At 52.8% G+C, this 285,604-nt stretch overlaps 2 protein-coding genes and 1 pseudogene across 8 annotated transcripts; 2 read left to right on the top strand and 1 right to left on the bottom strand.

Annotated features, from left to right (window-relative positions):
• Window positions 1–2,781: 2,781 nt before the first annotated feature.
• Window positions 2,782–51,229, top strand: ZRANB1 (zinc finger RANBP2-type containing 1). Of its 3 annotated transcripts, none has more exons than XM_075533950.1 (10): window positions 2,782–3,119; window positions 20,686–21,536; window positions 38,152–38,339; window positions 39,880–40,033; window positions 41,066–41,137; window positions 41,700–41,898; window positions 47,702–47,822; window positions 48,766–48,895; window positions 49,008–49,237; window positions 49,797–49,986. In XM_075533950.1, the coding sequence occupies exons 2-10, from the start codon at window positions 20,723–20,725 to the stop codon at window positions 49,848–49,850; spliced, it is 1,962 nt and encodes a 653-aa protein (XP_075390065.1). In that variant the 5' UTR covers window positions 2,782–3,119; window positions 20,686–20,722; the 3' UTR covers window positions 49,851–49,986. The 3 variants fall into 3 exon arrangements, with proteins under 3 accessions (XP_075390065.1, XP_075390064.1, XP_075390066.1); XM_075533949.1 differs by having other exon boundaries at window positions 2,783–3,119; window positions 49,793–51,229; XM_075533951.1 differs by lacking the exon at window positions 2,782–3,119 and adding an exon at window positions 33,066–33,187 and having other exon boundaries at window positions 21,398–21,536; window positions 49,793–51,229.
• A 906-nt stretch (window positions 51,230–52,135) lies between these two features.
• CTBP2 (C-terminal binding protein 2) lies at window positions 52,136–177,693 on the bottom strand. Of its 5 annotated transcripts, none has more exons than XM_075533947.1 (12): window positions 177,568–177,693; window positions 131,315–131,418; window positions 80,970–81,127; window positions 63,960–64,159; window positions 59,088–59,242; window positions 58,734–58,878; window positions 57,562–57,768; window positions 55,473–55,687; window positions 55,017–55,147; window positions 54,697–54,824; window positions 54,306–54,423; window positions 52,136–53,347 (listed from the first exon to the last, which is right to left on the bottom strand). In XM_075533947.1, the coding sequence occupies exons 4-12, from the start codon at window positions 64,072–64,074 to the stop codon at window positions 53,167–53,169; spliced, it is 1,395 nt and encodes a 464-aa protein (XP_075390062.1). In that variant the 5' UTR covers window positions 64,075–64,159; window positions 80,970–81,127; window positions 131,315–131,418; window positions 177,568–177,693; the 3' UTR covers window positions 52,136–53,166. The 5 variants fall into 5 exon arrangements, with proteins under 5 accessions (XP_075390062.1, XP_075390060.1, XP_075390061.1 ...); XM_075533945.1 differs by lacking the exon at window positions 177,568–177,693 and adding an exon at window positions 177,164–177,321; XM_075533946.1 differs by lacking the exon at window positions 177,568–177,693 and adding an exon at window positions 176,737–176,811.
• On the top strand, window positions 118,686–118,782 carry LOC142430135 (U6atac minor spliceosomal RNA; annotated as a pseudogene).
• Window positions 177,694–285,604: the final 107,911 nt, after the last annotated feature.

A 285,604-nucleotide genomic window follows, 5' to 3' on the forward strand; every position in this document is an offset into this window, starting at 1 on the left:
CAGAAAAGGCCTCCAATCCCACAAAAGGAGCAGCAATGGGAGTAGCGATACCATGAGGGTGGAGAGAAGGTGGGGGAAAAGGGGAGGAAGGGGAACCAACCGCAAGGATTGACATTTAAGCTTCCCACCCCCTAAGGGGGACAAACAGAAATGTGGGTGAAGGGAGACAGCAGATAATGGAAGATAAGAAAACAATAATAATTTATAATTTATCAAGGGTTCACAGGAGGAGGGGAGGGAGGGAAAAAGAAGAGCTGACACCGAGGGCTCAAGTAGAAAGATGATGTTTTGAAAATGATGATGACAACATATGTACAAATGTGCTTGATACAATTGATGTACGGATTGATATAAGAGCTGTAAGAGCTCCCAATAAAATGATTTATATATATAAAAAAAGACTTCCTTAAGAAAATTAGGTTCCCCCTCAGGACCAATATTGAGAGTAGCCAAACCAGGAGGGGAAGGGGAAGGTGGGGGGAGAAAGGGAGAACCAATCACAATGATCTACCTATAACCCCCCCTCCCAGGGGAATGGACAACAGAAAAGTGGGTAAAGGGAGACATCAGTCAGTGTAAGACATGAAAAAATAATAAAAATCTATAAATTATCAAGGGTTCATGAGGGTGGGAGGGCAAGGGAGGGAGGGAAAAATGAGGAGCTGATACTAAGGGCTCAAGTAGAATGAAAAATGTTTTGAAAATGATGATGGCAACAAATGTACAAATGTGCTTGACACAATGGATGGATTGTGATAAGAGCTGAAAGAGCCCCCAATAAAATGATTAAAAAAAGAAAGCTGGGTTCCCTCAACATTAGGGCCAGGATATGGTAGAGACTGAGAAGCAAGCACTCTAGCTTTTCATCCTGTGTGCACATAGAAGGGGTTTCAAGGGCAGAATAAAAAAAAGAGAAGGGGCTTCAAAAAGTTAGTGAAAACTCCATCCTATTTTTAAAAATTATTTTTAAGTCATTTTATTGGGGGGGCTCTTACAACATTCTATACATCAATTGTACCAAGCATATTTGTACACTCCTTCCCCTTTTAACTCTACTTTTCCACAAACTTTTTGAAGGCCTCTGGTATGTTACATATATATATGTTACATATAATGTGGTTATACAAATGTGATTAGGGGCCGTGGAGTCAGTTGAGACTCATTACGATCTTATGTAAAATAGAAATGTTCAGCCCTGCACCGTCCTCACTATGACTGCCACATTTCAGCCTATCGTTGCAGCCACTATGCCAATCCACCTTGTTGAGGGTCTTTTTTTTGCTGACCCTACACTTTCCCCAGCTCAAGGGCCTGCTCCAAGGACGGGTCTCTGCTGATCACATGTCTAAAGTATATCAGTCTCACCACCCTCATTTCCTAAAAGCACTCCCTAGATCCTAGGAGGTGACTCTTCCTAATTCTGCGACCCTTTAATACAGTTTCTCATGTTGTGGTGACCCCCGAACCATAAAATTATTTTCCTTTAAAAATCATTTTATTAGGGGCTCATACAACTCTTATGACAATCCATACATACATCAATTGTGTAAAGCACATCTGTACATTCATTGCCCTCATCATTCTCAAAACATACGCTCTCCACCTAAACCCTTGGCATCAGCTCCTCAATTTTTCCCCGCTCTCCCTGCTCCCCCATAAAACTATTTTCATTGCTACTTCATAACTGTAATTTTGCTATTATGAATCGAGCGACCCCTGGGAAAGGGTCATTCGACCCCCATAAAGGTGGTGACCCACAGGTTGCGAACTGCTGCCCTAGAAGATGTACACAGGTCATAAAACTAAACTCGTTGTGGGACAAGTTGATTCTGATGTGTAGCAACCCTAGAGGACAGATTAAAACTGCTCTCTGGGGTTTCCAAAGAACCACTGGTGGCGTAGTGGGTTACACGTTGGGTTTCAAGTCACAAGGTCAGCAGTTTGAATCGAACCCGCGGCTCTACCAGCTGAAGGTGAGACCTTCTACTCCTGTAAAGTCTTGGAAGCCCACAGGGGCAGTTCTACCCTATCCGTTATGGGCCGGTCGCTGAGTCAGAATCGACACTACGGCAGTGGGTTTTGGGGACTGCCTGGTGGGTTCACACCGGGGACCCTTTCAAGGATCGGCCGAGCGCTGCAACCACCGCGCCACCAGTTCTAAACCCGAACGCAGACCCACGTAAAAACAGATGGTGTGCATTACAGATAAATAAAAAGTAAAACTTAGTGCCTTATCAAGACACTGCGCAGGACAAGGCAGAGTTGAATTCTTAGCAGTTCACTTGCGACGCGAGGCTGGGCGTTAGGAGCCGGCCCGGTCGGTTAGCAGAGAAGCAAAGGGGCGCAGCAGTTCGGGGGATAAAGCGCCGGCGGACACCCTGGGGAGGGAAGGTTCTGGGAGCCGCCGGGAGGCTCGGTTCGGCTAGGCTCGCCTCCCGGGGCGCACCCCTCCGCGGCGGGCCGAGCCCCCCCCTGCCGGCGCACCGACCCCCCCCCCCCGGGCCTACCCCCTCCCGCCCCCAACGGTCCGACAGCCCCGCTCCCTTCCCGAGGCAGCCCCAGGGCTCAGGGGGCCGGGACCCGCAACCTCACAATCAGGTGGGCGCCGGCGTGACGTCACCCCCTGCGGCCCGCCTTCGGCGCTCGGAAAGAGACGGCCTCCCATTGGCCGCACAGCCGGTGCGGCGGGGCCAATGGCCGGGCGGCGAGCGGCGGGGTCGGGCCTGACGTCGTCCTGCTCGCCGCGGGGCTTATTTGGCTCCGGGTCCCCTCCGTCGCCGCCATTAGGAGCCCGCAGCAGCCGTGGCCGCCCCCCCTCCTCTCTCCCCCCTCCCCCCGGCGCCCCGCCGCCTCCGCGCCGCCTCTCCGCCCCTCTCCCCCCGCCTCCGGCAGCCGGGAGCCGCGCGCGGCCCGCGGAGACCATGTCCTGACTGAGGGGAGCGGGCGGAGGCGGCAGCAGTGGGGCGGGCGGCGGCGCGGAGGGGGGCGGAGAGGGGCCGGGCTCGGGGAGTCGCTGCGGGCGGCTCGGGGAGTCGCCGCCGCCGCCACCGCCACCGGGCGCCGAGCGTCGGGAGGGGAGGAGGAGCAGGAGCTGGAGGAGGAGCCGCCGCCGCCGCCAGGTAACCGGGCTCTGGAGGGGCGCCCCGCCGCAGGCCCTCGCGGCCGCGCCTGGCCTGCCGGGTCCCCGGTGGCGCTCGGGCCGCGGGCTCTCCGGTCCGCCCGCCTGGCACCCCCCGGGGCGACGGCGGCGTTGCGGGCGACGGGAGGGAAGGGGGCCCCAGGCCGCGGTGTCGCCGCCGGACCCGGGTCTGCCGCGGGTCGCGCTTCCATGTTGGGCTTTCTTGGGGCCGGGAGAGGCCCTGGCCTCTGGGCGGGCGGGCGGCCCGCTTGTTTACCAACGATCGATGATCAGCCGCAGCTGGACGCGGTGCTGGCCCTGCCACCTCTCTTCCGCCGGATTGCCCCAACTTCCCTTCCTGCCGGATCCGAGCCCGAGACGGGCGCTGCACCCTGCCTCTCCGCCACAGGCCGTCCCGGACGCTGGAGTCCATCGCCACAAGTTGGTGCTGGTCACCAAAGTTGGGTTTCGGGCTCCTGGCCGCTTCCTGCCCACCTCCGCGGGCTCTGTGGCCATTTCTGTGTTAAATCCAGGTGGCGGGCAATGGAGGGAGCTGGTCTGGGGTCGGGGGAGGAAGAGGTGGGAGTAGTGGGCAGGTGGTGTCCACTCCTCCCGATGGCAGTCAGAATTGTTCAGTGCCAGCATCTTGTTATTTTCTCTGGGGCTTTGTGTGGGTCATTTCCCAGACAAAGAGCTGTAATGAATACTTGCAGTCAGCAGTAGGGACAGGCAGTGTAGGGTAAGCATGGAAGCAGCGGCCCATCATCTGTGATCTACACACATGTTTTCTACTGTGGATTTTCAGCCCATTTACTCCCCTTGACACCTTGCAGGTTAAAGGCCGCCCTCCCGGTATTGCCCTTAAAAGCTGTAGAACCGGAATGCTTTAGATCCCCAGCTGAGAGGAGTCTTTAACTTTATTGAATGTTACCTAAGGAGAGGTTCTTGTGCCGGCAGGGCGCTCTCCCTTCTTCACTCTGTGTGTGTGTGTGTGTGTGTGTGTGTGTGTGTGTCCCTCATCTCTGTCTGTCTCAGTTGACTTCCTAAGGACTTGTGCAACCTCAAGGGTACCTCTGTTTTGATCACACACAGATGACTCAGTGAGCGAGCCATAAGCCAGGGGAAACCATAAGGAATTTTGGCTGGTGCCAAGGGGGAAGTCATCGAAGCTGTGTTTTCGGGAAAAAAATCTAATGGGCTGCTCCCTCCTTCATTATTGTTGTTTTTAACGAAGTTCGGCTGTTACCAGCCCGTTTGAGGCACTGCCCCTCTCTTGATTTGTGAGCCTTATCACAAGGTGCAGTTTTCTTCCTAATGGAATTTCATCACAATTCTATGGGGTCAGTAGGGGTTGCTGAGAGGTTGTAGGGCAGTGGTCTGCAGGGATTTTGTTTTCTGTTGCGGTTTTACCACCTTTGATCAAAGCCCTGGGGCACTTGCTTCTTCTTGAGCTGGCCTTGGGTCACTGAGGAAATCATGAGCTCACCATTTGAAGCTCACAGCCTTGAGCCAGGCTGAACACCGTAGGGATTATGGCACGTTCATTTCAAAATCTGAGGATTCCCATAGTTTTGGAGCCCACCGTCCAGGTGCAGTGTTTGAGGTAAAGTGCTCCGTTTGGGAGCCATATTCCTAATCTGTCCTGATACTGCCTGCATAGTGCACGTGCCCTTTCGTCAACAGACAGGCGCTTGCAAGTAGACCATCATAACTTTACCCTCTGGCTCAAGTTTTACTCTCAAGCATGGCTGCTCCCATGCTTCCTTCCCCACGGTAGTTTCTTGTACCTGGCTTTGAACTCTTGTGTCCAGGGATGGGGAAGTTTTATTTAGGAAATTATGTGCTCCACTTATTCTTTGGGTAAAATAACATTCTCTCCACCTCACATCACAACATAAAGACTTGCAAAGTAAAGTTCCAGTACTTGGGACCATCTGGCCGTGGGCCATCGTCCGTTTTTCATGGTTTTTTGCTTCGAGCCCCAACAGTTTGTTGCTGTTGAGCTGATGCCTCTCCCTTCAGCTTTTTCCGGGCCTTTCTTTCTGTTTGGGAGTCTCCCTGTGCTCATGGAGACTCTGCACTTCCAGCTCAGTTGGGACCTGTCTTTGGGGGAGCATTTTGGATGACTTCTGGTCCCTCTGCAGAGCAGGTCAGGTTTCTCCCTGTAGCATCTGCTAGCCTGGGTGTCTGTGGCTCTTCCCTCACTTTTATTCTGCTGCCTAATTGGGCTTTTATGCCTGACCTCTGGAGGGTGGAGCCTCTGGAAGTTTGGCCCTTTGTGGTGGTAGCTGTAATCGCGGGTATTGCACTCTGAAGCTCGTAGTGGGATTCCTGGGGTTGTGACAGTTTATGAATCAAAATATTTGAAGCTGTGACTGTGAAAAACCAAAAATATTTGGTCACTATGTTTATTACCAACTTGGTTCCCAACCTGCTCAAGATGGGCGGGCACCATTTTGCTAATGATTCTGCCTTATTATTTAAACAAAACCGAGTACCGTAATTTTGAGTCTGGGGCAGTTGTTAGTTGAATTTGAGATGAGCCCCAGTGACCATCACGCTAGCTGTTTTATTTGTTTCTTGGTAGCAGTTAGCATTCCAGGAAGGAGAATATAACCTGTCGCGTCAGTTTGCATCTTTAACCTCAGGTGTTGGCAGCATGTGTCAGTGATCATAAAGTAGATGCGACTCAGAACAGGTGTGATTCACTGTCTGAAGAAAACACAGCCAGCTCCTGCACAGTGTTTCTGTGTGCCGAGGACAATACGTGTAATTATGTAGTCCCTCTGTGGATGCTGATGCATTTGGAAAATAGGTGTGTATGTTTTGGTTGGGTTGTGTGGGTTCGGTTGTGTGTGTGAGTAGGGGGCTTGGTATATTTTATGGATATGTAGTCTCTTGGCAGAAATGATCTTGGTTTATTTACTGTACCTATATGAAACTTGCCTTTTTCCGGTTCACCAAAACATCTTTTCCTCTGTGGTGTTTAGAAAGCAGCTTGTGTAGAAACTACTATTCTTAAAAAAAAAAAAAGAAAAGAATCTACTATTGTCTTTTAACTATGGACACCTTTTTAGCTAAGTACAAAATATGCAAGATATAGCTCTACCCAAAGACATTTCATTAAAATTAACATTAGTCCATGCTGATAAACTTTTTTGGAAATACTAGACATTGATATTTGTGAAAGACCATTGTGGAATAATACCAGTAATTTAGGTGTTTGGGTTTCTTGTTTTCTGGCAGGGAGGTGATACTTTGATGCAGGTGTAGGTTTGACATGAACCATCTGTTTGAGTTTTAAAATGGAGTGACCAGGTAATTAAAACAAAGTTGATAGTTGTTGTTTAGTGAATTGAACTTTTTAGTACTTAAAAAAATAAAAACTCTATTCTTCCCTTTATTTTTATAATTCATGTGTTCAGGACAAATTGGTACCCTACTCGCTCCCTCCCAACACAACACAATTTGTTTTTCATCCTTTGACAAGTCAAATTTTTATGCGGTCTTCATGGAATAAATATTTGAACGGATAAGGCATTGTTGGGTCAGCTGAATATCTTTGCAGTTTTTCCTTAACTTAGTTTTATTTTGTTTCCATAATAGCTTCATGAAGGCTATTTCACGTATCCACAAAGTACAGCCTTCTTTGAAAGAGTTCTGTAACCCAAGCACCATCTAATTTCAGAGTCCCTTCACCCTCGTCCCCCAAAAACCTTGTGCCCACTTAGCAATAAGATCCTCGTCTCCTGGGAACCACTCACTGCTCTGCTCTCTGTGGGGTTACCAGTCCTGGACATCCATGTACACGGGGCCACAGAGGAGCACATAAATGGCCTTTGTGTCTCGCTTCTTTGACTTGGTGTCATGTTTTCAAGACCTTCCCTGTTGTGGCACGTACCTGTACCTCATTCCTTTTGTATGAATAATAGACATATGTTTTTATCCCTTCCTTCATGAGTGGACAATTACTAGGTGATTGCTACTCTTTGGTTATTGTGAAGCGTGCTGTTCTGGACACTGGTATGTGGGTTTTTGTGTAGACACGTTCACCTTCCGCTTGGGTATGCATATACGTAGTGGAGTGACTGATACCTGGGATAATCTTGAGTCTTGGCAGGTTTTCTGCATTTTAATTTCCATTTGCGGTGTGTGAGGGTTTCAGTTTTCTTCATCCACACCAACACTTGTCATTATTTGTCATTTTGATGGTAGCCATCCCAGTGAAGTGGCGCCTGTTGTTTTTTTGTAGTTCCCTAGTTATAATGATACAGAGTATCTTTATTTTTAAAAAAATGTTATGTGCTTATCGGTCATTTGTAAGTCCATTCTGAAAAAAATGTGAATGCAAATCTTTGCTCACTTTTTTGCTTGCATTATTTCAGTTCTTATTGTCAGAATCGTGAGAGTTACATATGTGTGGGTGCAAGTCAGCGCCAGGCACATGATTTACAAATATCTTACTACGTGCCTCTTGAGACATAAAACCTTAGTTGTAGGTTTTCATGTCTGATGTATGTTTTCTTTTGTCTTACGGGGTTGTGTCTGTCTAAGAGGCCACTTCCCTGAAGATTTGAACCAGTGCAATCCCTTACATGTGTTTAGAGGCTCACCTCCACTGAGGCCTGACATCACTGTGAGATAATTTTCTGCCCATGGGGTGGAGGAGGAGCCCAGGTAAATTCTTATGCATGTGGATACTCAGTTGTCCCAGCAGCATTTGCTGGAATTAAACAGGTTTAACAATATAATTATTCTGAAGTATAAGTTAACTATTGTAAAACAGCATTCATTGGATATGTGAAAACTTACCTGCTTTGTACAGGTGAGAAGGGTTGCATATTTCCGTTGCAGTGGTACACTTGTGATTGCAGTTGAAGACAATGATGATCCCCCCCGCCCCGGGTTTTATCCAAAGCGAACCCATTTCCATGGGGTTGCTTCTACCACTTCTAAATCATTTACTTGTTTAGGTTAGGATGGATAGTTAACTTAATTTTCTGATAAAGCCAAAGTTTGTTTCTTAACAGCAACTATAGCCAATTTAAGGACAATTTCTGACTAAGTTAAAAAATATTATTGATATCAGTAGAATATTGAGTTGTTTTCCATCGACTAAACGATTATTAAGCAGCTGTCACATAGCAAGCATTTCTTACAGAGTAAGTTTTTCACATTTGAGTGTTAAAACCCTATTTCACTCAAGTGATAAGATACCCATTTGGTAAAGAAGTGACTAAATGAATAAGAATAATATTGGCTGAGGTTGAGCTTGGAAGGAGGTCACGAAAAACTTAAAAACTCTCCCCCTCCCTCCTTTTCTCCCCCTCCCTCTCCCCCCTCCCCTCCCTCCTTTTCTCCCCCTTCCTCCCCTCCCCTCCCCCTCCCTCTCTCTCCCCCTCCCTCCTTTTCTCCCCCCCTCTCCCCCCCCTCTCTCCCCCTCTCCCCCTCTTTCCCTCTCTCCCTCCCTCTCCTGTCTCTGTATCTTAAAAAAAAAACCCAAACAATCCTAGATAAATGGGGGGGGGGAGGAGGAGGGGCGGGCAGGCTTGGGAGGGTGTGTCCTGCAGGAGTAACAGATCATGCTGAGGGCACAGCAGCCCTGTCTGGTTCAGCACTACTGTTGGTTAATGGAGGACAGCTGGCATCCTGTTCCTCCTCTTCCCCCAGGACCAGCATTGGAATCGGGGTGGGAGCTTGGAAGGGCAACTAGAGAGTGTGGCCCTCTTTGATGTGGTTCTAGTATTTAACTTCCAGGTGGGAGAAAGGTGGAAATAAACTTGAAGGTATTGTTTTCATAGAAACTCATTCAGAAAATTATTAGGAGCTACTGTGTGGTTTGAAGTTTAGGATTTTTTGAAAGTAGGTTACAGAAAATTCAGCTGAAAGGTTTCTAAAGTTAAGCATTTAATAATTAACACTTGGGCGTTCATGAGCATTTAGAAAGCAAACATCAGAGCTGTCAAGATTCTGCTGCACACAAGTCAAAGTTTGCTCCCGGGCTCGTTGCTAGTGTGGAGAGATGGTCCAAGAATAGGCCAGAAACAAGCCAGTCATCTGGGAAAGGTGCTTGCAGGCTATGCAGTAGGTGAGGTGCTGAGAGAGCTGTTTGTGCCCTGCCGGGGTTGGGGAAATCTTTCCGAGAGGGTGACATTTACTGGTGCTGAGCAATCTCCATGACAGCAGGCTTGGCTGTGTGCGAGTCACCACTCGAGGCAGAAGAGATTTCTAAAGTAAAGACCGTCAGGCTGGAAGAAGGCCTGTTTCTTGTCAAGTTTTGGAGGAAGGCTGGGTTGCATTCTGAGTGCCTGGGGTTTGGAGCCCTCTAGTGAGTGTCATGGAAGCGCTGCTAACCACGGGCTAGGGGATGGAGCCCACCAGCGCTGTGCCTCTGGAGAAAGACTACTGCGGCCTGGGAAATGTGTGGGGTGTTCTCCCTTGTGTGAGAGAAAGAAAGGGTCACTACGAGGTGGCATGGACTCATCACACTGGGTTTGGCTGTTGGACAATGCTGTCTGGTAGCTCGAGTCGATTATTGTTGAGTTGGTTGGTTTGGGAACCTAATATTCATGTTTTGTTTTGTGGGAAGATATTCTTATAACCATGGGAGGCTGTTACTAAGTGAGAGAACACCAAAGTCCAGAATGAATTCCTGTCCTGTTTTGTGTCCTCTCTGAGCCACCGTATCTGTCACAGAGGTGAAAGTGGCCCACTCCTCAGGGATTTTTCTGAGGAGTCGATGAAATAGAAGTTCAAGTGACCCAAAGCTCCTGACAGAATTTAAAGTTGTCACTTCCAAGTGACAGTTGTCTGTGATACTGATATTAATTATAGGCTTGGCTCGAGGTGATGTGGTTTCACTCCGATTTTCAGAGGAAGAGGCTTGTCCAAAGGATTTGCCCGGTGCCTCTGTGTTGGTGAGAGAGGGAGGTGGGGTCAGGGTGAGTGGGAGAGAGAAAGACTGGGGCCTTCTTGTAAGAAGTGCACTGTATTCTCCTGTGTGTGAGAAGGGGGGGGGGGGCAGGGCTCCCTTAGTTGGGACACCACCTGGCTCCTTCCAGCAGCAGCTGGCAGGTGTCGTCCTGATGAGTGAGGTGAGCTTCCAGTGCTTGGTTACCGTGGTGACTGCCAGGTCTCTTTGCTGGAAAGTTGCTCAGAGATACTCTGAGATGTACAGAACCTGTGGGTCCTCACCGTTTCCCACTAGTTTGAATGTCCGTTGGTGATTCTTTTCTGGCTCTGTGTTATTGTGATGATTACCCACCAAGTGGTGGGTTTTTAATGCCATCTTCTTTTTGGTTGTCACGTGGACTTTCGCTGTAAAGAAGAGACATTGCTTGCTTACCTGCATCCGGGTGTTTGCCTTTGCAGGGGCTGACAGTCCTTCACTGTGCTCAAACGCGTCCAGATCTGGCGACTGGGAGCCCTTTGAACACTCCCCACTAAACTGAGCATGGATGGCTTATTTTCTTTTTCTTTTAAAGAAATTATTCGCTGTATACTTCAGACCCCCCCAAAAAAAGTTAAAAAGTAAATTTTTATCTCTTTGGTTTTGGTCTTTGTTTTTTCCCTGAGAATGGTCTGCATTCTGTGGAAGTTTAGGATGGAAGGGATCCTGGTTCATACTTAGGTTTATCCCCTTCCTTATATGGGCTGCACCTGTGTTCTCAAGTGTTCCCACAGGCTTTTACAGTGCTTTCTAAACAAGCCCAAGTATTCTCCTCTTAGCGTCTGTTCATTAATTCACTCCGTAAAGCTGATTATAAAGTTAATTCTTTGAAACTGCTCCAAAGGTTTAAAAAATATATGACCCTCAACTTCTCTAGACCAGGGAGCCCCTAATAGCACATTCTAATCGCACTCCCTCAGTGATGGGCAGCAGTCTGCATCCTGCTGCTCTGTCTGGAGGGGCGGAAGAAGTTAAATTGAACGAGAGGTAGCTTGCTCATTGTTACTGCAAAAGTTTTCTTTTTAAAATTCTGGGTTGATATGTCCTCTTGGAGGTAATTACTCCATTTTCATACCTAAGAAAGGCGTACTCCCCCTACTGCCTTGCCTTCTCCACCAAGAACCTGTAGAAAAAGGGCAGTGTTTTTTGAGTTACAGAACCCCCCTCCACATTTCTGACAGCCCAGTGGACTCTGCCGATTGCATAGGTTATTGCACAAAGTTCATTTTGTATGGGGATGGAATTCAGGTGGGTGACAGTGAGCCAGGTCTCTTGAGAGGCATAAAGCAGCCGGGCAGGTGGAGATGGGTTCCTCCTCATTACTGCCGGGAGCTGAGGGGTTTCGACAGAGGAGGGTTAGGATTACAGGTAGAAGCAGGTGAAGCTAGATGAAGAGGAAGGGCCTGATGGTTGCTTCGTGCTCGGCTTGGCACACCCTTGGAGCTAGTTTTCTGTTGTTTTAGACTTTCTCTCATGCTAATCAGTGGATTGCTTATTGGTTAGTGTTTAAAAGAAGATAGGTTAAAAAAAAGAAGATAGGTATTAACATTGTAGCTCTTACTGTAGTTTTCCTACTTAAGATCATCTTGACATTTTAAGATGTAAATTTTATTTGAGGGTTTGTTTCACAGATTTGGGCATGGTTGGAATGGCTAGCTACAGAGGCAACCGTCTCAGTTTCATAGTGACTGTCGGCACGTCGGAGGCTGTCCACGTTTGTGGACGCATCTTCACCTTTGACCTTCTTCCGGAGACGCTGCTGTTGGGCTTGAGCCCAACACTCACTGACATTGCCATGAGGGCTCAGCTATGTAAACAGAGCCACTGTCACCGTTGCAGGTGTGACTCATGTTTACTGTGACCCCTGTCCTTAGCTTCCTGGGAAGCGTGTGTGTTTTGAATCGACTCATAGCCACAGCTGGCACAGATAGCAAGTGGCTGCAGTAGCTGCTTTGGAGACAGGTCATCATCACCTATTCAGATCTACCAACTCTGGATTATTTATACAGTTTTAGATGGATTTGGTACTGATGACAGGCTTTGGTACTTTCTTTCCTTTCTGTGGGGTGACTGAGCCACAGGCCTGCCTTGCCGAGTGAGGGCTGTCGACGCACCTCGTTCAGCCCAGTCTCTAGTAGAATCAGCCACTTGAGAGCTGGGAGGAAAAGAGGCAAGCAGTTACCAATAATCTTGGGGCCCCTAGTATGAAGGTGAAGTATTGGTGAGCATGACCTTTTGTTGCTTGGCCAGTCATCATGAACCACAGGTGCATTTAAAACTTCTGGCTGTACATGTCACATTCCTAGAGCCCTGCCCTGCCTTCATTTAGGAGAAGCAACAACACGCCTTAGTTACTTCACTGTGACTTCCCATTTTAGTTCCTGACAGTGGGGGCTGCCCTTGGAGAGGGTGCCAAGTGCCTCACATCGCCACTTACAGAAAGAAGCCTGGTAACCTGGCAGGTATTGTTTTCTAGAGGGGGAAGTGACAGGAGGCTTTGATGAAGGCCACCGAGTTAGAAAGTGAGGCGCGGGGGTGAAACTGGCATCAGGATCTGCCTCCACTCTCTTACCCTCGCCTCGCTCCCCGTGCCTGCGCACATCATCCAGACACTCAGTGCTCTCTTTTGGGGCCTGGCTTCCTTCTCTAGGGCTTCTGTCACCTAAATACCACGTGGGGTGACTTTAAAGAAGCAGTCCGTGTTTTCTCAGGAGTCAGAGTCTGAATTCAGGGTGCTGCCCGCAGGAGAAGGCTCTGGTGGAGGGCCCCTTGATCCTCTGCTGGTTTCCTGGTTCTTAAGTGATGACCATGTGGCTTGGGTCTTGCTTCATCTCCTTTTATATTTTGTGAGAGATTGACTCAAGATACACTTTACCATAATCCTGTTTCTTCACTGACTGAGACAGTAGTTAGGCTGACCCTTGTTTTGGGGAGGGACACAATTTAAGCCATAACCTAACCTTAAATCAACTCTGACACAAGCGACTGTGAGCAAGCTGATCTGAGGCTCAAAGCAGGTCTGAGCACCTTGGAGTATTTGCTAGGGAGAGTGAAGGTGATCAAAAACATTGTATCAGTTTGTGGCAAGTCTTTCACTTGCTCACTTGAGGGGTGTCATTTTTCAGATTGTTTCTTACCCACCTTTGTGTTTATCTGGTGACTACAAGGCTTAGTGCTGAACGATGCTTACAATCTAACGACTCAGAATTCAGATGTTGATAGAGGGCTTTAATCTCCAAATGGACTTTAGACCTTTGTAAGTTTTCTTGCCTTTTGAAAAACCTATTCTAGCCCTGTGAATAAATTAAATCCCTGAAAGAGCTTTACCACCACCAGTATTCACCAGTATCGTGCTAGCTGCTGCATCACATGGCTGTTGCTGCTGTCAAGTCCATTCTGACTCATGGTGACCCCATGATAGGCATCAGTACATAGGAAGTGACTTTTAAAAGTTCTTGGAAAACTGGAAACACAGAGAATCCAGGACGGATGATCCCTTCAGGACCAGTGGTGAGAGTGGAGGGAGGGTGGGGTGGAAAGGGGGAACCGATTACAAGGATTTACATATAACCTCCTCCCTGGGGGGCAGACCACAGAAAAGTGGGTGGAGGGAGATGTCGGACAGTGTAAGATATGACAAAACAATAATTTATAAATTATCAAGGGCTCATGAGGGAAGGAGGAGCGGAGCGGGGAGGGAAGGGAAAAAATGAGCTGATGCCAGGGGCTAGTGGAGAGCAAATGTTTTGAGAATGATGAGAGCAATGAATGTACAAATGTGCTTTACACAATTGATGTATGTATGTATGTATGATAAGAGTTATATGAGCCCCTAATAAAATGATTAAAAAAGTTTTGGAAAAAATTCCATTATCTTTTAATTGTATTTTTCCATGAACTTTTTGAAGCCCCCTCATCTTTCCTGAGTAAATGAGTAAGGAAAAGTTACCATCCTGGCCCCATGCTGCTTGGCTCCAGCCAGAGAGAGAGAGAGAGAGAGAGAGAGAGAGAGAGAGAGAGAGAGAGAGAGAGAGAGAGATCGCTTGAAAGCACTGCATACAGTAGCTGTTAAGTGCTGGGGAGGAAAGCTGGGAATTGGTATTCAGGGCTGGCCCTGCAGCTTTAAGTGGGTGGTAAGGGAAGGTGAAATGGAGAAGGTAGCATTTGAACAAAGCTGTGTAGGGGTGGTGGGGATGCAGTGGAAGAGTGACAAGTCAGCTTTCAAAAGAGCCACCCTGGCTGCAGTGTTGAGGACAACTGGGTGGCAGAGCAGGGAGAGCATTAGGAAGTGCTGCTACCCTGGGGGATTGTGATTGATGGCGATGTGGGGCTGGGGTGCCTAACCGGTGTTGGGCAGGACCTAGATATATTCTACAGGTATGAGGGGGGTTGGATTCGGGTATAAGCACAAGAGAGGGGGCATGATGCCAAGGCTTTCTTGGCCTGTGAACTGGAGGGCCGAGTTGCCATCCACTGTGGTGGTGAAGACTAAGGGTGGTGAAGCATGCTGGTGCTCACTGGCATCGAGTTGATTCTGACTCAGCGGCCCTGTAGGTTAGAGTAGCACTGCCCTGGTGGGCTTCTGAGAGAGCAGGCGGCTGCCTTCGTTTCTCCTGAGCAGTGGCTGGCTGGGGTGGGCAAACCAGGAATTCAGTTTGTTACTTAAGTGTGGCATGTCTATTAAATAGTCAAATAGAGATGTCAGGTAAGCAATTAGGTGTTGAGGGACACATAGTATTCAGTCTGGAGATATAAATTTGGCATTTTCGGCCTGTAGGTGGTATTTAAAGCCCTGAGATTGAAGGAGGTCCCTCAGGGAGTTAATTGCTAGTCGAGAGAATCCCAAACTGAATCTTGGGGCGCTTGGCTCCTAAGTCTGGGAAGAGTAAAGCAGGCAGCAAAGATGGAGGAAGCACAGGCAGTGAGACTGTCAGACCAGCAGAGGCAAAAGTGCTAATGATTTTATACATTCTATTGACTTAGATCACATATGCCTACTTAATGGGCATGGAAATGGACTACAGCAGAGGTCATGGTTTGCTGTCAAACAGTTTAGTTATCACTGGGATAGTTATGTAACTTTGTAGGTACATGATGTGTTACGGGGTAGGATAAGATGTTTTTTGCTTATATTCTGAGAAACAATTTCAGAGGTATATCACATGGCTGTCTCAGTCCCAAAAGCCCTGTGGAAGTAGGACCACATTTGTCTTTTGAAAACCAGCTCTGTCCTTTGGTAGGAAATTTAACCTCATTCATCCTTGGGGCTCTCCTATCTTTCATGTTATTTACTCAAGGCTTGGTGTCATAAGACGCAGGTTTTGCTTACTTTGGTTATGGTGTCGTCTTTCGTTGCACTCCAGAAAGTCCCTTCAACAGAGCCTTAAAGGGCCAGGCTCTCATGTAGCTAGGGAGAGCCGGCTTGTGTGTCACTGGGAGGAGGAGTAGATGCAGGAATTTGAGGGTGTGCGAGATTTATATCCTCGAAAACCCTATATAGGGTTGCTATGAGTTAGAAAGAACTCTATAGGGCTCAGGGTATGGGGTGGGGATTAAGTATTTGCACAGGTGGAATGTGTATGTGTTGAGAGTTTATCCTGTTGCACAAAAGCTTCAGAAAGTTGTTACTGTGGGGATTATTTTGGCAACAGTGAGCTAGATGGATTTGAAAAGGAAGAAGCTTAGGAGGCTGTTACAGTTGTTCTGAGCTGAACTAAGAAGGGGTTGGTGGCAGAGGGAACGGGGCAGAAAGGAACCCATCAGGAAGAATCTGTGGAGAAGGCTGAATTAGGGACTCTGGGTTTCTATGCTGAGTGTGAGGTTTTGAAGGGTCTTATTCCTGGAAATCGGAAGGTCAGGTGGGAATTTGTGGTGATGGGGGTGTGTGTGTGAGGGTGTTAAGGCAGGATTTGATCAGCCCTGAAATGAGATCTCATATGGAGTTGCAGGCTTTGTTTTATCATTAATCTTCAGGATCTTTTCTTAAGACCACTGGTTTTCCCTGTTGATAGTTCGGAGGAAGACAGTACTGGAGGACTATTCTGATGAAGAAAGAGGAAATGGCTGTGTGGGGTTTGCTTTGTACATCGGTGGTACTTTTACTTTATTGACAAATACTTTAATTCATCCCTACCTTGTAGTAATTTAACAGAATTTGAAAAATCAACATGCTTGAAATAGCCTTTAAAAAAAGTTAACTTCATCTATCTTCCCCTAAGATATTTGTTGAGTGCTTATAAATTGATGTATTACTGTGATTGTTTTTGAATTATCTTCAGCAAAATTTTACTTGTGTAAGTTATTTTGCTTGATAATTTCTGCATCCCTTTGGATCACTTTTCTTCTTGCCCTCTGTATGGATTGGAAAGTGGCTAATGTACTTGGTGACATTATATGGTTTTCAGGCAGAATGTGATACATAAATGACTTCGTGGACACTGATCCAAGAATGGCAGCTTACCTGGCATTGATCTGAACCAAGGAGTGAGTGAGTGAGTGAGTGAGTGAATAAGTAGTGTCTGTTCCTCTTAGTAGAAAGCTGTTTTTAAATAGTTGTTTGCCAAATTAGACATGCAGGTTAAATGTAATTTGGGATCTGAGTCCACGTTTACTTAAAATAATATATGGTAACAATTTTACTGTACTGTGACACAGTAACTCTTAGAGCTGGTTGCTATTAAAAATAATTTCATATCCTTTGTGGGATGTTTTGATACCTGGGAGAAAAATTGTGCTCAGTGTTAATTTAATCTTAATAATGCAAAAGTACATCATTGAGCTGATGATTATTTGTATTTTTCCATTCCATTTACTGATTACCACAGGTATAAACGGTTCTCTCAGATAATCCTCTCCAATGCATTTTAGCACTCCGTTAACTAAAGCACAGTATTCCCACAAAGCCCTGTTCTCCACCGAGTGGCTACTGTACAGCAGGGGTCCTCAAACTTTTTAAAGCAGGGGGCCAATTCACTGTCCCTCAGACCCATGGGAGGGCTGGACTATAGTTTTTTTTTAAAACTATGAACAAATTCCTGTGCACACTGCACAGATCTTATTTTGAAGTAAAAAAATGGAGCAACAACATCTGCTGGGCCGGATAAATGTCCCTGGCAGGCCACATGTGGTCCGCGGACTGTAGTTTGAGGATGCTTGCTGTACAGCCTTGTCTAATAACTCTTGAACTTGGTTTTGTTCTTGCTTCATGATACAGATTTTCTTTATATGTATATGTATATATCACTTTATTGGTGACTCGTACAACTCCTCACAATCCATACATACATTCATGTGTCAAGCACATTTGTACATATATTGCCATCATTGTTTTCAAAGTATTTTCTTTCTACTTGAGCCCTTGGTATCAGCTCCTCATTTTCCCCACTCCCTCCCGGCTCCTGGCTCCCTCATAAACCCTTAATAATTTATAAATTGTTATTATTTTGTCATATCTTAAAAAGTGACTACTTTAAGTCTTGAAATATTACCTATGACTTAAAGCATCCTTACGTATAGGTAGGTTCATTATGACAATTTTCTTATTGTCATGATACATTTCTATTTGCTCATTTAAATTTCCAGTAGCTCGAGCAAGTCATAAATTTATGTTTCAGGAAGAAGTTAAAGGGAAAAACTGCCTAATGAATATGAAAATGACCATTAAATCTCAATTGTTCGTTTTGAGGGCTTGTGTGTGATGTCAGTTTCCTTCCTTTCACACACTGCGTTGCTGTCAGATTGTGGGTAACGAGTGAGTGCAAAACCACACTTCAGAGTCCAAGCAAAAAAAAAATCCCCAAACAGCCAAAACCACCACCCCCTCAAACAAACCACCCAAGCAAAAGAGGTGTAGGTTACCTAGGTTAGAGGGAAAAAAGCAACAATAATTGCGGGCGGAGAAAACTATTGCAAAGCTAAATATAAGCATGTTTTTTTTGCTGCTTCTACTTATGAACTCTGGTTATTTATACTCCTTTACCTCCTTAAGTGATTCTGGAAGGAATTGTCGTAGCGCCTCAATTTCATATCACTGGTAATAGTAGTGCATGTATACATACATCTAAACTTTTATTTCGAATAAAAAAAGTCCTTCCCATGTCTAATTTGATGGATAACCCAATCAGTTTACTAATTTTATTGCTGTTTAAATAATAATAAATAATAAAATTCATAGGATGACCCATTATTAAAAGAAATGCATAGGATGAAAATGGAGACTTGATTCCAGCAACAGCTTTTGGGTTGAAGTTGTAGGCTCCTAGTGAAATTCAGTTGTGGCACCTTTTCAGGCAGCCAGAACCCCCTCCCAACCCCCTGCAGTAGCACCTGAGGAAGTGGGAGTCGCAGCTAGCCAGCAGACTGAGCTCATCTTTGGCCTGATTTACAAACCATACTTTAATTCTAGCCATGTACAAGGTAGACATTAAAACTTCAGTAAGTGTGAGTTTAATTTTAGCTATTAAGTAACCTTTCTTATAGTGGCTTTTGTTCACACCGAAAATAGGGCTAGGACTTGGTGAACAGGGCAAGTGTACTTCTTGAAGGAAGGAGCTAGCGTTCCATGCCCCGGACAGGCCACTGAAAGGGAGGGAGGGTGCAGCCTCGGTGATAAGGTGCAGGGCTATGTCTCTCTCCTGGTCAAAGGTAGGATGAGATGAATTTGAACTGAAAAGGGATTTAAAACATGGAGTATTTGGCCTTTGTGAGCAATGTCTAATGGGAAGCTTTTAAAAGGATCATTAATGAATTTGCTGTATGAATTGCTTCAGTTATAAAACTTTCAATAATTCTCATTAACGTGCTGAATAAATCCACTATAAATCCACTGCAGAGTCTTAGGGACCAATATTTTGGACTGGAATTGCTCTGTGAATGTCCGGAATTGTATTGGAGTGATTGCTGTTGTTGTTAGGTCCCATTGAGTCCGCTCTGACCCCTAGCAATGTGCACGGCAGAATGAAACACTGCATGGTCCTGCGCCGGCCTCACGATTGTCCCTCTGCCTGAGCCCGTGGTTGGAGCCACGGTGCCAGTGCATCTTGTTGAGGACCTTCCTCTTTCCGCTGCCCTTCTCCAGGGGTTGCTCTCCGTGACAATATATATGTCCAAAGTGTGTGAGATGAAGTCATCGGTAGTTAACTTTATTTAGCCAAGTTCTGTCCATTCAATGCTTCCGCAAGTGCAGGTGACATACACATTTATTTTAATGTTCTTGACTGCATTGCAGTTTAAAGATACAGAATATTAAGCAACTTTCTGTTTTACAATGTTTGGGGGGTGGTGGATTTAAAAAATTCCTTGGGAAACATGAATTAAAATCATGGACGACCAAGACCTGTTCATTCCTTGTCCTGGGAAAGCCACTCCCACCATCTCTGCTCCTGTGCTCATTCCGAAAGGTGGATAACTGTAATGTCCACACTGCTTTTGGTTGATGGACTTGACTCGGAATCAAATGTTACAGTGTCAGACCTGGCTAGTACAATAATCTGTTCATAATCAGACTGCTTATAGGTTTAAGGCATTATTTGGCTTCGTGTTATTTCCCTTCCCTTTACAAGTCTTCCAAGTACCAGTTCCTTTTCTAAGTTGATGGTAGTATTTTATTTTCTAAATTAAAAAAATCATTTTAACGGAGTTCTTACAGTTCTTATTCCTTACATCACTTGTATCAAGCATATTTGTACTTATGTTACTATCATCATTTGAGCCCTTGTATAATAAGCTCCTCTTTTTTCCCCCTCCATCCCCACCTCCTACCCTCTTGAGTCTTTGATTAATTAGATATTGTTATTATTTCATTTCTTACACTGTCTGTTTTCTCCCTTCACCCACATTTCTGTTACTCATCCTCATTGGGTTAGGGGGCTATATATCCAACCTTTCTCCCTGTCCCCCTCCCTGACCATGCCCCTACTCTAATGATCTCACTACTCCCACCCTGTTCCTGAGGGGTTTATCTGTCTTGAATTCCATGTGTCGAGCACTCTTGTCTGTACCAATGTGTGTTCTCCAGTCTAGCCAGGTTTGTAAGCATGAACTGGGTCATGGTGGGGGGGGGGGGAAGGAAGCATTCAGGGACTAGAGGAATGATGTGTGTGTTTCATCAGTGCTATACTACACTCTGGTAGAATCGTCCCTTCCTTGTGACCCTTCCGTGGGGGGATGTCCAATTGTCTGCAGATGGGCTTTGGGTCTCCACTCCAACCCTCAGCTTTCGCATCCATATAGTTGTTTGTTTGGATCTTTTGATCCCTGATCCTGTTGATGGTATTCTGATGGTGGTATTCTGATGCGCATTCAGCATTTCCATGAGTAGTGTTCCTCCTTTCAAAATTTCTCTCCCTCTCAGGGCTGGCAGCACAGACCTCCTACCTCCTTTGAACCCCCTCCCCCCCAAGCACTATTTTATTATAACTCCACATCTAACATTTTCCTTGGAAACTAATACTCTGTCTCTATGGATACAAAAAAAATTAGGATAATGTACGATGTATTTTCACATGTCTCATTTGAGAGAGGTGTTTTATAAGTTGATGAGCATGCCTCTTGGCATACATATTTCAGTGGTGGAATCTTGTGGTGATTGCTTTAATAACTGTTTCCTAATTGTTTATAGCTTCCCACCTGACATAACTGGCTTCAAGACGGGCACAATGTCAGAACGTGGAATGAAGTGGGCTTGTGAATACTGTACGTATGAAAACTGGCCATCTGCAATCAAGTGTACCATGTGTCGTGCCCAAAGACCTAGTGGAACAATTATTACCGAAGATCCCTTTAAAAGTGGTTCAAGTGACGTTGGTAGAGATTGGGATCCTTCTAGCACGGAAGGAGGAAGTAGTCCTCTGATATGCCCAGACTCTAGTGCAAGGCCAAGGGTTAAAGCCTCCTACAGCGTGGAAAATGCGAACAAATGGTCGTGCCACATGTGCACATACTTGAACTGGCCGAGAGCAATCAGATGCACCCAGTGCTTATCCCAGCGCCGGACCAGGAGCCCAACAGAATCCCCTCAGTCCTCAGGGTCTGGCTCGAGGCCAGTAGCTTTTTCTGTGGACCCTTGTGAGGAGTACAATGACAGAAACAAATTGAACACAAGGACCCAGCACTGGACTTGTTCTATTTGCACGTACGAGAACTGGGCCAAGGCGAAAAAATGTGTTGTTTGTGATCATCCCAGACCTAATAACATTGAAGCAATAGAGTTGGCCGAGACGGACGAGGCGTCGTCAATAATCAACGAACAGGACAGGGCGAGGTGGCGGGGAAGCTGCAGTAGCGGGAATAGCCAGAGGAGATCTCCCCCCACCATGAAACGGGACTCCGACCTCAAAATGGATTTTCAGAGAATTGAATTGGCCGGTGCTGTCGGCAGCCAGGAGGAACTTGAAGTGGACTTCAAAAAGCTAAAGCAAATTAAAAACAGGATGAAAAAGACCGATTGGCTATTCCTCAATGCATGTGTGGGTAAGTTTCTGTTTTCTGCATTTCTTGAGTGGGAGCATGTTTTTAAAAAGCCGGTTTAAAAAACTCTAAGCCAGATAAGTGTGACTTAGCTCTGGCCGCAGGTGATTTTCTAGGCTTGCCCCCAGCACCTTTGCTCCCCAGCAAGCTTGCCAGGCAAGCAGGTCTGGTCATAGCTTCACCTTCAGTTGCCTGCACTGAATGGCATGCGTGCTTCTCCCTTATTGGGGGAAGACTTTTATGTTACAGCAACTTTTTATTTCTTACTTTTTACACACATCAGACATAGAACATACACCTGGAATTTAAAGCTGCTTCTCTGTTTACTGTAACAAGATGTGACGGCGGCGCGCCAGCTGCCGCCCAGTGTTTGTCAACAGTGTGAACATCTTGTGATGATGGAAGCTTTAGTCAGATGTTAAAAATATCACAAAAATGTGTGCCTCCGAGAAGTTGAACACACAGAATAGTGACCTTGAGATTACTGGTGTTCATTTAACACGAACGTCAGGTAGAGTTAACCTTTACAGACTTTATGTATGATGAAACCCATCTCCTGTAGACAGCTGGCTCCATCATTCAAAGCTGGCCTTGTGTGTAGATGGCGTTTTCCTAAGGAACTGTTGCTGACTATTGGTCTCAGCTGCAAGCTAAGCCCAAGGAAGGGGCAGCCCCCCCCCCCCCCTACAAGAACAGGGCTTGCTCCTTCAGGAGCCTACTGCGAGCGATTGATGTGTGATGTCAGTTGCAAAAGCAGGGCTTCAAGGGGTGTGTGTGTGTGTGTGTGTGCGCGTGCTCACAGTTTGGAGGAGATAGGTATTTTAGTTTTAGTATTTCAATTATTTGGGCTTCACTTTTGTTTGGGACGATAGATAAAGCCTTAAACATGTGTTGTGGTCTTTCCCCCTCCCCTCGCTAATTTATTTCCCTGGGTATAGGAACTTTGGCAACGGGTAGTCTGAAATTCACAATCTGTAGTGGTGTGAACCTGTAGGTCCTAAGAGCAGATTTCGGGGTCTGCCTCATTTTGTTTTCATTTTGCCCTGGTGGAGTGTGCCCCAGCCACTGAGCCCTTAGGAACTCAGGGCCATCCCTGCATAGCCTGCCCCAGGAACTGTGGTGCCTTTCCTTCCATCCTGAGGAGGGGTGCTCTCCTCCCACTCGCCTGTCCCTTGCAAGCCCACTGCGTCTTCCCCATTACAACAACAAAAATCATGGACATCTAGCTTATTCACGGTGTTGAGCAGCTGTTGTGTAGCCTCAAACATCCTCTCCCCCAGAAGAGATTCCATATCCACTCAGTCCCTGGTTCCTCTGGACCCCAACGCCTGGCAGCTGTACGTATTCTGTGTATTTCATATAGTTCATATAATATGTGCCCGTCTGGGTGATCTTAGTTACTATGTGCTTCTTTGTGCATAAGGGCAGTAGGGTAACTATATTTTTAGGGCAAGGTTGTATGTTAGTGCAGAGTTTAACAGATAGAAATGATTTGGACTTCATTGCAATAATTACTAACTACTTTTGGGAGGTCTAAGAATCCTTTAGGAATTGGGTTAATCCTTCCCACTCCCAACTCCCGCCCCAGGTCAGTGAATCCAGGGTAAGAACTCCTGCTTTGGAAACGACAAAGTGAGGTCAAGATCCAGAGGTTTGCTCTTCTGGTCTGACTTGCCATGCTTCCCTCCGGTCCTGGTGCCTCCTCCGTCCTCGCAGTCTTCCGTGCACCCTACTGGTTTTGAATAGCCATGCTTGTGTCTTTTCTCTGAGTTCATTCAAAGGTGGAGCAAAAACTCCTAGCAGCAAGACCAGTATCAGATTTAGTCTTGTTTCAAACCATTGCTTTGCCTTTAAATATCTGTTTTCACTTCATCATTTTCTGGGTTTGAGGGCTGGGAATTGATTGTGCTTGGTTATCAGACTGTGGATTCTGTGTTTCCTGTTGGCAAATCCTCTTGACTGTTGGTGCAGAAAATGGTTCTGAACTGATAAAGGAGGGGTTTACTGGTGGCAATAACCCTTAGTAAATATCACTGAAATGTTAACAACTTAAAAACACATGTGTTTACACTGTATGGGGCTTCGTTAAAAAAGATGTCCACGGTAAGATTAACAGAACTCTGCGTGTCCTGAAAATAAATCCAAACTTCCCATTTCTCTTGCCTGTATTCCCAAGGCTTCATCACACACCATGTGGTTTGGCTGGTTGGTGTCACACATTGAACAGGAAACCCCTCCCAGGTGTGCCTACTCGGTGTACATTGTGCACGAAGAGGCTCTTGAAATTGGAAAGCAACTTCTCAAAGGCAGGGCAGTGTGGTGGCTGGTGGAATGGAATGGAGGAGAGGACCGTTGTTGAAGCCCAACCCAAGCAGCAGCACTGAGCATGTGTTTGTCAGGGACTGTTGGGTGTGAATCTCACACATCGCCTGAGTGGTGATATTTTTCTCTTGGGGAATCGGGGGTGGAGAGGGGCAGCAGGGGAAGGAAGGAACAGGACAGTAGAGGCAGGAGGCATGGATTTAAACTTGGCAGTTGTTGCTGCAGTGTCTGCAGCCTGTGTCAGGTATTTTCGGGGGGGGGGGGGTCAGTTCCCGCTGCAGCCTGCCCTTCTCAGTGGGGGCATAATCCTCTATCCCAAGGTTAGGGCGGCTGCCCAAAGAGATGGGTTCTGGCTCTGCTATTGTATTGAATCTGTTGCCTTTTAAAAAGGATTCAAATTTGTAAACCAAATTAATCCCTTGAAAGAAAAAGAAGCCTGGAATTTAATCTCTCTTAGAGCTCTTAGATCCCTGAACCCCAGATGCCTACATCCAGCTGCTTATTTCACATGTCCCCTTTAATCGAAACTCAGCTGGTTTTGCCCTCAAATCTTGCCCATCTCAGTCACCACTCTCTTCCTGTGCCAGATGCCTTGGTCATCCTGCTTCTCGGTTTCTCTTACCTCTCTTGGCTGTTTAGAAGAAATCCTTGGCTGGGTCATCTGAATGTCCCCAGAATCCGAGAGTTTCTCCCAGTCTGGCATACTCTGCTCCCTCACCGTCCTTATTTTTCATTCCCTTCTGCTCTGTTTGCCACAACTCCTGTAGTGATGTCCTGCATCTTGCAGAGTGAATGCCAGAGTCCCCCAAAGACACAACAGGGGCCCTCCCTGTGTTCTGTGCCACCCCACCCCACCCCACCCTCAGGAACTTTTGGAAAGTCCCTTGTGTAACAAGTCCACGTTGGAGCTGGGTTTTCAGCTGTAACATCCAGTTGCAGTGGTTGGTGCGAGCAACTCCCTTCTGTCATAGAGGCTGCTCTGGCCACAGCCCCTCGCTCCAGCCGCCAGGTTCTCCTGTGTCAGGGGAGGGGTTGCTCCTGAGCACAGTTGGCCATGCTTTCGGATAGTGATGTAGCGACGAAAACTATTAGAGAGAGCAGATGCATTGAGGTTTTTCTTCCAAGTGTTCTGCAAAAACATGAAATAACATTGGATCTCTTACTTCACCTTCTGTCATAACATAATTATATCGAAGATCAATGGTTAAGGTTCTTTTTAAAAAATTAAAAAATTGTTTTTATGCCAATTATATTTGGGTCCCCTTGCTAGAAACTGTATGTCATGTGATTTGTACCCACTCAAGAGTGTCAGATATAACTGGAAATATCAAAATCTTGGATGGAATTAGCACATCAGAAAATATTTGTCTACTTTTACTAACAGGGTTTGCTCATTTGAGCACATATTGGCAATGTATAGGCTTATTATATTTAAAATTTTTTTCTAGCTGGTTTTGATACAGGTTTAAAACATATGTCTATGATAGACACTAATTTTGCCCACTGTGCTCATGGAGTCGCTGCCGGGGCTTCTGGGGTAAAATCTGAGCAAAGGGAAGTGGTGGTATACAGTAAGCCAAGCAAATGTACGTGAACTTGAAAGAAGAAACTGTCCTGTAGGTTAGCTTTTGAGAAATACTCTGAACTGGAATGATAAGGTGGTGTGTGCATATGTCTCCCTCCCAACCCCCGCCCAGTTGCCACATTGAAACACCAAGAAAGGACATCTCTGTCCTTTCAGTGGTATATTTACCCATTTATTAAGACATGGCTAGCTTCTGGAGCAGAAACTGAATATACAAATAATTGTGGGGGAAACCCAAAAAGCATAGAATTTTGTTCTCTAAGTCACTACTCCTTAGCTTTATTTATTTTCTCTTCTAAACAAACAAGTAAAAATCAAAGTTCTCAGCCACCGAGTCAATTCTGACTCATAGTGATCCTTCAGTACAGAGTAGTCCTTTGGATTTCTGAGACATTCAGTCTTTTAAAAAAATTATTATTCATTTTATTGGGGACTCATGCAGCTCTTATCACAATTCATCCATCCATCCATTGTGTCAAGCACATTTGTACATTTGTTGCCATCATCATTTTCAAAACATTTGCTTTCTACTTGAACCCTTGGAATCAGCTTCTCATTTCCCCCCCTTCTTCCCCCACCCTCCCTCGTGATCCCTTGATAATTTATAAATATTATTTTTTTTTTCATGTCTTACACTGACTGATGTCTCCCATCACCCACTTTTCTGCTGTCCGTTTTCCTAGGAGGGGGTTATATGTAGATCATTGTGATTGGTTCCCCCTTTCTCCCCCCACCTTCCCCTTAACTTCCTGGTATCACTACTCTCATTGTTAGTCCTGAGGAGTTATCTATCCTGGATTCCCTGTGTTTCCAGCTATTATCTGTACCCGTGTATATGCTCTGGTCTAGCCGGATTTGTAAGGTAGAATTGAAGTCATGATAGTGTGTGTGCGCGCGGGGGGGAAAGCATTAAAGAACGAGAGGAAAGGTGTATGTTTCATCGGTGCTTATACTGCACTCTGACTGGCTCATCTCTTCCTTGTGACCCTTGTGTTCTGTAAGGGGATGTCAAGTTATCTACAGACGGGTTTTGGCTCTCTGCTCCATTCCGGGTCTGCGCTCCCCTCATTCACAGTGATAAGATTTAAGGGAGGGGGCAGCCTCATCTTTCTCCTGCGAAGCGGCTGGTGGGTTCGAATCACTGACCTTGCCTGAGCTCAGTGTGCAGCTCACTATGCTACCAAGGCTTCCCAGCTGTTCTGCTCTCAGGGAAAATGTGTTGATGACTTAGTTGAAGGCACAACGCTTTCAGGTCTTTTGAAAAACAATATCAACGAAACGAGCATTTAATAATGCTAAGTTTGCAAATTTGGATTGCCCACTATTTGACCCTACCTTATCCCATTTCCTAATGATGACTGATTTAAACAGCGAGGCTAGAAGATCTCCATGCGCTGCCTCCCAGAAGTGCTGAGTAAGTTCCCTGAGAAGCAAGCAGTGGGCCCATGGTAGCAGAATGGTCAGAGTGGGACAGGGAGGAGGTGGGAGCGAGTCAGTTTGCTCTGTTGGCTTGTGCGCCTTTTGGACTGTTTGAGCCATCTCTCTTCCAGCTTTCCTGTCTGCTGGAATTGCTCTGTGACCATTGCCACTTGTGTATTGGTAGCCCAGAGGCATGCCTGCCTTCTGATAGTGGATGTTACGAGGTCATCTGGGCATTTGGTGGGGAAGCCAACGGGGTTGCTTTGTATGTGAAATTGATTTTATATTCATGACAGATTGATTGGTCTACTGAAAGATTCTCATCTTTTCTGAGTTAGAACCCCAAATATATTGCTTTACTTAGGAATTTAGACAAAAGCAGAGAAAAAAATCTATAGCCCAGTTATCAATCCTCACAGTTTAAAGCGCTCTGCCTGCCTCTTAATAGGGTATTCTAATAAAAGCATTCTTTCAATGTGGACTATGTGCCTCCTCCTGTAAGGCGTCTACAGCATTGCATCCATAAAAGGTAAGGAAGGGCCTGGCCCCTGTGCCTGCGCTGCCTTGTATGTCCTTGGTGAGCTCCCTGGGACTCTGAGGGGCTGTTAGTGCATGCCTCCGAAAAGGAGGCTGCGTTTGCTTCCCAGCCAGGCTGAGTTGGTTGGTATTAAGGGCAATAGAATAGATTTAGCACTGTGCCAGAGTATCCAGAGCAGATAGTTTTGGAGTTGCTTTTCTTAGGATTTTTAAGGATTTCCCCCAGATGTTTTTGGAACTTTGGATAGGAAATCACATTTTCTGTCATGATGTAACAGGGTCATGTGATAATTCCTAGCAGTATACAAGATTTAACCAGCAATGAATCTATCTGTGGGCACATTGGTGGCTAGAGGTGGACAGGGCTGTGGGCTTGCCTGTTCCTTTTGGCTGCTAGCTGCTGTCTGGTGTACTCTGGGACAACTGGGACCTGTGTGGTCCTTCCGCTGCCTCAGCGTGGATGGTGCTGCAGAAGGGCTGTATGTCAGCCGTGAGTCTGAGACCAGGGCTGGCTCTCAGTGGAGAGGGTTGCCTGCCTGCTGCTGCGACTCGTTCCTTCTGTGAGAGGGCGTGGGGGGCGTGAGAGACAGAGCGAGAGACCCAGCTGGATTGGAATATGTCTTACTGTTTTAGCAAAGGCTTTCATTTTTTTAAGAGAAAGGCACTTTAAAAAATTTACACATATACATATATATCTTCTCAATATTAAATACTATAAGGCTAGATTTTAGGAAATTGCTGTTTACTTTTGCCACAAAATAACACACACAAAAGTTTTATAACAGTGAACTGCACATGGTTTGAAAAATCAATATGGAGGGTTCGTAGAGAAGTGCAGCCTTTCCCTTGTCTTCTCTCCCTTTTATTTTGCAACATCTCAAATCCTGTAGGCAAGTTACAAGTGTAATACATGGAACACCAGATGCACTTGACCTAGATTGGCCACATTTGGGTACTTGTGTATGTGTCCCTAAGCACTAAATGTACAAAAACATCTCCCCGACGTAACCAAGCATAATTATTGATGGAATTTACTACCAAAAGTCCATACTCCGTTTTCCAACTGGTTTCTGTCTTAGCTGTTGCCACCCCGCATTCAGTCAAGGGCTGTAGGTTGCATTTCATGGTTTTCCTTTCTCTTCGCATCTAGATCACTGGTTGCTGTTGTATTGCTCAGTCATTGGTGATATTAATTTTTTAAACAGTTTTATTGGCACTAATCCACATATCACACAACTTAATAGTTTAGTCATATCAAGAAGAGTTGTAGTTGTTACTACAATTTTGGAAGCCACCCCCCCATGATTAAATCACTTTAAAAATGAGTTGTGTAATTAATCAATTCCAGAGAGTGCTCCCTCCCCCATCCCACACACATTGCCCCCCCTCCGCCCCCTCCCCATCCATGTCTCCCACCTCCCCACCCCTACCTCCCTATAAACCCTTGCATCAGTTCTTAGCTCTATTCTTCTACTTCCCCTGTGCTTTGCAAACTGGAAAACCCAACAGAAACAGTAAAAAATAAAAAAATTAAGTGGTAGGGATAAAGCAGTAATAATACAGAGATAGAATACAAATAGTGGGTAAGAAAGAAAAGGCTAATGTGAATATTTAAGAGGCCAGGGAAGGAATTTTTATCATGGAACAAGCAAGAAGTACTTGCTTTTAGAAGAATCTTGTGGGAATCTGCCAGGGGTCTAAACAGGCTAGACACTCTGCAGATGGGTTTTGGCCCCCGCTGTCCTCCAGAGCCTTCTGTGTAGTGGGTGCTGGCAAGTTGGGCTCTGATCCTTTTCCCTTGGTCATATTTGAATTTTTTTATTGTCACCTTTGGGGACATTGATGTTTTTAGAGCGTCTAGATCAGTTGTCTGCCAGAATGATCTTCAGTTTGGGTTTGTCTGTTTCCTCATGATTTAATTAAGTGCTTTTGGGCAAGAGTGGGGAATGATTTGCATAGGAGAAGTATATCTCTGAATAATGCCTGTATCTCATTGTTTCTTATTTAAGCAAATTTAAACCTATCCTACTGACGTTCTGTTACAGTACTCAGATGTAAGGGTCTAGTGATGAAAGTATAACGTATTTGAGAATATTTCCAAGAAAAACTATGAGGAAAAGAATTAATTCACAACTTAGAGAAAACCTGTATGTTACTATGTATATTTACTTTTCAGTCTTTAAAAATTAAATTATTTTTGCATAATTGAGATTATATTTACATATTCTCTCATCATTAGTCAGAGGGTTGCTTGAATTTTCGTTGCTTTGATAGTGGTTAATGGGCCTGTGTGAAATAAAAATCTGTCTTTTCCCACTTGACTTCCTCTGGTACTTGGAGATATGGGGTTCTTGTATCAAGTGATACGGTAAGGGATCTTTGTACATATGGCTGAATGACGACCAGGAAGGGCTTACCAGTTTTATTCCCCTTTATAGCAGAGAGGGGCCTCCTGTAGCTGTGACCACTGTTAGGGAGCATGCGAGCTCATTTCCCTAATTGGTGCCTTTTCTTTCTGTGCGTTGTTGATTGGTGTCTCTTGTCCTGTTTGTGATTTTATCGAATTACATGAACTTGATGTAAATATAAATAATGTTACATATGCCATATGAAATGTACCTGGTTATGCTGTTACGATTTTATCTGTTATTTTAAGCAGTCATTTTTTATTGTTGTTTAAGGATTAAAATATTTTATTAAATATTCCTGGTTATGCATTGGGTGCTAACTGCAACACCAGCAGTTTGAAACCACCAGCTACTCTGAGGGGTAAAGGTGAGGCTTTCTATTTCCCATAAAGGGTTACAGCCTCTGAAAACCAACAGAGGCAGTTCTACCTAGTCCTGTAGGGTTGCTGTGAGTGGGAATTGACCGGGTGGCAGTGAGTTTTTAATCATCTAGTGAGAGCTTTGGTGGCACTGTGGGCTAAATGTAGGACTGCTAACCACAAGGCCGGTAGTTCAAACCACCAGCTTATTCTGAGGCAGAAACCCTATAAGGGAGTCTCTGTGAGTCAGAATCAACCCAGTGGTGGTGGTTTGTAAAAATCATTTATTAAACGGTTTTATAAGTTGGGATTTATTTTGAGGCTTTTAATTTTGATTTATCTGCTCCTGTAAAGATATACAGTCATAAAAACCCTAAGAATTAGTTCTAGTCTGTTTTATAAGGTTACTGTCAGTTGGGATTGACTTGACGGAAGTGGATTTGGTTAGTTTTGGACTTATTATTAGTAATTTTGCTTAAATAATAAAGGTTTTATTATATAGTTAAAATTTGATAGGGAAAATGCCCTCCCTTTTGCCCCTCCCCATCCCCCCCAATTACTTTTTTAAATTGTCTTAGCTTTTACCTTTATTGCTTTGTTCAGTCAACCATTCATTCATGCATTTAGAGTCACTGGGTGTCTCATGTCTTTCTAACTCTGTGACAGAGATGACGGCTTCCTTATGGTCTAGTGGAGGAAGAGATAACTCAGCAGAGAGAGCAATGTAGTGAGGTAAGTTCAGTACAGAAATAAGGGAACACATAAACATGAGCTGATGTCTTTTGGAAATTTCTAGAAGACTTTAACATCCTAGTTGTGAAACCCTAGCCAGAAGAGATGGGAAACATGTTCCTGTTAGGGAATTGTGTTTTTCAAGACCCCGGTCAGGTGAGTTTGGGATGTCCAATGAACTGAGAAAAGTTAGGGCATGCGTCCAGAGGGGGACGTGAGAGACAGACAGACAAGAGGCTGGGCCTTCAAAGATTCCTGCTTAAGGAATCTAGCTCTCACCAAAAGGGCTGCATTAAACCTTTGAAAGAGGAGTGTCGTCTTCCTCAGACTGGCTGTTTAAGAAGGTCCTCCGGCAACTGGGCTGGAAGAGGGCACCACGGGAACCCTAGCAAGGTGGGGTAGGGGGTGGGAGGGGAAAGTCTTGGACTAGGGGTAGAGGGAGGCGGTTGGGAAGGGGAGTGGGAGGGGGCCAGGGTATTTTAAGGAAATTTAAGAAGTTGAATTGTTAAAATTTGGTAGAATTGGCATTGCCACTGAGGGAAGAATTCCAGTAAAAGCCTTCGGTCTTTTGTTTGGAGCTGCTTGGATAACACCATCACTTTCCCTGACTTAGAGGTGAGACCTGAGGACATCCTGTGGACTGTGGGCTATGTGGGCCCGAGACTGTTGGGGGGAGTCTACCACTCAGCAGGTGCTTGTGTGCGGCTGAGAGTCTTTGCTCAAGTTAGGGCGCCTTCTCACAGCTCTAGGGCCAATTACAGAGCACTTTGCCGTGACTTGATAGAGGTGTGTCTTTGAGTGGCCAGCTGTGCTCCAGGCTCTGCACTAGGCTGGCTCTGTTTTCTCTCTAGGTTGTATTTTTGGCCAGAAGAGTCAACTAGATCGAATCTGAGCACGTGTCAAGTTACATATGGCATGAGGATTTTTCCTTTGATAGTCTCTGTCCTCTTCCCCTACTTTTATTACATGTTCATGTCCCTGCTGGTTTTTGTTTTCTTTTCCCTCCCCTCTTAGACAGAGGGTGGCTGTACTCTTCAGCTTCTCTAAGCCCAAAATACACGTAATTCTAAAGCCCAAGGGAAAAGGCCTTCAGATTCAGCCTGAACCATTGGGCACAAAGGGCAGGAAATTGTGGGGCCTGTTTTGTCTCTGGTGAAGTGCTTCTGGCATTCACTTCTCTGGGTGAGTTTTAAAAGGCACTTAGAAGGGTCTTTGGAATGCTGGAGTGTAAGAGCCTTTATCTTCCTTGGTTGAAACTTTGAGTGATATCTTGAGTGACCGTGATCATATCAATCCAAGGTCATCTCCTCTAGCACAGTAACATTGGCCTTCACGCCTGATCACGTGCCCGAGGGGTATGTGTGGGGCATGTTCTCTTGAAGTCCTCCCAGCACACGTTCACAGTTTGGTGGCAGCCTGGCCAGCCCTGTCCTCATAAGGTGTCTGCCGGTCGTGGGGCTTCTCCCTGACTTGAAGGGCTTCTGATGGTCACAACGTTGTTAGACGTGTGGTGAGAGACTTAAGGACGGGCGTAGAAATGGCAACGGTAGCCAGAAGTGTTGGGCACGATCAGTAACGGAATGTTGGAAAGGCCTTCAAGAGAAGCCATGCGACTTCTTTGCTTCTGTGGCTTCTATTGTTAAAAATGCCAGCCCTCTGCCCTCAGGTTGACTCTGACTCAGACAGGAAGTGAGATTACTGAATGAATTGAATGAATTTACCTCGATGTAGTTTAGAGTAAAACAATTTTCGTCTCTGAATCGAAGTTGACCTTTGTGGTACTTTCTGGAGCGCAGTCCTGGGAGTCGGCGGGGCTGGGTGTGACCTGTGGGAAGATTCAGCTTGGAGTGATTTGTGGGGTCTGCTCAGACCATTTTTGTGATGACTCGTTTCTTGTGTCTACTGGAAGGTGCACTTAAAAATACCAAGGTTGTTTTCTTGAAAAGACAGTGCATACTTGTGAATATCAAAGCCTGCTCCGTGTCTCAGTACTAGTGGTGTGTGATTACTAATCGAAAGGAAAAGCCTTAGAGGGTGTAGACTACTATACAAGACCAGTCAGGGGAGTTAAGAGAGTTCTGGCCTCTTAGCAAGCCACCCTGCCATTTTCTACTGACCGCGATGAGGCCGTTCTCGACATTGCCACTGAAAGCTAACTTTTCTCTTTAAGGGCTCCTGAAATTGTGCCAGCTGCCTCCAAGTGCACCGTGACCCCGCAGCATAAACCATGCTGTGCTGTCACAGCTCCCATAGAACTCCAGGGTAGTGTGGAGCTGGCCCAGGTGGGCGCAGGTAAGTCCTGGCTTTTGTTTGTTTGTTTTTAAACACCATTTGGCATTCTTTTCAAAGTTAGTTCCCGTTATGATATTTGTCATAAAGGAAAATAAGGCAAAACTTTGAAAACTGTGCCATGTATGGGGGACAAAAATAAGCTTCTTTCGTCAACGTCTCTGAGCCAGCTCCATATTCTAACCAGCGGAGTTCCATCGCAGCTGTGTGAAGTCCCCAGGGAGGTGTGACCTGGGGCTTCAGAATGTGTGGGGTCCTGCTCTTGGTCAGCCCTGCGAGCTGAGCCCCAGGCCCTCCACTCAACTTGTAATATCGTTGTTTTCACTAGTACTCTAAGCTGAAATACTCTTTCATGGTTTTTAAAAAGCCCATAAACCCCTTATTTGCGTTAAGTAGTACAAGTTAGCTAATTGTGCATTGCCCTCACTTGACTTTGAATAGGTGTTGCTGCTGCAGATCAGTTGTAGGTGAGAGGAGTCTTCTTGAAGTGCCTTCATGCACGTCATTCATTGGCCACCACAGCACCGGGAGGAAGGGACAGACTGGGATGTGATTGACTGGAGGAGGGACAGGTGCTTCTGCTGTTTTCCAAGGCACTGTGAGGAGGGCAGCAAGCTAGACTCCTAACCTCTAGTGGTCAGCTGCACCATCTCGGGTCGGGTCTGCTCCGTCTTTGTCCCTTCAAGTGGGATTTACCATGGACCGGTCAGTCTACCACTCCCTCTTGCCTTCCTGTCTCCCCGCCTGTCAAGTGGGGGGCCAAGCCTCATGCGTTGTGAGGAGCACAAAGGCACTGGGTAGAAGGTTTCGGTGTGTCCTGATCCCACCCTCCCTCAACAGAAAATGTCAAGTTAGCTGAGTGCCAGCCCACTCTCAGTAGAGCCGTATAGACTGTGGAGCCCATCTCTGGAAGGTCTGCCCACCGTGATCACCAGCTCTCTGAGCGCAGTGTCCAATGACCTCATGAAATCTGATTTGTAATCAATGTGCTCATCAGCAGGCACTTAAATGATGAGCTCTTAATTGTGATGAGTGAAGAGGATAAAATTCTTATTCCTAAAGCTTTATACAGTGAGAGTTCCGTGTTCACCATTGTTCTATGTCCACACTGAAATGTGCTTCTCACTTTCTGGGAGGTTCGGAGAATTGGAGCAGTCCCCACTCAGGTGTCTCTCTCCTGTTTACGCTTGTTTTTCTGCCCTCCCGGGTGTGCTCTTGGGTGGCGGAGTGGTTTAGGGTTGGGCTGGGATCTGCTTCAGAGGAGAAAGGGCTTTCTCCTCCCTTAGAGAGCTAGAGACTGGGAGGCCAGCTTGTCTACAGGGTGGGTGTCTGTGAGCCAGTGTTGACCAGATGACAGTGAGTGTGCCTGGTTTTGGATTTTGTGTTGGTGAGTCTGCTCCTTGCTCTGGTGGATCTTGCTGGGCAGCATAGAGCTGGGTGATGTGGGCAGGAGAGGACTTCAGTGTTCCTGACTTATTTGTACCTTATGGCTCCACTGAGATATAATTTACATTGTCTGCCATTGGTCCACGTACAGTTCTGTTTTTATTTTTTAAAAGCACTGAGTTTGGAGGCAGAAGAGGTGCCGTGAATTAGAATTCCAAGCAAGTGTGGTGGTGATTGCAAAGTTGAATATATTTCAAATCATTGAATTGTGTGATATGTGAATTAAGTCAGTAAAATTGTTAAAGAAAATTTGTACACAGCCCCCAGATGGCAAACAAATTCTTTTTTTCCTTTTACATTTTATTTTTTTTAATTTAAAAATTTCCAGTTTCATTTGCGAATAATGTACTTATTATATAATTTAATAGTTAAATCATTCAATGCTGTCACTGAGAATTGTACAATCACCCCCCATATCAATTTTAGAGCATTCTCTTCCCCCTTGGTCAACTAAGCCTCTAAGATGATTCATGCAGTCACCATCTGTTCTAGTGCTCTCCCCTCCCGTCTTCACTCGTTACCCCTAAATCCCCATTCCCTCCCTATCTTCATCCCCCCACCTGGACTCCCTAAGTCCCCTTTTATCCCTTATTACCATTATGCCCCCACTCCTCCTGTGCTTCACAGCTGGGAGACCAAATGGAAAACAATAAAAAGATTGTGCTAAGATGGTAAAGGTAAAAGCATAGTAGTATACAGACAAAATTACAAGTCTTTGCATAAGAAAGCAAAGGCGACCTCCCAAACCCACAATAATAACAAGCCAGAGTCTGTCATGGGTCTAGTAAGAGAGAGTTGCACCCAGAACAGATTGAGGTGGTGTCTGTAGTAGTGTGGTTAGCTGACAGGCAGGCTGACTGTGGCGCTCCCAGGGGCTCAGTCTGATTAGATGCTCTGCAGATGAGGCTTGGGCGCTCAAAGCCCTTCACAAATTGGGTGTTCGTAATTGGCTCTGCTGCTCTTCTCCTCACCACGTTCAAGTTTTGTTATTGGCATCATTGGCTCACACAGGCTGGGGGCTTCTTCCATGTGGACGGAGTTGACTCCTCACTTAGATGGCTGCTTGTTTGAATACAAGCCTTTAAGATCCCAGACACTGTTCGAATTGATAGCCGGGCACCAGCTGCACCACCTGTCGCCATGCCCTTATCTTCAGTGGTCACTTCATGAAGGTGAGTATGGAGCAGGGCCACGATAAAAGCACTCATTGTTCGTAAGTTGGAGCTGGATTTAGTGTGAACCCCAAACCCATTCCTGGATTTATGCTTTTTCTTTTTTTAATTTGCTGTAATTTGGGAACCAATACATATGTCATATCCTTACATAATTTAATCATGTCAAACATAATTGTGAACAAATTCAATTTCTAACTCCGTCTTTAAGCCCAGAAGTAGTAGTTAGGCAAATATTTATGGATAGTCTTAATAGCAGGCATTATATTTAATATAATTGACTTTTTTTCTGAGGTGGATTGTGGCTATAGGGCTGTCAGCATTGGGGACCCAGGCTGCCTACAGTTTTCACGCTAAAGCCGAAGACTAGGAGGTATATGCAGCCTTGCACTGATGGGAAGCGGCAACCAACTGCCATTGGAATGAATGAGAAGCTTGCAGAGGGGGGTGGGGGTGGGGTAGTTGGGGTGCTGCACAGGTCTGATGGAGGCTGCACCTGGTTCAGACCGCCTTCACCCCACCAGGTGAAATTGTGTGTTCTATCACCACAACTTAAGAGTGTGTTGTTGTGTATTTGGACATAGTAATTAGAAATAACAAACTTAATTCAAGGAGCTCTTTCTGTGTCGATTCCTAAGATCTGCCATTTTGGGAAGAGGTGTCCCCTTTGCCAGCCTGGTGACGGCTTTCTGAAACTGCCCTCGGCCTGCGCTCCTCATCAGAGTGTCTGGAAGCCTTGAGGAGGATAACGTGTGTGTTTCGGGTCGGGGAGGCAGGGTGAAACTGCTTTTGTGTTTATCTTCAGGACTGTGTTAACCTATATGGCTTGGCAAATAAATTCCTATGGGAAGGCCTTCTCATTTACTATCATTGGTGATTCACACGTGATGGTAACCAAAGGCTGAGAAGCGAGAAGTGCGTAACCGGAACATTGTATGTGTGGTGGGCATGGGGACCTGGAGGGGCATCGCTATGGGAGGGGGTCTGGATTTGCAGAAAGGATCTACATCCCCACAGTGTCTGTTTCTTATGTATCTAATTCCCAATTCAGGCTGGACATCAAAGTGTTATTTTAAAAATGCCACTAAGCAAGACTTTGTAGCAAGTGTTAGTTAGCATTTCACCCAACAAGTGAACTTTTCCTGATACAACTTAGTAAATACCGGCAAGGATTTGGTCCTACAATTTTGAAGCCGGTGTGTATTTTAAGCGCTACCTGTGGCTGGTGGATGCCTGAGTGTTCACCGTCACTGTTGGTTCGTTGCCCAGGCCTGCAGGTGCCGTCAACTTCCTTTAGGTTCATACCGACCGTGTGTACGTCCGTGTTTACATCCGTGTGTACGTCCGTGTGTACGTCCGAGTAGAACTTAGTCTACTGGGGTTGGAGCAGACCACCAGACCTGTCTTTTGCAGTACCTCTGAGTGGGCTCAGGAGGGTCAGAAGCGAGTGCTGAGCTGTTGTGTTAGCTGTTGTTCACTTGATCCCCAGCTCCTGATGGCTCATCGCCACAGTGGGACCAAGCAGCTGCCTGGCCCTCTGACGACCCCTGTGGCCTGGTACAGTCCATCGAGTGCTCACGGCTGATTTTCTGGAGGATTTCTTCCGAGTTCCTTGTATCGTAATGTCTAGTAAAAGGCTTACTACATCACGGGCATTAAGATGAATAAAATGGTTTCGTGGGGATGGAAAGATTTTTTTTTAATGGGTGTGGAGAAAAGTCATGCTTGCTTTATCTCTTAATCTGAACTTGTTTTATATTGCTTTCCTTTAGCTTATTTTTGCTGGAAATCATCTGGTCCAATTTTTACCTCCTTAATGGTGCTTAGGAGAGTGAGGAATACTTGGCTGTGAGAGTCTGAAATCCAAACCGAATGGTTGCTTAGCACTGAGAGAGCCCTCATCTCTGCTGTGCAGAACTAGCAGCAGCAGGGAATGTGGATGCGGCTTTCAGATGAGACACGCTGGAGGGCTGACAGGGCCTGCTGGCTGTAAGCACACCCCTATCCCTCTAGTTCTCTCCCAGTCTAAACTTGGAAGCAGCATTGGAGTCCTGGAAGACTGGTTTCTCATAGTGGTTTCAGCCCGCACCTCATAGACTAACAGGCCCTCGTAGCCCGCCACAGCCTGCAGCCAGCACTGATGGCCAGGTAAGTGCCTTGCTAGCAGGTTCAGTCCGAGAAAGACATTGCAGAGGCACAGGAAATAATGTTATTTCTGTTACGTAGGACGTTTAAATGATGCCGCAGGCCCCATGGAGCTCGGAGAAACGCTTACAGGGTTGGTGTGATTGCTACAGGTTTGTGCCTTTTGAGAGAAAAAGGATGAGACTTTCTTCTGCTTTGCTTCAGGGGTTGTCGAAGGGGACCTGGCTGCTGTTGAGGCGTATAAGTCCTCTGGGGGCGACATTGCGCGGCAGCTGACAGCGGACGAGGTACGCCTGCTGAACCGCCCGTCCGCGTTTGACAGTGGCTACACACTGGTGCACCTGGCCATCCGCTTCCAAAGGCAGGACATGCTCGCCATCCTGCTGACGGAGGTGAGTGTGGGGGCGTCAGGAAGACGTTGTTTTGTTTTCAGTTCTGATCTTAGGATGCTTCTCCAAACATTTTAAAGTTATTTTAGGCCACCTCCCCCCCAAACTTCTTACTTTTCTGATTAATTCAGTCACATATAACTTAAGAGACTTCAGCAGTGTATAATTTTTAAGGATCAATGCAACGAAAACACTGTACCTTGCCATAGCTACAACACTAATGGGCTTATTTGTGAAGTACCACGCATTTTCTCAGTGCCCACTGTGTGCCAGGCATTATGTAAAAAAGGGGGTGCTTCAGTCACTCCTCGGGGTTTCTCGAGCAGTACAGGTGCACAGGCAGTTCTGTACAGCCGGGGCCAGGGGGTGTCACGAGCTTCTCTTCGAGGAGGGAATGTCTCAGTCACCATCTGAGGTGGGAAGCACAAGTTAGCTGGGTGCAGTGTGGGGGAGGGGTGGTGATGGAAGAAACCATTGATATGGGGCTCCGAGGGGGTCAATGGTGCCTCCAGCCCTTCAGTTAGCATTCGGGGGGGCCATGTTGACCATTTGCCCCTCCCACAGCCTTGATTTTCCATATTCAGACTGTCGCGTTCATTCTGACTCGTGACCCTCTGGGACAGCAGAGTCACCCCATGGTGCTTTTAAGGCTGTCATCTTTAGGGGAACTGCCCACCTCCCTTCGGCAGAGCAGCTGGTGGTGGGTTTGAATCCCGACTGGGTAGCACCCTGCCCCAAGGTGATGCCAGAGACTGCAGGGTAATTCCAAGCACTCAAACTGTGCCATGGAGTGGGAAGGGGAGTGTTGGCTGTTTACTCTTCCCTGGCTTCCGGAAGGACACTTTTTGCACAGCTTGCTACTACGTGCCATCGAGTGGATCGGAGCCGCACTGTCCCGCACCGTCCTCATCGCCCTTCCTGTGCCCGAGCCCACTGCGTGGCTGCGGGCTCAGCCCATCTCATTGACGGTCTTTCTCTTGTGTGCTGCCACGCTGCTTTCCCAAACCTGACGTCCTTCTCCAGTGACTGCTCTCTCCTGACAATATGTTCAAAGTATGTGACACAAAGTCTTGCCGTCCTCGCCTCTAGGGGGCACTCTGGCCACACTTCTTCAGTACAGATTGGTTTGTCCTTGTAGCGGCCCAAGTCAAATGCATCGGTTTGCTCTCGGTCCTCCAGGTTCAGTGTCCAGCTTTCTCATGCGGATGTTGTTGTGGGAAATACCACAGCTGGGGTGCAGCGCGCCTCCGTCCTCAAGGGGTGCAAGATGGCGAGTCTGATTTTGATGGTTTCTGTCCTCCCTCCCTCCCTCCCACCCCAGTGTCTTTCCCTGGGTTATAGGTCAAGTCAGAGCTAGGAAATTTTTATGGCTGTTCCCTGAAAAATTGTACTGCTACTCCCATTTGTGAGGGAAATAAACTTGCTAACAATACCAAGGACAGTTTAAGATGACAAGGCAACCACAAAATGCTGGCAGTGGCTGGTAACTGCCTTTTCAGTACCTGACTCCTGTGAGCAAAGTGCAGTGTCTTTGGTCTTTCAGGTCTCTCAGCAAGCTGCCAAGTGCATTCCCGCAATGGTGTGTCCAGAGCTGACGGAGCAAATCCGCCGAGAGATTGCGGCCTCGCTCCACCAGAGGAAGGGCGATTTTGCATGCTATTTTCTAACCGACCTGGTAACCTTTATGTTGCCAGCAGGTAAGTTTCAGGTGGACGCATGTGAAACTTCCACCTTCCTGTAGTAGTATTTTGTGCGGGTGACTAGTGTAGATTTGTCAGAAAGCAGATCTCTTGCTTGGCTACAGTATTTGCTGCTTAAGTTGTGTCACTCACTGATTTCTTACACTGTGCAGAGTGAGTTGGCTGCTGTGGGGCCTCTCGAAGGGAAGGCAGCAGTTGAGTCTTAGGTGAGATGCAGAGATTTAAACATCTGGCTCTACCCATTGGTTTTTCTCTTAGTTTTCATTTCCGAATGCAGCCGTGTGATAGTTTGGAATCTCGTAGAATTTGTTTGTGTCATAGAGTTGAACACAGGCCGTCAGGTTATTTGGGTCACAGCTTGCGACATGCTCGTGAAGGTGGTGCTCTTGTCGTGGTCCACTCATGCTGCGGTATCCGCAGCAGCCGTCCGTTGGCCAGCGCAGTGCTGACTGAGCCCCCAGGGCGCTCTTGCCGCTTGTTGGTGAACACATGCCGCGAACAGTCACACCAACAGCCTCCACCTGCGTTCATTTGGGTTAAAGCTGGAGGACATGCCATTTGAAATTCACTCTGTACACACACACACACACACACACACACACACACACTCACATACGTACTTGAGAGATCTATTTTCCATGAACTTTTTGAAGCCTCCACTTACATTTTAAGCTTATTCCAAGTGATTAGATACTTTGTTTCAAATTTGCCTTTTCAAAAAGTTGTACGTGTATACTTAACTCCCCTGTTAGTCAGCGGCTGCTCTGGGCAGTACACTGAGCCTGTGGGGAGGGGCACGTGGCAGGCCTGTGCATCAGCCTTCCTGGGGGCGGGGGTGGGGAAGAAGACTCTAGTCTGCACGCCCCAGCCAGGGCAGAGGGCGGCATGTGAAAGGACAAGAGGTACAAAGAGTGCTACTCATGCACATGCTTCCCCGAAGAAAGGGGACTGCTTCAGGCAAGTAGCTGTTAGGCGGCTTATGTCAAGTTGTGATGCTTAAGATCTTTCCAGGTTGCTTTATCTTTGTAGATATTGAAGACCTGCCCCCAACAGTCCAAGAGAAACTATTTGATGAGGTGCTTGATAGAGATGTACAAAAAGGTAAGTGGGGCATCCAGGGTGCAGGTGACCTTTCACCCAGTCACCCACAGATCCACTCACTCACCCAGTCACCCCTCACCCACCCACCCACTCACTCACCCACCCACCCACTCCCTCCCTGCTTTGTTGATCAGTGTGTGGTTGCCTTCCTGTATTGCTCATGTAAATCAAAAGAGGCTTTGAGGACAGCGTCTTTCTGGACTGGATACTGTTCAGGTGGATTGGAAAGCTTTCACTGGGTAGTCTTAGCTGGGGCCGAGTGAACAGAAACAGTGTAGACATGTAAACTCCGGCTTTCTGCTCTCAACTGCGACAGTGTGGGTAGAGAAGCACAGCCATATCCAGACCGGGCGCCTCCACTGGGGTGGGCTTTAGAAAGGAAGAGATGAGGAACTGATTCTGTTCACTCTGCAAGTGTATGTTCCTGGCAATCAGATTCACTTGGGGTTCATTAGCAAACTACTTGTAAGCCTACTTATGCAGCACAACCTACCCCCACCCCTTAGATACTCGTTAGTTTACACACACGAAAATGAGCATGCCGTTCACATTCCTTATTTAGAGTTAGAAGAGGAATCTCCAATTATAAACTGGTCCTTGGAACTGGCTACGCGCTTGGACAGTAGACTGTATGCACTTTGGAATCGGACCGCAGGAGACTGCCTCCTGGACTCCGTCCTGCAAGCTACCTGGGGCATTTACGACAAGGACTCGGTGCTCCGGAAAGCCCTGCACGACAGCCTGCACGACTGTTCGCATTGGTGAGCTGGGGCCCTTCCCATGGCGCCCGTGCTGTGTCCTCCTGGCCTGCTGCAGCCACGGTGGGGGGAAGCCAGCAACTCTGATTTTGTTCACTAGACAAAAATTCTTATACCTTTTTACTGATTTCAAAAATGGAAGTAACTGAAGTTTTATAGCTAAATATTGGCAAGGTTTCTGTTCATATTTTTAAAAAGTCGATGGTTTTATAGTTTTGCTCAACTTTTAAGAGCTCCTGTTGAATGTGTTCTGTGTTTCTTCCCTAAGCCGGTAGTTTTCAGAGTTAGTTGTGTTAGTTCGGGTGGGCTAGAGAAACAAATCGAGGGAGAGCTTTATCTACAAGAGCAATTGAATATTGAGAAAACATCTAGCCCAGTCCAGATCAACTCCATAAGTTCAATATTAGCCCATATGTCCAATACCAGTCTATAAATTCCTCTTCAGACTCCTGGAACACATGCAGTGATGCTGAACGCAGAAAGATCACAGGCCAGTGGGTGGAAAGTCTTCTGGAATCCAGTGGTGGTAGAAGCATCTTAGCACTGGCATCGGTCTCCATGTGGCTCCTCCATCCAGGACACTAACATAGCTCCATGTGTCTTGTCCACAGGAATGTCTTGCAGGGAGTGAGTGTGTGTCCCGCCTCCAGCAACTACTTATTTCCTTAGCGCCTCCCAATGAAGTCATCAAGCTACAACTTGATTGACAGGCTAGACTCCACCCCCTTACTCTTAAGTCTCATATTGACAACAGATTATGTAACTACCACAACCTTTCTTTTTCATATTTGGCACATTTTCACACCCACAGAAAAGCTTAAAAACAAAAACCTCCATCGGCCCTGATCACTCTGATTTGTGTTCGTTGGCTGACCTTTCTCCCTGTGTGTTGTGTTGGTTTCCATGCCAAGACTCTGCCTTCGGTGCCTGTTTCATCTGCCCTGGAGCTGTCTTCTGCAGGGTTGCCGCAGGGTTGCCGCAGGGCAGTCCTCACGGCCGCTCACATCCTGGCTGTGCGCCTGAGCAGATGAGCAGGAAGTCGGCTGACCCACCTATAACCCATTTCTCCAGTTGTCTAGAAAAATGCCCTCCATGACAGTTTGCTTACCTATTCCAGAATCCTAGCATGGAGCTCTGAAGTCCCTCCTGAGCTTAGTCCCTGAAAGCTGGTGACTGTGGGTGGGTTGTCTGATGGTGCCCACCAGCACGTTGAGTCAGTCTCTCATGGTTGAGGAAATGAGAAGTCCACCTGTCGGCTCTGAGGGGGAAGAGTTTGTCGTCTTTCGGGCTGCTGTTCCATACTGTCTTCGTGTGGCATCTCGTCTCTGCCAGCCCACTTGCTCGCTTAATCTCTTAGGTCGCAGAGGGTGATGCGACGGACAGGTCCCATGCTACTCTTCACTCATGACGAAAACAGCTCCTCGTGTACAGCGTGGAGGCTTGGGGCACACACTGTAGCCTGGAATAGTCAGCAGTGCACTCTTGTGCCTGTCTTTGACGTAATGGAGTTTACTGGATCCTGCGGAGCTCAGAGGCGCGGTCCCTGGACGAACAAGCGCGCTGTTCCTACGCCGCTCAGCGGGTCAGCGCGCCGACAGGCCCCAGGGAGGCGGCATCACTGTTCCTTGGGTTCTGTCACCAGGACAGAAGGGTTCTGTGAAGTCTACTCGTTGGTCCACTGCAGGGGAACAGGGCTTTTGTTCTGTCTCTTCCTCAGTTCAAATTTTAGGACTAAAAGGGCTACCTTAGAATTTCTCAGTAGCGCCGCCCAAGTGCTTCCTGGAGGGTAGACGCACAGCTCGGGAGGAGGCTGCGGTTAGTCGAGGGAAGTGGGGTGGGCGTATCCTGGAGCTGAAGAAAGGATGTTTCTCTAAACAGATGGTCTGGTTCAGGCAGGAGGGAGGGCCTTTTAGCCGTGGGACTCTGGGCGTGGGTTGGCTGGAGTGTGAGGGCTCGGGCACGGCTGTTCTCACTTGGAGGTGGGGCCCTCAGGGTAGGGCAGGCCTGGTGTGAGGCAGCCTTTGGGTGCTGGTCAGGGAAGTTTGGGTGGTGGTTGCTCCAGGGTGGTAGCGATGGTCCAGAGTGGAATTGTCACTCATTTGTATTAGGATACGGATTCTGTCGGGGCTTGGGGTTCTTTGAAATCCTAAAAGTTGAATGGAGGTAGGGAAACGGTTCCAGATTTTAACGAAGTGACTGGTGTTCATTCTGGACATCGGAAGTCACCTGTGTGTTCACTCCTTTCCCAGCAGACTTGTGAGGATAGCTAGTGCAATAGCAAACAAAGAAACACAACATTTAAACAACAAAGCAAAATCAAACCAGACCCCACAGGGCAGTTTTTAAAAACTAATTCTTAATTACTGTCATTTTGGTAAGACTGTCAGCGCTTTCTGTTTCAGTTGCAGTTTATACTTCAAGCTGCTACAAATCTGGTTTGGAAATTGACAAATAATTTTTTTTTTTAAATCATTTTATTGGGGACTCGCACAACTCTTATCATAATCCATACGTTGATTGAACCGGGCATGTTTGTACATAGGCTGCCTTCCTTCTTTTCTAGACATTTACTTTCTATTGAGCCCTTGGTTTCAGCTCCTCTTTCTCCCCCTCCCCCCACCTCATAACCCCCTGATAGGTAGGTCGTACATTATTTTCATTTCTCACACTGTGTCAGAGACTGTAACTCTTTACCAGGGTTAGAAAGCCCTCACTCACTTCTGCAGAGGGACTGGTGGTCTCGAACTGCAGACCTTGCAGTCTGCAGCCCAACACATAGCCACTATGCTACTAGGGCTCCTGACAAATAATTTTAAAAAATCAGCCCTCTTTAAATACATGTGCATAATACTGGTTGCCCTGATTGATTTAGCTATAATGAAATGTTAATAGGTAATGGTAAGATGCCTGGAGTTTATTAATTCTTGTCCTTTTTAAAGACCGCTTTATTGAAGTGTAATTTGCATAACACCCAACTGATGTAGTTTGTTAGTCAACCTTTCAGAGTTGTGCAATGGTCACCACGGTCACCTTTTATTCCCATCCCTCAGAAGCCAGCCCCCTGCCCCCCTGCCCCACCCCCCACCCCCAAGTCTACTTTTGGTATCTGTAAGCTTACCCTTTTCTGGATATTTTATCTACATGATTCATGTAACATTTGTCTTTGTGATTGGATCTCTTCGCTTCGCCTAGTATTTTCAGGTGCATTCATGCTGTGGCTTCCTCCCCCTCCTTATTGTCAAGAAGTATTCCGTTGTATGATTCATCTGTGATATATACCATGTGGGGTCATCTGTCCATTGGGTGGTTTGTCCCATTTGGTTGTTATGAAGTGTGTTGCTATGAATAGTCATGTCTAGCTATCTCTGAGGACATGGATTTTTAAAAATAAATCATTTGATTTATATAAATCATAGCCCTTATAACAATCCATACATCAATACATCAATTGTGTTCTCATCATTTTTTAAACCTTTTATTTCTACTTGAGCCCTTGGTATCCGTGCCCCCCCACCCCCCGTCATGAACCCTTGATAAATTACCAATTATTTTCATATCTTACACCATCCACTATCTCCCTTCACCCGCATTTCTGTTGTTTGTTCTCCTGGGATGGGGTGGGGGGGGGTGTCTATACGTTGATCATTGTGATTGGTTCTCCATTTCTCCCCCTTATTCCCTCCCCTTCTCCCTACCCGCATGGTATCGCTACTCTCATTATTGTTCCTGAGGGCTTTATCTGTCCTGGATTCTATGTGTCCAGAGTCCTTTTTTTATTTTTTAATTGAATCATTTTATTGGGGCTTGTATAACTCTTTTGTGCCAGCCAGTCAGTCAGGGTACATGCTCTGGTCTGCCGTGTGTGTAAGGTAGGACTGGGGTCAGGAAGGAAGCATTAAAGAGCTAGAGGAAAGTTGTATGTTTTGTCGGTGCTGTGCTGCATCCTGGCTGACTCATCCCTGCCTTATGACCCTTCTGTGAGGGGAGGTCCAATTGTCTACAGATGGACTTTGGTCTCTTATGACCCCCCACTCATTCACATCAAAATAGTTGTTTGTTTTGGGGTCTGATACCTAATCCCAAGGACATGGAATTTTTGTTTTTATTGGTAGATACATGAGTGGAATTTATGGCTCATGTAGATTTAAATTTCAAGAAGTTGCGAAGCTGTTACTTGCAGACTTTTTTATTGTAACCATCTGTGCATGTGCAGTGATACTTCTTGTCAGTTTGGTGTGCATTTCCCACATCACTGGAGATGTTGAACATCATTTCTTGTACTTACCACTTTGCAGATCTTTGTTGGTAACATCTTTTCATATCTTTGGCCCATTTTAAAGTGAGTTTTCTTATTGAGTTGAGTGGTTGGCATTCTGCGTATATTTTGGATATAAGTCCCCATCAGGTAAAAATATATGTAGATACTTTCCTCCAGTCTGTGCCTGGTTTATTCAGCGCCTTGGCTGTGTCTTTATAGGCAAAGGTTTGTCTCTAGAATCTGAACTCTGTCCCCTGGGTCTGTATTTCAGTCCTTGTGGACGTCACGCTGGCTGGCTGGCTGGCTGTAGTCTGGTGCGCAGCTTTGAAGTCAGGCTGGGGAAGGGGGCCAGGCTGGGGAAGGGGGCCAGTTTGGCTTTTTTTCAAGATTGTCTTGGCTATTCTGGGCCTTCTGAGCATCCATTTAAACTTTAGAATCCAGGTGTCAGTTTTGCGCAAACCAAAACAGAACAGAAACATTCGCTGGGCCGTCCATAGGGAGTAGCGCCGATTCTCTCGATGAGAAAGGAAGTATTGCCAGTGTGACGATGTCGGATCTTCAGTCCGTGAGCAGTTTAACATTAAAACTCTGTCTGTGACCCTGCCAGAGAGCCCCCTGCAGAGGGGCTAGATTTGGGTCCAAGCTTGTCTGCTCTCAGTGAGCTGGGCAACTTCAGGGGTGACTGTTGCGTAGATGTGTGTCTGGATCCAGCGCACCCACTATCCCAGCCATGAAATGAGTTGGGAAGAGCGTCCAGCTTAAAACTCACCGGGCGTCTCAAGCTATACGCGCTCTAGCTGGTGAACAGCCATCATGTCCACGCATTGTAGGTACTGTTTTTTTCAACATTCGCCATTGTGATACAAGCACTGGGTCACCTGGCTAGGGACCTTTTCCCCTAGGCAGAGAGAGAGAGCTCTGTGCTACAAACATGCAGTGTCTGCTCAGGCCCGGCTCTCAGACTCGCACGGTCTTTCAGTGAACCACAATGGTGAGTTTCAAGATGTCTGGTTTTGGTGTAAAGAAAAATAAATAACTTGGATAGGGGGATTAAATTTAAGGCAGAAATTCTTTGTAGTTACAGGTTTGGGGTGCATGTATGCGCATGTATGTGCATGTATGTGCTTGCTTGCTTGGTGTCTCCGCTGGACCATTACATGATTTTCAGAGAAATCGTGTCCTTTTTGAGGAGAGCTTGTGGCCTTGCCCTTGATGCTCTTGGGGCCATGCAGGCCTGCTTATCGTTGTGCATTGGTCCAGGATGGGGGCTGGCTCTGATCGCATGCACCCCCAGAATGTTAGGGTTGTAGACCAGTGTTCTTCCTGGGATAGACTGCCTGCATCACTGCTGTGGGGACTCGGCGGTGAACCCAATCCTGGTTGAGAGGACGGTGGCTCGCTAGTGAATGGGAGCATTTTTTATTTTGAAAAAGTATTACCAGTCAGATAAAACTGATATTTTTTATGTGAATTACGAAGACCTTGTCATGTTCACGGTCAGCTGTACATGTACTGCTTACTCAAGGCTTGTTGACACTTCTTTTTCAGGTTTTACACGCGCTGGAAAGATTGGGAGTCGTGGTATTCCCAGAGCTTTGGTTTACATTTCTCCCTGAGGGAAGAACAGTGGCAAGAAGACTGGGCCTTCATTCTCTCTCTTGCCAGTCAGGTAAGAGTGCTGCAGTCTGAAGGAAGCAAGGCGCCTGCTGGAAGCTAGTTCCCATGCTACCCTGGATCAGTCATGTGGGCAGAGAGCACCTGCCCTGGTACCAGGTGGCTTGGGCTGTAGTCCGGACTGCTGTTGGTCAGCGGTATGCTCTGCAGCAGCAGGAGAGGGTGCAGGGCAATCTCTTCTCCAGAGTGCCTGTCGGAAGGTGGGCCTGCTCTGCTACCTGCCCCAGGCTCGTGCCTGGCTGTGCCTGAGTGGGGAAAATCGAGCGATCCCAGAGCAGCAGGCACCAAGTGGCCTCGGCGGAGAAGCTGCAGGCCGCCTTCTGTGGCGCAGCGTGCCGAGAGGAGCGCCGGGCTCAGCCAGTCCCACGGACGGACTCTCGGACCACTTCCTGCTTAGCCGCTGGTCTCACTCTCTGTGGTTTTTTGAAATACGTTCAGGTCACCAAACTGTTGGGTGCAAACATGTGACCCAGCCACCCACCTGCCCTTTTCTCCTGGAACACTGATGAGGAAGTATCACTGGTCCGAGGCCCCTTAGCTGCTGTCCCTTTGATGGTGTGGGCAGGGCTCACGGTGGGTAGTTCATAAGGGCAGTCTTTGCTGTTGTGGAATTCTTTGTACGAAATGCAGAGCGCATCTTCAGTGTGAGAAAGCACTGCTGCTGGCAGTCCGTTCAGCTGGACGGTGGCCAGTGATCGCCCCGTTCTGAGAAGCCAGGTTAGATGGTCATCGTGAAATACTGATCTCGCCTGTGGCTGCCAGGCTGTGAGCGGCGGGAGGTGACAAGGCTTCTGGGTTTCTGTGACGCTGTCCTGGGTGCTTTGTTGGAGGTGTGAGCGTGATTCTTCTGAAGACCGGCTGGAGGAGGTCACTCGGTGGGATTTGGGTTTCACCCGTGGATTGGGGAGCTGAGTGTCTTTTCCTTGTGTTCCGTGCAGCCCGGCGCCAGTTTGGAACAGACACACATTTTTGTACTTGCGCATATTCTCAGACGACCAATCATAGTGTATGGAGTAAAATACTATAAGAGTTTCCGGGGCGAGACCTTAGGATATACCCGGTTTCAAGGTAAGTCATGGTATCCCTCAAGAGTTTTTGGGGTCTCTGGTTTTGTGTGCCTGGGGACCCCCCTGGGGGTAGGGCCTGCTGGGTACTCTGCTGACCTGCCCTCTCTGTCCAGGTGTGTATTTGCCTCTGCTGTGGGAACAGAGTTTCTGTTGGAAAAGTCCAATCGCTCTGGGCTACACAAGGGGCCACTTCTCTGCTTTGGTTGCCATGGAGAATGACGGCTATGGCAACCGGGGTGCCGGTGCTAACCTGAACACGGACGACGATATCACCGTCACGTTTCTGCCTCTGGTGGACAGCGAGCGGAAGCTGCTCCACGTGCACTTCCTCTCTGCTCAGGAGGTAAGCTGAGTGCCCGGCCACCCACGCGGCCCGTCGCTCCTCTCACTGGCCAGGCTGACTGCCAGGCTGAGCTCGTCAGAAGTGCTGTGGGTTAGGATTGGAGCTCGAGCTCTGCCCGAGGGGTGGGAGAACCCTCCCTGGAGGCCCTCACTGAGGAAGGAGACTGGAACCAGATTCCAAGAGCAGGAAGTTGTGCAGTCTTGGGACCAACGAGTGCAGAGGGTCCACAAGCCAGTGTGGCATACAGGGGTGGCAGCAGGCCACGGGAACGGCAGCGAGAAGCCATGGCCCTGCCTCCGGGCAAGCTGGGAGCCTCTGGGACTAGAGGTGGCAGGAGCGAGCGACCCCCCCCACCCCCACCCCGGTCAGAGCCATTTAGGGCGCTGTGTGCTTCGCGCAGCCTTTTCCGATGACCGTCCCTGGAGGCCTGCTCTGGCAGACAGGCAGAGTTGACCAGAGGGCAGCTGTGGATGGCGGTGTTGTGGCATCGGGGCCACTGCTGGTCCGACTGTTGTGTCCAGTCCGAGTGTGCTGTAAGCCATCTTTCTCCCAAAGCTAGGCAACGAGGAACAGCGGGAAAGGCTGCTCAGGCAATGGCTGGACTGCTGTGTGACCGAGGGCGGGGTCCTTGTGGCCATGCAGAAAGGCTCCCGCCGGCGCAGCCACCCCCTGGTCACCCAGATGGTGGAGAAGTGGCTCGACCGCTACAGACAGATCCGGCCGTGCACGTCGCTGTCGGATGGCGAGGAGGATGAGGACGACGAGGACGAGTGAACCGAAGGCTGGAAGGCACCGGGCATACCGTGACTCCCCCAAACTAGGGTGGTGCTCCCAACAGGGTGCCAGGGGCAGGTGGGCGCCAGGCCAGCCAGCTCTACTGGCATGTACTCCCCGCCCCCTCTCCACACACAACACACACCGGGAGGTGGCCGTGGAGGACTGGCAGACTAGTTTGTACAAAACTAATTTTATTCAGACAGACTGCCCTGTCGAATCGTACAGCTGTCTATAAGTGTGATGCGTGTGGTTGTGTACTAGGAACGTGTGCCAGCATCCTCTCCCCCTGCCCCTCCCCCTGCATGGGCACTCCGAGCACAGGTAGACGAGGCTTTGTTCCTGAGGCGGTCTTCCCAGCAAAGCCCGGCCACCCACCTGCATTCCTCTCCCACCCACCCTGTGCACAAGCCTCGCTAGAGCTTGCCCGAGACACGAGACCTTTTCCGTATGAATTACCCACAGTAAACCGTAAAAGATAAGCCTTTATTTTAATTTAGTTCCTGTTGTGTCCAATAAAAACCAAATCTTTAAGGAACAAATTGCAAGAAAGTGAAGAAGTTGTGTGACTTCAGTCACTACCCTTTTGAAAAAAAAATTTTTTAAAATTACTATGGCATCTTTTAAAGTTTATAGTATTCAGATATTTGTCTGGACGGTGGCCTACATTGACGGTACTTCCTCCAGAATGTTGGTGGGGATTCCCCGGATGCTGCCCGAGGAGCAGGCCTGCCTGTGTAGGGTGCGGTGTGGGAAATTGGCATGCCTGGACTGGCTCCTGGAGGGGTGTTGTCTCTGGACTTGCCCGACGTCGCCTCCACCTCAGCTGGTGGAGGCTGTGCAGGAGGACCCACCGAGGAGAGGCTTCCCACCGCAGCCAGCGTGTGATGAGCTCCTGAGTTGGCCGTGCCTGCTGGTTCCTGGTGGCCGCCCCCACTAAAGGTCAGTTCTACATGGACGTCATTTGAACAGCAGTATTTGACCAGTCCAGGCCCACTTTCAATACTGAGTGAATGAACATGCAGACCTCTCAGGACACACAAGTACTTCACACACTTGTGGCAAGATGCCAGCTAGTCACCCATTACCGTCATCTTCCCCTTGCTGAGAAGGCTGTGAAACCTTTAAAGACTTGCTGCTTGTTTTCCCTCACTTGTGCTTTGATGGCATTGAAACGTGTGCTTCATCTGATGCTGGAATACTAAAAATACAAACCCACCCCTGGTGTCTTTAGTGGTTCTTGACCCGGCACACCTGGTGACAGGTGGTGGTCCTGGGGCCTGCTGCTGCACGTGTGGGAGGGGCTCATGTAAGCAAACACTGTCTTCCCTCCCCATGGAAGTTGCTAGAGGGCAGTGTTGGATGGTGAAGCCTCTGGCCTTGGGTCCAAGTGGCCTGGTCAGTCTCCTTCCTGTGATCTGAGACCCTAATGGTCTCACGCTTGACAGGAGTCATGTTCTTTTGTGGGAACCTGGCTTCCTGAGCACCACACCCCTGGCAGGGCCAGGTGGGCACAGCCAAGTTGCTGGCCACTGGTTCAGACAAATGGAAGCGATGTCGAAGCTCCTGAAGCACCAAGCCACAGGCACGCATTCTGGAATGCACAGGCTTCCTTGGAGGGGGATCGTCTGTGCTCGGCTTCCCAGGGTGGCCACTGACTGCAGCAGAGCGCAGGTGTGACTGACATACAGGTGTGCCCTCCATGGTGTGAAGGTGCCCTGGGTCAATGGTCCACGTTTCTAAGCAGACAACCATGAACCTATTGCCCCTTGAGGTGCCAGGTGGCCAACAATGGCACACCTCCCTTCCCCTTGGCTCTTCGGCAGTTGATTGTTGTGGGGACGAGGCCTGCTGTTCTGGAAGGGTGAGGAACTGGACAGTGTGCGCTCAAGGCAGCCTGTAATCTCCTGACCTGGCTGATAGGAACGTTGTAAATGAAAGCCGGGTGGTTCCCTCCCTCCTCGCAGTGATGCCCAGCAGGTGATCTTGCTTCTGAGTAATAAAGTAAAACCAGAACCAGCCATATTCTAACTTCAGTTCTAACCCACTTTCCCCTCCCAGGGCTGGCGCCCCCTGCAAGCCGCCTCAATCTGTAGAATCAGCTGCCCTTGAACATCTCCAAACTAGGTTTTATTACTTTTTATTGAAAACTGCACTGAACGCTAAATGTTCACCTTTACAATAAACCAATACAGGAACAGGAACTCACGCTAAAACCAAACATACTTCCGACAGCCGTTACTCTGTTTGGGACAGCTTTAAAGATTTTTGTCACAAAAACAGGAATGTACCTATACACAGGCTCAAAATAGGCCATCTTTCCAACAAAAAGGCGATGTGTCACGAAGACTATGAGTAGAACACATAGCTAGTTGATACAAATCTAAGAGGATTTGTTAAAATCAGTCACATCTAGTAACACATCTGAAGTGTTCATATAAAATATCACGTGAAGAAAAGAAGACTTTATCAAGGTCTAAAAAAGTGGGTTTGTTCCTAGACAACCTGACAAGTGACCATAAAAAGGGTTTCCTGAGACATAAGGAAATGCAACAGTACTCTTGAACCCGCTCTGTTCAAGACTCTCCACTCCATAAAATAGCTGAGGATCTGAAACTGAGAAAATAGATTTGAGTACAAACAGCTTGTGAAACTTAATACTTTTTTTCTTTTTCTTTTTTTGCATCATCGGGGGTGTTGCTGAGCTGCGGTGCCCCTGCGCCCACTCAGTTTGCAGTTCAGGGGTGGGGACCTTTGTGGACGGCGCCTGTGCCGTCTTCCATCCGACCCCCGTGTGACCACGTGGTCATCCTATCGGCAAAAGGGACCAGAGCCATGGTGGGGAAACTCCTGATGTGACTTTCAAGAGCAAGGTGCTCTGGACCACTTGTGCCCCAGGGGCTGAAAAGGGAAAAGCTCTACTTTGTCCTTGTGATCGATGCACAGAGGAGACCGTGAACACGCGAGGATGGAAGCTGGGCAGTCCAGACGCCGGGCCTCTGCTGGCCTGTCTGTCAGTGCGGTGGTGGCAGCCGGGGTTGGGGGGTGGGGGTGTTGTCCAGAGTCCCTTCAGAAGATGCTCCTGTCCTCGGCTTGTCCTGCGCACTGCTGACACTCACTTGGTCCCAGGTGTACCTGTGCGATGCCGGCCTCTGCTATTGCTCGTTGGGGTGCTCCCGATTGTCCCCGTGCTTTGTGGGCTGGTTGGGAGAAGGAGCCTGGGAGGGGTGTGCCACTGTGGGGAGGTTATGGGTGACGGGGATGCCCCCAGGGACGATGCCTTCCATAGCTGCAGGAAGTCCTCCCGGGGCCACGCCCACGATGCCCGGTGGGTACCTGCCAAGCACAGACCAACTGGTAAGCCGCACTCCCTGCCGAGGTCTTTGCTGCCTCCCCCCACCAGGCACTCAGGAAGCTCACACCAACCCCAGCCCAGCACTCACACCCTTGGGTCTGAGTGGGTTGTTTCCAAGGTGGTGAATCGGGCTCCAGCCCCTCCCTTGGGATCAGCTTCAGCCGACTACACACCTTCCCACTGAGGCCAGAGCCAGCCACATGTTGTCCCCATTCGTCCTGCAATCTAGGTGGGGTTCCTAGAGCGCAGACAGAAAGGCTTCCAAAAATTGAAAACCCCATTTCTTTGGATCTCATTTCCCATGAACTTTTGTAAGCCTCCTTGTGCCAGGGCCCTGCAGGGCAGGGTACGCAGAGCTTAAGTCCTGAGATGGGAAGAGGCGCTCCCAGTGGGCAGGCCTGGCAGCAAGCCGAGTGAGACCTGTGTCCCTTGGGGCTCCAACTTAGAGGTGCAGAGCTCATCCCCACTGGCGGATCCTGGAACCCAGATATACAGGGGACTTCCTGACAGCCCGCAGGGAGTGTGCACGGCTGTTTGCCACTGTCCCCGTCTCCCGGGGATGGTGCTGTGAGACGGGATGGTGCTGTTGTGATGGGTGCAGGGGTGCTGCTGGCAGATAGTGGGGTCAGGGTAGCAGATTTGATTTCTAGGTTGCGTGCTTCCACGTAGGGGTTTTGCCTTTGTCTGCCCCACCCATAAACAGCTTTTGGTCCCATGGCTTGCCCAAATACATTCAATCCAGAACCAGGTTTTATACTGAAAATTCTAATTAAAGTAGAAAGGAGGGAGACCTTGTGCCCCCAGATGGCACCCCCCCACCCCCACCCCTTTCCAGTAGGTGCTGCCTACGTCTGTCTCATTGCAGCTCTGGGCCCTAGGAGAGCTGAGGGTGACCCGGAGGCCCCTGACCCTGGAGGGCCCTCCAGTTCCTCTTCTCACCGGTATGTGGCACCGTTGAGCTCCGGATGAATTGCTTGCTGGTCGATGACTGACCAGGGAGCAGCTGTGACAAAGAATTCCTTGTTCACACAGTTCCTTAGGCTTTCTGGGATGCGACCTGCAGCAAGACCACCACCGTCAGCCCTTGGTCACGGGCAGGGTGTTCTCAACGTCTGACTGAAGCCTCTGGGTCTACGCGTGGCTTCCCCACTGCACCCCCACCCCCCTCGTCACAAACGTTCTTATGATAGCCCAGGGTCAAGTGCAGGAACCTGTTTGGCAGCCTGCCCACCCCACCATCTCCAGCTTGCCGCCATGCAAAGAGCTGCTTTCCCTTGGGGACTCGTGCACTGAAATGAACCTGACCCGCCCACCCAGGGGTGTCGCTCACCTGTGATGGCCCGGCGGATTTCCGTGGCAGCGGCCTCCCGCATCTCCAGGGAGGCTTGCTCACTGTACCAGGCTGTGTGGGGCGTGCATATGAGGTTTGGGGCGTCTTTCAATGGGCCCTGGGCAAAGCTGGGAGATGCAAGCCAGAGCCTGTCAGTGACTATCTGAGGTTCGTGGAATGCCCTGCCCACCTCTTCTCCAAGCAGCACGATGATGCCTGCCCATAGAACCCAGCCACGCCATGGCCGGTGTGGATGCCCAGGGAATGTACCCCAAGTTCCAAGTGGAGGTGGACTCAGGCCCTGGCTGCCCCACACCCACCTGAAAGGCTCAGATTCGTGCACGTCAAGGGCTGCCCCTCGTATCCGCCCTTCCTTGAGGGCTTGGGCTAAGGCTTTCTCGTCCACCAGCCCGCCTCGGGCTGCATTCACCAGGAAGGCTCCTTGTCTCATCTGTGCGGAGAGAGGAGATTGATCCACTTAGATGTGCCGCCACCTCACCTGCAAGTACTTGCACCGAACCGGTAACTGAGGCGCCCCAGGGTGTGCAGGCCAAGGGCCAAGGGCCACCTCTTTGCATAGCCTGGGAGATGGACATGAGGCTGTCACTTGGGTGAGGTCTGATGTTGGTGGACTGTGTCCCCCTACCCCCATGGCTCGCCTGGCTGTGGTTTGTCCTGGGGCCGCTGCTCTTGGGTGTGTCCAGAACAGCTGCCCATACCGCAGCGTCCATGAGCTGGCCGCAAGCAGGCCTCTCCGGGCCGCGCCTGGCGGTTACCTGTTTGATGGTGAAGTCATTGATGAGGTGGTGGTTATGCTCGTTGAGGTTACAGTGCAGGGACACGCAGTCGCTCTGGTACAGCAGGTCCTGCAGCGTGTAGATCCGCTGCACGCCCAGGGACCGCTCAATGCCATCCTGCAAGTAGGGGTCGTAAAAGAGGACGCTGAAGCCGAAGGCCTTGGCTCGAACAGCGACTGCCTGCCCTGTGCGACCTGTGGAGACAAGGGATCCGGGTGAGGTCTGCATCGCTCCCCGCGGCGACAGCGCTCAGCCCATCGGGCTGGGGGCTGAAGCGCCAAATAAGAGACCCTGCTGCTTGCTGGCCGTCTTGTACTGAACACGACGGTGGAATCTGTCCAACCTTTATTATGGACACGTGGGAACACACAGACCCCTGGTTCAACACCTCCATCCACCCACAGGCTGAGTAAGCACAGTTGTTCTGTGCACCTTGGTCCAGCACCCCTGGTCCTGTGGCCTCGGCTGTTGGGGAGGAGCAGAGTTGAGGGCCAGGCCAGTGTTCAGGGGTGAGAATGAACAACCCTGCCAGGGTGTTCAAGCTAGAGAGGTGCCTTGGGGCCAACCAGGTGAAGCCCTCAGACTCGGGCACCTCCCTGGCCTGTACTGCTGAGGGCCCAGGGCTCTCAGGAGGCCTCCCGTTTGTGCAAGGCGGCTTTAGGTAGAGCTAACGTAAGCTACCTAGCTTGCACAAATAGAGGCCCTCCTGAGAGCAACCCCCCCTCCTAAGGTGGAAGCTGGGGCTTAACACAGCCACTGTGCCCATGAAGGACAGCTGCAGGGCAGGGAGGGGTGCCCTATGTAGCATGCCACGCTCTCCAAATTGGCCATCAATGGAAGGAGGCAGTGTGAAGGTCTTCCAGAGCCCTACTCTTCCTGCTCACAGGGGATTCACAGGGAGTTCTTGGAGAAACACAGCTCAGAGCAAAGCTTAGTTAATGGTGGGAAGTGAAAGTAGCGTGGTGAAAGCTTTGAGAGGAGGAGAATGTTTCCTGAATATGCAGCAACAAAAGCGCTCTGAACCGGAGATGCTCCTGGCAGTGCTGGCCTGCTGCTGCAAGCTGCTTGGGCAATGGGGGGTGGGGGGTGGTGGTGGTGTCTCCAGTGGAGAGTTGAAGCCGGGTTCCGAGCCAGCAGGGGGCGCTGCTTCTATCCCGCAGTGTGGTCCTCACACTGGAAAACCAACATCCCTGGGCCCATTGGAGCCGCCCCAACAGCAGTAATGCACACCACACCAAATGCAAAGCCTGAGGAATACCAGGGTGCTCAGGCACACCGGGAAGACAGGCCCTCCCACAAGAGACAAGAGCACCCACCTTGCTCAAGCTCTGTGGTTCTCAACCTTCCTAAGGCCGTGACCCTTCAGCACAGTTCCTCATGTGGTGGGTTCCTCCAGCCATAAAATTATTTTTGTTGCTACTTCATCACTGTCATTTTGCTACTGTGATGACCCAAAGGGGTCTCGACCCACAGGTTGAGAACGGTTGGTCTAGCTCATGCCCAGGTCTTCCTGGGTAGGTGAACCTCCCAAAGTCCCTGTCCTGACTCTCACGGCCGATCAGTGTGCTGAGGGGGTGTCCCTGCACTGGATGGCCTTTGGAGCAACAGTGAGGCTGGTCCCCAACCTCGTCTCGGCCCTGTCCTAGCTGGGGGCCGTGAGCTGGAGGTAACCCAAGGTCAGCAGAGCACAGGCTGAGTGAGGGTGGCCCTGGAGAGCAGACCCCGGGCTAAAGGCCCCAGTACTGCATCTCACCAGCCTCTCGAGTCCTGATGGAGAAACCAGCTCAGAGCTGGCTGGTGGCCACCGACACCCGCTGAGGCCCCAGGAGCCCTGGGACCAGGCCACTTCCCCTCTAGTTTGCACCCCTACTTCTCTGCCACACTGCCTGAGGGTACTCCCAGCCTCCTCTCTAAACTGGCCAACCCCCGCTTGGAACCCCCCCAATGAAGTCTGTGGGGCTCCCTGGGGCCAAGCCCTTCCCTGCCCTGTTTAGCTGGGATCGCACCCAGTTAGGCTAAGCTGGCCACATGACGCTGGGGCTGGAGCAGGAGCAGAGGGGGCACGTACCAAAGCCGATGAGGCCCAGCGTCTCTCCTCGGATTCGGGCCGCGCCTGAGGCCACTTCCCGGATCTGCTCCACGCTCTGGACGCGCGTGCCCTCTCGCAGTGCCTGGTACAGCCACGTGTTCCGTCGGTAAAGGTTGAGGATGTGGCAGATTGTGGAGTCGGCTGTCTCCTCCACTGCGGCTGAGGGGATGTTGCAGACGGCGATGCCTGCGGACAGAGTGCCAGGAGGCTGCTGTGAGGGGTCGTACTCGGGGAGGGGCAGCAAGGCCTGGGCCCGCCTCCCCGCACCACCTGGTCTCCCAAGTCCTGCCACCCCCACCCCCTGGCGGTGGCGTCCTGTGTGGCACAGCCTCACGTCCCGCAGCGTCACCGCCGCGTCTCGGGGTGGGGACAGCTTTTTGACAGGTCTCGGATGAAGGGGCAGGAAAGGCCTGGCCGCAGGCGGCTGAGACTTGACTGGGCTGAGCAGACACGGCTAGGTCTGCAGTCCAGGCTGGGGACACCAGTGGGGCCACTCTAGTCACTCTGATGGAGGTCCACCTGGAGACCAGCAGAGCGTGCCCTCTGCTGCAGAGCCAGCCTGGCTGCTATCTGGGGTCCTGCAAGGCCCGGAGAGCGGGGACAACGTTGGCCCCTGGAGGAGCAAGCCCACTGGCCAACAGGCATCACAGGAACCTGCCGTGGGGCGTGCGAGGACGACTGAGGCAGGCTGCGGCTCAGCTTCAAACAGCCTGGGCTCCCGTGCAGAAGGGAGAGGCGGTGTCCAGACATGACACAGGAGGTACCTGGCTGTAATGATCGTTGGGGATGTTGCCAGGCACGGTTCTGCCAAGGCAAGTGCCAAGCAGGACCTTCTCTACCATCCCGTCACACCGACGGGGTCCAGAGCGACTCTTCAAATCCGTCATCGCGCCCAGCCCGTAGTGGCGGGTGCAGAACCTGGCTGTGGACACCCAGGCCCTGTCCACTGCCACCTGTCCCAGACTGCCCTGCTGTAGGAAAGGCACCCCTGCCTGTGGGCCACTCTGCATTCAGGAGGGACACTGAAGATATGGTTGGCAAGTCCCCCAAAGATGCCCCCTCTTCAAACAGCCCGTTTCCAGCCCAGCCTATGCTCTGCACCCACCTCGAGTGGACCAGCTGCCTGCCCCACCCCTGCAGCCCTCACCCACCCAGCTCGCCGGCGGCCTTGATGTCCACATTGTCATAGCCGCTGCCTATCCGCACGATGACGCGTAAGGCCTTGAACTTCTCCAGGTCTTCCCTGGTCAGGGTGATGGTGTGGTACATCATGGCACCGACGGCTTCGTTGAGCACCTGTGGGCAGACCACGGGTGTCAGAGTAGCCAGCCCCTGCCCGGCCCCAGGGCTTTCCTGGGAAGGGTGTGAACGGGTGTAATGGGCAGCATGGCCACAGGGTGGAGCTCTGGGGACCACGGTGGGGGATGTGGGTAGTGGATGGGGAGGGAGTGCTGCCTGGGCTGGTGGGGCTGTGCCTGTATGTGGGGTTGCAGGTGCCCGCCCACCTTCTCATGGATCTCCTGCGTGGCCTGGGCATCGCAGAAGGCCACAGTGGCGAGGTCCTTCAGGATGGGCATCTCCACGGTACAGTCCCGACCATCCAGCAGCGCCACCAGGGGCCGGGGGTGCAGGGGGCCGTTCATGATCTGGGGGCGGATACCTGCGGGGGTGGGGGTGAGATAACGACACGCCCCGTGATTAGTAGATCCCAAATACTTAGGGCTGCAGCAGTTTCAGTAAAGGCCCGCCCATGCCCCATGGGCACCTGGTCTAGTATGTCATCACTGCTGCCCAGGGTATTCTACACGAGGGGTGGCACCTCCTGGATGCCACCCCTCCAGCCCCACACCTTGACTTGCAAGGCAGAGCAGGGCGGCTGTGGGTCCCTTTCCCAGAGACGGGCCCTGGCCTCCATCAGTGACCACCTTGCTTATTGCCCACAAGACTCCACGTGGACCATGCAGCTGAGTTAGCAACCAGGCCAGCTGGTATCGACGTTCCCCACCATTCTGCACCACAGGGGTAGACACCAGACAGCACGGTCAGCCCTTGGAGGCAAGGACATGGGCACGTATTCTAGAAGTTACAGGCTCACCCCAGCTCAGGCTCAGCAGTGGGGCTGGGGAGCCCCCCCATTGGCTGTCCCCTGGGAGGGAGGAACCCCATCATCAGCCATGGTGTGACCCAGAGGCAGCAGGGACGCCCCAGTTCCTGAAGCAGGTGGCAGCTCCCAGTGGCATCTGCTTGTGTGGCGTCCACCTCACAGCCCAGGGATCACCCAGGACCCACGACTCCCAGTATGTCCGACGTTTCCCCCACAAGGCCAGGACTCTGCATAGCCCACTGGGGCTCCTGAAGCGTGTGGGCTTGGTAAACAAACCACTTATGTCAGTGAGACACTGGGAGGGAAGCTTTCAGTAGCTTTCACGGACGGCTACTTCTCTTCTCCTGGGCAGGACTGATGCTCGGCCCTTGGAGATCCCACAGCACAGCTGCAGCAGGTCAGGACAACCGTCTGCCTCGGCCTCAAGAGGAATGGCCGCCAGTCCTGCACGCAGTCCCAGCCTGGGACCCTGCAGTTGCTCCTCTGGGCCGGGAGGCGAAGCCGCCAACACCCTGGGTCTGTGCCGGGGCTCCTGCTGCTACCTCCTGAGACATGGGTACCAGAGAGCGTTCCAGGGCCCAAGGGGAGGTCTGCATGGCCCACTTGCTAGGGGAGAATTCCATGAGGGGTAGCTGCTCCTAGCCGCTCCTGGTCAAGCCAAGGCACAGAGATAGCCAAAGAGCGAAGGTGACACGAATCCACAGGTCTGCTGATCCCAAACAGGGACATCCCTCTCCCTGGATGTCTGAGCTGGGCCCTGTCTAGAGGGAGCAGGGCCACGTGAGGCCGGCGCCTCAGGTGGGAGTCCAGATGTTCCACCTGCTTTTACCCCCGAAGGTCCTTTTCATTGCCGCCTCCTCTCCTGCCTGCAGGCTGCCTTGCTGGGGCCGGTCAAGGCCCTCCTGCCCTCAACCCCCCAATGAACTAGCCACAGGGCAGCGGAGTTCAGCTATGCTTGCAAAGGTGGCCCGACACTTCATAACTTCCAGTGCGCATTACAAGGCAACTCCACAGCCCAGCAGCACTGGCCTCTGGAGGCGCCCAGGCACCTGAGAAAAACCACGGATGTCAGTCCTCAGCAGTGGCGTCTTATCTGTTACCTGGGCAACACACTCCACGTTGCCTAGCGATCTCCTTGCAGTTCTCTCTGGTGGAACCCAACCTGTGCCCCCTCCTGCAGGCTGGGAGTGTAGGCCGCCTGGGAGTCCACAGTGAGGCCCCACATGTGGGCTTCCAGACATGAACCCTTGAAAGCAAGGTGGGGCAGACGAGCTGCTGCTGGGGGGGAGCTCCCAGGAGAGCCAGCTGGGTGTTCAACAATGCGAATCCCATGGGGCTGAGTACACCCCCCCTCCCTGGCAGAGACGAGGACCCGCTTCTCTAAACAGCGAGGCCACTGGCAATTTGCTCCCGCTGGGAACATGTCAGCCGGTGTCGCTGGGAGCCAGTCAGTTCAGGCCCCCATGCAGACCTCCGTGGACACTGCAGTCGGATCCCTACTCCTGACCCCTGGGAAATGGAACGGAACCCTGCCTAGTCCCCCCACCCCTCACTGCTGCTCGGCTTCGGCCTGTTTTGCAGCCACTATGTCAATCCCTCTCAATGAGGGGCTTCTTGTAGCCATCCCCCGCCCTCCCTCTATTTTACCAAGTATGCTGTCCCTGGACAACACATGACAGTGTGCCGCACTCCCGGCAGCCTGTGGTACAGTCAGCCTTTGTCACTGACACCACAATCCAAAGGCATTAGTTCTCCAGCCTGCCTGTCTTCCTCCTCCCTCATTCTCGCATCCACGCACAGACAAGGCTGTGGAACCCCCTGCCCTCCAGGGGCACCTCTGCCTAGGGCGACCCAGCCTGTCAGCTTGTGTTGACAGGGGCGTCCACAGGTGGGTGGTGGAGCGGTCCAGTGGGGATTTGTTTCCTTTACGTCGAGGGGCGACTCCAACGGAGGCTGTCGTCTTTGAGTGACTTGAGCAAGGCGGTGTCACCTGACCGACAATCCCAGTGTCCCCTGCTCTGTGGGCCAGCCTCCCGGATGACTTGCTCAAGATTCAGGTGGAATTAAGAATGGCCAAAGGGTCCAACCGTGACACGCAGCTCTCCTGGTTTTACACCGTGTGGCATCCCTTGGCTCTGGTTGAGTGGCAGGCTGCCTCTGGGTCTCTGGGCAGGAGCAGTGAGGTGTTCTGGGCCCCCCTTCCTCGCCGTGCTACCCTGCGCATCTCCAGTCACACATAGGCAATCAATCTGCTTTTCTGGTCTTTTCAACGGCGGCCATGTGGCCCTCGTTCCACAGCCTTTCCCAGCCCTGAATCGGGAAGTTGTAACTCTGGCCAAACGGGGGTCAGTGTGTGCTGTGTGCTTCAGCGGGTCCTGCCATGCCTACATGCGAGTGATTCACTGTGGACAACTCGCACGTGGCTGCCCCTGGGGCCCCCGCCCCTCATGGCTCTGTCCGCACGCTCCATCGCGTTGGGGGAGCTAGTCCTTCTAAACCACCAAACCCGGGAGCCAGGTTTGGCAGAGCCCAGGCTTTTGCAGAGAGGGGGCGTTTTAGGGAGGCCAGAGGGGTCGCTCGGGTGGGCTTTGGGGGAATGGCTACAAGAGGAGCCAGAAGAGGCCCAGGGAGCAGGATGAGGCAGGGTTCCATGGCCACGCGAGCCGTTGAGTTAGGCACTTGTACCGTAAGGTTCAAGTTGAAAGAAGAAATGCACCGAGCTGGACTGAGACCTGCCTTTGCCAGACACCGTCCTCAGGCCAAGTGGTCAGCCTCCTCAGGAGGCGCCCCGGCCGGTTTGGGTGCTGAAGCATGAGCCTACCCTAGTGCCCCCTCCAGCATAGGTCCGTCCCCTTGCAAGGAGTGGGCCTCGGGCCCTGAGCAGTTCTGGGCTCCAGGCTACTGGCCCCTGTCAGGAGTGCCTCAGGCCGAGCAGCTTGTTCCTACCCTGCCAGTGCAGGTCTCGGTTCTGGGGCACCCCTAGGCCATCGAGTGTGATAGGAACAGACGCGAGGTGCTAAAAACTCAGGACTGAAGCAAGTTCTCCTCCTGACAAAGCCGTGGCTCTTAAGACGTGGACGCCAGAGCTGATGGACACTCATGATGGTGAACTGCACCCCAGTCTTTAGGGTTCACATCCGAGGTGCCCCTGGCTGGGCAGTGGCACGTGGCATAGACAGTGGGAAGAAGTACAGGCCTGACAGGAGAACGCAGATACCAACCTTTTCCTGGTCTGTGCTCAGACATCACTAGTGGATCCCGGCACACGCTCAAGCCAGCACTCAGAGCACTCAGCTGAGGGAGATGGGCCAGCAGGTCTGGATTCTAGCTCTCCCCCAGGGACCCCTGGCCCTGTGGACATGTAAGAACTGTGTCTGTCTCCTAGCCAGGCCATACCACGCCGAGGGGTTGGTTTCAGCGGCCTGAGGAACTCTCGAAGGGAGATTTTTCCAGGTGATACAGGTGCACAGTGAAGCTCGGGAGCCCTCTGTGCTCACCCGAGACCAGAAGGAAAAACCAGCCCGGAGCGCCCCAGATGGGGTCCTGGTCTCAGCACCTCCCCAGCATTGGTGGTGGGGGCTCTGGGCAGAGTCAGCAGGAGGCTGGACCCCAAGTGCCTCACTGGGGGTCTGGCTTCCTCAATAAAACACACATCTTCACGGGGTAGGGCCCAACAAGCACAAGTCCTCATCCTGGTAGCTCAGACCACGCTGCTGGATAAGGCAGCGGCACGGGGATAGACACGCAGACACCCACGGGAGCGCAAGTACACCGCACCACACCACAGACTGTGGGAACCACAGCACTGGGACACTTACTCGTGCCGCCACATCAGCAGGACAGCATGGGCTGTCCCTGTGAGGGGGTCCTGGGAGACAGGGCGAGGCTGTGAGCAGAGACCATGCCCAGTGGGGAGCCAGAGAAGAGGGACAGGCCACGCAACTGGAACCAGGGGCCACCCACTCACCTCTGTACCTCCCTCCCACTGAGCCCCCGAGCTGGCTCTCTTACTATCGGACACCCGTGCGAGGGGCGTGTGCCCTCCAATCGAGACCCTCTCCCGCTGCTCCTCCAACCGATGACCCTTGGGATGTCGCCAAAGGCCAGGTCCCTACATGCAGGATCTTCCCAGAACACAACAGGCTCCCTCCCTGCAGTGGGCTGGAGCCCGCCCCAGGGTCTCTCCAGTCTAGCTCTATGAGGTCACTGGTCACAATGCCAGGGGCTCAGGCGCTCGTGGCCCCTGCCTGTCTCTCCACAGGTGTTGCCTCACCCGGCTGGACTGCTGGCGGGGTCCCTGGCCCAGGTTGGCTGTGAGGCCATGGGTGTTCACAGTGTCCTTTGTCCTGAGTGGTGGCAGCTATGGATTCAAATTTGGCTTCAGTCATACTCCTGACACTCGGAATCCTGGAGTCCCCAAGATTCTCAACTGAAGGGTCCAGTTCGCACAGTCCTGGGTTGGGCTGGAACCTGCTAGAAAGAAGACCAAAGCCCCTACTACGCCAGGGTCCTCCTACAGAGTCACACCTGCCCTGCTGGGCCACACAGCTGATATATCTAGGATGGTGTGAGCTCACGTGGCTAGCGTCCCTCCTGCGGGCCCCTTTCTCCAGTATTACGGAGGAAACCCAGTTTGGGCTGACTAGGTGGGGAGGGGGAAATGGTTATCCCCTTTCATTGCAACTGCCACACCCGGCAGGGACATGAAAGGCCAATTGTCCTGGGAAAGGGACTTGTGCAGATTTTCACTCAAACCTGACAGGGTTCCAGCACAGCTGGGGGCTGGCCTGCTTCCTAGGAACACATGTGACAGGGACAGGCAAGGTGCTCACCGGTCACCCTCGTCCTTCCACGGGCTTTCAATTGGGCTCGGAGCAAACCAGGCCCTGCACCTCCTGCAGCAGCTCCAGAGAGAAGTGTCCACATGCCCCCACCCGGGCCTCCCCTGCACGTGGGTGACCGATCAGAGGAGGCCACAACTCGCCCCCTCCGCAGTCACAAAACAGAACCCCCAGCCCACAGCTGTCCACATACACCTTGTGGCCTCTGAGACCTCGGGGGATGAAGCTGCTACCGCCCAGCCTTAGGGACTTCCGTGAAGGGGACGCAGCTGCCCCTGGGGTGGATGCCACTGCAGGGTCCACTGGGGCTTCTCCTGAGTCTTTCTGAAGGCCTACAACGGTGCCCAAGGCAACAGCAGATGCGGATGTTTGGTGCAAGGCTGCCAGAGCGCACGCCCATGTGCCCAGTGGGGTGAGAACTTGTCACCTTCCCTCGAACAGCAGAGCGCCCAGCTGGCCGGCAAGGACGCAGGCCCCAGGGTCTGAGACAGGCAGAATGATTACCTTTCTGGGACTCGGGCTCGGAGGGAGGCGGAGGGAGAGGCTGCGTCCCCTTTCCTTGGGGACGTGGGTGGGCAAGGTGAGGCTAAATGGTAGACGCCTCACCTACCCTGAGGGAGATCCAGCTCCCATCCCTGGTTAGCAACTCTCATGTGCAGCCACAACCCACGTGCCTGTGCAGGCTGGAGTACTTCCGTGATGCGGAACAGACTAAGACTAGGAAGAAAGGACTGGTGATCTATCAGCCAGAGAAAACCCCGTGGGACAAAGCAGTCCCACTGACCACCGAAGTTTAGATATGGCTGGGACCTCTCTGGTTCACTGTGCTTGGGGTCAAATACAGTGGCACCCATGATCATCCATTAGTTCTCAACCAGGGCTCCCAGAAGCCCCCATGCCCCCACTTGGCTACAGACCAGAGGAGGGGCAAGAGGAGCAGTGGGCATCAGGTGTGTAAGCCAGGTGTCACTGCTGCTGGAGGACAGCGCAGCCTGGCTCAGACTGCACACTGGGCTCTGACTCTGCCTTCGCCTGAGCCTCCAACTCCTGAGCACCGCCTACCTTTTGGCGGACACTGGCTTTTACATGGTTTATCCCTGGTTAAGCTGGCAGAAGCTGCCGGTCCCACTGCCGCTAGGCTATGCAGTCCCATCCTCCAGGAGGAGCGGGGACAGTGCACGAGAGCTTGTTTTTCCTTCGCAGAAAGCATTTTGGAAGTCCTTCGCGCTGGGCCGCCTCGGAAAGGGTCAAACACACCCACTGACAGCACACGCTTCCCTCCCGCTCTCTGAAGGGGGTCGGCTGGTCACGCGCTATGCAGAGCTGTTCCCTCAGACCATGTCAAGTACGTGTACACCTCACAAGGACCTGGACCCCAGCTCGTGCTAGGATTTCTGCCTTGTGCGACCTTGAGGGGCAAGCCATTGGCTCAGAACACCTGGCTCTCTACCTCTAGAACAACACCTGTGTCTCTACCTCTAGAACAACACCTGTGTCTCTACCTCCAGAACAACACCTGGGTCTCTACCTCCAGAACAACACCTGGGTCTCTACCTCCAGAACAACACCTGGGTCTCTACCTCCAGAACAACACCTGTGTCTCTACCTCCAGAACAACACCTGTGTCTCTACCTCCAGAACAACACCTGTGTCTCTACCTCCAGAACAACACCTGTGTCTCTACCTCCAGAACAACACCTGTGTCTCTACCTCCAGAACAACACCTGGGTCTCTACCTCTAGAACAACACCTGGGTCTCTACCTCTAGAACAACACCTGGGTCTCTACCTCCAGAACAACACCTGGGTCTCTACCTCTAGAACAACACCTGTGTCTCTACCTCCAGAACAACACCTGGCTCTCTACCTCCATCCGGCCGCCCATCACACTCAAACGGCTAGAGACCTGTGTAAGGAGTGTCTGTGTGAGAGCAACAACATAGCCACCCATGAAACAGGCATGACCGGATGGCTGATACAACCATGGACGTGGCTTTTCTTCAGGTCCAAAGCCGCCATTTTCCACGTTGACCAGGAAGGCCAGGACCTCCACACCTCTTAATCGGATTTCTAATTCTCTTGCTCCTCTCGGCTGGAATGGGAAGCACAGAGAACTCGACACATCTGCTTAAAGACACACACAGAGGACTGCGACTCCCACAGCCACTCACCCAGATGCCAGGTCCATGCAGAGCACACTCCCTCCCAGAGCTCCGCCTGGACGCAGGCCCGGAGGAAAAGGGACCAGAGGTTTTGCCAGGACTAGCCTGCGCGATGCTGTGGAGGGCAGTGTTTGCGACGGTCACAGCCCACCTGGGTCTGCCGGAGAGCCCGCGCAGTGGCTGGGTACACAGGACACCAGCGTGCCACGCGCTGTCAGCAACATCAGGCATCCTGGGGACTGGCCAACGTGCAGCCCGCCGTCCTGAGACTGGACCCACAACTCGGTGCCCAACCCACCAAAAGCCGCCTGCGCAGAACGGGCAGTGCTGGGGAGACAGCCCAAGCAGTGAAAACACAAACCGAGAGAAACACGCTGCAGCACCACGTGCCTCACTCTCCCTAGAGCTGCCTGGAACCCCTCGCCAGCAGTCTGTGTCCATGAAACCAAGCTTCATCGGCGTTGCCAGAGCTGCAAACGCCTGGTGTGGCCACCTTTGGAGGGGCCCCTTCTCCAGCCTGGGTGTCACCGAGCGTGTGGCTCCAGCTTTCATTTTGGGTTGGGGAACTTTCATTTATTGTACACATTACCTTCTTGAAAGATAACAATTCAGGCCCTGCAAGTCCAGTCCCCATGATGTGCAGAGCAAGAGCGGGGCCTCGGGGAGGAAGATTCCGAGCACTGCCAGAGACACCACCTAGTTTCCCCAGAGGCGGGTTCTGACAGAGCCTCATTTGGTGGCTTGGTTCTAAGGACCTGCCTTCCCAATGAGCCAGGGAAGCCCAGCATGGCCACCCTTGTTGCCACCCCCACCCACGTGAGCACCGGGTGGAAGTGTGGACTCCAGGGTACATCGCTGACGGAGAAATGGATCTGCTGGCAGCTGTCCGACTCCACAGACGTCGCCGTCACTGGCTGGCTGCCACATAGGAAATAAAACTCAATCTCCTTGGGTTTGCAAAACTGTTAACGATCACACGCCACCAATCTCCTTAGATCATACCCCTCCCTCATTTCAAGCCCAGAGAACACTGGTGTTTCCAGGAGCCAGTGCAAAATAAATAGGGGGGTGGGTGTTGAGTGAAAACCAGGGGAAAAAAAAAGCCAAACAAGGCAATCTCACAGGCCGCCTTCAGCAGACCTCTCCCCGACTTCAACGGGGAGATAATCTCTCTGTGATTATGACCAAACCCCCTGGTTACCTAGCAACACATAATTAAGGAATATGTTTTCGGATCCGCTTTGCAAGCCCGGTCATTATCAGATGAAATTACTGAGCAACAAATGTCATCGCCATGCAAATGAGTTGCTTGCACAGAAAGAATGTCTGGCTGGCGAGGGGGCCGTCGTAGGCCCCCGGAAAAAAGGGGACCCTCCTGCCGCACGTTGATTAAAAAAATAAAACGAAATCCATCCAGCAAGCAGTCATGAGCAGACTTCGCAGCAAACTCTACAAGCAAGACAGAACCACAATTTCCAGAGATGCCAGGGAAAAAAATCCAGTTAGGTTACCTTCTGTCTGGAAATAAGGAGAGGATGCATGGAGGTCAAGTTCCCCAAGACACAATGGACATCTTTGTCCATCGGCCATGTCAACTGTGCCCCTGGCCAAAGCCAACAGACTCTCAAGCCCGGGCATTACCAGTCTCAAATCCCAAAGATCCCTTCTCGGGGGGTGGGAAGCATGCTCACAATGGTGCCTCCATGGTTTTATTTCAACCAGGATTATTCATGATTATCGGCATCCCACCCCCCAACACTGCCACTCCAGAAGAAAAGAGGGTGGGAGAAATCACAAAGAATTGTATAAATTTCTTTGGGGGAGGCAAGAAAGGAAGTTTCAAAGAGGGGGGAAATAGAAGGCTACATTTTAAATTCTCACCAAAGACTCTAGCGCAGTGTTCTCAACCTTCCTATGCTGGGATCCTTTCATACAGTTCCTCATGTTGTGGTGAGCGCCCCCCAACCATAGCATTATTTTTGTTACTTCATAACTGTCATTTTGTTGTTATGAATCAGGCGACCCTTGTGAAAGAGTCGTTCAACCCCAAAGGGGTCTCGAACCGCTGCCATAGCGCCAATAAATAAATAAATTCCAAATGGTGCGGAGAGACGGTAGGTGTAATTTCCCCCACAGCGTCCAAGGAACCACACAATAAACTGCATGCACTTGGCTGGTGCTTCCAAGAAACGACCCAGCATCTTACACCACCTGCGAAATACACTTGCACATTCTTCCCTACAACCAAGCAGACGTCCCATTTGCGTTTCCCAAGGAGGCGGCATCTGTCTTAGAAGAAACGCGGTGTCGGGGCGCACAGCCCTCGCCACGGGGGTGGGACAAGCTTGGACCGCAAGCACAGACCCAGCCTGGCAAGGTGGCACTTCACAACCGAGTGCCCCCTTTTCTAAAGCCACCTCAACAGAGTAAACAGTACCTGGAAACCCCACCATCCTGGGCGGAAGCGTCCAGCTACCTTCTGAGCAGAAACGGACACCCAGGAACCCATCTGAGCTCGACTAGCAGGGCCCTCGGCACTGGCTCTGAACTGGACAGCACAGAAGACCCCCGTGGAGCATACGCCCCCCCACCCCACATCCCAGGGGACTCGCAGCTACCTGCTTGCCAGGAGGCCCGTGGTGGGTCTGTAAGGACGTCTAGTGTGTGTGATACTAGTCTCGTGTTCTGCATTGGGGTTGTGTTGCATGTATGTATTGTGTGAGTGCCTTGTGTACCATGTATAGTGTACATGGATGTGTTTCTATGGGGGTGCTGTATTGTGCATGTGTTGAGTATGAAGTGTCTTGAGCTGTGGTTTGTCTGGATCATGTCACATTTGGGAGTGTGTTGTGTATGTCTGCGGCATGATATATGCATAACAAACGCTATGTATATGTCACATATTTGTGCATGGTCTAAGTTATGCTGTGCTATTCTGTGGGTGACGGGTTCGGTTCTGTGACTAATGTTTAGATGATTTGTATGTGGTGCATTACATGCATGTCATGAACACGTGTTCAGTGTGTTGCATGTGTAGGTGCATGTAGACACAAGCGTCTGTCTTCCTCTAGGAGAACATTCAAGGCCAGTCCTGCCCTCACCCTCCATCTGCCCCCCACCCCACAGCAGACAGGGAGGTGGGGGTAGAGAGAGGCAAATTACTTGGTTCTGGAGCGAGCATGGTGGACATGATGATGGGCGCGCCCGTCCTCCGGGCCACCTTCTGGTAGGGGGCCTGCGGAGTGTGGAGCTCTGAGGGGACAGCAGGCTTCCGCAGCAGCTGGGGGCTGCCGTGAGGGCTGGGCAGGGGGGACGCGCCTGCGCTGCGCTCCCGCTTCAGCAGCTCCATGGGCACCGTGTAGGCTGTGGAGTAGGCTGTCCGGGGACCAGGGTGGAGGGGGCTCGAGGTGCCCGGGTTAGTCAGGGCTACCCCGGCCTGCGAAGGGTATGTGGGCCCCAGGCGAGCCGTTAGGGCACAAGGGGTGGGAGAGCTGTACCCCGAGTTGGAGGGGGGGTGGGGTGTTTGGACGCCCACAGCGGGGGCACAGTAGGCAGACGCCGTCTCCAGGAGTTGCTGAGAGGGCGCGCTTGAGGGGCGCCGGGCTAGGTCTCCACCCCGGGGGAGTGCCGCCTGCAGGGGCCCCAGAGGCTGGGAAGGCAGGGCCCTGACATCGGCGTGCAGCAGTTCCCGGTGTTGTCCGAAGCTGCTGGAGCGCGCCCGCGGCGGGGGGCACGCGCGTTCCTGCCGCCACAGCTGGGTCTCCACGCGGCAGCTGTTGGCCAGGCGGCTCAGGACGCGCGCCTGGCCCAGGTTGGGTGCCACGGCCTTGATGTCTGCGTCCTCCAGGGTGGCCAGCACGGCCGGGCAGTCAAAGCCTTGCTGCAGCAGGGCGTCCAGCGTGCCCTCGGCTACTCCCTCGGCCCGCAGCAGGGCCAGAAACTCAGGGAGCACACCGCGTTTGCCGCTGGGGCCCTGGCGCGGGTGCAGGACCGCATCGTAGTCCTCGTAAGCCATTTTGGGGGGGACACTCTCCCGGGAGGGGCCGTAGCTGGGATTCAGGGAGCCTGAGGCTGACTCCGGGGTGCCATCAGAAGCAGCCACGGCGCTAGGGTCCACCACCAGGCACGTGGGGGCCGACTGCCTGGCGTGGGTGGGGTCCCCCAGTCTCTCGCCTCCATCGTTGTAAATCTGACTGGCGGGGTAAGCACCTGTCTCAGCCGCATACCTGGCATCTGGCAGCTCTGCTCCAAAGCGTGCAGGAGATGCGTTCCTGCCTGGGGCCCACTGGCCCGCAGGGATCATTTTACCTCCAGGATCCCGATACAGGTGCGTCGTATCCTGCAGGCCCGGAAACCGTCCTGGCACTTGATCCCATGCCACTCTGCTGCCCAGCACCCCATAGCTGGCTACCGGCTGGCCCACTCCGAGGTCTTTAAAGTACAGAGGCTCTCCGGGCAGCCTCGCTGCAGCGGCAGGCTCGCCAAACAAGTCCCGCGGTGGCAGGGAGCTGCTGGCGGCCATCACTGCCTGCCGGCTGCCGTAGAAGGCAAGGTCGGGGGCAGAGCCCTGGCGGGCGCCCAGCGCACCAAACACTGCCTCCCGGTAGAGGTAGGGCTCGCGGGTGGCCTTTCCTCTGGGCTCCGGCTGCTCGCGCCACGCTCTCTGGCCCGCCAGCGCTGCGGAGCCCCTCCTTGCCGGCCGCCCGGGCTCCTGGGCGCCCTCCCAGGGGTCTTCGTACCAGCCGGCAGCGGCGTGCCAGCTCTGCGATCGCCCGATGTCTAGGGGCCTGCTTGGCACCGGCATTGGAAACGCGGGGCAGCGCGCGCGGCCGGACGGAGGGCGCTTTCTTCACGGGTCTTCAGTTACAGCCATAGCAAAGGGAGCCGCAGCCCAACCTCCCTGAGCTGCAAGGGCAGCCCGCGGCGGGGGACGACGGGGCTCGGGCTCTGATTTCAAAGGATGCCCTAAATTATTAATCTTCTGAAACCTTAGAGGGCAGACCGCGCACTCGCCGTAACTTCGCCTTGCCCCCGCCCCCACCCCTCCAGGGCAGCCGAAAGGGTCTGACTCAGTCCCAGGAAGGGGGAGAGCTGCAGGCCAACCTGGAGCATCCCCCTCCCCACACCCTGCCCCCCTTGCCTGGTCTGTTCACATGGACCTCAGCCGCTCCGCTTGCGGATTAGGAGCTAAATAAAACCTCTAAGCTTTTGCTCCACGTGACACCCTGGTTGGCTGATGAAACTGCTGCTGCTCCATCCAGGCCTGCCCAGGGTAGAGCTCCCGCTCCTACCCCCCCACCCCCAGCTCCCTAGGTACTTTTAGGACGAGCCCCTCCCCCAAAGCCCAGCCCTCACAGTGACAGCAGGGTGAACAAAGCAGACACAGACAGCCACCAGCGCATCCTAATCCACCAGGAACAGCAGAGCCAGACTGACATGGGGCTGGAGAAGGGCGCAAACCTCGCCCAGAGTCTGTCCTCTGGCTACCATTCAAGTCAGAGACCCAGACACCTTACCAAAGCAGGTCGTTGTGTGCTGTGTGGGAGAGGGGCAGGAAACCCACCACCGCAGTAACCAACTCTGCGTGCCACCCTGGCCGATTCACGATGTGATGGCAGAAGAATAATTTAAGATGGGTTATGACTAATCCCAGTATCACCAAGCAAAGCCAGCTGGCTGGGGCTCACCTGCTGTTGACTATGCTTGGGAATAATTTAGCACACAGGGTCTGGCCTCACCCCTCAGCCCACCCTGGACACAAACTTCAAAGACGCAGCTACTGAAACGGATAGGCGCAGCCACACAGTTCTGGAAAACCCTGGCACATTCCAGAACACAGCGGGGCTGGGCTGCAACTGCGTGGGCCCCTCAACGGAGAACTGACAACCAGAATAAAACGTGGTCACCAGGACACAACAAAGAGCTCGTTTTCAACGGTTCAAAGGGAGGGAAGGTGCTTATTTGCAGCCATTAAACTGAAGTGGGTTTGGCCTGCTCTTTTGTCTCTCAAAGATTCATCTTCTAGAAGCTGCTTCACCAAGAGTCAATACTGAGGCAGCCCAGCCCTGGGAGCAAGGAAAGGGGTCTAATTCTGTTTACCCCACCCCCACTTAAATGCTGGACAAGTCACCTTTAAAAGCGCACTTCCCTTTTCCTGCAAGGACCCGCGGTTCCTGGCCAAGGTCACCTGGTGAGGGGCTGCCTGACCAAGATGCGCCAAACGGGGTTAAGCCCCGCCCCCGGCCGAGTGCGAAGAAACACAGTGCAGGGCGCGGAGGAGCCGGAGACACCTACATCTCTGCACCCGTGAGCTGGGTTCACCAGCGGCACGTTGTAAAGGGCGGGCGGGCACAATGCCCCCAAACTGGCTAGCGCCTGCACGGTCCGGCTCCTCACTCCGGGCCCTGGCAGAGCGCCTGTGTAGTGCCCCCCATGCCCTCTTTGCAGGGACACGACTCAGGGCGATGGGTTGGCATGCCGCAGAGGCTGGTGGCCCCAGCAGCGCAGGGCACACCTAGGCTAAAGTGTGCAAGGCACTCGACCAGGTACTTTCCGGCAATTCCCGCCCACCTCCGAGGCGCCCCCCGCCCCCCATTCCCTGCGGCCCGCCTGGAACAGGGCTGCTCCACCCGCCAGCCGCGGCAAGCATAGCGCACCTCGTGTGCTGGCGTTTGGCGCCGAGCAGGCCCACGGACGCAGTCTTCCAAAGAGCACGTGCTCGCTTCCCGCCTCTGCGCCCCACACGCCGGTGATTCTCGCCACGAAACCCTTCTCCGAACGCTCCATCGCGCACTCGGGAGCCCACCGCGGGGTGCAAACCCAACTTCCGCGGGTTTGAGACACCCCCAGGCTCGCTTTCCGGCTTTCCGGCGAGGCTCGCTTTACGGCAGCCGCCTAACTCCCACGTGCAGCCGGATCGGCTTCCCGTCACGTGGGGCACGAACCACGTGAGCATCGGAAACGGCGTCGACGCTGCTCTGGGCCAAGCCACCACGTGGGACCAGTTCCTTTCCCTGCCCCTTTTACAAACACAGAAGCCACGGCATTGCGGGGCGCTGGGCGGCGGGCGATTGGCAAGGTCCACAGTTCAAGACCACCAGCCTCTCCGTGGGAGAAAGACGGCGCGTTCTATTCCCATAAAGTTACGGTCGCAGAAATTCTCACGGGCAGCTCTGCCCACTTTTGGGGTCGCTATGAGGTGGAATTGATGGCAGCGAGGTTTTTTTTTTTTTTTTGGGGGGGGGTGTAATGCTAACAGACCCTGCATCCAACACGGGTGTGTAGGGCCTCAGATTGGGTGGGGGGGTGGTGGTGACGGACGGCACCAGCCAAGGTCTCCAAAGCAAAGCAGGACAGGGTATTAGAATTCCGACCCCCCTAGAGCCCACCAGGAACCTGTGGGGTTCAAGGGGCAGGTATGCAAGAAGACAACTCACCCTGTGTATGAGGAAGCCCAGGCTTCCTCCCCTCACCTCCACCTGCTTGCAAAGCCCCCAAACTCCCATGGCCTCTCTGCTCTGCTGTGAACAGATGTGTCTTGGGGTGGGCAGACACGCCCATACCATGTAACTGGACTACCTTTCAAAAAAATTCTGACAGATTCAAAACACACATGCACACACCAACCTCACATTTGCATCCTTTTCAGACAGGCCCTCATAGAAGGGACAAAATAGGGGGCAGTTTCTTAGAGGGCAAGGAGTCTCACTGGCCTAGCCATTTAATCCTGCAGAAAGTACTAGATTGTAGACACATGACAGTATGTGAGGGGGCTTTAAAAAAAAGCGTGTGGAAAAGGAATGTGTGTATTTTAAAGTGTGAAAATTAGGGGTGGGGCGGGAAGGTGAGAAGGCAGCCCAAACTTTTACAGACAACCCAAAGGAGAGCTGCCCACCAGGGGACTCAGGACGGCAGGGCAGGAATATAAACCACCCCCACCAAAGGCACGTCTTGAGTTTGAGATCAAGCATGACAGAGAGGTTGGAGCATGGGCAAGAGGAGGCCAAGCCTGGTCCCCGCCACAGAGCAGACCTGGGGTCACTGGACACTTCATGCATGGACCCACCGCCTAGGAACGGGCTTGGTACTGCCTAACCGTCCCTGAAGAACAAACGAGATGAGGTGCAGACTGGTGGGCTCCAGCACGGAGGGCAGAGGTGCAGCCAAGACTGGTGCCCAGGCTTCCTGGACTTAGCCTCTCACCCACCCCTCCCTTCCCCAGGGCCTTCCCTCCACCGGTCCTCATCTGCGCTAAGAGAGAAGACAGCTCGGAACGCCATCTGGGATATGGTTCGGCACCTACAGCATGCTCAGTGTCAGCGTCTCCCCTGGGGACATACATGCTGAGGTTAGTGGGCAACACTGCTTTCCGGCAGAGACAGGGCCCCAAATAGGCCATGACATAACCACTTCCTCCTTTCACATGGCGCAGACCGCACTGGGTTTCTGGCGTGGCTCTGTAGAAGTACGTGTTCAAGTGTTTAAAGCCTTCGGCCTTTTAGGAACATGTTCTCCTTCCTGTACCTCCCACCGCCCTCCACCGAGCTTACTCAGCCAATTTCACCGGGGGACCCCCAGCCAACAGGGAGTCTGGAAAGGGAAACATCTTCCCCTACAACACTCAAGGACAAAGAGAAAATTAACAGAATTACCCGTCCTCCCATCTTCAAAGGAGGACACCGCTCAGGTGTCTTGGACCCTTGGTGGCTGTAACAGACTTCCGACAGGACTTTGGCGAGGCCCTGTCCCACTCGAAAGTTCTTTCAGGGAAGTCGTGCAACCAAACTAACGGCGGAGGCTAGCTGCACGCCATGCAGTCCCTGCACCTAGTCACTGGCTACTGGGCCACTGTGAGCGGACGCGGTTACAGGACTGCCTAGCGATACTCCGCAGTATTTACTTGTGAGAACAAGGCTGGAAGCACCCCCAAAAAAACCATTGACCTCAGGAAACTTTCTGGGAATGAAAGCAATTGCGTGTGCAAGAAACTCAACACTCCCCAAACCTTCAGAGATCACTTCTCCCCACAAAGCGTATGTGGCTCAGGTGCACCCCCACTCCTCAGCCTGTTTCACCCCATCCATCCTCTCACCTCTGTCTGCGATGGTCCCATTGTCCCGGGCCCTCAAAAGATTCTCCTCTGTGGAGCTCTCCCAATTTGCACCTCACCCCCAGCCCAGAGAACAGAAGAGAATCCAGTGTGTGCCCCAAGATGCAAGCACAAGTGCCCAGAAGCCACACACCAGCGTCCAAGGCGACACTGTTCACGACAGCCAAGGGGAAACACGGGCAGGTCACCAACAGGAACAGATGGTAGTATGCACCCATGAACAAGGAAAACGACCTAATGCCATTCTGGTCCATGCTACTGCCCGGATGAACCTCGAGAACATGACACTGAGTGAACAAAGCTCCCCCCAACCCCCCACCCCCCGCGAGACCAGAGCGGCCTTCAAGTGCCCGTCAACACCCAGGGCTCGGGAGTGCTTTCGGTTTGCTGTGTGAAACGTGTGGGGCCTGAGGAAGGAGATAGCAAAAGAGAACCCCAATCCTTGTCAGTTCCACCGGGCTGGGTGCGGGGGCCTCTTCTGTCAACGCAGGACTATGGGATGTGGAGGCAGGGGTGACTCGGCCATCCCGGACCCAGCTTCCTCATGGAGTTCGCCGAGGTATGTTTTGTGAGAGTTGAAAGCAGAATGTGCTTTTCCCTTGCAGCATGGTGCCCGAGGAGACATGTCAAGGACAAAAGCATTCTGGGAAGGCCTACCAGGGCCTGCCTCCGGGAGACGGGGGTCACCGACCCATGTGTGAGCCAGTGGGGTTGGGGGAAAGCCGGAAGCGCCAGCGGCCACAGAAGGTACTGAGGAGGACCGTCCAGACCCAACTGAGCACTCTGCCCACACCATGCACTCCAACCTCCGAGTTTAGGGGGGAGAGGAGGGAGAGGGAGAGAGAGAGAATGGGAAACCAAACCAAACCAACCCTTTACGTGGCCTGGGATGGCTCAGGGTGGGCAACCCCAAGGGGAGTCAAGTATCTTAAAACCTGGTACTCCCCCCTCCCTTGGAAACACCCTTATTTTTGTCACTGAGGATCTGCATCTACCTTTATCGGTCTTTTTCTGTGAGCGTCACGCAGTTTCAGAGTACCCTGGTGGTGCAGTGGACTCCGTGCTTCACTGCTAACCTTAAGGCCAATGGTTTGAACCTAACAGCCAATCTGAGGAAGAAAGAGGCTTTCGGCTCTGGAAAAGATGTATGGCCTGCGAAACCCAAACGGGCAGCTCTGCTCTGTCCGATAGGATTGCTATGCGTCACAACGGACTCAATGGCAGTGAGAATTTTTTTAAAAAGATGGTGCCAACAGTTAAGTGCTTACTGGTGAACCAAAAGGATGGTATTCAGAACTCACCCTGGGAGACGCCTGCAGTCACCTGGCTTTGAGAAGCCAGACTCCACCCGGGAAACAATTCTCCCTGCACACCCGGGTCACGCTGAGCTGGAACTCACTCAACAGCCATGAACAACAACTTTCCCAGGCTCATTCATCCCGTGGAGTTTTAAGTCTTGTCTAGTTGACTGTTATGTATTTACATAGCTAATGTAATTACAGCTAATCACATAATTACTAGAAATGTACATAATTGCCTAATTCCAACATGTAATTATAATGTACAACAACATTATAAAGGCCATCTTTTAAAAATATACATTTTGGGTTATTAAACGATATCTCGGACCACCTTTGTAGACAGCCAGCTTCAACCCTGTCTTTACAAAGTTCTCAAAAGGTCCAGAAATGAAAACAGTGGTATCAGGACACATTTAACTGAACAAAACAAACTGGGGAAATCACAAAAACAAACCCCTAAAGCATAGCTTCCAGATGATCCTGACCCGACTGTGGATTATGCTTGACTCTGGGGGTTCATCTCCCCTCCCTGGGCTCCAGACTGGGCAGAGGAACATTCAAGGCAGCCACCCTGGGCCAGGAGAGAGAGCTTGGCTGGTCCAAAAACCTGAGGCATCTTCAGTCAACCTGTGGATGCCTGTGGAAGCTACCTCTGATGTTCTGGGAGCAGCAGCGAGCTTTCTTGGGGTGGGGCAGCACCACGCCAATGGCAGTGCCCTGATTCACGAAAGCAGCGTAGTGCAGATCAGAGCCGCGCGGAGGGTCACTCGCCTCAGCAGCATCGTCTCAAGTTTCTTGCCCTCTGACAAAGTGGACCCAGAAAGAGATGCCTAGACTATGCAATGATTTCTCTCTCTCTGTCTCTCTCTCTCTCTCTCTCTCTCTCTCTCTCTCTCACACACACACACACACACACACACACACACACACACACACACACACACACACACACACACACAGTGTGCTGGCCACAAATCCTTTCCAGGACACCCTTGTCACCATCCATCCCAAACACCACCTCCTTTTGATTCTCTGTCCTAGTGTGAATGGAAGGGGGTGCGGGTGGGTAAGGATCACTTCCTGAGGTGGCGATGCCAGTCCCTCAGCCACAGGAAAGGATGGTGTTTCGTGATTTATTCTGCCCTAACCCACAGTCCGTGCTTGCACCAGAGGTTGGCAACAGGGTCACTGTGTATTATCGGCTTCCCTGGGTTACCGCGGTCAAGCTGGACTATTGCTATGACCGACTACCCACAGATACTTTGAGCAAATCCATCTAGGTCTGGCCTGAAGCTGGGACAGGAAAACCCTCGGCTTGGGTGCAATTCACAAGAGGCACTACTTCGGTTACACTAGCAACACGAAACAGACGAGAAGCAGGACCTGCGTAAGGAGAGAGGTCTGCAGTCCGGTTCTGAGCGGGCTGTGGTGGACCCTGCGTTCACAAAAGCTTTCACAAAAGCTCCCCGGGGCTGGCTACAGGACCGTTCTCAACACGGGAAGGAGTGAATGGGAAATCTACTATTTAAGGCTGCTCTAACAACTCAAAACCCAGCCAATCTGGTCCCATCCTAAACATTGCTTGGCCGGTGCCCAGCTCTTGGGGCAAGGCCACAGGCCTATGAGGACGACCACCTCTCCTTTCCCTTGGCCGTGTTGGGGCCCAGGAGAGCAGGCAGGGGCTCTGGGGAGTACCTCCGCAGAAATGCTGCTCCGATCTGGCCACACTGGGGCCAGAGAGCTTCTTCTAGAAGGTCAGGGAAGCTGGGCCCAGCGCCAGAGCCCCCTGGGAGGATGTGCACTGGGGGCTGCGTATGGAGGGTGGGATGGGAGCAAAGAGGCCATTGTTCCCAGGGACCCAAACCAGCAAGCACAGGTTCCTACAGGCCCAGCTGTGGGTAGAAATGCCCACTGTGGGATTTCAATCCTAAAAGCACACAGAGTGGGGACCCAGGAAGTCCTTGGGGCAGCATGTCAGGCAGATAAACTCTCCAACTGCTGTACGTCCAGGTGCCAGGAACGTAGGCTGGAGTCCTTGGTGGAGAGGAGAAACTCCCAAACCCAGCCACACACAGTGACCCTGCTGCCCATGTATGGGAAGCTGACCTCACTGTCGCCACAGCCAGTCCTAGGACACAGGGTACCAATGTCTCCACCCACACAAGGCGCTGGGGGCCAAGTCAGCGAAGACACCCGTGCTCTTCACATGGGCAGCACCTGCTATGACCGAGCAGCAAGCCAGCTGCAGCACGAGCTTCAGCTTAGCTGTGCCCCGTCAAGTCCCAACAGTGACGACGGAGAGATGCATCCGAACACAACGGCAGCGGCCCGAGGGAGCCCTGTGCACCCAATCACGCCCCTATAGGAACTGCTACCTTCAAGTCCTTTAGCACACTTGGAGCCTCCTTGACAAAGAGCCTGAAAGTACTGTCAACAAGTTTGCCCTCGTGGACAAAAATCTCTCCCATGCACACAAAAGCTGGGCTTATTGGAAGCATACAGGAAATAAGACTCGCCAAACTCATTCTGATCACTGGTGTGGCATTTGAGCAGCTGCTGGGAGAGGGGCAGGGGGTCAGCCCCGGGACATCCAGACACCCCGACATCACCCAGTTGACCCACCAAGGCTCCTAGATACGCAGCTTGGATGCATCCAGAAGGTGGGGTAGCCGACATCAGAGAGCTCAGGCAATTGGGTGTTGTGTTGGCCCTGAAGGCTGGAGAGGGGTGGCAGTGCCATGTAATGGGAGGTCTGTGCTGGGCCCCTCACAACTACAAGGGACGGACGGGGGAGGGCCTAGCACACCCACAGTGGACACCAGTGTAGAACGCTCACCCTCTTTGGGGGTGGCGATAATATGAGGAGGAGCAGGTCCTGGGGCGAGACGCACGCTGTGCGTGCTGCCACCTAGACAACACACACGCACCGATCTCTCTCTCTCTGTAAAGCGGGAGAACAGATAACACGTGCTACCGATTGGTCACTACAACGGAGGAAATAGGACAGCTTATGGGACTCTTCCTTCCACTTTGATGTGGCCGAAACCTTTAGAAATGTTTAAAGAAATCCTCCATGTAGTCAGACCTTCCACTGTACCCACGCCCAGAGCCCAAGGGCATATGCTAGCTCTTAGGCTCCCAGGCCCTTGGGCCAGCAGCCGGAGGGGTGGGCACACACTTCCCTGCCCATTTGGACAGCAAGGGGGGCGGGAGTGTGAGGGGCATGGGATCGCTCTCCAGGAACTGGCTGAGGTTGGAGCACATGGTGGTGGGGGGTGGGGGCCACCCAGCGAGCCCAGGGCATGGCGTCTCCCCACTGCCTGTGCAGCCTAGGTAGGTGTACCAAAGTCACCCGAGCAAGCCCAGGCCTGTACCTGCAGGGGAGCCCGAGCCTGAGCTCTAATTAGTAGAGGGTGGTGCTTAATCAACCTTTCGCAGTTTTGTCCCCAGGTCTCCAGTCGGTTTTAATTATGTTTATTTTTCCGTTCATGAATAAAACACTTCCAGATATTTCCAGAGAGCCAGGGATGTGTACACATCCATGCGCCGGCTCATCGGGAAGGGCTCGGAAATCTCTGCTGTGAACGGCAGAGTGTGAGACGGAGACGGCCTGGAGACTGCCTGCCTGGCAGAGGTGCCCCAGCCGAGTCTGACGCAGCGTGGCATGGCAGAAACGGGTCCTGCCATCCCCTGGAGCCCCCATCCGTATTCTGGCAGCCAGGCCTGGTCCCAGAGGAGACTGCTCTCTACTGACCACAGGGTCAAGGAAGGTGAGGGCGATGGGGAGAGCAGGGGGTGGGCCGGTGAGCGGGCTGGGACCCAGGGCAGGGCTGCGCCTGTCAAGGAAACCGCCCAGCGCAGTGGCTCTTACCTTCACAGATTCTGTCCAGTCGCTGTCGCTTGACTTTGTGCTTATCCACAAGGGCCATCCTCTAGCAAGCTTTGCGACTCTGATTCAAAAGGCAAAACCGTCCTCTAAGAACTTAGGGGACCTCGCAGGAGCCCGCGTGCATTACGCCACTATGAACCCTGAAACGAGGAGAAAAGAACCCTTACTCCTGGGGACCCTCGGGGTCGGGGACACGCGATGGGCAGGGCTCCAGCCACTCTCCACTGTGGCTTCCGCCAGCCTCTCAGATACGGGCTGGCAGGAGCGCCGAATCCTTCAGCCACCGCCTGCCTTCAACTCGGTCTGTAACAGCCGAAGGCCGGAAGTGGCAGCTGGGTAGTAAACACAGGCCAGTGACCAATGTGGGTGATAAACAATTTGTTCGCCAAGGTCACGGCTTTCTGGCCAGCCCTTGACTCCTGGGCACGGACAGAGACCAGCTCGGAGGACCTGGGTGCGGGAGATGTCATGTTGGGAGGAGCTGACCAAAAGGCCTCCTGGGGCCAGGAGCCAAAGCCACCTCTCAGCTCTACATAAGCCCGTTCCCATGGCCAGGCCCCATGTACAGAAGATGGGTGGAAGGAAACCCCAAACCTCCTAGCTGAGTTTGCCCAGTGCTGCTTCCTCCCCTGCAGGTGGGGGAGCCGCTCACGGGACTGGCAGTGGTGGCGGCCCCCACACTGGTTCTGGGCTTCCCAGACAGGAGGAAGACCATGGCTTAGACTGAGACACTGTGAGTACCCTGTGCCGTCCCCGTCCCCAAATGCACCAAGAGGCTGCCGGCAGAGGGGGCAGCGGCAGCTGTCCCCCAATTAGAGACATGGCATGTAGGAACCACAGGAGTGGGGAAGCCACCACCAGTGAGCAGCCGGGGCCTGGGGTTCTGCCACACCAGCACTTGCCTGCCCATCTGCTGGGGTCACATATCAACTGCTTACCACCACCATGCTAGCTTTCGACCGAGTATCTTGATATTGGCTCTCTTCAATTAAGTGTCAAGAATTCAAACCAAGAATGAAAGAATTTTCTCTGGATTTTGAAATTTGACCAACATAATGAAACCAGCCTCACCCGTCCAAACAGAGCCCAGGGAAAGCTGCCCGACCTAATGCAGCACACGGGGGAGTTAGAGACACAAGGATGCCCACCTGGGGGAGGACGATGACCACCTGTGGACACAAGTGAGGCACCAAGCCAGGAGGGGTGTCACCAGAGGTCAGGCTGCAGGGCTGTGTCCCTATCACTCAAAGGCGGGCAGCTGCCAGGTGCACCAGGCGGCCTGCTTTCCAGCAAATATTTGTGGCGATGAAGTTATGATTTTTTTAAAAGAGCTGGCAAACGCATGGTTGCCCACCTGATAAATAACGAATACAGCAACCCAGCGCCTGCTATTGCGTATGTCAATTTGGCGAGTCCCCCCAAAGCTCGGCACAACCCCACGGATGCACAGGGGCCGTTCATAAAACTCTGCTGCGTCATTTCTGACCACACTCCAGAACAGCCCCCTTGCATGGCGACACTGACTCAGCAAGCTCAGAGGGTTTCTGGGTCGGTCCCTCTACACGAGCAGTCAGCCCATCTTTCTCCCTTGGTCTTATCCCAAGCGTGGACCGCAATTCCATGAGGAACAACAGGCTTGGGGGATCCAGAACATTGCTGGGAGACATGATTCAATCTCTAACATCTTGCACGACTTTGACAGAGGAGTCCCGGTGGCAAGGTCGGCAGTTCAAACCCACCAGCCTCTCCGAGGGAGAAAGACGGGCCTTTCTAGCTCTGCAGGGTGCCCCGGCCTTGTGCAACGTCGGGGGCCACCTGTGTCCCCATTGATTCATGCCTGGCAGCAAGTTCGGTTTGTTTCTTCCCAGGCAACCCATTCGAGTAGATGGTACCTGCCCTGGAGAACCTGAGGTGAGAGCAGCAGGCCAGACCTTGGACCAGAGAGGCCACCTTGGAGGCTGGCCTGAGAGCCCAGGTGCGGAGCTCTGTCCGTTTCCTGCCCTCAGCCTCCCACAGACTCTGGCAGGAAGAGAGCTCCCACCTGGAGCCGCTGCCTCGTCCGAAGGGCAAGGGGATTCATGAGTGAGTTTGTGTGACGTGTCTGGGAGGTGAGAAATGACAACATGACAACACGTACCGCCCCTCCCAAGGGGGAGGTACAATCATTCTTTTTTGCTTTCCTTTGAATTTTAATTTGTATAATTAGATGCCTTCCCGAAAAATTGATAAGTAGAATTTCGATCCCGCAATCAAGAGGGAGGATCAGCCACCGGCGTAAACAATTGTCTGTGTACCATTATTTAAAAAATAAAAAAAAGTCCTGTCATTCCTGATTGGCTCCCAGGGGCTGCCTTACAGGGTGAGGACCTCTCCGTAGGCAGCCCCCACGGCCTTAAACCTCAGCCCCACCACCACGCCCCGCCAACTGCACACTTGATCTTTGGAAACAAAACATATCAAACTAGGTTGGTCCCTTTCCTCCTCTGCCTTCCTGAGAGCGCCATCTTCAAGAGAAGGAGAGATCAAGCACAAAGTCTCTGGAAACAGACTGGTCTTTCTCAACTGCACAATGGACCCTCGTAATGCCACCATCTGGCCACCCCGCGGACACTGGGCTTCCTGGTGACAGCACTCCCCCTGGCATGGGGGGTGAGGAGGAGTTGGAGGGCAGGGCCCTCCCTCTGCTCTTCCCAGGCTGATTGTGACCCCCCCCCCCCCGCCCCCCTGCAGCCGCCTTAATAAACCAAGGCCGTTTTCTGCCATTGAGTGGCCTTACTGGTTATGTCCTTGGCTGCCACCCAAGCTCAGCCGGTTTGAAACTACTAGCCACTCCTCAGGAGGAAGACGAGGCTCTGTGCGGCTGTAAAGGCCCCACAGGGGCCCTTCTACCTCGTCCTATAGGTGGTCCGTCATGCATCGGGACCGAGTCACTGGCAGTGGGTCACATTTCTATTGCTATTGGGTTTCCAGTGTGGTGAAGGTGATTAGCAGGCTTGGCTGCTAACACAAAGCAGAGGTTCACGTCTCCCCAGAAGAACGTGGAAGGGAAGCCTGGTGATCCCCACGGGAGCCAAACCATCCAAAACCGCAAATAGTTCTAAGCCATGCACACGCTCACCATGAGTCAGAATCCACTTGGTGACAACCTTCCTCCCTCTCCCTCGGGCCACAGGTGAACAGGAGAGAGAGAGGGAAGTGGGCGGGGGCTCAGGTGGCGTTCTAGAACTTACTTGCAGAATACCAGCGACCTTGGCTCCTCTGCTCAGGAGACACAGGCTTCTCGTTGGCAGAGCCAGTATCCCGGGGGCCTGTCTGGGTGGGTGAGCATGTGCACGCTCCCAGGACTTTGTAACTCTTACGGGAGCAGACCGTCTCACAGCTGTGTCCCAAGGAGTGGCTGGTGGATAAGAGTCTCTGACCTTGTACTTAGTACGCAACACCGCCACCTGTGCTCCTGCAGCTGCCCTGTATTGGAAGAGCATGCTACACTGCTGCGCTCCCCCACTCGGGTGTTCAGAAGACCTTGCTCCTGACTCGAGGCAGCCAAGGGCTCATGGGAGATTGCCCTTTATAATGAAATGAGGCGAGCTGGCCAGAAAGTTCTACTCAGGCGGCAGGGTCAGGGTGTGGGGAACTGGGGGACGGGGCCTAAACACCAGTGAATACCCCGTGACCATCACACCACAACCAGGAATGTGCACTTTGAGTGAGGACACGCTGGGGGGCGGAGTGAGTGTGTGTTCGGAAACACCAAAGCTGCTACTGTTCGATGATCCCTCGGCTTAGACCTCTCGCACCCTCCTTCCAGGCCCCTCCCGCCCTCCAAGGTAACATGTGGGAATCCAGGTGCTCACCTTTCCCCAGGAGCCCAACCACCCACTGGCTCCTGGGGCCTCAGAGTGCCCCGGGGTGCGCTGAACTGCGGCTGACACAGGGCCACGCCCGGTGCCAACGCCAGAAGCCAGGCAGGCTTCAGAGGCCAACTCCTTTGGAATGAAGCAAGGTAATGGGACTGCTCGTACCTGGAAGCACACCTCACCCTGCCCCAGTCGGCCACTCCTATTTCTGAGTCCCACGCTGAGTGGAACGGGCTCTCCGCCCGTCAGCTCAGAATAGCACAGGACCTGGGGCTCTAGGATGGCATTCTTGCTCCCTAAAGCCACCCATTAGGTGCAGGACAGGGTGTCCTTCTGTTGTGTTTGGGGTGGGGATGGGTCAGAATCAACTAGATGGCACCCAAGAACAACGTCACCCAGATTCTGGAGGCTCTAAAAGGGACCACAAACCAATCCACAGACGGTCACCTACCTAAGCGAAGGCCCAGTAGTGCCACGGACCTTTCAGCTGCGGTGCATTATAAGCTCCTTATAGCTCACAGCTCTTACCAAACAAAACACATAACACGGTTGTGTTCTTAGAAAACTGCAAGGTTGGAGAGTTTGCAGGTGCTGCCTTCCTTCAGTGTCCGTCTGCTAAAACCCCAGGTCTCTGGGTCTCCAAACCCAGGGGAGCTAGCTGCCCCCAGCTTGGCCCCAGCTGGCACCTGTGATGAGGCTCTTCGGCCAGCAGAGGGTGCTGCATGGCCTTACCTGGACACAGGCTGACCAGTGCTAGTGGGCTCACCTCCCGCAGCCTAGTCTCCTCCCCGAGCACCACAGAAACTCCAGAAAACACCTCTAACGTCCCCTTACCCGCAAGGAAGGTCACTCACCCCGGGTCTCAGGATGCAGAAGAGCAGCGGGTGCCCAGAGGAAAGGGGCCTGGTCAGCCAGGGGAAGAGACTGAGCCAAACAAGCTGTCCCCTCCTACCTCCTGAGCTGACTTAGCACCATGAATCAATGCCGACTCACAGCGACTCTGAGGATTTCTGAGACTGACTCTTCCCGGGAGTGGAAAGCCTCACTGCTGGCCTTGAGGGTAGCAGCCCGACACATGAGCACTGTGCTGTCAGGGTTGCTGAGCTGAGGTCCCCCTTCCTGCAGGGAGCAGGTTAAGGTTTAGGCACTATCCCATTGCCCTGGGGTCGAGTCTGATCCTGTTCTCAAGACCCCATGGCCACCACGTCCAGGCATCTCCTTCCACACCTCTCAGCTGAGAGGGAAATCAAAGGCGAAGGAAGGACCACGGAGCGCTCTGGCTGCTCCCTCCTGGGACCGACCCCCTCTTCCTGGGCCCAGCTACTGGGCTGGCCACCAGAGTAGGACCTGATCTCTTGATTTCGCCAATGGCCAGTTCCTGGAAGCAGAAGGCAGGAATGCAGCCAGGTGCTGGCCCTTCTTTGAACCTGCCGGGGTCGGTCCAGTTATGAGCCCTGCAGAGGCAGGGACACAGACACATCTTGTCCCCCAGACCAGCACTCCCTCTTCCTGACAATTCAAAGCTGATGTTTCCATAACAGGGCACCCCTGAAAGAGCTTGCAGGGGCACCTCCTAGGGTACCCTGATTCTGTTTTATCTAGGAAGCCCTCCCTCTCCCTGCTCTGACAGCCAGGGACCATAGAAGTTGCCCCCCCCCCCAATCTTGCTCCAAATCCCACTCAGCAGGGCCCACCTGGCCTCTTTCAGGACTGATGCCACAGTGAGGCATGCAGACTACAAGGTTAGCTGAGAGGAAGTGGCAGGCTGGTGGGCTGCCCTGGCAGGACAGGGGTTCAAGCCGCCCAGCGAGAGGTCTTTACAAAGGATGTTAGCGCAGGTCTCAGAAGACAAGTGCCCTGAGAAACAGCCGAACCCCCTACCTGCGGCAAGCAGCAACAGCAGCACCACAGCCTTCGATGCTGAGCACCAGGTGTCCACAGCAGCCAGGTGAGGCGGGGTTAGGTGAGACCCCTATTTATCCTGCTCAGACCCTTCCACCCCGCATGGGCAGCTCTGCCGGTGAGGGGTGATGATGTCCTGTCCTTGACCACACAGGAAGGTGGAGGGACATCCAGGGGAGCTGACTTTGGTCTAGAAGTAATGTCTAGCAGCAGTAGTCCTGTGCCTGGACCTTTTTGAAAAAAATCTCAACATCACAATCTCTTAAAAAAGGGGGGTAGCTCAGGTATGCTGAAGGATCCCCCAGTCCAAAAAGCTCCCCACTGCGTCAAACCAACACTTATGGGATGGGGGACACAGGATTCCCACAACCCTAACTCCTGGCTTTCCTAGCTCTTAGCTTTTCAACTGGATTCACAGGAAAAAACCCATCATCGCAGATATAGCTGTTTAATATGAAGGAAAACAGCCATTTATTCTGCTAAATATCAACTCTGACAAGAGGGAAGGGGGCGGAGAGAGGGGGGGGCTAACAGAAACTCTAAGGGGAAGGCGGGTTGGAGGTAGGCAGCCAAGGGGCCTGGGTGCCTCACGGACTCGGAGGGAGGCTTGGAGGGGTGCCTTGTGTCCTTGGTTCTAGGAAAGCCCTGGCGCTGAGCCATCTTCTGGAATGGGCTCCCGTTTTGCAGCAGGCCCCAGTCCTGGCCGTTGTAACAGTGTGGTTCTCACATTTATTCAGAGCCCAGAATGTCCTTGGCCGTGGGCTGGCAAACTCGTGAGACCCAAGAGCCAATCCTGTCCCTCTTGAGAGTTTAAAAACTGAGAGTCATAAGCACACACACAGGTCACCATTCTCTGAACACACACACACACCACCACCACCACCCCCATTCTCTGAATAATACCCGGTCAAAGTATTTCCAATTACTTCAGAACCACAGGTATGTGCTGACTTGGGCTGCATCTGGCTCATGAACTGAAGTTGGTGTGTAGAGCCTGCTGGAGCTGGGGAGGGGAGGCAGCAAAGTTCCTCCTGAGAACCTTCTAGAAGGGGAAAACTTCACCATACGGACCTGGGAGCTTCTAAGCAAGAAGGGGTAGGCCACATGAAGCCTCCCCACCCCCCACCCTGGCTGAAGTGATCATGGCACCTAGACACCTGGATGCAAACTACGTCCAGGACCAGACAGCCATTCCAGGACGAAGCAGGGAGGCGCAGCCCCCGCCCAGCCAAACACAGTCCGAGACCCACCAGTGGTTCTGCCTTTCACTGGCTCTGGGCTGGCTTTGCTGTCCAGCTCCTGCAGGTGTGGTGGCCTTGGCCTTCCCATCATCTCCCAAGGGACCCTGCCAAGAACACCCTGAGCTGACCAAGCCCCTCTCTGTGGGGGCCCGTCCCCACATGCTCTGTGGAAGCCAGAAGAAAAGTCAAGGGTGCACACATCCCTAGTGTCCAACCCCCCCCTCCCCCATGGTGCTCGTCCCCCTCCATTGGCCTTGACGGTGAACCGGGTTGAGGGTCTCAGGCGTGCTTAGGTGAAAGCAAGAAAATCGCCTGCTTCCACCCTGAGAGCCAGTTGCCATGTGGCGAGCTGCCCTGGGCCAGAGAGGCTCACCAGGCCGAGACTGAGGGCAGCGTCCAGTCAACAGCCAGCGAGCGGGGCCCTGAGGCTCCCAGATCATCTGCTCATCGACCCCATCAGAAATGGAGCCTTCAATGACAGCTCCCTGGGTCAACCCACCGGCTGGGGACTCCCAGCTGTCTGGAACTCCCATACCCGTGAGACCGCACACTTTTAGGTATGGCCGTAGCGTGAGTGCCCTTATACAGTGTAATCGACAAGTATAAACCTCGACCCAACCTGTCACACATTACTAGCCACTGGTACGTACAGAGGAGCAGGTCAACAATAAAAAGAACGCACTCACTCGGCCGGTGTGGCAGCAAGCTTGTGTGTCTTACGGGACAGAGGACACTAACAAGGCCGAGACACTGTCCATCCTCAGGGGCAAAATATCCAATTCTGTAAACGCTCCACCCACCAGCGATGGCCTCCGGTTTGCAGTCACTGTCACTTACCCAGGTGTGGACACTACATGCTGGGTCACTCTGTGCACGCAGTCACTGGACCTGAGACCAGCCTCCCTTTGGAACGTCTGGTGCTGGCGAGCAGACGCAGGACTCTTGCTGCCCTGCTCTCCGGAGTCCAACTGCGCTCCCCTCAATGGAGAGGGTGCAGGTCTGCAGAAGGCGGGCTGCAAACAGCGCCCAGGTGCGCACACAGCCTGCCGAGATGAGGAGCGGCAAGGGAGGGTGGGGAAGCGCAGTTGGCAACCCTCATCTAGTGGGCCCAAGTTGTGTGTAGCTGGGGGTTTTGGGGTGCGCACCCTGGCTGGGCCCTGACAGTCCCTTAGAGGCACTGTGGAGGGCAGTCACAGGAACACACCCACAGTGCGCGGTCATCAGAGAGAGCCTGGCCACTCTCGGTCCTGTGCCCAGTCCCCTCCTTAACCCCTGCTGCTCAGCCAAGCGCTTCAGGCTGCAAACACCTGGACATACCCTGATCAGGGTAACCTGGAATGACCCCCTCACGCCACAGTCCCTGCATCACCCCCACCCTCACGTACCGCTCCTAAGAGCAGAGAGAGAGGTCAGAGAAAGAGTGTAGTTAGTTTGAATGTTTGTTTGAAAATGGTAGAAACAGACCCAACATGGGCAGCAGCTGCCTCTACGGAGAAGCCTGCGGGAAGGCTGAGGGGTCCTCTCACAATTGTGCTGCGAGATTAGGACTTTTTATCCTCAACCTGGTGGCATAGCACAGCTGGCGGTTTGAAACCACCCGAGGACGACGGAGGTCCCTAGAGGGACCAAATGAGCTGGCACTGACCCGATGGCAGCAGTCTGGTTTCGGACTGGTTGACATCTTCTGCTTTGATCAAGGCCAACCGGTTAGGGGCATTGGCTTCTGCCTTCTGGGGCCCACCTCCCAGTCCACACCAGGACCCCACAATGTGAGGAGCAACTCACAGCACACGTCCCCATAGAAAGCCCCCAGCTTTCCACGAGGTTCTTTCTGAAAGTCACCCATCAGGGTCCTTGCTGGCATTCCCAAGCCTGCTGATCTCCACTCTCCGTCCCTGCTCATGGCATGGGAGCTGCTGACCATGGAGGGCAGGGTCAGCCTGAAACCGGTGGGGTGGGGTTCAGCAGAGTGCTAGGGTACCCGGAGGCAGGTTGGCCTTCTTCTCAGAGAAGATGGCCTCAGGAAGGGTTAACCAGACTTGCAGACACCAAGCCTAGGAAAATGGCTTCCACACCGTGTGACGAGGTCAGGGAGCGGGGGGCCTGGTGACACTGTAAGAGAAAACATCTGCTGGTGTCAAAAGGGCGACAGGAAGCGAGGGGGCTCCGGGCTGCTGGGAAGGGCCGGCCCCAGCACTCCTGGAGAGACACACACATGGCTTAGCTTAGCCGGAGAACAACAAAACCCCCTTTCAATTGTCCTTGGAGCAGGCACCGCCTCCCTGGAAGCAGGAGGCCAAACTCTGGGCAGGGAGATCTGTTCAGGACCCCAAAGGGGCCCTCTGCTCCTTGCCCTGCACACAGATCAGGGGAAAGCGTCTCTCCAGGATTGGGCAGGCTTTGGGGGGAGGCTGGGAAAACCGTGTGTGTCAAAAGGATGGAAATCGCAAATGCTGAACTAAATCCATCACAAAAACCCAAACAAGAGGCTCTGTTGGGGAAAAAAAAAACAAAACAGGAAGTCTTGGTGCTTGCTGCCTGGCTTAAAATAGTGCCTGCTTGGCGCCCTGACAAAACCCCAGCCCCCACCGGGGCCTTGGGACCTTCTCCTTGTACCAGATCCAACTTACCGTGTAACGCTCCCTCGGGCCGCGTTCAGGGAGCCTCCAGCGACAGGCTGGTCTCGCCTTTCTGACGGCGCCACGTCGGGCACAGGTCTGGGTTCCCAGCACACTTCCTGTTCCCTGACCCCTAGGAGGGTCCCACAGGAAGCCAGGGCACTCCCCCCACCCCCCACCACAGGAATCAGGGCTGGTGCTTGTATGGAAGGGAGCAGTCTCCAGCAGACCACGGTCGGCATTCAGAATCACTAGCTGCATGGCGTTTGTCGCCTGTTTGCTGTGTAGAGGGCCCCCAAGGAGAAAGGCCCACATGCCGCTCCCCACACTAGCCCAGGGAGCCCCAAGCCCAGAAGGAAGGAGCCAGGACCCCCATAGCTTCCCCTCTTCCCTTCAAAGGCACCCCAAAGGTCGCAGTATTCCAAGAACCCCTAAGAGCAGATCTTCAAGCAATCAACAGGTGTGTGTTCTCTGTTCCCAGAGGGGAAGGGACATCTCTGCCAGGAGGGCCCAGCCATCCCCGGGCATCCTCACTACTCAGCAAGCATCAGGCCTGCTGGGTGCCAGTCTGAACCCAGCACCCACGGTGTGCGTGCATGTGGAAGACTCCAGGAGGAAGCCCACCAGAACCTTCGCTGTCCGAGGACCTCCGGTGAATCTGCTCACTAGCAAAGGCAGGGGGGGCTCCAGCGGGGTGCCACACTGCACCCAAGACCTCGTCATTATTCAAGATAGTGTTTAGTACCGCCACTGCGACACCGGGGGAAAAAACGGTTGACTGGCCAGTAGACCAGCCTTGGATGACCTGGAGGAGGCTGGGTGGGGGTGGGGCGGCCCAGGGAGGGGAGGAATGGGGTGAGGCATGAGAACCAGACAAACCAAGAGTTCAACAGGATGTTGTTGTTGATTTCTTGAGTCCTGCTCACTCACACACAGTATGTTTCTTAAAACAACAACAAAAAACTATGTTCTTAGCCCTCAAACCTCAGCAGCGGTCTGAGTGGATTTAAAGGGGGGTGGGGGTGGGGGTGGGAGCGTAAACTTGAAATCGATGTGGAGCTTTTACTAACTAGTTCATCTCACATACCCCCCACCCCACCCCCCACGTCCTGTGACAAGGTGGCTAGGCACTGGGGTGGGCGGGGCTGGGCCAGAACAAGGTGAACACCCCTGGCTGATTCAGGTTTCCAGCAGGTTCTGCGGGTGGAGGAGAAATTCCCCATGTGTAACGTCACGGCCAGGAGCCCTGGTGACTCGGCTATAGTGCCCGCTGTCACCTGCGACGCGGCAGGTTCCAGCCCACAGCTGCCCCGAGGGACAAAGATGTTGCTGTTGGTCCCCCGAACCTCACAGCTTTGGGAGCCCAAGGGGCCGGCCGGCCGATGTCCTACGGGAAGCCAGAACTAACGTGGTGGCGGTTGCTCTGTGGCTTGGAGGTGCAGGAGTGAAGCGCTTGGCTTGTGACCCAAAGATCAGCAGTTCAAATTCCCACGGTGCTGTGGGCTGCTCTCAGGGTGGAGAGCCTGCACAAGCCTATGGGGTGGCTCACAGCAGTCATTCCCTGTGAGCAAGGTTATGTTGAGATTCACTCTCGGAGGTGGACAACTCTGGAAGAAAACGCGTAAACACAGGACAGATGACTTAGGTGAAATCTGCCTGGACTGAAACCAAACCCAACTCATCGATTCGGGCTCACAGTGAAGACGCTAGAAAGACAGAAGGGGCGGCCCCTGTGGGTTAGATGGGAGCAGAAAGCCTCTTCTCCCCCACAGGCTGACAAACGCGCGGCAGCTGACCACTGCAGCCTCCCTCAAAGGCAAATGTTGGTAAAGAATCACCGTAATCAACCGAGTCTGAGCCCCCCCCCCCTTTCTGTTTTACAGAACAGTCAGGCATGGATGTCACAGGGAGGTGCCACTGTTTACTGACTGGTGCCATCCAGTCTCTCTCCCTCACAGCCCACCTGTCACACCAGCTTAGATGTTCTTTACACTATATAAAGGAAGTGGGGTGTCCAGGTCCCCGAGGGAATGCTCTGGGACTCTGGCTACCATTTATGCAGGACAGTCATGCAGAAGGGGACATGAGTGTGTTCTGTGCGGGCAGGGTCAGGGCCCTGGCAGGGAGAGGGGGCAGAGAGAAAGCAACCCCCAGCACACCACCTCCAGCCAGATGCCCTTCCAGCCCCCGAACGCAAAGGGAGACGAGTATGCCATCGGACCCTCAGACAACCCTGTTCTAGAATCTTCTATCAGCCAGCTGCACTCAGATTCTGGCCCCCAGCGTTGTGGCAAGCTGCCGCCTGGCCCGTGAACCCTGACCTCCCACAGGAGGCCAGCAGCCCTGGCGTATAACATTTCACGGCCACTCATAACGTGTCTCCTGAGACCGTCCCAACAAGCCGAGCGCCATTTTCTGCCACAGCCCCAGCGCCGAGAGGCATCCGAGGCTAAGCAAGCTAAGTGCTAGCGCAAACTCCCTAGCGTGGAGGGCAGCCAGGCGTTTAAAGTTCTGCTGGCAAGGTCTGCCTAGCCACTGCCCCCTCTGGTGGAGCAGCGGGCACCAGACACCCTGGCTTCTAGTGCACACTCACTCCAGGGCTGGCAGCGTGTGCACAGAAAGCTGGCTTTGCTTCTGAAGCCCAGGGAGAAGATCCCCAGGGCATGTTAGCAGAGGGGCGTGGGCCCTGGATGGAAGAACCACCGCGGTGAGGAACACGGTCAGCAGCCTCTGGTTGTGGTTCAGAGGATACACTGCGAACCAGAGGTTCCAACACCCCCAAGTCAGGCCCACCAGCTGGTTTAAGTAGGTCCTGGGACTGGCTGCCAGGTTCTGGAAGGCACCATGCGGGGATGGTCTGTGGGAGCCAGGCAGAGATCTGAAGGAACCAGGGGTGGTCTGCAGAGCCTCCCTTGAGGTAACTAGCTCCAACGGTGACAGCTGTGACTCACGTCCCAGCACCTACCTGTCCCAGGCCCGGGCATGTCCTAACTCATTCTGCTGAGCAGCTTCAGGACACAGCTCATCAGGAACACAACCCTCCCACGACGCCACCGCTGGTGGTGAGTGGGCCCGAGCCACCCTCCCTCCAAACGCAGATGGAAGGCATTTCTTTTTCTCCAAGGGTTAGCAGGGGGAGCAGGACGCCCCTGAGGTGGGGTAAGGGAGTGGCCACATTCAGCGCAGCTGCCTCACGACCCCTGTGGGAGGCTGGGGCCTGGCATCTCCATCATGGTCTGGAAATCTAGGGAGTGCGGGCTGGTAGGGGGCTCTACCTCAGCTCACCTGGAGTGGATTTTGTGGTTTTGTTTTCAGGGGTGACCACACGAATGCCGCCCAAGGCACTGGGGTGAGTAGAGAACTCTGTCTGCCTGGGAGAGATAACCTAACTTCACCCACCTCCACTGTCACTGGGTCTAAGATTGTAACTCATTCCTTAGGGGAACAGCAAACCTCACCCTCCTCCTGAAGAGCGGCTGCTGGTTTTGAACTGCTGATGCTGCGTTAGAAGCCCACCCGCCAATCCTCCCAGGAGCCCCCATCTTCCTGAAGCTATCGGGAAGCCAATTCCTCCCAGCAGCCACCAACGCAGGGCGGGACCCCCAGCCTCGGGCAGCCCTCCAGTAGTAAAAATTAATCGCCACATAAAATCGCTGATTCCCACCAAATGAAGCTCTCTGGTTTATCAACTTGCAGCTGGCCCTGACTCACGACAGTGGTTTACGACATGACCTAAGCGACTGGTGTGTTGGGTCTCGGTGGCAGCTTTATGGTGGTTGTACAAAGTTTATGAATCCAGCTATGAAGCCCGGCAAGCTTTGCAAGTCGGCAGCGGCCCTGAGCAGGCACAGTGCCCTCTTCCAGCTACCTCACACATTCTCCAAGGCTGCCCGGGTATCGGGGTGATCTGGCCCAAGGCTGCAGCGGCTAGCCATTGTCACCAGCCCAAGTCCCTGAGCCACCTCCCCAGGGGAAGCTCCACAGCCCACTGGTGCTGCCCTCTAGTGCCCTGAAGGTGCAGTGCCCGCTGCAATTTGAGACCTCACGTCTTTCCTGCAGAAGGCATTCAACCATAAACTTTTTGGATTTTCAGCCTGGGTAGTGACTCCATCACTAGTCTGTATGGTGCAGCCCGGGGCCGGGGGCAGGGCAGGGCAGGGCAGGGCAGGGCAGGGCAGGGCAGGGCAGGGCAGGGCAGGGCAGGGCGGACGACCACACTCCGGTCTCTAGAAGGTCATTCTGAATAAGGCACAGTCCCACCGTGTCTGGATAAGAACAGTGACCGGCTCTTCCTGTTTCTCGAATCATGGGGATGCAGCTGTGGATTGTGATTCTGATCAGAAAGAAGGGGGGTGGTGGGGGGTGTGCGGGAGCAGAAAGTCTTGTGTTTCTACTGGAAAGCTGCTGGTGGTTTCTGAATTGCCCACCATGTGGATGGCAGCCCAGAAAATAACCACTACAACCGCCCGCCCTCCCTCCCCACTGTCTCCCGGGAAGCTGACTCTGGTGCAGAACAGCGCAGGGCCAGTGAGCTGTCCTTCTGTTGTGCCCAAGGTCACTATGGGCCAGAACTGACTCGATGGCACCTAGTAACCACAATGAGGGGGCATGCCTACAGCAGCAGGGGTCTCATGGAGAGCACATGGGGCGGGCATCCTCCATCGGCATCAACGATGTCAGAAGTCAGCCACCAAAGGACAAACACTGTGTGATGCCACTGTTATCAAGTCAAGAACTGGTTGACTCTCAGGAGGCAGCAGCTCTTGGGTTAGGAGGGGGGTGGGGGAGGGAAGACCACTAACTTGATTGCAGACCCCCTGGGTGCGTGCTGGGGGTGAGAATCCTCCCCCCTTGTGTAGCCAGAAGGTACTCTTCCCGAGCTGGTTCCACCTGGTGGCTGTCAAAAAGTTGGTAGGGAAATTCCATCCCTTCTGCTTCGGCATCGGCTCTTAAACCCAGAGGAATGGTGGAATGGTGGAACCGGCCTCTCGACTAAGTGTCTGACCCGCCCTATTTGCAGTCCCAGCCAGCCTTGCTTCACCATACCCCAGCATATAACTGTGCAACTGTAATAACACTGAAGATTTCAAAGGGCATTCATAGAGGTCTAGATCCAGGCATGCACCTAAGTAAATATAGTTATATGCGTACAGGGAAATATTAAGTATTAAGGTAGCAGACGGATATTGGGCCTCTACTCAAGTCCTCCCTCAACACAAGAACACTTGGTTCTAACAACCTGGCATTCTGTGATGGTCACCTTCCTAACATGATCGCTGGCAAAGACAAAATGGGTGAATAAGCAAATGTGGTGAAGAAAGCTGATGGTGCCTGGCTATCAAAAGATATAGTATGTGGAGTATTAAAGGCTTGAAGATAAACAAACTGAGAAGCAACAAAGACCACAGGGAAGAAGCACACCAGCCTGTGAGATCAAAGACTGTAATGTAAATGAGGGGGAGCTCAGAGTGGAGAACCAAATCCCATCTGTAGACAACTAGACATCCCCTTACAGAAGGGTCAGGAGGAAGAGATGAGCCAGACAGGGTGAAGCATAGCACTGATAAAACATACAACTTTCCTCTAGTTCTTTAATGCCCCTGCCCACACATACATACTACACGACTCCAATTCTACCTTACAAATCTAGCTAGACCAGAGCATGTCCACGGGTACAGATAAGAGCTGGAAACACAGGGAATCCAAGGCAAATAAACTCCTCAGGACCAATAATGAGAATAGCGATACCAGGAGGGTAATGCGAAGGTGGGGGGAGAAAGGGAGAACCAATTACAATGATCTACCCATAACCCCCTTCCAGACAACAGAAAAGTGGGTGAAGGGAGATAGTGGTCGGTATAAGACATGAAAAAAATTTATAATTTATCAAATTATAAATGAGGGAGGGGAAAATGAGCTGATACCAAAGGCTCAAGTAGAAAGAAAATGTTTTTGAAATGATGGCGACATAGGTAAAAATGTGCTTGACACAATGGATATATATGTATTGTGATAAGAGCCCCCATTAAAATGATTTTTTAAAAAAACAAACAACACTGAAAATTTGTAAGTGGTATCTGCCTTCTGGGTAGGTGAGAGAGGGCCTCTGGGAGCCCACACAGGTGTGGGCAGGTGCAGGCAGAGCTCTGCTGATGTTCGGCGCCAGTCCGTTCTAGCTCAGGGAGTCCACAGACAACGGCACGCAGCAGTGCCCGGGCCACGCTATCCTCAGTCTTGGCTGCCGCTGAACCCGCTGCTACAGCCACCTTGTCAATCCATTTCCCGGAGGGTCTCCCTCTCCAGGGGCTAGTCTCGAGACAACACGTCCACAGTGCAGGATGAGCCTGCCAATTGCACTTCTCCAGATTTGGCAGTCCATGGTTCACCCAATACTCTTTGCCAACACCACGATTCAAAGGCATCGATTCCCCTCTGGCGTGACACTGTTCCTAAGGACAACGAGCAACCTCCTACGTTGGGGAGGAGCACCTGGACCCTCAGAGCCTGCTGTGTGAGGGCTTCTAAGAGACTCCTGTCCCTCCCAGTGCACAGCCAAGGGGTGTGAACAAAGACGACAACTCGAGGACCCACCGAGTCCGAGGACGAGGGCTCATGCTCACTACAGCCCCCTCCCACCGAGACCATTCGATGGGAAAGTCCCTGTGAGAGGGTTAAAAAAACCTGCAACAAAATTCCAATTCATAAAATACAAACACAAGTCCAGAAGCACTGGCCTAAGAGACTGGAGCAGCCCCAGAGATGACCACCCGAAGACCCTCTTTGAACCTGGAACTGAAGCCACTCCCGAAAGTCACCTTTCAGCCAACCAATAGACGGAGACTCTCTCTCTCTCTGCAGTTGACTCGTGGAGATTCCGTCTAGGGTTTTGTGGTCGAGTCACAGGAAAAGAGACAAAGAGTGAAACCTTTCTGGTTTGGTGACTTCATTCAAAGCAGTCTTTGTTCTTTGCCTCTTCCGGGTAGAGGGGGGCTGGGGCAAGTTTTGCATGTTTAGGATTTTCATTTCACAAGTTCCCCTCCTCCCGGGTTTTACTACTGAAAGGGCAGGGTGTGTTTTTTAATGATTACCTGAACCTACTGGCTCCTACTTGTCCCCCACAGGTAACCACAGCTAGTCTCTGTTCTAAAGAACATTAAGTGCCAGGGAAGTTACCTCTCACCTGGTGACAAGGCTGCCAGGAAATGCTGTCCCCACTGCTGTGGGCCGCCCGACCCCACGCAGCACGTATACACGTGGGACCAGGCACTTGAGAGTGTACCCAGAGACTTGGTGAGCCCCGGGGCTGGTCATTATTGCTCGCCCTCCTTGTGTGGGTTTTAACTCATGGGGAGCTTACGTCAAAAAGGGCAAAGCATTGGCCTACGGCACCATCCATCCTCCTGGGCTCTGGTTTGCCCGGTCCTTCAAAGCCCAAGGGCTCATCGGACAGCACCACGTTCCGTTGTGAGCCAGAGGTTTCTTTGCCACTCTCAGAAGTGACTCTCCAAGGACAAGGACCCTCTGGTGGTTCAGACCCAGTGGCATTGAATACAACAGCCCCCACAGTGCGGCTGACTGGCTGCGATTTGGGCAGCCACTTTCTGTGCTGGGTTCTGGCATGTTCTTTGGACCTTCACCTTCCAGGTCATCACAGCCCTTGGTGGTGTAGTGGTTACGAGTTGGAATGCCATCCCTAAGTGTTCAGTTCAAAACCACCAGGCACTCCCAGGGAGAGAGACAGGGCTTTCTACTGCCATAAAGAGTTCCGGTCTCGGAAACTCCCCGGGGCAGGGTTACCTCGCTCTACAAGGTCCCTGCTTTGTAATCGACTCAATGGTGGTGCATGAGTTGGGCCACACAAACCAAAGGGAAGGACTGGTTGCCCCTGTGAGACTCGGGTCAAGTTCTACCCTGCGATGGTTACGTGTGCAGCACGCAGGGGTGGGCGCTTCCTGTAACAGCAATGGCCTTCATGAAGAGTCAAATAGGCTCATGGAAGAGCCAACACTTAATGCAGCTTAGCGTGGCTCACCCATGTAACTTCAGCCAAATACTTGGAAGGAGCTGTGGCCTCCCTGAAGGCCAGGGGAAGGGAAGCTGGAGAGGGAGAGGGTGCCCGGTTCCCTGATGTTCTAATCCAAACTCCTGTCCTTCCAGTTCACCAGCCTTTGTGTTCCCGTGTCCTGAGTGGGACCTGGGGTGGGGGAGGCACACACAAGCACACACTAGCCCGTGGCTGCAGTGTGACATGACAATGGATTCATGTCTATCTCGAAGGTCCACATTTCTCAGACTAGGTAAGCGTCTGGCTCTCCTCCACAAAAGGCTATCAAAAGTCATCTGTACCCAGTAGAATTCCCACAAGACCAAGGACAATGTTCCACTGGCGTCAAGGAACACTGGAAATGAGACACCTTGACTGCCTCTTCTAGTAATATGACAACCTCCAGGCGGTCAGTGCCGAGCCTTCAACCAAACCATGTTCCAAATCGGAGCCAGTGCTCACCGCACCTCAACAGGCACCAGGGAAGCTCGCTGCCAACCTGCAACCAATGAAGGGACAAAGAAAACACCTCGTCTTTGCCTGCAATGGGCACTAGGGACCCAGGGATGAGCCTTGCACGCACAGGGCTGAATGAAGCCAGCTGGGCACCAAAGAGCATGGACCCCACTTAGAGCAGGCTTCGGGGGGGCTGAGGCCCCACCGCACTCACCTGTCAGTGGTTTGGCCCACGCCAGTTCGCCTCCCTTGGAAATACTGCCCACAAGCCAACGGACAGTCAACAGCAAGTAAACTTAAGACAGGTACCTGCTCCCACCCAACAAGGTGGCTTCCTCGCGGGCCTGCCCAAAGAGAAGTCGGAAAACATGGCGGTGCGCCCTAGACCCTGACCTGGGATGCCTATAGGTTGGTGCAAGGTTCGGTTGGCCTGATCATCTCGCTGGGGTTAGGGGAAGACATGCACTCCATCAGCATCACCCACGGAGAACCCGGACAAAGCCCCTGGGTCAGAATCCCCACGTCCACACAGCCTGCCCAGGCAGAAGAGCACCCCACCAGCAACGCCCGCTCCTCAGGGGCTGGAGGATGCATGTCCTTAGACAAGGTCTCAGGCCTCTTGCCAGAAAGGTCAGCAGTCTGTCTGCGTTCCTCTGCCCGTTTCCCGTTCACCCCGGGGCTAACTCTAAGATAATGGCTAGCGCGAGCGCCCAGCACGGAGCCCAGACTGGACACCAGGGGCTCAGGCTTCTCTGGGAGATGATGAGCGTTTCAATCTGTCCCTGAGTCTGTCCTCAGAGTGACTGTGCCTAACTCAATCAGGAGTCCACAGTCTCATCAACATGAAAAGAACCCACGTGAAATCCACAGGGGTTCCTATAAACCAAGAGAACACACCCATCTGCATCCCTTCTCCCCGCTTTCTCACAGAAGGGTCCGCTTCAGAAAGAACGTCTTCTTCACGTGTTGGAAAACCCAAAACTACTGGGTGAATGGAAACACAGCCATCTCGTCCCCAACTAAAAGAGCTGGCCCAGGGCGAGTGAGTGGTCAGGGGCCGCAATGTGCCTGTGGCCCTCACAGCCTGGGTTGAGGGATGGGGCTGTTTGGGAACAGCCAACCTCATGCAAAGCATAGCTTTGGACAGTGTCTGTGTCTTGGTGGCCTAAGTATTTGGAGGAGGCCTGGGACCCTGGGAATTGTCCACTGTCCCTCTGGTTCCCCTTGCAATGGAGTGGGGGGGGCAGTATGCCCAGCGAGGAAGGACAGAGTCTTTGGGCCCTGTGAGGCCCATCCTGGAAACATATGTGCTGGGACGGCCTTGGTCCACCATCTTGCTTGTCTGTCAGACTCTGCAGTGACCTTGGCCAGCACACATCCTTCCTGAGCCTCTGCGTGGGGGTAGGGTGGGGTGGTACGAAGAAAATGGGGTGATATATACGGGGTCTGTGCCCCCAAGGCTGGTCATTCAGATTGACTTTGTGCCCTGCCACCAGCCTCTGGGCCAGTGGTTCTCAACCTTCCTGTCGCCGCGACCCTTCCATACAGTTCCTCGTATTGTGGTGGCCCCCAATCATAAAATTATTTTCATTGCTGCTTCATCACTGTCACTTTGCTACTGTGATGAATCAGGCGACCCCTGTGAAAGGGTCATTTGACCCCCAAACCTTTCTCTTCTTGTCCCCGACCCCACAGAAATTGGAGAAGATGTGTTTCCCTTTTCTGCCTCAGAAAGCTCCTGAGGAGGAGCTAATATGATCGTGTGTTCCCCTAGCCAGAGGCCACTGGACTGACCCCCGTGCAGTGAAAGGTTAACACAGGGACGGGGAGACGTGTGTAACACGTGGTTACATGTTGTCAGGATGGGCCGAGTGTCTGGTGTCACCACTGGCTCAGTGACCTACCGAGAGGTCGGTCGTTTTCACCAGTCCTAGGAGCCCTGGTGACGTAGCAGGTTAAGCACTGGCTGCTAGACTCCCTGTGGACAGTCTGAACCCCTTCGCCTGAGAAAGATACCCCTGTCTTCTTCCACCCGGATCCACAGCTCCAGAGACTCCGAGGGGCACATCTCCCTGTCCTATAGGGTTGCCGTCAGTCTGCCTTGACTTGTTTGCTTCTTTAAGGTGTTGCCGATGAAAAGACCAAGGAGCCTCGGTGACTTCGTGGTTAGGTGCTGGGCTGCCCACAAGGTCAGCAGTTCGAAACCACCAGCCGTTCCTGCACTAGAAAGATGGGGCTTTCTGCTCCCGTAGAGTGCTGTCTCAGGAACTCACAGGAGACCGTTCTACCCTGGCCTGCCAGGTTGTTCTGAGTTGGCACTGACTGGATGGCAGTGAGTGTTTTCTGGTTCTGAAGAAGAGCCGGCGGGGCTGTCCTGCCATCTCCTTCGACTCAGCAGCTCCGTGTACACACAGCTGGCTGGCTTCTCAGGAGCAGTGGCCAGGCCTTTCTTCTGAGGCACCCAACCTGGGTGGTCTGAAACCTTTGGTGTTAACCATGTGCTGCCCAGGAACACCCAGCCTGGCTGTGTGGGCAGGAAACCCTGGTCTGTGTTGGGGGCAAAGAGGGGCAGGGGCACTTGCTATCAATCCCAGGACCGCAGAGGCCCTTCCCTTGGGCCAAGTGAGAGGATCAGAGACAGGTAAACTTGCCAGCCCCACTCCACCTCCACTCGTCCTCCTGGCCCTGGACGAGAGGGGCCACTGGGGATCCAGAGGTCTCGCTGGAAAACTCAGGAAGTAAAACACAGAGCGTGTGTTTCGCGCCCGTGACCAAGCTCTAACACGTGGGTCGTTTGTGCGTTTGCTTGAGCCCAAGAGGAGCAGGAAATTAAACCAACACGTCAACGACTGGAACTCCAGTTCCTGGAAGCAGAGGGGGGGCGGGAACCTCCCTGCCCCCCCCCCACCAAGAGAAGTCGACTCAAAAGATGGCACTCCGAACATCAAAAACACACAGGCTATGTGGATGAAAGTGGTGCCCGCGGGCCTGTGTGTCCCAGAGAGCTGAGCGTGGGCCGGCGAGCAGGATGCAGAGTCTGCTGGGAAAGGAAGAGGTTGCCAGGAGTGGGGCCGGGCGGCAAAGAAAACCTGGTCAGGACAGAAGCAAGTTGGGAGGTGCTGTGACACACAGCGATCTACGGACCTGGGACCAGTGGCCGGCCCACCTCAGTGGTGCGACAGTGGAGCCCGTGGCTGCAGCAGGTGCTATGGTCCCGTGAAGGCCAGACGGTAACCCTGCCTGCCCCTGCCCGTCGTCACCAGGGCTCTGTTCCTGAACCCACGTTGCAGCCACTCTGTCCACCCATCTCGTCGAGGGTCTCCCTCGTTGACACAGCCCTGTGACCAAGCACGATGCCCCTACTTCTCCAGGGACAACATGCCCCAAAAGTCTCGCTATCCTAGGCTCTAAGAAGCATCCAGGCGGCCCTTCTTCCAGGAGAGATTGGTTTGTTCTTTTGCCAGATACTCCTCACCCAGCATCAGACAAATGCACCTGTGGTTCAGTCTTCTTTTTTTAACGTCAAACTTTTTTTTTTTAATTTATTTATTTTTTAACGTCAAACTTTCACATGCACAAGCCAGGTTAATATTTTTCCAATCAGCTTTATGTCACTTATCTCAGAAGCAACGACTGCTTGGATACTCAGGAATGCATTCCAAACCCAGCACGCCTTAGACACCTGCCAGGTGTTCCCCCAGAGCAGAGTCGGTTCCAGCTCATAGCAACCTCACTGAACAGGCTTTCCAAGACTGTGCTCTGGGTGGGAGCAGATCACGCGGGCCTCCTCTGGTGGTTTGGCGGAGCAGGTCTACGGCAGCGCAGACATCACCCTAGGGCCTCCTTTCTCAAGGACAGTGATGACTGAACACCAGGCAGCATCTCTGGCTGGGGAAGGGAGGGCAGTGGGTGGGACACACGAGGGCAGCGCCCCCTCGCTGTGCCTGGTGGAAGAATCGTTCAGAGTCCAGGCAGGGGTTTTGTCTGTGATCCTGAGGGCTAAGAGGATGAATAGTAATGGCCACTGTCCCTTCAGCTCCTGTCCCACAGCAGGTGGATGCCCCTGGAGCGGATGCCTGAGCAGTCAGTCACGGGAAGGTGTACCCCAAAGCCCCTCAGCAGCCCCTGCCTTGGGATACTGAACTCTGGGTTCACTCACCTGGCAAAGAAACGCCCAGCAAACACCCGTTCTCATTTTCCAGTCATTTCCTCCCAGGCCCCTAAGACACTTCTGGGTAGTGCTGGCCACAGACCCTTATAAATATTAACCAGCACAGACCCCCAGCGCTCCAAGCAGTTCCTTCTGGGTTACAGGTTAACCAGGGTGCAGAGGCCTAAAGCTGGCTAGTGCAGTCCCTCTTCTGGGCATTCCTCTCTGGCTACCCTCTTGTGCCCTAGGTCAGCCCCACCACCAAGAGCAGCTAGTGAGGAAGGACACGGGGCTTCACCCACCTTTCCCATCCTGGAGCGGTGAGTGCCCCAAACCCCAGCTCCTCTAGGAAAGGACAGAAGTGCTTTCTAGGGACCACCTGCGCCCCGCGTCTACTATGGAGCAGAGCCGAGTAAAGCAGAGGGGCGGTGCTCAAGAGGAAGTTCTCCCACCAGATGGACCTGCATGATGGCGGCGTAGAAAAGCCATGGGAGCGGCGCAGGAGCGGGCTGAGTTTCAGTGGTCTGTCGTACATAGGTTTTCTCCGCACGACGGTGACAACGGCAACAACACTGACTTGCGGGCAGCCGCCCCAGATTTCCCACGTGGGCTCCAATAGGAGGCCCTGATGTGCAGCCTGCTCACAGGGAGCAACATAGCCATGGAGTCGATGCCGGCTCTTAGTGGTCCTACAGGGCGGGACAGAGCTGCCCCCATGGGTTTCCCAGATGGAAACTCTTCACGGGAGTAGAAGACCCTGTCTTTCCCACACGGAGTGTTGGTGGTTTCGCCCTGGGGTGCTGCACATGTCACCTGCACTCGCTGGCTCCTTCCCACGTTCTGCTTACAGGTCCTCGCTTCACTCATGCCGGGGTGTCCCACCTCCTGTTACACACGAGCAACCCCAGAGGCCTCGCCATCAAGTACAACCTTGCTCCCCGAGGCCTGCAACCTCAGACTCGGACATTATGGAAATACATGGCCACGCAGAGGCTCAGAGCCCAGTGCCAGGCAGCTCCGTGGGTCTGAGGCGTCCCTCCTGAGCGGCTGCAGCCAGCCTCCAGCTCAGACCCCTGCAGTGTCAACACCCAGAGAGCTTCCTTCCTCCCCTCCCCGTCTTTCCTCCATCCTCCTGCTTCAAATGGTCACCTCTGCTATCTCCCAACTTCCTGGGGCTCCGGGAAGTGACAAAAGCAAGCAGTCAGTCGATCCTGATGCCCTCTGAACTGGAGCTTCCAGTAGGAGCTCAAAGGCCAGCCCCAGCGGCATCACGTCTCCGTTTTGGGGAAAGGGAAACGGAGATGGTACTCTTTTTGATGAGAACTCCTCGCTTGAAGGCCAAACTTCCGTGGCTGGATCCACGTGGCTGCGCCCCACCAAAATGTGGTTGTTGTGGGGGCAGGAGATGGATGGCGGGAGCTCGGACACATAAAGGAAGGTCTGTGTGGTGAGATGGGAGGTACGCAGCACACGCTGCTTGTGACGTTGTGTGGTGGGGAGAAGCCTGGAGCTTCCACAGGGCTGCCGGACACTGACTGATCTGTGTCCTTGGAGACTTGGGGGAAGTGCTTCCCCTGCCTCCCCGGCTCACCCAGCCAGAAGGACGGCAGCAGGGCAAACCAAAGGAGAAAGCTGTGTCCATGGGCACTTTCAGCAAAGTTCTAGTTGGGAGTTCCAAGCTCAGAGGGCTCTCACTGAGACAGGTGGCCAGGTGTCTGCCCAGAAGAATCGACAAGTGGGTCAGCAGTAGGAACTGGCCACCTGAAAGTCAGAGGGGGCATGTGGTCACTGTCTGAACCCACTGGATTGTCATCTGGTCATCCCAGTTTTGGGCCACCTCCCCAGGAGCTAGTCCAAACTGGGCCACCAGGTGGAGCGGGAGCTTGTTCTCAAAGCTGCCCTGGGTGGGGATGAATCGCAGAGCCAAGTTGGCCTCCAGCCTCAAATGGGAGCTGGGGGACTACCCAAGATCCCACCCCCCCAATCTTGTCACAAGGAACCCTGGTGGTGCCCTGGGCTAAATGCTGGAACTGTCAAGAGTGGGTGCGGCACTCTCCCCAAAGCAGAGCCCTTCTCCTGAGAAGCTAAAGGGCAGCCATAGAGAGTGTCTAGGACTTATTTCTCCTCACCCTTGTCTGCTCAGACTCCGGCCTCATTTCCATCTGCAACTGCATGTGGAAGGATACATACCTACCTCCCTCCCCTCTCCCCAATGGTCCAGGCCTAGTTCTGCAGAACCCCAAGACCCCACTTCCTCTGCTAATTAACCTTAAGTGCCTGGGCCAGATCCTGCCAGGACCTCTAAGAGCTGTTTCCTGGGGCTATTCGGGGGCGGGGCTCTAAGGGCCTGCCAGGCTGTGGGGAAGAGGAGCATATCTTCAGCACCCCTCCCCCACCTCTCTCTTGGTTTGTGTTTGTCTATCATGGAACACAGGAGCCCCCACAGCGTAGCTGTTACTTGGACTACTAACCTCAAGGTCAGCAGTTCAAAATCACCAGCTACTCCTCAGAAGAAAGAAGAGACTTTTTACTTGCCCTCGGAAACCCACAGGGTTGCTGCGTGGACATCGACTCGAGGTCAGGGAGTGCGGCCAGAGTAGATTTTCCAGGCTGGGTTCACGATGTGGAAGCGAGGATGTGGTGGGTCCTCCCTTGCAACATTCCGGATTTCCCCCGGGGTCGTCCGGTAGGAGCTGTGATCAGCTGCTGACTCCACGGGAGCCATAAATCTGTCTATCATCTCTGTGACGGGGACAAAGGGCTGCCTGAACAGACTGCCCACTGCAGATGTGGGTGACATGGTGATGACCACAGTCAGGAAAGGCAAACCGAGCTCAGAAAGCAGGTACCTCCTGCGCCGTGATCAGGGAGGATTGTGTTAGGCCTGGCCATGGAGGACCTGGGGTGCACAATCTCTGCTGCAATGATGGGTCCCAAGTCCAAGCTCACCCAGAGGCCTGGTGATGTGTGAAAACGACCCCCAGGAGAGTCTGCAGAGCACTCAAGACTGACCAGCACAGGCCCCCCACGAGCTGGGACTGACTCCACAGCAGCAGCAATGTGGTTCCAGAGGGGCCCTGGGCGTTCCTACCAAGCCTCACAAACTGGCCAGACCCCTTGGGTGCAGCCATTCTGGGGCTGCTGCGCCCTCGGGCTCAAGGCACCCAGTCCCGATCAACCCACGGTGGGGTTGGTCTCGTCACACAATACAAAGAAACAGTAGCAGGGCGTCAGGCGGGGGCATTCAACCAAGCCTGTATGTTGAACAGCGTTGAACAGAAGCGTGGCCCCCACACTAGCTCCTGATTAACTCTGTGATGTCCTGATGGGACTCCAGTGGTCCCCAGAGGAAAAAGGACAGACATAGCCTAACTGTCCACTGGACAAGTGACTCCGTCCACATGAAAGCTGTCCTGAGAAGCATTTTCTGGGTTAAATCAGGGAGGCAGACACCCCCGCCCGCCCCGCCCCCCGCTGACCCGGGCACGCATGGCCCCTGCCCATCTCCTGGGTGGAAGACCACTCTCACAGAAAGCAATCCATCAAACACACACCCAGCCCCTCTCTTTGGGTTTGCAACGTTTGGGGACAGAACTAGGAGGCCAAGCAGAAGTGCACCTCGAAGTTCAGGCAGCTTTCAATAACACAGTTCACTGCCAGCCCCCCAACCCCCTGCACGTGTCGACAACACAGCGAACACCCATATCAGGAGCACGGAGCCCCTTTCTCTACGAGCCCTACATTTTGGGGGAGCAGATAGATCATGCTTTCACATAACACTACTTGGGGGAAATCAGACTCGGAACTTCGAAAGAGACACACACCACACCCATCATCCACTCCTTCCGCCAGGAAGCCGGCTGCTGTCTCCCCATCTGCGGCGGCATGTCAGCCAGAGACCAGCTGCACACCTGGCCAGCCTCCCTCTCACCTCTGGCCACTGGCCTCACTACTCTAGAATGAGGGGCATGTGGCCTCCATTGACACAAGGACACCCCTGACATCTTGGGGTCTGACAGCCCTGACATCTTGACGGCCATTAGAAACTCGATGGGCTTTGGCTTTCGTCAAAAATGAACTCGGTGCCCAGAGCCAGAAAGGTCTCCAGATGCCCGCGTTCCCGCAGCAGCTGAGCTCATCAATTATTCACCAAGAAAGCGAACCCTAGCCGGGGTCCATCTGGAAGGGCCAGGCCTGGGTCTCCAGCTTTGTCCCAAAGGTCAGCACGGCGGTGGCCCTGGAGGCCGGAGAGAAACCCTGAACTCAAAGGACCCGGGACCACACATACATATGTGCAGCGCCGGTCACAAGTGTCGCACCTATGAGTTAGAAACACCCCACCGCTCCCTCACCCAGAGGCCGTACGTCGAGGGAGACACAATGCTTCAGTTTCAAAATAAAGGCGCCAGTGAAATCCCGCGCAGCCTGACTTCTCGTGGAATACAGAGGTGGAGGTCATGCGCCAGGCAAAGTGGTGACACGTGGGAAGACACAGGAGCAAGGAGCGGCGTGGAGGACCCCCACCGACCAAATCTGGAACCACGTGAGCAGCCACATAACTTAAGCAAAGCAGCAGCTCAAATGCAGGAATCTAGACCTATACTGATCAATGCACAGACAGGCATAAGATGAAGAAGGGGTTACAAGGTCCACATCTGCCCACCCTCGTCCTGAACTGGACAGTGTGGCCGGAACTGCCCCTAGACCGTGAGCGGGTATCCTTGGGTCTCGATGCATCATCCCACGTTGTACTTGGTAGTTACAAACTGGACACTGCTGTCCCCAAAAGCCTAAAGTGGCCCGAGAGAGGCAGTGATGAGAGGCATCCGGCGAACCTCTGCTCACGAAGCATGACAATGAGCTGCCTCTAGAGCAGAGGACTGAAGACGCAGGGCTTCCACTTCGGCCTCTGGAGGAGCCGCACTCGCGGACAGGGGGCCTCTAGCCCGAGGATTGGCCCTGGGCCCAGGATCAGCTGAAGGTGGCACGCAAGGCCCCCAGCCACGCTGCTGCCCTGGGGAATGTTCCAGAAAGGGCAGGCTGCTGGGGCTCTCATTCACTGACCCACCCCCTGAAACCCAAGCAAACGCGAAGGCGTTCCCAGGGCTCATGATTTCATTGTCCTCGGATCCCCAGGGAGCACGCACGTTGCCCCAGACCCTTCAAACTACTCAAAAGCAGAGATGCGGCTTTGAGGCCCGAGTTGCACCCAACTCCAGCCACGGTAATTCCGGTCACCCCCACAGACAGAAAAAGCCAGACCAGGCCTAAAGACAACCAGAGAGAAGTCTGTCTGTGAAGCACTGTGTTGGCGGAGATCAGGGAATGCACCTGGGGCTTGAGGAGAGGTGACGTAGCGACGGTCCTTTAGCTGGGAGGATGGCGAGACTTGGTCTTCTGTGCTTTGGGCACGTGGTCACAACGACCGAAAGATAAAAACGACACAACGGTACATCAAATAGATGAGCAGGAGAAACAGTGTGGCCCATCCATCCAGGGGCATCTTCGAGGGCTATGGTGGGGTCATGTTGGTATCACACTTCCCCACCCACGAGCCAAGAAAACACGGTGCCAAAGTAACATGACTCAGGACTAAGGACTTGATCCCACTGGTGTGAAATGTCCAATGAGGCCCATCGAGAAACAGAAAAGGAGACTGAGGGTAACTAGAGCCTGGTCAAGTGGGGTAGGGGTGGGGTTGGCTGGTGATGACTGAGAGCAGCGAGGACCGCCAGGAGCCCTGGTGGGGCAAGGGGGGGAAGTGTTGGGCTACCACGAGGTCAGTGGTTCAAACCCACCAGCTGCCCTGTGGGAGAAAGATGAGGTTTTCTGCTCCCAGAAAGACCCAACAGCAGAAGCCCAAAGGGGCCAGTTCTACTCTGGCCTATAATTTTGCTGAGTCAGAACAGACTCGGCGGCAGTGAGTTTTGCTTGGTGAGACAGGAAATGCAATAAATGTTCCCAAAGCACCCACAGAGAAATGGCTCTGATGTTACGTGCTGTCAGATACCTTACTGTTCAGCCACCCGGCAGGGTTCCTTACCTCAAACCATAACTCACGGCCATCCAGTGGACTCTGCCTCACGGTGGCCCTGTAAGGCCAGAGCAGAACTGCCCCCTCTGCGTTTCCAAGTCTGCACCTCTTGACAAGAGTAGGCAGACGGCCTGGTCTTTCTCCTACTGGACCAAACACCAGTTCGGCTGAACTAGTCAAGAACGGCTGCCTGAAGCTATGTATTCTTATAAAGATCTGACCAGCAGCCCTGGGAAAGCTGCGAGGAACAAGGAGCGTATTCAGTGCCCGTGAATTACAAGATTGGTGCAGGTTTGGATTTATCTGTAACAACACTGACTACTGTCCCCCCCCTCCCCCAGTGGAATCTAGAGTTCTCGGTTCTTTTTTCCCCATCACCATTAAGCTAAACAAGGACCCAGGACGGCCTCACGGCTGGGTTTAGTGTACAGATTCTAAGTGGCCTTGGTGAGGAGGGCCTGGGCAGAGCAGCCAGTCACCCTGCTATTTCTGCTCAGCGCGTCCTGCGGACAGGTGGAATTTCTAGGGCTGCTCATGGAATGGGGGAGGTCACCCTGGGCACAGGGGCTGTGACAAGGACCCCCTTCTAACCTGGGATTCCCCACCAGTGGGGGTCTAGGGCTGATCAAGGCCTCTGCTCCTGGTTTATAGCCCCTGGCAGCTGGGGGTGCCAGAGGTAGAAGACCCCAGGACCCTGGGGCCAGTGCAGCCTTGTTTGCATCTGTCCAGGAGGCCGGCTCCTCCAGCTGTCACCAGCCAGTCTCCCGGGCCCAGGAGCCTGCTTTTGAAAATCTACTGTGGCCTCAGTAGACCAAGGCCTCCCTCCGCGTCTGCTCAGCCAGACAAAGCAGACCTGACCTGCAGTGGCTCCAGGACCCAAGTCCGGACTTCCCCTCCAGAGGTGTCTCCCTACAACCCTCTTGGGGCGGGGATGGAAAGCAGGAAGCACAGTGCCAGCAGGTGCCCCAGAAGAAGCCCCACTGGCTGTGTTTGGGAGAGTCTGGAGCATACTCCAACTATCAGAGAAGCCCCTGACAGGGCCCTGGGGCGTGTCATTACGGTAGGGTCCCTTCTCCTCCCCATCAGGACCAGGACCTTGAACTTCCGGGGGCATGCCTGCGTGAGCAGCAGTCCAGACAGCGTGTGCGTGTGGGGGGGGGCATGGAGGGGTGGAGGGGATTACTGTTTTAAAGACCCATGAACCAGAAACCATTTCCACCTCAGGCTCTGCTGAAATAGGGGCACCATCTTCTACAGCGAAACCTAAGTCCTTGTCACCCCTGGGGCAAGGGCAACGCCTGCCAGGCACAGACAGACCATGTCTGGGCCCTCGGACTTCTCTAACTGGGCTTTAGGCAGCCATACAGGAGGCACGACCCCCTCAAGTACTGTAGCAGCTGCCCGAGTCCACACCACCCTGTGTCCCAGCAGGGTGTGCTCTGTCGGGTCTCCAAAGGTAGCCCACCAGCCTGACAAAAAACCTCGGGGTGTACTGATAGCTGACATGGGTTCCCTCACGTGGTTATTGTGTGTAGCCTGGCCCCTCTCCAAGCCCTCCCCTGCGATGAGTTTAAAGAGTTCAGCCTAACCGTGTTGACACCCTGCTTCAAACGCCCCTGCCGCTGCCCCGAGGGCTGGGACCTGGAGTCCAAAGGTTGGAGGAGGAACTTGGAGGCATGAGGAGGGTGCCGTCAGGCAAGGAGAGTACTCAGTGCCGCTGAGTTACACAACTGGTTCATGTGCCTCGGGTCCACCTTTTTCTGTAACAAAAATAGCTGTCAACCCCCTCCCCCCTGCCCCAATGGAGTGGACGCCTTCAAACCACTGCGTCACCAGGAGGCTCTGCCCGTGGAACACAGCTCCACCCGAGCCACGACCTTGTCCCGTGACACAGAGCCGGGTTAGCGTGTAGAGGCACGTGCACACGTGTGCGCACGGGCACCTTTGAGCAAATGATGCCGAGAATCCAGAGAACACAAGCTGACCAGCCCCCACCCTGAGCCCGTGCCCTAGGGGGTCCTGGGCATCTGTGACTGACCGTCGGAGCCCACCGTGTACTTAACTGAAACCAAGAAGAGCAAGAGCCTCGTCTTTCTTCCTCAAAGCATCAGGATGAGCTGACTGAGCTCAAGAAAAGAGGTTTGGAAACGGACTGTGGTAGCAATTGTAAAATTCTTCTTGATGTGACTGAACTACGGAATGATCTATGTACTGAATCCCAATAAATAATTATTGAAAAAAAAGAAATAGTCCTGTTAGGCCATTGTCTAAATGTAAGGAATAAAAAGCAAACCCCCAAAGGGGGATCTGCAGAAGCCAGCAGTTCTGGTGAAGGTCTAACCGTGTGCCGTTTACACGCTCACACTCTTGTCTGGCGGATTCTCGTTCCGGGCCACCTCACAGACAGCATCACTGGCCCGTGGGGGTGCGTCTCGTAGCGAGACAGACTCGGCCCTCATCTCAGCGCAACACACCAGAGGCAGAAACGCAGCCTCAGCCACCTGAACTCCACATTCTGATTTCTTCCCAATATCCGGTCATTCTGCCCAGTGCAATCATCGATTCACCAGAGAAGCTGAGGCCACACAGAGGATTCTGGCGTCTGGTAATGGTCTGCAGAACGTGTTTTGCTTTCACATTTTTGCTCTTGGCAGCACGTGTGTGGCTGGGATAAAATGGCTGCCCCCCAGAGGAGCGAGGGGAACAAACACCCAGAACAGGGGGGCTGCTTCTCAGCACCTGGATGCCCCCAAGTATCGGAAGTTGACACCAAAATGTTTAAATCAGGGGAAACGGATTCGTGAACTATCAGGCCATCGGAAACCTGGGGTAGGTCTTGCTACACGCTAGGCCCTCATGGGCCAGCGGTGACTTGGGGTGACTGGATTGGCTTCCCATGACCACGGGGAGTGGGGAAGGTGCAGAATGCACAAGACTTTGTTGCCAGGGTGGCAGGGGTGAGTGTATAAATAATTCATTAGGCTAATTACTAAACAAAAAACATACCAACTACACAACAGAGAGATGGGTGGCTATTAAAGGGGAAGTGCAGGGGCCATGGCCAGGCCCCAGGCCGCTAGCTGGACATGAGAAGGGTCCCCTGAGTATTTCCAGAGTCTTAGGTGGTGCTGGCAGCCTGGGGGACCCAATGGGAATGCGATCCACCTGACCTGTCTTGGCCACTGCTTCTGCTCCACTCCTTCACTCAACCCTTTGTCTCAGAGTGAACAGCGTTCAGGGGGCTAGAGGGAGAAGGATGTGGAATATTGGGAGAGAAGGCAGGGGCACCAGGAGACATTAGACAGGCATAGCTGGGCTGATCCCCAGACTGACCACTCACCCATCTCCTGCAATGGCTGAGCTCCCTCCACCGCCTGCCTGGCTCAGCAGCACTTAGTGAATGACTGTCCCATTCTGTGAGACCCCAACCCCACTCCCCAGCAGTTAAGTCCTTTTTGGCTGGACTCACACTGTCCGTTCAACAAAGTGGCTTTGAGGACCACGGCAGACAGCTGGACTGCTTTTTGGCTGAGTCCTGAGAAAACCCGTTTCTGGACCCTTTTGGCTTTGGACACAGCTTTCCCTACATGGTTTCACACGTGAGAGCGGCAGTGGAACGACACTTCGGGAAGGACTCCCCACCCCCACCCCGCCTCTGTTGGCTGCTGAACGCGGGCGCCTGTCCCTTGGCCAGCGAACACCAGGACGAGCTCACCTGGCTAGTGGTGGTTGGCAGGGGGCGCCCAGTTGGTTTTAAACAAAGCTTACAAAAATAAACAAAAAACTGACAGGTTTGGGGGAACGACAATGGGGTCGTAGGGTCCTCACAGCCGAGTCCCAGATCACAACGTCTCCTAACCAGCACGTCACTCCACAGGCGAGTTTGGGGAGGGATCCAAGGCCAGGTGGGGGCAGACACAGGCGCGCGTGCACACACACATCTGTTCCCATCTGGTTGGCTTTAGATCTGAAGTAGCAAGCCGAACCCTGGGGGGACAGCACCTTCACATGCGCCCCCAAACACGCTGGGACAGCGGGCCTTCCTAGGGGCTAGTTAACGTCGGCCTAGGAGCCAGGAGTCACCTAGGGCCCGCAGCAGAGGTGCGCACATGGCACTTCTAGGAACACGGCAGCCCTGCAGACTACGGGCGAGTTCCAGCATGTGGCTGCCCAAGACAGCACTTGGCACCCTCCGCCCCCGGCCTGGGAGCCCCCAGGTCTCGGAAAAGCCAGTCCTGACCGAGGGTGGGGACCTTGCGCAGGAATCCCGAGTCCCCACTCAATCACAGGCTTCCGGCCACAGAGCCTCAGACCCCAGTGTCCTTGCGTGTCCCTTCTGCCACCCGGGGGGTGGGAGGGGGAAGAGCATGCTCACTGCCCCTGAGCGCGGGGCGGCATGATGCCACAGTCCCCATTTCTGGCATATTTTCCACATTAGAAAGCGAAAGGACTGGGATCATCGTACGGCACACTCCCACTCACGGCACTGTTTACTCCAACGTCAGCTGTGGAAGCCGGAGAAGAGCCTGTTTACCACAGCACAGCCCCGATTCCTCCAGGGCCTCCGGCTGCCTGTCCGCCCGCTCCGAGCCACAGCCGGCAGGATGCCACTGACCTAATCCTACTGGACAGTCAGTCATTTGCCTTGGGGAAAGATGCCGTGGCATCTGCCATTTTCAATCTGTGTGTCCCATGGCTCAGCGGGGGCTGGGCCAGGGGACAGGGAGGCCAGTGCTGGCCCCAGGGGAAAGAGACGCACCCACCACTCTTGCCTCTCTGGGAGTCGCTGCTGCACCTGAGCTCTGGATTCCACCACATCTCAGGGCCTGAATTCATGAAAATAATTGAATTAAAGCCTGGCCCTAACTCATTCAAGTGAGAGAAACACTATGGGACAATGAGGCAGAGAGACACTGTCTTCGGAGATAGTGAAGGGATGTGTGTGTGTAATATAACACGGTTCAAAGGACAGATGGGACTTTCTTAATTGTCCCCAGGTCCCTAGCAGCAGGGGTGGTGACTAAATGGTTTCAATTAAAAGTTAAAGAAACGGGGAAAGCAGGCGGTAAGTTACGCCTGATGCTGCTAAAGACACATTCCAGTTCAGCCTGAAGGGCGCTTTGTCCCCATCTCAAACAGTCAAGTGTCAATGGCACATGAGCAGGGAAGCAATCAATCCCAACATGTCACCGTGACAGGGTGACAAGTAAAAGTAAACCTGTCCGCCAAATGCATCGCCATGAGCAGCAGTCATATGAGCGGAAGAAGCGGGGCCTGCATGTCCACGTGGGCCTCAGAGGACCCTTCCAGCCCTGGGGATACTGGGGACACCAGCACGGGAGGCTGTGGATCTCTGCAGAGTTGATCTGGTCCTTGGCCATCCAGCATCCCCTCCGGCCTCGAGACCAGGTTCCAACACAGGGGATCAAGCTCTGCGACAGGGACATGACTATCAATGGCAATTCTGAGCATTGATTATAAATACCCGCCCCGTCCCGAGACAGGGGAGAAAGCCTATTTCTGATGATCACGTATGGGGGTGAGACAGCCACTGGCATCAAGCTGGTACAGAACAGAGGTGCTCTGGATGCATGGTGCCCCCGTGCACAACGGAAAGAAACACTGCCCCTTGCCCATGATCCACCATCGAGCAAACCGCCATGGACCCACGAGGTTCCCATTGGCAGTCATGAATGCAGATCGCCAGGCCTTGCCTCCTTCAGCACAAAGGGGCGATGTCCTCCATGGGACCCCGAAAACGCAGCAGTGCCAAGGTTAGGAGGCCCCAATTTAGGCAAAGATGGCAATGTGTCGAGATGCTAACAGGGAGCTGGGGCTGACGACACACAAGTTTCTACCACGTGGTTGCTGTGGGGAATGTCAAGCCAATTCCGGTCCACTCCACACAACGGAACAAAAGTTGCCTGCTGCACCACCTCATTTGCCACTCCACCTCCTCCAGGGTTTCCAAGGAGACAAAGAGTGGGGCCAGTATTCTAGAAAGCCAAATTCCAAGGCCACAGTCCTAAGTAACAGTCATCCCTGGCCTACCAGCCCAATCTCGGGGAGCAGCCACAGTGGACACCAGAGAGGCCTAGAGTCATGAGTCAAATTCATAAGAGAGCCCCAGAGGGAGGGAGGGGGGAGGGCCAGACAGACATAGGGAAGCAACTCCACGTATCTATCCTGACTAGGGGCCACCAGCTGTGATGGATCAACTTGTGTTCCTTTAAAAAATGTGTGTCGACTTGGCTTGGCTGTGACTGTTAGTAGTGTGTGATTGATTACCTTCCATTTTGTGATCTGATGTCATTATCCCATGTGCTGTAAATCCTAACACGGTGTTGATGTTAAAGAAGACGGGATTAACAGGGAGTTACGTTCATGAGACAGGGTGATACCTGTTACAATCTACTGAAGGATTAGGTTGCATCTTGAGTCGATCTCTTTGGAGACATAAAAGACATTACACAATGGAGCAGACAGACAGGGATCCACTACCACCAAGAAAGGAAAGCTGGGAGCTAGCTCAGTGTGTTCTGTGGCTGCCTGTGCTGAGAACCTCCTAGATCCAGGAGAAGATCAAGCCCCAGCCTAATGTGACCATCCAGGGGCTGTCCCAGTAGGATAGGACCATCCTCTCATCTGTTCACCAAGCCACTGGAGACTCATCTTCTGGGTTAAAGATAAACCCAAATTCAGGTCGGCCACGTCTGGGCCAAATGGTCATTACCTAGTGGGCCAACGGTTTCCCATCTTCATGGCTCTGTCCTAACAGAGCCCTCTCTAGGAAGCTCTTTGACAACGGCAAAACAGGAGCAACTGTGACAGGAGTTTCAGTCACTCCTTTTTCTTAACAGCTAGAGATTTGCACTGTGTCCCTGCCGATTCCACGGGTCAGGCGTGCTCCTGAAATTCGTTTGCCCAGAAGACAAAGTAACGCACGCTTAACATCGTCGCCAACGACCAGAAAACATCTAAGACGTCTGTCTCCAGCACCCCATCACTCAAGGTTAGTTCTGGTGGTGGGTTTTCTGATGTCTTTTGTGGGACTGAGAAGGGGAAGGTACCGAGCTCCATAGGGGAGGATCTCTGCTTATAGAGTGAATAAGCCAACAACCATACAAAATAAAATAGCGACAGTCATACAATTCCTCGTTCTCCCTGGAGACCAAAGCCTCAGAACTACACCTGGGACAGAACCACCGTCATCATTCCCAACTCCAGAGCAGGGGAGCCAGACCTGCACCGTCAAACCTACAGGCACAGAACCAAACGCTCAGACACACGGACATCGGCTGAACGGGTATAAGCTCCAAGCAAAACCGGTGGCGACGGTGGGAGGTGGGGTGGGTGTCACTGACCAGCCAGGACAGATGTCCTCCAACTGTGTTTGCTTACAAGGCTCACTGTGTTGGGAAACCTCTGCGGGCGCCAAGCCTGCCGGGGACACTCTTATTTCACCGTCTCCCACCCAAGACCACCACCCACAGTAGGCTGTGTTCTGCTTTGTAATTTTAAAAGGGAAGCCAACTCCGGTAAGAACTCCCAAAGTCTGTGTATGGCGAAAACCATCCCCCTTCTGTGCCGACATTAACTAGAGGTTTAATGCGTGTGTGGATGGGGGATGGGGTGAGGGTGCCTGATATACAAGGGGCGCCAATCTCTTCAGAGAAATTAACATTTCAATCCCGGTTTTATCTGGAAGTCATTAAACTGTGCAACGTGAGTTATTGGAAGTGTAGCCGCGAATTAACTCTATTCATCAAGGAAGCCCAAACACTCCTGAGTGCATCTGCAATGAAAGCGCCCCAGCTCCCTTCTATCTCCTATCATTAAAGTAAACCAGCTTTCCCGCGTACAGTATATAAAGCTGTCTTCTCTTCATATAATTTTATTACCGTGAGCCAGCTTCACATTCTAAACTATTACAGGCCTCCAATTAATTTTTGCAGCTTTTGCCTGAAATTTTAATGAAATAGTAGCGGGTGGACCTGCTGACTCCAGATACGAGTAGCTCTTTAAAAAATTTAAAAAAACAACAGACCCACCAGATCTGCCGTCCTCTCCACCCAGGATGGGTGCCTGCGATCCTTCCACACATGGAAGATAAGAGGCCATCCTTCTCCAAACCACCCCACGAGGCAGCAAGTGCCCCCCCCAAGAGCTCCGACTCTCCGAGGCCAGAGCAGCGGAACCAGCCACAATGCGCCCAGACCGTGCTCTGCCGTGATCCGTGGAATTACGGGCTGGTTTTCAGAAGTAGATAGGTCACTAGGCCTGTCTCTGGAGATCTGCGGCAACCCATCTACCGTGCTGAAATACCACCTATTAAGACAAAGTGGCCGATGGGTGGTGGTGGTGAACTGAAACCCTTCCGGGTCCAGGGACAGAAGCCCTCCAGCCCCGTGTCACAAGAGGGCCAACATGAGGCACCTGAGTCCCACTAAGGACACACAGGGCAGTCTTACCTGGAACCTTGGGCCACCAGCCTCACAACCGTTGAGGTGCCAGCCCAAGGGAGCAGTGGCTTCCGGTTCCTGTGAGCAGAGGGCAGCGGCAGAAAAAAGCCCCGTTTATAAAGAGCCTACTAAGCACAGGCCGAGTAGCCCTGGTGGCACAATGGTTAAAGTGCTTGGCTGCTAGCCAGAAGGCCTGTATCTTGAACCCACCAGAGGCTTCGCAGACAAAAAGACCTGCAGATCTGCCCCCATGACAGACCCATACCCTGGAGCCCTGTGAGACGGAGAGGAACTGGTCCACAAGGTCCCCAGGCTCTCAGCTGTCTCCTGCTGAGCGGCTGCTGGATTCCAACTGCTGACCTCCGAGGCCCCTCTAGACAGCAACCCCCACCAGGCGACCTTCCCCTGCCTGGGCCTGGTGAGAAGGTGGGGAAGACATGATAGTCACCTGTGATAACTGGGAACAGGGTACATTGTGCATGCCATCCTGCTGGGTATGAAATGGGCCCTCTGAGAAGCAGGAGGGAGAGCATCTCACTACCAGCAAGAGCCAGGAGTGGAGCACACCCTCTGGACCCCGAGATCCCTGCACCTCCTGGATCCAGAGGAACGCTGTGCCATCTGAGGAGCAGCAGAGTCGGGGCATGAGACAGAGTGGTGGGCTCCCGGGCCCACAGGGCAGCTTCAGGGCAGGAAGCTGGCTTTCAGAGTGGGGTACCTCTGGGCACTTAATTAGGGGACACTGAACCGAAACTGCCTCTAATGGAGGGCTATGTCACAATGGCAAGTCTTTTGGGTGTTTGTCAGCAGGCCTGAAAGAACACTGCCACGTCCTGACTCCCTCGGACTATATATAACCTGTCTCCTTAATAGACCCTGCGATCGTGATAAGCGACTGTGGGCTCTGTGAAGCCAGTTGATAGTTAAGGTTTATGTGTTGTATGAAAGGAGCGAAGGTTAGCACTCCCCTTGACAAGGATGGAAGAGGCCCTCGGGCCTTACAATACGCATATGGATAGTTAAGGTTTATTATGTCAACCTGGCCAATAAACACATAGGATTCATTGAAGGGCAGAGAGATAAATGACCTCGTGAGCCTCCCCTTTCTAGTTCTTAGGTCTCTTGCTTTGTGATGGTTGGACCAGGGTGCAGCTGCCTAAGCCAGTTCCCTGCTTCAGCTGGCAAGGCTCATTTCCTGCAAGACAGTCCCTGAGGAGAAGCCACATGGACCTACCCCGATGCTGCCCTGGGTGCTGGAGCAGCCGTGTGGAGACCTCTGCCAGCGCTGAGATGCTTACACGCTCACTGATTTGGCTTTCCTCCTGCAGTTGGTGTCATTGTGTGTGTTTTGTGAGATGGAGGAGGACTCTGTAGATCGGTGTCGGACATATGGGCTTGGGCAGCACTGGATTGGGGTGCTTTCTTAATGTAGTACACTTACCCTTTACATAAAACTTTCTCTCACACATATGGGTTTCTGTGGATTTGTTCCCTAGTTTACCCAGACGGACACACCAGATTGCAGAATCTACATCAAGAAGGTAAAAGAATATCCACACAGAACACGACCACCACCCTGCAGTTAGTAGGCGCTTGCTCCCCTATGCCACCAGCCCTCTAGTTTGGAAAGCTGACACGAGCGAACCCTCTGGGGCCATCGGACTCTTCTGCAGCGCTGCTCAGCAGCAACAGGGGCATTTCGACTGAACCCAGCCCCTGGCTCTGGGCCAGTCCTGGAGTCAGGCGGTGCAGCGGGTCAGGAAGCTGCCGTCACTCAGCATTGGCTGAAACCTGGCATGGGAACGGCGTCTAACCCTTCTTTGAAATGGCCTCCCCTTGTTGCGTGAGCAGCCTTTAAAAGTCCTAGAAACAGCTCTGTGCCTTCTCTCGCCCTGAAGGAAAGCTTAGCTGAAGACCCATTCGCACCTGCTCTGACTTAAGCAAAATTTGGCTTGAACATACACCCGGGAACAAGATCTCATTCAGAACCCGAGGACTGCCCGTCACATGGGAGCTTTCTGTAGTGAGCAGCACCTTGGAAAATGGGGCAGGATGCCAAAGCCCCTTTCTTGTCCTCAGACCTGGACATTCCAGTTTGCCCACTTTGATACTTTTCGGGCACAGGTAACACCATGCATGATAAGGCGTGGAACAGAGAGTGCTGGTGTGTTAGCCATACTAAACACAGCCCTGGGGTTGAATCCCGCCTCTGCTCAGGCCAAACTCATGAGAAAGCTCTGGTGCCCAGGACAGCAGTGGATCCAGGGAGGCAAAGAGCAGGGCTGGCAAGGCTTTGCCAGCAGCAACCAGCACATGTAACCAGGAAGAGGCTCAACTTGCTCTGGGCCCCCAATTAAGACTTCCTGTTCATCTCCACTGTTGGAGTCCAGCAAGGTTGGTCTCCCACCACCTGCATGGAAAACACCCTCTCACTGCCCCTGTCCCCCTCTCCCAACCAGCAGCTCCTGAACATGGGAAAGAGCAACAGGTCTGCGTGAAAACCATACTCCTGAGCGGCCCAGTTTCAGGGAAGATGGCTTCCCCCGTGAACAGTGGCTAAGAACCCAAGACTCCAGGCTGGCTGCTGGGGCACAAGAGACCCTTATCCCTACAGAGACCAACACAATCCCACCACTTCTGACTGGCAACACCTACCTTCCAGAGAAGCCCCATGCACCAGGGAAAGGTCCCCAAGCTCCACGCTGCCAGACGCCCCAGGGAGGACCCAGTGGGGCTTATTAGGGTTACAGGCAGGCTCTGAAAACGCCCTCCAGTCAGAACGAGAGCTAGCAACTGTGTGGCTGACAAGCACAGACGCTGTCTATATCTAAAGATTCCCAAATAGATCAATTAGCATATTAGAAAGAATTTACTTCCCATTTCCCTTGACAGATCGTGAAAGCCCAAAGCAACGCGCAGTTTGAAACTGACAAGCGCATGCGAGCCGGAGATGCTCCCATGCACGGCAGGCAATAGCAGAAGAGGGATTTCTAATGATTAACCACCTAATTGATTCCAAGAGGCGGATGTCAGAAGCTATAAATCTATTTCTTTGGTAACCTAAGCATAACATCAAACAAGTCACTTCTGCTCCATGAAACCAAAGTCCCAGCATCTCCCGAACCTCAGCACCCGGCACAAGGCGGCTGCTCCAGCAGCTTTACACGTGAGGGGTGCTCAGACCCAGCCCCCAAAGCCACCTTCACTGCCTTCGAGTGGACGCTGGCTCACAGCGAGCTTACGGGCCATGAGAACGGACCCTGTGGATTTCCTGAGACTCCGTCTTTCCGGAAGTAGAAATTTAAGTCTTTTCCCCGAAGAGCAGTTGATGGTTTCCAACTGCTGACCTTGGGGATCACAGGAAGTATAACCACCATGACACTGGGGCTTCTGTGGGGTGCAGAGGGGATACAGAAGGGCAGAATCCAGGGGGAGTGAGTGCAAGCCACCCCACCCCCCCAACAGCCTGCGCGCAGAAAAGCACGTTACCATGAAAGCCACCAGGACTGACCTCCACAGTGTTAAGTATCCTTTTCAGGTGCAGAAATTTTGGGGGTGGGGGTGGGGTGGGGCATGGGAGTGGTGGAGAGGAGGGCCAAAGGCTTAAGTGCCGGAAAAATTCTGAAAACCCGAACTAGGTGACAGGATGCCCGGCTGTCCTTCTCAACATCCTCCCAGAATGGTCTTCCTAGACTGCCAATCAAAATCTGCATTTAAATAGAGTATTTTTAACGTAGGAAACGAGGCAGCCCTGGGGTACAAAGGTATTGCATTCAATATCTCAGGGCTCACTGCTGCATTTTCAATGACAGGAGGCAGCTTGGAAAGTTTAGAGGTAATATTACACATTCCGAACAGTCCTGTCATTACTACCACTGTTACTAAATTTCCCCCTCCTAATGGGTGTGTTGTCTTTGTAGCCAGGGCTGTTAATAAAAGTAATGTGATATTACATCATTCTATCAATTTAATCTTGAGAAAAGACTGCTGGGATCCGGGTGAAGCCGCCGGCTCAGATAATTCCAGCCATTATTCAGTGTGAAATTCAAACCATCTGAATTCATTAACATTGGTTGTAACAAATCTGCATTTTCAGACTTGCCATAAAACACCGGGGTCCAAGCCGGTGACCTGCATCTAACAGCCTTTCGTGTGAAGTGGCCGTGCAGAAGGCTTCTCCCAGCCCAGCCAGCTCACAGGAGAAAAAGCCAGCGGCATGGCGGACCGGTCACCTTGGAGAGAGCTGGCCACACCATCTATGGGCCCCTTCAGTCACCACACTGAATGTTTGGGACAACTGCAGGGATCCTGAGCCACCTCCAGGTGCAAGAGGACGCATGTCCCCTAGGCAAACAGGGGCTCAGGTCGCTATACACGCTGGGGTGAGGGAGGAAGGCGGCGGCCTGGGCCCGCCCACAATAAGCAAACTCAGGTGTGACGTTTGGAGACAGGGGGCGGTGCCAGAGGACCAGGATGAAAAAATAAAGCCGGAGCTGATTAGGGGCTGAGGGGCGGGGAATGCACCCACCTGCCAAACTCTCCCAAGAAGCAGTCCCGCAGCAGAGTTAAATCTCAGCTTTCATTGTACTCAAACTCCAGGTGCCTTCTTGGGAGAGCTCTCCCCACCTGCCACCCCAGCCCCAGCCCTAGCCCATGCACACACACACACACCTGTCCAGAGCCAGGGACAGCTGCTGGTGACAGACATCTTTCTCCAGTGGGAAACCTGTGTGCAGGCCAAACCCCTCCAATGACCCGTTTTTTCTGAGCCCCGTTTTACAGAAAACAGTTCAGAGAAGTTTGGGCAGCCCAAAGTCAATGTCCAGGAGGCCAGGACCTCTGGCAGTTGTCTGCTTCCTGGGCCCTGTTTTCCTCCACCCATCACTGGGACTGCCTCAAGTCCCCAGCACCTCTCTACCTGCCCCATCCAAACACCAGAGAACAGCCCTCAGGCTGGGCTACAGTCTTTTGATGGTGGAGCTGCTTCTCGGCCAAGCCCCTGACCCTCATCCTGGCATCCAGCTGCTGGGCTTAAGCAGTGGGCAGAGGTTTTCCAGCCTTAAAGAGGCCCCCGAGTGTTTGCACTGGTGGCTGGAGGAAGAGCAGAGTACAAATCTATAGAGCTCGTTCCTTCCTGGAGGGACCGCGGCGCCCAGGTCATCTTCTGCTGTAACTAGGCAGCGGCAGGCCCGCATCCTCATCAGAGTTGAGGATTAAACAAACCTGACAGCGCCTGACTGCTACACCCCCTGGAGTCACCTGATTCCCGGGGGTGGGGGGGCACCATACGCCTGGGCTCATGAAGGAATCCAAGGGCAGACCATCTGCCTGGGCATCCTGAGGGACCGGGGGCTTGGGTGAGCTGGGCACCAGAGGACTTGGTGGCTGTCATCATAATCTCCACTTGAATGCAAACAGTACAACCACAATGCTGCCCGCCCGCCAGTCCCAGCGGAAACCAAAGGCAGGGCCCTGGGGTCAGAAAGGACAGAGCGACACGACTGGACAGAGCAGACCGGCCCCTGTGGGTTCTGAGACTAACTCTTCACGGGGTTGGAAGCCTCTTTCTCCCACAGTGTGGCTGCTGGTTTTCAACTGTCCTCGCAGCTGCAGATCAACGCCACTGCACCACCAGGGCTCCTGAGCTACACAGCTGATGGGCCCTAAGCAAAGTGAAGCCACAGTTCCTGGCGGGAAGCAGTACTGGCCCAAGGGAGACCCGGTTCATGGGTGAGCCTTCCACACAGTATGTTGGGTGACAAGTGAATCACAAAGCGTCGCTGAGATGGGACATGTGGGAGGAGGAGATTCGTGTGCAGAGACATGAGCCGTGGCCGGGGTTGGGGTGGCGGGGGAGGAGTCCTCGGGATTAACAGTAGATGCCAGTGATGGCCGGAGCTGATGTGATGCAGCGCTCACAGGAAGGATGCTGGTGAACACTGCTTTATCAATTGTGACAAAACATCAAGGGTTCAATCCTGATGAAGACCCCTTTCTCAGACGCCTCTCACATCACCTCTCAGGGACACAGCACTCATCCTTCCAGCCTGGCCACCCCCTCCTATTTCCTCTCGAGCTGGGGAAGCAGCTATCTGCCCTCACTGTCTGCAAGCAGGCTACTCCTGTCAGCCGGCTGGGGCCCAGAGCTGGTGCTGTCAGCTCCCCAGTGTCAAGGTTCCAGGGCTCTCCCCTCGCCCCTGCTCCCCTCTCCTGCACCCTTCCCAGAACAACAAACATTTCCTTGGAGTTCAGCGACCGAGCGGCTGCATGGGGAAGGTGGCCAGAGAGGTGGTTTTGGGCGACAGGACAAGGACATAAGCCAGATCTTTCCCACAAAGACAGTCCACAGAGCCCTCCACATGAAAAGACGACAGCACCCTTTGGAATAAATCAAGTCCCACCCTAAACAGATCCAACGGACTCCCCAGGACATCTGATCCTCTGCTCCAGGAGAGAGGAGGGGGGAAGGGGTGGTGGTGGTGGATCGCTGTTAGGGCACAACGATGAAGCAAGGAAATTAGACACCGTAATCCGATGTTCAGAGCTACCACTCATCCCGGGTTCCAGGCCCTTTTCCCTTTAAAATCCTTACGCACGTCCCCACCAATGTTCTATCCTCTCGCCATTTGTAATTAATCCCAGCAGCATCTGCGACCCACCCACAGGTTGCTGCTGCATCCTTTCAATAGTCTGCTGCTGAGCAATTGATTTGCTTGCTTGGGCCTAGAGAAACCACACGGTGAGAAATACACGAAAGTTCCTGGTCCAGCCTGCTCCCAGAGAACAGAATAGCAGGGTTCTGTCCACCTCCATCCACACCTGGAGGGTGTGTCCAGGCATCCTGTGTCCCCTGACACAGACTAATGTCACCTAACATGCTTTTTGAAAAGCTCCTATTCGCCCCAAACGTGTCCCACGGAATTACCTTAATTGTTACGTGTTAAGAATGAACTCCAAATGATTGCTAACTGCGAGAGCTTCTTGTTAAGCACCCAAGGGGCCAGGGAGAGTCATCCCGTTGGCCTGAAAGAATTAAAGCCGCCAGCACACAAAGCCAATGTGTTCGCGGCAGTCAAGGGCAACAGTCCTCTTCCTGGGCCCCATAGTAAACCCCACAAGTTCTGGGGCATGACCGCTTGCTACACGAGGGGCCAGGGAAGCCTTCTCCTCCTCTAGTGAGAGAGCTGGTTCTACCTATCAGCACCCTCTTTACAGCAGAACAAAACACTACCCAGTCTTGTGGCAGCCTCACAAGCACTGCCACCTTGGAGGACACTGGTGCAGCCACTGTATCAATCCCACCCCCCACCGACCCTCGACTTTACCAAGTGCAATGTCCTTCTCCAGGGACTGGGCCCTGCCGATCACACTCCCAACGGACACCAGACGGAGTGTCGCCATCGCCATGCCCACTTACCAAGGAGCATTGGGACTGTACTTCTTCCCCAGACACTTGTTCCTCCTTCCGGCAGTCCACGTGCAGGGCAGTCTCTGGTCCTTGTGAAGACCATTCGTTCAAAGGCATCGGCTGTCCTTCTGTCTTTGTTGCCTGGCTTTCACCTGCAGGTGAGCTACCATATACACTCGTGTATAAGCCGAGTTTTCCCGTACATGTTTAATGCAGTGTTCCTGGTAAAATTAGGTGCCTCGGCTGATATTTGGGTTGGCTTATACTCAAGTATACACGGTAACGGAAGACACTAGCGGTTGACTTAGGCACACTTTAGTTCTGCAAGGGACAGCTTTGCTGTAAAGAGGTATTCGGTCAATTGGACCGATGCTACACAACCTCTCAACTGTGGCTGCCCCCGAGCAGTCCACTGTAGATCCAAGTTGACTGACATCATCCTTGATCATGTGACAACTATGTTTTCTGTACATTTGAGTCACAGTCCACAGTCCGATTTTCCAGAGCAAGTGTTTCAAAGTCCTCTTCACCTGCAGCGAACAGGGTGTGTCCTGGCGCTCACAAGTTAACGAGTCCTCCTCTAGACCCGGTGCCCTGGACTTCTGCACAACAGTCCAGCTGCTCGGACCAGCCGCGCAGTGTTCAGGCTGAATAAATAGGGTAAAAGGACACAGCCCTGACACGAACCTTCTCTGATTCTAAATCACATCGTATCACAGAAAGGCTGGGAGAAATGACCTCCTGACTATGCCCCTTTAACGCAGAGTAACTTCCATATTGACTGGGTGGAGTCATGCAAATGATGTGGATGAAAGCTGAACGAGGTGATTGGTCAATTTTGCCATCCAGTCTGTGAGGTGGAGAGGAAACCACAGAAGCACCAAGAAAGAAGTCAGTGGTGGGCATGTCCTTTGGCCCTGGGCTGCCTGCACTGAGAACCTCTGGAGACCCAGAAGAGTCGTATCGCAGGGGCAGCTGAGCACCTTCGGGCAGGAGGCTGGCTGACACAGTGGGGAGCCTCAACTGAGCAGAGGAGTGGCCTGCAGCTATCCTAACCACAAAGGACTGACTGAGTCCCACAGCCCTAGTCAATCCTGAATTGGAACCGATGACTTCCCGAAGAAGCCCCCCTGTCCTGAGTGTGGCCCCTGAGGCGTGTGGTCACCGAGCTGAGTTATCTGATACAGCAGAGAGTGGGAGGGTGGTGGTGGAGGCATGCTTGACCTTAGTCTCCCGGGCATGGCCCTCGGGCTGTGGGTCTTGATCCTCCTTTTCCCTCTTCTGAACTTAGGAGTCAGATGCCACCCGCTGCCACACTTTCACAGAATTCACTAGCTGCACCGCAGGAGACAGGCAGAGGATCCGGCTGCTTCCAGATACAGCCTCAGATACCCTACAAAGCTGCACACTGTCCTACAGGGGGTTGGGGGCGGGGCAGGGGTCGGAACCCACAGGACTGGACTCGTTTGGGGCAGGTGCTGACAACAGGAGTCTAAAAAAAAATGCAACAAAGCCCACTGTTGTAGCATCTGATTCCCCCACCCCGTGTCTACCTGTCTCCTGAGGAGAACCAGGTTCCACAGGGTTTCTCAGAGCGGAGCCATCCTGTGTTTAGGGCTGCTGCCTGCAAGGTCCTATAGAATCCATGACTGGATGACAGCGAGCTTTGATCCTTTGGGTTTGGAGACAATAGTCAGGCTTCTCTTCAGCATGCCCCAGGGTAAAGGCAAGCCCCTACTCCTTCCATTAAGGGCTGCCCACCCCCCAGCACTATAATCCGCCAACCAAACTCATTGTCATGAGCCATTCAACTCAGCCACATTGTAGGGCAGGGGATAAGTGCCCCTGTGCCCATCCAAGACGTTAACTTTTTAAGGGATTCGAAAGCCTTGTCTGAGTCCTGAGGAGCAGCTGGTGGTTTCGAACTGCTGGCCTTGTGGACTGTAGCCCAACACTGAACCCCTAGGCCACCAGGACACATTTCCACAGCACCACACTCGAGTAAGTGAACCCAGGAAGTGGCAAGGGCACCAGGAAGGGAATGTGGCCCAGGCTGGGATCCAGCGCTGGTGCCAGGACAAGGGCAAATGAGCCTGGTGACACCACTTGTGTCTGTGCCCAGGGTCTCCCTGCAGCCCCAGGGCCTGAGAACCGCATTCTTGGTGAATGACATGGGACCCCATTCAGGGAGATCCCTGGAGAGTCCTGCACGCACGCTGCTGGAGTTACCCCGCCCTGAGCCACCACTCTCCCCACACCCGTGGCAGGAGCAGCAGTGGGCACAGAACCAGCCTGGCGGGGACCCCAGAAATACAGGGGCTTGCTCATTGCCCACACATGGAGGGCAGGGTGATAATTAAGACCCTCTGCTTCACTGTACCCCCCCCTTCCCTCTCTGGTAAAGGGGCTTTGATTGAAACCAGAGGGGTCGGGGATGGGCTGGGCATAGCAGGAGGCGGAGGCCAGCACTGGAGAGAACAGAAAGAAAACCCACCAGAGGCATTGGGGGCTCTTGTCTCCCACCTCCTGTAGGTCTCTAGGGCTGCCAGCCTTCGGGCGACTTCCACTGTCCTGCCCGGCAGCCATGCTTGGTTTGGAGGGAGGGGCACATGAGAAGGCTGAGTCAACACCTCCAAGTATTGCTTGGAGGGCAGATTGGCCCCCTGTGCTCAGAAGGAATGCCATCCAAACAAGGAGATCTGCCACGGGGCCGCCCACCTTCCCCGGAGAGTCACAGTCATCTTCCCCCACCCCGCGCCCCCCAAGCCGTCTTCCGCACCACCCCCACCCCACCCAGCCTGTTTCTCATCTGGAGTCAGCCCTGGAGATGAAAAGGCCTGCATATCTTCCTTGGGTCTGTGGTTTCCGACACCACAGCCCTCCTCCAGTCCCAAAGCTGGAGCAGGATCACAGGCCCCTCGTGAAGGCCAGATGGATTCCTGAATGGCTGGTGGCCAGCACAGGACAAGGCCAGAGGAGGCTCAGGCTGGAAGCCCCTGGCCCAGGAAGTCCAGAAGGCTAGCACACTACAACCAGTGTGAGCACCACACAGAACGCTGGCCACCGGACCCTCAGGGCTGAGGGGTCTGCTCCCTTAAACACAACACAATCCTTTCCATTAATGGGGGAAGGAAGAGATAGGCTTTGCCAGAAAGAGGACCGATGTCCGGCCGGATGGCTAAAGCCCCCACACTTCACCAGAGGAGGCACCACACTTTCCCACACCAAACAAGACCTCCATCATGTTTCCTTTCCCTCGCAGGCAGGCCGAGCTTCCGACATCTGATCAAAACAAGGCAGGATGCATGTTTCCCCAAGAACACAAATGGATAGCTAGAGGTTGGTTGTGACCTTGCTCGACCACATGCTGCCACCCTGCCACCACACCACTGAAAGCTCACCGCAGAGTGGACTTGCACGCGTCCATGTCTTTGTGGGACAAGACTCGCTTGTCCCAACACCTCTGTTAAAGCAAGATCACAGGCAATAACGAAACGCCGCAAGGAGACCATGATTCCACCACCAGCCAATGCTGGTTCCCGAAGCCGTAAAGCCACATGGCAGGAAGGGTTTCAGATCGACAGTGGCCACAGACAGAGCAGCAAGTAAAGGCAGGAACTAAATGCAACCGGCTTCAAGTTGGCTGTCCCTTCTTCCCCACAGTTAAGGACAACTCGAACTCCTTTGGAGGAAGGGAAGGGGAAAGGTTTGATACAAAAACAAGCAAATCCACAAAATAGCAGGACGAGTGTAGCAGGAACATGCCCGTCTTACATGTGGACACAGTTAGCAGATAGATGTGCTAAGAGGATGCAAATCATGTGCCAGCAGTCCTGGTGCCTCTGGGGTTTGGCACCAGCAAACAGAGCACCCTATTCTTGGTCTACGTCCTTCTTCTGCTCACAGGTGAGGTCTCAGCCTAGGCTAGGGATGTCAACAGCCAAGCTACCTGGTTGAGATCAACAGTGGAGCATGTTTGGGCTATTAGTTCAGAGGCCCTCTGGTGTTCACAGGTAGGTGCTGGCCTAAGGGAGCATGGAAGCAGGCGGTGCTATGGAGAGGGGCACACCTTAAAGCAAATGGAGAGAGAGAAAAATCCAATAGCAGCTGCCCAGTGCCTGACCTTGTGTGAACAAGGCCAATGTCAACATGGGTGTGGTTTGTGGACTCTGCAGGGCACCGCCAGTGGTGACGGCAGCCTCTTCAAGGCTCCCAAACTATCAAAAACTCCTGCTCAAAACTGCACGCTGAACACAGTAGGGTCGGGCCTGTTCAACACCAGGAAACACAATCCTACCACGGCAGTTCCACGTAATCAAATCCCCAAGCCACATTCCTGGACCACCTCATCTGTTCTGACTCCAAGCAACCCTATAGGGAAGGGGACAGCTGCCTCTTTGGGTTTTTCCCCAAGATTTTTACCTCTACAGGAGCAGCCAGCCTCATCTTTCTCTTGCTGAAGGGCTGGAGGGTTTGAACCTGGGACCTTGGGGTTTGCAGCTGAATGTACATCCCACTATGCCATGGGGCTCACTCTTGCACTTGTGCGAGTTTGTTACAAACACTGGCTCCTCTGGGCTGCAGGCTAGGCACTTTGGTAGAAAGAGCTCTTTAGTAAAAAGAGCTCAGGGGTCGGGCACAGAATGGGCAGTTCCATGCCTGTTGCCCACTGTACATACCTTCCATCTGGGCGGCAGCACTGGCATACACGCCCCCAAACATTGGGCGCATGAGGCAACACGGAAAGCTTCTTTCAGGAGAATGAGATGGTTGGGCCCCAAATTCCCATCTGCTTCATCCCAAAGTGGTTCAACCACATTCTTAGAATGCCTCAGAGGTCAATGGGGAGCCACTCCCAGGGGTCAACCCACTAGAAATCTCACTGGACAGTCCCTCACCATGCCAGTCCTGGATGCAATGTCCACTTAAAAGGCAGGGGAGCCTAGGGACCACTCAAGCCCATGCCTTCATTCCACAAAGAAGACCCCCCCTCCAAGCCTTGGGAGAGGGGCAACTTGCTGAAGGTCATCAGCTGGCGAGAGGTCTGAGTAGCCGTGGGTCCCTGCCACCCACATCGCTGACTGGCCCTTTGCGCAGCCAACACCTCACCTATTGTTTGGAGTCAGGTTGAACCAGCTCAGTCCCTACTCGACTAGCAGACGGCCCTACTAGCAGACGGCCCTGCGGGCTCCCTCGGAGGCCCCCTGGACCCAGTGCCTCCACCCCAGCTCCTCAGGAAGCTAGTCCTGAGGCCCCACTGGCAAAGAGGGCCTTTCGCCAAACCACAGCCTGCGTCCTTGGGCTCCGCCCCCCTGTACTCACCACTTCAGGGACCACACTGAGGGTTTATAGGGAGTCACTGAGCAACCCCCACCCGTCACTTCCTTTGAAAGGACAGATAGACACCCACACCCCCACACCCCTAGGAAACCTGCCATCTTGAGACTTCCCAAGTGCGGCCGGGTTTTGGCAAGGATGACTAAGGGCAATCTGAAACTAAGCATAAGAGACATGACCACCCCACACCCCGCTGCAGCCGGAAAGGCCGGTATTTCTTCAACCTCACTTCCAATTATGTGTAGACTGCGCGGAGCACTTGTGTCGGCGCACACCACATTCCCGAGACATTTGTCCGTGGCAGGGGAAGTTTCTCTTTAAAGAAAAAGGTCTTTCCCGAACCCTCTCGGCGGATCACGATGTGTCATCCACCAAGCTGCCTGCCTTCCACTTATTTGCACTTAGAAAGGGTCTGGCTCTGGTGTGGCATACGATTATGTCTCTAATTCATTTTTATTCTTTTTAATTAATATGTGGGGATGTCACAGCGCTGCTTTCCAGCCTGACTCAAATTCCCTGGTAGTGTCATTCCGCTGACTTATCTCTATAGCAGCACAAGTGAGAGAGGGGAGGGGAGAAAATCACTTTACACAGAACTATATTGCTTCGGAGTTAATTACATGTACTTTGCTTTTGATAAATGAAAATACCAGATGCAAGGAACTAAAAGACAATCGATAGGATCCTGCTATTAGACATCCCACTGAAGCATCTGAGGGCTCCGACCCACAGTCAACTAATTGAAAACATATTCCATTCCAAGGGGATTTTAAAAAGCTGAACTTTTACCTGGAGAGATTGTTTTCACAATAACTCACCAATATAAATCTGTCCACCGACACTACAGCTCACACGCAGTGCTATCCGTCTTCTGGGGGGAACACCGCATCATTGGGTCACCACCATCTAAGACGACACAATCCTGAAAAGAAAATGAATTGGGTCAGGGAAGTGGACACGAACTGACTTTTTTTGTTGCCGGGGGGGCGGGGGACGGGACGACGACAACGCATCTGAGAATTTGGTTACAACTAGCCATCCTCTAACTGCATTTTTCCAATGCCTTCGATTCTAAGGTGGTACCCTAGGTTATTAAATGGTTTCAAACACCGTCTGGCCTCCATCACACACCAGATCAAATTAAACAGGAAGCCAAGTGGGCAAAGCCAGGTGATACCGGCCCATCACAGTGACAGTGTCATTTAGCTTTCTTTACAGTCTCCAAGCAGCAAGCCAAGGGGCAAAAACAATCAATACGAACGAGAGAGAGAGAGAGAGAGAGAGAGAGAGAGAGAGAGAGAGAGAGAGAGAGAGAGAGAGAGAGAGACAGACAGACATGGGGGTCTGGAGGAATATGGAATTAAGTAAATTCATAAACCTATGGTTTATGTGCCATTACATAAATGCTGACAACTCTTCATCTTCTGGCTCTCTGATGAACGCACGGGTACAGTTGTCCATTAATAGAAGGCATTTTAACTTACTGCTGGAATTGATTACTCAGTTAAGAATCCAATCTTAATGTTCAATAAAACGGCACTTTCTTTGCAAATGCAGTATGAATTGAGGCGAAGCATTAGGGAGCAGACACATTCGTTAGGCCACATGGGTGGGGGGTGGGGGGTCGCTACAGATGGTGCCATCTGTGAGACTTGGGCCACTTCTGGCAGGCAGGGAGTGAGCCCCCCTCAACACGAGGCCAACAATGGCCAATGGCCCACACCTGAGCAGCACAGGGATGCCCAATACGGGCATCTTCAGGGCCTTGTTCATAGAGGGCAGAATCACAACACCGATGTTGCTCTGCAAATGGAGTGTCCCTGCTGAGCCCCAGAGGAGGGAGAAGCTGTTCACCACGACCCTCCCGCGGGGCCCACCCACCCCGTCAGGACCAAACCGGCTTCCTGCCTTCAAGACAGATTTGTCCGTTCTTGTGGCAGCCCATGGCACTTCCAACAGAACAGGAAACCAAATGATCTCACTATGTAACAAGATGCGTATCCTTGCCTGCTGTGGGGCACCCCTCTAGAGCTCTGGGCCTCCTGCTGCTCCCTCTGGACCCAATGTACAGATGCCTCAGGTTCTAGTGTTTTTGATTCAGTTTTTTTTTTTTTCGGTTTCATTTTGCCGTTGTTGGGCTGTGTTTTGATTTTGGGGGATGTTTTTCTATATCTCAGACTCAGGACAGGCAAACGTTTTAAAGGGACAGTGGGGACGTGGGCAGCCAACACGCACAAGCACGAAGAAACGAGAACGCGATGGTGGCCCAGGCTGTGAATGTGACTCGACTGTGAGGTGTGTGAGATGCGAGTTGTATGTCAGGGAAAGGGTGGAGATGATTGAAAAAATATTGTGGCTTTGCCAATCAGATAGGATAGATACCATCTTGGGAGCATCTTAATTTGGATTTTCTATTATTGTGCATGAAATTAAGCAATATCTCATTTGCTTACATGCTGTTAATTTTCCTGTACCGTGAACTATCTTTTTCATACCTATTGTTTACTTCTCAATTCTATTGATCCTTTTGACTTGGTAGAAAATTCCAAATAGAAAATGAAAGCTTTTGTCTGTATAATGTGTTATCAAAATTTCCCCCCCAGTTGTTACCTAAATTTTTTTTACATGAGAGAAATGTTAACATCAGTTGGGGAGGGGGTGGTGTTTGCAGCTCAACTTCTGCTCTCGATCATAGAGATACTTCTCATTACAAAGTGGACCAAAGAGGATAAGGACACAGGCTTCCGTGAGGCAATGCCACGTCATGGATGGCCAGGGGGACATTCAGGAAGGCTGGCAGCCCCTCTCATCTTGTGGACTAAGAACATTCAAAGACTTGCCACGCTGTCCGAGTCCCTCTAGCAAATGCTCAGTCCTACGGGAGGTCACGAGAAGTACTTTAAAAATGGAGCGGCTGTAGAAGGTGGCAAGATTCAGAAACCCTTGTTCCAGCCACTAGGGCTTGGGTCAGCGACAGTGCCGCACCACGCTGTGCCCTGCAGGTCTGCCAGGAGGCTGGTTCTTGGCAAGGTTTCCCTAAGAACTTCCAGGAGTTTACAAGACTCGGCAAAGGTGACTTGGCGGGTTACAAGCACCCAGGTGACCCCCAGGGGGGCAAAAGGCTGCTCAGCCCACCAAGCTGCAATGCCAGCCAGCCAGGGTCTCCCATCAGTTGACAAAAGGGCTGCTGGTCAGGAGACTTCCTCCAGGGGCCGACCACACCCACCTGGGCAAGCCTATCACACAGCACCTGGCAAATCTTTTCCCCAACCCACCCACAACTGATGTCAATGAATGTACCCAGGAAAGGTCTGCTGGCCGCCAGACTGTCCCGTTTGTTCCAGACTCATGACAACCCTGGCACAGCAGATCGCCAGGCGTCTCTCCCTAGTCCCTTTCCGTCTGGCCGCTCTGCTATAGCCGGTCAACATCACAGCTGCATGTAAGTCTCCACTAACAGTCGGGTGACGGCTGCGTGTGAGGTGCAGTGGCCAGGAATCGAACTCAGGTCTCCCACGGGAAAGGTGAGGATCCGACCACTCAGGAATCCCTGGGCTTCCTGAGACACTTCTTGATCCGACTCCACATGTACGCGTTGTGGATTCGCTCAGCTGATACTGAGCGCCACTCACTGAGTGCCAAAGACTGGATCACAATCCGGAGCACGGGCCTCAAGAGGTTGCAGGTGGTCCCTGGCCTTGCAACTCAGTAGGGCCCCTAAGCTCTGGGTGCGCCCCTGTCCTCCACAGCTGCCCACATCCCAGGGCAAGGGTGAGGGAGCGCAGGCCTCTTCCCAAGAAGCCCTCGGCAGACCCGGGAGCAGTGTGTACCACCAGGGTTGCCTCGGGACAGTAAGGAGGGTAAAGATCAGGCAGGTGCAAAGGGTGAGCCCCCTCCAGCTAGTGAGGGCCAGGACAAGTAGCTTGGGGCTGATGGGCCCCCTGCATAAACACATGCACACGCACTCACACACATGCCCAAACTTGAATCACCAACTTACGCAGAAAGGACTGACCCCGCCCACCCCCCCAGGCGGAAAGCCACTTGCTATTGTTTTCCAGGAGTGAGCTGAGAAAGCCCCGTGGTCCATGGCACAGCGGGAGCCCTGTCACGGCACCCAGCCCAGGACTCTGGGCCTAGTAATGAGGCGTGCTCATCGGCATTAGAACAATGAGTCTTCACTGAGGGGAGGGGAGGAGGCAGGAACAAACCCCAAACCAAACCAAACCCGCAACCTGAAAGTAGTCTTCCCTCTATGGCACCCCTACACCACTGCCATCAAGAGGCTTAAGATCAACTCCACAGCCCGGTTCTTAAGTTTCAACATCAGGGGAAGAGAAAAAAAACATGAAAAGAACTGCCCTGAAGGTAGAAACTTTACATACATTATGTCTGAGGGGATGTTTATGGAAACTTTGTAATAATACTATGTTCCGCTGATTTTTGGTTTGAAGAATGTAAGGTCCCAGGCCAAGAGCACAGAGCTCTTGTCGTCTTCCAGTGTCAGGGCGGCCGGTGGAAAACTAGAGAAGCCTGGAAACGCGCCATTTTTTAAAGGAAAATGAAATAAAGCAGGCTCATTTCCCACTGTTGTCTCAGATGCAGGCCATTAATCGCGGCTCCCCCGTGCAGTCCTGCGGCTGTTTAGCTTTGGGACACTGGGGGTGGGAGCACAGAATACTGCACCCAGGGAGTCCAGGTCAAGCTCTAGAAGCTTGCAGGGCTCTAGAAACTTTAGAAAGCTCTAGAAACTGGCAGGGCAAGCGAGTGCCAGGTGAGAAGCCAACCGCTGGAAGCCGGACCATGAGTGAATGGCTACGGAGTGGTGGTGGCGGTGCTGCTGCTGCTGGGGGCGGGCACGGGCAATGTTTTAAAGAAAGGAGGACCCAGATGCATCCAGGAGCAGCCACCCACACAACCACGTCATTTTGCGAAGCCATGCTACTGCTTTCCACACCCCAGACTGCCCAGCTGGCCACAGATGGGAAGCGGCTGAGCTGGCTGGCCCAGAGGCTCCTGGGAGTCATGGCTGTTAGCAGGGCACAGCCAGGGGACTGAGTTGTGTTCACCAAAAAAATGTGTGTCAGCTTGACTGGGCAATGACTGTTGGTGGTTCGGGAGTTATGTGATGATGTCAGCTGGCATGTATGTGATGATGTAATTAACCACGGGCCCTCCTCATGATGTGGCCGACTTGAACAGCCAGGCTGTTTCAAGGGGATGGGGATGCAACACCCCTGCCTCAGCTCACAGCCCTCGCTTGCTGTGTGGACAGACGGAAGAGGGAGAGCCGTCGAGGAAAGAAGAGCTGGGAGTGGAGCCACGTCCTTTGGACCCAAGGTCGCTGCACTGGGGACCTCCTGGACCCAGGGGAAACTTGCTGCCAACACTCGGAGATCTCCAAGGATGCTGGTCCACAGATCTTGGAAGGAAGACCTCCCCCCATAGTCGAGTGACAGAAGGCCTCCAACAGAGCCACTTCCTAAGTCATGGGAGTATGAATGTATAAATGCAGCTGTTTAATAAAGCCGTCCCCTAGACATTCTGATAGGGAATCCCTGGGAGGTAGAAACAGTGCAGGGCACAGCCAGGGACTGGTGGTCCAAACACGACCCTAGGGTCTAGCAATCGATCACCTGCAAACCCGAATTCAAAAATCTCACAGCGTGTTCTTAAAATCAAACAATAGTCTCATTGGGCTCCAAACCCAAACTCAAATTCACTGTTCAGTGGATCCTGACCCTTTCTGGGCGTAGAAAGCCCCCTCTTTCTGCAAGTGCGGCCGGTGGTTTTGAACAGCTGGTCCTGCTGTAACGGCTCAGTGCCTACCTAGCCACTCCACCAGCAGGGTTCTTTTCACTGAACTAGTTGGGGGCGCGTCTGTCTTGAGCAATATGCTTTGAGGAATTACCGATACGGAATCAAACTGACTACAGGAACTTGAGTGATTCCCTGACGGCAGGAGGAGTTTGCTTTGGGGGGGGGGGGGAGCAACTCAGAAACAAGGGTGGGACATCCCTTGGTTGTGCCGTAGAAATGGGGTGGAGGCTTGAACTGGTGTCTTGGATCTGTTTGGGCCCGTCCTTTCCAAGTCCCACCTGATTTTGTCCACACTGGTGACCCCACCCCCACCCTGCAACCAGGATGGTCCTGTCACACCTGCATCAAGGATGTAAAGATGCTTGCCCCTCTCCCGAGGGGTCCAGAACAGGGAGCCCCCACCACAGGAACCAGAGTGAACACACAGCACTCACTGGGCCGGGCTGCGCGCGGAAACCTACATGAGAGTTAACAGAGGTCGGCCTGGGTCCTGGGACGTCTCAGGTCACAGAAGAGCAGGCAGGGCTTGTCTCGCGGTCTGAACCCCAAAGCAAGAGGAGACAGAGGCCCTGCAGCCCGTGACGTGACCTGACCTACTGATTCCCAGGCAGCGAGGACACAGCCCAGGAGCCCTCGGCTACCACACATGTGCACGCATAACCGCTGGTAGGCATGGAAAGGCACAGCTCACCCTCCTCTCGGATGCTAATCATCACACAATGCCAGCCTCATCCTGGGGTGAACACGAAAACTACACACGCAGACATTTGGAGTCAAGCAACTGTCTACAGCGATGGGAACGGTTTTCTTTACACGAAGTCCTGCTAGCTCACTTTGTCACAAACATCTGCCCCATCCAGCAGAGCCCGTGGTGAGGTAGACCTGCACCTCAAGCTCTGGGTCCCCACGCACTTCAGTTGACCTGCCCCAGGAAAAATGCTGGGGTACAGGTGACCACCACCCACAAGGGTAAGGGGGATCCTACTGGCCCCCCAAATCAGCCAAGCAACTCGCAACTTTCCCATGCATGAAGTTAAAGAAGGGTGGGGGTACACGGCAGGGGGACCATGCTAAGTGCAAGGTCAGCCGTTTGAAATCGCCAGCTGCCCTGCTGGAAAAAGACAGGGCTTTCTTCTTCGGCGAAGAATTGCAGTTTCGAAACCCACAGGAGCGGCTCTACCCAGTTCTACAGGAGGGGAATTGACTAGCAATTGGTATGGACTTGCGGGCAGAGTTTGGTTTGGAATAGAGGTGCCCAGTCCTCTTGGCGCTGAAGGGGGGAGGGGCTGCCCCTCCCCATCGCCGTGATCCTGGGCGACGTCTGGGCCTAAAGTCTCTGGGAGGAGAGGGGGGCTGGGTACTCGTCAGCAGCACACAGGAGCGAACTCTTGCGACACGCGACAGCTTGAACCTCAAAGGAAGCCGTGCCAAGCGTGGGCGGTTCCATGCTGTACCATCCTCTCCTGCAACATCCTGGAGACGCTGCAGTCACAGAGATGGGGACCGGAGGAGCAGCTGCCGGGGGTTAGGGGCTGGGAGGGAGCAGGAGAGCAGTGAGGACCACACAGGGGACCCAGCATCTTGACTGAGGTGGAGCTTACAGGAAACGAGGCGTGGCACATGCGCCAACTATGCCCAGTAAAACCCAGGCACACGCACGAGGCATGTGTGCCACACCAGAGAGGCGGGACTCGCGGGGAGGGCAGCATCTACGGGAAGGTCCGGCTGGTGATATGGTTGCCATAGCTTTGCTAGAGGTACCCAGGAAGGTGTCAAGTTCAGAGGTAAGGGACCCTCTCCTATTGTAGGTGATTCTATCGACCAACCCCAAAACCCATGGCTGTCAGGTAGCTTCCAATTTCAAGCCACGCCATGTGACAGGGTGGAACTGCCCCACAGGGTCCCCTTTGCTGCTGCCCTTCTGGGAGTGCCCTGCCAGGCCTTTCTTCCTCGGCACTGCGGTGGGTCCGCACAGCCCACTACTGTGGTTTGTAGCCGATTGCCGGGCCGCTGTAACTCATCTAAACAAAGAGTCTCTATCCCGTCTGAGGAACCAGGAGGCCTGCCCCACTTTGAAACTATGTCTGGAACCGTGCTGTCCAGCCCGTGGGCAGTCTTCAGGGCTGGACGCTGGCACCCGTCACATCGTCGGAGCTGCTCTGGGATCAGGAGCCCAGCCAGGCTGTCAGCTCATGAACAGCTTTTCTCGGCGGGGGCTGGCAAAGACAACTGGGAGTGAGCACAATCACGGAGCCCCCTACCGGGCACAGCCACAGCGCAAAGCCACCCAACAGGAGGGCAGAGGAGAGCCAGCTTGAGCAGGCTGCCTGTACAGGGCACTCCAGACCCTCTTGCCCGGCCTGCCTGGCTGAAACCGAAACCACAGGCAGCCAGCGGGCTGAGCAGGCCAACAAGGCAGCCCCGGTGGGCTGGACGACTCCCAAGAAGCAGCTCGCTCAGAGAAGGTTCTGGAGTTGTGTGTACTCAAAGGTGGGCAGGGTCGGGAGCCGCCTACCCCAGAGCCTGCTCACAGGCAAAGGGACCTGACCGTCCTGCACACACCCTTTTTGCTAACACTGGATCTCACTGTCAACCAAGGCCTTTGTGGGCCCCCTCACCCCCCTCCCCACCCCCCACATCTCCTGCCTCCCTTTTAAGGAGAGCTGGCAAGCGAGCTCCCTTCCTGGTGAGCTCCCTTCCTGGTAACTCCCTGCTGATTCAAAGACTCCCAAAGAAGAAAATTCCAGGGCAGTCTGTCATCCAGCCTTTACCCACAGCACAGGAGTTGATCCTCACTGTACCGCCCAGCAAGGAAAAGCCAAACACCTCCCTCTAGGCCCCAAAGGTGCCATGAGGTCCAAGTGGACCGATATTAAGTATTTCCATAACCACACTTCTTTCCCCCTCAACTTCTAAGAGCCATTCGCTCAGAAAACCGCTCTGGGCTTCAATTCAACAGCACTGGATCAGCTTCACACAGGAGAGGCCTCTCCCGTTTGCATAACAACGGCGTTTTACATAAATTAAATATCTCATTCGATTAAACGTGTTTAAGGTCTTTGTGATCCTTATTTCCAATAGCTTGATTCATTCTCTTTTTCAAAAGGAAAACTCTTTCAAATATAATTGGAAGCTGTCAAGCCGAACTTCGGCTAGAGACCTTTCTTTGTAAATGTCACATACCTTCAGATGGGGGTGGCAGTTTGCCTTTTAAACATGCAATTCCAAACAAGGCGGGCTGAGGCAGGACTGCATGACAACGCCCCACTGGCACAGGTCCCCTCGACCTCCACTCCCCCTCCTTCTCCTCGTTGAAAGGGGTTCACAGGACCACAGTCCCCAGCCTGCCCCCAGAGCCCCATCACAAGCCTAGAGCAGGGAGTGCCGCTGAGAACACTGAGCCACTGCATAAACGCAGTGTTGGCACCCTACGGGGACATAAGTTTGTGATTGTTCCGGCAGGTCTTTTCCCAGCCCCCAAGATTTGATGGGTTCTGTGTACCCTAATCCTGATAGCCCAGACAGTATTAATTAGATTCTAAGAAAACCTCTGAACTCACCCGACTAAGTCAATGACCTACATACTCCATTGCTTATCCTGTCTCAGTAGCAAACACCAAAGCTATATTTAAACCCAGAGCAGAGATATATATTTCTTCTGAAACACTCAGGGATACCCAGAAGCCTTACACCCCCAGCCTTCCTCCTCAGCTCAGTTTAAGGCCTAGAGTTCCTGGAGATCAAATGTCAAGGAACTTTCGACCGAGCCACGGGGCCAGCTTGCCTTGTGCTCACATTGGGGAGCTGGTTGATGGTCATGGCTGGGTGGCGTGAACTTGATTCCAACTCCATGTGTTGGAGCCCAGCTGCTGTCTGGGGTTCTCCGGGCCGTGACTCTCCCACAGGAGGATGGTCAGGCCTTTCTCCTATGGCACCTCTGAGGACAGGAGGAGGGTGTTCAGGTCAACCTTACAGTCGGCAGCCAAATGCTAAATCATGCGCGCCACAGTGGTTTCTCTAATGAGGGGTCGTGAGCATCTCCAGGGCAGCGGTGGGTTAACAGAAAGGTGGAGGGTTCAAATGCACTAGCTTCGTGTGATGACGATGAGGCTGTTTGCTCCCAGGAAGATGTGCAGTCTTGGAAGCTCCTCACAGCACTTCTACTCTGTCCTATGTGGTCTCTTGGGGCAGTGGGTCGAGTTTGGGGCTGGAAGCAGGACCAGCGTCACCTCTGGAACCGGAGCAAAGGCAAGCCTGGCCCCCGAGTGACTCCCAGTATCTGGCAAGCAGTGACATGCTCAGAAAACCAGAGCCCTGATGACTTCAGGCTTTAAGCACAGCACAGTAGCCCTCCTACCACTGGGCCTGGGTACCAGCAATGACGACACCTGACTTGATGGCCGAGAGTGGACACCTGGGCATGACATGATGGCCAACGGTGCAGAGTGCTCAGGGTCTATGCTAGGAACGGCGCCTGAGCAAGGGGCTGTCTGTCCACTGCCAATCTTTGGGTACCTCCCCCCAATCTGTTAAGGCACAGGCAACTCTGTTCTCTACTCTGACCCCAACTGATACCCAGGATGATTACATCTAGTCCCAAACTGTAATCAGCGACCTGCCCCAATAAACCCCGTCATCCCGAGCAGGGTCCCACGAAGCTATTCCAATAGATTGTCAAACCCAGCAGACACGAGGGTCTCAGTGCCCATGGGAGAGGCGGTATTAAGAATGGGTACAAGGGAGGGTGAGGGAGGGGAATGAGCTGATACCAAGGGCTCAAGGAGAAATAGTGTTTTGAAAAGGATGGCAATGTATGTACAAATGTGCTTGACAGAACGGATTGTGTATGGATTGTGCCAAGAGCTATAAGCACCAATAAAACGATTTTTGAAAGAAAAAGGAACAAGGCAGTGATGACGGCATCAGTTGAGATGTCCCCAAAAGGCGTCTGCAGTTAGCTTTTAGATGTTTCAATGAGTCACAAGGTCCAACAGATTTTGAAAGATTCTGACCGTTAGATGACGATGTTAATGAATGAATAACTAAAATGGTCCAAGACTTTAAAAAATTACTTTATATTCATCAATGCTTACACAAATCAACAACAACAACAGCATGGGTAAAAAAGGGTGGAGGGGGGAATTCTGACCGTTGCCTCACAGGAATAAGCCGTGGGCTGTTGACATCGATTCTCCGTCCCTCATTACGGCAGAGGTCAGACGTGGCCAGCTGCCATTTTACACTCTTTCATTACATTTCACGCTCAGATGGCACATCGGGTTATGCATTGGGCTGCTGCTAACCACAAGGTCAGCTGTTCAAAACCCACAGCCACAAGGATGAGCCTTGTTACTCCTATGAAGATTGAGTCTCGGAAACGCCTGGAGGGCAGTTCTACCCTGTCCCGTAAGGTTGTCAAGTTGGCATCGACTGGACAGCAGTGAATCTGGTTAGTGTGAGAGCCTTTCTTCCACCCCCTCCGCCAGCCTCCTGGGTCTCAAGTCCTTGGAGGTAGGATAGACATACTGTATATACTCGAGTATAAGCTGAGCTTTTCAGCACATTTTAATGCAATTTTGTGGTAAAATTAGGTGCCTCGACTGATATTTGGGTCAGCTTATACTCGAGTACATATGGTAAGTAAAAAAAGAATTCACTCAAGGGACATGCAAACACCCCTAAACACAAACCTCCCAAAGTCCTGGCCCTAGATTGAATTGGTGACACCAGAAACAGCCTGACCAGGCCAGTGAGGCCAGCCCAACCAGACTGCGGGACTGCTGGGCTGGTGAGGACCTGTGTCCCCACCCCAACACTTACTGACCACGAACACGCTTCCAAACCAACTTCTGTTCGTCATGACGGCACAACAGAGACCTTCAGAAGGAACAGAGTTCACCAGGATGCACTGAACCAGAGGCCTGACGCCCCTCTCGGCTCTCATCTGTGGCGCCCCGGCGAGGAGAAGGGCTTGAGGGGAGGAAGGAAACATGAGAGGGGAAAATGAACCTCAGAAGGAGCCCCTACTTTTTCCAGAGATGGCGAGGTCCACAGGCCCCCCAATCCCCAACCCCAGCCAGTGATGCAGAAAGAACTCTAGAATTACTAAAGCACTGGCCCTCTTGGAAGGAAGCTCCCAGAAACTTCTGCAGGTTTGTGGAGAAAGGCCACCTTGCTGACGCCATGACTCTCAGACACGATCCCTAGTCCTATCTTTCACAGGCAGTCACGCTTCATGACCAAGACCATTCTCAGCAGCAAGCATGAGAAGGTGTCCCGCCCACAAGTTCCTCCAACCCCACTGTGCTTTGCTCAACGCGGAAATCCTACTCATGATCTTTAAAAAGGGACCCCGCCCCCAAACTGCATGTAGATACACCTTGTTTTATTGCCCTTCGCTTTAAAAACAAAACAAAACAAACTTTTGTGTCAAGCCTGCATGGATAGAGCAATGCTCCTGAGGCCACTTTCCTGGGGGCCCACGCTCACTTCCCATGGCACACAGTGGTCAATCTCATATTTCAACATGCTATTGCACCCTACAAAGGTAGCCTCCAGACACACTACATAGAGAAGCTTCATTCGTGGGGCTCGCCTTACTGCAGAGATCTGGACCCCAAACCACATTTATCTCCGAGGTCTGTGGAAACAGGTTGGTGGAAGTGTACCATCTTCTCGTTGCTGAATGCAACGAAACACAATACATCTCTAGGGGCCAGCAACCCCGTCTCTAGGAACGGGCCCAAGAGAAATAAAAGCAGATGCCCACGAAAAGACCGACACAAGAACGCTGATGCGCGTGGCTATATTCAGAAACGCCAGAGTCTGGAAGTCAGCCAAGTGTCCGCCAAGAGAAGACGGGGCAAATGCTGCCCACTGAGGCTGCTCCCAAGTCTGTATAAAGACCCCATGATCTTCCAGGGCAGCGGTTCTCAACCTTCCTCATGCTGCGACCCTGTCACACAGCGACCCCCAATCAAAGTTATCTTCTTTGCTACTTCATCACTGTCATTTTGCTACTGTTATGAACCGTCATGTAAATATCTGATAGGCAGGACTTATTTTCATTGTTACAAGTTGAACATCATGAAAGCACAGTGATTCATCACAAACACTACGTAATTATAGGTTGTTAAATATTTATTTCTAAGGACAAATAAGTGGCATTTTGTCTTGAAGCATGGTGCAGCATGGGTAAGGGCCGTCACGCCGGGTACTTGCAGGTGTACGTATCTGCATGTGGGCGGTCCCGCCTGGAGCCGGCTAGAGGTGCGGTGTCTAGGTTCCTAAGACCCCCCCAAAGGGGTTGCGGTCCCACAGGCTGAGACCGCTATGTTAGTCCCATTGTGCCACAAACTTTCTGAAACCTCCACGAGGCCTATGTATGTCGCACATTTGCATATAGAGTCCTATGTGTGAATGAGTGTACAAAATTTGTGCGGAGGCAAAAATAATCTCTGGTGGAAAACATGGTAAGAGGATGTGCCTGGGGGGCTAGTGTGCGCGGCTATCTTGAGGCACCTTGCAGGAAGCTGTCCAGGGAGGTGCTTCTGTCAAAAGCTCCTTGACTGAGAGCCCTGTTCTTTCTTGTTCCTCATGCTCCTTGACCAATCGGTCATTGCCATCCTTCCGAAAACCTCCAAGTTCTACATCAAAGGGAAAACTCCAGAAAACCCATGGATAGGTGGTTAACTGACTGTGAACCACTGCTTCCTTCCTTTGCCCACAAAGAACTGACTTGACTGGTGCTGGCTTACCACTACAGCATGTTTTAATCACAGATACTATTTCAGAATCTTGATCAAAAGGGGGGACATGTAGAAGAGAGTTTCAACTCCACCGAGAATCCATTTTGGAGTCAGAGGTTGAGGTTGCATGGCCCCTAACGAGTATTGCCCTGAGATCATCCTTAGAGTTAAACCAAAAAGATCTTCTGAATCTCTAAGCTATAAAATCACCCAAATGTCTAATCCGCAGCTACGAGGCCGACTTTGATTCTGAGCAACGTGCTGTTTTCTAAGGCTGTGAATCTTGGGTGAGCAGACATGCTTCGTAAAGATCGTCTGCCTTGAGCATATGGAGGAGTAACAATGACATCAGCAACTCAAAGGGTTAGAAAGGAAGGGGGGGCAGGTGGGCGGGGGCAGTGCCTGGGAGCAGGGGAGGAACGTGTTTAACTGGTGTCTGCTGTGTCTATGAGCTCCACCAGCAAACAAGCAGCTGCACACTCTCTATACCGGTGTCTCTCAAAGTGGGTAATAAGGAGCCCACCAGGAGAGGACATTGGAATGATGGACACAGGGGAGGGGGGCTGCAAGTGCAGTTACATACCAGTACTTCACCATGAGAGAAAGATAGGGCTTTCTACTCCCTGAAAGTGTTCGTCTTAACTGTTTTTTGGGGGAAAAGCTACCATCCACTTCCATCTTGGAAGCGCACAGGGCAGTGTAGACCGTCCTATAGGGTCACTCTGAGTCAAACTGACCCGACAGCAGTGATCCTGGTTTGGAGTTTATACTTTACCCTGGATTAGGGGCTGGAGTACTAGCATTTTTAAATGCTGGGGGGTTGGTGGGGAGGCTGAGTGACTTTTTACTTTTTTCTGAAAAACGAATGGTAGGTCAAATAAGGCTGGGAACCCATGGTTTACAGGAGACTGCTAGTCACAGGAAAGCCTGCTATAGCTAACCAGTCTGGTCCAAACCCATTTACATTTCAATAAACCATAACCGATCATCTTTTAAGACCCTGAACCAGTGGACTTCAGGTAACACACGTGTACTGGCAAGTACAAAATGGGCTGTCAGGTGGGCAGAGGGATGGCCAGGGGTATTGGCAGTAGAATCTGGCCATGGAGCTAATCACTGGGCAGGTCCTCCCAGGTTTCTGACTGCCTTAAAGCTGCAGTTACCTGTGGGAGGCAATGCCAAGTAGCCTTCCAGGAATTTCCAAAACCTCAGCTCAGCCCATTCCTGTGTCTTCAAGGAAGGGCAGACACCACAGTGGGGTGGAGGGCAGCCACCCCAGGAGCAGAAATCCTCCACCTCAAGTACCCCAGGCCCAAGGAAGAACGACCACTCCAACCCCAAGTGTTGAAGCAGCTACAAGCAGGCCCTGCCTTCTCTTCCAGCAACAGCCTAAGACCTCGAGGGGACCCGGGGTGGCAACCCCTCCACAGGACCAGGTACCTGGGGTTTCCAACCCTCTCCTCCTCAACGTCTTGAAGGCCAGTGCAGCCTCAAGCCACCCTGAGAAGCACGAACCACCCTCAACCCACGGGGCCCCTCCACCTGAAGCCCTGCCCCAGCAGGCTCACAGCTGGGTGGCACTCTCTCCTTCCTCAAGTCTTTTACAGCAGGAGTGTGGAAAAGTCGCACAGCTTCCCACTTAAAAAAAAAAGTGGCGGGGGGGGGGGGGGGGGGGGGGGGGGAGAGGACCTGATGCAAGGGGCTTAAGTGGAGAGCAAATGCTTTGAGAATGATTGGGGCAGGGATTGCTTTGAGAATGATTGGGGCAGGGAATGTATGGATGTGCTTTATACAATTGATGTATGAACTGTGAAAAGAATTGTATGAGCCCCAATAAATTGTTAAAATAATTTAAAAATAAAATAAAATAAAAACAAAAAAAAAGTGGCCTAGACACTTGGGGTGGTGTGTGGGGTGTCAGTCCTGTCCCCCCTCACCGCGCTCCAGCAAGGGTGAAAGCCAATCAATTTACGAGGAGCTATCACTACTGGGTGGCACCGAGTTGGCACCAACTTGATGGTGGTACCTTTGTTTGGTGCTGTTGGAAGAGCCCTGTTGGCATGCTCCACGGAGGGAAGATGGGAAGTTGGTGCCATAGAGCTTACAGGTTCCGACTCACAGAAACCCCAAGCACAGCAAAAGGAAACACTGCCCAGTCCTGTGCCAACCTTACCATTCCTCTTCTGTCTGAGCCCATGGTGGCAGCAGCCACGGTGTTAATTCAGCTCATCAATGACCTTCCTCTGGTTCCCTGCCTCTCCACTTCCCACCAAGCACGCCGTGTTTCTCCAGGGACTGGTCCCTCCCGCTAACATGTCCAAAGTATATGAAGCGAAGTCTCACCATCCTTGCCTCCAGGGAACATTCTGGATGTACTTCTCCCAAAGACAGATTTGCTGGTTCTTTTGGCAACCACGGTGCTTCGGTCTTCCTTATTCAATGTCCAACTTTCACCTGCATAAGTACAAGGTGCTTAGAAATGCCATGGCTTGCGTCAGGTGCTCCTCAGTCTTCAGAGTCACGTCCCTGCTTGCCAACATGTTAAAAGAGGTCTTGTGCGGAGATCCACTGTCGCTTCGTGAGCACTGGTCGTGGTTCCAAGCAAGACGAAAATCCCCGGCAACTTCGACCTTTTCTCCATTTATCCCGATGTTGCTTTCTTTTCACTGAGCTGCAGTCCGTATGGAAGGCTATAATCCATGATCTTCACCAGCAAGTGCTCCAGGTCCTCCTCACTCCCAGCACGCAAGGCTGTGCCATCTGTAGACTGCAGATGGTTAATGAGCCTTCCTCCACTGATGGACAGGCAGCTCCTCAGATAATGTGATCAGCATACAGACTGAGTAAGTATGGAGACAACTGAGAGGCTACAACCCTGACACACACCTTTCCTGATTTTAAATCCTGCAAGTATTCCCTGTTCTATTCCCACAACTGCTTCTGCATCCACGCACAGGATCCTCGTGAGCAGCCACGAAACCCTACGGAGTTCTTCCCTGTCCTGCAGGATCACAGTGAGTGGAATCCACCGGAGGCAGTGGGTTTGGTTTTGGGGGGCTGGAAAATAAAGAGGCACCAGCCCTCAGCCAAGAGTCCTAGAACTCTGATCTGGAAGGTCCTGGAAGTGACCGGACACAGCTTTCTCCCACCAGAGTTCACAGTCCCTATATTCAAGCTGGGGGACTCACTGGCACTTTCACTCTGGGCCGTCTTACTTAGAATTATACCTGTTCACTCCCCATCCCACTGGAGAGGGCGCACCTCGAGGCAGAGAAAGGTCCGACGCTAGAACACTGGTTCTCAACCTTCCTGATGCCGCGGCCCTTTCATACAGTTCCTTATGTTGTGGTGACCCTTCGAGGACAAACAACCCACGGTTGAGAACCGCTGGGCTAGAAAGACTTCTCGAGGCCTGCTGTGCACGCCAAGGCTGAGAAGAATTCTTGGCCAAAGCCAGCCACCAGGAGGCCTGTCCCCACCTGTGTCACCAGCTGAAAGGAGCATCAACTTTGCTACACCGAGACCCAAACCTAACTCACTGCCATCAAGTCAGTGCTGGCTCATAGCGACCCCCCCTGGGACTCTCAGGAGTAGAAAGTCCCATCTTTCTCCCTCAGAGCTGCTGGTGGTTTCGAACTGCTGACCACGCGATCACAGCCCAATGCAGAACCACTACACCAGCCGCCAGGGGTCCTGCTCTGCAAGCAAAGGATGGACTCCAGCAGTTAGGGCCAATGACATTTCCAGAGTGCCAGGAGAGAGCCTCGTGGCTGCCTCACCAGGTCAGGTACAGCGCTGCAGCAAGGACTTCTTCCGCTTAGAACCCAGGATCTCCGGAGCCAGCACTGGCCGGGTGGGCAACTTCCGGTAGGCAGGGACTCCTTGTTGCCAGCCCATCCTCCCAGAACTTTCAGGCGGGCAGCTGGGATACTCCCGAACACGAGTGACTTAGGGACACGGTGAACCAAGGAATAGGCAGGAGGCCTAGAAGCCAAGCGGTTGAGGTTGGTGACGGGATAAGGGCAGTGGGAGCAGGGCTGGAGGCTGACTTTGATGGACTCAACAGCTCGCCCACCACCAGACCCATCCTTATTAAGTACTAAGCTGACACTGTTTTAACTGGCAAACCAAACCCCAAGTTGCCCCCCTTGTGTGACCAGCCCATCCTGGTGGGTGGATGCTTGTCACCTCAGGCTGACTCAGAGACCCAGTCCTCCCCAAGGACATCCTCAGCTGGAGTGGCTGTCACCCCTCAGGGTAAAGGGAGCCGGCTACTGTCTGTCACTCTCTTACTGTCACTACCTCAGCCGGAAGTGACACACATTCCCTCCCCTGCTCCACTGGCAAGAACAATCAAGGGCCTGGGCGGAGGTCCTGCCACCATTTCCAGCCCCTCCCACACCCTGGAAGGGCGGAGGTGGGTTGCTATTGGCCATCTGGCCCCTCCCACACATTCACCTTTTCCAGCGCTTGGTCCTGGAGCCGGGTGGAAGACAGCCAGTATGGCACATGGAACCCCAGCTTACCTGAGCCCTGCTGGACACGCTTACAACCATAATTACTAAATCCTCTAGCGACCAGTCACGCCACGACGAACCAGTGTGGTCACCACCAGACCACCACCCAAACCAACCGAATGCCACTGAGTGAAGTGTTGCATACATGGAGACAGAAAAGCCTCAGGCTGAGGTTCGGACTCACGGTGACCCTATAGGACCATGGGTCAACAGAAAAAGCCCCTTGGTTAGAAAATGCCCAACTCTTAACACGGTAGGCCGAACGTGCTCACCCTCCTCACGCCTGACACGATGCCATCGGAGCTGAGAGACACCAGCATGCACGCCAACGTGGGCAATGGGACAGTGTGATTGTGTGTAAAAGCCAGTGGAATCCGGAGTTCCCAGAGGGTTTGGTGAAACCACAGCTCCCTGGGCATCTCCCACTGGCATTCCTGAGCCGCTAGGTTGCAATGGGGCCCAGACCAGATGCCCAGCCACCCCACGTCTGGGAAGAGGGCCCAGTGTCTCCCTGCCACCCTGTGAGAGACCATTTTTGCTACCTTAGAGGTGACCCAGGGCTCCGAGATTGGGTGAGAGGTCACACAGCGGGTGAGGGGCTGAATTAACCCAGCCAGCGGCTAACAGGGCACCTGGCCCAGAGGCACATCCCCACCACAGCCGCTTCCAGGCACACCTGAAAGCCCCCAACACCCGCAAGGCACCCAGATGGATTCACATGCCAAATCAAGCACCTTGCAAAGAATGTTCTTATGAACTCCTCATTTGAATAATAAAAAAACCCATCCACTCGAATGTGGATTTTTTCATCTGTATAACACTTTACCCACAAATTCCACAACATTCAAGTGAGAACAGATGATGTGCTGAAATATCAAAAACAAGAGCCCGGGCTTGGTAAACAGTTGAGCGCTATTTTCACATCATCCTAATGAATTTCATTTCAATAAACACAAATCAGCAAACACTTTAACATTTTTAATGGTATGGTGCAAAAAAATGAGGCTTAGAATGACAGCCCCGCAAATGAACTCCCCTCAGAATAGTGGGGACCACAACTGGAGAGACACCAGCACAAGTGACCTACTTCTAAGAACACCCCCTCCACCCCCACCTCACTGCAGGATGGCACGTGGGCTAGGACAGCTTCTAAGGGGGAGTCAGAGGAGGGGAGGGACAGTGGGGAGAGGGGTTCCCTGCCCGCTGCTCTAACTTGCAGTCACCTTCTGACACCAGGTGGGGCTGGGCAGCACTGCCTTCAAAGATGCCTGCTCCGACTCTCCCACCATCTGAGGAGGTTGAGCAGTACCTGGACTGTACCTGGGAGTCAAGCCAAGGTTTCCTGTGCCACACTTCAGCCCCCCCCCCCCCCACCCAATCTCACCACCCAGGAGATTCCAACTCACAGAGACAGAAGCAAAGGGTAGAATGGGGCTGAAATCTTCATGGGAGCAGATTAGCAGGTTCACCTCGCATGGACTAAGTGGCTGGTGGGCACATCTCCCCCAAGCCACACCTTGCAGTTAGTTAGCAACGAGGCACTTGCCTGTCTCAGTAAATAAGGTTAATGAAGTGGGAGCGATTCTTAGGTGTGTGTAGCAGCTGGATCTGATGCTTAAAGCAGAGGGCAGATAAGCACGCTGAGCCCCGGCCGGCTGGGATGCTTGCTCAATAGCCATCAAAGGGTGGCCCCTTCTTCCCAGGAGTCTGGGCCGTCACAGACCCTCACCCCCTTCCCTGTCTCATCAGAACCCAGAGGGCACAACCAAACTGTAAACTGGATGTCACTGGAAGCTGGCGGGACCTGGGAAGGGTATCTTCTTTCTGCCTTCGACAGAACACACAGGCCGTCAATGTTGAGTCCAAGACAGGACACATCCCAAAAGCGGGCCATGAGCCCGCCTAGCGGTAATTTGGAAGAAAGGTCTGGTGATTGGGGCCCACAGAAAGCAGCTGCCGAAAGCCCCCTGGTGCACAGGGGCACCACCCCATGTGTCGCTGGCGCCCAGACGCGAAGAGCTATTTGTTCACGGCCGATGGATGACACCTGGGTCCAGGAGGCGCTGCCCATGGACGCCTTCCCAGGTGTGCTGTTGGAGCACAAGCAAGACCACGCCCCACCCAGACGCCCCACCCAGGGCCAGGTTTTCCTAAGTGGCCAGAGGGGAGCAGGTGTGGGCCACAGAGGGGCCAGACGCCACTCACACACCCACACCTGTTTTCCTCCTGCCCATCACCCATCTTGGAATTGTATTCGATCGCAACTCAAAGGTGGGCTCAGGGGGCGCCTCCCACCATGGAGAATTCACAGGGACCAATCCTAAAGCAGGCCCACCGAGTAAGTCAAGGTAGCTCTGCCAGGATGGGTGAGGGTGGGGGTGCCCGCAAGCATGGGCTGCCCTCAGCTTCACTCCAGGGCACTTTCACCGAGAGGGGGGCTCCTGAGGGAGGTGGGCTTCAGGGTCAGAGCACCCAGCTATCCACAGGAAGGGAACCTGTGACAGAAGTGGGGCTGCCCCTCCTTTCCTGGACCAAACCGAGGGCAGCAGACCCTCACAGCCTGTGCTGCTGTCCCCACAAGTCCTCCTCCAGCCCTACCTCATCCCCAGTACCAAGGCTGCAGGTGCGACCCACACGCTCCGTGACCTGGCCTCTGTCCGCTCCCTTGGACACTGCCACCACCGGTCTCTATGCAGCTGTGCCGGAGGAGGCCCCTGGGGTGGCCAAGCCCAGCCTGGCTCCTCTTCCTCCCTCTTTCCCTCACCCCATCAGGAGACACAGCTGCCCCAGACTTCTTGGGGGACACTGAAGACTTGATTCTTAGTCAATAAAAATGCACACACCCCTGCCCCCACCCCAAATCGAGCCGTCCAGCCCCCATGCCCGGCCTGGCACGGCACCCGCAGATGGCCCGAGTCAAGCCTGCAACCTATCTGCCTAGGCGGCAGCTCTCCTTCCAGTTACACAAACCAGGCAGGAGGGTCCCAGATGCCCTTCTCAGCAGGCAGAAGGTGGGGGCCCTGGCAGCTACCCTCCCATCTTTACACCCCGCCCCCGGCCACCTTCACTCACAGGCTGCCTTCTGGAGCCACAGGGGGTAACTGACCTGGGGGGGTTTGGAGGATCCTGCCTCTGTGCCATGACACTCCTTGGGGAGAGGCGTCTTCTCCCACTTAGGGTTGGGCAGGAGGCTTTCCTGGTTCCACAGCCAAGCCTTCTCTGGGGCCCAGGGGCCTCAACTGGGACCCGCCCACCAGGACAACCAGGTGAGGGCTGGCAGGCAGCAGGCAGGCTCCCTGGTTACCCACCAGCATCAGCTGGGTGTGTTTAAAATACCCAAACAGGGCTCCACCCACAGGGTGGAAAAGACTCCCATTGGGGTGGGGTGAGAAGATGGCACTGCAGGGCAGCCTCTGCAGAAGGACCAGCGGGAGGGGGAGGTGGAGCTCAGGCCAGCTCCTTATAGGCATTCAGTGGGAGAACGCTTGCCTTTACTCGGGAGACCTGGGTTCAATTCCCAGCCAGAGGACCTCAATTTACACAAACCCTGTAGACCACCGCGCGTCCAGTCCACAGCTGACCCTGGGCTGGCCACAGGGCTGGTAGCACCAGCCTCCCCCATGCATGGGGGCCACCGTGAACTAGGGATGCCATAACTCTCCCTTCCCTGGATGGCACTCCTGCCCTGGTCGGTCCCTGCCTGGAGGTCACTCCCACTCATGCAAGGACCTGGTCCCCGCGCCAAGCACTCAGCACTGCTGGTGGGTGCTGTGGAGCCGACTCTGGTGCTCAGCTGACTCATGGTGACCCCGTGCGGGTTTCCCTGGATCGTTCAGAAGCAGATGACCAGGTCACTCTTTCCTTATACCACTGGGCAGGTGAAGCCACCAACTTTTCAGCTAGTTAGTTAAGAACTTCACTATTAGTACCATTTAACTATTTAACTACCCCCCCAACCCCCATCGCGGGGGCTCCTTCAAAGAAAAACTCACTGCCATGTTGTCAGTGCCAACCCACAGCGACCCTGAGGTCAGAACGGCCCCCGTGGGCTTTCCCAGAGACTGAAGCTTTACGGGAGTAGACAGCTGCATTTTCCTCCCGGGGAGTGGGTGGTGGTTTTGAACTGCTGGCCTTGCAGTTAGCAGCCCAGCCCAATGCATAGCCCACTAAGCTACCAGGGCTCCAGGTGGCCATCAGTCCTCCCCAAATAATGACCTCAGTCCAGGCACATTTATGAATAGATGTCTACAAAATGCTTTTCACTCCCAAATGGTCAGACTGTTCCCTACAGCTACACCCAGAGTCCTGTGAACAGCCAGAAGGGAGGTTTTTCAACAAATCATTTTATTGGGAGCTCGTACAACTCATCAAAATCCATCCATCCATCCATGTGTCCAGCGCATTTATACATTTGTTGCCATCATCATTCTCAAAACATTTTCTTTCTACTTGAGCCCTTGGTCTCAGCTCATTACCATCCCCCATGAGCCCTTGGTATTTTATAAATTATTATTTTGTCATGTCTTACACTGTCTGTCTCCCAGAAGGGATTTTTTTAAACTGGCTTGAGGGTGGGGGGAGTGGGGCAAAGAACAAGGCCCCTCATGTCCCCAAATCTTTAGGTGAATATCCTCCACCCCACCAGGAAGTGAGAGGTTTATTAAAAGATCTTCATGCTCCCATGTAATCCTCACCTTAAAAATCTCAATTTCCCCTCTGGGTCTGAGAGCACCAAGTTTCAGGGAAGACATTTAAAAAGAAAAAACAAACAAACAACAAAAAAAATAGTTTCATTTAAACAGTAGAGGGAGGGGAAAAAGGGGCTGATACCAAGGGTTCAAGTACAAAGAAAATGTTTTGAAAATGATGTTGGCAACATATGTACAAATGTGCTTGATACAACGGATTTATGGATTGCTATAAAAGCTGTAAGAGCCCCCAATAAGATGATTTATTAAAAAAATACAAAGGACCTAAAAAAATCAACCTCAATTTATAATAATTAAATCATAAAAAGATAGTAGTCAAAGAGTTGAGGAGGCAGTCATCGATTTCATCGTGTTGCGTGGTGCGATTCATACAGGACCATGACTCAGGGCCACAAAGAGGGAACCACGTGGGCAGCTAGCTGCCACCAAACCCAGAGCCGAGTCTGTGAAACCATTGTTTCTCCAGAGGGGGCTGTGACCAAAGTGCGCTGGCCCTCACCGTGACCCTCAGCCTGTGTCCATGTCGTCCCACCCCAGCTGCAGTCCGCTCTCTCCGGGGAGGGCAGCCGGCCTGCAGAGCATCCAGGGGTTGTTCTTTATCTTTGAAGCACACAATATGCTTGAGCCAAAAAAACAAAACAAGAAAGCTTTTCCAAGATGTTTTCCAAATTCCCGGCACACTTAGCTGGAAAATGGAGCCCTGCTTCCTCTTTGTTTTGCTCTTCTGTGGGCTGTGTTTATAATAAAATAGAATCACTTATTTGCTTACCTACTTTGAAAGACAATCGATTGGAAAGGCTTCATACACGGCTCACGGCATTCCTTTAAACCAGGACTGTCAGCAGAGAAAAACACCCTGAGAAGACCCTGCAGCCGAGCGAACAGTCCTTCTTCCTGCTGTGGCCGGCGTCTCCAAGCACACACACCCGATCCAGCATCCTCAAGATGTGAATTCCCCATCAAGGTGACGCCCAGAGACACGAGGCGGCCTCGGGAAATGGGACTGTACACCTGAGAGCGACCTGAAGCGGAAATGGAGAGACCTGCCCCGGCCCCGGCCCAAAACAAGCCACACTATGACCGATTTCAAACACCAAAAGGAAGCACCAGGGTTGATCAGTGATGAAGGCATCGTTGACTGTGGTTGAGAGCAAGCCATCCAGCGGCCTGGGGCACACCCCTGCCGAATCAGAGCCCTGTGAAGGTGGGCGACAGGGTCCAGCTGGGTGCTACTGGCCTTGTCCCTCTGGCATCCCAGTGCTGGTGCAGCACAGGGCCAGGTTTTCTCTGCCCCCCGCTGACCAAGTCACAGGAGGTCCCACACCTCTGCCACCCCCACCCCTGCCTCCCATGATGACTCCGGAGCAGCTGTCTGATTATGATGACCTTGACGGGCCAAAACCCGCAGAAGATGGGCAGGTTCACACCAAGACACTGAGAGCTTTCAAGGACTGTGCTAAAAATAAGTTTCAGTGAGAGGCAGAATGAGGCAGGGGATAATCAAAGAACAAGCGTTGGAAGAAGCCGCTGTAATCAATTTACATATCAGAAAAAGGGTAATAATCACTAGACCCAAAGACAACGCCGAGCCTTCACGCCAATAGGTCACTGGGGAAAAAAGCAGGAAACAGCAGACTAGCGAATGAACGCAAAACCAAAATGCCTATTTTCAAAAAGGACAGGTCTCCCTCCGGAGCTTCACGCAGCTTCCTTAACGCTTCAGTGGGAGCCAGGCATCGTGGCAAATGCAAACAGCACGGCTGCCGTCCATCTCTGTCCACCCTGCTGCCCTCCAGTGGCTGAGTGAACCCAGGGGGCTGTGCGTCACCAAGTCACCGAGCCCCTCGGGGCCTCACCAACCAGCCAGCCTCACTGCCACCCGTTGCTCCTCACTCACTCACTCACTTACTCACTCACTCACAGGGTTCCCGCGTAGGGTGCTCTGACGCTGTCGTATCGGACCTCGTACAGCTCTTATCACAACCCATACATCCACCCACTCACCCTGTCAAGCACACCTCTCCACTCGTTGCCATCATTTTCTAAACAGCTTCCTTCTACCCGAGCCCTTGGTCGCTCTTGACCAGAGCAGATGCAGCCTCATCTTTCTCCCAAAGAGGCTGGCCAAGGCTCCTTGTAGTATTAATATGTGACTACTATTAGTTTACAGGAGAGCCCTGGCGGAGCAGTGGTGAGGCATTGGGCTGCTAACTGCAAGGTCAGCAGTTCGAAACCACCAGCTGCTCCACCACGCCCAGGAGAAGGCTAAGTCTACCTACTCCCATAAAGAGTAAACCGTCGTGGAAACCCAAAGGGGCAGCTCTACCCTGCCTTACAAAGTTGCTAGGAGTTGGAATTATCTCGACAGCAGTGAGTGAGTGAGTGAGTGAGTGAGTGAGTGAGTCAGACAGACAGACAGACGTCACTCCACAGAAGAGGTGTCTCACAATGTGTTGCGAAAACCCTGTGATCAGACCTGGAACTAACTCACCCACCACTACACACACACACACCCACACACACCCTCCTTTTTGAAGAGACTATTTGTTTTGGGTTTTGTTGTTTCAACTTTCCAGCTAAGCAGCAGACAAGTCTACAAGGTGAATGGGTGACTAGGTAACACGGGAGGTAGATACCGTCCTCAGAAGAATTGGCCACAGGAGATCAGCATGGGGCCGGGAGAAAGCGCATGGGCGGAAAGGAGGAAAGATGGGTGTGGGGAGCAGAAACCCCACAGCCCTGGAAGAGGGCGGTGACCTGCAGGGTTGCAGCCAGTATGTGTGGCATTGTTAGGGGAAAACCAATCAGCTACACCACAGAAGTTTCTATAGAGATAGGCAACCGTCCCCAGGTTGGTTTAAAGTCGAAAGTCCTATGGAGCAGTTCCATGGGCTAACACCAGGGGTGGCGCTGAGTCAGGGGCCCCGCCAGGAGGGAGCCCAGGAGGGAGCCAGCGGCAAGGTAATTAATTATCACCCTGATTATGCAAATGCACTCTCTCCTCTCAGGCGTGACCCATTCTTGGTCTTCAATAAAGCCTTTTCTCATGGTTTCCTTAGGATGAGTCATTGTAAACATTGTAAACATCTGCACACCTCAAGAATATTGTCCTATTCCTGGTCAACTCCCCCCTCCTCTACCTACAGGCTGGCTGCCTTGGAGGGTCTACCCAAGGGAAGCAGCTTCTGGCGGGGGGAGCACGCCCCAGAGGATCCTGAGAAGGAAGTGCTGTGCCCTGCATCCCCTCTGGCCTGGCACCCAGGCAGCTAGCTGGCTGCCACCACAGGTGAAGAGCCACCAACAGCTCTATGCGGTTTCATGGAGGGCCCTCCACCTTCCTGGCTTTAAAGCTTGATGAAAACCCAAGGGTCATCTTTTCCCGGGAAAGTGCCAGCAATGGACACCTGTTTTTCCTGGCCAGGCTGAAGTGGGGGCGGATGCTCGGGCCAAGGCACCTCAAGGTCAGCTTGCCAGCACACAGCTCCTCAGGCTTGGAAGACGGCAGGCAGTTCAACTAGGCCTGGCTCTGCCACGCCAACCAACCTGTCAGCTTACTAGCTCCCCACATGCCTGAAACAGACTACACCTGGGCGGGCCCCTTACCCACCAAAAACATACCCAGCCTTAGCAGGTGGACAGTGTGACAGTATATCCGCCACACCTGCTACACGTGGGGATAGCCCACAGTCCCAAACCAGCAGCAGAGGACACACAGTATGGGTGGCCACGGGCCGGACGGCATGGGGTGTCTGTGAGCACAGGTTCAGGGCTTCTAACAGAAACGGGCACCTGGGGCATGGGGACCACAGGGCACAGTGCTCAGCAGGAGGAGTGCAGGTCTCCGGGCACTAAGGCTTCACTGACACGAAAGGGGTGTTAAAACAGATAATGCAGTGAGCCCCATCTGACAACAAAATCCCAAGATGCATTTCCGGCAAGTTTTCCCAACTGAACGGAAGCAAGGAACCACAGAGTAAAATGGAAGTGCAAGCCCCACCAGACCCAGAGCAGGCTGCTAGCCCATAGGTCCAAGTTCACCTGGAGGGGACTCAGAAGGCCCAGCGGTCTCCTTCTCTAGAGCTCAGCCACCGAAGTCCCAAGGAGCAGCGTTCCAGTGCCCCACGTGGAGTCACTGAGAGGACTGGGCAGCAACTGGCTGGTGAGGCAGAGCTGGCAATCCTGTGGCAGGGCGGGGCTTGAGCCCAGGACTCGGTCTCTAGGGTACTCGGGCCTGGACTGCAGCCTGCAGCTCCTCTGGGCTTCCCACCAACCAGATCCTGACGCTGCACTGGCGGGGCGCCATCTCCAGGAAAAACAAATGGGGGCTCAAGAGGCACCCGGGTGGCCCCGTGCACTACAGGACTGAGGCAGAGCAAGCCAGCCTGCCATGCTCCCTCCTCCTTCAGGAGGAGCGGGGCCAGAGGACCAGCAGTCACTGGAGTCCCTGTACTTGGAGCCAGAAGCTGTGGTGGACACAGGAGGCACCTCACAGGCTGGCCGGACACTGTGTGATGAAAGCAGCGAGCAGCTGCTCTGGGTGTGTCCCCCGGGAAGGGGTGGCCTGAGGTGCACCATGGCCAGAGAGGGCGGGAGGGGACGTAGACTCAGCCACTCTCAGGGTCAGCAGTTTAAGGAGGCACTGGCTGCTTTCCAACTGGACCAGATTTGAGGGGTGGTGGACGCCACAGGTGAGGCTACCCAGGGTATGTCCATCTGCAGCGACCACATTGCTCTTCCCGGCACCACCCATGTCCTACACAAACACATGCCTACCTCCACAAGCCCCACCCCCATCCTGACCACTCTATCAGAAAGGAAGGAAGTGTCCTCTGGGGTGCCGAGGCTGGGGAGGGGGCGAACCGAGCTGCAGGGGGCTCAGGGTCCAGGGTAGGGAAGTGTGCTGTCAGCAGCCAGCACGTGGTGGTGGGGACCACACAGCACTAGCCCAAACCGCAGCAGTGAGCCCGCTGCCAGGGAGCCAGGCCGACTCAGTTACCCTGCAGGGCGGAGGGCTGGCCCAGGCCTCGTACTACCCACCACCATCGGGGCTCTTTTAAAAAGAAACGATTTTATCGACTCATGTGATGTATATTTTTTCGTCTTGTAAATGAGTTTCTCCTGAGATTGTTTGAAAGCTGTCCCCCCATCTCGGAAAAGAAGCTAAGCCGTAAAGGTAGGCGGTTTTCCGTCAGTAGCCTGTGGCCACCCTCCCTCCCTGCAGCTCAGTCCCAGGGCTTGGTTCCTCTTCAGCCCCTTGTATCAGAGAATGAGGAGGTTGGTTCCCAGGAGGACAGCATGCTGGGTAAAGCAGGGGAAGGAGCTGTAGGAAGGACAAAGAGGAAGCCCTGCGGACAAGACGGATCACAGGTGGCTGCCCCACTGGGCTCACACATATGCATGCGTGGCAACCCACTCGTGGGCCCTCATGCCCCCACGGGAGACCGTGCAAAAGCAAAGCCAGTGCTGTCCAGGAAGCCCTGACTCATGGAGACCTTCTAGGGCTGTTCCGTCCACTTGGTCCCAGGAGCAGACGGCCTCACCTTAACCCTGAGGAACTGCTGCTGGGCTTCAAATCGTCCGCCCAGAAGATAGCAGCCCAGCACTTGCCCCCACCCCCAACAAACCACATGGACTCAGAGACAGACAGGGGGCCCCAATTCCCCAGTTAGGACACGAGGGGGCCCGGGCACTGGAAACAGAAGCTCCTAGTCTTGGTGCCCGCTCGCCAACCTGCCCTCTCCGCTGGGACCCTCCCAGCTCTTGGGTGTTTACAATGTCACCCAAGACCTTTGACTTCAGCCCCCCTTACAAAATGCAGTTAGCCTAAAGGACGCTGCTGAGTGCAGTCTCTATGGGGTTCTTATCACTGGCTACATTGCTCGCTCAAAGGCAGGCAGGTGGGATGTCGGTGTCACCTTAATGGGCCAAGTCTTCTCTCACCTGACTGCTGGTGAGGAAATGCCGGGCTGGGCTCCGCTATCCAGTGAGTCAACACAGACGTCCTGAGACTGGCCCACGACTTAACGAACCTTATAGTTCCGTTTGCTTGCTCACAGTCAACAGCTGTCTCCCCGGTTACTCCGAAACCTGAGTTAATGTACAACACCTATACGTGACTCTTCAAAGGGTGAATTCCAAAGCCAAAGGTACATAATTCTGAGTTCTGATTTCAAACAGGATGGATCACACACACACACACACACACACACAGTCCGTGCTGTGCCTCCCCGCTGGCACACCTTCTACACAACAGCTTCTCTTTCTCACTGACTCACTGGCAGAGGACAATCTGGCTGGGGCACCACTACAGAATAAAATACCTGCCTCTCAGGTGACAATGACCATTCAACTGTTTCCTTTGGGACTGCAGCACCTACCACTCCCAGCCGGTGGTGGGAGGGAGTTCCAACCAGCTGCTGACGGAGCAGGTCCCTGCTCAGGGGATTTTGGCCAAAGCAAATTCATCTCCTAGATATTGTGCCCATTTCAGGCAAATCCATGCAAATAGGGGCTCATTATATTAAGGCCCCTCCTTATAACCATTAGCAGCAGCGCTAGTGGCAAAGTGGTTATGTGTTGAGCTGTGACCCACACGTCCCCAGTTCAAACCCACCAGCAGCTCCACGGTAGGCGGCTTTCTATCCCTGTAAACCCTTACTGTCTCAGCAGAAACTCTCCGGGACAGTCTACCCTGTCCTATAGGGTTGCTATGAGCCAGCATCAGTCCCACGGCAGGAATCTTAGTTTATTTTTTATCATGATGGGACATTTTAAACACTCTCACATAAAATATTACACAGCTCTTTGTATTTAGTTTACTAAATTATAAAGCTTTCTCATATCTATTTAAGGTAAGTTTCTCCAGTAATGCATAACTGCTTAATTGGGGTGTGTACAGTGCATAATTACACTGCCTAACACTGTAATACTGCTTATGGGAATATCTTGGTTCATGCATTCTGCTTTATTTTGTATTTAATCTCTATTAAGATGTGTATAAGAAAATAGATAGGTATGCTACTTTTCATAAACACCATAAATCATAGCCGTTTCTTCAGGAACCAAGTGCAAAAGCAGCCCCCAAAAAAACTGCTGGACTGGTCTCTCCTGGAAAGTCCAAAGCAAAAGCACAGAGACCAAGTCTCACCATCCTGGCTGTACTCCTTCCAAGACAGATCTGCGGGCACTCCACGGCACTTCCATCTTCTTTCCAAGCACAAGGAAAACGTACCAGTTCTTCGGCCTTCCTTACTCAGCGTGTCCAACTTGCACGTGCAGGAGACGACTAACAAGATCACCTTCGCTTCTTCAGACCCTCAAGAGCTCTTGTGAAGCAGTGACTCCATCCAACGCATCCTTTGAGCTCGACTGCTGCTTCCGTGAGCATTCACAGTGGAGCCAAACAGGACGAATCCTTCAGTCTTTTCTCCACAGGTCATGTTCCCTTACTGCTCCAGCTGGGAGGACTTGGCTTTTCTTTACATCTGAGTTGTCATCCATCGCGAAGGCCGCTTTGAGTCCCTCTCGCTTTCAGCAAGCAAGCGCGTGGCAGGTTAGGTAGAGACTTCGGCTACTGGAGATCTCTGACTCTGTGGCCCCCACATTGCCTCGCCCCGGGCCACCCAGCCAAGTCACTGAGACTAAAGGTTGCCAACAGCTCCCACAGTAAATGATTCCACATGTGACCTAAGAGCCCCACGCTTCCCTCAGGATGACCGGGCCCTTTTGCCCCAGTTATCAACCACTTTCCAAGAGACAGAAATGGAGGCCCCTGAAATCACCCACACCAGCTCACATCACCCGCCTCGCCAAAGAGAAGCAGTTCCAGCCATCACATGAGGGACGAGCAATTCAATGACCAGTGTGGCCTTTGAATGATGTTCTAAGTACCGGCATCCAAATGGCCTTTGGCAAAAGAGGTTCCCCACCTTGGCCTTAGATGACTCCTCGTTTTAGGACATCTGCTGTCATGGGGTGACTAATGTGCCCTCAAGTTTCATGTCCACCAGGAACCTCAGAATGAATAGGAAAAGAGGGCGTTCATTGCAGGTGGCATCAAGTTCAGAGAGGGTCAGACCGTTCACAGTCCTAGAACTCCTAAGGAAAAGGAGGGGATTCACACACGCTCTCGCGCACGAGATAGAGAGAGAGAGAGAGAGCGCACAGGCTGGGGGGGCGGGGGGGCGCTGAGAGAGATAGCGCAAGCGGGCTCCGTCCGAGAAAGAAGGGCCATGAGCGTTTGGGTTCAGGGACTGCAGAAATGACTATGCACCCCCAGGAAGCCAAAGACTGCAGAAGGCCCAGGCCCCACCACAGTCTCCTCAGCCCCCACGCCCTTGTGTCTTCCTCCATGGCTGCCAGAGAACACACTTCTGCCATTTTTAAACCACCCAGCTCACCATAACTTCATGCCTCAAACAGACCCAAGGAACTGACCCTCCCGCAGCCCCAGCCCTGGAATTGGGTCATCTTCAAACAGCCGCTCAGTGGGCAAGAACCCGTTCAGATCCTGCCTGCTCCAACTAGTATACATGTGTGTGGGGGAGACTATCCCCAGGGCTCAGGAGACCCATGCACTGCCCCCGTCTCACCATTCGCCACGGAAACCAGGTCAGCTAGCTTCTGTCTAGACAGCGAACTGTCCACCTGGTTCAAGTTCAGTAACAACCCCCCCCCCCCCAATATGAGGCATACAGCCAAGGGCCCACTATATGCCTTGGCTTCTGAAGTACCACCCCTAAATCTGGCACCTCACTACAGCACAGCAAGGCCCTCCTCTCTGCTTTGCCTGATCAGGAGGCAAACATCCCATTCGCTGATCCACCTTAGTGCCCAGGCAGCCAGGTTGTAGGTATGCTAGAAACACGGGCTCCCTCAGACAAAGATCACGGGAGGAGTGGGGCGGCCACAGGGAACCAACACAAAACATAAGAAGACTGGGAGGGCCCATCAGCCTGAGAGGCCGGTGCAACCCCAAGAGCGTGGCCCTCACACCCTTTCAAGTTTGGGGCTGAACTCACCGCAGGTGGCTCAGCTTTCAGCCAATAGACCATGAGCTTGTGAGGAAACAGCACCCTGGGAGATCCCTCCTAAGAACATCCAGAGGACAGCGGTAGCCCAGGGACCACGCTCTGAAGACAGGATGGAATGGGAGAGAGGGACCATTGGGAACAGGGTGGCCGAGGGCTGTTACAGTGAACAAAATGGGTATGGATCACTGAACGGAAAACCGATTTGCTCTGTACACCTGCACCCAAATCAGTGTAGGAAAAAAAAGGGGGAAAAGTGACTGAATTATTGGGTTGTACGGTATGTGACTTACAGGCCAATAAAACTGTTGGGAGAGGAAAAACAGGCACTTTGACTGGACTGTGCTGCAGGAGGGCGTGGGAAGTAGGGTGCCATCGCTGTTTTGTAAACACTTTGTCTCCTTGCTGAAGTGCTGGCCCGCCTCTGCCAGGGGCAGAGCATCCCTGCTGGAGGTAAATGTCAAGTTCATCTGATGGTGGGCCCAACTCCCATTGTCACACTCCCCCTGAGCTCTTGGGCATGCAGAGGGTGCAGGGCAGGTATGAGAAATCCCTGAGGGTATCTCCTCAAACTCTCTCACTCAGTTGTGGGGGCTATTCAAGTTACATAAAAATTTCCCTCAACCACTGTTGTGAGCCAAATGCTCAGGAATTCCATGCCAGCTTGTGGGCGTGTGTTGGAGGAGTGGTTTGTGTTTAAAGAGCCATGTCTGGGTGCTGCTGGCAGTTCTAGGCTGGCCTGGGCAATAGCCGCTTGGAGATGGCCCAAAATACAGCTGTTCAGGCACTATCTGGGGTTCCCCTTTGGGACATTGCGAAGGGCCCCAGGAGGCACAGTTAATAGCTTGGTCCCAGCTTAGAGATTCCCCCACTCCTCCAGGGACTCTCTTAAACCATCCCAGCAACTCCCGGAGGCCCTCATGGAAGAATCACCAATACTACTCACTCTCCGCATGTCCCATGGACATGCCCTGGGGGGCGGGGTGCTAGCACCCACCTGCTCTCTAATTACTGGCAAAGGGTCTCTCAATGTCCCACCCCACCAGCACCCCAACTTTCTACTGAGTAGCGCAAGCTCAGGGTGACCCCACATGCAGTGGAGTAAAACTGTGCTCCAAGGGTTTGGATGGCAGATTCTGCAGAAGTGGATCGCCAGGCCTTTCTTGCACTGCACACCTGGATGGGCTTCAACCTTTTGGTCAGCAGAGAAGCCCATTAACCATGGGCACCATCCAGGGCTTGGGGTGCCCCTGGAGACCATTCTGGCTGCTGTCCCACCAGCAAGGGAGGAAGCATGGGGATGACTCATCACTGACACCAGTACCAGCCTGAGCGCCCCCCGGCCAATGTTGCCTTCCTCCTCCTCCTCTGCTAATAATAGTCCCAGCAGCAGCAGCAGCTACAGCAGCAAGGCTTCTTGGCTGGGCAGCGTTCCCTTGAGAAACATGCCGCTTTGACCCCAGTGGAGATGCAGCCACTGTCTGTGTGTGGCTCAAGGGCATTTCCAAGGACTTTCTCAGCACACGCTGAGCCCAAGGAAACTGCTGGGCTGTGAAATGACTCCTTCCCAAACACAGCCCCACCCCCAGTGCACTGGCTAGCCCTCCCCCGCACATCTGCCCCCTTCCCCGCCCCTAGCTCTAAAAGGAAGGGCCCAGCAGGGACAATGCCCTGGTAGGGTCAGCCCACACCACCCCTTCTGAAATGTGAGCCGGGAAGCCTCTCACAACAGAGCCAGTGAGTGATGAATGCTCACCCGGTGAGCTTGCTCCACCCCAACTCCAGGGGCCCATTTCCTGGCCAAGGACAGCCCCCACCCCACCCCAGTTCAACCTCAGACCAAGTGCTAGGAGCCAAGTCCACAGTGGACTGCAAAGCCCCTATCCCTGCCCCTGCTAGACACACACACACACACACACACACACACACACACACACGCGCGCACGCATAGGTGGAGAGGTGAGAAGACCAGGTGAAGACTGTGGGGGCGGGGTACCACTTTATCAGTGCACAGAATTCCCAGGTGACCAGCTCTCTACCACCTTTAGGAAGGGACGTTGGGGTGAGACACACAAAAGCACTGCACCATTCTGGAAAGGGTAACCAAAACCCCAGCCACTCACTGTCGCCCAGTGAAGTCCAGCCAGACTCATAACCCCACAGCCCTCCCTGTGGGCTCCAAGGCTGTAACTCTTCCTCAGAGGAGCCAAGCACGCAACCCGCCACCCCAAGTAGGGTTTACATGACAAGTCTGTATGTGACTGAGCCTAGGACATGTGACACACCAGACAAAAATCTCCTGATGGCTCCTCTCCACGCCCTGGAAATAGCACCCAAGATGTGGCTGTGCCCCCCAACACTTCTGTGTCTCCGCCCCCCAAAAAGCACGCCACTCCGCAAGTCATCCAACCTTGACTGACAACTAGCATAGCCTGGTGGAGCCGTGGCCAAACTCTCAGCTGCTCATCAGAAGGCCGGCGGTTCAAGCTCACAAGCTGCTCCCTGGAGAAAGACAAGCCAGACACCAAAGCAGGATGGTCGCCCAGGTTTGGGTTACAAGGTATACCTTCTCCAGGAAAGGAGACTTAATTACTCAGGGTGGGGCAGGTCAGCCCCGCCTCCCCCGGGGCTAAAAAGCCTTTCCTATCCCCTGGGGGGCGGGAGCCAGTGTTCCGGTTTGTCCAGTGTGTGGAATTAAAAAAACAAACACCAAATGAAGCCCGGCTGCCGTACCAGGCATGTTCTAGGGTCTTCGCCCCACAGACCAGGACTCCTTCCAGCACCTCAGGAGCCTTATGAAGCAGACCCCTGGAGACCCCTCAACAAGGAGGCGGGAGCAGACCCCGTGATGTCCTTCCTTCCCCGCCCCCCCACCCCAGCAGCTGGCGTCCCTCCCAGAACAGACTGTCCCTCAGGCTAAGATGAACGCCCCACAGCCTTGAAGCTCATGAAGTCAGGGCTACCTCTCCAGGGTCCCAAACCAGTCTTGGAAATCTTCCTGCCCTCTGGGTGTCCCCTCAAGGAGTAAATCCCCTGCTTTCCCTGGGGGAGGGGAGGGGGCCTCCCTCCCACACACTAGCACTACACCCCAAATGCATGGGGTAAGGGAAATCTGCTGGAGACTGAGGGATGCTTCCGGGGTTCAGACCCTCACTGGCAAAACGAGCTCAGATCACACCACATCTGCCCCAGGGCTCAGCCTGCAACCTCAGCCTGGCTCTGCTAAGACACAGATCTACCCCCTCCCCTGCTAATGTCCAAGAATCTGGATCCAATCACCCTCCACCCTTTGCAGGAAACCGTGCTGTAGCCCTGGCTGGTCTAGAGGGTGAAGGGAGTTGGGATAAACTTTCCTGGTGACACAACCCTTAAAGCACTCAGTGGCTCTCTCAGCTCGATGCAAGAAAAGCCAGGTGACCTGCTTCCAGGGAGATCACTAGGCTGTGTTGGTTCAGACATGGTGTGGTGGCAAAGGCACACTGTCCCACACCATCCTCACATCGGGGACCCGTTTGAGCCCAGGGATGCAGCCACCGTGACAACCCACCTCGCCACGCGGTCACGGGGGCTCACTCAACAACATGCAGCAATGACAAGCTTCCTGGCAGAGAAACCGTCCTAGGAAACCAGAGTACCACCTTCCTTACAAGGGGCTCTGCCAGCCTGCAAGGGGGCCAGTGTGACTCGGAGGGCTGACTGCAGGGTTCTTAGGAGGCCTTCTGGCAGAGGGGTTACACTGACATTCAGTCGGTGTCGACTCGGAGTGACAGCCCCTGTGAGTTTGTTTCCAAGACCAGAACGCTTTTCCGAAGTAGAAAGCTCCTCTTTCTCCTGGGGAGTGGCTGGTAATTTAGAACTGCTGACCTTGCGATCGCAGCCCAATGCATAGCCACTGCACCATCATGGCTGGTTCACTGGAAGCAGACTGGCAGGCCTGTCTTTCCAGGCACCTCAGGGTGGCAGTGCAGCACATGGGCCAGGCGCACCACCCACTCAGAGATCCCTGCACAGAGCAGAAGGCCCTGGCACTTGAACAGGGCCTGGAAGGGTGGCACAAACCCCCTGCCTCGGACTCAAAGTTGGCCCTGAGACCATGCTCAGGATTGGGTCTCAGCCTGATGTTGCTACTCGTCCAGGAGCCTCAGAGCTGCAGCAAGTCAGCAAAGGCACGTGGGGGCATGTCCTCGCTCCAGGTAGGCCAGCCCTCCCTTCGCTAAGACAGGGGCTCATCTGTCCCCACGGCAGCCCAAGGGGCCCCTGGGACTGGAGGAAAAAGCAGGCCTGCTGGAGTTGCTGGGGTAGGCGGGGACACGAGGATGAGAGGGACTTAAAACAGAATTCCTTCCCAGGCTGGACCTTAGCCAGGACACCAGGGCTAACATGACTCATTTGTTAGGCCATGTCCTGCGTGTCCCCTCCACCCTCCAGAAACACCCCACCACTGTGTCCCTCCACGCCACCCCCCCAACCCTAGGGACTCCCAGGCACACTAGGGCCACAGCTACAGAGGAGGAAAGCAACCTTGTCATTAAGAGAAAGCCTGTTTTTCAGGAAAGTCACCTTCTCCTGTGGGGCCCTGACCGTCTGGGGGAAGCCAAGGTGGGCAGGGGCCCAATCGGTCCTCACCTGTGCAGGCGCCTCTCTGGCCAGGCACACCCCACTGGCAGCGTGGCAGCTCTGAGAGCCTGTTTCAAAGAACTCAGCTCCCTTTGTTCCCAGTTTTCTTCAACTTCCTCTCTAAGGCCAGCCCCAAGGCAGCTGCACCCACAAGCCTCCCAGGGTGGCTCTCTCCCCTAGGCTCTTGCAGGAGTGTCATCTTCAGACAAGAGTCCTGGCCATCCGCTGTCAGGGTTCCCCAAACTCCCAGGGCACCACATGCCAGAGGCATCCAGGTGGGCAGGAAGACACAGCCGGCCACCCCGCCCCTCCCCCACCAGGCATGCACCTGGGAGGAAGGAGACAGGTCGGGCTTGGAGGCCACGCCCAGGGCCTGAGCCTGATCCAGACCACAAACAGGGAAAAGGGACCAACAAACGGGTGGCCGGTCACCAGGCCCACCTCAAAAACCCGGAGCCCTGGGGAAAGCTGTTGGGATGATCCGAATAAAGGGGGTCGTTGGCAGGGAGCAAAAGGCGCTGTGGGCTCCACTCTTGGCTGGAGAGGCAAAGTCATCCCCAAATGCTCCCCACCACCCCACCCCAGTCACAGGTTAGAACTCAGCTGAATGCCAGCTTAGCCTCTGAACCTCGGTCTCACAGCAACCCCAGCAAAGCACAAGTCTGGGGGTTCAGATCCGGAGCCCACTCCAGGAAACTCCCTAGAAGCTCCTCCTAGGCCTTTCAACTGACCTCCTAACCAAGTTACCACTAAATTACACTGGGGGGGGGGGGAGAGAAGAACCTGGAGGAAAGGTGTGTGTCTGCAGGGTCACTCGGTGGCTGGCAGCTCCCAAGGGCAGGCAGAGGTCCCAAGCCCAGGAAGGAGGGGGTAGTTCCCTCGGTCCTCAAGTCCCCCAGGGGAAATTAGTCGAGGGTCCAGTGCTGGGTTCAAATCCCAGTTCTGTCATTTACTTCCAAGCAGCCTAGCCAAGTGTCTAGAGAATGCAAGATTCTTAGTAACTGCTCAGTATACGGTCCAGACACAATGTTACCTTACCCAAACTAATGGAACAGACATAAAGGATTTTCTGAGCATCAAATTTAGTGTACAAATAGAGCCCCTTTGAAAAGGTGTCCAGTGACCAAGATGCCCTGTGAGGTAGGGGTCCCAGGTCTGTCACTGGCAGCCTCCCACCTATCCCAAAGCCTCGTGACTGGACATGAGCAGTGAGTCCCAGGCTTGGTTCTGTCAGTGTGTCTTCAAACAGTCTTCAGGTGCTCCAGCTGGTGTTCAACCTGCATCAACCCCTCCTCTCCAAGTACCGATGAGGCCCGGGGAGCAGACACCCCATGATACAGGGGTTCCCAGCAAGTGGGGAAGCTGGGGGTGACGGCACCGTCCTGCAAGGTACCTGATGTTGCTCAGAGCTTTGTCTGGGGGTTCAGGAGGCGGAGGCCTCGGAGGCCTGCCGGGAGTGGGGTGACTTGAAGGGTGAGGAGCTTGGAGTCCTGCAGTGCTGGCATGAAAGGCAAGCCCCGGAGGACGGAAGCGGGCTTGGAGGGGGCAGGGCCCATTTCTATCACCCCTCAACAGCTTCTATGAGCAGAAAAGGCTTCGAATTTGCAAGTAAAAAGTCCAGAGTGGGGGGCGGAGCTTCCGGAGACAGGTAGGGGTCCGCAGTTCTGAAAAGGGGCCAGACCCCTGGAGGGGAATGTTGGGGGTAGGGACAGTGCCCTGGCCTCCACTTCCCAGAAGCCATCCAGGTTGCTGCTGCATGCCTCAACCCGACCAATACAGGAGTGGGGGGTGGTGTCTAATACCTAGAACCTCCTCACCACTGCACCAGAAATAGGGGTGCAATAGGAAGAGGGAATAGGCTGTTTCCCTAGACCCCTGGAACCTCATAAGATTAAAAACTGTTAAGGGTCTCCGGGCCTCCCTTCCAACCCCCACCACACACACAGATTACCCTCATAGGCCCTGCAGAGATATCAACCCAAGAAAGCTTCACGCTCAGTCTGGCAGAGGGCAGGGCTGTGGAGTAGTACCCCACAGGGAAAATGTGAAATAAGCAGTGGCCACAGTTCAAGATAGTTCTGGTAACTGTCCTAGAAGGTGCACTCTGAGTTGGAATCCACTCGATGGTAGTGAGAGTTTCCCAACACCATGATCTAGCCCTTACTGCAAAAAGGAACTCCACCCCCACCAAGCCCAAGGTGAGGACACAGCCTGAGAGCTCCAACAGGGAGCCTTCTAGTGGCCCTGCTGGGCCCGGAGGCCTCACTCCAGCATTCCTGGGACTGGGTTAAGCTGTGGAGGACCTTCCTCTCTGGACATTCCCCTAGGCCCCTGGGCCTACACTACCAGGACACGCCTGGACTTCCTTTGCCTTCTAGACGGGCATCATCGGCACAAGAATGGACTCACTGCCAAGGAGCTGCACAAGCCCATCCCGGACACCCAGTCTGTATGGAGGGAACTTCACCAGCTGAGCTGCTTGGTGCCCACCCTTCTCCTCTCCCCTCTGCCCTGCTAAAACCAAACCAAACTGGTTAAGAGTGGAAATCCTATAGGGGAGAGTAGAATTGCCCACCAGGGTCTCCCCTGGCTGTAAAGTCTCCCTCGGAGCAGCTGGTGGTTCAAACCAGACCTTCTGGTTAAGAGCTGAGCACTTCTAACCACGATGCCGCTCAAGCTCCTTGCACACATTCTGTCCCACTACCATCAACCAACTCGAGCCCAGGTGGAATAGAGGTTATGCATTGGGCTGCTAACTGCAAGATCGGCAGTTCAAAACCACCCTCCACTCCATGGAAGAAAAGACGGGGCTTTCTACTCCTTACTCACAGCAGTTCTACCCTGTCCGGTAGGGTCACTGGGCGTTGGAACCCATTCCATGGCAGTGACTCCGGGTTGTTTGTGATCATCTAGTCAATACCAACTCCTAGCCACCTGATGCTGGGTTTTTCCAAGGCTGGAATTCTTCATGGGAGCAGCCCCCCTCATCTTTCTCCAACAGGGGGCTGGGAGGTTTGGACTGCTGACCTTGCACTCACCCAGCAGGACCACGGGGGCTCTTTTAGATTGCATCTGGGGGTGGTTCCCATGAGGTCAGAGCAGCTGCTCTCCGTGGTGCCTTGGTGCATTCCAGGGCCACTTCCTGGGACTCTGGGACTCCATAACAAAGTTCTTGTTGGTCCTGGGGTCGGCCAGATTGCTGGAGGCCAGATTTCAGGCCTGGCTGGAGCAAAACTAAAGAGCCGTGAGTAGCAGGGGTTTATGACCCCTTCCTCCACCACCCTGCTTTCTACACCAGCAGTAAAGATTTACAGTCTAGAAACTGGCAGGGGCAGTTTTACTCGCTCCTTATTCACCCTGGCGGACATTACAAAGTAGCCAACCCATAGCAACCCTACGGAATGAAGCGGAGCCATCCCTGGGGTTTTCTGAGAGGATAGCTCTTTAGAGTAGAAAAGCCTTTTCTTTCTTCCCCGGAATGGAACGGCTAGTGGTTCCCAACCAGCCCAAAGCGCCCCCACTATACCAGCGGGGCTTCTGGTAACTCTGTCCAAGAGCATGCACGGAGTTGGACTCACTGGATGGCAGCGAGAGTCTTCCAAGAGCCTTGACTATCCCCGAACCCCACCCCACCCCCAAATCTTTACCGCACTCTTAAAAAGGGGCCCTGCACGTTTCTGCCACAGCCTGGCTTGGGATTTGACACCACCACTTGCAAGCAATCTTCAAGCTAGCTGACAGCTTTTAAAACGTAATTAAGGACTTCTTTTAACACGAGCACATTTCTGATCAAAAGAGGATTTTCAAAGGGTAGAAAGATAACATAACTGTGTGTGAGTGTATTTTACAGATGAGAAAGTTTAGAGCAGTTTATACCTGTCCAACACCCTCACCTTTCTTCACTCCCAGAGGCCTCGAAAGAATCACAGGCCAGGCACAACACCAGACTCAGGCACAACTACTATTCAGGAACCCCCCACCCCACCCCAAAACAAAAAACTAAATTAAACCCACTGCCCTTCTATTGTGACTTATAACCACCCTAGAGGGCAGAACTGCCCCAGAGGGTTTCCAAGGCTGTAAATGTTTGTACAGAAACGGTCACCCCATCACGGTGGACTTGAACCATCAGACCTTGAGGTGAGCAGATGAGAGCACTTAACCACTGCACCACACCACCGGGGCTCCGTAAGGCATCCTGTGCTCATCAACTGACCTTCGTGAGCAAGGAGAGCTGACTCTTACCTGGGGCAGAAGCTTCGATTCTCCACAAAGCTCAAATCATCACTTGCCCCATTAATAAGAATCCAACCGTTTTATTGCAATTTTTCTGAATATTAAGCCAACTCTAAGCAACCATCTGTTAAATGTAGTTACATAAACAGCTACAGTGGATCATTTCTAGAACATTCACTTGGGGATGGGTCAGGCCAAGACAAAAATGCAAGCGGCAACTACCTAAACCATCTACTCAGGGACGGTGGGGGTCCTGCTGGCTAGACACTCATGGCAACTGACCCCCCAATACACCTCCAAGTGAACCCTGCACAGAGCAGCAGTGGGCAGCATGGTTGCTGATTTCACGTCGGGCGAGGATTAGGAAGAAAGGGAGCAGGCTTGAAGAGCATGGACATGGGGGCCTTGACTCCCACGTGGGGAGCCGGGGCGGGCATGTGTGTGCTGAAAATAGAGGGCAACACAGAACAGAGGCAAGGTTTCAACACATGACAAAATCCCAGCACTCACTCATTTCAGCTTCATCTTTCCCAACCTCTAAATTGAGGGGTGTAACAAAAGCAAAGCACACCACTGCTTACTTAAAACCTGAGACTCTGGAGCAACCCTGCCTAAAGTGCACCCCTGTTCGGGTTAGGTGCCACTCAGAAGGGCCCAATCACGGACCACAGAACTAAATGCTGCCTGGTCCGCACCACTGTTCAAAATTGCACAGGGGCAGGGTGGGATTTGACATTTTCCCTCCAAGAACTTTAGCACGTTCCTGAGAAAGTTTCCTAGAGACACTCTGAAAACTGGAGGGACAAGGCAGTAGTCCAGACGTCCCTGCTGGGGAGAGACTCCATGAAAGCGCCGGCCCCTGCCATCCCCAGCCCATCTGCAGCTCCAGAAGTTTCTGTGTTGGCGGAGCAGTTAAAAGGATGGAGGCGAAACACGCCTTGGTGTCCACGGTCAGCGTTCCATGTCCACAGTGGCTGGTCGGCCACCTTCCCTGTGACACATTCTGAATTCCTGTGAGAGTCCCCCCACCCCCTTCTCGGCACCGTGTGCACACCCTATTCCTCACACTGCTGTTTGTAAATCACGCAGGTGAAAAAGCAAGCTACAGATGGTGCCCGAACATTGTCGAGGGTCATCCAAGTCCCAACTGCTGGCTTTGGTATTTGACCCATTGGGTTGTGATCCAAAGAAATCCTCAACACCTTAAAAAGGGTCCTGAATGTAGTAGAACGGTCCAAACCAAGGGATTGCTTTTTTAAATCGTTTGTACGTCTTCGATGCATAGTCCATTAAATAGAAACCTGGATAAAAATTAACTTCCAAAGGACTTGTGTCTATGTGTGCGTGGGGGGGGGGCGTAGTTTGCTCTTTTCTGGGTACTGTGCCTTTAACTGTAGGTGCGTAAATGAGGCGGGCACACTTACCAACTACAAGGGAGAAAGGCACTCCCTGCCTAGCCATTCCTTGAAGCTTAGTGGGGATCATGGTAGCATTTCCATGCACCTACCCAGAGTTTTCTCAGTACTGGGAGTTTGCCCAGATATTCCTGAGTGAGCAGTAAGCCGGGCCATTTTCTGGGAGTAAACCAAAGCCCAAACTCCCAGCCACCACGGTAGTGACCCTGTAAGACAGGGTAGAACTGCTCTTGTGGATTTCCCAGGTTGCAACTATTTATGAGAATAAAAAGCCTCCTCCTCTCTCCTTTGGAGCAGCTGGTAATTTTGAACTGCTGGACTTGTGGATCGCAACCCACCACTGACCACCCGAGCTCCTCGGGTAGTCAGGCGCCCTGAGGATTTCTCCATACAGCAAGACTGGTTCCGTGTAATCACTTCACTTCAACAAGGCAGGCCACACTTCAACAGGACACAAAGTGACTACTGGGACGGAACCATCACAAGAGGGCCGTGGGACTCCATCTCAACTGTCCACTCTGCCACACAGCCCACTTCTTTCGGACCACGACCTGGGCAGGCATGTGAGGGGGCTTCAGATAATTTGTGGAGGGAAATGGGATGGAATTTGGCCATGGACTTACACACACACACACACACACACACACACACACACACATGACACTTGGGTTCCTGCTTTGCACTGATGCAGTCCTAAGAGGGTCACTGGGACAGTGCCTGTACATTGAAATGACAGTGGTGAAAAATGACAATGGGGCAGCCATGCTACCGCTGCTGCAAACTCTTAACAATTTTCCCATTTAGGGAAAGCACTGAGTGCAGAGGGTATAACTCACCTTCAGAAATGATGCATGGTGGAAAGGCAGTTGGCACTGTGGCTCTAGCTCTCAGCAGCCCCACCTCCCGACCCTGCAAAGCGGGGCCTTCCCATTTTCAATCAAGGATTTCCACATGACCAGAGCTATCCTCAGCTCCCTGGCCCCCACTTTCCCACAGCTCCCCAAGATAGGATGTTAAACTCCTGGTTCAAGACAAGCAGAAGGGGCTTCACAAAGTTCAAGGGTGAATGGAATGAGATGAAATTTCTCTGCCCTCTGAAGCCCTCGGGCTATTTTACACACTCACTGTTTACACCAGACCAGTAGGCATGTGGGTTTTGTACTTTAGCTGTTGACTTGATTTTTTGTTTATGTAATCTCTCTTTTTAAGACAATCCTCAGACTTACCAAGAGGCTTACTTCTGTTTGGAGTTTTGTTTGTTTTTTTTAAGTCAGGAGCGAAGCTATTGATTATTCCCTGAAAGGGTAACTGATGGGCTAGCTAATCATTACACAGATACTGAGTTTCACTGTTTGATCTTGTGTACACGAGGAGATTAACAATGCCAGGGAGACCCAGCTCGCCTCAGCAGGGACAGGAACAGGTGTGCCCCGTGTCTTGAAAGGCCAAAATATCACACAAAGTATGTCATTGGCGTTTTCTTACAATGGGAGTAGTGTTTGTTTTTAAGCAGACTAACTTTTTTTTAACTTTAAAGATACCACATTGCAAATACACCTTCAGGCAGGCCGTGACTAAACCTCAGAGATGGTTTGCAACTCTGCCCTGGAAAGGAAATGCAGGGCAGGGATGCAGAATGCTGCTCCATCCTTAAGGCCATCCACCATGCCCCCCCCCCCCAGGAGAACACCCACTCAGGATCAGCTTCGAAGAGCCCAAGAAATCAGAAATAACCAAATGAACTCACCGCAGGGCTTGGGGGCTCTCTAACTCTCGCAGCAAGTACAATTAAAAACGGGGGGACATAAGAGAACCCCAAAAGCATCCTGTCAAGTTCAAAATAGGCCCCAAACCTGCAATCTTCAAGTGCCTTCTAATAACTGACTCCCACAGGGAACGCTATGGGATCCCCCCAGTCTCTGGAGACCAGGAAACTAATCAGTGTCATAAATTCCCTTTGCCTTCCATTCTCTGCTCCCATGTGCTGGGGGCAGGGTGGGGGGAGGGGTGACCCCACACCAATACTTGCACTAAAACCCCTCAATGTGCTGCAGAAAGATGCCGGTTGATTTCCTTTGTTTGGTCATGTTATACTTCATCAAGTGTGAACAATTATACTGGTTTCATTAAAGGCGAGCACGCTGCCAGCTAATGTCCAACTGCAATGGTAACTACAAGCAGCACCTTTTGCAAGAAGGAAAACCCTTGCTTCCCCCCCCCCCCTCCTGCTTGAAATCTATCATTTCATTAACTTTTCTTTGGGGGCCATAAAAAGGGCACGTTAGGGGTTTTACAGTAAAGTGTGGGAACAGCTGAGGGATCTGATGTCAGACAAAAGGATATTTAGTGTTTCCACTCTAGGATCCAGTCGCAGTTACTTAGAAAAAGAAACCGTTTCAACAGTCAAACTGCTGGGTCCCTAAGTGTCCCACGAGCAATTTAGCTGTGACTTTACCATCGCCCCATGAAGCACTCCTTGAAACCAAGGACTTGCAACGATCCGCTAAAAACTCCAGTGCTTCGAAACAGACAGTGCCTTAAAAAAGACGGGACAAAGGGGTCTCAAACCCGTGGCCTTCTCAGAAGCACATGAAACGGACTCCGTTCCACTCTGGGAGTTCAATCGGAAGAACAACGGATTTAGGAGGCTGAACACGAGGTGATTTGTAAGACTGCCTTTGACCCCAAAAGACGATGTTCTCCTTCGAAAGAGTAGGACGAGTCGGAGCGCTTTCGCCCGTTAGCGAGTCGAGTCACTTTACGAACTTTCCAAAATAGGTGCCCCTTCAAAATGAACCAAGTCGGATAAAAATATACCAGACTCCCGACGACCCAACAGAATTGCAAATAAGGCTGTTAGCTTTTGAAATTCCCAATGCATATTTATAGCATTCTCTTGTCCACCGGTCAGACCACTCGTATTCGACTCTGAGAACTTAACCCGGATCTTCAATTAAAAAAAAAAGTAGGGGATGGGGGTGATCCACCAAGGTCGGTTTCATCAGGATAGGCCTCGGGGGCGCGTAACGACTGCACAGGCCTCGGCCAGCCGCCTGCATCGCGGGCCCGCAGAGCAAGCAGGGATATTTCCATGAGACATCTCTCCTACGTCCCCTGCAGAATACTCAAACGTGTGCTGGGGGGAGGGATCCCAGAGCCAGCTGCCGCCTGGACCGCCTCCGGAGAAAGTACTCCAACGGAAAGCCACACGCACTGGCGCGCACCCGCGCTCTCCCGCGTCCGAGACCCTCGCCTCCGCGCGGAGGGCGGCCCGCCCGGGGAGTCCGCGCGCGCGCGTGGCTGGCGAGGCCGGGGGTGATCGCGCAGAACTCCTGGGCCCGCGGCCTGCGACGCGAGGACTCGGCGGGGGCTGCGGGCTCCCGGCCACGCCGCGGGCCGCCGCCGGGAACAGGCCGCGCGCTCAGCTCCCGCACGCCTCTCCCCGACGCGCCCCGGGGCGCAGGGAGAGAAAGAAAGGCGCTTCCTGGGTCGCGCGATCCGTCCTGCAGCGACCGGGAGGCGGCGGCGGCCGCGACCGCGGCGAACTAGCCTTCGCCGCGCCGGGTCCCCGCCGCCTGGGGCGCGCCCTCGCCAGCCCCTCCTCCGAAACTTTTTCCTTTTTGTTCGCCCCACCCGAAAAGTGCGGCCCGGGCGGGGTGCGGGCGGGCGGGCCGGGCTGGCGGCGGCCGAGGGCGAGGAGGAAGTGTGCCCGCGGGAGCGCGGCCGGCGGAGGAAATGCCCGGCGCCCCCGCCCGCGCCCGGCCCCGCCGCCCACCGGCCACCACTTTGGCGGGCCCGACCCGGCGCGGCGGCCGCGGCAGGAGCGGCAGATGTGGCCGGGCCGCCCGGAGCAGCCAACAATGCGGGGCCGGCAAAACAAAAGGGCTCCACGTCGCCTGCCTCCCCGTCCCTCACTTGCGCTCCGGGGGCTTTCGCGCGGGCTCCCTCGCCGGCAGGGGCCGCGCCCCGGGGGGCCCCGACCCGCGCGCGCGCCCCGGCGGACTGCGGACCCCCCGCTCCCCTCCCCCCAGGGACGAGGCCGCCGCCCCCGAGCGCTCGGACTCAGGTCCGCGGGGATCGGCCGTATTGTCCCCGCGGCGCGCCGCGCGCTCGGCCCGGGTCGCCGGCGGCCCCCGCGCGCGCACCCACCGGGCCGGGGAGCCGAGTGCCTAGGAAACCGTCGTCCACACGCTGCCGCCGCCGCCGCCGCTGTCCTCCGGACGCCGCGGCACTGGGGTGGCTTTTTTTTTTTTTTTGCCAATCCTGATGGGAAGGAAGGTGACCGCCTACTTCGCATTCATCAACTCTCCTCGCCAACAACAAAAATCCTGGCGCAAACAGCGGCCACGGGCGCGATCGGCAGCGGCGGCGGGGACCCTCTCCCCGGCCCGCGCCCACCCCCAACGCCGAGGGGCCAGGGCCGCTGACCAAAGGTGTCCCCGGCGGCCGGCCCCACGTCCTTCGCCCTCCCCCCAGCCCCCCAGCGGCGTAGCGAGTCGCGGGCGCGGCGCCCCCGGCCCCGGGCGCAGGTGAGGTGGGGGCGACGGCGCCCGACCCTCCCCCGGGACCCCCTTACCTCGTCCCGGGCCGCCGGCGTCCACGCGAAGGGCGCCCACCCGGGAGGCGGCGCGGCAGCGGCTCCCGCCCTCCCACCCCACCCGGCGGCGGCGGTGGCGGCGGCGGTGCGGCCCCCCCTCAGCGCGGCATGGCTCCCGGCTCGCTCCTCCGCTCCCCGGCCGCTCCCGAGCCACCTTAAAATGACACACGCATGCAGGGACACACACACACAAAAACTTAATCTCTCCAGCGCCCGCCCCTCCCCCTCCGCCCGCCCTCCTTCCCCTCCCCTTCCTCCTCCGCCCCTCGCCGCGGAGCCTCTTCCTACTTCCCCACCCACCCCACCCCTGCCTCCGCCCACCCGCTCCCGCCCGGCCCGCCGCCCTCCTCCGGGGGCTGCGCCGGGGTCCCGGCCGCGCTCACCGGGGATGCGCGCCGAACTTGGCGGGGGAGGCCGGCCCGAGGCGGCCGGCGGCGGTCGCTCGGCGCCGTGGGCTTTCTCCTCCGGGAAGGAGCGCAGCGCGCGGGCGGGAGCCGGGAAGGAGCCGCGGCGCGGCGCGCACAGCCAGGCGGGAGGCGAGGTGAGGGTCGCCGGCTCCGCGCTGCTTTTTCTTTTTTTTTTTTAATGGGGCAAAGGCGGGGTCTCTGTTTGCAAACCAATGACACAACCCCACATGGGCCAGCCTCGCCCCCTGCAGCCACTCCGCGCTACGGATCGCCTCTCCCGGGGATTAGTGGCTCCGAGAAAGTGCACACGGGCGCGGCGGCCGCGAGTGGCCGGGCGGCGACGCTCCCGCGCCGGGCCCCGCCCGCCGGGCTCCGAAGGCGCGGGGGTCCCAGCCCAGCCTCATCCTCGCCGGCTTCCACGTGGGGCCCCGGGCGACCAGCCACGTGGGAAGGGGGGGACACACGAGCGCCCCGGCCTCCCTGTTCCCGCCGGGCCCGCCGTGCGACCTGCCCTCTCCGCGGCCCCAACTTCCCCCCGGCCGGCGCGGCCGCCTCTGCATGCCCGGGCCCGCGGGGTCAGGCTCGGGCCGGCCGCAGGGGGCACTTGCGCGCCCGGCTCGCCCGGCCGTGGGCGCGGAAAGGGGGCCCGGATGTGCTGTAACTTGCCGCGGCGGTGTTACCTACACGAAGTAAAACATTTTTACACCTTGGGGAGAAAAAAAGCGTTCCTTCCTGTTAAACCTGGATTGGCTCGGCTATTTTTACGCCTCCACTTGGGCCAGAGTTTAAGGCCCGCGGGCGCTGGGGCCCCCGGACCCCCCGCAGAGCCCGCGAGCCCATCGCCGCCTGGTCCTGGAGTGCGGGCGCCGGGTTCTGCTCGGTCCTGCGCCCGGGACCCGCGGCGTCCCAGAGCCTCTCCCGAAGGCAGCTGGCTCTGCCGGGTGGGGGCCCTCTTCTTGCGCCCCGAAGCCGCCGCCGCCGAGGTCTGCACGGCCTTCGGAAGCCTCTGAGTCGGCGGAGCCGAGCGCAGGCTCGGGTTGTTGGGAGCCCGAATGGAGACGTTAGGAGCTGGATGGAGACGTAGGAAAGGCGTCGGGAAGGGTCTGAGGCCGCAGGGACCGCCATGCCAGAAACCAGGAGCGCGGAGTGGCCTCCTCCGTATCCGGAGCGCCCACACCCTGCAAAGCCTGGGCCAGGCGGTCCTCGGAGCCACCCAAGTGCATCCCGGAGAGCGCTGCGCCAGGCCTGCAGACTTCGGTGGGACTTTTTCAAAGCCAGACCTTGCACCGGCCCGGAACCTGGCTCTTTCGAAGCACACCCAGATTTGGCATGCTTGCGGGAGGCCGCAGCGTTTGCAACCAAAGGAGCTTTGGAGATTGGTAGCGTGGCTAAGACGTTGGCAGCAGTTGCCCCCTGGAATGACCGTGTCCCAAGCACATTTATGACACAGGCCAGGCCTGCCTCATGGGCTGTTAGTTGGTGGGGTGGGTGGCCGGGGAGGACAGACACACACACACACACCCCAGAGGCCTCTTGGATGTCTCCATCTTCTGGCGATTCTGTATAAACCACGTTTCCTGGGCTCTCCAGCCATGTCTTCCTCAAGGTCATGGTGGCTAAGCCAGCTCTTGCTTACAAACGGACACCGTCCAACCTGGACCTCTAGGCCGAGGGGTGACTACGCCCTACCTTCCCAGCGTGCACCAGGCAGATGCTGCAATTACTACAAAGGTTTGCCGGTGCCCTCTCACTGCCCCTCTGGCGCTCCACCGCTGTCTGCTCTCCTACAAACCACCAAGTCAGCGGCTTTTCCATATCACTTGTTGAACTCCTCTGCACTCTATGAGTTTGACCTAATTTATTAAGTACTGTTTGGTTTTGAGAACATTCCTTAAATCCCAAACTCCTTTCACCTTCCCTGTCAAAAGAAAAGACAGCCCATTGTGATTCTGCCAGTTCTGGTTGGTTGTGTTTTAAAGGTTTCAGGTTAAGTTTTGTTTTCTAAATCTCTCAGACGGTTCATATTTATTGCTGAATCAGAAGGGATTTCCATGAGGGGGGGGGGGGGAAACCCTCGAAGGTAAATGGGAAAATCTTTTGTTTGTAAAGAATGGGTTTGTTGCTTTACAGGATAAGTCCATTTGACATTTTCTCTGTATGCTATGTGTCTAGGATATCGTACCCAAACAATGGAGTTTTGAAATTTAAAAAAATCATTTTATTGGGGCTCATACAACTCTCTTTTTGTGTGAAGGGGACATTTATTTATTTATAATCTTTTTAATAAATCATTTTATTGGGGCTCATACAACTCTTATCACAATCCATACACACATCAATTGAGTAAAGCACCCGTATACATTCGTTGCCCTCATCATTCTCAAAATTCGCCTTCTGCTTGGGTTCCTGGCATCAGCTCATTTTCCTTTTTCCCTCCCCCTCCCTCCCCATTTCCCCCTCCCTCATGAACCTTTAATAATTTATAAATTATTTTATCTTAACAATGCCCGGCATCTCCCTTCACTTACTTTCCTGTTGCCCATCCCCCAGAGAGGAGGTTATATGTAGATCCCCGAGATTGGTTCCCCCTTTCTACCCCGCCTTCCCTCCCAGTGACATTTTTATAATAGTCCCCGTGGTCATGTCCCATCAAATTCTATTTTTTATAGATCCGGTTCAATTTCTGGCATCCCAGTATGGATTTGGGCAGGCACAGAAACGTCAGGAGGAGCCACAGGAAGGAGCAGATGTTTGACTAGGGGTCATCGGGTGCTGGCTGCCGTGGGGGGACACTTGGTGGGCTTCCTTCATCCTTGGAGCAGCCCCTTCAGAGCCATACTAGTAGTGTCTGCATTTCACCAATGAGGGAAACTGAGGCTCCAGACTTAGAGACAGCCCCACAGTCACATGGCTTCCTGATCCAGGGGCACCGGCGTGGGAACAGGAAGGACTCTTTCTCTACCGCAGACTTCACTATTTTCATCCAATTAGAAACAGCAAAGTTAGTTCCTTGTGGAACCTACAGTTAGCATCTTCTTATCTGACAGGTGAAACCCCCCCGTGGTTTAATGATAGAATTTCAATATTATTTTAGCCCGTATCCACGGCCAATTCCGACGCACAGGGACTTGGTGCAGGGTTTCCGAGACTGGACATCTTTACAGGAGCAGCGAGCCCAGCCTCACCCACGCAGCTGGTGGCTTTGAGCCGCCAGCTTTGAGGTCAGCCGCCCAGTGCTTCTCCCACAGTGCCAAAGCTCTTTAGGTCTTCCTGAAGAGTAAAGAAAAGGGTTTGACTGTGTTGTCAGAGGTCAGTTTAAATAACAGAAGACAGGAGATGGGGATCCCTTTCTGAACTTAAAGCGTCTCACTGAGGAGACACCAGAAGGCCGGTTTGGGGGGTGAAGGATGACATATTGGACTCTTGTTGAGGAGGAAGAAGAAGTAGGCGTTCCCCAGGTGACATCAAAGCCTTCCCCACACCCTACCCCCCACTGGTAAAATATCCATGATCCCTTTTCCCCCTCCAGTTATGTGAGCTAAATACACAAATCTTATACTTGTATGTGTTATCAAGAGAGACCAGTCCCTGGAGAGAGACTTCATGCTTGGGGGAAAAGGGGGTGGTGGCAGGACAACGAAAAATTGGAAGGCCTCCACTGAAGTACCCCCTCAACGCAAGAACACTTTGTTCTCTTTAACTGGCATTCCATGATGCTTACCTTCCTGACACGGTCGCTGAAGACTGTGTTCATAAGCAAATGTGACGAAAGCTGATGGTGCCTGCCTATCAAAAGATGTAGCGTCTGGGGTCTTAAAGGCTTGAAGGTAAACAAGTGGCCATCTAGCTCACATGCAACAAAGCCCACAAGGAATAAGCACAACAGCCTGTATGATCACAAGGTGTCAAAGGGATCAGGTATCAGGCATCATCAGAACAAAAACTCATATCATTGTGAATGAGGGCGAATGCAGAGTGGAGACCCAAAGCCCATCTGTAGGCAATTGGACATCCCCTAACAGAAGGGTCAGGGGGAGGAGACCAGTCAGTTGGTGCAGTGTAGCAACGATGAAACATACAACTTTCCTCTGGTTCCTAAATGCTTCCTCCTCCCCCACTATCATGATCCCAATTCTACCTTACAAATCTGGCTAGACCAGAGGATGTACACAGGTACAGATAGGAACTGGAAACGCAGGGAATCCAGGGTGTATGATCCCTTCAGGACCAGTGGAGAGAGTGGGGATACCTGGAGGGTGGGTTGGAAGTGGGAACCGATTACTAGGATCTACAATGAACCTCCTCCCTGGGGGATGGACAACAGAAAAATTGGTGAAGGGAGACATAGGACAGTACAAGATAAGATAATAATTTATAAATTATCAAGGTTTCAAGAGAGAAGGGAATGGGGAGGGAGGGGAAAAATGAGCTGATGCCAGGGGCTTAAGTGGAGAGCAAACGTTTTGAGAATGATGAGGGCAATGAATGTGCAAATGTGCTTTACACGATTGATGTATGTATGGATTGTGATGAGTTGTATGAGCCCCTAATAAAATTATTTAAAATTAAAAAAGAAAAATAGGAAGGCCCGCGACAAGATGGAGGGACGCAGTGGCTGTAGCCACGGGCTCTGACATAACAATTGTGAGGACGGCCCAGGACCAGGCGGTGTTTCCTTCCACATACAGAGGGTCACTATGAGCAAGAACCGACTCAGCAGCCACGAACACCACCATCACCAACCCAGCATAACTGAATGTGCTGTTTCTGCAGATAATCTCCTAGTCAAACTGGAAAAAGACGAGGGCCTTGAACGGTGGCATTCAGACCAGGTGTTCTTTATTGGGAAGGTCTGAACTCTTCATTGGCTCAGCTGAGGGAAAAATCACTCTTCTGGTTTGAGTCCCTTCCAGGTTACCCAGGTCTCTGTGTGCCTGCTGTACAAACGCCTTCTAAAGAGATTGCTCCCATCTCCTCTCTTGGTCTAGGAATTCAGGATTCCAATGAGGATGTTCCTGGCTTCTGGACAAAGGCCCAGTCTTGGCTATCCAGTTGGGCTTCAGGGTCACCTTGATGTTCCATCTCCCAGTGCAGACAGTGCAGGGCCATCTTCCCGGGCCCCCCAATACCAAGGGGGATGCTGCTTTATCCATCAACCTACCCCTAACCTCTCCCAGGGGCCCCTTCTCCTTGGCAGGCACCATCCCTCTTGACTTTCTGATGCCCTCTGGGTCCCTAGGAGGGCTTGGGCCCCACCCAGGCCACAGCACATAGGGGACACTCTTGTGACAAGCCACTGACCCCGTTAGCTCCCTGGCCACTGCTGAACAGAGGGCACGGTGCAGGCGTGGGGTAGCTTTCAGCTCCAATTTGCCTGTCTTCCAAGAAGCAAAACACGGATCTCTGGAGCAGCTGCTGGGTTTGCTTCTACTGATAAACGAGAACCTAGGGAAACAGGATGGCGGGCCGGTGTTGCCTTAGATCCCAGGAAACAACCAAATCAACTGCTACCGAGTGAGAACCTCACCAAGCCCCAGTCCAAGGGGCATGTCGTCTTCGTGGAAATCGAGACCGAGCTGCACTCGTGGGAGGGAAGAGTACGTGGCCTGGACAGGAATGTCGGGTCTTTTCATAGAGTCGTGTTACTGGGAAGCTAGAAGCCAGGGGTTCTGACCAGATGCATTATGGGAAGTACAGCTGCACAGAATCCTATCGCCCGCAGACGCTGCCCAGGAACCGCAGGATTGCTTGGCCAGGAGCCACTGGAGCTCAGTTTCCATTTTGAGTTTTTGGTTGATTGTTGGGTTAAGATTCGTTGGGGAAGTTGATTGGAAACACGCCGAAGACGGGGCTGTCTACTCCTTAAAGAGTTACAGTCAAACCCACGGGGGCAGTTGTACCCTACCCTATATGGTCACTGCGTCGGCATCGACTCAATGGCAGTGTGCTTGAGTTTTCTTGACCCTGGAACTCAACCCCACCCCTGAGCCCAACCACACCCACCTCCCTGCCTCCGAGCAGGTGGCCTCTTGCAGAGGAGGGTTAGTGAAGGAGGATGGAGAATTCTGCTTAGGGAGGCCCTGAGAAGCTGGCATACGTGGGTCTGGTTTGGAGGGTCTGTGCCTTAGGGGGTGCTTGGGGATTATGTCCTAATGAGTGAGCCAGTGAATCTATTTCAAGAGATCTAAGCTGTGCAGAAAATCTTATGCAAGCAAACAATGAGGTCATGCGTTAGGGTGGTAGTGTTGAGTCTTGGTGGCAGAGTGGTTACACCTTGGGCTGCAAGGTCAGCAGTTCTAGATCACCAGCCTCTCCGTGGCAGAAAGAGATGGGCTTTCTACTTCGTTAAAGACTTAGTCTCTGAGAACCACGGGGCTTGTGCTCCCCTGTCCTATAGGGCCGCGCTGAGTCCAGACACCTAAGCTGAGCGACTCCATGACACTGAACTTGGTTTTGCTTTGGGGTTTTAAATTCGGGGCCGACTTTTACTTTGACCATTGGAAAGAGCAATGGGGTAAAAGGAGGTGGATGCACGTAATTGCCCCCCCCCCGACTACACGGCACAGAGTGGGTCATAATGTGCATGGAAGCATTGCTGCTGTAAAGTATGTATGCAGTGGAGCTCAACACCACCCAGGACCCCTCCTCACAGGTGTTTGTTTCACAGACAGACAGAATGACAGAACAGACAGGTGCACTCTTTTCAAAACTCCTGAAGGTCGGTGATGGACCTGTGGGTGGGCGTGTCCCACCCTCCTAACCACTCTTCCAAAAATGCAAAATCACTTCAAAGGAAAAAATTTTCCACAAGGCGATGAGAACAGGAGACCCCCAGCCCATTTGCAGGGGCGGCCCTGTAAGACACCACCTGATGTCTGCTCAGCAGCCTTTGAACAGGGTGACACAGTGCCTTCCCTGCTTTGCCCCTTCAGGGAGCGGGGGAAAGTTAGGAACCATGGCAGCACTGAGATTAGATGCTCACCAAAAGGTTGGTGATTCAAACGCACCCGTTGCCTGACAGGAGAACAGTGTGGCAGTCGGCTTCCGTAGAGATTTTCAATCTCAGAAACCAGCAGGACAATCCTCCGTCCTGCAGGGTCGCCGTGGGTCAGAATCCACATGGCAGCAGTGGGTCTGGTTGCTGTTGGAGGAGCTTTGATGCCTTTTGGGCATCCCATGTCGTCAGGAGAGACCAGTCCCTGGAAAAGGAGCCTGTGCTTGGACAAGTGGAGGGGCAGGGGGCAAGAGAAAGACCGTCAACAAGGCTGGGTAGGCCCCGTGGCTGCCTCAAACATAAGAACAGGTGTGAAGGTGGGGTGGGGTGGGCAGTGGATCCTTCTCTTGTGAGTCAGAAGCAACCTGAGGGCACCCAACAAGGACATCAACAACAGCACCCCGGGGCCAGTTGGTCTGATATTGTCAAAGGCCTCTCACCGAGGTTCTTATTACCCACATCTTTCCTGTTAGCACTGTCCAGGAACCAACCACTGTAGGGAAAAGGTAGTGGCCCGAGATAAATAGGGGCCCTGTCATTGTAACTCTTTTGTGCAATAAGACGGCTCAGTCACCTATCTCTGCCATCCAGGGCTCCGCTCACTTCAGAATCACAAGGGTACCGAGTTCTCAGTCGCTGCCCCGTGTAGAGGTGACAGTTTGTCCACAGCGCTTTGTACTTGGGGTCGCTGCCCTATAATCCCTGCACGATGCACAATCAGCCGTCATCTGTGGGTCCGTGTTGCCGTCCCAACAATGCATCCGGTGCCCTGGCCCCATGCAAAGAAGGGTGAGGCCAAAGTGGTGTACCAAGTCATCAGGTTCAGGATGCAATTGCTTAGTTTTTCATGAAACAGCCCCAAACTTACATGCACACATCTCGAATCTTCTGAAAGGCAGCGGATTCATTCCTAGGAAAGGAGGACACAAGACAAGTGAATCTGTGATACATGGAGGAAAGGCACAAACAGCAGCTCCTCCGACCAGCATCTGAGCAGGACCTACCCTGGGCCACCCAGGCTGGACTTGGCCCAAAGATGAACTTCAGCGAGTTCATGTCTCCCAGGAGAGGCTGTCATGGGGAAAGGGTGTTGGTCCAAATAGTCACGCGTTTAACCCTCACAATATTGAGAAGGAGGGATCCAGATCCGTCAGTTACCCTTAAGAAATGGAAGGTGCCCAGAGATCATTGTAGGGAGGAGGATCATCCTATACAGTCCTGAAGGTCAAAAGTACTTTCACTTTGCTGTTGATGGTCCCAAAACCACGCCACTGCCACTGAGTCCATTCTGCCTCCTAAGGACCCTCGACTGGTTTTCTGAGATGGTAAATCTTCACAGGAACAGAGTCATTTCTCTCCTGGAGAGACACTGAATTCGAATCACCAACTCTAGCCCACCGTGCCAGCAGGGGCACTGGTGAGATTTCTGACTTACAGCAAGCCCATACGGCAGCCCAGAACTGCCCCAGTACATTTTCTAGGCTGTCAATGGCACCCTAGGGAGTCCTGGGTGCACAGTGGTGAGGCGTTGGGCTAGACCCACAACATCAGCAGCTCCAAATGAGCCACTCCGTGGGAGAAAGTCGGTGCTTTTGTCTCCTGTAAACAGGTACAGCGCAGGAACTCACGGGCCCATCTCCCCGGTCCTAGAGCGCCTCGATGAGTCGGCATCAGCGATGACAGTGAGTTTCAAAGGCATCAGGCTTGGTTGAGGGTCGGCGAAAAAGAGAAAGACCCTCAGTGAGATGGGTGGACACTGGCTGCCGCGATGTGCTTGAGCCAGCAGTTGTGAGGATGACGGAGGGGCAGACGTGATTTGTTGCGTTGCACATCTGGTGGCCAGGAGTCAGAACAGGCTCAGGGGTCAGCTAACAACAGTCTTTACAGTCACAGGTCCCCGGGTCTTGTCCTGCAGAGCCAATGGGTGAGTTCAAATGCCGGCTTTCCAATTAGCAGCTGAGCATTGACCAGTAGATCCTGGCCCTCATCATGACCCCATAGAGGATGTCTGAGCCGCTAGATCCCTAGGGAGCAGATCCCTTCAACTGACCCTGCGGAGTGGCTGGACGTTTGGAACTGCTGCCCTGGTGGGTCGCAGCCCAACACGCTTCACCGCTGTGCCCCGGGGCTTCCGACAGTGCCATGTACAGCCTGGAAAACGTGATGGGGACGTTCCTGTCTGCCCTGTGAACGTCCTGTGAATCAGCCATCTCACTGATAGCCCTTGGCCCTGGGCTTTCCTCCAGGCCACTAACCCAAAGAATGATGATTCAAATGCGTAGCCGCGGCTCCACTGCAGCTCCTGTATGGCTTGGACCTTGCAAACCGTGTAACTGGCTGCTTACGTCTCTTGCCTTCTCTCTCAACCCCCAAGGGGCTCTCAACCTTTCCAAATCCACAGACTCAACTGCCTTGGCAAACGAAATACAAGTCTGAGAGACACAGGCCCAGTTGTGGTATGGAGGGACACAGACTAGAGAGACCGAGAAGCTGCGGAGCCAAGCCGAAGCCTGAGGAGTTTGCTGCCCCTCCTTCCCCTGCCATGAGGCCGCTAACAAGAAGCAGCAGCAAAGTGGAAATACGAGGCCCTGATTCAAAGGCGAGGATGAGAAGCCAGAGGTAGCCCTTCCTCACACTGCTAGGGTTGAGCCCTGCCTGCTTGTTCTTCTGAAGTGTTGGCCTTGGCGACTAGCAGCCACACAGGCCACTGCTGGGACCAACAGGTACACACAGGGTAAAGGTGGTCACTGTGGGAGGAAGTCAGCCAACTAGGGTTTGTTCTTGGGTCTAGAAGTACTGACCTGACCCAGCTTAGAGTTCAAGCACCTGCAGAGTGTTCTGGAACTATACGGAGACCCCTTCCTCTGGGGAGACCTCAATGCTTCAGACAGGTCTTTCACCCATGTTCTCCCCGAAAACCTGCAGGTCGGCACATGTTGGCCAGAAATGCTGATGTCAGGCTTACCAATACCCACCATCGGTGGTACATCTGACCCAGGAAAGCGCCACTATTTCATGTTGGGGCTGGGACCTGCCCTTTCAAGGACACAGGGGCCCTTGCCAAGGCCGCCCAACAGGCAGGTGAGCAGGTCTCCCTAGCGCCTCCTGCCTCTGCAGTGCTGCCACTTGTACTTGCCGGGCATGGACAGGTGAGTGCACCTGGCCCTCCGGCCCGCTCCTTTGGTTTGTGCCTGAAAGACAGGCAGTGATCGTCACTCGGTGCACACTTCAAAGTGGTCAAAGTCTTTATGTTTTCAACACTTTACCCCCTTTTCCCTCCCATCCCTCCACCCGGCTGCTTCACCTCTCCGTAGCCTTCTAAGTCGCTGCTTTGGGTGTGTGAAAACCTTTTTTCTTGTTTCGTCCTTGCCTTTTATAATCATGTTTCCAGGCAGTCTTTGTCTCTATGAGACTGGCCAGCTTTGCTGAGCAGAATGCCTTCCAATGTCGTGACGGGTGTGAAGGTGTCATCGCTGTGTGTAGAGCTGCAGAGTATTCCGGTGTACGTCTGTAAAAAAGAGAAGAAACTCACTGCCATTGAGTTGATGTTGACCCCTAGCGACCCCACAGGACAGGGTACAAGAGCCCCTGTGGGTTTCCGACTAACTCTTTATGGGAGTAGAAAGCCTCCTCTTTCTCCTTCAGAGGAGCTGCTGGATTTGAACCGCTGACCTTGCAATCAGCAGCCCAAGGCTTAACCACTACACCATAAAGGCTCCTTTCTGCAACTTCTAAAACTGACTGGATGTCTGTGCCACCGCCGTGGTGCATGGTTTGGTGGTTTCCATCATGTTTTCTGGTGTGGATCGCGCTGCAATCAGTGGGGTGTGCATCTCTCGGTTCTTGATTTCTTTGGGGTACCACAAGAATTTTAAAATGAAAGGAAATGATGCAGCGATTGCTAGTGTTCCTCCTTGCACTGCAACTTTTCACGGTAAGTAAGATGTTTCCAGGTCTACAGAGAAAGTGATTGGTTTACACACAGGTTGCCCCAGGGCCTCCCTGTGCCCGAACGTTTTCCGAGAGAAGTAAACCGCTGGAGCAGTAAGTCGCAGACACCTTGATGCTTCAACACGCCCGCTCGTGGCTCGCGAGAAGAAAGACCATGGAAGACAGGCTCAGTCTCTTAGCACGCCGAGGGCACTCTGACTCTGTGTGCTGTACATCCATCCAGTGCTTCTCACGGGACCAGGGACGAATTTGTTCCTTCCAGGTCTGCAGCGAGCTTAATGCCCAACTCAAGCAACCTCTCAGAACCCTGTGTTTCTGACGGTGTCCCGTAAGAGCCGATCAACAAGTTAACACATCATCTGGGCATGCTCAAACTCCATGCCCTGGAGTCCATTCCGACTCCTACTGACCCCGGAAGACAGCCCCCAACTGCCCCTGTGGGTTTCCAAGACTGCGACTCCTGGGGGAGCAGAAAGCTTCGGCTTCCTCCTGGGGTGTAGCGGTGGCTTTGAAGTGCCGGCCTCACAGCAGCCCGGCATGTAACCACTGCACCTCCATGGCTCCTTCCCCCGGCATCTGAACATCGAGTGTCTAGAAATGAACTTGCATCCTACAAAACTAAGACTAAGAACAAAACCCAGCCATCTTTTTTTTTTCTTTTAGTTTTTTCTTTATCTTTTCTTGTTTTTTAAATCATTTTATTGGGGCTCATACAACTCTTATCACAATCCACACATACATCAATTGTGTAAAGCACACTTACACATCTGTTGCCCTCATTCTCAAAACTCTCGCTTTCCACTTGGGCTCCTGGAATCAGCTCCTCATTTTCCTTCCCCTTTCCTCCCTCCCCGCTCCTCCCTCCCTCATGAACCCTTGATAATTTATAAATTATTATTCTATCATATCTTATACTGCCCAGAGTCTCCCTTCACCCACTTTTCTGTTGGCCATCCCCCAGGGAGGAGGTTCTATGTAGATCCCCGCCCATCTTTTACCCCAGACCCTTAAGGAAGCACCCAATGATACTGCGGATGCTAACACGGTGGACGCTTCATCATGCTCATTCGGATCCTAGACCTAGACCGACGGGCAGTGGTGGGCACAGAGCAGGGCACAAACGGTGGATCTGAAATCAGAAAGACGTGGGTCACCGTTGCAGCCTTTCATCCGTGTGAGGAGCAAATCGCCAGGGCAGCCAGGTTCTGTGACGGGGAACCTGGCAGCGGGGTTGAAGGAGAACTACAGAGCTGCGATGTGCAGATGACGGAACTTTGCTTGCCGAAAGCAAAGAGGACCGGAAGCATTGACTGATGAAGAGCAGGGAGTACAGCCGTCAGGATAGATAGCTCCTCAGCATCATGGCAACTCAATCTGTGTCCGTGTCTGGCCTGTGCCAGGACCTCAGAAAGTGGCTGCTACGTGTCCCTTGCAAACTGTCAATGCTGCTAGCTCCAAGGTTGGAAGTTCAAGCCCACCCAGAAGTGCCTTGGAAGAAAGGACTGGCACCGCCTGAGAAACGAGGCACTGAAAGCCTGGTGGAGTTTAACTACTCAGACACACCTGTGTCACCAGGACTCGGAGTGGCTCAACGGTAACCAGAACTGTGAATACCACATCTTCCTATCGTTTGGGGTGGGTGTGTCGAGTCGGCTCCAACCCATAGCGACCCCGTGCACAACAGAACAAAACACTGCACGGTCCCGTGTCCTCACAGTTGTTCCTCTGCCTGAGCCCACTGATGCAGCCACTGTGTCCATCCTCTGTCGCTGCCCCTCAACTTTACCCAACATGATGTCCTTCTCCAGGGACTGTTCTCTCCTGACAACATGTCCGAAGTATTTAAGATAAAGTCTTTCCATCCTGGCCTCTGAGGAGCACTCTGGCCTTACTTCTTCCAAGACAGATTGGTCCTGTTAACAGTCCGTGATGCTTTCAATAGTCTTTTCCAACATCCTGATTCAAATGCATCGATTCTTGTACGGTCTTTATTCAATGTCCAACGGCGTGTCTTCCCCACTGGCAACCTCCTGACAGGGATTGAGGAGCAAGTAGGATGGGGCTTGCTATTCCTTGGACACACTGGATAGGATGGGCAAGGTCTGGTGGCCAGGCCGCATGTCATCCTAAGTGACATGCACGTCCTGGCGCCAGGCTTGCTGGGTGGCTCGCAGCTGGAGCCTGACTTGGCCTCTCCTGCCTCATGATACAAGTCAGAATCCCACCTGGGCTTTCCCCACAGAGCTGTGTATAAATAGCTTCAGACTGTTAATAATTAATAGCTGTGAAATATTTATTAAGCACTGCTTACCAGGCTCCCATGCCAGGACCTGTTGAAGTAAGAGGCACAAATCCTGTCCTCACAGAGTAGTTCCTGGTCTGTGGGCAAACTCACTGCCACCCAGTCAGCTCCCACACATGGCATGCGACCGTATAGGACAGGGCAGGACTGTCCCTGTGGGCTTCTGAGGCTGTAGCTCTTTACGGGAGCAGAAAGCCTCAACTTTCTCCTCTGGAGTGGCTGGTGGTTTCCAACTGCGGACGCACGGTTACCAGCCCAACGCGTACCCCAGTATGCACCAGGGCTCCTGTGGAGGGTTAGCAAGTCACAGATTCATGCCATGGGCATATACTGAATGCCAACTGCATGGAGTCCGGCTGGGCTGCCCAGGGAGCGATTCTTAAACAGAAGTCCAGGGTGGTGGTGATGGTGGGGTGTTGCTGGAATGATCTCAGGCTGGAGAAGCTGGGGTCTTTGAGGATTCCCCCCTTCCTTCTGACTGTGTAGAGTAGGATTAATCCCACCCCTCCCTCTGGACTTCAGTTCCCCCGCCCCCCAAGTAAGGAACAAATGACCAGATGGGATCTTGAAAAGCTTCTCTCCTGTATCTTCATCATACTCAACACCGTCAGCTTAGTCAGTATTTGTAAATCACCTGCTATGTGTCAGGAGCAGCCCTAAGCCCTTGACATACGTGATGTCATTTCGTCTTCACAACCAAAGCCCCACGGATTTTCACAACCCCCCTCTACAGAATAAGAAACAGAGGCACAGCGTCTTGGGTCCATCTGCACGTATCTTGGAGAACAAATAGTGGGAGCTGATGGGCTGGCTCCCGGACCGTACCCTTCACCAGTGCCGACGGCCCGTCATCTTCTCGGGCACGACGACATGGTATGACTTGGGGGTGCTGAGGGAACTCTTAAAAGGAGGCGGCATAGGAGTGGGAGGTTTTGTGCCTCCTGAGCGAGCAGGGAACAGCAGCAAGTGCTGTGTCTAATTGCCTTTTGCGTCTGTCTCACGGCGTCACTAAGAGCGTGCCACCATCCTCTTCCTCCTCCTGAGCTGACTCTCACCCAACGGGCCTGTAAAGCTCACTTTGAGGGGTTTCCTTCGCAGCAGCATCAGCTGGGAGCTCATGCCCCAAGTCTGGGCAGCCTCTGCGACTAGGGCTTCTCTCAAAACACATGCTCTCCCCTCCCCGGCTTCCCTCTCGCTTTATTCCCGTTTTTTGAGTCCAGTGGACCACGTGTCTGTCTGCTGGCTGCGTCTTCTCCACATCCCTCTAGAACAGCGGTTCTCAACCTGTGGGTCGCAACCCCCTTGGGGGTCCAATGACTCTTTCAGAGGGGGTTGCCTGATTCGTAACAGTAGCAAAATGACAGTGGTGAAGTAGCAGTGAACATAATTTGATGGTTGGAGAGTCCCCACAACGTGAGGAACTGTATTAAAGGGTCGCAGTATTAGGAAGGTTGAGAACCACTGCTCTAGAGGCTGGCCCATACCGACCCCACTCCCACACAACCTCTTCTCATCCACTGGCTTTTAGTTGAGCTGGACAGTGGGAAAGCAGTGTCAACCAGAGGGAGGGGAAATCGGGGTTGGAAGGTTGATTCCCATGCTCTCTCTCCTCCATCCCCCTTTTTCTGGGGCCATCTGTGCCTTTCTACACCTTTGTCTTTCTTTTTAAAACTACGTGTTGCGATATAATGCACACACCACACATTCCACCGTGTACATCAGAAAGAAACACTCCCAGGTTCTGCACCAGCCTCGAACGTGGCCGCGGTTAAGGCCATTGCTGCCCTCGCGGTCTCAGTCCTACTCTCCCAAGTCAATGCCCTTCTCCAGTGGTGGCTCCCTCCTGGCAGCGCATCCACAGTGCAGGAGAAGAAGTCTCACCAGCCTTGCTTCTAAGGAGCATTCTGGTGGTACTACTTCCAAGTCAAGACTTGCTTGTTCTTCTGACAGCCCCTAGCGTATTTACTATTCTTCAGTGATCACCATCATTCGAAGGTACCAGTTCTCGTTTGGGCCTCCCTTTTCATGTCTGGCTGTCACATAGCCCAGGCGCTTAGAAACACCATGGTCTGGGTCAGGTGCACCTTGGTTCTCGAAGTGACATCTTTGTCTTTAACAGGTGGGAGAGATCTTTGGCTGCAGATCTGCCCAATGCAGTGGGTCCGTTGAGTTCTTGGCTGCTGCTTCCATGAATATTGATTGTGGATCAAGTTCATTGAAATCCTTGACAGTATCAGTCTCTTCTTTGATCATGGCGTGGCTTACTGGTCCACTTGCGAGGGTTTCCGTTTCCTTTCTGGTGGGCTCTCCTCCCTCCTGAAGATTGGCCTCTTGGATCATCGGTAGGTGCTTCGAGTCCTGTCCACACTGCAGGGTGTTAATGAGTTTTCCTCCAATCCTGATGTTGCATTTCAGCGTACAGATCCTAGAAGTATGGTGAAAAGATCTAAGCCTGACACATTTCCTAATGGTGAGCCATGCCTAGCCCCTTGTTCTATTGCAACAGCTGTGTCTTGGTCGGTGCGCAGGTTCTACAGGAGCACAACGAAGCATTCTGGCGTTCCCATTCTTTGCACTGTTTTCTATAACTCCGTCGCGTTCTGTAGCATTCACACCGCTGAATACCTTTGCATCGTCAGTAAAGCACAGGTAAGCATCTTTATGGTACGCTCTGCTTCCAGCCAAGATCCCTGTCATGTCATTGACGAGAACCTTCATTCTGCACTCCCTTCGGAATCTGCCTTCTCTTCCTGACAGCTCTCTGCTATTGTTCTTGGCAACAATTTTTGATTTATCTTCAACGGAACTTTCCCCCATATGTTTGAAATGAACTTGTCTGTCACTGGAGACTCTAAGTCTGTTTCAGTTTTACTTTTCCTCCTTTTATCTATTTATCTATCTATTTATTTATTTTCCACTCAGACCGGTGTTTCGGTGCACGGGGTAAGGAATCTTGAGGGTTTGGGTTGTGTTTTACTTTAAGGCTGTGAATCTTCTCTCTCTCCCTCTCAATCTGGGTTTTAAAGGAGCATCTGGCAGATAGTTACACAGCCCATCTCGGCAAATGAGACCAGTAACCGTGTCTGTTAAGCACGCCCCCCCCCCCCCCAACAGCAGTCTTCCGCAGAACCCTCCCTGTGTATCGTTAATGATTTTGTGTGATCAGCTCCACGTTCTCTTGGATCACCTTTCTGTGGACTGGACACAACGATCCATCTCTTCCAGTTGGTTAGCCTTTCTCAGCATGGACTAGCGAGTCCATCGTGAAGGTTATCTCGTCCATTCTTGGGGCCTTGGTTTTAGCCATTGCCCTCCGTGCAGCTTGGATGTCTTCCTTTAATGCCCACCGGGGTTCTCACATTCCAGCCCTAACCAACTAGCAATCTGCTCTTCATCTCAACAGATCTGCCTAGTCTAGGCATTTCACTACAACCTTGGTGGCATCGTGGCTTCTTCGTTGGGCTGTTAACCACAAGGTCGGCGATTCAAAATCACCAGCCCACTCTGTGGGAGAAAGACTGGGCTTTCCTCTCCCGTAAAGTTAAAGTCTCAGACACCATAGGGACAGTGTCTGTGCCCACCCATAGGAGAGGGTCTCTAAGAGTCGGAGTGGGCTCAGTGGCACATGCAAATGGGATCTTGGGAGATATAATCTTAATCTCAGGACATTTTTTTTTTTGTGCCTGGCTTCTTTCCTTTAGAACATAAGGTTTCCCAGTTTTATCCCCATTACGGTGTGTGTCCTGGGGCCTGAGAACTCCTTTCTCCCCTTGTCTTTGAGTCTAGGGGTGGCAGCAATCCTGCTGCTACTCACCCAGGTTGCTGCACGATCTTGCGGGGCTCCCCATACACCCACACTTTGTGCATAAGCTCTCCCACACTGATCCGGTTTGGGAAGGACCTTGGGCTTCGTTGGTACTCTTGATGGATGGTCCGTTTCCTTGTGCTGTTGCAGGGCCCATAGGCTGCTACTGGTTTTGCTGTGGGCTTTGTTCAGAGAAGACTGCCTGGTCTTTCTCCTGCTGAGTCACTGGGTCAACTCATGCCCGAACCACCAGTGCTCCTTAATCTCCCCAGCAACACATGCCTCCCTTGGGACACTGTGGGGACACTTTTCTGATATGGTTCTTGTGCTCTTCATAAGTCAAGACTGAATGAAATAAATACTCCATCTATTAGCTGATCACACGACTCTTGGGAAATGGCTCTTCTTTCCCAGCCTTGTCTTTTACCAAGTAGTTGGGTGGGACTTAGAATGCTTTGGGGACTGAGGGTGGGGGGCCGTTAACGTCCTCAAACGCTCCCATATCTGAAAACCCCCTTCAGGGAAACGCCTCATTCTTGGCCACACTTCAGAAGTGGTTATACTTACTTGGCTAGTGTGATTAGGGATGAAACTCTGTGTGAGTCTGGGTGCTTTAGAGGAACAAATCCACAGAAACTCGTGTATAAAAGAGAGTTTTATATAAAGGTTAAGTTCATATCAAGAAAACATCCCAACCCAGTGCTCCCCAAGCCCCCAAGTCCAACATTAGCCCATCTGTCCAACACCAATCCACAAAGTCCTCCTCCGTCTCACAAAACACACGCAATGATTCCAACTGCAGGAGGAAAGCCGAGTCAGTGAACATGTAAGCATCTCAGTGCTGGCAGGGGTCTCCACACAGCTGCTCCAGCACCCAGGGCTGCATTAGGGTAGGTACATGCTGCTTCTCCTGTGGAATGTCTTGCAGGAAGTGAGCCTTGCCAACTGAAGCAGGAAACTGGCTAAAGCAGCTGCACCCTGGTCCAACCATCACAAAGCGAAAGACCTGAGAACTAGAAAGGCCAGACTCACCGAGCCATTTATCTCTCCACCCATCAATTAATTCCACATGTGTTTATCGGCCAGGTTGGCAAAGTAAACATTAACTATCTCAAACTCCCAGCAAGAAATGGCCCCAACTCTTCACCTCACAGGAAGATCTACTGGGGAAATGTACAAGACCCGAGTTTTACCAAGATGCCTCCTGGACTGGAATGTTAGTGGCCAAAGAAACAAAGCCATTTTCTTTCTGGCAGCTGGGTACAGACTGGCCAGCCTCTGTCCAGTGGCGAGGGCTCTCAGAAAGACTTTTCATTTATTAACAAGGAGTTGCTCTATTCAAAACGGAGTAGCATTTGTAAATAACCTCCTTTGATGGAGCGCTTTGGTTTTTCCTGTAGTCTGGAAGGGTGGGAAGGCATGGCTGAAACAACAGTCTTGCCAGGGGCAGGCTCAGAAAGCAGGGAAAGGTTCTCTTCTGCCTGGCATTCAAGCCTAAGGACTACTTCCTGCAGCCATGTTTGATGTGGGCACTCAGAATGACCCGATCCAATGACCATTGAAATCTTAGCGACAGAACCCAGAGCCCTACAATTGTACCGACACGGAAGGGATGCTGAAAACCCTACCCAACAAAACCTGGGTCCCAGCCTTCCTGCTAGTGGAAGAGAGTTGAGATTAGCATTGTCCAGCGCATAAGAGATCTTCTCTCCAGAGACAACAGTGAGCTACTGCCATGACCCAGCAAAAGGAGCCTGGTTACGTGTTGGGCTGCGATCCACAAGGTCAGCAGTTCAAAACCACCGGCCAGCTCCTCAAGAGAAAGACTGGGCTTTCTACACTAGAAAACAGTGTCAGTCTTTGTAACTCACAGGTGCAGTTCTACATTATTTGGGAGCGTTCAAAACCCAACAGGGACCCACTGTTGGTTGGTTAGAAGGAAAAGATGCTCACCTTCTTGGGAAGAGTTTCAACTGGCCAGGCATCGGAAAGCTTGACCTCAAAAATGCCTTCCTGCTGTGTCCTGCAGCCTGCATTCCTGGCAGCATAACCTGAGATATCCATAGAGGTGCTCGTGCTACCTGGTTGGTTTGTCACAATATGATATACGACAGACGGTAGGGAAACAATCTAAATATCCAGCAATTGGGGACTGGGTGTAACAAACTCAAAAAATCACAGCCATCTAGGTGATTCGGTCTCGTAATCCAGACTATAGCACAGAATCGAACTGCCCCTTAGGATTTCTGAGACTTTTGATCTTTACAGAAATAGACAGCCTCATCTTTCTCCCTCAGAGCAGCTGGTGAGTTTGAATCAATGACCTTGTGGTTAGCAGCTCAGTACTTACGTAGCCCGCTATACCACCAGAGCTCCACTTCACCCATACTTAAAACTCACTGCCACCGAGTCAGTTCTCATAGTCACCTTAGAGGATGGGCTAGATCTGCCCCTGTGGGTTGCTGAGACTTAACTCTACGGGAGTAGAACGTCACATCTTTCTGCCCCAGAGCAGCACATCTCCCTCAGTGTGCTGACCTACTATGCCACCAGGACCCCTACCATGGAATACACAGATTGGATAAATAATTACAGGTCACACAATGGATTGCTCCGCAGCCAATAGGGATGCGTTTGGTTTGGGTCAGAAAGAATGTGTAATGACACAAGAAGAGAACCGGCCTGTGACGGGATAAGAACAAAGCGCAAGAACTAGGGCTCGTTCGTGTGCCCCAGAGTTTTGGTAACTGACCATTGGTGTGTAGAAGGACGGCTGGAAGCTTGAGGCCAAACTGTGGTCAGCTTTGGTCTCCAGGCATCAGGGTTTAGCGGTCTCTCCTCCCTCTCACAGTCAGACATAGTTTTATTTTGTCATCAAAGATAAACTTTTTTTTTTTTAAGAAAAAGAATGAATTCTTCAAGGACAGTCCATCAGACTCCGGGAAGTGAGAGTTGGGTAGCGACTGCTGTGACGTTGCTTCTGACCTTGACACACGGCAGCCCCCGAGTGCGGAGGAGGACTGTTCCAGAGGCGGGTCCGAGCTGCGAATGTCTGGAAGCAGTTTGCCGGCCCGTCTTCCAAGAGAGAGTCCAGTAGGGCTTTCAGTGTCTGCTGAATGGACCTGTTGCACTCGTTCCATGTAAGAGGACGTGTTATTTGTTGTCAAAATCAAGAAAGACTGGGCTCAGAGGTGCCGTGGCAGCCGGCTCCTCTTCCAGGTCGAACCTGCCAGATGTCTTTCCGGGGTCAGTTTTTCTGAGTGAATTTCAGGCAGACCAGCCAACAAAGAGCGCAGGGCCATTCTGTTTGGAACTGCCCGTCCTAGAAGCTCCAGCGCGGTCAGCGGCGCTATTGCACACACAGGGGGGCCAGGGGAGATGTCAGAACCGGGGCAGAAGCCCTGCTCATGCCCGACAAGAAAGAGAGCCTGCCCTTGGGAGGGGCTGGGACCTAGACAAGGACTCCCTTCCCTTGGAGAATTGACCGTGTCCAGTACTCAGACTGTAGCCCACTGGCCAAAGTGTTCCCTTTTGAGACCCAGGACTAGGTCCAGCAGCAGAGGACACAGTGGCAGGCCCATGTGACAGAGGAGGTGTTTGGGGCTGGAAGTGCCGCTCACGTGTTGGGAAGGCACGTCTGCCTTAGCCACAGAGAGGAGGAGACGCCTGAGCCTTGCTGACCTCATCCAGCCTGCCCGACTCCGGGCAACATCTGGGCTTTTGTTTTGAGACAGCACCCTAGGGATGGGGTCTGTTCTCTGTTGGTCGAGGGATTTCATTTGCTCAGCTAGGCCGATTGTGCATTTTTCCACGTGGTTCTCCACTCTTGGAACCAGGTAGTTTTTGTCTTGCTTTCTATGGAGAGCAGGTGTTCTGGTGGTCCACTGCCGCCGCGCTGGTTCCGATGCACGGTGACCCCCTACAAGCCAGAAGGAAACGTGGCCCAGTCCTGCACCAGCTTCAGTGCCCGTCCTGCCAAGGCCCCTGGTTGCTGTCACAGTGTCAGTCCATCTTGTCCCAGAGCTTCCTCTGTTCACTGACCTTCACGGAGCAGGACAACCTTCAGGGAGCGGCCCCTCTAGAGCACCAGTGGTTCATGCGCAAGTTCAAGTGGAAGCTAAAGTCAGAGCTCAGGTATGACCTGGAGTGCAGTATCCCACCTACTTTTAGAGCCCACCTTACGAAGCAGTCAAAGTTCTGGGGGTGGGGATGCAAAAAGTTCATGGGAAAATGAAGTTAATAAATAATGGCATTTTCCCAAGAACTTTTTGGAAGCCTCATAGCTGACATAAGCATTTTTGTATGTGTTAATGCAACCTCTTCAACCTCCCCCCAGTGATACAGAAGATGCCACCCTATGACCATGCCATGGTCATTGCCGCCCTAATAGTCCCAGAGGTTGTCAATTGTGAGTTGACAATTTTATGAATATTAATGATATTTGTGGTAGTCACCTAATCTGGTGTCAATTTAAGGATTAAGGGTATAGGGGTGGGGTCTAGGTTGTCACTCTGGAGATAGCCAATGAGACTTCTCTGTGGGCATGGCCTTCTCTTGAGAATTCTGGGAAATCTGGTACTTCCTCCTTGGAGGCAGAAGACACTTCTCTCTCCCTGCCACTCCCTGGGAGACATTGCAGAAGACAAGCCACATGGACCCAACCAGACCTCAGAAGCGGGAGAAACCACAGAAAGACTCCTGCCAGCACTGAGATGCTTACACTGGACCCAAAGACTTTCTACCCACTGGCTTGTGATCATCCTGCATTTGGCTTCGTTGCATGTGTTTCGTGCGTCTGAGGAGGACTTTATGGATTGGTATCAGACATATGCACTAATATTGGACTATGGCCTTAGACTGGATTGAGTTGGGATGTTTTCTCAATGTTCAGTTCCTCTTGTATATGAATCTCTTTCTTATACACATACGTGTGTCCATGGATTTGCTTCTCTAGTCTACCCAGACTAACACAATGTTGAAATTCAGATTTTGTACATAAACTTTGCTTGAATCTCAGATTATTTCTTTAAACCAATTTCAGAAATGGAGCTAGACCTTCAGTGATTTTTTTGTTTGTTTTCAATTCCAATTTTACTCAGATTTCATGTGGCTAAGGTTATTTTTTTCCCTTTCTTAGAGGTTAAAAGAGGATTCCTAGTCCATATAAATGATTCAGCTAAAAAAAAGGGGGGGTGGAATATAAAGAAAATGACTAACCCAGCAGCAGTCAGTGTTGTGACATCCTTGTGTTGATGTACACGCTCCTGTGCATAGATCAGATTATCTTACTTGCACATCTGCAATGATTTCCCTTTTGGAGATCGTTCATGTGTTTCAAATGACGTTGTAGAGGATTCACTGCCGTCAGGTCCATTCCAATTCGCAGCAACCCGATAGGACAGAGTAGAAATGCCACTGTGGGTTTGCCGAGACTATAACTCTTTACGGGAGTGCAAAGTCTTGTCTTCCATGGAGTGGCTGGTGGTTTTGAACTGCTGACCTTGGGATTAACAGCCCAATATGTAACCACCATGCCACCAGGGCCACTATGAAATGCCTAGAATGGGCAAATCCAAAGAGACAGAAAGTAGATTAGCAGTTGGTTAGGGCTGGTGTTAGAGGATACGCCACATTTTACTGACTGCATAGCATATCAGCATATGGAGACACACTATGTATAAAAGGTTTGGATATTTTTAAAGTCCTTGAATGGTGGTTTCAGTTAATTATTAATTCCATCAGGGTTACACCATAAATTCCCACCACCATCTTCAGTGTATGGAGACAGGCGTTGAATGAAAAGCTGGTTAGTATTATGAAAACCCCTTCCACAAGACTGACATGGCCATCAGCAGTGTATGGCAATGACCAATGGAACATTGGACTCGTCTTACTGGGATGTTACTGCTAGGGGGCTCGGTTGGTGAGTTTGATGGGTTAGCCTGTTTTCTCTGAAAGGATGAGAAAGAATTACCGTAGCTTCCCTGTCATGGAAGCAAATTTGCTTCTGGAAAAAGCATGTTGGGGTTGTGTATTTATTCAATAAATAAACGATGCATTTATAAAACCTACGGCCATGTCTCAATTCAGATGAGTGGTTTATTTACTGTAGTGCGGAACGGCTTGGGGGGAACACTGCATACAGATATTAGCAATTAATTCCAACTCAGAATCACAGTTCTTACCATGAAGAGCATGCCATTCTAATTACGAACTCTGCCCAAAAGGCCATTCTCTCAGGGAGCAGGAAGGCTCCTAATTAGGCAGGCCTTCCACGGCAGGCTCCCCATGGCGTGCAGAGGGTCAGACTGGGGAGACCTGCTCCCGCACCAGGTCTCAGGGTATGAGAGTTCACCTAGGCTGAGGGCAGGCCAGGTGCAGATGGTGCCCTCTCTGACTGGCAGGGTCCTGTGACTGGCCATGGAGCCATGGATGCCAGGTGCCCAGCTCACACCTCTGAAACATCCTCCTATGGGTCCCCTGGTGGCCTCTAACCTGCTGTAACTGACTCCAGGGGCCAGGTGGGACTTACCTTCTCTTATCAACTCCTGACCATACAACTGCAGTGCTTTAAGCGATCTCAGTAGTGGGGTTAAGGATGCTGTGGGCTAGTGTTAGAGGACTTGGTGAGGTGGGCGGGTTTTAGGGGGCTTGGGTGCAGGGGGAAGGCTTTGTGGAGGCGGGGAGTTCTGGATGAGCCTGGGTCTGACATATGAACTGGGGACATAGTGGCTACATGTCGGGCTGTTGACAGAAAGGTTGGTGGTTCAAACCCAGGGGCCCCTCCGTGGGGAAAAGGTGAAGCTGTCTGCTTCCTTTAAAAGGCACAGCTTCTCCCCTGCCCCAGAGGGTTTCTATGGGCCGGTAATCGACTCGCTGCAGTGAGCTGGGTTTGGGTGCACAGAATCAAACACTGACCGTCAAAACAAACAGCCTCATTTCGATTCTTGAGTCTGGGACACATACACAGTCACACATTCACATATGAACTCTCACAGACACGCACAGTCACAGGCCACCACTAACACACATGCATACATATTCTTACATGCGCCTCCTCTGTTGCCCTTGTGAGCCCTCCACTTAGCCCCTCACTCTTTGAGGGTCTCAAGGGCTGGAAACTGTGTTAGGTTTATTGTGCCAACCTGCCCAATAGGAACATGTGGGATTAATCAGGTCCCAGACTGATTGCAAGGCAATGAGACAAATGGCTCTGCAAGGCCCGTCCCCCTCTCTCTTGCTCTCTGGTGATCAGAATGTGCTGGAGCATACTGCTGCAACCTGTAAGCTACACCACCTGTGGGCCAAGCCGACCCATGGACCGTGTTAGCTACAGCTTGAGACCTGCTTCACAGGCTGCTGGTGCATACATCACTTGAGATTGAGGCTGGTGGATCCTATCGCCTTACACACTGCTTGCACTCGAGATCCCATCTGGGTCTGCTTCACTAAGCTCCTGAGCTACTGACTGTTGCTGACCCACCTTGCTGTTTGCTGCCTGTGGGCAGACTCTGTCTGTCTTGCCTGAGGGAGGACTCCACTGTCTGCTTCCTTGACCTTGGACCTGGCAGCCACGAGAACTGAAGGACTTACAGTATATTAACTGTTCCACGGAAGTAAGTTGAACTGAACCCTCTGTACTACAGTGTGGACTAATTAACTGTTACATTCCATGTCCATGTTTTCTCTAGAGAACACTGCCTAACACAGAAACCATGCCTCATGCATCCCACAACCCTGATCTTGCCCCTCAGATTTCTTGGTGCCCCCAAACTCAAAGACCAGTCCCCCAGGATGTCAGAGCAGCTGCTTTCCCATGGCACAAATTCTTCCAGGAGGCTTTGAGAGAGGGACACACCGCCTTCAGCAGTGGAGAGGCCAGCCTGAGGCTTCTGAAGCCCTAGGTCCCAGCCCCATAGAGCCGTGTGCCTGGACAGGGAGATGGAGAATAATCTGGGTTCAGACAGTGAAAGGTGTCTGAACCCATGACGAACAAAATGAAGTTGAAAATCAGAGGAGCCGTGAATCTGAGGTGTTCCTGGTGGCGCTGGCCCGGGTTGCAGCTTCCTCGGCCTGGAGTGGGAGGAGTTTGAGCAGCCTGGAGATCAGAGGGTCCCAGACCTATTTGTCCTACTGCTCCTTCTCAGGGAAAGAAAAGCCATCCAGCACCCCGTGGGCGATTACGAGCTGTTGTCCTACAACCCATAATCCACGACAAAGTATTGGTCTCTGCTTTGCAGCCCTTGGATCATTCTCGTGCCTGCAAGGGGTGGGGGTGGGGGTGTCACCTACTTTTGGAAGCACAGGACTAGGGGGAAGCTACTTCAAGAGGCAGCCGCTTCACATGTTGTTTTTGTTCCATAACGGCTTCTCAGATGAGTAGCAAAACCTCTGGGTTCCATTGACGACGTAAAGATTGGCAGTCTGCATACAACCGTAGCACCACGGAGTAAAGGCTGGGAAATCCGCTTCTGCAGAGGCCGTCGAGGGAACCCAGTGCAGCAGTTCTACTCTGTAGCCATGGGTCACCATCCACTGACTACAGTGGGCTTGGCTTTGTGGTTCTGGCCCTGCACGCGTGTGTGGCGGGGTTTGCATAGGTGAGTGATGTGTGTGGCGGGAATGGCATCTTCGGCAGAGTGAACAGCATGTGAGGGAGACCGTCAGGGTGGGGTTGAGTGAGAGGAGCAGGAGGTGAGAGTGCTGGATTTGGAGCAGCTCTGGAGGGTGGGGCTGGGTGCCTGTGTTCCTTGGGGATCCCCCAAGGAAGTGGATTGAGCCTGTGAGCTCTGGAGAATCACTAGAGTAGCAGGGTGACATGGCCAGTGGAGGTGGGGGGGGGGGACTCAGGGATCTACCACATCCCTGTGCCCAAAGGGTCCTCTTGCCTCTGCTGATAGCTGCCCCTGTCCTGGTGAAGCTGGCATGACCCCCACGTGCATCCCTGAAGGTCACTGGCAGAAATTCAGGAGACGGGAACCAGTGGTCGAACTCGGGAGGCATTTGATGTGAGCCCAGACATCAGAAAGGTGTGAAGGTGAAAGACTTGGGCTATAACTCTTGGTTTTCTTTCCCAAATATTAAACAGGGAGTTCAGTCGCTAGACAATGGCTGGCTCTGCTGTGTGGCTGCCTGGGGTGGGGTTGGGGATTGTGTGTGTGGGGTGTTCCCTGCAGCTCCGGGCCTCAGAGCCTAGGTGACCCTGGTGCTGGGGGAGAAACCCCCTCCCCCACCCCCCGCCCCCACACACAAGGAGGCTTCTGCCCATCTGGAGCAGGCTAGGGGACCCGCCACAGGGCTCTTGAACGAAAGGCCAGGGTTTGAACAAGCTCTCATCTGTGGGACTCGGTGGTCTGCCCCCAGTATTTGTGGGTTCCGTGTGCACACCATTAATTTTACTTGTAAGCAGCTCCTCGAGGGCACAATTAGTCACTGGCAACTCGATCGGAAGGTGCCAGAGGCTAACTGTGCTCCCAAGTGAGGATTTTCAGGTGTAATTAATTATTCTTTCATTATGAAATTTATTATTAATTGCCTGGATGAGCAAAGTTGTGCTCAGATGAACTTGCTGGCACGGCGGTGGCCCCCATGATGGGCCCATGCCACCCTCTGTGACAACCTCTGCGGAGCTGAAGCTCACAGGGAAGGCAGGGCTCTGTGTGGCAAGTGCTTCAGCCATAAGAGCCAGCATGCCGAGTTGGGGGACAAGGAGGACCCCCCAGAGAGCCGTGGGGGACAAAAGAAAAAGAAAGAATGGGCTGAAGTCAGCCAGTCTGCTGCCTCTTTGCAGAGGATCCTGGGCTCCTTCCTGAGCCTCACTGGGGCTGATGTTGGTGCTGTCAAGTGGAGGCACAGTGGGTTCCGTGTCAGGCTGCAAACCACAAGGTTGTCAGTTTGAAACTCCCAAGATCCCGGGGGAAAAAGTCGAGGCTGTCTACTTCCGTAAAGAGGTACGGTCTCAGAAATCCACAGGGCCACTTCTACCCTGTCCTATAACTCGACAGCAGTGAGTTTGGCTTGCACTTTCCGGATATGACTGGGGAGAATTGCCCCATTGGTTCTCCCAGGCTGTCACCTCCCAGGCCAGGATGCTGGTGGCTCAATGGCAACACTCTAATTAGCGGCTGCTAATGGAAAGGTCAGTGGTCTGAATCCACCGGCCTCTCCAAGTCAGAGGGCACTTGGCCATCTGCTCCTGTGAAGATACCAACCTGGGAAGCCTTGTGGGCCATGGAGTGCGTTCGGCTCATGGAGACCCTGTGCATACACGGTTCCCAGCTCTGCCTCAGCACAGCCTTGCCCAAAGCCAGAACGGACTCGGTGGCACACAGAGCACCTTGCCAGGCCTTTCCTCTGTGCGGCTGCTGAACGGGTCCCTTAAAGTTCACGCTGCGCCACCAAGGATGGGTCACTGGGCTGGCCGCGCTCGCCATGCAGATGGGATGGCCAGCGTCTGGAAGTGCTGGCGCTTGGTCCTCACGTAGCCAGCCTGTACACCTTCTGGGCGGGTTGGTCCCGTTGCAGAGGGGGGGAAGGGGCACAAGACAAGACGGGAGTAAAGTGTATCTGTGCCGAACCCCGAGCGAGAGAGATGGGCGGCCTCACACAGGCAGTGTCTGTCCCAATGGGCTGCAGCTTCCTCATGTGTAAATGAGAATTCTGGGGTGCCAGGTTCCCCCCAGAAGCAATTCTCACGCCCACGTTTCCAGCCAAGTCCGTTGGAGACCACAGAAGAGCTCCGAGCCCCTCCAGTTCTCTCCGGGCAGCAGAATCGCAGCCCTCGCGCCTCTGACGCTCCCACGGGCGCCTGCTCCTGCGGCCGCGGCCCCCTGCAAAGGCGCCTCCACATTTCTGGCGCTGGTGAGAGCAGCAGCTCGAGCTCCGGGGCCAACTCCTCGAGCTGTGGCAGAAGTACCACCGTGGGGGCTGGATCCCCAAAGCGGAGTTTCCCCCCGGCCCAAGGTAGGTGCCATTGAGTAGGCTTGGGCTCACAGAGGCCCGAAGGACAACGGAACGGAACGCCTCCCGTCCTGCACCGGAGCCCACGGCTGCTTCCGTCATCTGGCGAAGCTCTTCCTCTTTCTCACTGACGGCTCCGTGACCAAGCATGGCTCCCGGCGCGGGACTTCCTCCTCAAAGGAGAGGCTGAGTCGGCCTCCGCCCAGTCCTCCCGGAAAGAGGCTCTGGCGTCTCATTGGCCCTCGCTGGGTCACATGCCCGCGTCTGAACCAACCGCCTTGGCTGCTGGCCTGCGGTGCTCTGATTGGCTCGCGCCTGGTCACATGCTCCCTCCCCAGGTGCTGCTCAACCTTCGCGGCACGCTTCCCTCTCACGGCTTTGCTCGGACTCAGTGGGTCGGGATCGAGCTACCACTGTGGGTCTCCGAGACTGTACGCCTTTGGGGAGCAGAAAGCCTCGTCCTGGACCCGAGTGGCTGGTGATTTCAAACTGCTGACCTTGAGCGTGGCAGCTCAAACATGGAGCCACTACAGGGGCTCCTACGTTATAGCTGAGAATCGGGAATAAACAGCTTCTCCAGGGAAACAGACAGCGTCACCCAAATAAGAGGGGAGGAGAAGTGGGCTGGACCATTGACCTCAAGGGTAAAGGGATCAACTACTAGCCTGAGACCCGAAAACCGCCCAACTCTCTGATTGGGGTCACCGGACAAGGGCCCAGACAGAGAGGAAGACAAATGTCGAACAAATTCAAAATAATTTTTTTAAAAGACCAGATTTCCTGATCTGACAGACTGAAGGAACCCCCAAGATTATGGCCCTCAGACACCCTTGAATCCTAGACCTGGACTCACCCCCAGGGATACCCTTTCAGCCCCCAAACAGGCTTCTAAAGGGAGCAGTAAGCACGGAGAGTGAGCTGTCCCTCGGGGCAGTGAAGCCCACAAGCGTCAAAGGACAGCATGTTCCCCAAAACTGAGCTCCCAGGGCACCAAGGGACAGGAAAGAAGGACGGTGGAGCCCAGGGACAACTTGGCCAGCATGCTGCTCCATTGAGGGGTGCAACTAATGTCCCCAGAATAAATGTGTGTAAGCACTTGTGGAGTGGGAGAGAGGCACGCTCAGGGAGCCCTCACAAAGCACAGCACACTATTCTAAAGAAATGCAGTTTCCCCAAGCAAATACAAGCGGGCACTTGAGCCCACGCAGCGGCCCTGTGGAGGAAATGCCTGCTCCCTCTGTGATGACAGCGAGGGACACCCTGTGTCCCCATTCTCATGCATGGAGTGGCCGTGATGGAAGCCAACAGGGTGTCAACGGGTGCAAGTCCTGCCGACCTAATGAATACGTGCCCACTCTGACTGCACACAGGCAGACACATGAGAAGAGAGATGAAAAGGTAAAACACGGCAGTGGGCTGGGTGGGAATTGGAAAGATGGGGGCTGGTGGTGGTAGGCCACCAGATGGGAGAACCAGCAGCTTTCTTAAAGCTCCGAGCACCAGTCACGAGGCTCACCTGACCCCCGCTGTCCCCACCCCCCACCAGCCCTGAGGCGCCAGCCTGTGAGAACCTACCCTACACCTCCGTCTAACTGCCTGGCGATTACTGCCAAATGATTAACTTCAACCACATACTCCATTTTCCTAAGATTATCCCTTCCAATGAATTATATGAATAATAAAGTTCCAATATTTCTCCTTCAGCAATTAATCTTGGCGTGTGCAAAACTTCATCTGAAGTGGCGGTACAGTTGTTTGAATTCGTTCAGCTCAGGGAGGGATCATGGGGCAGTGACACACCGGCTACCGGGTTGGGAACTATCTACCCCCAGCCCACCCCTAGGTAAGCCCATGCCACCTTTGAGGCCCAGCAGCATCCTCAGATCCTGGCTCCTGCCTGATGAGCAGGGCCTTTAATTTCAGATTCCACGTGAGAACGCATTCAGCTATGGGTTTAACGTGCATGGAGAGTGTTCACGGGAGGAAAGAGACGATGGAAAAAATAGTTCATAAACCCAAACCAGTCGTTATTAGAGTGGCAACAACACAGTGCTTATGCGCAGAATGGTTTACGTTAAATTAAAAACCATAACTTATCTCCAAGACATTCCATTTAGTACATATGAGGTTAAATACGGTTCATAGTGGCTCTTTCAGTTAAATTGTTTTTCCTTCGCTCTGGCAAAGTATATTAAACATAATTTCCTGAAAAGTAACAGAGATCATTACTCTGTTTGCAAATTGATACCATGTTATTAAAAATAGGAAATATTTGCCGAGATACCACACACCAGTGTTTCGTTTTGTTTTTAAACCAGGAGACTGGATTTGACATGGAGGCCACTGGCAAGCACCCAGTTCCGGCTCTTTGGTCAAGGAGCAAGAAGTCTGGGTGGCACCGTGATAAAGCACTCAACTGCTAGCCAGCTCGACAAGCCTCTCCCCAAATGCACGGGAGAAAGATGGGGCACGGGGGAAAGATGAGGTGGTCAGCTCTTGTAAGGAGCAGCAGCCTCGGAAACTTGACAGGACAGGTTGGTCTCTGTCCTGTGGAATCGCCAGGAGACCGAATTAGCTAGGGAAGCAAAGGGTCCAACCATCCTCTCTAACCAGCTGTCATTTTACCTTTGGTCCATTCTGAGCTGCTTGTTTCTGAGTGCCATTCCACCCACACCCGCTGACTTCTCCTCGGTGCCTGGATTTGCCTGTCCTATTGGAAGGCGGGTATTTTGTTCACAAGCAGCAAGTCTGCCTCTTCTCGCTGCTCTGAGTCACGGCCACAGAATCATTCCTACTCCATAAAGGGAGTCCCCAGGTTCCACGTGGCTTCCGGTGAAGTCTGTGGTGTGGATGATTCCGTCACGTTGGGTCTGTGGGCTTTAGCAGTTTGGCCAGTGGATGACCGGACAACCCAGTGAGATGACCTGGTGGCAAAGTCGTGTCCTTTGAGCATGGTCCTTTTATTTTCATCGTTAGCACTCCTTTATTGAAGGGAATGGGTGGAAATGGCGGGCTGCATCTGGTCACTGTGTGCATGTCACTGTATGCCCATGGGCTGATTCTGAGGCATGGGCAGGCCTCAAAGACTTGGTGGCTCCACCCCATGTGCTTACTGCCAGGAGTCAGTGCTGATGCCCAGTGACCCCTGCGGGTTTCCCAACGTTTGTAACGGTGCTGGCTTTGAACTGCTGACCGTGCAAGTCACAGTCCAGTGCCTCACCCTGACACCAGCAGGGCCCCTCAGCCATCTGGGAAAGTGGCTGGGAGATCTGTGATGAGACAAGTCACGATGCTGCCAACCCAGACTGGGCGCCCCGCTCCCCAGTTTCTCCTCTCTCTACTTACCCTTTCTTCCCCCTGTGCCCTTCCCTTGTTTGTGCTCCCCACCCCCCTCTCTCCTTCTTGTCTTTCACTCTTTCCTTTTCTTTTTTTTTTTTTTTTACATTTCTTCCTTTTGTCATGTTTCCTTTATCATTCCCGGTTCACGTTCTGTTTTCACCCCCCCCCCCCCCCCGCTCATGGGTGTTCCTCTCTCTCCTACTTTTCTCTGCTTTTATTACTCCTTTCATGCCCCTTTTTTTCTTTTGAGTCATTAGTTTTTCTTGCTGTCACTTGCTTCCTGGCTCCCCCGTATCTGCTTTATTATTAGTATTAATTGTCTGTTGCTTGTGTTTTTCTCCTCTCACCCAGTGAGAGACAGCAACCGTACCCACGGAGCCCAGTCTCAGTGACACCTCCTGCAGCTGCCCTAGTGGACCGAGATCACTAATCACTTCTCTACCACGTGCTCACTCATCGGTAGCTGAAAAGGCCAGCCGAGCCCCTCTCCACAGGGCTATACGGACATTGACCAGAGAACTGCCCAAACAGCCACCTCCTCTATTAAAAACACCAGGAGACACATGGTGAGCGGCTGAGGTCCCCTAACGTGAGATCATCAATAAACTACAAATACACAACAACACAATGTCTCAGAGACAATGCACATTTTCAGTTTACATGAAGAAACAAGACAATAGCTCAGCTAAATGACCAATGTGCAGAGCCAAGAGACTTAGGAAGAAAAGGATTTGGAATTATGAGAATTCAAAAGAAAGGTATTTAAATCTCTTTCAACAGATTGAGAGAAAGAGAGACAAACAAAGCTGTAGGTGGAATCAAGGAAAGCAGTGAGCAAACTTTAGTGATTTAGGAAAACACCACAAAAACACACTGATCAATAAACAGCTAGAAACCACACAGAACCAGCAGATTGAATCCAGGAGACTAATAGTAGGATTTCAGAAATAGATAATGCATTGACAGAGCAAAGGAATAGGATTGAATCCATGGAAACCTGAATTAGTGAGCTTGAGGGCAAAATTCCCAACACTAATCTACTAGAGAGACAGAAGAAAACAATTAAACCCCCCGCAAATTTAAAGAAAGTCTAAGAATTATGTGGGACATCAGCAAGAGGAATAACTTACATGTGATCGTAATTGCAGAACAAGAAGAAACAATCAAAAGCACAGGGGAAATGGTCAGAGTTGACAGGAAGAGGGAGGTCCAGTGGGACAGCGGCTAATGCGCTCAGCTGTTAACCGAAAGGTCGGGTTTGACCCCACCAGTGACAGCGAAGAAGAAAGGCATGGCTCATCTCCTTCCATAAAGACTACTCCAGCCTGGGAAACCGAATGGGGCAGCTGTTCTTCTACCTGGCCACCGTGAGTCAGAAGTGACTTGATGGTACCCACCAAAACAATGCCAGGGCTGGAGCATTTTTAGAATGGGGGGGTGGGGGTGGTGTGTGTGTGTGTGTGTGTGTGTGTGTGTGTTCTCTTTGGAGCCTCCCAGCCCAACCCACAAAATGCCTCTCCATTCCGTGGGTCTCATTGTTTATACTGGGAACAATGGCAGTAGTTACTCAATGGCCCTGGGAGTAGAGCACAGTTTAGCAAAACCCTACCTCCATGTCTGGGAGGCAGAAACAGAGAAAGAGCCGGTTGAGTCACAGGCACCCAAGCCTGACCGTCTGTGGCTGTAGCTCCAGACAGATTTGTTCCAGACCCCTTGGGACCTGTCATGGACCGAGACGGGCTCATGCTGGGTGGTCAGCATGAGTCAGTCAGTAGCGGCACATGACTGGGGTTCTGAATCGGAAGGTCATGAGCGGGAAGGCAAACCAGAGGAGCCCTGGGCTCAGTGGGTTACATCCTGGGCTACCAACCCCAAGGTCAGCAGTTCAAAACCACCAGCTTCTACCCCTGTAAAGAGTTACGGTCTTGGAAACCCGCAGGGCCGGTTCTACCCCTTGCTGCAGGGTCACTATGGGTCAGCCTTGACTGGAGGCCAGTGAGTTTGGTTCGGGGAGAAGATAAACTACCAGAAGGAACTTCATGCTTCGTAAAGGAGAAGGTCAGCTAAACAGAGGAAGATGCTCCGTAAGATGGATTGACACGGGGTGGGGGCTACATTTCAGACCATCCACTCTGCCGTCCACATGCTGACCACTCGTCAGTCCTCCCTGTTGTACGCACCTTTGCCCGTTTATTGTTTATTTTTTTATTGGGGTGGTCATGCCTCATCACTGAACCGAAGCCTTTCTTCTTAGGGTCCTGTGACTTGGTCGCGCATGTTGCTAATATCAGTCAGCTTCTCTTTTCACTCAGTCTTGTTCATTCACAAGAAGCATTGGCCAGGGTGCCCGCTGCAGCATCGGCCAGGTGCCCGCTGCAGCAACGGCAAGTCTAACCTTGGAGCGATAGGCAGACCCTCTGTCCAGCAGCGGGGTTAGCGTCAGTTGTCTCTGGTTCCACCTCAGGGCTGCCCCAAGAGCTAGACTAGGATGGCTCTGGAGGGTTTTCTTATTTTATTTTTTAGTCTTAATTAATCATTTTTACTGGGAGCTCTTAGAGATATCATAACTGTCCATAGTTAATCATATCAAGCAGTATTGTACAATTGCTACCACAATGAGTTTCAAAACATTTCTTTCATCTTGAACTCCTTGATATCACCTCCCCTTTATCCCCTTCCTCCCAAACCTACCCCCTAGGGACCCCTTTTTTTTCTGATTATAGTATTTTTGGGGGGAGCATGTCTTCCACGGTCCAGTATATCCATTTACATACAATCCTGTGGTTTGGTCCCATCGAGTGGGGTTCTACAGTCATCAGTGCCATCAGCTCCCCATTCCCCCTGTCCCCACCCCTCTTTGAGGGTTTTCCTGGTCACCATTGTAACAGAAGGCCTTTCTTCTGCTGCACACCTGGGTGGGTTCCAACCGTAGCCAAGCACTGTCTGTGCCCCTAAAGGCCCTCTGCCCATCAATAAGGGGTGCCACAAGCCGCAGCACGCCAGTCCTAGGAAGTGGGCTACCGAACCATAGGGAGGAAAAGCCAACAAGTGAGGCCGATGGGCGTGTACTGCTCTGGAGCATTCAGTAGAGCAGGTTGGACAAGAGTCTGTGTGGTAAGATACCCTTTAAACAAGGAACTCGGCTCCACGTTCCCTTATATGATGTTCTGACATACACATATTCATAAAACGCATAGAGATCAAGAAGGGCCCAGAGGTTACCACAAGGCCAGCAGTTAAATCCCAGCCATCGCTCTGCAGGAGGAAGACAAGGCTGTCTGCTCCCATCAAGGTGTACAGCCTCGGAAGCCCACCGGGGCAGTTCTACTCGGTCCATAAGGTCAAGTGGAGCCAGAATGGACCGGATGGCAGTGAGGTGTGAGGCTCCTTTAGAGGGGAGAATGGAGGCAAGGGCCTCAAGGGGGACATTTGAGTGTTTTCTAGCAAGACCCCATTGCGATGGCACAACAGCTAATTGGAAAGGTAACTGGCACATGACTCAGACTCCAGCAAGTTACGAGAGAGCAGGGAGGATGCCAAGCACCCTTGGGCACTCTGGTCTCTGTGCTTTATCCACAGAGGCAGCCAAGCACCGTGGTCCAGAGGGATGGGGCAGGCGAGCAGTGGAACAGAATCTATGGAGGCAGTCCCTCGAGGCACAAGCCTGTGCTGGTGTTTGATTCAACTCAGAACCATGGTTGGGTCCAAGGGTTGACCTCATCTTTTAGTATCTGTGTGACCTTGGACAAGACGGAACCATTTCACCTCCCCTGGACCTCAACTTCGTCATCTGTAAAAGGGGTATGGTATTACCCACATTGCCTAATTGGTCAAACGAGCCAAACAATGCACTACCCAAGTACCAGCTGGGCACCAGAATCCAACCCAACCGAGCAGCCCCAAGGAGCCCACAGACCTAGTACGAGCACACCCATAGGTGACGCAAGCCTCCTGGGTCCGTAGTATTTTCTGACCCACCCAGGCAATGGAGCAGGTCATCAAAAATACTTGAAGATACCTGTTGGGTGGAGCTGACTCTTCTCAGGGGGGACTGAGTCTTGTTAGAGGTCTCAGGTCTTCAGAAGTACAGCGGGTGCTCTCCCCGGCATGGCGCTGGTCGTGTTAAATCCATCAAGGGTCAGACGGATGATTCCAAATGGAGAAGACCCTGCAGGGGGGAAATTCAGATGAGAAGGGCCATCCATTAGGGTTAACATCTCCCCTCTCTGATACCTGGGCGGGGGTGGTTCATCCGCATCTGGGTGGGTGAGAGGGACTAGCAAAGATCAATTCCTCTGTGCAGGGAAAGAGGTGAGAATGGTTGCAAATATGTGTGGGGCACGCCTTCTGATAATAGAAGAGCACAGGGGTTACGACGGATCTTTCAGGGAGAACATACTTCACTGCCTCCTACAGAGTGGTGAGCCGTTGGCAAGAAGCCAAAGAGGGCGATCAGTCCCCAAGGTGTATCACCAATGGTGCCCGACCCTAATGGATCCTCTGCGCAGGAACAGCATCCTGGTGACTTCCTGGTTTTCATAAATGGATCTGTAGTCTTTGAGAGAGCCGGAGAGGGATGAGGAACTAGCCAACCCAGGAGGATTCTTTAATTAAAAAATAAGAAAACTTCTAATGGAGCTGGGGCAGTCAATCGGGACCTCGTGTGCTCAGGCCTCACCTCTTGGTCCCTCCAGAGACCTCAAAAGGCTCTGAAGTCACCGGTCTCGCCAGATTTGGCAGAACTGGCTTGAGACCGAACTTGGCCCCCACCCCATCCCCAATGTCTTGGCGGTCATGGGGACCTCTTTCTGCTCACAGGGAACCCCCAAAGGACCACTTCCTGCTCACTGGCTTCTTGGGATCAGTAAGTAAGGCTGTCGTGGTTGTCAGGGGCCACGGGGTCGACCCCGTGGCACAGCAGAAGGAAACACTGCTGATCCCGCGCTGCTCTCACAAGGGTCCCTGTGCCTGAGCCCATGGCTGACGCCACCATGTCGACCCGTCGCCTGGAGGGTCTGCCTCTGTCGCCGCCCCTCCACTTGACCAAGCATGGCCTTCACCAGTTTGGAGGTTGAAAACCGCATCCCAAGGAGGAGCCTTGAGAGAGGGGTTAGATTTTGAATTGGGAGTTCTTGACACCGTTGGGCTGCTAAGTACAAGGTCAGCAGTTCAAAACCACCAGCCTCGGCAGGAGAAGAGCCTTTCGACTCCTGCAGAGAGTTAGTCTTGGAAACCCACGGGCCAGTTTTACTCTGTCCTGTAGAGTCACCGTGAGTCAGAGCTGGCTCGTTGGCAGCGAGGCACCCAGGTGCACGGGTTCACTTCCCAGGTCAGACCTTTGCTCTCGGAGAGAGCCCTTTGACACGGGCACCGGACAGCCTCCCCCACCCGCACCTCTTACTGAGACTCCAGGGCTGGTTCCAAGCGTCTTGCTCTCTGCGGGCTGCGATTCTTATATGGTTAAATAACACATTTAAAAAAATTGTTGTGATCCCATACAGAAGCTTCCCATATGGTTAATTGGAAGTGTTCTCACCAAGATTGCGGCTGTAAAAACTAATGAGGTAAACGGAAAATGTATCAAGTGCCACAGTTAGAAATTAACGTATTGCTTGTTGCCGCACTCCCGGCTAATGAAGGTAGAGGGCTTCTTCGGACTGGAAGCAAGACTGCGGGGCCCGCCAAGCTTAATTGGCTATGATGTCAGGGAAGGACTCCTTCTCGTTGGCCCTCACCTCCCCTGGCAAGTATCAGATGGGCAGAATTTCTAAGTCCGCATCACTCGAGGGCGATGACGGCTGTTAGGTGCTGACTCACAGGGACCCAAGGCACAGCAGAGCAAGATGCTGCCCCATCCCACACCGCCTTCACAAGCTTCATGCTTGAGCCCATTATCGCAGCCCCTGTGGCAATCTGGCCCCTCAAAGGCCTTCCTCTTTTGTGCTGACCCTCTGCGGTTCCCCTGGTCCCTCCTGATAATTGAAGGATGTTTGACAGGCTCGCCATCCTCACATCTAAGGAGTCTTCGGGCTATACTTCTTCCAAGACAGATTGGCTAGGTTTTTTCTGGCAGTCCCTGCAAGTGTATTCTACCCTCAACCATAAAAACAATGAGCACTCACTGAATCCCTGCTTCAGGAGACCGCGTGTTGCCTAATGGTTAGAGATTTGAGCCCCCCCCCCACCCAGATGTGTCTTGAGGAGCCCTGGTAGCTTCACGGTTACGTGTTGGGCTGGTACCTGCTAGGTCAGCAGTTAGAAACCACCGGCTGCTCTGTGGGAGAACGGTGAGACTTTCTACTCCCGTTAAGAATTACCGTCTCAGAGATAAGGAAAAAGAGGAGTTAGCGTCTCAGAAACTCATAGGGGCAGTTCGACCCTGTTCTATAGGGTTGTTATGAGTTGACATCGATTTGATGGCACACTGGGAGGGAGGGAGGGAGGGAGGGAGAGGGAGAGAGAGAGAGAGAGATCAGAAAAAAAAGACCTGGGGGGGGGTCTACTTCTGAAAAATCAAGCTTTTGGAGGCCCTGTGAAACCCAGTTCCTTTTGACACCCAAGTAGTTGCATGAGCAGGGGTCTTCAACTACACCCACCCCATTCCTGCCTTCCATCTTTTGCCTGGCTTTTCTTTTCCCTGGCACCCTACCTTCACCTCAGCCACCTAGAGAGCCTCCTAGTCCTTCTGTGCCCAATCTCGGCTACATTCTCTCCAGGAAGACTTCTGACCCAACACAATGGGAAGAACCTCTCCTCCCTGTAAGCGCTGACAGCCCAGGAATCCCCCGACAGGAAAGTGTGGAGGGTGGGGGGCGGCGCAGTTGAGCAAGCGCGTCTCCCGTTGCCTGGAGGGGCGCAATTTGACACAATCATCTGAAATCCAATTTGGCAGATGTATCAGGAGACTTTTAGAAGTCTCTCCTTAAGCCAAATCAGTCCACTTGTAAGAATTTATACATGGGAAAGATGGAGATGTTAGGAGGGATTTACACAGAGGGGGAGAGGCTGCAGGCTGGCTTCTATGTTCCCAAGTGGAAGCCGCATGGAATGGAGGCTCTGGATGTTTATTAACGGTGTCATGCGAAACATATTACAGCATGCCCTGCGATGAAGTCGGCAGCTGCTAATAAATTGTGCTTTCAAAAAGAATCTCATGACGGGGGAAACTGCTGGTTTATACGCGTAGGAATCTGTATCTGCGATAGGTGAACAGGGCAGGCAGGTTCTTTCCAGAGGGTCAATGTCAATGTTTTCATACATCAATAAACAAAGACTGGTGGGGGACAAGTCCGGGGAGGAGCAGGGATCGGCTGGCTCTGGGTGTCGGTTCACAGATGATTTTAAATTTCTTCTCAATGCCCTTCTCTATTTGCACTGCCGTTCTGATGGAATCCAGGAGCCCTGGTGCTGTAGCAGTTATGCCTTGAGCCGCTAACTGCAAGGCCAGCAGTTCGAAACCACAGCCGCTCTGTGGGAGAAGACAGGACCCCACAGCTAGTCACAGGCTTGGAAACCACAGGAGCCGTTCCACACTGTCCCACAGGGTTGCTGTGAGCCGGCATCCACTCGAGGGCAGTGAGTTTGGTTTTCTGATTGAAATCAAGTCCCTTACCCCGACAGGATAGCTGCTTGGGTGGGTGTGTTTTCTCTATCAAATAGCGCCCCTCCCTTATCGTAACCTTCCCTTCCACCCTTTTCTTTCTGAAGAAAGTCTTGTTCCTCCTTGTAAAAGGAGGAAAGGCATCTCCACAGACCTGCCTCTTGAAAGTCAGGAGGAGATGCTCCAGTCTTGGTGTGGCGCTTACATAATCTCTTGTCAATTTGAGTGAAGCGGTGGAATTTAGCCCATCAATCAGGTTGCAGCTTGATGACCTCATTTAGAGGCACAAAGGAGCTAAAAGCGCTCACCCCCTGGAAGGCATTCCTGTTGAGAAGACGCACGGAGCTGCACTGGAGCCCTGGAGCTGGAGGAACCATGTGGAGACCCTGAGATACTTCCACTGCCACTGGATCCACAGGACTCTCCACCCACTGGCCTGTGATCTTCGGCATCATTGCATGTGTTGCGTGAGTCTGAAGAGGGATTTGTAGATTGGTATTGGACATACTGAGTGGGCTGGGATGTTTTGTCACTCTTCCCTTGCTCTTGCATATAGAGCTCTCTCTTATACACACATGGGTGTCTGTGACTTTGTTTCTCGAGTCCACCCGGACTAACACCCTTGATTTTCAGCTTTTGTCTTTGGGGGCATTGGGCTTGCTTTTGCCTCGATGATGGAACCTCACAGGGCCAAGGACGGCTTGTAGTTCACTTTATCAGATAGCTGTGGAGTTGGTGCTCCTCAGGGAGCACCTACACGAGATATCTGCACTCACAGGTTTTCAACGCTGGTTTTGGTCACCAGGCCTTTCTTCTTAGTTGCCCCTGTGCAGACACCACCCTCCAACCTTGAATTAACCGCTAAGTGGGACACCGAATGTCCCACCCAGGGGCTCCTGGCTCTCTTTGGGGGTTTGACCCTGGTTGGCGCATAGCAAGACCTTGGGTGCAATTGGATTCTCCTTCTTTGAAAGCAGCCCTGGGGCCTCGGGGTCCTGGTCCCTCCAGAGAACCGCGCCGCAGAGTCTGGCAACGACAGGTCGACGAGGGGCAGCCTTCCTTGGCAGGGACTCAGTTCTAACCAGGACATTTCCTCATCTGGAAATGGTTCCTTAAATTGAGGTGCTGATTGTGGGACAGCATCTCTTTGGCAGGCCTCGATTTTGCCGAACATCTCCAACTTCAGCTTTTTTGTTTCACCCTTCATTTGGAGCAAACACCGTCGAGCCACCTGCCACACCCTCTTCCCCTCCCTTTGAATTATGGGACCGGCTTGACTCGTGTGGCCACCTGGCCTCAGAGTCTGATGAAACCTGAAGCTGAACCCGAACAGGGGGACCCCCTTGCAGAGGAAGCATTTTCTCGACGTCTGCTAGGAAGAAAATGTAGCTCCCGGGGGATTGAGCAGCCGTCTTCCCTCTGCCCTCTGCTCGGCCCTCACTCCCGAAGGGTTCTTCATTAAGCCCTGTTTGGGAGCCAGGGAAGACCCAGTGGACATCTTCCTGTGGCTGGCTCCTGAAACTGCTCACGGAAACATTCTTCTCCATCTCTCCCCAGCGGGAGGACTTGGCCAATGTCAGCTACCGCTCAGCTGGCTCTGACTCCTGGCCCAGCCAGGGCACAAGGTGCAGCCCAGTCCAGGCCACCCGTGATGGGGTGTGGCTTGGACTACTGTGGTCCAGAGGGCTTGCACTGGCTAATTTGTGGGAGTGGCTTGCCAGCTCTTGCTTCCTAGTCTGACTAAGGGTGGAAGCGCCACAGAAATCTGCAGGGCCTCCTCTGACCACATGGCAGTGGCTGTCCCTGAGCGCGAGTGAGCCCAGGTGTCCTGCACAAGAACCCAAACTCACTACCGTCCACTGAGTCCACGCTGACTCAGCACAACCCAGTCGGGCAGGGTGGGACTGCCTCCGTGAGTTTCTGAGACGGTCCATATTTATGGGCATAGAAAGCCCCAGCTTCCTCCCTCTGAGTGGCTAGTGGTTTGAAACTGCCGACCTCACAGTTAGCCCAGTGCCGTAACCATTATGCCAGCAGGTTTCTCGCCTGGAAAGCGAGAATTCCTCTACTGACTGGCTGCTGTCCTGAGAGAAATTACAGTGTGTTCCTTCACAGAGGCCCAGACACACACAGACTGCTGGTTTCTGGACACCTGGTACACCCGAAGCAGATGAATCAATCCTGCCCAGTCTTTCTGGGTGGAAGAAGAAATGGGGTCCCCAATTTGAGATGGAGACAGGGGTAGGCTTCGAGGAGATGACAGGAGGGATTCTGCTCTCTGCTGGAACCACACGAGGGCAGCTGGTTAATTAGAAGCTTCGCACATGCCCACATTGAACACACAGTTACCAAGCACTTAAGGGTGAGCCGTGCTGCCCTGGGCCCCGTCCTCTGCGGGAGGAGGGCGTTCAAGAACCACGTGAATGGTGCCGGAGCTGCTCAGGGTAGCACTGAAACCCCAAACCAAACTCACGGCCAGTGGGTCAGCACTGATGGCGACCCTGCAGGGCTGGGAGGAACTGCTCCTGTGGGTCTCCCAGACTGAATCTTTCTCCCGGGGGTGGCTGGTGGTTTCGAACTACTGACTCACCCAAAAGTTGGAGGTTCCGTCCCATCCTGCTGCACTATGGAAGAAAGGCCTGGAGACGTGCATGTGGAGAGATGATAGTGCATAAACCTGCCCTGGGGGAGTTCTCCTCTGACACCTGCTGTCCTCGCAAGATGCCACAGAGCCGGGGCGTGGCGTGAGCCGTCACTCGGCTGTGTGCGGGGCCTGAGCTCAGGTCCTCCCGTGCCTCTACGGGCACCTCTGGGAAATGAATACGCTGCTAGCCGCTGGCTGTCTGAGGCCCACAGAGTTGTTTCCAGGCCAGAGAGGGAAGCACCCCTAGACTGAAGCATTTGCATAAAGCCTTTGTCCTTCCTGCCCCCTCCCCAGCACACTCCGAGGCTGACATCTGTGCGGCTGGCCGGAGTCCATGTGCTTGGGCTGCCGGGCAGGCTGCAGTGGGCTGGCCGGAACTGCGGCTCAGAAGGAACCTGTGTGCTTCCAGCCAGAACTCAGCCGCCCGGGGGCTGGGAGCAGGGGCCAGGAGGGACAGCCGAGCCAGTCTGGGTTCCTAGAGCCCTCAGCCCCTCCAGGGCCACTACCAGGGCCACCTACCAGGGCTCCCGGCCTCCAGGAATCTGGGGGAGGAGGCCTGTGAGCTCCACCACCCATGGGGAGCGGGGAGGCAGGGAAGGGGAGGAGGGTACAAGCCGTGCTCACACTCCCGACCACGTATCTCCTGGAGCCAGACCTGAGATTAGAACGGGTAGCTCTCTTTCTGGCTCCCAGACAATCAAGCCCCAAACCCACGCTGCTTTTTGGCAAAGTTTCCTCACATCCTTGTAGCTCAGGCCCCACCCGAACTAGTCCTCGGAAATATTGTAGCTGTCACAATCGTCGTGCGAAGAGAACACTCGTTGGACGATCTCTTAGGAAGGCGTATTGTTGACAGGAACTGGGCCTTGGCCACGTTTCCGACGATATTGTCTATTTCCTGCCTCATTTTTCCTGGTGGGGCGGGCGTCGCTGCAGATAATAGCATATTGACAGAAAGAGACAGTGAGGGAGAGATCGACCAGAGTGGGGAATTCTGCTCCATTCGCGGCAAAGGTTTCCAGCCGGAAATTCTCGCTCATTTCCTGTCAGTCGTTGGCTCCAGGCAGCGCCGGCCCCTCCCTCCTCCTGTTCTGCTCCCTGGAATCCCAGCCCCAGCCTGGGAGGCCAAGCCTCTGATCCGGAGGGAGGATGGACGCCGTCCCTGCTGGGGAGGTTCTTTCCCACTGCGGAGGGGAATGTGAGAGTAGCTGGTCTCTCTCCTGCATTAGCCACAGGACTTGAGGGTGGCTGGCAGGACACGGGCGAGAAAGGGGTCCAGCTTCAATCTAGAACCTTATTGCCCACATTTTTTATCTCTTACAAGATCACATTGCAAAGAGCACATTGCCAAGGGGGCCGGCTGGGGGAAGAAGCCACTGACTGGTTGTAGCAGGCTCGTGGTCAGCGGTGGGAACTTTTCTGGTTTGGCTACTTCTTGAAATCCCCGCCCCCCGCCCGCCCCCATGACGGTGCACCGACACCCTAAGATGAACTTTGGGGGCTGTGATTTTGTAGAGCTCTGGAGCCTGGCCAGTGGGGGTCCCTGGGGTGGGGCTCAGGCGTGGCCACACATGTAAGGTCATCCATGGTTGGGGGACCCCATCTGGCACCCTGAGACAATGCCCCTTGTTTGGACCGGAGCCCTCCTGATGATGCCGTACTTTCTCTAGGAAGTCAGTGTGTGAGGCTGCTCCACTGCTGAGAATCGGGCAGAGAGGGAAATGGGGATGAGTCAGGGTGACCAGCTGTCCCAGCTTTAAGCCCGAAACCCTGAGTCAGTCCCGGGTAAACCGGGATGGCTGGTCACCCTGAAAAAAATGGGGACCATCCTTTGCCACCAGGGCTTGTGTGGCATGCTTTCTAACTCCCCGCTGCGCGTCTGTGGGGTGGGGAGAAAGCTAGGCAGAAGTGCATCTTCTACTTGTACCACAAACTGGAAACAGAGGCACCAGCTTCTTAGAGGCAGGACTAGATGGGGAGGCAGAGGGGCCGATGGTGGCCAGTGGCTTACATTCCAGTGAGGACAGCGCTCCCGGTGGAAGAGACCCTCTGTTTTCCTGACAGGCCTAGGGAGAGTTCTAGAAGGGAATTCCTGCCTACCTGTCTGTCTAGGCCTAGGGCAGCGGGGTCCTCCAACCCCTGGAGCCAGGGCAGAGTCAACTCCACTCTCATGTGTGGGGGCGAGAGGGTCCCCAAGGTGAATGAGGGGCTCTTGCTGGAAGTGAGGAGGATTGCCAGGTGGGCCGAGGTGACAGAGGATTTGCCCAGCCTTGGACTCCACCTTCCCTGGCTCCCCTGGTCCCAGTCCAACCTGGACTGCGCAGGGCACCCTCCCTGTGTCCCCACCATACCTCAGTCTCCCCTTTGTCAGCGTTTCTCCCAAGGGTCATAACTGGACCCCCCCAGCTGCCTCAGGGGGATTCTGAGTTCATCCAAGGGATGCCATGTATATTTACAGATCCATGAACTTTCATTGGGCTTTCCCCTGCAAAGCTCGAACCTGACATTATAGAGCTTGTTTTTAAGGAGTACTGCTGTCTCGAGAACCAACAGAGAGGGGAGTACCAGAGAGAGGCAGGTCACAGAGCTGGGTTGGTGGTCCTGGGCCAGGGCCGAGGTCAAGAGTGAGAAGGCTGAAGACCCCTCTTCCTGGGAGTGTGGCCGTGTGGTATTAGAAACCAGCCTCAGAGCTGTGGAGCCCCTTGCCCCAGCACACTCCCACAGGAAGGCAAGCTTTGGTCTCAGCAGAGATGCCCCTTCCTCCAGGAAGCCACAGGGCACCTGTCAGAGCAGCCACGGTGCTTGTGGTCTGCTGGGTTGGGATAGTGGCATAGTGGTTATGTGTTGGGCTGCTAACTGCAAGGACAGCAGTTCGAAACCACTAACCAACCAGGCTCTTGGGAGAAAGATGAGGCTCTCTACCCCCGTAAGGAGTCACAATCTCAGGGGGCAGTTCTACCCTCTCTTACAGGGTCAATATGAATCAGAATCGACTCAATGGCGGTGAGCTTGGGTTTTGGGTTGGGTTCGGTTGAATTGTTTGGGTTGCAGAAAATCTCATCTTTCTCCTGTGGAGTGGCTGGTGGGCTTGAACTGCTGACACTGTGGTTAGCAGCTCAATGTGTAACCCTCTATGTTGCCAGGGTCCCTAGGGATTGCAGCCTCCTAGACACATAGTAGACACGAATACCTCTAACAGTTACTACTTATGCTGTCAAGCTAGGCCCCAAGCATGTACTCATATTGCTTGATTTCATATTCATATTAACTAGTTAAAGCAGCCATTCTCAGCCTGTGGGTCGGGACCACTTTGGGGGTTGAGTGACCCTTTCACAGGGGTCGCCCGATTCATCACAGTAGCAAAATTACTGTTATGAAGTAGTGACGAAAATAATTTTGTGGTTGGGGGTGGTCACCACAACATGACAAACTGTATTAAAGGGTCACTAAGATGGTTGGGAACCACTGCCTTGACAGAAGCAGACAACCTCATCTTTCTCTTGCAGAGTGGCCGCTGGTTTTGAACCACAAACTTTCTGGTTAGCATTTGCACACTTAACCACTGCACTACTAGAGCTACATTAAAGCCTGGTCGGTGTAGTAGATTACACACTGGGCTGCTAACTGCAAGTCCCCCATGGCATTTGGCAGACTTTAAATCTTTAAAGAAGACAGCGTCACCTTCCTCCCTCAGAGTAGCTGGTGGGTTCGAACCGCCGACCTTGAGGTTAGCAACCCAATGCATAACCACAATGCCACCGTATAAAACCAAAACCCCAAACTCACAGCCCCCCAAGTCGACTCTGACTCACAGCAACCCTAGAGGACAGGGTAGAACTGCCCCTGTGGGTTTCTAAGACTGAAACTCTTGACAGGAGTTCTTCCACAGAGACGCCAGTGGTTTTGAACTGGTGACCTAGTGGTTAGCAGCCCAACATGTAACCACTATGCTACCAGGGCTCCTCCAGTTCCATCCAGATTAGTGGTTCTCTACCTTCCTCATGTCACGACCCTTTCATGCAGTTCCTCATGTGGTGGTGACCCCCAGCCATAACATTATTTGTGTTGCTACTTCATCATTGTCATATTGCTACTGTTATGAATCAGGCGACCCCTGTGAAAAGGTTGCTGAATCCCCAAAGGGGTTGCAACCCACAGGCTGAGACCCGGTTATAGATAGCACCACACTCCAGAAAGACATTCTCCATCAGCTAAGCTCAACTGTTGTTTGGTTTAACAAAGACTTTGGGGGCTACGATTTAAGATTTCAAGATGACCACAGGGCAACAGATTCAAGGGTGCATCTAGCCTCTGGGGCTCCATAAAGTCTGGAGTTCACAACCCCGTGGAATTCTGTTCTGCATCTCTCCCCTTTTTATCAGGACGCCTTTAAGGGACACCTTCCCTTCCACACACATTTCATGGGTGAGAGGGTCAACCCCGGACACCAGGAGGCCTGGAACAAGCAGCATCTGCCTGGGAAACCCCTTCCCTGCCTCCACCCCTCCCTCTGGAAGGGAAAGCACCCAGCTCTTTGCACAGCCCAGGGTCTGTCTCGCCAATGGGTGCTGAAAGAACTCGAGTGGGTGGTGCATGGAGAGAGCAGATGACCTCCCAGTGCCTTGACTCTGGGGCCCAGGCGTCCGGGGCACAGGCCTGTCATTTGGATGCTGGTCTGTCTCACTTCCCTCTCCTGCCACATCTGTCTCAGGCAGGCCTAGAGGTTAGTGCTTGTCCCTGCGGCGGCGTGGGGGGCACATTTCCATAGGCAGCAGATAAAGATCTCTTAACCTTGTCTTTTGCCTGATACCGTCATAAATAGCGTATGAAATGCCATTTCCGGGAGCCTGACAGCTTCCACAATGAGATGGGGCTGTGGCAGCGTCTCTTCTTGTTATATATAAAAAAGAGTGACAGTGTTCATTGCTTACGGTGACATCAATGGAGCCGGCTGGTAGAGGTTCCTGATCCATCCATTCATAATGCCTTTTATGACTGGGCTTTTAGACACGTGCTCAGCTCTATTTTTCAAATGCCCTTCCATTATCAGCCATTTGTCAATGTTTCATTTCCCTAAGAATATCTCGACTGTCTTAATTTTTAGGGGCTTTTGCCATGGGGTGAGCTGTCAAGGGTGACGTTAGCGGGAGGAGAGGGGGACGCACACTGCTGCCGGTCGTCGTCCCCGTTCTTATGGGGCTGGAAGAGCTTTCTCCTTCCTGTCCTCTTCTCCCATTAAGGACCCTTCGAGGGGACGGCTCCCAAGCCCAGCTGTCCACTCTGCAGGGGGAGGGTGTCCAGGTGGATTGAATTTTACTCACCCTCAAACATTTTACCTCTTCCGAGCAGAGGCGGCGGCAGGGAGTCAGGGAGCTTGCCACCAGGGGGTGGGGTGTCCATGCAGAACAAAGTGGAGGTAGTCTCCTGGCTCCCCCATCTTTGAGGTGAAGAATGAGGAAGTGAAACTGTCTCTCTGCTTCCCAAGAGACCAGAATCCCCATTACAAGGGACCCCTTGGTTCCTAGGAGGAGCCCTGGTAGCAGAGTGGGTTACAAATTGGGCTGCTGGCCCTGCGGTCAGCAGTTCAAAACCACCAGCCACTCTTTGAGAGAAATATGAGGCTTCCTACCCCTGTGAAGACCGACAGTCTGGGAAGGCCACTGGGCAATTCTACCCTGTCCTAGAGGGTCGCTAGCAGTCAGAGCGGCAGCGAGTTTGTTTATATTGGTTGGTTTCTAGGGGATGCAAATGGTTCAGCACGTTGGCTTCCAATGGCAAGATTGGTGGTTTCAAGACCACCCACAAGTGCCTCCGGAGAAAAGACCAGGCAATCTGCTTTGGAAAGGTGTCCGCCTTTGAAAACCTTGCCAAGCACCCTTCTTTGTGGACTCGCCTGGGATCAACACAGACTGGGCAGGGATGGTTTGGGTTTAGTCTCAGGAGCCCTGGTGGGTTGTTTATGCGTTGGGTCACTGATCTCAAGGTCAGCGGTTCAAAGCCACCAATGGCCCCTGTAGAGAAAGATGAGGTTTCCTTCTCCGTAAAGAGTTACAGCCTCGGAAACCCACAGGGGCAGTGTCTTGCAGGGTCGCCGTGAGTGGAAACCGACTGGGTGGCCGGGTGGGGATTTGTTTGTTTCTTTGAGGAAGTGGCCACTTGGATACAGGTCAGGGCATCTGAACTGTCATGGCCTCTCAGTGTCCTGTAACTTTCTAGGTGACAAGGGGTCTTCCCCCCAACTTGCCGCCATTTTTTCTGCTTTCTTCTTGGCCCGGGAATCCTCTTTCTAGGAGTGGGGAAGATGGCCCTGACATTCTCCTCTGATGACACGCTTTCTCCGGCTGGCCCAACATCAGTGGGGTTCTCGGCGCAGGGTGAGGGCAGGTGAGGCGATTCCTCGCGGCACGTCTCTAGGAAAGCCATCGCTGACTATTGATTGGGGGAAGGAAGGGAGTTGATGGGCACCCGGGCTGGCCGGCAGCTTGCCACCAAGGGCATGTTGTAAACAAGTCAGACGCTCCAAGGCTGGGAACGTTTGACCTAATTTAGCAACAACAAATCCTTACCCGCGCACATATCTCTCTAATTACAAATGAGATCCTGGTAGGCTTAGCCAGGGTAAATAAAATTGATTCTCTCCACATAGAATTGCAGATGATAAATGGGTTCGAGAAAAGGGCTTCAAAAGCCCATGCACTGATTAGGAAAGGCAAAATCACTCGGAGACGGTGACTCCTAGGTGGAAGGTGTCGTGGCGGAATGGGTGTCCTTGCGGAAGTGTCCCAGGTCTGACCTTCCGGAGATCATTTCCATCAAATGTCTGCATGTTCCATGTGCTGGTCTCCGGTCGGCAGGAACATTGCGGGCACCCCCGGGCGACCCTGGTCTTCTCTCTTGTAAAGCCTGGCTCTGGGATGCCCCTCTGTCTTTGTAATCCCCAGCACGGCGCCTGGCCTAAAGGAGGGTGTGCCATGTCCTACCCTGCCATGGACCACGGGTTCCAGTCTTGGCTGCGTTACCTGCCAGCCCTGGTAGTCAAGTGCCCTCAAGTTGACACACAGTGACCCCCACATGGCAGCTTTGAACTGCCCACAGGGGTTCCCCTCCAACCTTGTATTCTTGTAGGTGGGTTTCCTTGTGAACTTGCACACGCACTGTCCCAGACAGTTGCCACCCCCACCACTTGTCAGCATCTCTCCATTTCTGCCTAGCCTCCTGCCTCCTTTCCTCGTCCACTGCCCCCTCCCAGCCCGCTCTGCTTTTCTTTCCGGCAAATGCTACCTGTGGGTCTCGTCTAGCTATTGTTCCAAGGAGCGTCTTCCCCTCTGTTATTCGGCTGAAAGGCGACTTTCTGGAGTGGCTTCAGTCCCAGGTGCAAAGGGAGGGTCTTCCTTCTGGGGAATTCCCCAGTCTCCATCAGCCCCGTAAGTCGCTCTTGGTGGTTTTTAACTTGAGTGTTGTTTTGCATTTCTCTGCCATTCTAAAGTGGACTTCTTTTGAGTGCTGGTCTGAGAGCTGGAGTGGGTGGCGGCTTTGACACTTGTGGATGGATTGCTTGCTTGTGCCTTTGGCCTCCCCCACTTTCCGTCGTTCTGGATAGGAAGACACCATAGTTGTATCTTAAATGACTGCTGGCCCGCTCTGAAGGGCACCGACCACTCACCCGCCTGGAGTGCGGAAGTGCCATCTCAGAAAACAGTGTGAGGCTCATTCACCTCATTATGCCCGGAGACTGTGGGCTTTAGCCTCCAAGCCTCTGTCCGTGGGGTGTGTGGTTATGTCCAAGGAGTTTCCATTCCTGGGTCCCCAAATGCTTTACAGGCAGTGAGTGAATCTAAAAACCCGGATAAATTATTCAATTGATTTCAACTCATCATCGTGATCCCATGGGACAGAGTACAACTCCCCCAGTGGCTTCCAGGGCTGCAAATCCTGGAGGAAACAGAATACCCTTCGTGCTTCTCCAGTAGCTGGTGGGCTCTTTCTTTTCGGTAGCAACACACGCCCACAACCCAATCAATACACGCCCACAACCAACCCATACACGCCCACAACCCAACCAACACACGCCCACAATCCAACCAACACATGCCACAACCCAAGCAATACACGCCCACAACCAACCAATACACGCCTACAACCAACCAACACACGCCCACAACCAACCCATACATGCCCACAACCCAACCAACACAGGCCCACAACCCAACCAACACACGCCACAACCCAAGCAATACATGCCCACAACCAACCAATACACGCCTACAACCAACCAACACATGCCCACAACCCAACCAATACACGCCCACAACCAACCAACACACACCCACAACCCAACCAACACACACCCACAACCAACCAACACACGCCCACAACCCAACCAATACACGCCCACAACCAACCCATACATACCCACAACCCAACCAACACACGCCCACAACCCAACTAACACACGCCCACAACCCAACCAACACACGCCACAACCCAAGCAATACACGCCCACAACCAACCCATACATGCCCACAACCAACCAATACACGCCCACAACCCAACCAACACGTGCCTACAACCAACCAACACAAGCCCACAACCAACCAACACACACCCACAACCAACCAATACACGCCCACAACCAACCAATACACGCCCACAACCCAACCAACACACGCCCACAACCCAACCAACACACGCCCACAACCCACCCATACACGCCCGTGCCTGTGCTCCCACACACCCGCCCACACTCAGAGCATATTCATTGATGTGAACACTTCTTTGGTTTGGGCTGAAGTGGACATGTTACAGCATTTACTGTCTTAAAAAAATAAAAGCTCTGTTGGTGAAGGGAGACATCGGACAGTGTAAGACATGACAAAACAATAATAGGTTATAAATTATTAAAGGTTCGTGAGGGAGGGGGCGGGGGAGGAAATGAGGAGCTGATACCAAGGGCTCAAGTAGAAGGCAAAAGTTTTGAGAATGATGATGGCAACAAATGTCCAAATGTGCTTGACACCATGGATAGATGTATAGATTGTGATAAGAGCTGTATGAGCCCCCAGTAAAATGATTTTAAAAAGACAAAAACAAACAAAAAGAAAGCTCACTGCTAGCAAGTTAATTATTATGACTCCCAGCAACAGTGTAAGATGGGGAAGAGCTGCCCCTGTGGGTTTTCAAGGCTGCAACTCTTTATGGGAGTAGAAAGCTTGTCGCTCACCTGCAGAGCAATGGGTGGTCTTGAACTGCTGACCTTGTGGCTAGCAGCTCAGCCCATACCCTATTGTGCCAGCAGGCCCCTTGCATTTGCTGGTGTTTGTTTTTGTGGTTGGTAGTTGCCACTGAGTTGATTGTGACTGGTAGTAACCCTAAGTGCAACAGAGCACAATGCTGCCTGGTCTAACTTATACGTGCATATGAGGTGATTGCAAATATCAGGGCGAGGGCCAGGCCCACCTAAGTCCTCAAAGTCACCCCCCTTGTTGGACTTGGTGGCTTGCATGTGGCTGTGATGCTGGAAGCTTTGTTGCTGGTACTTCAAATACCAGCAGGGTCACCGAAAGGGAGCAGAGTCTAAGACTAGACTTTGAAAAAGGAATAGGCAGTCCACTTCAGGGGAATTAGCCACTGACAACCTTTCAGGTACCATCAGAATGTTATGAGCGACTTCATTCACTGTAGTTGTCCTTTATTCTTTTTTTTCATCTTTTGAAAATGAACATATAGATCATATTCCATCGTCCAATTGCGTCAAAGAGAATCATGCAATTGCTACCACAGTTTCCAGACGTTCTTTTCCTACGTGGACTCTTTGCCATCATCTCCCCTTCACAACCCCCTCCACCCACCACTGTACTGCCAATCCATCCTTTAATTTTGTGTAGTGGAGTAAGATTCCTAACATGGCTCTTGCACCTGAGTCTTTGTGACTCCCACCAAATCGCAAATAGGGTCTAACACTCATAGAGGGGACTGGTCAGTTTTCAGTACCACCCTCGGCTGTAAGGATGAGCCATCTTTGAAGCAGCAGCAGGGGGAGAGGAGAGGAGAGGAGAGGAGAGGAGAGGGGAGGGGAGGGGAGAGGAGAGAGGAGAGAGGAGAGAGAGAGAGAGAGAGAGAGAGAGAGAGAGAGAGAGAGAGAGAGAGAGAGAAACCCAGTAGACCTTGGAAGAAGCTCATCCAAGATTTCTGAGAGCAGATGCGTAGTAGACCATGGCACGAAGACTCCAATGAGCAGCGCCAAGACTATGGGGTACCATCTCCCCATCTGTGGGACAGAGTGACAGGAAGGCTGGCCTCCTGGCCCATGGAGGCAATGACCAAGGGACCATGTTGGTGAGAGACTAGTAACCAGAGAGAGATGTGGCCACCATGAGGCTGAGAACTGGAGAGAGACTTGGTTGCTGGCTGAGGAGAGCAATGCCTGTATCCTTGTCATTTGGTGATCCTGACTTGTGGTAGGTAACCTCTTAACTTCCCTGGCAAACCCCCTTGAAGGGGAGGATTGTCTGCTAGTTCTGTGTGACTAGTTCAATGAATCACAGAGCCCAGTAGAGATGGAGAGAGGGCTGTGGGCACAAAGGCTGTGTCAGAATAAAGGATGGAGTGTGGAGGCTGGTGTGCCCCCTGCCGCCGTGGTCCTGGGAAGAAGCCGGAGGAGGTCCGATGTGTCCACCTCCATTGCTTGTCTCTGCTCACTGTCTCTACGTACTTCGGCCACAGCGTGCTGACTCCCTTGTCTTGTGCATTGCCCTTCTCTTCACCGGAAAGAACGCATTTCTCTTCTCCAGAAAGCGGCCTCCCTCCCTCTGCCCAGCCCTTGCTGCTGCCAGGAGCTGTGGAGTCAGTTTCAACTCATAATGCCGCCCCCCATCCAGCCCAATGCCCAATACAATAGAAGCCAGACCTCAACCCTAATCCGTTCTAGGAGCATCGAGATGCGATGCAGTCGAGTTCCGAATCAATTTTCCCATGCGAAATAGCTGCATCTAGATGAATCCATTCTTGACCACCAAGTTTTTACCCTAACCTTGCCTTTTTATACAAAACATTCCACAGAAATGTCAAAGTAGGTAAGTTCAGAGTTAGAGAATTTACATAAGAGAGACATCATTAAAAGTGTTTCCTGACTACAGTATGGCCCTTACCTTGAGACTGATGAGGATCTGGATCTGCCGACACAGGTGTGGAGAGACAGTCATTGTCTGGAAGGGATCCCCTTCCATGAAATCAACTGGTAGCTGCTTTCCCACAGTTTTCCCCTTCTTTGCCTTTTTTCACTAGGACCTGGCAGACTTTCTCTCAAAAACATCCGTCGAAGTTGGTCTGCTGTTGGCGCTTCCTTAACTGTGTCTCAAAGGGCTTCCTAAATTATCATCAACAATAGCAACGCCGCTAACCAGTTCCTCATCATGATGATTCTTTTCAAAAACTCTTTCTTAAGACCCATGTTTTTTATCTAAAAACAGTACCAAAAGCCACAAAAACTAAGAAAATTACCGCAAAACTCTTGGAACACAGCCACAAAAGGTTTAAACAACGCGAACGCCCAATGCCAACTAACGCTGAGTGACCCAAACGCTAACTGCTTTTCTTTACAAAGATCACCTGGGCCGGGTCAGATTCCGATGTTTTGCTCTCGACTTTTCGCGTGAAAATCCCACGTTGTGGAGTCGGGCGCGGTCGAGGAGAGGCCTCTACTGTAGAAGGAAACGCCCCGCGCCTCCCTCCCCCCCCTCGCTCTGTTGCAGTCAAGCTCCCCCCTCCCTCCCACTTTGGCGCTCCCTCTCTTTCGCTGACACGCTCTCCCCTTAATCAAGCTCGGTGTCCTTCTCCAGCCACCGCCCCCTCTGATACCACATCTGAAGTTGGGGAGATGACGCCTTGCTGCTGAAGAGCAGTCTGGCTGTCCCTCTTCCAGGACAGACTCATTTGGCTTGACAGTCCATGGGGCCTTCAGTAGTTGCTCACCCGCCCCGTGGTTCAAGTGCATCCCTTCTTACTTGGGCTCCCTTATTCATTGTCTGTGAGCACCTGGCGGCACAGCGGTTACATGTTGGACTGCTAACCTGAAGGTTGACAGTTCAAAAGCACCATTGCCCTGGAGCGCAGGAAAAAGACGAGGCTTTCGGCTCTCACAGTTACCGTTTTGGAAACCCACAGGGTAGTTCTACTCTGTCCCAGCGAGTCGCCACGTGTTGGAATCCACTCAGGCTGTTGAGGTTTGGGTTTTTATTTCATTCCCCGCTTTCCCAGGCATATGAGATGACTGAAAATACCATGATGTGGGCCAGATGCACCTTCGTTCTCAAAGTGACATCTTTTTCTATGTAACCGTTGTATTGGCTAAGAAGGAGCCCTGCTGGTGTAGTGGTCATGCTAACCAAAAGGTCAGCAGTTTGAAACCACTGGCCACTTCTTGGGAGGAAGAAGGGGGTTTTCTACTCCTGTAAAGAGGTACAGTCTTGGAAACTCACAGGGGCAGCTCTACCCTGTCCTATGGGGTCACTATGAGTCGGCATTGACTCAATAACAGTGAGTTTTGAGTTTTTATTGGCATATAACTCACAAATCATACAAGTCAATAGTTCAATCCTCTAAGGAAGAGTTGTAAAATCATTACCACAATCGGTTTTAGAACATTTTCTTCCTTCCTGTTCTCATTGTTAGTAGCTCCCCATTTCCCCCCAGTCTCCTCTGCCACACCCCAGACCATTAATCCCGCTACTGTCACTATAGATTTACCTGTCCTGGATTCTACATAAAGAAAAACATTAAAAACAACACGAAGCCAACCAAAAAACTAGCAATACCAAAGTAAAACAGAACAATATCAATCAAAAAGAAAGCAGGAGATATTAAAATCTAGAAGCAATTTAAAATGAATCAAAAGGGAGTTCAGATACCAAATTTTAACCCAACTCCATCTGCCATAATCCACTTCCCAGCACAGTCTGCATGATAACAAGGCTATTCGCAAGCCTGGTCTACGTTCTCTTCTCTTTCATGGTTAAAGGCAGCACCCATTGGTGGTGGTCTGCTCTAGGGAGAAGCCGCTAGGACAGAAGGAGCCAGCTGGAAAAGCCCCATAGGCACCTTGTTGCAGCTGAAGTTTCGACAGTTACTGAGCACTTACTACAGCCAGACTGCCGAGCTCTTTAGGGCCAGAGCTCATTTATTCTCACAGTAGGATTAGGAAGTTATTCCCCTTGCATACACGAGGTTCAGAGATGAGAGTCAAAATGCTCAAGACCCAAGTTGGCCGGGCACAGCTCTGGTCCCTGTGAAGCAATCAGGAGGTGTCGCGTTGCAGTCTGGACCGCTATCCCCGGAGCCCCGCTGTCTCCTGGCCACTGAAATGTGAGCTGTCTTGCTGTGGACCCTCACGGCCAGAGAGTCATTCCCACTGAGTGTTTGGCTATGGCGAAGATATTCTTGTAACTTTGCCTCCTGTTTGCTCCACCACACGCACGGGTATATTGAGAGCACCCACAAGTCCATGCCGAGGATGATCCATCCTCTGCCAGATCTATACGTGGTTGTGAGTGTACTCCCTATTCAGGACACACCTGCCTATCCATTCCCCTGTTTTTCTAGATCGTTGCTTGCTATGACTGATATAAAAGAGCTTGTTGCGTTGTTGGGTGATCATCAGACTGCTAACCTCAAGGTTGGCAGTTCATAGCTACTGGAATTCTCCACAGGAGAAAACGACAAAATTATCTACTGCTATAAAGAGTTAGCCCCAGAAATCCAGCAGAGGGGTGCTGTGAGTCAGAATCAACTCCGTGCCAGAGGGTTGGATTTTTCCTTATGGTATAAGAAGCCAATCTATCATTTGGCTGGAAGGTGAACTTAAGGAGTAGCTTCAGTTCCAAGTTCAGAGGGTGTCTGAGGGTTATAGTCTTGGGGGTTCCTCCAGCCTCTATCAGAAAGTCTGACCTTATAAAGAATTTGTTCTATGTTTTTCTCCCATTCTACCTGGGGCCCCTGCTATGTTCCTGCTCAGAACGGATGGTAGTGGTAGCTGGGCACCATCTACTTCCCCTGGTCTCGGGCTCTAAGAGGCTGCGATTCATGTGGATTGTTAGTTCTGTGGTTGCATTCCTCCTTTGTGGCTTTGATTCCCTGCCTTCTCTTTTGCTCCTGGAGAGTAGAGACCAGGAGTCATACCTTAGACAGCTGCTCATGGTCTGCCTCACAGACTCCAGTTGAACTGAGGGCTTGCTGATACCTTCCACTTAGTCCCATCTCAGGAGGGTGAGCCCACAAGGGGCTGGGAAATGACACAGAGCAGTGAAGAGACACCTGGGGGTGGCACTGGAAGGTCTGGGTTTGAATCTCCACTCTTCAACCACCAACCAGGTGACCTGGCCAGGTCCACAGACATTGGTAGGCTGGTTTTGCCTCACCACTGTAGCAGTGAGAATCATGTCTATGCTCAGGTGGGATGTCAATGGGGTTTCGTCTCCTGGGTGGACCCCTATGTGAAAGAAGTTCTGGCATTGATTAGTAATGTCTGCCATGTGTAAGACAGAGACCGGTGGCACACACTTGGTTTGCTAAGCCTGCCCTAAGGTTTGCTATGCATGTAAACGTGATGGTGTGTGTGGATGTTTCACTCGGTTCTTGTCTCAGTCACGGATCTCTAGAGGATCAAAGCCTGTGCAGGATTGTTTGTTGCGTGCCGTCAAGTCAGTTCGGACTCATAGCGAGCCTCTGTACAATGTGAAATGAAGAATCTATAGATGTACAGAGAGAAATCTACATCAAGGAAATGGCTTAAGCAATTGTAAGGACATTGTTCATGTGAAGTACCACATCTATGGGACAGGAGTCCAGCTGAAGGCTTCTGCTGGTCCACCTGGTTTCAGGGGCTGCAAATCTTCAGGTCAGGTGGCAGGCTGAAGGCTTCTCCTGTCCCAAGAAATGGAGGCCAAGTGATGTGATGAGTGCAGGATTGAGGGAGAGCAGGCTTTTCTGGAACATTTATATACCGGAGGCAGGCCCTACAAGAACACATGTCAGACCACAAAGAGGAAGCTGATTACTCAATTGCTGTCTGCCGAACTACTGAGAGTTAGAGGCTAGCGAAGCTGACCTTCTCCACCACTCACCACCATCGAGTGACACCGACTCTATAGGACAGAGTAGGACAGCTCTGAAGACTAAATCTCTCTGGGGGCAGTTTGGCCTTTCTCAAAAAGCCCACTGGCTAACCTGATGGGCCACCAGGACTAAAAGCCACACCAAACCAAAATAATAAAACCAAGCTCCCTTCCATCGAGTCAGTTCTGACTCATGGCAACACTAGAGGATAGAGCAGGACTGGCCCAAGCCGGAAGTCTTTGCGGGAGTAGAAAGCCTCAGCTTTCCCCTGTGGAGTGCCATGGTGGGTTTGAACTGCTGACCTTGCAGTTAATGGTCCACTGAGTAGTCTACTAAGCCGCCAGGGCTCCGCCCACCGGGACTGTTGTACATCCAATGCTGAGATACCCTTCTCTTGGTGTGTGCTGATGCACTTTGTGAATCGGCTGCCATCTCCTGGGAAGGGCTGGCCAGCTGATAGACAGTGCTCGAGAAGTGGCCGCTGAGGGTTTACAAGGCACACTGACCCCAGTGGGGGCTCCCCGGACCCCAGAGCTGGCCGAGCTCCCTTGCCCCTGCTCTGAGCTCCTTGGGGCTTATGCAGAGATGAGAAGGTGTAGGAAGGGCCCAGGTATGAAATTGGTGTAGTTACACCCCGCGTGTCTCCCTGTCACCGGGAGCAGCCCTTTCCTGAGATATAAGTAATTTGTGCAGGCTGATCCCAGTTTTCTCATTAATATGCAAATGAGGCATGCCAGTTGTTAGGGTAGAAGAAAGCTGTCATGTTTATTGTGACAGATTTAATGGATGTGTTTGGATTGTGCATTCAATGTGTTTTCAAGAGCATGTCTTATCTTTGTTTAGGCAGTAAATCAAAAATGTAAACAACAATTCATTAGCATCTGTCAGAAGCTCAAAGCCACATTGTTTCACTTGACAATCTTCCCAGAGGTGGAGGAAGAGAGAAAGAAAGAAATCACCTAAACCCAACTCTATATTTGACTTATTTGAGATTAGTTAGCAATCACAGTGGCTCAGCAGTGTGTGCGTGGGGATCGAGGCAGCATGGCTCCAAGCGCCGCCTGCCATGTCCAGTGTGTCTGCAGCATCCAGCGGATGCAGGTCAGGTGAGAGCCCATCCCTACAGCAGGCACCTTGAGGTGGCCGCTGCGAGCGGAGGGCCTCTAACCAGCCCCCGGGGACTCCACAGCGGCCAGGACCTGGGACAGGGTCCTGCTTCATAGAAGACCAGAGACTGGCACCCAGCTCAGTCACAAAACATGGGAAGCAGACGAGCTATTGAGGGTGAAAGGAATCCAGACAGTGCAGTCACATGCTTGGAGCTTTAGAACAATGACCGCAACTGGTTTCCTCTGAGCTCTCTCGGACCAGAGCAAAAAGTGGACCTTATCAAGTACTCGGAGGAGGAAGAAAGGCCTGGCCAGAGACTTCTGGAAAGTAGCCCCGGGGAAACCTTAGGTATTGTTACAGAATGGCGTAAGATAATGAATGCTGTGAGATAATGAAGGGGAGCGCCTCGGGCCTGGGTGGGAGAGGTCCCCAAGATACAACAGTGAACCCCAAGGACCCTGTGGGTGGCATGGGACTGCGGGCGTTGGGTTCTGCTCTTGTGTGCAGCGGCGGGGGCTGGTCCCCATCAGTTGGAGCTGACTCGAGAATTAACAACATAATATTTATGCCCCCCCCAAAAGGCGACGATGTCTCACTTAGGAGAAATGCGTCGTTTCTTGAGACTTGGGGGCGCAGCCAGGTAAGCATTAACTGCTAAACTCAGGGTCTCTGGTTCAAACCCGCCAGTACTTCCTAGGGAGAAAAACGAGGCTGTCTGCTCCACTAAAGATTCAGAGCCTCTGAAACCTTATGTAAGGTCACGATGAGTCGGAATCGATTCGATGTCGGTGGATTTGGGACCTTCTCAACTCGGCCCTGAGCAGAGCAGACTGCGTGGCAGGTGCAGGAGGCGAAGCCTCCTATGGGAACCCCGGTGGCGGAGTGGTTACGCACTGGGTGCCATCTGAAGATCAGCAGTTCAAAACCACAGCCCCTGCAGGGGAGGAAGAAGAGGCTTCCACTTCCATAAAAAGTGGCCGTCTCTATTGCTCACAGGAGCAGGGCAACCCTGTCCCACAGGGTCTCTGAGTCGGCATCGACTCCATGCCATGCGTTTGGGTTTTGTTTTTTAAATCATTTTTATTGGGGGCTCATACAACTCTTATCACAATCAATACATACATCAATATTGTCAAGCACATCTTTACATTTGTTGTTCTCATCATTCTCAAAATATTTGCTCTCCACATGGCTGTTGTTTCAGCTTCTACAGGGCGAGGTGAGGCTCTAACTTCAGTGTGATTGTCCTCTCTCCCCCTCGGTTCTTCCCTGCAGCAGGACACCTGCTCTCGTGGCTGGATTTCTTCTGCCTCAGCCTCACAACTCGCCCCCACCACCCCAGGTCAGCATTGGAGAAGAATCTCACTCACTGCCTTCGGGCAGGTGAACGGCCCCTGTGGATTTCCAGTGCTGTAACTATTTAAGGGAGAAGAAAACCTCGTCTTTTTCCTGCAGAGCTCTTGGTGGGTTTGAGCTGCTGAGCTTAGTAGCTCAACACCCCACCACTTACACCACCAAAAGAGCTGCCAGGATTTCCTCTCAGTTCTGTGTCTGGAATCCCTCCCTCTTGATCCTTACTTATCCTGGGCTGGGCCCTGAGCTCACTTCCAGTTGACGATAGCATGACCATCCCCCCATGCTCTCCTGGCTGTGGTGTGTAGATGCCAGTGATCCTGGGCGTATTGGGCTGGTGCCTCCCTGCTGACACTCCCCTCCTCTCTCCCCTCTCCCCTCCTGTTCTCCCACCCTCCTCCCTTCTTTGTGATGTCAGACGATGGCTTCCCTTTGAGTGGAATTGGCCCCAAGGGGATCTGACTGTGACTCTGAGCAGCCCTGCCAGGAAGAAGTCTGTTTGGCCTTTATAATCTGCTGTTGTGTCTGCCACTTGGTGGGCAGCTGTGCCTTGTTCCCTGGGATGCCCACTGGTACCTCCCGGGACCTGTGTTCCGCAGCCTGGACTTGCCTCCCCTCTGTCCAGCTGCCCAGCCACAGCCCCTGCTTGCCCCCAGCCTCTGGCCCTTCAGGCTCGTCCGTCTCTGTGGTTCTCACTTCTCCTTTCTGCAGCCGTGTCCCGACTTCCTTCTTGAAGAAAGACCTCTGCCAACTGTGAGCCCGTCCCAACGTTGCCCCATTTCCTCGGCTGCAGACGAGCGTTTGTGGGAGTCAGCACGCCTTGCGGCTTCTCTGCCTCCTTCCTGCCGTCTTCCCGGCCCACTGCAGGCCCAGCTCTGCCGTGATAAAAATAACCCGTGTGCCCTCACGTCCATTCTAGCGCATGCGTGGTGAGCCAGGTGTGCCACAGTAGAGCTGGCCCCCATCCGGTCCCCAGTGGCTACTGGACCGGAGGTCAGTGGCCAGGCCTTTCTCCCAGGGCACTTCTGGGTGCTCTTGAACTTCCAAACTGTGGTTAGCAGCTGAGCACCCAGAGGCTCCCTGCTCTCCCTGCTTCACCCCAACTCCTCTGTCAAACGTCTTCCATTGCCAAGTGTATTCTTGCTCTCCAGCTCCCTGGCCTGTGACCACTGATGACAACCAGCCCCTGGGACCTTGCAACGCCTGCCCTTTGACAGGGGTCTCTTGGGGCCCACTCCTCACTCCCCACAGCTGGGCCGCGCCTGGGGGTGGGCTGAAGGGGAAGAAGACTGGGAATCTTGAGTTCTAGTCCTCACCACGGTCGAAACCAAGGGTGAGGAACCTTTTTTTTTTTTCCCCAGCCAAGGGTCATTTGGATATTTATCACATTATTCGAGGGCCACACAAAATAGGCAACTTAAAAATCAGCCTGCTATGTATCTGGTGAAACACTGACTTAACTCAACCCTGATGCAATCGCCAGAATGGCCTCTCTTTGGGGAGATGTGTGATATCACTTGCTATCGATGATTATGGTTTCTTGGGCCTTATATAGCCATCGGACTAGATTTCCCACTCTTGGACTTTAAATCAAGAGCTCCCTACTACCATCCAGTTGATCCCGACTCATAGCGACCCAATAGGGTAGGGGAGAACTGCCCCTGTAGATTTTCAAGACTGGAACTCTCTATGGGCGCAGAAAGCCTCTTTTCTCCCAAGGAGCGATTGGTGGTTTCAAACTGCTGAACTTGAGGTTAACAGCCCAGCTGGTAACCCACTGCACTGCCGAGGCTCCTGCTTCCCACCTCACTCCCTGCCATCAAATCAGTTCTGGATCATAGTGACCCTGCAGGACAGAGTAGAACTGGCCCTGTGGGTTTCTTAGGTGGTCAGTTTTTACAGGAGTACAAAATCTCATCTTTCTCCCACTCAATGGTAACAACTCAAGTGGGTCTTCACCCCCCTCAACAGTTTTATTGGCATGCAATTCACACATCATAAATTCAATAGTTCAATTGCATCAAGACGAGCTGTACAGCCATCACCACCGTCAATCACAGAACATTTTCTTCATCCTTGTACTCATCGTTGTGAATGCCCCCTCGTCCCCCAGCCACCCCCGGCCATAAGGTCGACCTTTTATAAAAACAATTGTGCTAAGGTAAATAGCAGGCACGGTGGTAGCACACTGGTTAAAGCACTTGGCTGTTAAACAGGAAGTGCTGATTCCAACCCACTGGCTGCTCTGCAGGAGAAAGATAGGGCTGCTTCCGGACAGATTCCAGCCTGAGAAGCCATGGGGCAACTGAGGGTGGGACCCGGGCCATGGGTGGGTGAGGCAAAGATCAGCACGCACCACCCGCTGCGTCAAGCAATCAGGAAGCTGGAGGGAAGGGGAAATGACACTGCACACCCCCAATCAATAAACGGACCCTAAAAGGGGTCAGTGGGCCACCTGGGTGAAACAGGACCCGAGGGCTCCTTCCTGTGCTGCTAAAGCCCCCAGATTGGCCCTGGGACCAGGTGGGCTCCAGCTGCCAGGACCTAAGATATGGATTTCACCTCTGGCACCGAAGGAAGACCCCTGGGTGAGCTTTTCATTGTGTTGAGGAAAATGTTTTAAAAATCAATGTGGCATTGTATGAAAGGACCTCCGGAAGCCCAGGCTAGTTCCAAGTGGGGGGCAGGTGGGGGTAGGGGGGACAGGGCAGGAGGTGGGGAGTAGCCTCAATCCTCCAGCTTGCTGGAAAGGAGGCGGCCATGACGGGGTGATTCCTGATGGGAGGGGCGGGAAGGTGCTTCTGGAGTCCTGATGGCCGCAGCACAGCAGGTCACGTCCTTGCCGTCACCTGAGCTTTCACTCAGAGACCATCTAGGCACCGTCCCTTGGGACACCTTCTCAGGAGGGGCTGGTCCCTGGAGGAGGACGTCATGCTTGCTGAAGTGAGTGGGACAGAGAGGAAGCCCCTCAGTGGGGTGGGTTGGCTCAGCGGCTACAACCATGGGCTCAAACTGTACCGATTGTGAGGCTGGCCCGGGACCGCCAGAACTTTAGTCTGCCACCCAGCGGGTCGCTGTGAGTAGCACCGAACAGCCACACGGACTAGCGCTCATCTGTGCTTCGTTACTGAGTCATAGGACGAGCAGTGGGCCCCCAGTCACTCCTGAGGGCTGACTTCCAGGTTAGCGCTTAAATTCTACACACCCCAGTTTGCAGAAGCCTCTGGATGACGGTGACAGCCCCAAACCCCTGTGCAGAGTCCCCACGTAGATTAAGCCTCCACTGAATTCCTTCTGATCACTCACCAAGGATACAGACAATCTTTCCCTCAGGCCAGAGAGCTTTGGAAAGTGGCTTCACACCGCCCTTCTCCAGCCAACCTCCAGCGAGGTCTCTCAGGGGCTTCCCTGGGGTGTGTCCTGAATGGACAGTGCCAGGTATTGGGCAGTCATGAGTCATATCCTGTCAGTGGTGCCCTGGCTGCCATGGTCAGAGGCCCTGGACCAACCTTGTAAGCCCTTCTCTCCACCATCACGTGTGTGTCCCAGTCAAAGCGCAGTCCCCACACCTGCAGTTCCCCCTGTAACTGATGTATTGATCCGTCAACAACCACAAATCTGTGACAACTTCCTCTATCCCATGCCTTCTTTAACTCGTGTCTGACTGAATCCTCGGAGGTCAGTTGACCTCGTGCCGAAGGCCTCCCTCACCGGGAGGCGTGCGTCTGTGCTCTCTTCTTCTCCTAAGATTGTATATTGTGTCCAGCAACACTTCTAGACCAGAGGAGAGACACAGAGAGGCACAGACACAGGGGGGACAAGGGCCCGAGAGACAGGGTCTCATCTCTGAACCCAGCCTCTAAACCCTCCCTGAACTGTGTCCATGCCCTTATAGTGAGACTCCAAGCCCCTGATCTTGGGGTCCTGTGGTTGCCAAGGCAGGAGGCAATGGAGACAGACGTTAGTTATCCACACTGCATGCAGCCGGGTCCTAGACGAGAAGGAGGAAAGTCTGTTCAGCAAACACACCGGGAACTTTTGCTCTCACTGGGACCCATCCCTGCACCATGGGGCAAATGGAAAGCTCGCCCCCAGGGCACTCAGGTTCGGGTGCAGTGGCAGGAAAACGGCAGGTCAGTCAGCTCACACTGGGGTCAGGTGAGCACTCAGGCACTTCCTCAAACCCCAAACCAAAGCTCACTGCCACAAAAATGGCAGCACCCCCCACCGATATTCCGGGGTCTGCTGGCAGGATCCCTGCTGCTGTGGAGCATTGTGGCTGGACTTCTGCCAGCAGTCCACGGCGTATCCCATTGGCCAACACTGAGCTTCGAAGACCTTGGTTCTTCTCTGGTTGTTCCTGACCCACCTCCCAGTGTCTGCAGGCACATGTGGTGACTGGGAACGCCGTGGCTTGGGTCAGGCATCCCTTAGTCCTCAAAGTGACATCTTTGCCCTGCGTGGCAGACCTGCCCAATGTCACACATTGTTACGTGGGTTTATCAGCATATGAAACAGCTCTGCCCTTTGCCAGGGACATTCAGCCTGTGCTGGGCAGGGTGCTCCTAGCAGACCTGGCACCAACGTGGATGAGGAATTGTTCACTATGCACTACTGGACCCTTCTTTTTTTGAGTTAAATCTGACTTAAACACATTTTAAAAAGTTATTTTGTTTTTAATTTTTTTTAGAAATCATTTTATTGGCGGCTCGTACAATTCTTATCACAATTCATCCATCCATCCATTGTGTTAAGCACATTTGTGCATTTGTTGCCATCATCATTCTCAAACATTTTCTTTCTACTTGAGCCCTTGGTATCATCTCCTCATTTTCCCCTCCCTCCCCCACCCTTCCTCATGAACCCTTGATAATTTATGTTATTATTATTTTTCCATGTCTTACACTGTCCGATGTTTCCCTTCACCCACTTTTCTGATGTCCGTCCCCCAGGGAGGGGGTTATATGTAGATCATTGTGATCAGTTGCCCCTTTCTCCCCCACTTCCCCCTTTTCCCCTTACCCTCCTGGTATCTCTGCTCTCATTATTGGTCCTGAGGAGTTTATCTGTCCTGGATTCCCTGTGTTTCCAGCTCTGATCTGTACCAGAGTATATCCTCTGGTCTAGCCAGATTTGTGAGGTAAAATTGGGATCATGATAGTGGGGGGGGGGGGGGAGGAAGCATTAAAGAACTAGAGGGAAGTTGTATGTTTCATCAGTGCTATACTGCACCCTGACTGGCTCCCCAAGACCCTTCTGTAAGGGGATGTACTGGACCCTTCTTATGACAGCCTGCATACGTCAGATGGGACCACTGCCCAGTGCTGTGCCAGTGTCGTGGTCACTCCCAGCCCAGGCCACCGGCTGTCCGACAGGAGAGAGACGGAGGCCTCTACTCCGGTGAAGAGTTACAGGGCTGGTCTACTCGGTTCTATAGGGTCACTCCGAGTCGGCATCGACTCAGTGGCAGTGCGGTGTTTGTTTACTCCTGCCGCAATCCAGGGTGTTCACCTTCCGGTGCTTTATCAGACAGCGTCCTCTTCTGATCCCCTGGGCTTTTGCTGGCTGGGAGATCACCAGGCCTCTCTTCGGAGTCTCTCTTCCTCTGGTGCCACCCCTGGTTGGGCCCTCCTCTTATTTGAACTATCGGTGGGACGGACGGCTTCCAGCATCCTGGCAAGACTCAAGCTACCATAGTTTGACACATTGCCTCAGTGCAGCCACAGCGTATCTGAGAGAGAGCAAGAGCGAGAGAGAGAGATTGAGAGAGAGCCATGGCCAGATGGAGACCTGAACCCCGGGCCCTGCCTGTGTGGGCCCTCTTCATTCTTCCTTCCCTGTGTTGCCCCTCAATCGGGCACCTCCGAGGCAGGATGGGCCCTGCCTGGATGGGGATGTGGATGGAGTCGCAGCTAAAGGGACCCTTCCCAGCACCCGGGTCTGGAGAGCAGCAGGACGTGGCAACCTCCACCTCCCACCCACTTCCTCACTCCTGGTGAGCCCTCAGGAGGCCATGGGCAAGGCCAGGTCTTTCTGGCCTCCAGGTCGCCAGGCCGGATCCCCAGCTTCATTTGCTTGATATTCTTTCTCTCAAGGACCTTACAATTCAATCAGGCACCCGAACAGAGCAGAGTACTCACTCCAACTAGCAATCACTGACTGCATCCAGCCCCAGGCTTTCTGTCTCAGAGAAATATCGGGGCTATTTCCTTCTGCGAAGAGTTGATGAGCAAAACAAACAAACAACACCCCCCCCAAAGAAACACCCTAAACAACTTTATAAATAATTCTGGTGGCTTAGGGTTCCACCCTGACAAATCCAGCTGCCAGCCCAGAAACCTTTTCCCTTTACAACCCGTCCTGAAGGAGGGAGGCCCAGTTCCTACCATGTAACGAATGTGCTGCAGATAATGGTTCAATTGTGCAAATGAAAGGCACAGCTAATCAAAGTGATAATGGAGCGTATTGTACGGCTCGTATAATAAAATCCATACCAATATGGAAATCATATCTCAAGGCAACTTTCCTCTCTTTGATTTTTGTCATAATTGTACATGAAGAGCAGGGCAGCGAGCAAGGCGGGGAACAAAGCCGTTACTGCTTCATTAGGCAGCTGGCGTTTGGAGGGTCCGGCCTGTTGGCAGCACCCCTTCTCTTCCAGGGAGCCGCCCACACATCCCTCCATGTGATTTACTGCTCCGGCAGGTCCCTGTCGGCCTCCTCTCCTGAGACGCCCCCCTGGGATGAGAAGGAGATGCAATAGGACCATTCGATTGGCACCATCTGCCTGCTGGGTGACCAACCGGGTCTGGAGCAGAGGGGCAAAGGGACCTGGGCCTCGGAAGCCCAGGCTCTGTACCCCATGCTGTGTCTCCCCACTCCTCTGATGCTCTGGGGGCCTATGAGCCTCTGGCTGGAAGCGCCTCCTGGCTGGCAGGGCCAGCCAGCACCTTCCATAGCTGCCCATTCCCAAATCCTTGAATTTCAAAGACGAAATGCCTCTGTGCACTGAGCCTTGGGTGGAATGGGTCAAGCCTCAAGCTCTGTGGTGACTCTCACCTCCTGTGGGGCTGTGTGTACCTGGGCATTGGAGAAGCATAAGATTGGCCCTGCTCGAGGTTGTACACTGGTGCAGATGGGAGCTGGAGGCACAGGGAATCCAGGGCGGATGATACCTTCAGGACCAGGGGGTGAGGGGCGATGCTGGGAGAGTGGAGGGTGAGTGGGTTGGAAAAGGGGAACTGATTACAAGGATCTACATGTGACCTCCTCCCTGGGGGACGGACAACAGAGAAGGGGGTGAAGGGAGACGCCGGACAGGGCAAGATATGACAAAATAACAATCTATAAATTATCAAGGGCTCATGAGGGAGAGGGGAGCGGGGAGGGAGGGGAAAAAAGACCTGATGCAAAGGGCTTAAGTGGAAAGCAAATGCTTTGGAAATGAATAGGGCAAAGAATGTACGGATGTGCTTTATACAATTGATGTATGTATATAGAGTTGTATGAGCCCCTAATAAAATGTTTAAAAAAAAAAGAAAAGATTAGCCCTGCTCATGGTCTCAAGGCCTTGGAAGGGGTAGCGGTTTGCACCCAGGTCAACTGCGCCATGCCTTGTGCACTGGGTGGGCCCTTGTCACCTCATGCTGCTTATTCTAGGGAGTTCAGGCCTCCCGGGACATTCCACAGTGCCTGTGTAGACATGACCTATCTATTGCCTTTGGTTCAAACCACATGTGGACAGCAGGGCACATAAAAGGTACCATGACACGTCAGGTGGCTTAGAGCACCCACTCTTCTTTGGCTCCTGGACATCCCACCAGGGCCACCAGGTCTCCCAGGAGCCAGGCATGAGGAGGCATCCACATCTTCCTCTGCTGGAGCAGAAGCCCATCTGGCTTCTGTGTACCTCAAACCTGCTGCCATGGAATCAGTCCAGCTGATTGTTGTTAGTGCCGTGCACTTGGCTGTGACTCACAGCGACCCTGTGCCCCACAGTGAAACACTGCCCGGCCCGGCGTCATCTTCACGGATGTTCTTCCCTATGAGCCCACTGTTACAGCCACTGGATCAGCCCATCTTGTCTTTTCACTGCCCCACTACTTTACCAAGCATGGTGTCCTTCTCCAAGGACTGGTGGCATGCACAAAGAATGTGAGATGAAGCCTCGCCAACTTGCCTCTCAGAAGCATGCTGGTTGGACTTCCTCTAAGACAGATCTGCTCCTTCTTTTGGAAGTCCATGGCATGCTGAATCTTCTTCTCCAGCACCACAACTCAAATCATTGAGTCTTCTTTGGCCTTCTTTGTTCAATGTGCAAATTTCACATGCATACGAGGCAATTGAAAATACCACGGTATGGGTCAGGTATACCTGAACCCTCAAAGTAACCTCCTTGCTTTTCAGCACTTTAAAGAAGTCTTGTGCAGCAGGTTTATCCAATGCAATGCATCCTTTGACCTTTTGAGTGCTGCTTCCATGAACATTGGCTGTGAATCCAAACAAGACAATGGCCTTGACAACATCAACCTTTTCTCCACCGATAATGATGTTACCTAGTGGCCCAGTTGTGAGGATTTGGGTCTTCTTTACATTGAAGTGTAATTCCTTCTGAAGGCTGTAATCCTGGAAGCAAGAATCTTCTTGAAGCAAATGCTTCAAGGACTCCTCATTTTCAGCAAGCAAGCTTGTGTCATAGGGATATCCCAGGTGGTTACTAAGCTTTCCTCCAATCACGATGCCACATTCTTCTTCATATAATCCAGTATAGTGAGAGGATACAACCCTGACACACACCTATCCTGGTTTTAATCCATGCAGTAGTCCCTTGTTCTGTTCTGTTCAATTGCCTCTCGATCCATGTATGGGTTCTGGATGCGTACAATGAAGTGTTCTGGAATTCCTAGTCTCAAGGTGACCCACAGTTTGTTCTGATCAGCACTGTCAAATGCCTTTGCATAGTCAATGAAACACAAGTAAACATCTTTCTGGTATTTTCTGCTTTCAGTCAAGACCCAACTGATGTCATCAGAGATACCCATGTTCCATGTTCTCTTCTGAACCTGGTTTGAATTTCAAGTAGCTCCCTGACAATGTACTATTACAACCATTTAAAAATTAATGACCTTCAATATAAGTTGCTTGTGAGTGATAATGATGATCTCATCGGACAGTTTCTGCATTCTGTTGGGTCACCTTTAGTTGGAATGGGCACAAATATGGGTCCAGTCATTTGGTGTGATAGGTAGGTTTATTGTGCCAACCTGGCCATTAAGAACATGTGGGATTATTCAGGTCACAGTTTGATTGGCGGGCAAAGAGATCAATGGCTCTGAAAGGCCTGCCCCCATGTCTCTTGCTCTCTGGGGATCAGACCAGCATGCTGCTGTTTTAGCTAGTTCTCTGCCTGTACTTGTGAGCTACACTACCTGTGGGCCAAGCCAACCCATGGATCATGTTCCTAGAGCTTGAGGCTCCTTTAAGACCAGCCTTGTCATGCTGCTGGTGCGTACATCACTTGAGCTTGAGGCTGCTGGATCCTGTTGCCTTGCTTTGCTTGAGTTTGAAATATCCCATCTGGGTCTGCTTCACTAAGCTCCTGAGCTGCTGACTGTTGCTGACCCACCCTGCTGTTTGCTGCCTGTGGGCAGACTCTGCCTATCTTGCTCAAGGGAGGACTCCTTTGACTGCTTCTTTGACCTTGGACCTGGCAGCCCACGTGAGTTGAAGGACTTCCAGTATATTGAGAGTTCCACAGAAGTGAGTTGAACTGAACCCTCTGTACTGCTGTGTGGACTAATGAGCTGTTATATTCCTTCTCGCTGTAAAAGCCTATGTAGACAGACAGATAGACAGACAGACAGACAGACAGACAGATAGATAGATAGATAGACAGACAGACAGACAGACAGATATATAGACAGATAGATAGATAGATGGATAGATAGATAGATAGATAATCATAAGTGTCCTGGTTTTGTTTCTCTAGGGAGCCCTGCCTAACACAGCTGGCTAGGTAGTAATTTCCAAAGTTCTTGGCATCAGTGGGTGAGTGCTTCCAGCATCGCATCTGCTTGTTGAAGCATCTCCATTGTTATTCCAGCAATTCCCGGAGGCTTTTTATTTTTTAAACCAATGCCTTCAGGGAAACTTGAGGTTTTTCTTTGATTATTTGCTGCCTCCTGAAATGACTACATATCGACCAATCCTTTTTGGTACAGTGACTGCATTCTTTCCAACTTCTTTGCATGCTCCCTGTGTCATTCAGCATTTGACCCAGAGAATTCTCCCAGACTGCAGTCCAGGGCCTGGACTTTCTCTTTCCCTTTTCTCAGCTTGGTCTGTGCTTTGGGATTTCCAACTGCTGGTCTTTGCGCATTGCATTGTATCACGTCGACATAGTCTGTTCAGCTAACTTACTCCATTCAGTCAACTTCTCTAGGTTCACGAGCAAATGTCAGAGTCTCTTCTGACATTCATTTTAGTCTTTCTTTGTTTCCTTTCTGTCTTTTTAATGACCTCTTGCTTTCTTCATGTGTGATGTCCTTGATGTCATCCTAGAACTTCTTTGGTCTTTGATCCTTAGCATTCAGTGTGTCAAATCTGCTCTTGAGAAGGTCTCTACATTCAGATGGGATGGACCCAAGGCTATATTTTGGCTCTTGTGGACTTTTCATTTTCTTCAGTTTCATCTTGAACTTGCATATGAGTCATTGACAATTAGCCCCTGACCTTGTTCTGACCGAAGACCCTGAGCTTCTGCATTGCAATTGTTTTGGTTTCTGCATTTCTTTGCAGCAAGGTCCACATACATAGTTGTCCTTGTATTGATGGGAAAATCTATTTACAATAAAGAAGTCGTTGGTTTTAGACAATTCTATCACGGGGGTCTCACGTGTCATTTCTGTCACTGTGTGTGTTTTAAGGTCATCTTTTCCAGCTAAGGATCCTTATTCTTTGTCGCCAACTTTTGAATTCCAATCACCAGTAATTAGCAATGCACCCTCATTTCCTGCTTAATCAATTTCAGATGGCAGAACTTGGTAAAAATCTTTAGTTTTTTTCATCTCTGGCATTTGCCCCGGTACGTCCGTTTGAATACTAGTCTTAGTAATTGGAAATCTGACTGTCACTCAGAGCTTTGTATGTCAGAATAGATCTTGAAATGTCCTTTTTTAATCAAAATTGGAAGATATTTATTAGTTGGTATGCAAGGAGCAATTAAACTTAGTATAGTAGCCAAAAGGATTAAAAAAATTGAACTTGCTATTAGAAAACGCAGAAATAAGCAAACAAACAGTCACAGTCACAGTTAACGTGGGTACAATACTTGGAATTAGTGTGTATTTCACAATTCAATGGTCCAAATAAAGGATATCATAATCAGAGTCAGAAATGTGGCGAAAAAAGACTCATCTTTTCAAGGCCAACGAACCAGAGCTGTTCCAACATTATGCAATGAGAAAGTCACCCTGTAAGCTGGGGCTTCCATTTGAGGCACCCTCCGAGTTTGCCCATGTGCGGGCATCCTGTCGTCACCCTGTGACCCGTGGGACCCCATGTGAAATGGGATTTGGGGGCTTCCAGCAGGCTTTCCTTCCTATTATTTTTAAGTTGAAATGTCCATTTTTGGTGATGAACTCGGTGCTCTTCCCCTTTGATTTGGCATCACTGAGCGAGACAGAGCACATCGGGGTCCAGTTTGCAATGGTCAATACCAGTTCACTCCGCCTCATTAAGGTCTAGGATATCAAATTAGGGGTGTCCTGTTCCATTTTGATGACTTCTCCTAGACCTGTGCGCCAGGCCTTCGGTGTCCTGGTTACTCAGAGCTGGTTGCAGCTGTGTCTTCTCGGCTTGAGCTGTGCCACATCAGCCAGGAAGGCCCCGAGAAGTGCACTCCATCCGTCATTCGGTTTGACTCCACTTCCAGGAGCCAGGTTTTCTCCCATTGTGTTTTGAGGGCCTTCAACCCCAAGGGGCTCATCTTCTGGCGCCACATGAGACAATGTTTGGCTCATATCCATCAGGCTTTCGCTGGTCCATCTTCTTCATGTGTCTTTGTCTGGAAGCTAAGCTGAAACCTGCCCACCACAAGTGGTATTTGGGAAACTAGTGACACAGATCCACAAAGTGTGGGAAAGCCATAAACCCCAAACCAAAGCCACCGCCATTGGCTCGTAGCGACTATAGGCAGGGCTTCTGAGATGGTAAATGGGTACTCACCCCACCCCCCACCCCTCCAGCTGGTGGGTTTGAACCACTCACCTAAGTAGCCCAGTGCCTAACCCACAGCACCCACAGTACTTATTAACCAATCAAGAGCAAGCACTGTAAAACAGAATTACTTCTTCGTTTTTAAAGCTTGGGTATTTACACAGAGGCATCCTCCCAGACACGACTGTTTTAGGAGCTCATTTACTCATCTTGCTGTGTTAAAAAAAAAGAAAAGAAAATAAGAAATAACCCCACTGGCTTGGGAAGTTGATTTTCTTTGTCAACCTTACATTCCCCAAGGGTTAACCAGCCTCGTCCAACATCAAGATGGCAGCTTCCAGTTAAAAGTTAATTATTCTTCTTTATTATATCTACGACACTTAATTTTTTTAGTGATTTACTCTTCTTTGTAATTATAGAAGTGGTGATTAGAATGTCTTGTGTACTCCGTTACAGATTTTTTTAATACGATTTATCCCCATTGCTGAAGTTAAAGTCTTCCTTTATAAGTTGTGTTCCTGTTTTTGCGACTGTGTTTGGGGATTCTGGCCGGGCCCAGGGTCTCTGTGGGGGCTGGTAGCGTGGCTGTGTACATATATAATTAAGGAATTTCAAAACACAAATTACCGCCTTTGGGGCCAATAGCCAGCGCCGTTATCATCTATCATGTCAGCTCTGTATGTGTGGGGCGAAGTAGATTAACATACAACAACTTTGCTTAAAATAATGCTCAAATTTGAGATCATGTAAGAAGCAGGCAAAACAAACAATTTTTTTTGGACAAAGTCAAAATCACATATCTAAATGAGAAGAACATTCCTGCATGGTCCTACATGCACCTGGAGGCCACTGAAGGCCTTGGTCCTGTCTTCTGTGCCCCCCGCCCCCCAGGTTGACCGGCATCCTCCCTGAGAAGACCTTGGCCTTGGAAGAGGGGCCTTGATGTGCCTCATCCAGGTCATGTTTTTACCCTTTGGAAATGTGTTATGGCTGAGACCAAGAAACCACGTATCAGAATTGGGGGAGCAGGCGGGCGGGGGGGTGTCTACCCACCAGTCCCCAGCTGAAGAGAAACCATCTCCAACCAGGCCCAGCTGGAGGCCTGCCTCTGGGTTTATGCCAAAGTGGGGACATTTGCCCTCAAAAGCATACTTTGGTTTTGAAAGTTGGTCCCATCCCAACATTACAGCAATTTCATTTTTTGTTGGGGGTGGGGCAGCCAATAAAACTATGGTCGGGGCTGATATGAATGCTTTAAAACATAAAATGGCCCTTTGGAGCCTAGTTAACAGAAGCACATTTCTTTAAAACAGACGTGGTTGTGGCGAGCTTTTGATGTGGACAAGGTGCTAAGGACCCTGAGGCATGGAGAGGTTCTCCTGCCTGTGACAAAGGGACAGCATGGCGGCTGTTCACACAGAAAGACCAGCAGTGACCAGCACCGATGCCTTGGTGCATGTGGCAAGGCTCCTTGGACGGGAAGAGCGACTTCGAACACATCCTCAGGAAAGACCATTTGCTAGAAAAGGGCTTGGAGCCTGGTAAAGTCAGAGAGAGGATCCGCGAGAGTGAGGGAAGCCTCCCGCGAGACAGACCGACACCGTAGCCTCACAGTGGGATGGGCGGCCCTGCCTTCTGCTCCTCCTGAGGCCGCCAGAGTCGGCACCGATTCAACGGGAACTCACAGCGCTCCTCTGTGTATCTGTATATATCGAGATTCATCTTTTAAAAAAATCATTTTATTAGGGGCTCACACAACTCTTTTCACAATCTGTACATACATCCTTTGTGTCCAGCACATTCGTGCATATGTTGCCATCATCATTCTCAAAACACCTGCTTTCTACTTGAGCCCTTGGTATCAGCTCCTCATTTTCCCTTCCCTCCCCGCTCCCCACCCCTGAACCCTTGATAAGTTATAAATAAATATTATTTTATCATATCTTATACCCTCCGATGTCTCCCTCACCCAGTTCTCCGTTGTCCGTCCCCCAGGGAGGAGGTTACATGTAGACCTTGTCATCTGTTTCTGCTTTCTCTCTCACCCTCCCTCCACCCTTCTGATATCGCCACTCTCACCACTGTTCCTGAGGGCCTCATCTGTCCTGGATTCCCCGTATTTCCAGTTCCTATCCGTGCCAGTGTACATCTCCCGGTCCAGCCGGTTATGTAAGGTAGAATTGGGATCATGATAGTGGGGGGGAGGAAGCATTCAAGAGCTAGAGGAAAATTGTATGTTTCATCGCTGCCACACTGCACTCTGACTGGATCGTCGCCTCCCCCACAGCCCTTGGAGAAGATTCACCTTTTTAAGAAAAGTAAACAGGATATCTTGATCCTTAGTCCCTTTCTTCCCTCCTACCATCCTGCGCACTCCCCAGAGCCCAGGTTCTTCAGCCCTGGGGTTTAATGGCCGCGAAGACAGCGGTCAGCCGAGACCACTGTTTCGGTCACATTCTGACAGCATGTCCCCCTACACGAGATGAAGCCTCTCCATGCTTGCCTCGCAGGAGCACGCTGCCTGGACTTCTCCCGACACAGATCGGTGTGTTCTTTTGGCAGTCCATGGTACTTTCAGTACTCTTCGTCCGCACCACGGTTCACAGGCATTGGTTTCTCTCCAGTCTTCCCCAGTTGATGCTCACCGCTCACAGGCTTATGAGGCAGTCTGAAATACCCTGGGCTGAGTCAGGCACAGCTCCGTCCTCAAAGTGACATCCTTACTTTTCAACACTTTAGAGCGGGATCCAGAGAATAATATGCCAACTGGCCGAGACTGTCAGAAAGTTCTTTTAAAGAGGCCTTCTGAGCAGTATCTCTCCAGGACAGAGACCAACTGTCACAGACAGCAGGCAGCAGAGCACCCGAGGCTCAGGTACAGAAAGCCAACCGGGAAAGGGGATCACGGCATCACAGCTCTCTGGAGGAAGCGGTCACCTCCTCCCCAGCTACAGGTAATCCTCTCAGGGGGCAGGGCCAGACAGTCAGGAGTCCTTACCTGTTGAAGGTGTTTCAGTCAAGATGGGCTGATGTGATTTGGAGCTTTGTGAGAGGCACGGTGGCTACAAAGAGCTGACCATTGTAGCACTGCGGATGGACTCAGGACTACAGAAGGTTCCAGAAGTTTTCTCTAGTCAAGCAGGTTACAGAGTGTCTGGTTGTCACTGGGTGGGTATGACAGTTAGGTCTTGTGTCAACTGGACTGGGCCAGGATTCTCAATAGTTTGGCAGTTAAGACCTAGTGACACCCACCCCCCCCACCCCCCCATGACATGGTCTGACACAGTGTCATGACTTCCACCACGGGTTCTGCTATGAGCAGCCAAACAGTTGTAAGAAGGTTAAGGTTACTCAGATCACAGACCCCGATGCAATCCATCGAAAGGAAGGTGTGTAGGTGTGTGTGTGTGTGTGTGTGTGTGTGTGTGTCCTGCTTCTAACAGAAACCTGATGGCTTCTTGCTGGCTCTAGATTCTGCACTTGGCTCAATGACCTCCAGTTCTAGACTCACATTGCCTGCCGATGCTAGGATTTGCCAATGGCCTGTCACTGTCCTCATCAATGGAGTTCATTTGCCTCTGTAGTCATAAACTTGTCTTCCTGCCCTGGTTCATCAGCCTCTCCAGCTACACAAGGCAGGAGAAGCCTCCAACCCAACACCTGACCCACACACTTGGAACTTGCCCACTTCTACAACTGGGCAGGCCATTCTCTCTCTCTCTCTCTTGCTTCTCTGGAGAACTTGGTCTAAGACAATGGCATTCTGTGGGACACTGGTACCAGAAGTGATAGCAGGGTGATACTCAGCTGGTGTTTTTCAATTCATTCAAGAACAGCTTTCTTCCCATGTTCCATTCATGACCTCGAGCTGATAATGTCCTTACTGACAGACTGGCCACAGTGGAAGTCTGTGACTTTACCCTCTTGGCACACAGCCCCATCTGTCTGTCTTCTGGTAACGGCTCATGAAGTGTTCTGAAGAGGCCCCTCTTACCCTTCTCTCCATCCATGTGGCTTCCATGGGGCTGGCTCCATCCTTGGGGCCCAGGAGATTGTATGCCAACTGGACCAGACAATCAGAATATTCCAGCCTCTTGCGCACCATGATGGATCTAGTGAGGAGCATGGGACCAGGTCCGTAAAACAAAAGAGAGAGGTACCGAAATACAATGTCACCATCTCCTCCTCCTCCTCCTCCTTCCTTTTTACAGCTTCTTAAAGGTATGAGCTGAGCTCTGTATACCAGAAGTAGACAGAGCTAGGCTTAGAGTTTTCAGTTATTGGCCCCAATGTCTTCTTCTTCTTATTTTGTTTAAGGCTATCTGAGCCTGAGTTTTCCACTTATACTCAAGATCCATGCTTTCTGTGGTCATTTGGTGCCATCGTGTTGGACCCAACTCAGAGGGACCCTCAGGCCACAGCAGGAAACCCTGCCTGACCCGCATCATCCTCACCCTCGTTCTTGTGCTCACGCCACTGTGCCAGTCCATCTCGCTAAAGGCCTTCCTTCTTGTTGTTGACCCTGACTGGTGATATTACATTTCAGCTCGATCCAGAGAACTAACTGCTGCCATCGAGTCTCTGAGTGATGACCTAAACCTCATGCTTAGAACTCCAGGCAGATGGCTGAATTCCTTTACGCCTCCTAGGGTTCTTCAGGGTACAGGGAAGGTGGCATGGGCAGGCAATGTCACTGATGATCCAGCCTGCGGTCGGAACCAAGGATGAGCAGAGGGCTGGCAGAGTACATAGCACATGGAGGCAGAGAGGAAGATAAAGCTGGAAGCAGCGATGGGGTCATGGGTTTAGATTCTGAATGCCGAGTGGACAAAGAATGAGGCAGTGTGGTTCCATAAAGCATTACCGCCTTGGAAACCTGATGGGGTCCTTCTGCTCTGTCCAGTAGAGTTGCTGCAAGCCAGAATCAGTTTGATGGCAGGTGTTTTGTTTTGTTGAGTTTTTAAGGTTTCATAGTGTTTGAATTCACAACCCTCTTCACGGCTTGACTTTAAGCACGTCACTGAGGTTCTCTAAACCCCAGCTTGCTTGCTCCTGCATTGAACTGCTGCGAGGAACCACGCATCTTAACCAGAGAGGGTGCTGTTGTCAGGCACCACCCGGAAACAGCAGCTGATTGGCAGGAGCAGTCAGTCATCCAGGGAGGGCTGTGGGCATCTTCCTGGAAGGAAGACTGAGATGTACTCATAGGAAGCCCTGTGCCATTTCTACAGGACCATGGGCGAGAGAGACTTAGACCAGACAGAGGTGGATAAGATGGACAAGCAGGACTTCAACGGAAGGGACAGAGGGAATCGGGGCAGAAGGAGAAGTCCTGGTGGGAGATGAAGCAATGCTAGGACACACTGGACATTGGAGGATGTGGCGGGATGGGATGGGAAGTGAGGAGGTTAGGGCCCAATCATGGGGAGACTTTGACTTCTTGGGCTAAGCAGTGCCAAGCAGATGAGGTCCCTGAGATAGTTAAGGTTTATAGTGCCAACCTGGCCGATAAACACATGTGGGATTAATTGAAGGGCGTAGAGATAAATGGCTCAGTGAGCCTCGCTTTTTAGTTCTCAGGTCTCTTGCTCTCAGTTGGTTGGACCAGTGTGTGTCTGCCTTAGCCAGTTCCCTGCTTCAGCTGGCAAGGCTCATTTCCTGCAAGACATCCCTGAGGAGAAGCCACATGGCCCTTCCCTGATGCAGCCCTAGGTGCTGGAGTAGTGGTGTGGAGACCCCTGTCAGCGCCGAGATGCTTACTTGTCCACTGACTCGGCTTTCCTCCTGTAGTTGGCATCATTACGTGTGTTTTGTGAGATTGAGGAGGACTTTGTAGATCGGTGTCGGACATATGAGCTAATGTTGGACTTATGAGCTTGGGCAGCACTGGGTTGTACACTTACGCTTTATATAAAACTCTCTCTGATACACATGAGTTTCTGTCGAGTTGTTTCTCTAATGTGCCCAGACTGACACAGTCCCCAAGACTTCCCTCACCAGCCCTGGTAGCCCAGCCTTGTGAACACACCAGCGATCCCTGAAGCGGGGGCAGGTTGCTCCTGGGGGGGCACCTTTAAGAGGATTCAGCTCAGCTGGGCTCGTTAATTTGATCCCTATGCTAAAGCAAAGGTTAAATTAGATTGCGAAGGTAAATACACACCGAGAAAGCTGCAAAATTAAAAATATAAGGGAGGGATTGAGTTGTTAATCATATTGCAGCATTTCACAGAAGAATAGGCTGGATTTCCCAATGAAACGATGACTCCGGCATGGAAATTAATCTTCTGTATAGTCATTAAATGTCATTGTCTTATTTTAAAAGCAGCAATATCCTGCCTGATTGCAAGTGCTTAGAGGAGGACAATTAAACAGAAACCTTATCTTCACTGTTCCAAGGAGAAAATTGGAGAAAAGTTATCCAATTACAGATGATAAAGCCGAGGAAAAAAGTCAGCCAAAGACAAACTTGGGCCGGTGTGTGATGTGAGCCCTTGCTCCCTGTGGGACCAGGGTCCACTCGTGGTGCCACTCCTGGAAACGAGCCCAGACATGACTGTGGCTGCATCACATTAGCACATTGCTGGCATGGATCACACTTCCTTGACTCCTTGAGCGAGTTCCTGCTGCTTGTAGATCCCTCTAGATCTACAAGATCCCTCTAGGGCAGGCTCACAGTCGAGGATAGGATTTTCAAACGTGTAATGAGAATGTGGGCGCACCATTGACTTCCCCAGAAATGCATTCTCCTGCTCTGTAGCTAGCTAGCTATGGTTGAGTCCATTCCAACTTGTAGTGACCTTATGTGGGCCAGAAGGAGCCCTGGTGGCTTAGTGGGTTACACGTTGCGCCGCCAACTGCAAGATCAACAGTTCAAAACCACCAACCCCTTCTCTGAAGAAAGCTGCGCCTTCCATAGACATTAACAGCCTCAGAAACCCACAGGGGCAGTTCTACCCTGTTCTATAGGTTTTCTCTGAGATGGATTGACCTGATGGCAGTGGGCTGAGTTTTGAGTTATACACAGTGGGAAACATTGCGCCTGCTCCTGGGTCATCCCAATCCGTGCGTGTTCGAGTCCATCCTTGTGACTCTTGGGCCAAACCGTCTCACCGAGTGTGCCTCTTTGCACTTGTTGACCCGCTACTTCACCAAGCACGATGTCCTCCCGAGCAACGGCTGCCTCTTGATGATGTGCTCAAAGCCGAGGAGGTGGGATTTGTAGTGTTTGCATCTGCTCAGTTTCAGAAGCAGGCCACTAGGCCTTCCTTGTCTGCCATCATCTGGAAGCGCCGCGGAAATCTGTCCACCGTGAGGGGCCCTGCTGGGTGGCATCGTTTCCAGCAGCATAGCAGTCTGCAAGCCACCATAGTACCACAAACAGACAGGTGAGTGGTGGCAGGCTGCGTCTAGTCATGTCCCATCACGGCAGACTAGTGCTGGGTGGGCCCATGTCTCTACTTTAGCACTGTGGCCACTCTGGGCCTACAGGTGTAGGACTCTTGGCGGTATCCCTGGTCCTACAGACTGGTAGCCTGATCATGACAACACCCCCCCTCCAAAAACAAACAAACAAACAAACAAACAAACAAACAAAAAACCAAAAACAACCAACCAACCATTTCTCGATATTATCAGATGTTCCCTGGAGGGCAAAATCGGCCTGACTGAGATCCACTAATGTAGGTAGAACATCTGGCTTTGCACTTTGCTAAGAATTCACACTCAATAAATAGTAGTGGTTATTATTACTCTTGTTATGATCATTATCTTCTAATAGTTGCTTTCAAGCCTAATGTCTCTGTTAAATGGCCTAGGAATTACTCTCAGATTTCTTTAATTTTTGGTGCCACGTTAAATTATTTAATTTCGAATGCAGAAAAATGAGTGGTTCTTGTAAAGTCACATTTCTTTCTCCATCTAAAGGAAGAACTATTTCCCCTCAGTCTTAAATGAAAAAATTGTGGGGTCTCCATTTCACTGGTAGATGAAACGGTGAGACAGGATCTCTTTTAGACGGGTGCCTCACCACCACCCCGCCCCACCCCACCCCACCCGGCTGGATGAATAGCGACTGATCAGCTCTCATGTAGGAGGCCCCGAGTCGCATGCGAGGGTATTGACAGGTAGTGGTGTCCCCTGCCCATGAAGAGGGTGCTGGAACAGGGATGACAAGCACACCCCGTTTAATTGCATTTCACTTGATGGGGCTCCGCAGACATCACGTCCTCTTTGCAAATGGAAAGCTGTGGCCACTGTGCAGGGAACAGAGGAATCCATGCCACTCCCCAATGGCGTGTGCTTGTTTCTGATTTTCCCATAATGCCCTTGCACATTGACTTGATGACAGAATATTGTCACCGTGTAACTTCTACATACACGGGGAAACACACACACACACACACACACACACACACACACACACACACACACACACACACACACCCTCCTGCAACTCCCCTTATTGCCACCATCTGGGGTGAAACCTGCAATCTCTCTACCTCTCTCGATCTCACTGACTGGGACAGGGTAGCCCACCCACCCTACAGCCCACCCACCCTACAGCCCACCCACCCTACAGCCCCGATCTTGTCCCTGCAGATGCTTTTTGTTCTCCAAACTTGAAGGCCATTGTAAAGGAACAAGAGTTGAGGATCCCCGAATGGCTGTTTTGACGTGATGTGAATCAAAGATTATGGGATCCTTTGGGGGGAAGCGCTAAAGCCCAGCCCACCCTGCTGCCCTTAGGTTCATTCTGGCTCACAGTCCCCCTGCAGAGGGCTCCCCAAGCTTCTGTCACTCTTTTTACTAGTAGACAGCCTCATCTTTCTCCTAAGGAGCAGCTGGTGGGTTTGAACCCGACTTGCTGTGAGCAGCCCAGCTGTGCCACCAGGTGCTGTCAGAAGAGTCAAGACCTAGATGGACGGTGTGGAGCAACCAGAGTTTCCCGTGTCAGTTTAATAAAGCTTTCTATGACTTTGTAGCAATACTTTGTGTGACTTACCCTCACATCTTTTGGGGGCACAATTCCACTCGTTACAGCATACTTTCCCCAGAATCGTCTAAAGCAGCGGTCTCCACCTTCCTAATGCCGCGAGCCTTTAATACAGTTCCTCATGTGGTGGTGACTCCCCAACCATAACATTACTTTCGTTGCTACTTCATCACTGTAGTTTTGCTACTGTGATGAATCGGGTGACCCCTGTGAAAGGGTACGTCAACCCCCAAAGGGGTTACGACCCACGGGTTGAGAACCGCTGGTCTAAAGGTCAGTGCTGGACAGCTGATGACCACAAACATACCTCTAGACACAGATTCTCCGCAAATGGGGGTCCAGGAAGATGGCTCGAGCATCCGCATTCCTCCCTTTGATGTCCTCATACAGCCGGGCTGTGACCCAGGAGCTCCCCACCGTGGCTTCGGCTCCAGCACTGAACTCCCTGCTGCTCCAGGCTGTGCGAGAGCTGGCGGAGAAGGGGGTCGTTCTTCGTGAAACGAGAACCCTCTAAAGCATTGCCTAGAGGTGGCTAATGAACTAATCAAGATGGGAACCTCAAAAACAAATAGTTAACCTTGAAACTGGAAATGTAAACAGTGCTTGCAGTGTGTTCTCTGTGCCTTGAGTACCAGCCAACGTTTGATCAGAGGCCCCAGAGGCCTTGCCGGCCGGCCGGATGGCAGTGCTCTCTTTGTGGGTGGTTCCTACTGGGAAGGTCTTGCGTGTGGGAGGATGTCGGTACCCTTCTGGGTAAACAGTGAGGGATTTGAGCTATGTGGGGTTTGAGAACCCATCCAGCTCAGATGGCTTTACTGTTGCAGATTAAACGAGAAGGTCACTGCTCCTTCCAGTCTCTCTCCACTTCTGAACTGACCCTTTCTTTCACCTATGCCCTTGTTCCATCCGTCTATCACCGACTCCCTCCCTCCCTTTCTTTCTCTTATCTCTTCCTTTATTCGACATATATTCATTCATGTTGCATCCATCCAGCCATCCATCCATCCATCCATCATCCATCCATCCATTCCATGTCCTTCTCTTCTTCCAACCGTCCAGCTAGCCTTATTATTTCCTCTCTCCTTTCATTCAACTGTCCATCCATCCATCTGTTTTTTAAATATCATTTTATTGGGGGTGGGGTCTTATAGCTCTTAAACATTCCATACATTGATTGTATCAAGCATACTTGTACATATGTTGTCATCATCATTTTCTAAACATTTACTTTCTATTTGAGACCTTGGTATCAGCTCCTCTTTTCCCCCTCCCACCTTCGTGAATCCTTGATAAACTATAAATTATCACTGTTTTCATATCTTACACTGACCACTGTCTCCCTTCACCATGTTCATGTTGTTCATCTCCCTTGGTGGTGTTTAATGCTTCAATCAATGTGATCCGTATCCATTCTTTCGTTCATCCTTTCACCCACCTAATACACACATTTCAGAGTCACCCACTGTGTGCGCTCAATGAGCTGGATGGATGGATACACGCAGTGGCTTCAAAAGTGGACTCAGACACAACGCCAGTGATGAGGATGGCTAGGACCAGACACTGTTCCGTTCTGTTGTGCATTGGGTCACTATGGGTCTGAACCAACTTGATGGCACCTACTCACACCAACTGTGCCAAAGGAGCCCCGGTGGCACAGGGGACCAAGCACTGGGCTGTGAACCCAAAGACAGCTGGTTTGAACCCACCCTCTACTCCGAGATGAGCAGGCAGTCTCCTTCCAGGAGCCTGAGGGACCTACAGAGCAGCTCCCCTCTGTCCTGTTCTGAGCTGTGAGTCTGAGCCAGCTCCCTGGCAGAGGGTCCGGCCTTTTGGACGAGGCTTCCACCAGGCCATGCTGGTGGGCTCTGAGGGTACCGTGGTCACACAAGGCGGGCAAGCAGGGGCAGGTCTAGATGGCCCAAGCCAATGCAATGTGGGGGCCTTCTCCAAAAGAACACAAAAGGTACAAATCACTCTTCCATCCACTGAAGATGCAAATTTCCGAGGGACCTCCTTAAGGTAGGATACTGCTCCGTCTGCTGAGGCTTCTGGGGTGCTTGTGAAGGGGCTCCTGCAAGTGAGGGACCTGAAGTTTCCCTTGGGGACCCCCCTTCTTTACAGAGTGAGTTCTGATGTTGGGGTATCAACCTGTGGTGTCAACTGGGTCTCTGTCGGGCAGCATCTCAGGGAATATTCAAGCCTGTTTCCATGACCATGGCCCTTCCCATCCCTGGTGGGTACACAGCGCACCCCCTTCATCAGGCTCCATTCCAGGAGTATGTGCCCAGGGCATCTCACAGGGTGGCAACCAGACCACACGACAGAAGCTCTGCTTGCTGCCCCCGTCCCTGTACCGGCCCCTTTCCACCTACCTCCCCAGAGCAGCCAACACCTTGCTTCTCGCCTTGCAGGCCAGCTTCCGCCCCTGGTCCCTTCACCTGCCTTTGTCACACCCCATTCCCTGGGAAAGGTGGGCGCCTCTCTTTTCCTGCTCTGAGCCTGTGGTCAGCAGCATGACTCCAGCCCAGGGTAGCCCGATCCAATCCAGCAAATGCCCCTCCATCTCTAGTGCCTCTTTCAGGGAGATGCCTGCTTTAGCTGCCGGCTGTCGTCGGGGCTGCTCCAACTCACGGTGAAGCCCTGTGTGCCAAGGGGTTGCCCATCTGAGTTTTAGATGTGGATGGTCGGGCCTTTCTTCCTGGGCACCCTGGAATGGACTTGAATCTGTATCCTTTCCTGTTCACACTTACTGAGCACTAACTGCTCTGCACAGGGGCGTCTGCTGACTGTGTGTGTGTGTGTGTGTGGGGGGGGGGTGGTCTCGGTTACCCTGTGTTCTCAGCTCTTGGAGCACAAAGCGGAAGCCCCCCAGGCAATGGGAGGTATGGGAGCAGGTGCCTCGGGGCCTGGGAGATGCTCACAGAGGCCTTTCCGAGTGGCCACACCCGAATGAAACAGACCTTCCTTTCTGGGGTTACTCTTTCCGAATGTGTCTCACACCTCGGGCCCAGGGCTAACGCTTCCCAGTCCCACCAGCCGTCCAACACTTGCTGCCTTCCCGTCGCGGCCACTCCCCATTTTGCCGGAGTTTTGTTTTGCTTTGTTTGTGTTATTGTGCTGGATTCTTCCGACTTGGCTGGGTGGGGGTGGGGGCCGGCCCGCTCTTTGTTTAAAGCCCATCGCCTGTGTGGCTTCGCTGAGGTGGCTTTGGACAAACAGCGGCAGCAATAACCATAGAAACTTCGCTCCTAAGTAGCTCGTTCCAGCATCAAAGCACTTGGAAATTTCAGCTAATTAATAAACAAGACAAGATGCCATCTTCAATAAGTGCTTCTCAGGCAAAGCAGCCGCAGTACTCCAGGACCAGAGTCCTTGGCGAGTTTGCAGAGCCTGTGGGGGCTTCAGGCGCATCAAGAGGGGCACTGAGCCAGCCCCCAACCCCAGCCCGCCGCTGGGCACCGCTCTGTGGCTCTGCCCATCATGGCTCCACGCCCATCTGCCTCTCCAGCCAGAGACCTGGATTGCTTTCATCCTCTGAAGCCCGAGTCTGGAGGTTTCAAGTTGGGCACCTGAGACCAGAGTGGATGTGGTTAGGGCCAGTTTGCCAACAACATGGTCCCCCAACCCCTCCCTGAAGCCCACCCGAGGCTCGGCTCCATGGGACCAGCCTACCTGGGAGGCTCAGCTCAGCCCAGCCTGATACTTCTCTCTCGCCACAATTAGCTCGACTTCCACGCCCAGCAGTGCGGGTGGCGAACACGCTCACCTGGCAGATCAACTCCACCTGGAAGGGAGACTTGGCAGCCCTCTTTCAAAGCATCCCCAAACCAATCCAAACTCACTGCCACTGAGTCGGCTCCAACCCAGAGCGGCCCTGCAGGACAGGGGAGAGCTGCCCCTGACTGCCCCGGGGTGGGGGTGGTTCTGAGATTGTAATTCTTCATGGCCGTAGAAAGTCCCATCTTTCTCCCTCAGAGCGGCTTGTGGGTTTGAACTGTGGACCTTGGGATTAGCAGCCAAACACATAACCCACTAAAATCCTACCCACAGTCCTGTGGAACAGCTTCCTGCTGGCACCACGGGGTCACCGTGTTGTCCAAGTCCCTGATCTGGAGTCACATTCGCGTCCGACAACACCCAGGGCCAAGCTTGGGTGTCTTTTCCAAGTGGCAGTGGCCCCAGCCTCTGATACGCTTGAGCCACAAGCCTCTTGAGTCTTGGAGTGAGTGCTCCCAGCTGGTAAGGGAAGAGTGGACGGCCGGTGGTCCTACAGCCAACATGAGGGGAGGCTGAGCCCTGCTGTCTTCTATCCATAACTCACTAGTTATCCTTGGAGCCCCTGTACCCCATCTGGGTCCACTTGTCTGCAGCCAACTGCTCCACACAGAGAATGGGAATCCTCCACAACCCCTTCGTGTGTGTGTGTGTGTGTGTGTGTGTCTGAAGATGGGTCTCTCAGCTGGGTAGTCCACAAACAGGAGCCCCATCTACCCATGGAAAACCCACCGCCTTGAGGAAGACCCCTTGCTCTCTGCCATCTAATGTCACTGTCCCCTCCTCCAACCCCCCCAATTCTGCTCCACTTCTGCCTCCTGGATCTGGGGCTCCTCATGGGCCGAGGCTGTATCTCTTTACAGTTCTACTTGCTGCCTTCCCAGCTTCAGTGCTGAACTCAGGGCACCCCAGGAGGGCAACGTGTCCTGGTGGGTGCCTGGGTCTTGCTGTCTGCTGCCCAAGGCCTGCCTGTCCTCAGCTCACCCACCCAGCTGGCTGCTCCGACGCCCGGGGCCATCTTGTCCCGAAAGTCCAGAGGGTGAGCTGCTGTTGCCATGACAACCCCTTCCCTCCTGGGCATCCGAGGTCATGTGGGCACAGCACGGCCTTTTCTGCATCTGCCCTGGTGCGCGGCTCCACTGGCACAGTGCCAGAGCATGAGGGCTGGCTGTCGGCTGTTCTCTGACTTCGAGGGGCAGCTGCAAGGTGGTGCAGTGGTCCAGCGCTCAGCTGCTAACGGCATGGATGACAACAGGTTTTGGGAAATGCCACCCTAAACCCCGGAACCATCTGTGTGGAGTCCAGGTCCCAGGGACCCCGAAGGATAGAGCAGAGCTGCCCCATTAGGTTTCCGAGGCTGGCACCTTTACAGACACGGATTGGGTCACCTTTCTCCCACCCAGTGGCTGGTGGGTTTGAACCTCTGACCTTCTGGTGAAATAGCCCAATGCTTCACCCAGCGCCTCACCAGGGCTCCTAAATGCAGCTCGAGAGGGTCCATTTATAACACTGTTTTATGGTTCCCTTTCTAGAAGACCCAAACTTGGCCCTTTAAAAACATTTAGCTCAAAAGCACCTTTTAGGATATGAAAAGGCCAGGGTAACGTGGAGCCTCTGCAGCAGGTACGTGACTGGAATGGAATTCTCCGACACTGCGATTCAGGCTTTTCTGGAGGCCACTGAGTGCAACACGAGGGGCACCTAGCCACCCCTCGCTCCTCCTGCTCCCATCCTCGCTGTGCCCATCACTGCCGGTCTCACCGTTGGGGTGGGCGTATGCTCGATGTCAGGGGTTGGAGTGTCCACGCGGGGCACTCTCGCTAACATGGCGTTCCCACGTCTGCATGGGGATTCAGTCTGTGCCTCTTCAAGTCCCATTTCTGCCCTTGGTTTTCTTGAAGAGAGGCACGCTCACCACTGCATTGGGGCATTGAGATGGTGCTTTGTCACAGGAAGCACATTATGCAGATTGAATCAAGGGCCCTTGGTCTGCTCCGGTTCGCCCCCCTCCTGTCTTAGCACAGCAGGCTCCTTCCTGCTTCCGGGCCTCCTGTTCCTCGCAGTTCTCAGCACAGGGCTTGGCCGATGGTAGCTGATCCTAAGAGCTGCCACCCGCCTGCCATCCTGTCACACTTGGGGGTTGCTATGGTGCTGGAAGCTGTGCCACCAGCGTTTCACATGCCAGCAGGGTCCCCCGGGGTGGACAGGTTTTCAGCAGAGCTGATAGATGAAGACAGCCTAGAGAGAAAGGACTGGGGACCTAGTCCCCCAACACAGCCAGTGAAACGCCCTGGCCCACCACGGTCTGGCGCGAGACTGACCACAGAGGTGGCCATGGCTGGGCAGTGTTCCCTGGTGTTGTAGGGTGGCATGACCATGAGTCAGCACTAACTTGATAGCAACTAACCTCATTTCCTCGGGGGACCAGTGGACCTTTCGCTGCGGGGTGAAGGGAGGAAAGCACAACCTGGGGCTCAGTCCTGGCTTGGCGACCCCTTTACCTCAAAGCTCCCCATCTGAAAAGTGGGCACATGAGCCCAGAGTCTCCAGGGATGAAACCAAGTGGGGTCCAACGGATTCAATGAAAGACTCTGCCAGGGAATACACCATGCCCACCACAGAACTGGGTCCTGTGCCAAGAGTCAGGGAAGGCTCCATGGTGCTTAGAGTTCATGATATGTTTCTATAAAAAAGAGCTTTGGGGATCAGGGACAGAAGGAAATAAAGTCCCTCCACTCCTTGATATTGCTGTCTGCAAAGCTGGGCTGGTGAAGAAGAAATGCCTATCCTATGGTCATTGGCGTGGATGCCCACACAGCGGGGCAGGAGGACGGGAGCAGGGACAGGGTCATCATCTAGCATCTCGGTGGGGCATAGTCATCCTGTGGTAGCTCGTCACCACCTTCCAGCTCCCACTGGGTGCAGCGTACCTCGTGCCAGGCGCTGGGCTGGTGACAGAGGTCAGCCTGGCCCCAGGCCTGGGCAGAGACACGGGAGCCAGCTGGCATGCCGTGCATATCTGTCAGCGCCCGTCCCGTTGTGGCCGATGGTTAAAGTTGCTGAGTGTCAACCTCATGCATGGCCATGCTCTGCAGTGTGGCTTCGTGCCAGTCTAACTAGGACTCAATGGGAAGGCAAGGTCATTCCAGTCTAGGGATGAGCCTGTCCCCCAGGGTGGGATGGGGCGGGGGCTTCTAGCATCATGAGAGGGATGAAAATATTTGCACCAATGATTGTTACCTAGTGTGAAAATAGAGATCCCAGAAGGAAAATGTCAATGGAGTACGACTCTCTCATCCATCCTTCCACAGATGGGTGTCTGTCCACACCCCCTCTCTGTCCACTTGGCAGGCAGGGCTCAGTGTCCTCTGTGTACCAGGCACTGTGCCCGCCCCCCTTGCCCTTGAGAGCTCATGACTCATATAATCTTGATGAGACCGTTATCTGAGCCTCAAAGACAAAGCGGCTCCACCTGGTGGCAGGTGTGCTAAGTGGGGCTGGGGAAGGCTTTGGGGATCTTTGAGGTCTGGAAAGATAAGGATGGGCAGGTCCTAAGTGTGTGGAGGTTGTGAGAAGGAGGGGGGGGGGGAGACTGTCCAGGAGGAGGTACACAGGAAGTGGGACCCATGGGCATGCTTGGGGACTGGAGGGGAATGGGCTTGGCCAGAGAGCAGGGGATTAGCTGAGGAGTAGCAGTGGCTAGCAGCCCTCAGAGACACCTGCTTCGGGAGGGAGCTTGTGGAGCTCACACCAATCAGGGTTTACTGTGCACTGAGCTCTTTATTGGAGGAGCGCTGGTGGCCAAGTGGTTCCATGTTGGGCTGCTAACCACAAGGTCAGCAGTTTGAAACCACCAGCTGCTCTGCCAGCCATGAGGCTTTCTAAGCCCGTAAAGACCTACAGTTTCGGAAACCCACAGGGGGCAGTTCTAGCCTGTCCACTGCGTGGTGTGGACTTGATGGCAGTGAGGGAGGGAGGGAAACTCTTTACTCAGGGGAGAGTCACCACTTGATAAAGTAGAGGGTCAGCAAAAAAGAGGGGTGCCTTCACTGAGATGAGGTGAAACAGTGGCCCCTGTGGCAGGCTCTGATGTAACCATCATCATGCATTGTGAAGGTGGCACAGGACGGGGCAATGTTTCGCTCTTTCACGTGACATCACAGTGAGTCCATCACATCCACTGTTATGAGGAGGAGACAATTCCATCCTTGTCCACCATTTTACAAAGAGTATGCTGGGACACACCTGCCCAAAGGTCAATAGCTGGCGAGAGCCCGATGCAGGTGTGTCTGGGCCTTCCCAATTCTCCCTCAAGATGTAGCCAACCCCCAGAAGTGGGCCCTCAACAGGTACCCCGGCGCCTTCCCAGATGGCCGCCGTAGAAGGATCATTGTCTTTCTGGGGTGCAGTTGATTTGGGGGACCCTCTGAACTCTTGGGTCAACTTAGGTGACATCAAACATGTCTTCACAGCAGGGCGACAAGACCCACTACCACCTCCCCCTGAGAACAAGCCACCTTCTAAAGCAGCAGTTCTCAATCTGTGGGTCTTGACCCCTTTGGTGGTCAAACGACCCTTTCACAGGGGTCGCCTGATTCATAACAGTAGCAAAATGATACTTATGAAGTAGCAGCAAAAATAATTTTATGGTTGGGGGCTCCCCACAACGTGAGTAACTGTATTAAAAGGTCGCGGCATCAGGAAGTGAGATAGTTAAAGCTTATTGTGCCAACCTGGCCAATAAACACATGTGGGGTTAACCGAAGGACAGAGGGATAAATGGCTCCGTGAGCCTCACCTTTCAAGTTCTCCAATCTCTTGCTTTCTGATGGTCGGACCAGGGTGCAGCTGCCTTATCCAGTTCCCTGCTTCAGCTGGCAAGGCTCACTTCCTGTGAGGCATCCCTGAGGAGAAGTCACACGGACCTATCCTGATGCAGCCCTGGGTGCTGGATCACCCGTGTGGAGACCCCTGCCAGTGCTGAGATGCTAACATTCACTGACTTAGCTTTCCTCCTGCAGTCAGCATCATTGTGTCTGTTTTTTGAGATGGAGGAGGACTTTGGGGATTGGTGTTGGACATACGGATTAATGTTGGACTTGTGGGCGTGGGCAGCACTGGGTTGGGATGTTTTCTTGAAGTGCGCTTAACCTTTACATAAAATTCTCTCTTGTACATGAGTTTCTGTGGATTTGTTTCTCTACAGTACCCAGACGAATACAGGAAGGTTGAGAACCACTGACCTAAAGGAATTCTCCTTTGCCCGCTCCCTTCCTGCCAAGGCGATCTATTCAGTGAGCACCCAGTAAATGAGGTAGTTTGGCTGATGGATACAAATAGCGGTTTTTTGACTTGCAAAAGGGATCCCACAGTGACAGGCTCCAAGTGAAGTGCGCTAACGCTCAACGAACCAGTTGTCTATTTATGTCTGTTTACGCCCGCAGACCCATTAGCAACTTTTTCTTGTTTTCTTTTAGAATATTAAACTGTTCCAACATATTCTAAAAATTAGTTGATTAGCTTGTTAGGGCATATTTTAACTGCCAGCTCTGCTGAACCAGAGGAGGAAAGGAAGGTAACTTTGTTTGCAAGGAATGTCTGATTCGGAGCTGGCTGTTGGGAGACATGTCGGCCCGTCGTGATGAGCGAGTGTAATGTCTTGGTTTGCATCAATATGGAAATCACTGCGCACGTTAGCAGACCTGGTGCAAACAGCGTCACCAGCGCGCTCATTATCCATGCCGGCTCTGATGATGAAAAATAATGTGTTTTCTTTTAAAGAGGAATCCACACGATCAATCAAAACCAGACCAATTATTTCCGAAAGAGATCGCCAATGCGACAGACTCGGGGTGGGGGTGGGGGTTTTGCAGCAAGTGCGGCCCCGGACAAGGCAGGTGGATCTCGGGGAGCGTGATATTTCCGTTGCGTGACAGTTGTTAGGATTAATTAGGGACCCGTGCAGCGTGGCTGGGGCGGTGGCACCCAGGCACCCTGCTCCTTCGGCGCTCGGCCCTCATCTGGGTCTCTGTTATCTTGTTTTAATGAGCCCCGTCGGAAACAATATGAAGGCCCTTGTAATGATAACGCTCAGCACCCAGCCTGCCTAGTCTCCTGCTCTTCTGGCAGGGTTGTGGTAGGAAAACGGGAAGGAGGACAAGGCTAAAGAGAGGGGAGGGAGAGGGAGAGGGAGAGGGAGAGGGAGAGGGAGAGGGAGAGGGAGAGGGAGAGGGAGAGGGAGAGGGAGAGGGAGAGGGAGAGAGCGCGCGCGCACGAGCACTGTGATGGGCACAAACGTAACAGGCATGGGAATCACGATGCCCTGCGACAAGTATCCCTGGTGCGTCTTCGTTTGCGTGCAAGGGCGTGCCGCATGCCATCAGTCTGTATCGGTGGCACGTGGGCTGGGAGACTGACCACACCCCACCCACATCAGTTACCACCACATCATGATAGAATGAAACATGGCCCTGCCCTGGCTCAGCCCGGGGACTGATGGAGGCATGGCGACCGTGGGAGGTTCGTGGGTGGGTTTTTCGCAAGCACATTCCAGTCTTTTTTTCCGAGGGACCTCTGGGTGGGCTCCCGCTTTTTGCTTGGCAGCTGAGAGTGCTACACATGGGCACCTAGGGACCCCTGTTATTGACCAGCGCCATTTTGGAGACCGATGCTTTGGTTTTCTGAGCCTCCGTGGGCTTACGGAGAGGTTGTGCAGCCGGAGTAACCTCCTGCAGTGCATTAACCAGGCGACGAGTGAGGAGCCCTGGAGGGCCCAGTGCTGGAGGCGCTTGACCACTCGCTGGAAGGTTGATGGTTCAAATCCAGGACCTGCTCAGCGGGAGAAAGTTGTGGCAGCCTGTGTGTATAAAGTGCATATGGTCTTGGAAACTATAGGGGGCAGTTGTGTCCTGGCCTGTAGGGTTGCTATGAGATGGAATTGATTTGATGACAGTGGATTCTGTTAGTTTTTTTTGGTTATGAACCCATTGAGGCCTTATTAGGAACGATTTGCTCACAACCTGTGTTGTCCAGGTCTGTGGACTTTGACAAATGCATAGGGCCACATGTCTGCCAGGAGAGCCCCATGCAGAATAGTGTCAGTGCCTTAGAGATGCTGTGTGACGCCTGTTCACCTCCCCGTTCTCCCCATCTTTGCACCATCTCCAGGCGTTTACCTCTACTTATTGTTTCTTCTCCAACTTTGCAGGCCAGGAGTGCTCCCTCGGAGCTCCTCCCATTACCAGGTGCTCCCTGGCCTGAGGCTGAAGGACTTGTTCACCTCGGTGGGGTCCAGCACGTTCTTCCTGGACCGACACTCCGCTTCTCCAGTGCTTGGGCCCCAGCGAGGGTGTGACGGGTGCAATGCTGTGGGTGTGCTGAGCGGCCTGGGTGTGAGCACGGACTTGCATGGATCAGAGTGTACATTTGTCTGGACCTGGGGAAGGCTCAGGAAAGGCAAGCTCCAGATCAGAGGAGACATGGGAACTGCCACCCCCTCCCTGTCCCTGGCCAGACACTTGTTCAGCAACCCTGTTCCTGCCCTGGCCACCACCCTCCCCCAGGACCTGCCCCTCTCAGGGTGAGCCAGGGTGGTGCCCCCTCACACACAGCTCTTCTCTCTTGGCTGGCTCTGCTCTAGAACCTGGGGCATTGGTGGATGCTCCCCATACACTGGGAGGGGAGCCCAGGGGCCTACGGCTTTCTCAGGGAGAGCCTCGACCCTCAGTGACCTTCCACAGAGTGGGGCACAGGTGGCTGGGACACTATCCCACAGCATCTTCTCGTTCACACATGTGTGCATACACAGGGCATCTGTGGTCTGATACCTGCTCTATCAGCCCAGCCAGGCTGGCCAGCAGAGCAGGGGAGAGGGCTGAGCAGGAAGAGCTCAATGGCAGCTGGGGAGACCCTGGGCGGTCTCCTGGGAAAAGGAGGTCTGTGGTCAGTGCATTAACATTGGCTGTGATGCCCCAGGGAAGGTTCTGGGTGGTATCTCCTGGTCCCGGGGACTCAGCATGGGCCCAGGGCTGGGTGGCTGCTTCCAGTGTCTGCTGGACAGACCTTGCTCCTCAAGGAAGTGTACATGTCTGACAGGAACCACTCAGCTCCCTCTGCCCCTCCTCATGCCCAAACCTGCGATGATCAGCTATGGAGACCTGGTATCAGCCCAGCTCAGCCCACACCCGTAGCCCACTGGGTACACTGCAAAACTGTGATAAAGATATAACTTTGGGGGAATTTCTGTTCAGAAAGGGAGGGTGGGGGCATGATCTTTTCCTTCCTCAAAATTAAACGGGCAGCACCCTAGGGCCTGGCACAGGGTCTACCATGTCAGAGGGCCTCTGAATGTGGGTGCAGGGGGGCTGTTTGAAGCATGTGGGCCTCAGAACAAGATGATGGGTGCAGGTTCCCTGAATTGACCTAGGGGCAAGTGTGGCCTTGGGTGACTGTGGCTGGTGGCACCTAACTACCCCAGGGGACACCTATCATGTGTCACCTACTGTCTTGTGTGCTTTGTGTATATTAGCCTATGGCTGGCCGTATGTGCACTGTGCAGATGAGAACACTGAGGTAGGTACTTGCACCAGTCCCCAATTTCCAAGACAGGCTGGGAAGTGCTATTAAGAGCTATGAAAGACCCCAGAGTTGGGTGGGGTTCACTTAGATTTGGGCTGGTCTGGAAGGCTCCATGGAGGAGGTGGCCTTCAACAAGGCCTTCCGGGCCCAGAAGACTGCTGTGCCGGGTGAAGCTAGGAAGGGGGCATTGCAGACAGAGCAGCCGTGGTGGCAGAGGGCAGGAGAGCTGGGATGGGGGGGGGGGGCGACGGCGAGCCCTTATGAGATGCAGCTGTGTGTGCATGCATGCATGTGTATCTGTGTATGAGGGAGTGAATGAGGATATATGTGCATAGGTGCATTTGTGTGCATGGAAAGGCATGAGCATGTGTAAATGTGTGTATATATATGTGCACATATGTATGTGTGTTTGTGGCTGTGCATGTGCAATGTGTGCAATACATGCATGTGTATGCCTGTGCATATATAGGTTTCTAGGCACGTGTGAGTGTGCACATACGATGGCTGTGTGTTTATGGATGTATATGTGTAGTGTGTACATGCATAGGCATGGGCATGGCTGCATGTGTGTATGCCTTGTGAAGGTGCATATATGCATGCATGTCTATATGTGGTGGGGGACAGAGGTAGCTGGCAGCCTGTGGGAAGTGGCCCTCCCCGGAAGCAGCCTCAGAAGTCTGCAGGCACACTCAGTGTGGGAGGGCCGTTTTGGCCTTTCTATGATTGGATCTGTCCCCCGTAAGAACCAGCCTTTCAGTAGCAGTGCAATCTGCCCTTTGCGATCACACTGAGCTGCTGGACTGGACCTTTGGTGGCATGCAGAGCCCAGGTCCACAGTGGGGCATGAGCAGGGGTGTGTGTGTGCTTACAGGGATCAGCCCAGCCCTGGGGGGATGTCCAGACCCCCTCAGAGGCCTGACTGCTTGGCTGAGGGCCACCTTTGGCTTCTCCGTCGTTTGCTGACATCCATTCCCGCTGCGGGTTTGCTGGGTGCACGGCAAGTAACTGTGGTGGGCGTACAGAGCCAAGTGCCTGGAAGGGACATGGAAAAGACTGTGGGAGGGGAGGTCTCAGCCACTGGGGTCTAAGAGAAAGGCTGTGGAGCCAAGTGGCCCCAGAGCGGGGCTCTTAGGGGGCCAGCATTCTTTGCACGGGAAGCTGCTTGAGCAAGATCCGCTGGCCAAACCTCATGCTGACCAGCTCCTGGAGTGTGGGGACACTGAGGAGAAAGCAGCCTTGTCAGGGTAGATTCTGGCAAAGCTCTAAAAGCCATGGGCTTGTTTCTGACTCACAGCAGAAGGAAACACTTCCCGGTCCTGTGCCATCCTCATGGCCACTGTTCTGTCCGGCCCATGGTCGCAGCGACGTGTCAATCCATCCCCAGGGTCTTCCTTTTGTGCACTGACCGTCCACTTTACCAAGCACCATGTTTTCTCCAGGGACTAGTCTCTCGTGGTGTGGCAGTTCCACAGTATCCTGTCAACTTGAGTGAAGGGGTGGAGCCTGTCAATCAGGTCATAGCCAGTGGTGCCTATGTGTGGGCATGGCTTTCTCCTGAGGATTCTAGGAACCTGGTCTTCTTCGCTGGAGGCAGGACATACACTCTCCCCTCAAGACATTCCCGATGACAAGCCAGATGGGGCTATACTGATGGAGTTAGAGCCCTGGAGCTGGAGAAGCCACATGGAGACCCACGTCAGTGCTAAGATGCTGCTACCACCACTGGATCCACAAGACTTCCCACCCACTGGCCTGTGATCTTCCTGCGTTCTGTGTCATTGCACGTGTTGTGTGAGTCTGAAGAATTTTTAGACTAGTTTTGGCATCTGGGCTGATATCAGACTTATGGACTTGATGTGGACTGGGCTTGGATGTTTTCTTAATATCCAATTGCTCTTGTATATAAAGCTCTTTCTTATATACATAGGAGTGTCCATGAATTTGTTTCTCTAGCCAACCCGAACTAACACCCTTGGTCACATGTCCAAATCGGGAAGAAGAAGTCCTCCCCTTTTACGTCTGAGGAGCAGTCCGGCTGCACCCCCACGCTGAGGTGCTCATTCCGCTGCTCGCCCACGGCAGGTTCCATATGCGTCACCAGTGTCACAGTCCAAACGCATCGCGTTGACTTCTGTCTCCATTGGCCCCTGGCCAGCTTTCACATGCCTGCGGGGCGGTGGAAAATGCTGTGGCTTGGGTGAGGGCCACCTTAGTCCTCAGAGGGAAAACAGGGGGTGGGGGCTGAAGGAGGGGTGCTTGTGCAGGGGATGAAACCGTAGCTGCGGGTGAACTGCAGCTGCTTTTGGATCAGACTTTCTCAGGGCCTTGGATCAATCTGTGACAAGGGAGGAGCAAGCAGGCTTCTTAGTTTCACTGGGCATTTCCTGGGGCTTTATCAGAATGCTCTTTGGGATCTATGGGAATGCTGGGGACCAGGCTCGGAAACAGGCAGGAACTGGGGACTGCGCACGCATGCATGTGCAAGCATGCGTGTGTGCGAGAGAGAGAGAGAGAGAGAGAGAGAGAGAGAGAGAGAGAGAGAGAGAGAGAGAGAGAGAGAGAGAGAGAGAGACAGAGAGAGAGAGAGAGAGAGGTGAGCTGCTGGAATGGCTTCTGAAGACAGTGTCTCCATCCCTTCCTGCCTCCTGATCTTGCCTGGGATTTGTGTCTAGTGGAGGTTCTATTACCATGGGCCGGTTTCCCACTTCCTGGCTTGCTGCCTGGACAGTCAGGAATTCTTCCCACTTGTCCTGTTGCCCGCCTGCCCTGGGCTTCACTTCTGACATGGCCGTTCTGACCTCATCCCCCAGACCCTGAGAGGCGGCGGTCTCTCTCTGCTCCCTGGTCATGCCCCATATCGTTCCCTGAGATGAAACAGAAGGGATGTTTAAACGGACCTGGTAAGATGTTGGTGCATGCTAATTCTGGACCCACCCACCCACCGACATGGCCCTGCATGGACAGGGCTGTGACTTCCTCTCTGAGCCCTGTGAGCCCCAAATCCCATTCATTTCCTGACCTCCCCACTATGGAGCCTCACTTCCTCAGCCCACACCGGATGGACTGTCCAAGATGCCCACGGATACCTTGTGTCAAGCTTCATCCATCACCTCGTAAGCCCGTTCAATTGAGCATGTCTGCCCACTAGCTGAGGGAGGTAGGGCCCCTCCTACAACCCCACAGGCGAAGACATGACTTCCCAAAGGGGCTGGGATGCCGTTTGGTGGGGGAATGGGAGCAGGTTGGCCTTGAACCGGACGCAGCATCATTGACTGCAGACATCTGCTTGGCTCCCCAGAGAACATGTGAGCGTGCACGGGTGTGTTAGTGTGTTTCCTCCAGGGTGGGCTTTACTGTGGTCATCTGTCGGGCACTGGCTGGTGGGCTGATGCCTGAGCAGGGCTGGTGCAGTGCCCCTATACTCCAGAAGGCTCACAGGCTGGTAGTGTTGCGTCCACACCACACTGAAGATAACTCTCCCTGTCGTGGCTGAGGTGAGACCAGAGACAGGCCCATGTGCCAGGGGCTTCTGCATGGCATTGTCCTGAACAGGGGAGGCCTGACCGCTCGTGAGACACTGAGCGGTGCAAACTGACAGGCTGTGCGTGGCGATGGTATTTTGGGGTCTAGAAAGAGTGTTAGGTGTAATTACAGGCCAATCGAGCTCAGCCTTCCCACCCCTCTTGCTTTGCAAACTGGGGTCTTGAACGTATAGATTGCAAAGAAGGGGCCAGGGTTTGACTCTAATTTCAAGGCTTGTTCCTCTAATGGCTCCTTGTGGGGTGCTGTAAATAATGATCATTATCACTGAGCCGTGGGCTTGGAGCTGCTTGTGCCGCTGCAGCTGCGGCCCATACAACTCGCCTCTTTCCTCTGAGAGCAGTTCCCCAGGCCTCCCCTCGCGAACGCGGTCGCTGTCATCGAGATAGCCCCTCCCCACCCCAATGGACTTGGTACCTTGAGTGGAGTGCTTCAAGTCAAAACAGGGGGTTTCCATACTGCCGTCGTGACTTGCCGTCGACTGATTCCAACTGCAGACAGCCCACGAGTGCAGGGCAGGACTGAACCAGGCGGTCACACTCGAACCGATCACCTGACCCATCTTCATACTAAAATAAAAAAATACTTATGGCCTAGTGAAAAATAAAGAGGAAACAGAGTCACACCAGCATGACTGACTGGTGTAAGCTGCCCTGGAGCTGGCCCCTGACTTGTGGTGGCTTCAGGCATGAGGGTCCACGCTGTCCCAGGATTGCTGGTCTGCTGGGCTGCTGGGGGCTTTCAGAGCGACCAGGGCTTTCTTCCTCGGTTGACTGAGTCTGGAACCTCGAATGGAATCTGCTCAGCAGCATAGCAGCATGCCAGACACCATGGGCAGGTGAGTGGTGGCTCTGTGTGAGGTGTGCTGCCGGAAATCAAACGTGGGCCTCCTGGGCGGGACGTCAGAAGCCTACCCTGGAGCCCCACTGCGTCGCCGCGTTAGATAACCACACACAAGAAAGACTCTGCCCAGGAGGGGACAGAAGAGGGAAGGGTCAGATGGGCATGGATCCCATTGTCCTGTAGCTCCATTTCCCCCATGAACTTTCAAAGCCCCGGTGGCACTGGAGGATTTTGGGGGGTGGAATTCCGCATTCCCAACGGCTTCTACCTTCCCAATATTTTAAACGAGGAGAATGGCTGCTCGTAAGCTCTTGCAGGTGCGTGCTGTTGAGCCCGTTCTGACTTGTAGCGACCCCCGTGTAGAGCGGAACTAAACCCTGCCTGGTCTGGCGCCATCTCACAACTGCTGTTACATTTGAGTCCACTGTCATGTCAACCCACCACGCTGAGGGTCTTCTTCTGCCGCCACCCCTCCACTTTACCAAACATTATGTCCTTCTCCAGGGACTGGTCCCCCTGACAACCTGTCCAGAATATCTGAGACTCGGTCCATCCTTCTTTCTAAGGAGCATCCTGGCTGTCCTTGATCCAAGACGGTCTGATCTTTCTTCTGGCATCCCCGGTCCATTCCATATTCTCTGACTACATCGTCATTCCCAAGTATCCATGCTCATGATGGCGATTATTTATCAGAAGCAAGTGAGGGGCATCTTCGGTTCTCCTCCGTTGAGTAAAATGGCTTCACCCATGGACAGGTTTCAACCCACGGACCACCAGCACTGCCTGTAGTAGAAGTTGTGCGGACAGATTTGAGATCAGAGGCCCGATTCCTTCTCCGTGTTCCTGCATAGACACCAACAGTTAAATAGCCGTGAGCACAGCACGTGGCCCAAGGAGACCACCTGCCATTGGGGATGGAATTTGAAGCACTGGGAGGATTTTTTTCTGAGCAAATAAATAGATAAAACCATGGTCTTCAAGAAGTGCAGTAAATGAATGAAGTGGTAGAGATGGATCAGCAGGAGGGATCGTGCACCTGCTGAAAAAGAGATAGATCTTTCATTGCAGCTGGATTCTCTGGTCATTAAAAACTCAGGCCAGGCAAGGGTGCCAGGTGTCTGGGTCCTCTCACCTGCTGGCCAGGACAACCTGGCCACAGTCAGGAGAATTTTATGAGGCTGCACATTCTTTGATGGAGCTATTTGATAAGCAAGGAATAAGCAAAGGAAACAATCTTGGGTGGTTACAAAAACAGAGCTGTAAGGTTGTCCATCATTGAGTATTTTATAATAAAGAGCAATCAAAAGCAACAAAAGGGGGGTATATAAATACAGGATGGTGCATTTATGTGATGGTATTACATTGTGAAGATTAGGGAATTAAATGAAATTATGAAAACATGGTGTTAGTCTAGGCATACTAGAGAAACAAATTCATAACACTCACATGTGTATAGGAAAGAGCTTTACATAAAAGAGCTTTTGTTGTGGAGAAAACATCCTGACCCAGTCCAGATCAAGTCTGTAAGTCTGATATTAGCCCGTATGTCTGCTGTAGTCCATACATTCCTCTTCAGACTCGCACCGCACATGCAATGATGCCCAATGCAGGAAGATCACAGGTTAGTGGGTAGAAAGTCTTGTGGATCCAGTGGCAGTGGAAGCATCTCAATGTTGGCACAGGTCTCCACGTGTCTCCCCCAGCTCTCTGGGTGTGTCAACAGCAGGAAAGGGAAGGCAGAGAGCGTGGGTCTGGCCTCCGGCAAGCTATTTATCTCTGCGGCACCTCCAAATGAGGTCATTAAGCTGCGACCAGATTGACAGGCTAGACTCCACCTTCACTCAAGTTGACAGGAGATTGTGTGGCTGCCACAAATATATTTCAAACACCCTGAAAGAATGAGTTGCTGGGTCTGGGTGGATCGCCCCATAGGGGCCACCAAGGTCAATTGGCATGACATCATTCACAAAGACAATGCCCTACAGCCTACTCTGGTGAGTAATGACCAGGATCCTAAAATTCTGTGAGTGGCCATCTACTGTACAAGTATAACCAATGCACTGCCAAGGTTCCTTGGATTTTGGCGACACCTTACTGAGAGATGTATGAGGTGCATCTCATGGAGGTCATGGGAAGTTACAGAAGATCAAATTATTGGCCTCCCTCCACCCAGAGGAAAGGCGAGAGATGGAAATGCAAGGCACAGGGAAGTGATTGGTCCAATGACCGATGGACCACATGGACCTCAGTCCCTATGGTGCTGAGACGAGAAGTAGCTGGTGCCTGGCTATCCCTGTCAATTGCTCTGAAGGGACCACATTTGAAGGTCATGGATACAGTGGGGGTGGGGATGAGGGATGGGGGTAGGTGGATGGGTGGCAATGGAACAAGGCTCAAAATCATGAAAAAAGACTAGGCTTGCTGATTGGCCAGAGACTGGTGGAAGACCTGGGGCTCTGGCCCCAAGTCAGCCTTCAAGTCTGGAATGGAACTCACCCCCACGGCTCAGTTTTCAGCCAAACAGTACTCAGGTCTACGAGGGGAGCAATAACTCTATGATGGACGCCTTAGCCTAATCGACTCTTTGAGACCCCAAAGGGCAGTATTTACTCAAAGACAAAGTGCAGAGTGTGAGGCAACAGGGAGCATGGAGACAGAAGACACAAGGGAGGGTGGAAACAGTGGTCTTACATTGTGGGGATGTGGTCAAGGAGATGAACCAAAGTGTGTCGGGGTGGTTGTGGCACTTACATAATCTCCTGTCAAGGGGTGGAGCCTAGCCTGTCAATCAGGTCACAGCTTGAAGACCTCATTTGGAAGGCCTAAGGAGATAAATAGTTCACTGGAGCCTAGACGCACATTCTCTGCTTGACATTCCTGTGGACAAGCCACATGGAGCTGCACTGAAAGAGCCAGAGCCCTGGATCTGGAGAAGCCACTTGGAGACCCACACCAGTGCTGAGATGCTACCACTGTCACTGGATCCACAAGACTTTCCACCCACTGGCTGTTGATCTTCCTGTACTCGGCGTCATTGCACGTGTTGCGTGAGTCTGAAGAGGAATTTATAGATTGGTATTGGACATATTGGCTAACATCGGACTTATGGACTGGGTTGGGATGTTTCCTTTCTTTTTTAATGTTTTCTTCGTACACACTTACTCTTTTCTAAAGCTCTTTCTTAAAAACATGAGTGTCTCTGGATTTGTTTTACTAGTCAACTCCGACTAACACAATTGCTGAATGGAAAAACTAACTGTTCTACAGACTTCACCCAATTCCCAATAAAGACTTAAAAAAAAGAGAGGAAGAAGAAAAAAGCCCATGTTGCTATACAAAGCAAGCTCATTACAGCGTGGCATACCCAGCAGACAACATGATCTGTGTTATATTGAAAACATACACGTGTAAATTAAAACTGCCACCACCCATCTATCAGTTTGCTGTACAGTGTACAGTGGTGGTTTGCCCGTTTCTAGGACGCGGGAAGCTTTGCCACGGGCATTTCAAAGACCGGCAGGGGCAGCCAGGGAGCTTGCCAATGAAGAAAGGTGTGGTGACCTACTTCTGAAAACCCCGTGGAACCACAGTGAATGTCACCAGATGGGGCACTGCCACATGGGCCCCTGTGGTTGGAAGGCACTCAAAATTACAGAGTAGCTGCCACAGTGGCCTCACTCAAGCTACCGGTGAGCATGAAGATGGCGCAGGACTGGGGTTGTGGGATCGCCATCAGCTGGAGCTACTTCGATGGCAACCAGCACCAAGGACAGTAATGGAATATTGACGTCTTGGTAACAATCACTCTGTTCCTAGATGGCAAGGTTAAGGATGACACACTTCTTACTTTCCCAGAGATTGGCTCCTTCCTTCATCTGTCAAGAAGGCATCACCTCATCGGCCTCTACTCAAGCACTCCCTCAATGCAAGGAGACTTTGTTCTATTAAACCAGCATTTCATGATGCTCACCTTCCCGACATGATCACCGAAGACAAAGTGATGCATAAGCAAAAGTGGTGAAGAAAGCTGATGGTACCTGGCTATCAAAAGATATAGCATCTGAGGTCTTAAAGATTTGAAGATAAACAAGTGGTCATCTAGCTGAGAAGCAACAAAATCCACACGGAAGAAGCACATCAGCCTGTGTGATCATGAGGTGTTGATGGGATCTGGTATCAAGCATCAAATACCCAGAACAAAAAATCATATCACTGTGAATGAAGGAGAGTGCAGAGTGGAGACCCAAAGCCCATCCCTCAGACAATTGGACATCCCCTTACTGAAGGGTCACAAGGAAGAGACAAGCCAGTCAGGGTGCAGTATGGCACCGATGAAGCATACAGCTTTCCTCTAGTTCTTTAATGCTTCCTCTCCCCCACTATCATGATCCCAATTCTGCCTTACAAATCTGGCTAGAACAGAGGATGTACACTGGAACAGATAGGAACTGGAAACACAGGGAATCCGGGCAGATGACCCCCTCAGGACCAATAATGAGAGCAGTGATACCAGGACGGTAAGGGGAAGGTGGAGAGAGAAAGAGGGAACCGATCACAATAATCAACATAGACCCCCCCCCTCCCCAGTGGGTGAAGGGAGACAGCAGTCAGTGTAAAACATCAAAAATAATAATAATTTGTAAATTATGAAAGGTTTAGGAGGGAGGGGGGAAAGAAGAGGAGCTGATACCAAGGGCTCAAGTAGAAAGAAAATGTTTTGAGAATGATGATGGCAACAAATGCACACATGTGCTTGACACGATAGACGCATGTATGGATTGTGATAAGAGCTGTTCGAGCGCCCAGTAGAATGATTAAAATAAAAAGAAGACCGTGTCACCTGCAGTACTCTGTGGAGCAGGCGTGTGTCTAGGAGCCCTCCGTGAGCCAGTCTGTAGGCTGGTTGGAGTGTCCCACGGCCTGAACCCCAGAGAAGCAATGACACATAAGCCTGGCCAGTGCCAAGGGGGCTTTGTGGTGGGGTCACCGCTGAGCCCCTGCGATTGGGGCAAAGGCAGGAGCCCTGGGGGTTCTGGTCATCCTGAAAATCACGCACCCAAGACTCTTTTAAATCATGTTGCCTCAGGGGTCCTGTCACCCTGCCACCCACCCACTCAGTCATCCACCCACCAGTCCGTTCAAATCAAGGCTTGGATAGAAAGGTATTTTTTAAAGACGCTGTGCTTTGGGTGAAGGCTTGCAGAACAAACGGACGTTGCGGTCAACAGCGCATGAACTCTGCACTGGGGCGCTGGGTGCGCTTGCCCCTCCCACAGTGGCATTGTTCTTCCCACTTCCTCTTCCGAGCTGCCCACGGCCCTGCGCCTTTCTCTCCCATCCCTTCCTGCCATCTCGGCTTTGTCCCCAGGCGGATGCTGTTCTTGGGATCGTCTCAGGTCGATGGCTCTAGGGGCTGCGCCTCTCTTGGGTGTCACGACTCATCAAGGTGCTGGCATTTGAAAGGTCAGGTCGGCACGTCTCTGTTCCAAGAGGTGAATTGCTCGTGGCCCCACTGCCGGCCCTCTTGCCTCACCAGTGCCGGGTGTTCGCAGGTCTGTGACGTCTGATGCTGGAGAGGTTAACCTGTTCACGCACTGAGATGCCTGTGTCCCCGAATGACTGATGAAGTGGAGAATTTTTCCCCCCATGTGTTCTGTCGGTCCCTTCTCTTCAGAGACCTGCCTGGCATCATTGCAGGTGAGTTGCCTGCAGCTCGATTTGGGTTTTGTGCGCTCCTGGGAAGCCTTGGGGTCTTGATGTTTGGCACTTACACTTCATGAGGACCCTACCGAGTGTTGCACATGGAATTGTGGTCCTCAGAAAGCTGAAGTTCTAGCCCTCGGATCCTGGTGACGTGACCTTGTCTGGAAACAGAGTCTTTGAGGATGCTACCGGTGAGGAGATCATGAGGTCCTATTGAAGTAGCGTGAGTTCTAATCCTCTATGACTGGTGTCCTAGCAAAGGAGAAGAAGGTGAACAGCAACAAGGGGACAGAGGAAGGACACCAGGAGACACGGCAACCACAAGACACGGAGCTCTCAGAGCTACCAGATGCTGGGACAGAGGCCTGGCACAGGCTCTCCCATGAGCCTTTGCAGGAATCAACGTGGCTGACACCCTGCTGTCAGACTCCGGCCTCCCGGTCTTGGAGACACCACCTTTCTGTTCTTAGAGGTCATCCAGGCTGTGGTATTTTGATGCCCTAGCCAGAGGTAAGGAAGGTCCAGGAGCTTTTGTTTACTTTGGCTCTGTAGGACAGACGTTTGTGAATTGGTTCATTCTTCTGCTCCCAGGCACAAAAGATACGAAGGAGCTCAGATGTTGTGTGCGGGCGGGTCTCTGTCCACACGCGCTTTCCACAGACTGGACTCTGGGGCAGCAGGGACCGGGGCTTAGTGAACTTTGTGTTTCTTCCTCCCACTGGTCAGCTGAGTGTTCTGCTTTGAGATTTCAAAGTACTGTCCCACGCATGACTGGCCAGTGACGTTTTCCAAAGCTCCTTTACACTGGAGAACTTTGGCAGCAGACCCTTACCCAGGTGAACGGTGGCATGGACAGAGGAGGGCCCTTGGAGTTGGACTGTGGCCCCATTGCCACTGGTGCAATGGTTCAGACGGAGGTGCCTGCCTGGGTCTTATGATTCACCCAGCAAACCCCATCAAAGGGCAGCCTGAGCAACAGCTGAGCCGTCCACATTCAAGCTGCCATGGTCATGAAAGACACACAAGGACCGCAGGTCAAAGGGCCTAGTGCCACGAGAGCTCCCTGCCACGTGTAACGTGTAACATGGGTTGGGCCCCCTGAGTTGGGAGGCTGTTACTTTAAAGGATGTTCTTGGGACAACTTGGAAATTTGCATATTGATTTTACATTAGAGAATAGCTTTGTGTTAAACCTACCTTTCCTGAATTTGATAACGATCAATTGGTTATACAAGGGAATGCATATTTTGAAGTCAGTTCTGAAGTATTTAGGGGCGAAGGGTCCTGATATTTGCAATGTATTGTTAGTTGACACAGAAAAAAAACCCTTTATACCAGTGGTTCTCAACCTGTGGGTCGTGACCCTCCTTGGTTGGGCTGTTGAACAGGGGTCGCCCAATTCAGAACCGTAGCAGAATTACAGTGATGAAGTAGCAACGAAAATAATTTTATGGTTGGGGGGGTCACCACAACATGAGTAACTGTATTGAAGGGTCACAGCATTAGGAAGGCTGAGAACCACTGCTTTATACACATACACACACCGGGCATAGCAGAGAGAGAGAGATGGAGGGGCAAGAAGACAGAGAGGACACATACTTGCCTAACTCTTAGCAATAAAAGGATGTGGATGAGAGCTTTACGGGGGCTCACCACACTACTGTGAACTTTTAAAAATGTTGTTAAGTTCCATTGAGGCAATTCCGGCCCATAGCGACCCTGTGCACAACAGAACACAAGACTGCCCAGTCCTGGGCCATCCTCACAGTTGTTCCTGCTTGAGTCCTTTGTAGAGCCTCTGTGTCCACCCATCCCACTGAGTCTTCCTGCTCTTCTCTGCTCCTCCACTTTACCAAGCAAGACATCCTGCTCCAGGGACTGGTCTCTTCTGACAATAAGTCTGAAGTATGGAAGATGAGCTCTTGCCAACCTTGCCTCTAAGGCGCGCTCTGACCTTACTTCTTGCAAGCAGATCGGTGTGTGCTTTTCGCAGTCCATGATACTTTCAATATTCTTCTCCAGCATCACAATTCAGATGCAAATAGGTTTGATATTTTCGACAATAGAACGTTGTTTGGTCTTGGCCAAGGGGGTCACCACCGGCTCAATTGGCACCGAGGCCAGCTGTCTGGAGCTGCCCGGTGGTGGAGGACAGGAAGCAGTACGGATCACAGCAGATCCCTGCAGGTCTCAGTAATCTCTCTGCACCACTTCTGCACGTGGTGTAGGGAAAGAACATTCAGGCCGCAGCCGCACACTTCCTGAACCGGCGACAAGGAGGGGCCAGAGAGCCAAGGCCTGGAAACGTGGATTATAAATGGTGAATTATTTAGTCTGGAGAAGATGGTGGGTGCGGGATTTGGTCTGACAAAGCAATATGGTGGGCCCAGTCTATTCTGTGGGTTAGGGGCCCACGATGAGCATTTCAGGGTCCCTGCCCTTGGCTGCTAAACAGAGAGCTGCAGTCCACCCAGAAGCACCTCCAAACAAAGGCTGGTGACCTACTTCCCAGAAAGGAGCCATTGAAAACCCCAAGGAACACAGTTCTTCTCTGACACACGTGGCGTGACCAGGAGTCGGGACTAAGAGACCATTGTGGGTCCTGCAGAGGATGCAGCCGGGGCAGAGACCAGGTCTGTATGCCAGGTATGTGGATTCCATGATTGTGAATTGTGACAGACAGAACCTGAGTCAGGCGATGAGTAAACATGGCCCATCGTGGGATGGACAGATGGACATGAGGCTCCCCTAGGATGGACTGTGGACCCATTGCCACTGGTGTCATGGCTCAGACCAACATTAGCTGCTAATGTTGGGTTGCCAAAACCTTCTGCATCTGAGTCAGGGAGACGTTGAATCCTCCCTGCCCACCTTCTGCTCTCACCACCGCGAGAGAGGCTGAGAGACTCCCCACACCGTGATGACAGGCAGGACGCCTCTGTGACCAGGGGCTGATCCTTCCCTCTGGGTGTCTTTGGGTGGGCTGGAGCCCACTTCCTCCCTCGTCTTTCTGCTTCAGACTAATGCAGGCCCCTCAGACACGTGGCCACCGTGGCTCAGAGCCCCAGAGTTGGCCCCTTCAAATGGGGCAATTAACCTGAGGGCCAGACCACCCACCTGCCAGCTCCAGCCGTCACCCTCTGGAGGACCGGGGTCTTCTAATTAACGGAACAGAGTCCGCTTTGTCGCACCTTTACAAAAGGATCAAGGTGGAGTGAGGCAGGTGACTCCTGGGGGGATGCGATGATTTGATTTGTGGCCTTTCCTCCCGCTCTGAAGCAGAAGAATGAGCAACTATAATTGTGCACCGTGTTATTTTTCTGCATTTAACCTTTGACATTCCCTGTTGGCTGATGGCTGCTCTTCCTGGGGCCCCAAGAGAGGGCTACTTGCTTATGCATTTAATTTTCCATCCTCCCCTCCCTTTCCACACTGCCATTTCCAGTGACAGCAAGAGACAGTGAGACAGGTACAGCAGCCCTCTGTTTCTGTGCCTTTTAGATCAGGGGGCACAGAGCCATCAGCTGAGGGAAAGTGCCAGCCCAGCTCCTTGGAGAGAATCTCACTTTGGGGCAGGGAATCAGTAACAAATCTTATCTGCAGGGGTCTCGGTTCATATCAGGGGTGGGCACGATCTGGCTCTTGGCAAAGACCAAAGCCCTCAATCTAGCCGGCGAGGCTTGTCAGATTCTGAGAGGGCTCCCCTTCACTCTTCAAGAGCTTGGGGAGCACTTCCACTCCACGCAGCCCTCAGGATGCAAGCTCCTTCCTTCCCGGGACCCCACAATCCCTAGTGCTTCTGTCGACAAGCTCCGAGGAGGCTGCCCACCACTCTGGCCGAGGGAGGGAAGGGTTGTCCCTTTCCTTTGGGGACACAGCCTCACTCTTGCTGGGGTCCCGTTGGCCGGGACCTACTCACAGGGACTCTGCTGGCTGCAGAGGAGGCTGGAGGAGTGTCCTAGCTGCCCAGTCCTGCCGTGGCAGAAGCACCGCCCGCAGGTGACTTTAGAAAACAGATATTTTTATCTTTCTTACTTTGTGACTCTGGCTTTGTGTGTGTGTGTTTCTAAATGTTTCCCTGCCTATGAAATCCAGGATAGGCAAATCTATAGTGACAGTAACTGGATTAATGGCTCCTTGGGGGATATGTCCGGGGGGGTTGGGGGGAAACGGGGAGCTAATGGCCATGAGAACAAGGTTCAAGATGTTGGAAACTGATGATGGTAATGATTGTACAACTGTGGGACTGTATGATGTGTGAATTTTGTGCCAGTAAAACAGTTGGGGAATCAAGCAAGCAAGCAAAATCCAAGAGGTTCTGTTCCTGATGGTTCTGGAGGCTAAAGGTCCGACTCGGGTCACAGCTAGCCCTGCTCCTCCTTGGGCTTCCTCGATTCCTTGACCTCACACGGCATCTGTCTGCTCTCATGTGAGCCCGTGTCTTGTAAAATTTTACCCAAAACTACAATTAAAAAGTGGGAAGAGGGGGGTGGGGAGAGAGAGAGAAGACTGGAAATAAAAAAAGAAAGAAGCCCACTGCCATGAACTAGATGCCAACTCACAGTGACCTACAGGGCAGACTGAACTGTCCCTTTGTGATGTTGGGCGTAGACAGCTTCCTTGGGGGAATGGTTAATCGGGAGCTGAGAGGTCTTGAATGAAGTGGCGTCCAGACCTTCTGCACCCAGGCTCTGCGGCTCCCATGGGCTGGCCCTCTGGGCTCACCCTGTGGCCCTGGTTGTATGAGCACCCCAGCTGGGTTGCTCTCTGGCCCTGCAGGATGAGCTGAGCGTTAGATGTTTTAGGTGACTCCACGTCTCTTGGTGTCAGTGACACTTTCTTTCCCTCAGTTATCCAACAGCCACTTGCCCCTTCCCTTCCACATCACCAAGACCCTGGTGATGCTCAGAGGTTTGAAGAACGTTTGGATTGTTTCCCTTCAACTCTTGTGCTGGCTGACACACTGGCGTATGCGGCTCCATTCTGTCCCCAAACTAATTTAGGGCTTAGGAGCGCGAGCACTTCCCCAAGACCATCTGCTTGCTCTTCTGTGTCAGCGACTCGGCTCTGCCACCGCCTGGCTCAATCCATCCTGGCGGGGGTGGTGGTGGTGGGCGGGGATCCTTATTGGCGGGCTTGGCAATTGAACACTTTCCAAATGGTACATTATTGATATTGAAACCAATTTGTACATCGGCAGCCAT

The sequence above is a fragment of the Tenrec ecaudatus genome, chromosome 16 (assembly GCF_050624435.1).
Source record: "Tenrec ecaudatus isolate mTenEca1 chromosome 16, mTenEca1.hap1, whole genome shotgun sequence".
In the NCBI taxonomy this organism is placed as follows: domain Eukaryota; kingdom Metazoa; phylum Chordata; class Mammalia; order Afrosoricida; family Tenrecidae; genus Tenrec; species Tenrec ecaudatus.

Coding starts and splice junctions, on each gene's coding strand:
- ZRANB1 (XM_075533949.1), top strand. CDS start 20,723: ATGTCAGAACGTGGAATGAAGTGGGCTTGTGAATACTGTACGTATGAA. Junction 47,823..48,765: donor TTCTCTCTCTTGCCAGTCAG/GTAAGAGTGCTG, acceptor TGTTCCGTGCAG/CCCGGCGCCAGTTTGGAACA. Junction 48,896..49,007: donor AGGATATACCCGGTTTCAAG/GTAAGTCATGGT, acceptor CTCTCTGTCCAG/GTGTGTATTTGCCTCTGCTG.
- CTBP2 (XM_075533944.1), bottom strand. CDS start 71,492: ATGCCGGTGCCAAGCAGGCCCCTAGACATCGGGCGATCGCAGAGCTGG. Junction 58,879..59,087: donor CGCAGGAGATCCATGAGAAG/GTGGGCGGGCAC, acceptor GTCTGCCCACAG/GTGCTCAACGAAGCCGTCGG. Junction 54,424..54,696: donor AATCCGCCGGGCCATCACAG/GTGAGCGACACC, acceptor GTCTTGCTGCAG/GTCGCATCCCAGAAAGCCTA.